Raw genomic sequence first — 209,429 nt, 5'->3', positions numbered from 1 at the left:
AACCTGTCCCTTAAACTGCTGGTGGCTGTAAGCATTCCTTCATTTGTAGTTGCAACTTGTTGCTCTGCCTCTCTGGTCACATGGCATCTACTGTGTGCCACATCTCTGCCCCTTTTACTAGGGATGTTTTTGATTGGATAGAAGGATACCAAAATAATCTTTTTAATCACATCCTCAAAGACTTTTTCTTTTTATGGTGTTGGGGATGGAATCCAGGTCCTTGTGCACATAAGTGTTCTATACTGAGCTATACTGAATTCTATACCCGCAGCCCCTCACCCTTTCTTTTTCTTTTCTTTTTGGTGGTACTGGGTATTGAACCCCGAACCCTTTTGGTTTTGTTTTTTTAGACAGGGTCTCCCTAAGTTGCTGAGGCTGGCCTCAAACTTGGGATTCTCCTGTCTCAGTCTCCCCACTCACCCTTTTTCTTCATGAGGTAACGTTTACAGGTTCCAGGGATGATAACCTGATAGCTTTGGTGGCCACTGTGCTTACCACGTTGCTCTTTTCCTCATGAATTGATTATCATAAAAGCTGATATATGACCTACTAGTTCCTTAAGAAATTATGCTAGTTGGATTGAAATCTCAATCTCAGCACTACTTTTAAATTTAATCTAAATCATTAATATTTTTTCCATGGCTTTCTCAAAACTAGATTTGTGCTGTCCAATATGGTAGCCACTGGACTCTTATCAAGCACTTGAAATGTGGGTGGCTAGTTTGAATTGAGATGTGCTTTAAGTGTAAAATAAACACCAGAATTTGAAGTTAGGATAAAAAACAATGTAAAATATATCACTGATAACTTTATATTGGTTACATGTTGAAATGATACTATTTTGAACATACTGGGTTAAATAAAATATACTATTTAAATTAATTTCACCTGTTTTTGTTTCTGTTTTGATTTTTTTTTTCTTTTTCTTTTTTTTGGTAGTGCTGCAAATGGAGCCTAGGGCCTCATAGGCCTCATGCATGCATGCATGCACTCTACCACTGAGCTACATACATACATAAACCCTGGAATTTTAAATTATATGTGGCTTGCATTACATTTCTATTTGATGGCACTAGTCTAGAAAATCAACAATGAATCAAACCTAATTTGTGGTGTTTTCGTTTCCATGGTGTAAATATCCTCATCTTGGCTGGTTTCAACATAAGGTCCCTGAACACAGAATTGTGAAGAGCTGTGCAGTAGCACACTGTTACATATCGTTTGCAGCACACAGACAAAATGGATATAATTAAAAAGCATAGAAATTTTTCTTTCTTTTGTTTTGGTACTGGGGATTGAACCCAGGAGTATGTAACTACTGAGCTACACCCTCAGTCCCTTTTTATTTATTTATTTAAAAAAATTTTTGTTTTAGTTGTAATTGGACACAATACCTTTATTATATTTATTTATTTTTATGTGGTGCTAAGGACTAAACCCAGCGCTGCACATGTGCTAGGCAAGGACTCTACCGCTGAGCCACAACCCAGCCCTTTATTTTTTATTTTGAGACAGAGTCTCACTAAAGGTGCTGAGGCTGGCCTCAAACTTGCAGTCCTCCTGCCTCAACTTCCCAAGAAACTGGGATTATAGGTGTGCACCACCATGCCTGGCAGCATAGGTATTTTTCTATCTCTGCTTATTGCAAATAAAAAAACCAAAACACTAAAGAAGTAGAATTGGGTGGAGTGGCACAACCTATAATCTTAGCAACTTGAAAGGCTAAGGCAGAAGAATCACAACTTGGAGTCCATCCTGGGCAATTTAGTGAGACCCTAATTCAAAGTTTATTAAAATAAAGGACTGGGCAGGGCATGATGGCACACATTTGTAATCTCAGCATTTTCAGAGGCTGAGGCAGGAGGATCTTGAGTTCAAAGCCAGCCTCAGCAATTTAGCAAGGCCCTAAGCAACTCAGTGAGACCCTGTCTCCACATAAAATATAAAAAAGGGGCTGGGGATGTGGCTCAGTGTTTAAGTGCCCCTGGGTTCAATCCCTGGTACCTAAATAAATAAATAAATAGCTGGGATGTAGCTCAGTGGTAAAGTGCTGCTGGGTTCAATTACCAGAACTGCAAAAATTAAAAAACTGATAGAGTTGGACATAGTGGCATACACCTATAATCCCAGTGACTCTTGGACCAGACGAATTGCAAGTTCAAGGCCAGTCTGAGCAATTTAGCAAGACCCTGTCTCAAATTTACCAAAAAAAAAAAAAAAAAAGGACCAGGGATATAGCTTCTTGGGTTCTCTCCCCATTATGAAAAATAAGTATATAATAAATAAGACTTAGGGCTAGTGGGGGTGGGTGGGTAGTCAGTGGGAGAGTGCTTTCCAGGTGTGCATGAGGCCCTTTGTTCAATCCCAAGCACTGCAAAAAATAATAAATACGGCATAGATAATAGTAAATATAAAATAAGTAGGAAATATTTAGTTTTAAATATTAGTTCTGTAAGCTTTTGTTTTATTTTACAGAACTAAGGATTGACCTGTGGGTATTCTACTATGAGCCTTTAAATTTTTCATTCTGAGATTGCCTCAAACTTGTGAGGCAAACTTGCCTCAGCCTTTTGAGAAGCTGGGATTATAGGCCTGTGCCACTATATCTGGCTCCTTAATTTTTAATATAATTTCAATTTTATATCATCTAATTTTTCCCTCCCAGCTCCTGCTGAGGATTGAACTTGGAGCCTGGCACATGCCCAGCAATTTCACTGCTGCTGAGCTATGTCCCCAGCCCCTAGTTTTCAATAATGACCATTTAACAGCTGACTCACACATTTTTTTATTTTTTTTTTAAATGGTTGCTGTACCACTGAACCACATTATTGTGAGATTGAGCTTGTTGAGTTGCCCAGGCTGGCTTCAAACTTGGGATCTTCCTGCCTCAGGCTCCCAAGTAGTTGAGATTACAGGTGTGTGCCATAGCACCTGGCTCAACAAAAATTTGCCAATTGAGTCTTGCAAGTAGCACCAGCATACCACTGGGCTTCTGAATAGAGAAGGGATAATATGCAGACTTAGGATCCTTCAGGCTGCTGTGTTGAGGAAAGTCAAAAGCAATAAAAAGCCACTGCATTGGTAAGGGACTAAGGTGTGGAATATGGGAGTTGGGTCCTCAGCTCTGTGTGGTGGAGGTGTGTTGAAGCCTTTGGACTATGTCAAAGTTGGGGTTTCCCCTGCTAGGTATCAGGTGCTCATTGCTGCAGTTCCCCTTGTGCCCACAGCGTGGCAGCAAAGCCTGAGTCATGGGGCCTCACTGTGAAGGCCAAGGGACCACTATCTTTTGGTCTAGATGGGGAACCTAGGTCCCCCGAACCTGCTACACGTTATCCAGAGGCAAGAACTCAGGTTCCCTGCTGCTTATGCCCTGCTCATCCAGGGTCCTCAGGCTAGGTGTAGGGGGACCACTGAAACCTGAGGGGCAAACAGAGGCCCAAACATCAGGTAACCCCCAGACCAGGGGCAGAGCTGTGGCCAGCAGAGCTCCCAGCCTGGGTCTCACACATCTCTCTTGGCCCCAGCTCCTTGGGGAACCCTTATGCACCTTTCACATGCCAGTCAGTGGCCTCTGCATCAGGAAGCTCTGCTGGAAGCTACCTTTGCTGGCCCTCCTCACAGATATTCCTGGGCTTCCCCAGACCACTGGCTTCCTTCAACAGCGAGAGGCCACTGTGTGGTCACAGTGTTTCCAGGTCGGGCTTGGAGACTGGGACCTCACTTCCACCCTTTCCCTTTCCTCACTGTGCATGAGGCCCTTTTACTTATTGTCTCATTGAATTCTTACCACAACCTCTAAGACCTCACTTAGGACCAATCAAATTTGGAGTCTACTAGCTGTGTGACTCAGGCAAATGACTTAACCTTCAGTTTCTTCCTGAATAAAATGGGGACAGGACTGAAGAAACAACGACAGTGTCTGGCACGGACCAAGTATTTAGGGTTAATAAACGGTAGCATTCAATATTATCCCCCATTTTACAGATGAGAAAACTGAGGCCCAGAAAAATGAAGTGGCAGAGGGAGACAACATTAGGACTTGGGGCCACGGTTGGTTGAAGTGGAGCACACTTGTAACCCCAGCTATTTGAGAGGCTGTGGCAGGAGAATGGCAAGTTCAAGGCCCTCCCAGACAACTTAGTAAAATCCTGTTTCAAAATAAAAATTTTATTATTTTTTTTTAATATTTATTTTTTAGTTTTTGATGGTCACAATATCTTTATTTTATTTTTATGTGGTCCTGAAGATTGAACCCAGTGCCTCCCGCATACTAGGCGAGTGCTCTACCACTTGAGCCACATCCCCAGCCCCTCAAAATAACAATTTTAAATAAACAGGGCTATGGATGTGGTTCAGAGCCATGTCCTAACATGCAGGAAGCCCTAGGTTACATCCCTAGTACTAAAAAGGAAAAAAAAAAAAAAAAAAGAGGAGGCTCACAGAAAGGAAAAAACCAGAGCCTTCCTTCCTTTCAATAGGCCTGTGGCCAAGCCCCTGGAGCTTCTGAGGCAGGTGTCCCGAGTCCCCAAAGCCTATAGCCCAGGATTCTGGCTCAGGGCCAGTGTCAGGTCACCAGCCCCGCCTGAGGAGAAGGGGCTTTGTAGCCATGTGTTGTCTATCTGTGACTTAGGTGAGGATCCATCCCAGAGCCTGTTTCAGACTGGGGCTGCCTCCATACCCCACCTACCATCTGCTCTTTCTCTGACTGGGGTACAGAACACTGTTCACCCTCTGGATTGAGAAATACTAGAATCTACTGCTCCCTCTCATCTGGGCCTGAGGCCGGCTTCCTTCTGCATACCCCACAAAACAAGCTACTCACTCCTGCCCCTGGCTTGGGCTGGCCAGCCAGCCTGTCAGCCCTTTGACTCCCCTTCCCTCTCATCTCTCTCCTGCCACTTCAGGCCCTGCTGCACTCTCCAGCCTGTGAATCCACTCCAGGAATCCGTGGGCCTACAGTTCCCCTTCCCACCCACCCCCAGCCACCAGGAAGAAGCTGTGTGTGTGGTTTGGGCGGCTCAGCAGGGTCACTGGCCTGGGCTGGGATCTGAGCCAGCTCCTGAAAGGCAGGCCTGCCTCCTCCAGCCAGAGAAGTCTTCCACTCCCTCCCAGCCCCTGCTCTGCTGCCGCTTGGGATTCCCCCTCTTGACACTCCCTGGAATCACCCCTTCTCTTCCCCTTTCCTCTGCAGGGAAGTAACCAAATGACCTTAGTCCAAACCACTTCTCTACCCTCAGCTTCCAACTGCTGTCTATAAAGTGGGGTTGTCCTTGTACCTACAAGGATTGAAGGAGATGAGGCACACAGCATTTTCTGGGGCCCCTGCCTCTGAGGACACACTCAGTGCATGCCAGCCTGGGTCACAGACACCCCTAGATATCTACCTGCCCACCCACATCCTACTAACCACCACTTCCTATGGATTTGATTCCTAAACTGTGATTGTTGTTTGTGTATTACTCTGTGTGTGTGTGTGTGTGTGTGTGTGTTTGTGTGTGTGCTGCTGGAATGGAACCATCGCACACGCCAGGCACATGCTCCACCACTGAGCTACAACTCCAGCCTGTTCTGCATTTTGTAGTGATGTATTTCAAATACACCGAAAAAGACTTAAAATAACAGAGAAGTTCACGTTAACGTGTTGTCATATTTGCTTCAGGTTATTTTGTTTTTGAATGGCCTCACCAGGTTGTCCTGGAACTCCTGGGCTCAAGTAATCCTCCTATCCTCTTGAGCAGCTGGGACAAAGGCACATGCCACAGCATCTATTTCAGATCTTTAAAAAAAAAAAAAAAAATCTGTTTTTTGGGATTCCAGATACTTGGGAGGTGAAGGCAGGAGGATTGCAAGTTTAAGGGCAGCATCAGCAATTATGAAGAGCCTGTCTCAAAATAAAAATAAAAAGGGCTGGGGGGCTGGGCTGTCGTTCAGTGGTAGGACACTTGCCTCAAACACATGAGGCACTGGGTTCGATCCTCAGCCCCACATAAAAATAAATAAATAACACATAAAGGTATTGTCTCCATCTACAACTAAAAAAAAGGCAGTGGGTGGGGGATGGGCTGGAGATGCCACTCAGGTGTAAAATGCTCCTAAATGTAAAGTGCTCCCAGTACAAAACCAAAACAAAAGCCCACCCACACCCCAGTGTTTGAGGGCTTGCCTAGCATGCACAGGAAGGCCCTGGGTATGATCCCAGCACTGTCAAACCCAACCAAACCAAACCCAGTCTTCAGGGAGCTCCTTCTCAGGCAAGGGGAGAGAAACACACAAAGATGCCAAATAGATGGTGAGTGGGAAGCCAGCAGGAGAGGGCCTTAGGAGTGGGCCTGACATTGCTTTCTTTTTTTTTTTTTGGTTGTAGTACTGGGGTATTGGGATTGAACCCAGGGGTGCTTTACCACTAAGCCCTGTTTTCCCTTTTTATTTATTTATTTTGTGGTGTGCTTATCACTGAGCTACATTCCTAGCCCTGTTTTTTTTTTTAATATTTTTTTTTAGTTGCAGATGAACACAATATCTTTATTTTTATTTATTTATTTTTATGTGGTGCTGAGGCTCGAACCCAGGGTCTCGTGCATGCAAGGCAAGCACTCTACCACAGAGCTACAACCCCAGCCCCCTAGTCCTTGTTTTTACATTTATTATTTATTTGTTTGTTTTCCAATACTGGGATTGAACCCAGGGGTGCTCAGTGGTATGATCTACATACACATTCAGCCCTTTTTTTATTTTTTTATTTACTTATTTATTTTGTTTTGTTTCTGTGGTGCTGAGGACTGAACCCAGGACCTTGTGCATGCAAGGCAAGCACTCTACCAATTGAGCTATATCCCCTTATATTATTTTTAAATATATTTTTTAGTTGTAGTTGAACATAATATCTTTATTTTTTATTTGTTTTTATTTTTATGTGGTGCTGAGGATCGAACCCAGTGCCTCGCATGTACTAGATGAGTGCTCTACCGATGAGCCACAACCTCAGCCCCTCTCCTTATTTTTTAAGACAGGGTCTCACTAAGTTACTGAGGCTGGCCTCAAACTTTCGATACTCTGGCCTCATCCTCCTGAGTTGCAGAGATTACATGTGCATGCCAACGCCACCAGGCCTGGCTCAATATTTTTGAGATGGTAGTCTCATTTTGTTGCCCAGGCTGACCTTCAATTCCTGAACTCCAGGGATTCTCCCAACGTAGCCTTCTAAGTAAACGGGACTACAAGTGCGTGCTCCTGGGCCTGGCTAAATCTGACTTTTTAAATCAAGGTCAGGTCGGAGAGGTGTCATTTATCAAAACCAAGAAGGTTTTGAGGAGTTTGGTTAAGTGGAGGCCTGGGAATAGAATGTTCAAGGCCAATGCAAAGATCCTGAGGTAAGAATCCACCAGGTATGTTTAAGAAGAGGTGAAGTCAATCTATCTATCCCCAGATTGAGAGTTCTAAAACCAGCTGGCTCACAAGGTACAGACCTTGCCTGGGTCTGTGTTCACATCTTGTTTTCAATTACCTCATTTAGTCCTTACTACATTTTATAGATGAGAGAAAAAAAAAAAAAAAAGGCTCAGAGAGGATTAGTGGCTCAGCTAAAGTTACCCAGCTTATAAGAGATGTCTTGGGAATTGAAATCAATCCTAGGTCCCATCCCAGAGCTGGGCTGGAGTCCTGGGATGGCATGGGAGGGCGGTCACCCTACTCAGGAAATGTGGAGAAGGCTGTAGCCCCTTGCCTGGCTGAAGAAGCTGGAGCAGGGGTCAACTGTTCCTTCCCATGGATCTGGGCACCCTCCTACCTCCTGTATTTCCAGGAGAGGCGTAGAAGCACCTTAGATGGAGGAGGATCCTGTATTCAGGTACTTGCCTGGGCTCCCCTGAGCAAGGAGCTGACTTGTCCTAGATACCTGTCCCTATCCCCTTAGGCTTCTGTAATAATGGGCCTGGGCTCCCCTGGGTGAGGGTACAGATATTCACGCCCCAGCCTTTCTCTGCCCTGTGCCATCCCTGAGCCCTGCCCAGCTGTATGGGGAGGCTGGGCCACCTGTCTAGCTCAATTTACCCGTTTTTATCTCAGTATACCTACTTAACTCCTTGCCCCTTAATATGATCAGATTGGGGCCAAGATCGCTTCAGAGTTATCTAGAAAAGGGGTCAGTTTAAAATCCAGATTCTAAGGCTCCACTCCACTGGTATTCACATTTGGGGGACCTAGAATCTGCACTGTTGTCAAGAAGTGGGATTCGTCCCCCACTCCCCAGAATTGGGGATTGAACCTGGGGGTGTTCTACCACTGAGCTACATTCCCAGCCCTTTTAATTTTGAGACAGAGTCTCACTAAGTTGCTCAGGCTGGCCTTATGATCCTCCAGCCTCTGCCTCCTGAGTTGCTGGGATTACAGGTTATATACCACCATATCTAGCCCAAGTTCCACTTCAAAATGGAGCCAAAGGAAGGGTCAGGACTTGCCTAGAGTCAAAAAAAAGGGGATCAGGGCTGGGGATGTGGCTCAAGCGGTAGCGCGCTCGCCTGGCATGCGTGCGGCCCAGGTTCGATCCTCAGCACCACATACAAACAAAGATGTTGTGTCCGCCGAAAACTAAAAAATAAATATTAAAATTCTCTCTCTCTCTCTCTCTCTTAAAAAAAAAAGGGGGGGGATCAAACAATAAACAATAACCATGATAACAGTTAACACATACATGGCTCCTCCTATTTGCCTCGCATGTTCTAAGGATTTGACAAGTATTAATTCATTTAATCTTCACAACAACACCTCGAGGTAAATACTAGGATTAGCAGCATTTTGGGGGAAACTGAGGCAAAGAGTGCCTAACTGTAACCTGCTCCAGATGGCATACCTTCTAGATGATGGTGATGATATGAATTAACTTCGTAACACTCGTAAGAATGAGTATTTTAAAGGCTGATGTCACTTGTGTTTGTGCCAAGGGAGCCTTTTGTATTGGGTCCTGAAGGATGAATACGAGTTCCCCAGAGGCTGAGGAAGGAATTCCAGACAGACCATATAGCCAAGGCAAAAGCATGGTGGTGTGAGGTGCTCTGGTACACTGGGGAGGCCCAGTACAGGGCAGAGGCCAGAACCCAGGCCTCTAAGTTGGGCAATGTCCATGGACATTGGCTAGAGGCAGTCTGATTTTCTTCAGTCCAGCCAGCTCTGTCCACAACTAGAGACCCCTTGCCTTGGCCCATCTGTCTCAGCTTCCTCATCTGTGAAATTGGGATGGTATCATTTTCTTATTTCATATAATTGTTAAAGAGCATTAAATTAGTGGAAACCAGGAAACGGGTCCCCCCCCCCCCCACCTCTGGTGCTGAGGATGGAACTCAGGGCCCCCAGCATGCTAGGCAAGCACTGTCCCACTGAACCACATCCCCAGGCCCCAGGAAAGGATTTTGAGCAGTGCCCACCACACAGTAGGCACTTGAAAGCTTTGTTGGTATCAACTTTGTTTCTTTCCAGCTCCCTCTCCCGGTCCCAATTTCCAAAATGGGCTGAGCAAGGCTAAGTGTGGGTGGAAGTGGGCAGCCAGGTCCCTGTTGCTTGGCAACAGCCTCAGGGTCAGAGGTCAGCCCCTCCTCCTCCTCCCAGCTCTGAGGTTGGGGCCTCGCCCACCTGCCCCACCTAAAATTCTGGGATCTATCCCAGCACAGAGCAGGGGCAGCTCATTCTCAGCCTGGAAGGTTATGCCTGGAGGCCATTGTCCAGATGAAAAAAAGGAGGCCTAGGTGGATGGGGATAGTCTGAGAGTGGGGAGGTCTTCAGTTTTATTCAAATCCGATTCCCTTTGGAGGGAAGGAGCTCCCTCCATCTCAAAAAAAACCCAGATCCAATCTCAGGACACTCCTGAACGTCACCTCTTGCCGGGTTCTTGTCTTTCTTTAGCTGATGCCACTCATAAGAATCCCTTGTGTTTGTGCCAAGGGAGCCTTTTGCATTGGGTCCTGAAGGATGGATAGGAGTTCCCCAGAGGCTGAGGAAGGAATTCCAGACTGATCACACAGCCAAGGCAAAAGCATGGTACTGAGAGGTGCTCTGATTCACTGGGGAATAAAGTAGTGCTCCACGAAACTGAAAAAATGTAAACTTGGCAATCATCCGGCCAGTGGCATTGATGTGTAAGGGCTCACGGGGGCTAAAGAGCTGTTCCAGTCAGAGCTCACCTGGCTCTCGGGGCAGGGTTGTCCCATTTTGTGAAGGTGCACGTTGCTCGTTCGTTGGATAGAGCTTCCTCCAAGCCCAGGAACAGGCACCGGACCCCTCCAAACTGCAACCCGGGTCGCCCACGCTAGAGACCCGGCTACCGGACTACAAGTCCCAGCAGGCCCTACGCGAAGGCGCAGGCGCAACGAGTGTCCCTTCGCGAGCCTGGCCGAGCCCGGGGGCCCAGTTCTCCCCCATTGTCTGGCCGGCAGGGGCGGGACGGATGGCACGATTGGAGCGCTCATTGGTCGAGCTGGACGTCCTTCTTGTCCGGCGACCCCACCCCCACCCCGTGCAGGTCCCGCCCCGCGCGCCCGCGCCCCCGGCCGCCTGGCGCCCCGCCTGCACCTCAGGACCGGCGGGGCTGCGCGGCGCATCCTGCGGGTGGCGGCGGCGGGCGCGGCGCCGGCAGCCGGGCGCAAGATGATGAAGTTTCGGTTCCGGCGGCAAGGCGCCGATCCGCAGCGCGAAAAGCTCAAGCAGGAACTCTTCGCCTTCCACAAGGTGCTGTGGCGGCCGGGCCGGAGCGGGGAGGGGGCGGGTCGGGGGCCCGGGCCGGGGGCCGGGGGCCGGAGCCACGTCGGGCCCGGGGGGAAGGGGCGGCCGACTGGCGCGCGGCGGGGCCGGGCCCGGAGCCCCTCGGCGGGCCCTGTTCCTCGCGTCCTCGCCTTCGCGCTCGGACTCGCGTGGGTCTGGGTCTCGGCGACTTTGGTGCCGTCTCTTCTGCTCTCCGTGGGCCTCACCGCCCTGGCCCTGCACGGCTCTGGCTGTGCAGGTCTCCGGGTCTTTCTGTCTCAGTGCTACTCTTTGCATCTCTTTAGGTCCCTGACCCTCCATCTCCGTCTGTGACCGTCGCCCTCAGTCTGTGACTGTGTGTTGGGGGAGGAGGCGTCTCTGCCTCTGACCCTGTGTCCCTCTTCTCTTTCCCTGTATCTTTCGGCGTCTCCTTTCCTTCCCTCTCTCTCTCTGCGTCTCTGAGTCTGCCTGTCTCTCCCTGAATGTCTCTCTCCATCTCTGTGGGGGTCTCTGAATCTCTCACTGTACTTCTAATCCTCTCTCTCTCTCTTTTTTGATGTCCCCTGCTTGGCCCTCGGACAAGCCAGGGCCGGGTTTTGTTTTGCTTTCGCACCCGGGCCAGCAGGAGAGGTGAGGGGTGGAGGCCGAAGTGGGGGGTGGGGCTGGGAAATCCCTTCGGAGCCTTCCCCTCCCTTCCCCCACCTCCTGAGGCTCTGCTCTGCCTTACCCCGGGCTGAGTGAGTCCGGATGACGTGCTGGACTGTGTACTCAACTGCACTTAAAATTGTGGTGCCTTGGTCTTATCAGCTATGAAATGGGTTCACTGGCAGTGGGCTCTGGCTCCCTATGCCACATGGGCTATCCTGTCACTTTGTAGAACTTGGGAGGGAAAGTGGAGGACTGGTCTTTCTTTCTCTGGGTGGGATGGAAGGGGCCCTGGGAAAGTCCTCAATCTCCTGACACCCCTACACTGATAGGAGGTAAATAGGGTGAGGCCCCAGCCTGCCTCTTGCTAATTCCTCCTGGGTGGTTGGGGGTGGTTTGTACCTCAGTTTTACCATAAAGCCTTCTCTCTGCTGTTTGGAATTAGATTTGTTATCTCCATCACACTCTGAGGGTGAAAATTGGGATTCAGTGGGGAAGTGAGGACTTGTCTGAAGTCACAGAGCAAGCTGGGCCACTTTGTCTCCCTTGATTTCCTCCATAGTAAGATTGGGCTTTAGCCTTAGGGGAAGGGGTTTTGGAGGGGCTGCTATGATCCTGAGCCAGGCCAGGTTCCCAGGGTTGCCTGGAAGAGACTTGCCACCAGGAGATTTGTCACCCTGGAAGCTCTGGGATGTCTTAGGGCTCGAAGTTTTACCTGCTGAGATCCTAGGTAGTGGTGATGGGGCTGCCCAGGATCCTCAGACTTGGTGACTGAGACCTCTCAGTAATCCAAGAGGGGAGAGAGATTGGTGCTGAGGGGCCCCCAGATCCCACCCCTTCTTTCCTGTGCTGGGGTGGCTGTGAGGGTGGGAGGATAATAGACCTTCCAGGAAAGGGGGCTAAATGTCACTCTTGCAGTTGGTAAATTGGGGTGTGCAATAAGAACCTGAGACTGATAGAGTGAGACTCAGACTCAGCTCACACTAGTTAGCCCTAGGGTTTCAGGAGGTGAGGTGAAGCCCTTATTCTAAGTGGGCAGCAGTGGTGGGAGGGAGTGGTCTTACCAAAGGGGGTGATAGGTGATCCCTAAGGGAACAGGCCCCAGATTTGTGAGTTTGGGGGAGCTAGTTAGTTTGGATGAACATGAACTTTGAACTCTGGGTTCAGATCCCGGCCCAACTCACAAGTTGACTGTGGAATGTGTGTTTCATGTCGGTTTAATTCTGGGTCCCTACTCCTTTTTGTTGGGAACACAGTGGAGACCAAAAGAGACAAATGTCTTTTCACTTGGGGCTCATGCACTCACTGGAAAGAATACCAAAAGAAAAAAGTTAAGTAGGTAATAGTTTATACCATGACCAGTGCTGTGGTAAAATAAAGCAGGGGGAGACTGTGGGGAGTGTGGACCAGGATGCTTCTGCAGCCATGGACATTTAGGGAGGCTCTGGGAGCAGTTGCTTCCAGAGTGATAGGAAGGAGCCTGTCATGGGAGGGCTGCATGAAGTCTGTTCAGGGCTGAGGGACAGTAGATGCAAAGACTCAGGTAGGAACGAACCTAGTGAACTCGAGGAAAGCAAAGGGGTATTGGACCAGGAATCAGGTAGCTGGGAGAAGCTTACCGAGGGGAATGAGGTGATGAGGACTTGACTTTGACTTTGGGTGAGCTGGGAACCCCTGGAAGGTCCTGTGCAGAGGAGGGACAAGGAGATGATTTTCACAGGCATCTTCTGGCTTCTTTGTGGGGGTGGGGAACAGACTGCAGTGAGTGCTAGTCCAGGCAGGTGTGGTCTGAGGCCTGGGGCAGATAGGGGCTGTAGAATGTGGGAAGGGTGACTGCTGTGTGCATGTTGAAGCTGAGCTAACGGAGCTCAGGAATGGATTGGATGTGGGGTATGAAGGATGAAGATGATAGACAAGTGACCTAGTCTCCTCTCTTCTTAAACGAGGAAACTCAAGACTGGGAATTTTTGAAGCAGATATCGTATGTATCTGACTGCTGACTGCTAGGCTGTAACTTGGGACTGGCTAGACAAAGATCAGGTCCAGCAAGGGATGCCAGAGGACTCTCTAATCAAATGGGCAACTTAGCCCTTGGGTGGGCTCGCTGTTTCCAGTGCCATTGGGAAATGGGCTTGGTGAGTATTATGACAGCTGATAGCCAGGCTATAGCCAAGCCAGCTGCCCAGAGGGCTCAGTTCCCTCGTGGATGGGCTGAGGCTGGGGTGACAGGCAGGCTAGGAATGGGGTGTCTTAGGAATGTGTGTCTTCCTGAGGTGGTGACCCACATTGAGCATCCCAGAGTGGTATTCAGAATGGGGCTGGGGCCCAGGTATGCTGGTTCCCTGGGGAGGCCCTCCCAGCTAGGCTCTGGGGGATGAGTGAGAGCTCTTGTGGTTGGGGTAGGCAAATGGAGAGAAGCATAGCTTGGCCAAAGGAAAGGAGCCTGGTGAGTGGGGAAGGGGCTGTACTGTGTTGGGATTGGCCCTACAGGGAGCTGAGCACTGGGTGGCTAGCAGTGCCATTAACACTGGGACAGTATACAAGTTGCCTTAAAGTCTTCCCCAGCATTGATGGGACTGGTACTCACGTTGCCTGGCTGTTTCCAGGTGGGAATGTGGGGTGACACCCTCAGGATTTGGACAGAAAGCTGACAGGGCCTCAGTCTCCCTGAGTTTGGAGGGAGTGAGAAGCTTTTGCCTAGATGTCCTGGGTGTTGAATTTGACCTCTGACCACCATGTAGGATCTGTATTTGGGGAGTGCCACAGACTTCATATGGGACCCCTGGCAGTATAGCACCTCACCAGCTTCAGTTTGTGCCTCTAAGAAGGGGTGCAGAATTCCCATGGGGCAGGTGGGATCTTTTTAATTCCTGTGCTTTTTAGAGCCTTGTTCTCTGTTGCTAGAATCTTGTGCACAGTGTGTCAACATGGGCATTGAGGGGAACAGGGGCTTGGCAAAGAGGGTGCCTACATGTGCCATGCACACAGCAAGGTCATGGTAGAGCCTGGGGACTCAGCCACTTTCCTGTGTACTGGAGGTACAGAAAGTAGAAGGACCTGGCTCTTGATCCCCGTGTAGCAGCAGCAGAGCCTGGAAGCTGCCTTGGGGTGGGTTTCAGGGTGTGTACACCCCAGCAGCCCTCTTCTTCCCTGCAGACTGTGGAGCATGGCTTCCCCAACCAGCCCAGCGCCCTGGCCTTCGACCCTGAACTTCGCATTATGGCAATTGGCACCAGGTCTGGAGCTGTCAAAATGTATCCTTTGCAGCTGTGGTGTTCAGGGCCTATTCAGGACCACCTGTATGTGTTTCCCTGTGACTGGGGTTCCAGCCTTGGCAGGTACTTTGTGGAGGCCCCAGTGGGTTCTGGGATCTTGGAGCAGGTTGGTACTGTCTGTATGCCTGACAGGCCTGGGACAACTCTTCCTGGAGACTACGGTGTACTTTTGCTGATAGACTGAGTGTATGGCGATGGGAGGGGTTGGTTTGCAGTGGCCACAGCTGTCCCTTGCTGCTTTTGAGCCAGCCAGTTTCCTAGGCGACCCTGCCATCATCCCAGCAACTGTGACTGGGGAGAATGGAGCCAGGAGTCTGGGCCATGATCGCATTGAAGGTAGTGGATGGGCTGGGGAGAGGGTCTGTTGAGTGGGTGTACACGTGTGTTTGAATTTGAAGACGTGTGTTCAGCCAAGAGGGCAGGGGCAGTGCCAGGCTGGGCATGGTGAGCATAGCACGGCCCCCACCTGGATCCTGGCGGGTGCACAATGGGCCATGTGAGCTGTACAAAGCAGGCATTTTCCCTGCAGGCCAGGGTGGGGGGGGTAGTGGCAGGCAGCTGACTGCCTCCTTGCCTGCCCTACAGAATCCCACCCCAACTGCTCTTTAGGAAACTGAGGTATAAGTCTGACCAGCGGCTGCTTCGTGAGGGTGCCAGTGACTGCCCCTCTGTAGGTGGTGCTCTGGGTCCCAGTACCCTGATGGTGGACATTGGTCTGCAGAAAATAAGCTGGTGCCTAGAAGGGGGAGGGTGTGGGGGGGGTCTCCTCACCCCAGGGCTGGGAACACTGGCCAAGTAGGGAAGTATCTGGGCCTTTATGAGCTATTTGCTGTCTCTATGGAGTGTGGCTGGGCTGAGATGTCCCCTGCTTTCTCAAGGGCCTTTGCCTGCTGTCCACTCCTCTTGTGGGTGTGTAACTCTCACATGTGTGCCCCTGCAGTCTCTTTCTCCATGTCCCAAGGGCTTTCACCATATCTCATAGCATCTGTATAGGCTTTGCTGTTAGCTCTGGAGCTCTCTCTCCTGTGGCTGATCTCTTGTGCGTTGGCTCCTCATGGTCACAGTGAACCTGAAATACAGATGAGGACATGAGCTTCAGAGGAGGCCAGGCCCAGGGGTTCTCCTTTGCTTCCCTCCTTCTAAATCATCGTAGCTTGGAGTTTCCTGGGGTCAGGAAACTGAGGCTGGAGAGGGCCAACTGTGGTCTTAGAAGCTGCCCCTCCCCCTGCAGGGCAGTCTCCATCTCCTTGGCGACCCTGCTTCCCGCCCAGCTGCTCTTGCTCCCTCTTTTGTCCTCTTCTCTGTCCCAGCCAGGCTCCTGCAGAGAATCCCAGCTCAAGCTCCAGGCAACGGCTCCTGCCTTGTCACTGGGGCAACACTGCTGACCCCTCCCTAAACCCTCTCTCTTGAGCCCTCTCAGGCCTTGCCATCCACCCACCATCAACCCTGGAGTTATTGGGACTCTAGGCACTGACACGGGGCATTTCAAGCATTTCGCCTGTGTCCATGTGCTCATCTGTAAAATGGGCAGTCTGGGGTCTCTGCTCTTGTGCAGTGGGGGCTGTTGGCCACTTGCCCTGGAGGGAAGTGGATTTCTTTGCCCAGAGCTGGCGATGGGCCTGAAGCTGTGGTAAAAGGCAGCCTGGACTCTGCTCTAGGCTTCCCTGTTTGGGCCTGACCTTGTGTCTCTGGCCTGCAAGATCCCAATCCACCAGGCTCTCGGCCTTCATAGGCACATACAAATATTTGAGGTTGAAATAGAGCAGAACCTCAGCTGTGTGCCAGGTCTGGACCAAGCATGCTGGGCGAGATTTTATTCTCACTTGATTTGCAGCTGCCCTGAAAGGTGCCACTAGCCCATTTTTACAGATGAGGAAATTAAGACCCCAAAGCAGTACTGACTTGCAGCAGCTGCATGGAGCCTGTACTCTGAGCCTAGGAAAACCTTGGGAATGCAGGATTGAAGCTTCTTCAAGGAAGGGGGCCTCACTGGGTCTTGGAACCTCCGGTAGGTAGGTCTCGGGCAAAACCCATGAAAATTATCCTGGGGAAGGCGGCTTGTGCATAAGGTTTTCTGGCCTGTGCCTGCATGATTCTGTCCTTGACCAGTTACCCTCAGCTATGGTGCACCCGGTGTGGAATTCACGGGCCTGCACCGGGATGCGGCCACTGTCACTCAGATGCACTTCCTGCCTGGTCAGGTGAGCTTCTGCTCCCTATCAGCCAGCTCCTTGTGGTTCCCATGCCCTCCCATTTCTCCAGGCCAACCCAATTTGGTCTCTGCTTGCACCCCGCAGGGCCGCCTCCTAACCTTGCTAGATGACAGCAGTCTGCATCTCTGGGAAATCGTCCATCATAATGGCTGTGCCCACCTGGAGGAGGCACTCAGTTTCCAGCTTCCCAGCCGGCCTGGCTTTGATGGTGCCAGGTACTGGAGAACCCCTGAGCAGGGGAATATCCTGGGGAGGCCTGGGAGCTAACTGTGCCAAGGTGTGGAGAGACGGGCAGCTGCCAGTAGGGCTGTTCTTTGGGGTAGGGGGTATGTTTGAGACTGGCCCTGGGAGGACCCTGCTTGGCTAAGTTGTGCTCTGGACTTCTCAAATTAAATGGGAGGTTCTGGTGGAGTTTGAGGCAAGCAGGCAGGGTTTGTGTTACTGACTGGGAATCTTTGGTGGCCATGAGCCCTAGGAGATAACGTATTATATGCCAAACTTCATGGGCCTGTGGTGTGACACTGCATTCCCTGTGGTGTTGGGGGTTTCTGGGGCTTGGAACAGGGTTTCAGACAAGCAGAGGTCCCTTGACCCCTTGAGTTGGGAGTAGGGGGTAAGCCATTGTGTGCATGGGTGAACAAACAGGTTTGGGAACAGGAGAGTCCCACAGGTATAGTAGGTGTTGGCAGGATGCTCCAGATATAACACAGTGGGCCTGGCCCTCTCCCTCCCCGTCCCTGCCCATAGTGGCTAGAGTGGAGGATTCCTGACCCACGGGCTGGTTTTTGGGCAGCCCTTGTCTCTGCAGGTAAGGGCCATTTGGCACTCCTTCAAAGTCAGGAGGCATCCAGAGAGCTGGTAAAAGGATTTCTGGGTGGGGATCAGGATGGCTGTGTTAGTCCTGGAGCTGGAGCTCCTGGTCATCATTGGGGCGGTGCCCCCGTGCCTGAGTTTGCTTCCTAGTGGTGGGAGGAGCCAGGAGTTCTCAGAGACTTGGGAAACCTATTTTTATCCCTCTTCTTGCCTGATGAATAATTGAGCAGGCTAATTACACTGCAGTGTCGCCTTCCCGAGGTGCCATCCTGCACTGTAAGAAGGCCCTGGTGAGTGCATAGGGACTGGGTAGGACTGGCAGTAAGTCCCAGCCCTCTCCACATCCTCTTCAGCAAATGGTTGGGCTCACTCTCTTACCCATATCCTCTGCAGCACCCCATCCAGCCTCACCCGTATCACAGTGGTTCTGCTGATGGCTGCTGGCAACACGGCAGCTCTGGGCACTGAGGGAGGTAGCATCTACTTCCTGGATGTCACTACCCTGGCACTGCTTGAGAGGCAGACCCTCAGCCCAGATGAGGTTCTGCGCAGGTGAGCCATAGGCAGGCTGCCCAGCACCCACTCTGACTGGAAACTTCTCCCAATTCACTGGGGCTCCTTCTGTAGTGTGCCAGACGACTACCGCTGTGGAAAGGCTCTGGGCCCTGTGGAGTCACTCCAGGGACACCTCCGGGACCCCACCAAGATTCTTATTGGCTACAGCCGGGGCCTGCTGGTCATCTGGAACCAGGCTGCACAGTGTGTTGACCACGTCTTCCTGGGGAACCAGGTAGGGGTGAGGCTTGCCCTCTGTTAGTCTGGGCCCATGCACACACCCACAGGCTCATGCCTGTCTGCCTCCATTACAGCAGTTGGAGAGTCTTTGTTGGGGGCGCAACAGTGGTACCATCATCAGTTCGCACAGTGATGGCAGCTATGCCATCTGGCCCATGGACACTGGCGGCTCCCCAATTCTGCAGCCCTCCGTAGCCACCATTCCCTATGGTGAGTGCTGGGGAGGCCTGAGGCAGAGGGTGGCGTCTAGAGGGCCACTTGGCCTTGGTGGGGGGCAATAACCAGCCAGATCTGCAAAGGGAGACCCCCTGGGGGGATGGTTGGGGTGATGCTGCTTTCCCCTGGGGAGAGGCAGGAGGAAGCTTCAAGGTAGACCAGGAATGGGAGGTCTGACGCTGTCCCAACCCCCCAGGCCCCTTTCCCTGCAAGGCCATCAACAAGATTCTGTGGCGGAACTGTGAATCGGGGTATGTTGAGGGAGTGTGTGGGTATGGGGATTGCACCTGGCTTGGGGGAAGGGTGGGCTCTGGGTCAACAGGTGAAGCCCTTGCTGGGTTGTGCAGTGTGTGTTCCAAGGCCTCTAGGTCACATGACCTTCCTTGCAGGGGCCACTTCATCATCTTCAGTGGTGGTATGCCCCGCGCCAGCTATGGTGACCGACACTGTGTGAGTGTGCTGCGAGCTGAGACGCTGGTGACGTTGGACTTCACCTCCCGCATCATTGACTTCTTCACAGTGCACAGCACACGGCCTGAGGATGGTGTGTACCCTACCTTTCCCAACCCCGCCAAACACTGCCTATGACTGAGCTCACCCTGCTCCATCCCACAGAATTCGACGACCCACAGGCTCTGGCTGTGCTTCTGGAAGAGGAACTGGTGGTGCTTGACCTACAGACACCTGGCTGGCCATCTGTGCCTGCCCCTTACCTGGCCCCGTTGCACTCATCGGCTATCACCTGCTCTGCCCATGTTGCTAATGTCCCTGCCAAGCTGTGGGCCCGCATCGTGAGTGCTGGCGAGCAGCAGAGCCCCCAGCTCATCTCCAGTGCCTCGGTGGGTACCCAGGTATCCTGTGGGTGAGGTGTTATGGAGGGAGTGTGTTCCTGTTGGAATGCTGGGCCCAGGCCTGAAGGTGGGGATGTGGGGAAATACTGAATTGTATGCCCAGGGGGAGGGGGAGGTGTCTTTGGTCCTGACCTTGTGTTCACATCTTTACTGTCCTTTCCTAGAGCTGGCCCATTACTGGGGGCCGGAACCTGGCCCAGGAGCCATCACAGCGAGGGCTGCTGCTGACTGGGTAGGTGTTAGGGATGCGCACTGAGCAAAACCCTGTATCCAGCAGGCCTGGCATGCCCCTTGCCCATCCCAGATTCTGCAGGAACTGAGATGCCAGGTGACTCAGTGCTGGCTGTAGCAGGCCCAGGTTGTCCCCGTTTGCCTGGGGTGGATTGGATGAAGCCTCCCTAGATCCTGGCTCAGGGCTCCACCCTGCTCTGCCTTTGGCCTGGAACTCAGCTCCAGCAAACCCCAAGGCTCCACCCACCTGGCCTGCCTGCCTTGGGACCGGAAAATCTGGGCCGGCCCACGCCAAGTTGCCCAAGGCAGGTGCTGCAGAGCCTGACCTGGGCCTGGCGGGCACTGACGTGCCTGGTGACTCAGGCCTTACTTCCTGTCCTTCCCTTTCCTCCTGCCTGTGGTAGAACCCTCCAACCTCCGATAGCAGCAAGCCTTCCATAGCTTAAGAATTTACTGTGTTTTTCGGGCTCCAGCCCTGTCTACACACACGTCATGCCCTGACTCTGGGCTCCTCTACTGCCCAGGGACCTCACTTGGGCTCTACAGCGTGTCCTGAAGCTGTGCCCTAGTTTTGTCTGCTCCTCCCCCAGCCCCTGCCTGCTTCCTTCTTGCCTCCCCAGTCTTACTGCTGTTCTGCTTATTGGCTACCTTGGACCTCAGCTGGTCTCTCCTGGGCTTCCCTGTACTCTGTTCTGTGACTGCCTGGCTCCTGGTCACTGTGTCCTTTCTGATTGCTGGGTAACTCCAATGGGAAAGAATTGACCTAGTCTTCTATTCTTGCATTTTGCCCTCCGCCATCTCCTGGTCTTCATGGTCATCATTACCACACCTTCCCACCCTGTTCAAAGGGTCCAGGTGCATGTGATAGAAGTAGCTTGGCCTACATGTACCAAGTACCTGTTTGCCTTATCTGATAGAAGCTTAATGTGTGTCCCATGCTTTCAACCTGTATTTGGTATGTGCAGTAGGTGCTCAGTGAATAGCTGATGGACTCATGGAAGAAGGGGTGTGCAGGCCTCCCAGGGATGGTCCTGACATCTGCCCTCCCTTTAGCCACGAGGATGGCACTGTGCGGTTCTGGGATGCATCTGGTGTGGCGCTGCGGCCGCTCTACAAGCTGAGCACAGCTGGCCTCTTCCAGACAGACTGTGAACATACCGACAGCCTGGGCCAGGCTGCTGAGGACGACTGGCCACCCTTCCGCAAGGTGAGACTCCTCCCCTCATGGAGCCTGTCCTGGCTCTGCCCAGTGTCTTCATTCCCTCCTGTCCCCTCAGGTGGGCTGTTTTGACCCCTACAGTGATGATCCCCGGCTTGGTGTGCAGAAGGTTGCGCTCTGCAAGTACACAGCTCAGATGGTGGTGGCTGGCACTGCAGGCCAGGTAAGGCTGATGTCCCCAAGTTGGGCATGACAGGGGAGCTTCCTAGAAGAGGTGGGCCTCAAATGAACAGTCTGGTAGTGGGTGGGAATGGGGCCTAGCTGGGGCTGGCTGGAATGAGGACGGGTACCAAGTGGGGTCTGTCACTGAGTGCCTTGAGTGAGGCTCTGGCAGGGAAACCATGGAGGTTTAGGTCTGGGAGCAGGAATGTGAGAGTCAAATGAACTCTGGGAGCGCAAGGACCAGTGGATCTCAGGCAGTGCTATGCCTCTGGCACTTACACAGTATACAGAAGGTACTCAGTATGAGCTTATTGCCATGAGACAGAGACTTGGGAAAAAGGGAGGGCACTTCATTCTAAGAGAGACAGACCAGTGGGACTTGGTCAGTGCCATATCCTTAGTATTTGCACAGTATACAGAAGGTGCTTAATGTGTGCTTATTACTAAATGAAATATAGGCTCAGGTAAGATTGAATCATCTGTCTGTGAGGTAAGGTATCAGAGGCTGGGGATGTGGCTCAAGCAGTAGCATGCTCGCCTGGCATGCGTGCGGCCCGGGTTCAATCCTCAGCACTACATACAAACAAAGATGTTGTGTCTGTTGAAAACTAAAAAATAAATATTAAAAATTCTAAAAAAAAAAAAAAAGCATCAGTTAGTTTTGGTGTCCACTATGTTCCTTGATGCACAGTGAGGGCTTTAGGAAGCATTCAAAGAGTACTTATCCTGCTGGGTTTGGTGGTGCACACCTGTAATCCCAGCCACTCAGGAGGCTGAGTCAGGAGCATTGTAAGTTCAAAGTTAACCTCAGCAACCTAGTGAGACCCTTTCAAAAAAATTCTTTTTTTAAAAAGGGCTGGGATGTTGCTCGGTGGTTAGCACCTTTGGGTTCAATCCCCTGAACCCCCTCCAAAATAAAATAAAATAAAATAAAAAGAGTACTTATCCTGAGGCTGCAGGCTGGGGTGGGGCCAGGGGCACCCTGCTCTGTACTGATTCCTCCCTGCCCTGGCTGGGGCTTAGGTGCTGGTGCTCGAGCTCAGCGATGTGCCGACAGAGCAGGCAGTTAGTGTGGCCAGTGTAGACCTCCTCCAGGATCGAGAAGGCTTCACGTGGAAGGGCCACGAGCGGCTGAGCCCACGTACAGGGCCACTGCCTTGGCCTGCTGGCTTCCAGCCCCGTGTGCTAGTACAATGCCTGCCACCTGCTGCTGTCACCGCCGTCACACTCCATGCCGAATGGAGCCTTGTAGCCTTTGGCACCAGCCACGGCTTTGGCCTCTTTGACTACCAGCGCAAGAGCCCAGTGCTGGCCAGGTACTTGGGGAAGGTCAGGTGGACGGGCGGCTGGAGTCCCAGTGAGATGGGATCTGGGTCTGAGTCCCCCTTTCTGAAGTTTGGTATGGCCAAAGCAGGCTGGTTTTAAAAGTCCTGGGAACCTCTGTGGCCCTGTGAGAAATCACTGGCAGCTCTGAGGGACACCCTAAGCACCAGCAGCTGTTGGGACCACAAGGCAGTGCCAGAGGGGCTTTGACCTCCTGAGCTGGGGTCTGCAGTGCTGGCCTTGGGGCCAGCAGGAATGGCTGCTCCTTGCATGACTGGCTCCTATCTGTCCCCAGGTGTACTCTTCATCCCAATGACTCCCTGGCCATGGAGGGGCCACTGTCCCGGGTGAAGTCCCTTAAGAAGTCACTGCGCCAGTCTTTCCGGCGTATCCGCAAGAGCCGCGTCTCAGGCAAGAAGCGTGTGGCTAATGCCAACAGCAAGGTGAGTGGGGTGGGCTGCCTGGGAGCTGTCCTCTGGCCTGGAGCCCCGGGGTTCCTGCACTCACTGTACTCCCTGCACAGCCCCCTGCACGAGTGGAGTGGGCTAGAAATGTGGTGGATGGGTGATGACCAATGTCAGGCAAGCAGAATGAGAGCAGCTGGGAATTAGGGAGACCACGTTCAGGAGCCCCTGTTCCTTCTAGTTGCAGGAGGCCAATGCACAGCTGGCCGAACAGGCCTGTCCCCATGATGTTGAGATGACACCCGTGCAGCGCCGCATCGAGCCCCGCTCTGCTGATGATTCCCTCTCTGGTGTCGTGCGCTGCCTCTACTTTGCTGACACATTCCTTCGAGATGGTGAGGCCAGTGCCGGGTCGGGGATTGGAGAGGCTGGCTTCAGTTGTTTATCTAGGAAACGGGTGGGGGGAAGCAGTGGAACCAGGCCTTCCAGGACATCGGAGAGTATCACTGAACATCCACTGTGCGGGGCTGCACTGGTGATGGGGACACCCTGGCTACCATACAGCCCCACCTGCCAGCTGGGGCTGATGGTGAGGTATTGCTAGTGATCTGGACAGACCCCGCAGACTTGAGCAAGAAGGGTAACTGCTGGGAGTGGTGGTGCACACCGGTAATCCCAGCAGATTAGGAGGCTGAGGCAGGAGGACTGCGAATTCAGAGCCAGCCTCAGCAATTTAGTGAGGACCTAAGCAACTCATCAAGACCCTGTCTCTAAATAAAATATAAAAAAGGACTGGGAATATGGCTCAGTGGTTGAGGCCCCTGGGTTCAATCCCCAGTACACCCCTCCCTGGCCCAAAAAAAGAAGCAGCCAGCACCTCTCATCCTAGCAAGTGAGGAGGAGGAGCGGGATTGCAAGTTGGAGGCCAGCCTGGGCAACTTTGTGAGACCTTGTCTCAAAATTTAAAAAGGACTGGGGATGCAGCTCAGTGGTAGAGGGCCCCTGGGTTCAGTCCCCAGTGTTGGGAAGAAAAAAAAAGAAAAGGGAGCCCAAAGTCTGAGATCCAGTGAGGGACAGGCTGGTGCCAAGGGCCTACGACTGTGGGTAGGAGCCACAGAGCCACAGGGCTAGGGTGAGTTGAGTGAGGGCAGAGAAGGGAGAGGCTAAGATTGCTCTGTATTGGCCACCATGCCAGTGTGCTGAGGACATGGCTTTGTCTGGGTGGCTTGGAGCCCCTGTAAGGTCCTGGGTATATTGGTTTGTTCTTTGATCTTTACAATGTATAATGGTAAATTTTAAACACAAAAATGGGAGTACATCCCCCCAAAATGGGATGACACGAAAATGTCATCCCATGTACCTCACCCACCATCAGCAGGTGTGTACTTCTGTTTTATGCTACCCCACGCTGCTGTTGAATCTTGCTGAAGTTTTTAAACAGAAACCCAGGCACAACCCTGCTGCCCATTCATGTCCCATGGAACCCAGGCTATTCCCAAGTCTCAGTTCGTGTTCAGGTTGGGTCTCCTCTTTCTGATATCATTTAATTTTGGAGGATCTTTGTCCAGTAGGTCTCCCATTGGACGTGGCTGATACTGCCTTGGGGTTTGACTGTTCCATGTCCTGCTCTGGGCTCCTGCCTTGCAGCTGACATGCTTCATTACTGGGACTTTTCACCTGGGGCTGGGCTCCCAGTGGCTGTTGCTCTGGTGCCTCAGTTCTCAAGGATGCAGAGTGGCAGATGTTCATGCCTGCCCTGGGAATATGGCCTTGTGTGGCTCTGATTCTCCACTCAGTTCACACATGGCAGGGGGGATGGGGTCCTGGGTAAGAGCCCTGGTTCATTTCTTCCCAGGCCCAGGGTTCTTTGGTAAAGGCACCCTTTGGTCACCATGTGGGGAACAAGCTACATAGGGATGAGGAGGGCCAGTGTGCACCTGCAGGGTGAGCCTGATAACTAGTGTGTGGACAGAATCAGTGATGGGTAGTAGGGGGAGATGGCTTGTGGGGCTTGGGGCATGAGTGACAGGAAGGAGGGTACAGCAAGAAGGGTTGGCAAGATCAGGGTGTAGTTTGGGGGCCACTGAAGTCCTCATGCGGGTGCTCTTAAGTAGCTTGTGCCTCTGCACAAGGGCTACATCTGGGGCTGAGACTTGAGTCAGATGCAGAGCTGGCCTCGCAGGCCACGCAGTAGGTTAGGATGAGGTTATCTGGGGAGGTAAAGGACAGGAGGTGCAGGAGAGGTGGGGAAGGACCTGCAGGGAGTGCCTTCCTCACTGTGTCTGTGCCCTGCAGCAGCCCACCATGGGCCCACCATGTGGGCAGGCACGAACTCGGGCTCCGTGTTTGCTTATGCGCTGGAGGTGCCAGCAGCTGTGGCAGGTGGTGAGAAGCGGCCTGAGCGGGCAGTGGAGGCTGTGCTGGGCAAGGAGGTGCAGCTGATGCATCGGGCACCTGTGGTGGCCATCGCTGTGCTGGATGGGCGTGGTCGCCCACTGCCTGAGCCCTACGAGGCCTCTCGGGACCTGGCACAGGCGCCTGACATGCAGGGTGGGCATGCTGTGCTCATCGCCTCTGAGGAACAGTTCAAGGTGAGCTGCTGGGGCTGTGGAGACTCTCCTCTAGAGCCCCATCCCTACTTCCATCCTCTGCCTGCTGAGACCTTCCAAATCCTGCCCCATCACAGTGCCCCCAGCCAGCCCCTGTGGAATCTTGATGCCCAAACCTGCTGAGCTCCCCCCACGACCTGCTCACCACAAGGCTCTAGGCATGGTGGGAACCCCTTGAGTCCAGTCCCAGGGGTTTATGATTTGGTAGGGATACCAGACAGAGCTTTAGGAGTCGATGTGGTCGATGTGGCCACTAAAGGAGGCCAGAGGTTTCTGGACACAGTGAAGCCCAGGTTGGGTCTGCAGGAGGAGGGGGTGGCTGGCTAAGCAGGGTGGCAGTGTGGCCAGCTGAGGCCTTTGGGGTGAGCTAGGGGCTGGTGGTCTGCAACCATGAGTGAGTAAGGGATCTGAGAACTGGGCCAGGCCCTGCTCACTGGCCTTCTGCCACCAGGTGTTCACACTGCCTAAGGTGAGTGCCAAGACGAAGTTCAAGCTGACTGCCCACGAGGGCTGTCGTGTACGCAAGGTGGCTCTGGCCACATTTGCCAGTGTGGCCTGTGAGGATTATGCCGAGACCTGCCTGGCCTGCCTCACAAACCTGGGTGATGTGCACGTGTTTTCGGTGCCTGGCCTGCGGCCCCAGGTGCAGTACTCCTGCATCCGGAAGGAGGACATCAGCGGCATTGCCTCATGTGTCTTCACGCGCCATGGCCAAGGTGAGCCAGAGTGGCCAGGAAGAAAAGGGACCTGAGTGGGGCCAGGGGACTACCTGGGAATGGTCAGCTTGAAGGCCTGCCAGCACAGACTGGAGCAGGGAACCCATAGAAGGCTGGGGCTCATCACGGCTCCTAAGCACACTCCCTCCTCTCTCCTGCCACACAGGCTTTTACCTGATCTCACCATCAGAATTTGAACGCTTCTCCCTGAGTGCCCGTAACATCACAGAGCCACTTTGCTCTCTGGACATCAGCTGGCCCCGTGATGCCACCCGGGCAAGGTATGTGGGGGGGCAGCCCCTGGCAGGGTGCCTCTAGACAAGGGCCAGGTCTCACCCAACTCTGGGAACTGTCCTGGCTGGTGTAATGCCTCAGGCTCGGGCAGGAAGGCAGGTATGCGGCATTGCCGTGGTCCATATCACGACCCCATCTGTGCCCTAGGGTCCAAGAGTCACCCAAGCTGAGCCAGGCTAATGGGAACCCAAGCATCATCCTGGCTCCACAGAGTTGTGATGGAAGTCCTGATCCTGCCCACAAGGGAGCTGGTGAGTGGGGCATGAAAGGGGACCCATCCTCCTAGAGAAGGGTGGTGCTGTCTGTAGGCAGGCTTCTGCGGGAGGGAACAGCTGACCCAGGGCTGGAAGCTGGGCAGGGCTGGGTGGGTGTGTGCCTGTCGAGGCGACATCCCCTGTAGGCTGCATTAATTAAGAGTTTGTTCCCTGTGGAGAGGGTGTAGAGAGGTCCTGGCAGGGGCTGACTACTTCCTCCCGCAGACACCCCAGAGCCACCTGAGGCCACTCTCTCACCCATGTCCATCGACTCAGCCACCAGTGCCGACACCACTCTGGACACAACAGGGGATGTCACAGTGGAGGATGTGAAGGATTTTCTGGGGTGAGGCCAGATCCCTGTCTTTCCAGCCCCCTTCTTAGGGCCTCAAAGGCTCCTCCAGCCCTGACCCTTCTGATCATCACCCTTCCCAGCTCTGAGGAATCAGAAAGGAACCTGAGGAACCTGACAGAAGATGAGGCCCCCACCTGCACCATCCTGATCAAATGAGGCGCGGCAGGGCCCAGGCCCACCTGGTTCTCACCAGTCAGCAGTGCAACCTTCTGGGGGTCCCTGTCCTGGGCTTACAGTGGGCTCCATGGCAGCCCCTGCAGTGACGGGGCTCCTGGAGCCGGGTCACCTCTCACAGGATGTCCCATCAGTTCAGGAGCCACACACCAGCACTGTCTTCATAGTTAGAGGCCCAGCTGTTGGCCCTTAGAGGTCATGAGTGTGTCTGGAGCAGGACCAGGACTAACCACTAGGAGGTGCAATGGTAGGGATTTGGGTCCTGTTTGGCCAGCCCTTCTCCCAGGAAGTCACCAGGGTCCAAGGGTGAGTCTTGCTGGATCAGCCCAAAACACTGGGCCCAGAGAAAGGTCTCGCTTGCCTCTGCTTACCTCAGGCCCCTAGATCTGTGTGACCTACTTAGTCCCTAGTGCCCCTGTCCACCCTGCAGCACTGGGCACAAACGCTGCCTATTCTCTCTTTGGTCCTGGGGTCAGCAGTACCCCATCCTGGCTTGAGCAGGTCACATGTGGCCAGTACTTGGATATCCAGCTAGCGCCTCAGCAAGTCCACCTCAGACTGTCATTAAAGGACCCTTCCTGCTGTCCTAGTCAGGAGGCTGAGTAGGGGTACCTATGTAACCTGGTCCAACTGCTGGGCTGCCTTGGGCAGGCCGTCTGCCCCCAGAGCCCCCTCTGTTGCTCCTGTACAGGATGTACACCTGGGAAGGAAGGAGAACAGTGGCCACAGGAGGTCTTCCCAGACCCCAAGACCTGCCCTGTCCATCTGTCCCCACTCACCTGGCAGGCCTTCAGACTCAGAAAGGCCAGCACTGTCCCAGCCACTGCCTACTCTGCTCTGAAGCTGGGGTCCTGGATCCCAAGCCTCGTAACATAGACCCTATTTGCTAACCTGTTGGCCCAGTGGGACTTACTGTCCTGTCCCCGACAATTCTGGGCCCTGGAGCTGCCACAGCCCAAAGTGAAGGCACAGGGCAGCCTGGAATCTCTGGGCCCAGGATGTCTGAATCATCTTAAAAGCAGTTGGCTGCCCTAGGGCTGCTGACGTGGGGACAGGGACACAGTAGGTGGGCGGGGCGGCTGGACCACTTCCCCCTCCATGCACCATCCTTTCCCCTTTGCAAAGAGTATTTTTCTAATGCCTGGGCTGGGCTGGACAGTCCTTTCTAAAACTATTTTGGTACTTGCTCCTGGGCTACCCTGTCCCAGCCTGTGTGTGTGTGTGTGTGAGAGAGAGAGAGAGAGAGAGAGACTGGCACCCAGAGCTGAGGCCCAGTCAGGGTGTGTCTGTGTGTTTGGAGGCTGGTTAGGATGGGCTTCCCTGTAGATTGTACCTTGGGGTATTTTTTTTCTTGTTATTTTTTTTTAAAGTTAGCGCTGTTTTAATATTAAAAATACTGATTTTTTAATATTGAAAATAAAAGCATTTAATATCTCTTAAAGGGCAACAGAATCTGCCGTATCCCTGGCCCAGGGTGGGGATGGGGCAGGCTTCACACTGAGCCTGACAGCTGGTTCCTAGAACATCCCCTACTCTGCCAATGGTGTGGCCTGGGGCTGAGTGCTGCTGGGTGCTGGGACACTGGTGAGTAATAAAGCAGGGCTGTCACCTGTGCACACTTTCAGTGAGCAGGTGGTGGATGGAGGCACCTCTTGTCAAAGGCCTGAGGCTTAAAAGCCACTGCTTAGGCCAGGGGCTGGCGAAAGGTGCTCCAGGCATGGAAACAGCGGGTAAAGGCATGCTGCTCGTTGCCTTTGCGGACCAGGCGCAGGTGGCGGGGCCGCTCGTGCTCTTTGGAGCTCATGTGCTGGATGTACACCTGGGAAGGAAGGAGAACAGTGGCTACAGGAAGTCTTCCCAGACCCCAAGACCTGCCCTGTGCATCTGTCCCCACTCACCTGGCAGGCCTTCAGACTCAGTTTAATCTCCACTTGGCTTGTCTGGGTCCCTACCCACATGTAGACCTGGCAGGGACAACAGGCAAGGTGGTCACACAGGTGAGTGGGAATGTGCCTCTGTGATTCTGTAATTCCTATTTCCAAATGGAGGGGCTCCTCCTCTAATAGGCAGGGTCAGTGAGATAGGGGTGGTGTCTCACCTCTTGGCCATTGTCTAGCAACATGATGTCATCGTCTGCCAGGTCATCTTGACAAAAGTCAGAGCATTTCTCAGTCACTGCAAAGTAGCCCTTCTCATTGGAGCACCTAGGAGTCAAAATGAGGCTAAGGTCACATGCAACAGGGTCAGGACTAAGAAGGAAGTTGGGGGAGTGGACAGGGCCCTACCGGAAGAGCCGTGTGTGCTTCATGTACTCAGCGTCATCGTCATAGGGCTTCTGTGCCCCTATTCCAACCCAAAAGAAGTTCTCGGGTTCCTCGCCTTCATTGATAACCTGTGGGAGGGTCAGTTCAGCCCAAAGCCCACATGCTCTGGCTCACCTGCCCACCTACCCCCACCTCACCTGTTTGCTGTAGGAGGCGTCAAACATGGTGTTCAGAATGTCTTCTGCCAGTTTGGCTTCATCGGGGTCTGATGCCCTTCCCACCCAAGCATACACAATGCCTTGGTTGTCCTCACTCTCAAAGGGAACCTGTGGAGTGTATAGGGGCTTTGGGTCATGACCAACACCCCATCTGCCATCTTGCTCTGTGGTCCTGGCTCACACCCACACCTCACCTTGAGGATGAAGCAGAACTCGGAGTTGAGGAGGCTGGAGTCAGTGTTGATCTGGATGCACCTGGGTGAGGAGGGGTGTCAGTAAAGAGACAGGGCTTGCTCCCCGACTCCTGCCAACCACTGCCCACCCCGTCAGGCACCGGGTGCAGAGGGCACTGCCATTGGTCCGGATCTGGTAGAGGCTTGGTTGCAGGGTGCCCTGGGCCACCTTTCTCTTGCCCCGGTGGATGATAAACTTTCTCTTGAAATGGGACAGGAACTTGGGGTTCTCCTGCTGCTGCGTCATTCGTACCACCTGAGGATGCAAAAGAATCAGGGGCAGCTCCCTAGATCCCACCTGCCCCTGGATCCCAAGCCTCCCTTGGACTGGGTCCCACTCCCCTTCCTTCAAGGTCATGGGAACACAGCCCCGAGCGCAGCTGGGTGTACCTCCAGCTTGCCAGGGAAGAGGCTCTCAAACTTCTTCTGCAGACTGAAGGTGAAGGTGAGCCAGCCCATGTTGGAGGCTTCCCGACCCTGCCAGAAGTACACGATGCACTGGAAGTCCTCCTCGGGCTGCTTCTCCTCGGCCTCCACCGCTGCGTCCTCGCCTTCTTTGCCCTCTGCCCCGGCCTTTCCATCCTCCTTGCCTTCCTTCTCCTCCTCCTCGTACTCCACGGGTACCCAGTACCTGTGGGGTTAGAGGTCAGTGAACAGGAGCTGGAACCCCCAGTCCCAGAGGAAGACAAGAGAGGGAGGTGTGCTTTGGTGGCACCTGCAGAGGAAAACGTAGCAGTCCTGCGTGTAGAAGTGGCCGAACTCCTCCTCAGGCAGCCGTGCAAATTTCTTGCCCTCCAGCACGAAGCCCTCCATGCCATCAAGGTCCTCGTTCCATTCCTCCATGAGCTGTTCCGCCTACAGGTGCAGTACGTGCCCCCACGGGCCTAACTCACTTGGCCCCTCCCGGCCCCACCTCGGCCCCGCCCAGCACCCAGGCCCCACCCACTTCGGCCAGTGCCATTGGCGGCTGCCTTGGCAGGAAGAGCGCAGTGAGGTCCGCCTTCATCTGGTCTTTCTTCTCCGCATCACGCTTCACCTTCCCAGAGAGCCCGGGGCCCTGGAGGACAGCCTCCGCGTTGCGCGTGTAGTCCACCGTCAACACGTCGTCCCAGTTCTTGAACTTGGCCTTGAACACCTAAGGGAGAGCAGCGGGGAGGGGTCCAGCAGAGTTAATCTTAGGGTTCAAAGTTTGGGGCCCAAGGGCTGGGGTCAGGGGAGAACGTCTGGTGGGCCCGGGGAGGTGGAGTCTAAGAAACAGAACTAGGAGGGGCAGTTTGTAGAAGAGGTGGTTCCACAAAAAGGTTTGGACCCGTGCTGTAGGTTAGCAGAGCAACCAACCACAAAGGGGCCAGGGGACCCTGGGGTACTCAGATAGAGGGAAGCTGGCCTCTGGATCCCGGAGCACACCTGCGCCTCGGTACCCTCGAGGCTGCGGCTGACCGTGGCGTGGCGTGGTCGGTGCAGCATCCCACACAGTTCCTGGCCCAGCTTGAGCGCCGCAGCACGCACTAGGCGTGGGGACTTGCGGCCAAGCCAGATGAACACGTCGGACCAACAGTCCAGGATGTACACGCAGCGCGTGTCCAGCAGGCTCTGCAGCTGGAGATCAGAGGCTGGAGGTAAATATCTGCCACCTGGAAGAAATCCCAGCCCCGTACCTGGTTCTGTGCACCTCACCAGCCGCATCCCAGGCATCAGCTCCACTTTGGGCCGCTTCTTATGTTCCACGGAAAGCTTGTAGTTGATCTGCGGCAGCTCCAGGTAGCCCAGGCCCAGGCCCACCTGGCAGGAGGAAGAGATGGACATGGCAAAGACTGGGTCCGGGACATCAGCCCCACCCATAACAGCCTTCTGATTTGGAGTCCAGCCTCCTTTGCTCAAGTCATGTCCATTCCTCTTGAGACCTGTTTTTTCCTTCTCAACCCCAAAGTCTTTTTAAGGATACTCTGTGGAAGGGCTTTTTATTTTTATTTTTTTGTAGTACTGGGGATGGAAACCTGGTCTTGCCAGGCACTCTACTACTGAGCTATATCCTCAGACAGTGGAAGGGCTTTTATTTCTATTTTTAAAAATTTATTATTATAATTTAAAAAGATTTTTTTAGATGTTGATGGGCCTTTACTTTATTCACTTATTTATATGTGGTGCTGAAAACTGAACTCAGTGCCTCACACATGTTAGGCAAGTGCTCTTCTACTGAGCCCCAGCCCCAGCCCCTATTATTATTTTTGAACTACCTCCCCAAACCTTTCTCTTATTTTAATTTTTTATTTTGAGACAGGGTCCTACTAAATCCCCAGGCTGGCTTTGAACTTATAATCCCCCCCCCCCCCCCCCCCGTTTCAGCCTCCCCAAATTGCTGGGATCACAGGTGTGTGCCACTGTGCCCAACTCTGGCAAGGCTTTTAAATGGTGCTTTCCTTGTCTGCCCTCTCCAGATCCTTACTGTGGCTAATTTTCTTGACTCTTTCCTGCTCCCAAGACAACCCCAGTTTCCTGTCACATACAAAATTAAAGTTGGGAGCCTGGTACCAGGCTCTATGTCTCCCCCTCCAGGCCCAAGTTCCTTTAGTAACATGCATGCTGTTCTTAGAGCCAGACTCCAGAGGGGGCACCCTCCTCTGGCCAAATTCCACAGCCACCCCAGTGCTGCTGGCCTGTCCCCAGACCCCAGCTGGCTAGTGAAATCAGGCTAACCCCGTACCCCAACACCATGGTTTACCTTGTACAGCTTGGGCTGGGGTGGCCAGAAGTTGTCAGGCACATGCTTCTTGATCTCAGAGGGCTCCCCACCCACAGCCTCCCAGAACTCTGGGGGTTCCTCGCCCTGCACCAGCAGCGTGATCTCTGCCTTCCCTTTCCGCTCATTCTTGTTAATTTTCTCTGCAAAGAGCCTGAGAACAAGATGCAAAGCCCTCAGTGAGACCACACCCCTTCTTAGATGATACTTCTCCTTTGCACAAAATCACAATACCATACCCTCATACCTGGCCTTGGTGGTGTTACTCAGTGTGGCCTGGGCCCCCCGCCACACATAGATGTCCAGCCCTCGGTCCAGCAGGAACACAAACCTTGAAAGGAGGAGCTATGATGGGGCATGGGGACAATGACTGTCCCATACCCCAGATTCCACCAGAAACAATCCATCATTATGGGCTATAAGCTCCCCTTCTCAGAGGGCCTCACGGGCCCTTCTGCCAAGCTCTGTGGGACAGGCGTTAAAAGGGTGCTGCTAGAGGGCCCCCTCTTTCAGGAGGTCCAAACCTGCACCCCATAGGCAGAGAGGAGGCTGATGGTCAAACACCTCTACCTCATATCATGGGGTCTCACCTTGGATCCAGGGAGGCTCCCTTGAGGGGGACAGGCTCCAACTTGATGTTCTTTTTCCCATACACACGGTACATCCTGAGGACCAGGACAAGAGTGGCTCAGTGTGGACCAAGGGACCGATTTACTCCTAACACATTCCCATCCAACCCTTCCTGGCAGAGTGCAGGCCAGTGCCACACTCTCACCCCCTCACCTGGTGACATAGTGTGTGTCCTCCACAGTGTAGAAGCCACTGGCTGTTCCACCCTCAATGTAGGAGATGTCGTTGTCAAACACCTGTGTGTGTGAGGCCATGGGTTCTTCACCAGGTTGTCCCCTCCCCCAACCACCCCCTGCCAGGCTGGGTGCAGTGACTCAGGTGCTACCAATCCCTGATGATGTTAAGGAGCAAAAATAGTCTTTGCTCATAAACACACACATACTGGGGTATAGGGACGTCCAATGACATGAATGTGTCTACCCGTGTTGTAAAGGTGGGGGCAACATGTCGAGGGGTGTGCACAGGTGGTTCACAGAGGAGTGCAAACCTCAGTGAACTTGGGTAAGATCTCAAGATGTGGAGTGTCTATGGAAAACCAGCTGGTGACACCGGCGGGCACCTTGCTGACCTGGCTCTGTGCTGTATTCCAGGCTGGGCTTGGCCCCACCTCCCTGGCACCCAGCCTGTGGTCCTGTCCCCCAACAGCTCCCACCTCTCTTGGCCCAAATCCTTGGACCTGGTTCCCACCCCTGTGTTGGCCTATTGGCCTCACAGCCTCCACCCTGCCTGTCACCCTCCCCTCAACCACTGACCCCGCCCCACTTCCACCAACCCAGGTTCTGGTGGCCTTTGGTCTCCCCAGACCTCCATCTTGCCTCTGCCTCCAGCTCCCTGGGGTCCCTCAAGCCCAGCGTCTTTGGCTTCAGCTCCCTGCCCCACTCCAGCAGTCCCCCCTGCCTACCTCTGGGCCAGCTCCCTCGGCACCCAAGATTCCTGCCCCGCCTGCCTGGTACCTGCAGGAACTCCTCGCTCTCGTCGCCCATTTCCTCCCTCACAGTGCGGCACTCAGCACCCAGGTAGTTGCGCAGGTTGACGGCGTGGATGGCAGAGCAGGCCTTCTTGTCCAGTGTGGCCTCCCCGCCGATCCAGTAGTAGATCTCCCAGTTCAGGGAGCCGCTGTCGTCCAGAAAGGTCTGCGAGCCAAGGCACTAGCCATGAGCTTCCTGGGGCCCAGCCTGGCTTCCCTCCACCACCCTGCCTGCACCTGGCCTGCCCACCTCCCAGCTCTCACAGGACCTAGGTGCAGGTGGGGACTGTGATTAGGAGACTGGAGGCCACATGGACCCCAGGGGGTCAGCCTCACCTTGAGTACAATGTAGCAGTCGGCCTCATAGAACTTGCCGTGGAAGGCTTCCTCTACCAGCACCGGCACAAAGTTCTCAATCTGCCAGATGGTCAAGCCTGGCAGCTGGCCCACATCCTCCGTGAAGAACTCTGAGTAGTCGAGGCGCGGCTTCTCCAGGCCCTGGTCCCAGCGCCGTACCTTCCCTCCGGGGGCCCTCGCGTCCACACTCTCCTGGGGGCACAGTCAGAGTACATGGCTTGACTCTGCAGAGCCACTACTTGCTACCCACCCCAGGGCCTTTGTGCGGGACATTCTATCTGCCCAGGGTCCTGTGTCATTCTTGGAGACGAGGAGGACAGTTAAATACCATGACCCTAAAGTATCCCTCTATTCTTGAGAACCTAGCCAAGTTAAGGCATCGATGAGAGTGAGTCTAGGCCGCAAAGTCCAGATAAATGTCATCTTGAAGGACAATGACTCTTCTCACATACGCTGGGAACTAACTAGGATAAGTCAGTGTTATTTGCAGAGAGCTGCTTTCTCACATACGTGCTGAGTTCCCTGGTGTGCTGGTCATACACTAGGACAAGCAAGGTAAGCAGATGCTGCTTTGTACCCTGACCTATAACCCCTCCTCTGCAGTAACCGGCGTGGATCAGGGCACTGTGAGAGGGATGTGCTCATTCAGCTGCCACTGGACAGAGTGCAGCAGGGGACGGAGAAGCTGTTTTCAGGTGAAGCACCTGAGGCACTGTGGGAAACGGAAGCGCACCTGTCCAGCCAGCTGCCCAGGACTTTCTGGAGAAGCCCCTGTCAAGCCCATCACCACTGGATCTTCCTCATAATCACTTTTCAGTGACCCTCATGTCTCCCATCTCATCTCTAGGTGTCTGCTTTGGTCTCTCAGGAGCCATGCCCCTGCCTTGGTAGCAAGGCGCACTGTGCCTGTCCCATCTCGGCTCACCTCCTGTTTCTTGTTCTTCTCCTGGGCCACATCTGACATGCCCTTCAGCACCTGCTTGGCTTGGTCATCCTGGGCTGAGTCCTTTCGCCTCCGCAGCCGCATCTTGCGAGCCAGCGGGTCCTTGGGCCCACTCCCAGCTTGGGGAAGGGGTATGCAGCTGAGCCCTATGGGACTTGCCCCTTGGGCATCCAACCCCATCCTCCATGTCCAGAAAGGCATCCCAAGCCACATGTTCCCTAACTTACCAGCTGCTGCGGCAGCCACTGTGGCAGGGGAGGCACCTGCCAGCCGCAGCTGATTTTGCAGCGAGAAATCGATGTTGTACCACTCAGCAGCGGGGTCAGCAGGCTTAGGTGGCATGACCAGGCTGGGGTTGTCCCGCACATCCAGGACCTGCAGCAGGGAGGAGCAGAGCTGGCGCTGGTCCAGGTCCCCCTCCCAGCCACACAGAGCCTGGCTTCTGCTTCTTGTCTGCAGGGGCCAAGACCAGGGCATCCATCCTGGTTGCCTCTGTGGCTGGCTGTGGAGGGCACTAGGAATGCTGGGGCTCACCTTCCCCCCAGCATGCAGGTGCTGCCCCCACCAGGAGGCCTCCCCTCCAGGGCAAACCCGCTAGCGCTGTCTCTTCTGAGGACCACCCCCGCCCGCCCACCCTCCCCTGCACTGGCCTGCCTGGCCTGACCTCAATCTCCGTCAGGAAGTGGATGGCCTCTGGGAGCGTCACCAGGCGGTTCTTGTTCAGGATAAGTTTCCTCAGCTTTGGGCACCTGTAAGGACAGGGCCAGTGGGGGACCTCAGAGAAATGACAAGGGGGAAGGGTCAGAAGGGCCAGAGGATCTGGAGGGCTGTCCTCCATCCTTTGCCTGAAGAACTTCTCAGAGCCAGGAGACCCCACTTGTGGGCACTGTGACCTCCAGGAGGGGATGGAAGCAGCACTGAGTCCCAAATTCATCTGGCACTGGAACCCTTCTGGCCTCCACCCTAATAGCGTCTTCCCAAGGGGTCCTCTGGGGAACCCAAATTGGGAATGGCTAGCATGGGACCACAGGGTCTTCAGCCACAGAGGCAAACTGACCCATCTTCATTTCATGTGACTCACAAAGACAACCAGGCTGGTTCTGGCTATGATTCCAGAATTCTCTGTGCTGAGGGCCCCTCCTGCCCAGCCCTGCCCCAGCACCTGCAGAGGCTTTCGGGAATCAGCTCTAGGTTGTTGTTGGCAGCCATGAACTCCTCCAGGCCAGTCAGTTTGCCAATGCCTGAGGGTAGCCCATCGAAGTCCAGCTTGTTGGAGTTGAGATACAACTTCTTCAGCTTGGTCAGCTTGCAGATGGCTGACTGCGGGGGAGCAGAGCAGGGGTGGGTGGTCAGGGCTGAGCCCAGCAGCTTCCCTCCACCCCACCGGCCAAGGTCCAGGACTCACGGGCAGTGACGTGAGCTGGTTGCGGGACAGATTCAAGGTCTCCACGTGTACCCACTGGTCAATGCACAGGGACAGCTCTGTGATCTGGTTGCTGCTGAGGTTGAGGCGGCGCAGGCTGGGGAGAGTGTACAGGCACTCAGGCACCCGTGTCAGGTCATTGCATGACAGGTCCACATCTGGAGTGTGAGGAGGAACACGAGTCAAGGCCCCCACAGCAGGCACTGGGCACTGCCAGCTCTATTATAAATGCCAGCTCTACCACCGCCAGGCTGAGCTGCAGTTTCTCCATTTGGAGAAACTCCACGCAGGGTAGGTCTAGGCATAATTCAGTGCTCATGATTTGATGCCATTAATAGTCTCATGATAAAGACAGAAACAATGTATCGGCTGGGGGAGGGTAGCTCACCGGTAGGGCACTGCCTTGAATGAATGGGACCCTGGGTTCTATCCCAGCACCACACACACACACACACACACACCCTAATTGTGGGCTATGGCTGGAGGAGCAGGCTGAACCCACATAATTTGTCAGGAAGAAAGGGAGTGCAGAGGGATGCCCAGGGAGGTGCCAACCTGCAAGGTGGCTCAGGCCCTCCAGGCTGGTGGGAAGGTTGCTCTGGGTGCGCTGTGTGTTCCGCAAGTGCAGGGTCTGCAGGGCGGTCATGGCTGGGAGCTGCCTGCCAGGGAAACATGAAATGTCAGGGAAAAGGGAAGGGCCCACACAAGGGGTTTGGGTGGTGATGGGGGATTGGAGGGACAGGCACAAGGCCAATGGCAGCTGTGTAATGAGGCAGACAGAAAGACAAGACCAAGAGGTGGATCAGGATGCTCGGGAAGGACAGGCCCAGCTTGAGGGTGCCAGCCTACACAGGGCATAGGGCCAGGGCTCCTGGGAGTGGGGCTCTGACTGGTGCAGGTGCCCACCGGAGCTGTGCATGCAGCAATGGGTTCCCATTGAGCACCAGTGTCTGCAGGTGCACCAGGCGGCGCATCTGGGGTGGCAGGCTCTCCAGATGATTCTCACTAAGGTCCAGGTACAGCAGGTCCGTGAGGTTGATGAAGAGCTGGTTGGGGATGGTGTCGATACTGCGGGTGGGCGGGAGAGAGGCAGGGCCGCCTGAGTTAGCTCCAGAGCGCAGCCCCAGCCCCCCTGACACTCTGACTACACCTCATCAGCACCTATTATGGCTGAGGTTGAGCACCAGCATGTTCTTGGCATTCTCCAGCTCTCGTGGGCACTCGGTCAGCTGATTGTAGCTCAAGTCCTGGGCAGAAGGGACAAGGCCCAGGTCAGGGGTGTTCCCACTCTGCCAAGCCTCTGCCATTCTCAGGGATCAGGCAGGACACTAAGCAGGGAGTGGATGGTGGGGAAGTGGCTCAGGGACAAAGGGAAACAGTAGGATCCTGGCAGGAAGGGTGTGAGGGTTAGGGATCTGACTCCACCAGTGACCTCAGGCAAGGCACTGCCCATTCTAGGCCTGTTTCCTTATCTGTAAAATTAGATAATGATGGCCCCACAAGGACTGTGGTCATGAGTGGTGACTGAATGGTTGGGGGTTGGGCCAGCCTAGGGGCCAGGCAGGTGGGTAACCACTGACCAGGACTGAGAGGTCATCCAACTTGAAGATGTCATCAGGGACTCCGGAATTCTTCAGGCTATTGGCTCGAGCTACAATGGCCTAGGGAAAAATGGTGAGAGTCTGATTTCTGGTTTCCATACCCAGGAGGAGCAGAGCGCTCAGGACAGGATGCCTCCTTGGGAAGACCACCAGAGGGTAGGCCTGAGTGCTCTCCTACCTCTGATCTTTGTTCACACAGTTCCTCCAACTGATGGACTTTTTCCTAGCCTCCTGGTGAACTCCTATTCAAACCTAAAAGTCCAATCCTCTGGGGCCTTCAGGAAAACTTTTCTTTCTTTTCTTTTTGTACTGGGGATCTAAATCAGGGGCGCTTTTATCACTGAACTTCATCCCAGCCCTTTTTATTTTTTTGAGACAGGGTCTCATTAAGTTGCTTAGGGCCTTGCTAAGTTGCTGAGGCTGGTCTTGAACTTGCAATCCTCCTGTCTTGGCCTCCTGAGTCACTAGATTACAGGCATGCACCACCATGCGTAACAGGAAACATTTTCTGATCAAACAATCCCCCCTGCCCCTTTTTCTTCCCAGTACTGGTGATTAAATTTAGGGGCACTCTACCAGCTTCTGGCCAGACTCTGGGTCCCTAACCCCAGCCTGAAGGCCTCCTGGCCAGTACTCACCCGCAGTGAAGGCAGGCTGGACAGCTCCCCATGAAGTGTAGTCAGGTTGTTGTGGCTCACGGACAAGTGCTCCTGGGCCAGGACAGGGGAGGAAAGACTCAGCAGGGTGGGTAGGGGATGCAGAGTTCCTGTCTGTCTCCACAGCTCTGCACCATTCAGGAGAAGCCACCACCAGCCAATCCATTTCTACAGCCTCCCTCCCCTTATAGACCAGGCCTCTTCCTGTTCACCTTCTGGGATGGAGGGCTCACTCTTGTCTGCCAGCTTTGCTCACAGCTCTGCATGTCCTTCCTCTACATCTTTGTCAGCTCCATAGGCTTAGCCCACCTGGCCCAGCCCTAGCCCCCCAAAACCTCCCTGCCTTCCCAAGGCCGCTTACCAGCTTCTGTAGGGCAGCCAGCTCTTCTGGCAGGTAGCAGAGGCCTGTGCGGTTCAACTTCAGCCATCGCAGGCTGGTCATGGCCTTGACATTCTCAGGGAAGTAGCCACCCTGTGTGTGGGGAGAATGGATTTCACAGTGAGGATGGTCTGGAAAAGGGGTGCCTATGCCCCACCACATTCTGTGGCTCCCACTGCCCATGGAAGTCTTCAGGGAGCAACAGAGCCAGCCCACCAGCTGTGAAACCCTGGACAAGTCACTTTTCACTCTGTGCCTCATTTTTTTCACCCATAAAATTAAACTAATAAAAGACAAAGTGTCAGCCTGCCTCTCCTGCTGGAATCTGAGCCCCAGGAAGGCTGGACAAAACTGTCTTGTCTGGGGTGATGCCCAGCATCCCACTTTGTGGTCAGCTCTGCTCGCATTCCTTTGTCTGGAGTCCGGGTTCTCATTGGACTGCCTGGAGGGGGAGTTTTCCTGAGCCTCTGTGAAGTCCCCACTATCCTCCCACCTGCCATCAGCACAGGACCTATTCCTGGCAAGGTCCAAACTGAACTGCAGCTGAGGGTCCACCTCCTCACCCTACACAGGTATGACCTTTTGTGTTCAATCACTCGCCATATTCCAATGCCCACCTCATCAGCTTCTGCCCTTTGTGCACAGTGTCTGGGTGGCTTATGCCTTTAGTGCCTTTGGCTGCTGAGTCCCTTCCCCCTGCAGCCACATTCTTGGCTGGTGACTCAGATTCTCCCAGTCCACAGAAGACACGCGGAGACCCCAGGTAAGGACAGTAGGGATGGGTCAGAGAAAAGTGATGTGGCCACCTATGCACGGGGTCAAAGGTGTGTGCACATACAGGTAATGGCAGGAAGAGCCTACCTGCCTCCTCCCCAGTCCCAAGCGGTAACTGCCCATCACCTCCTGGAGCACCAGCATTCAGAACAGCTCTGCCGTCACCTTCTTCTCTGCCTCCCCTCTGGCCCTGACACCTTCCACCTCTTTCTTGACAGCCTACAACCGCCTCCCTTCCCCACCAATTGGCTTGCGGGCGCCTGGGGCCTGTCAGTTCGGACTACACCACCCAGTACCTCTCCCAGCTGCCTGACGCTCTCGGTGGTACCAATAGATCAAGCCCCATCCAGAGGTTCAAACGGCTACTTTTAAGCCCCATGAGCAGATGAGAAAACCCAGGCACCGAGAGGGGAAGTGACTTGCCCAAGACCACACAGGATGATGGTGGCGGGGAGGGTGGCGAAGAGCTGGCTCCACACCCGCCCCTGGGCAGCCCTGGCAGCTCGGCTGGCCGGCAGAGTCCGGGCCTGGCTCGGGCGTGTCACCTCAGAGGGGCGGGAGCCGGGCTCGCCCCGACCGCCAGGCCACGCTCCCGCCAGGGCGGAGAACAGCGCGCGGGGTCGCAGCTCCAGCGGGGCCCCCCCGCGCGACGCCGAGCCCGCGCCTCGGTCCGCCGGGGCGAGCGCCGGGCGGGTCCTCGGGGCCAGGCGCTACCGGGGCGACCGCCGGAGCCCCACCCGCCCCGCCGCGGGACTGGGCGGCGAGACAGGAAGCGGAGAGCGGCGGGGCCCGCGCGCGAGAAAAGGCCCGTGGGGAGGCTCGGCTGCCGCCCGACGAGGCTGGGCTGGGCTCACCTTGAAGTCGTTGCCGCTGAGGTCCACGCCGCGCACGAACGGCAGCACCCCGGTGGCCTCCATGGCGGCGCCTCTCTGCTGGGCGCCGGGAGGGAGCAGGGGCGGCCCCGAGAGCCGCGGGCAGGGCTAGCGCCGGCCCCGCCCCCTTAACCCTGCGGCGCCGGGAGTCTGCGCGCCCGAGTCGTCCGGCTCCGCGCGGGGGTGGGGTGGCTCCAGCTCCCCCGAGGCCTCAGTCTCCCAGTCTCCTCGGGTCCTGGAGAGGCCTCCTTGTGTTCGGGTTGGAGGCTTGCACAACCTCCGAGTTGCGGTCGCAGCGTCCTGGGCGGACGTTGACCTTGACTCTGGGAGAGGTTCCGGACCCGAGAAGGTCCCAGTTGGGCTCGGCCTCACAGACAGGTGGTACTAGGGCATCGGAGTTCTCGGGCTTCTGCTTCTGGCCGCAATTTCCTCATCAGTTGACTGTTTCCTAAAGTTGTTGCCAGAAGCAAACGCACGTGTAGCTCTCCGCATACAGCAGGCACTCAGTGCTAGTGGCAGGTTATCATTGTCGCCACTTAGTGTCAACACTTTCCCCTCTGCTTATTTACTGGTTTGCTTCGTGTTCTGTAAAAAGAAGCGTCTCTCCTGGTCCATGCTGTTTATGGCTTTCGAATCCGCACACAGTAAGTGCCCTGTATCTGAGCCACAGCTGTTCTACGCACAGCTGTCCTTCACAGGGCGTTGAGGGGGGTGATGGCGTCTCACATGCCGGTTATACAGGAGAGAAAACAGACCTGGGGGAAGAAAAGCTCACGGAAGCTCTCACGGAGCAGTGGGCAGGGGTTGGCGCTTTCGCCACACTGTGTGCCCCGCGGCCCAACAGGTAATAACGAGGTGGGAGAATGTGGGTCTTTAGGCGAGGTGCGGTCTGTCTGCCCGGGAGGACCGTCACACACAACCACCCAGTTGTGGGCTCGGAATGCTGCTCTGCACCTTTAAATCCGGACTTCGCTGGAGAGTCCCGTCCCTGAGGGAGCGTGGCTGGCCACTCATTGGCTGAGCCGCGCAGTATTTTGGAACGTGCGCGCTGCAGTCCGGCGCTCCGATTGGAGGGAAGGCCTGCTCGTCTGCTTGCCTCCGGGGTCAGCGGCCGCCTCTGGGCCTCTGCGTTCGGTTCCCGGGTCCTCCACCTCCCATTCTCGGGCAGGTCTGGCCATCAGGGCCCCGCGAACCCGCTGTGTCCTCCGGTGGGTGCGCTGACTCCGAGACGCAGGTACCCCCCCGGAGCGTAATGGGGCGGTCCCTGGGGTCCTCCAGCTTCGGGCGTGGCGCGCGTCCCAAACACTGAACGGGGGCGTGGCCCGCGGTCACGGCTGGGAAGGGAGGGAGGACTTTGGGCCCCAAGGTCTGAGTTGGAGCTCTGCCCTTCCCGTTTTTTGGGTGCCGCACTTGGTTTCCAGGACCTCAGCGACCTCACTTGTGAATGGGGCCGTAACAGGCCCAACTGTGGGCAGCTACGTGACCTGCTCAGCCCTGACCCAGGGGTTTGGCCAACCCGGAGGACTGGCGGCATCCAGGGCCTGGCTGCTCAGAGTGGGTTATTTTTAACTCCCCGCGCCCTCCCCTACTTCCCCGAATTGGAAGGCTTCCGGCTGGGGCCTGTGCGACCCTGCAGTCTGAGTCCCAGTTTAGATAAGTGTTGGAATTAAAATGCTTTTACAATTTGCAGAGTGAATTACTGGCCCTGCTGTGTGTGGCAGTGTTGATTCCCATGGCTTGAATGGGGAAGTAGAAACCGGCTGTGGGGTCGTGGTGGGTCACCTGGTTACCCTGTGACCTCACCGGGCCCCAGAGCTGGGTCTTATTTATAGTGTGGGGTAAGTGGGCAGGTGTCCAGGGCTGAGTCACACAGTGCTTCAGGCTTCAGCCATTCCAGGCATCTTGTCACCTGGTAGCTGGGCCACAGGCACCCAAAGTCCATCAGGGAGGTCAGAAGTCCTTGGTGCCCCAGGAGGCTGTGACCTCTTGACTTGGTGGACTGGTCCTTGAGAGAGTTCTACTTCTGCTTCTCAAGTGCCTGGCCCTACCTGGTCACACACTTCAGGGCTGCTCACTTCCGGCTGCTCACTTCACCACTGCCTGTGCCAGTTCACTGGTAAGCAAACAGGCCCTGGCTCACCTTCTCTATTGCTTGGTCCCTCCACCTGCAACACTGTCCCAAGTCCCAGAGAATCCTCTCTCCCAGGGCACTATGGCTCCCTTGTGGGCTTTACACTGTTACCCCAGAGCAGCTGCCCCTGTATTTGGGATCTGTGTGTCTTTCTTACCACCTAAGGGTGGATCCTTCAGACCTGACTTGCACGTACCCATCCACAGGTGGCTCCAGCCTCAACTGCCCCATGCCTCTCTTGCAGGCAGATCATGGCAGAGTTCTCCCAGAAGAGGGGAAAACATCGTGGCGACGAGGCCCTGGGCAGCGCTGTGGACTTCCTCCTGGCCAATGCCCGCCTGGTGCTGGGTGTGGGCGGGGCTGCTGTGCTGGGCATTGCTACCCTGGCAGTGAAGCGGGTAAGGCCTGGCTGGGTGGGACTGCCTGAGACTTCCAGAGGAGGGTGACAGGGCTGGGGTCACACAGTGCTTCATGCCCCAGGAGGGGCAGTGGCACTCCCTAAGGCTGACATTGGAATCCAGGGCAACCCCAAGCTTTGCCATGACTCCTCAGACTTCTGCTTTGTGTCACTCTGCCTACAGTTCATTGACAGGGCTACTAGCCCTAGGGATGAAGATGATGCTAAGGGGGACAGCTGGAAGGAACTAAACCTGCTCAAGGCCACACCGCACCAACAGCCCCGGCCCCCACCTGCTTCCCTCAGCCAGCCTGTGTCGCTCCCAGCCCCCTTGCCCTCTGCCCCAGGTGAGCTGCATGCACCCCTTCCCTTCTGATGTGGGTAAGTTTTCCTTTGGTGGTCACCTTTGGGAGATGCAGCCCAGGCTGTTTGCCTGAGTGACTTTGCAGTCCTATGCAAATTCCTGTTCCTTTCTAGGCTATGGGCTTCTAATGTTTAATGGGGATCTTAGTTTTGTGGGTTTTTTTGTTGTTTTGTGTTATGTTTTGTGATGCTGGAGATCAAACCTAGGTCCTTGCACTTGGTAGGCAAATACTACACCACTGAATGACTCCCTGATCATACCGTTGTTTTTTTTTTTTTTTTTTTGGGGGGGGTGGTACTTGACCATTGAGCCACATCCCCTCCCCTATTTTGTATTCTATTTAGGGACAGGGTCTCACTGAGTTGCTTAGCACCTCGTTTTTGCTGAGGCTGGCTTTGAACTCTTGATCAAAGATCAAACTGCTTGGCATCATGTTTTTTGTCCTCATTCCTTCCTGAGTATGCTACCATGCTACTGTGATGGTGGGGAGCCTCAGATGAGGAAACCGAGGCTCAAGAGGGGCAGGACCTGTCTTCCTCATTCTGCATGGAGTTCTTTTAGCTGTAGGGCCAGGGTGTTGAGACTCTGGGCCAGGGCAACTTTGTCATCGAGTATTCACAGTCCTGAGGACCTAGACCTGGTACTTTCTCAGGTGGCCATTACAGGTGAGGAACAAGGCCCAGGGCTGTCACACAGCCAATAATGAGGTAGAATTCTTTTAACTCATTGTGGCGGGGTTCTTACATGTTCCCCTGGTCCCTTCACTCTGCAGAAGGTCCCACAGATACTGAGCTTCAGAAGCCACCTCAACTCGGCTCCCCAGTACCACTGTGTCTGACGTTCCAGGAGAAGCTGCTGGCATTTGAGCGGGAACATGTGGTTATCCCAGCAGCTCATGTGGCTTTGGCCAAACAGCTGGCCGGTGACATTGCCTTGGAGCTACAGGCCTACTTGCGGAACAAGTTCCCGGAACTGCCCTTTGGGCCACTTGTGCCTGGTGGTCCGCTCTATGATGGGCTGCAGGCAGGGGCTGCTGAGCATGTGCGCCTCCTGACACCACTGCTGCTGGAGCCGGGCCTGTGGATTCTGGTACCTGGCGTGGACACTGTGGCCAGGGACCCTCGCTGCTGGGCAGTGCGCAGGACTCAGCTTGAGTTTCACCCCCGCGGGAGCAGCCCCTGGGACCGCTTCCTGGTAGGTGGCTACCTCTCCTCCCGTGTCCTGCTGGAGTTGCTCCGCAAGGCCCTGGTTGCCTCCGTCAACTGGCCAGCCATTGGTAGCCTGCTCGGATGCCTGATCCGGCCCAGCGTGGCCTCGGAGGAGCTGCTGCTGGAGGTGCAGCATGAGAGCCTGGAGCTCACTGTGGCTGTGCTTGTGGCAGTCACGGGGGCCCATTCTGACAACCACCTCCTCCTGGCCTGGCCCCTGGAGGGCCTGGCTGGGAATCTTTGGCTTCAGGACCTGTATCCAGCAGAGGCTGCCAGGTTGCAGGCCCTGGATGATCAGGATACTGGCACTCGCCGGAGGCTGCTGCTGCTATTGTGTGGTGTGTGCCGTGGCCATCCAGCCCTGGGGCAACTGGGCCAGAGCCACCTGACCCAAGTGGTTCTTCGTCTGGGGGAAGAGGAAGTGGACTGGGCCGAGGAGGCCCTGGGGGAGCGCTTTCTGCAGGCCCTGGAGTTGCTCATCAGCAGCCTGGAGCAGGCCAGCCTGCCCTGCCACTTCAACCCCAGTGTGAACCTCTTAGGTAGTTTGCGGGAGGAGGAGATTGATAGCATTGGTTATGCACTCTACAGTGGTCTACAGGCACCTGAGGGGCTGCTTTAGATGGGTGGGGACCGGGCAGCCAGCATGTTTTCTGATACTGGTGATCTGTACCCATCTCACTCCTAGGAAATTGCAGTGTTTTTTTGTTTGCTTTTAGCCAGAACACAGGAGAGTACACTACCTAGGCCCACAGGATGGGCATATGCCTGGGCTATGGTCCCTGGGATCACTGAGCCCAGAGAGCTTAGGTAACTGTCACCTGAGTGTGACTGGGCTGCAACCACTTACTCAGGTGTCCCTCAGACCTTTGGGGTGACCTAGGACCTTGGGGTCAGACCATATCACCAGCAGCGAATCCACTGAGAATGTGTCTTCTCCATCCCAACCAGTTCCATTTTTCTGCCAGGACAGAAATTTAGTATTTTTTTCAGGCACCCGTGCCAGGCATCCTGGAGGCATCTAAGTATCATGTGTTTGTTTCCTCCCTGGGTGCTGGAGTTACCTGGTATCCCGGAGGCCAGCGTTTTGTTTTTATTTTTTGGTACCAGGAATTGAATTCAGAGGCGCTTAACCACTGAGCCACATCCCCAGCCCTTTTTATTTTTTGACACAGGGTCTTGCTAAGTTGCTTAAGGCCCTGATAAGTTACTGAGGCTGGCTTTGAACTTGGGGGTTCTCCTGCCTCAGCCTTCCCAGCTGTGGGATAACAGGCGTGCACTACTGAACCTGGGTAGAGGCCAGCCTTTGGCTCTTGAAGGTTGGTGTTTTCCTGCTGTCTTCTGTGTTTTTTGTTGTTGAATTCTCCAGCTCTAGAGTGAGATGCTGCCCATTTGATACCCTCCAGCTAGGTGAGTTTTCTCCTAAGGCAGCAGAGGCCAAAGGCCAAGGCTGTGCCTCAATAGCTGCTCCTGGGCGCCGCTGGAAAGCAGAGGACATGCCCTTCCCAGAGGCCCGTGTGCTGACTTGGCCTCTTCAGTGTGCCAAAATGAACTCTCAGCGGATTCTGACCTTGTAGCCTGGCCAAGGTAGTAGGGGCTGGAAGAGGGAAACTGCCTCCCCTCCCAGGGGCCCCTCCTGTCTTTGGTATCCTTTGGGCTGAAGCAAAGCTCTGCCTTGAAGAATGTGAGCAAGAATAAAAGGAAAAAATTCTCATATGTGTGCGATCCTTGCTGGGAAAGGGGTCTAGCACTTTCATGGGTGGCTGTTGAGAGCTCTTAAGTCTGGTGGCTTATCCTGGTAGCTTGGCAAGAGGACTTGAAATCAACTTGGAGATGAAAGAATGTTTTCAAAAGTAGTGTCTTGCTGGGCATGGCGGTGTACACCTGTAGGATTACTGGGTAGTGAAGGGAGGCTAAGGCAGGAGGATCACAAGTTCAAGGCCAAACTCAGAACCCAGTGATACCCTATCTCATCAAAAATAAAAAAGGGCTTAAAAAAAAAAAAAAGGGCTGATGATGTGGCTCAGTGGTTAAGCACCCCTGGGTTAAATCCCCAGTACAAAAAAAAAAAGTGTTTTAGTCCTTTTTGGTTGCAATAACAAAATATCGTAGACTGTATAGATGGTTTATGAATAACAGAAATCTATTTCTCATTTTGGAGGCTGGAAAACCTGAGATCAGAACACAACAGATTTTGTGTGTAGTGAGGGCCCATATCCTGGTTCATAGATATCACCTTCTAGATGTGTCTTCACATGGCAGAAAGATGAGATAGCTTCAAGGTCTCTATAAGGACATTAAGTCCAATCATATGGCTGTTCCCTCATGATCTAGTCACCTCCCAAAGGACCCACTAATGCCATCACATCCCAGGGAGGAGTTCAGCATACAAATTGCCACCACATAAGCATTCAGCCCATACGGTCCTGTGGAGGGAGAATACTGAGTGTGCCTTGGTGCCCAGTCTTGCTTTGTAATAGGAACCAACCAGTCAGGGCTCATTTCTTCCCCTAAGGCTGAGCTGCTGAGCCCTCTGGTGTTCCTCTGCTTTCCTGGATCAGTGGGGCTGCTGCATGCCCATCAGTCTTGAGAGAACTGTTTGCTCCACCTCCCTTGCCTTTCCTGAAGTCCCCAAAATGTGGGGTCAAGCAGCTGTCAAGCCAGGCATCTCAGCGTCCCTCAGGAGCTAACGTGAGGCTTGGTTCCTCTGTTACCAGATGACAAATGAGGCCTGGACACTTTCCTTCAGATATGCCAGTCACATCCTGATGTCCTTCCTGTGAAGTTCTATTTCCTGTGGAGAGCCTCCCCTTCCAGCTGTGACATGGGATGGTGTAGGACATAGGATGGTAGTGTCTGCCTCTGGGTGGTGAGAGACTGCCTCAGCCAAGGTTTATTCAAGTTGCTTGGTTTGGGAGCTGCACTCTAGTCTTGAGCAGTTTCACTGATGGTGGAGGGTTAGCAAGGAAGCAGCTGAGGGCAGAGTCTGTGCCCCCATCCTCTTCTCTATGACCTACTTCCTGGGCAGCTATGAGGACTATCTGAGATGGGCAGTGCTCATCTTCTACCTGGCACAAGGTAAACTATCCCAGCAGGGGAGCTTATTGGGCCTTGCAGGGTTTCCTTCTTTCCACTAATGTCACTAAACTGAAGCAGAGAGCCTTCCCAGCTGCCTGGTGAGTCCACTGGGTCATAAGATCACCCTGGACTCTGGAGAAGGCCAGAGGGAGCTGTCTGTGAAGTGAGCTCAGTTAATTTGTTTACTTGGTTCATTTATGATGGGGATTGAACCCAGGTGCTCTACCACTGAGCTACACTTCAGCCCTTTTCATTTTCAGAGGGATCTCACTAAGCCGCCAGGCTGACCTCAAACTTGTGATCCTCCTGCCTCAATCACACGAGGACAGAGCCCTCATGATCCCATCACTTCCCAAATGCCCCATCTCTCAACATCACTGCATTGGGGGCCAGACCTTCAACACGTGAACCTTTGGGGAACATTCCAAAGGCTAAACCAGGACTTCATTTTTTGCAGTACCAGGGATGGAACCCAAAGTCTTGCGCATGCCACCTAAGCACTTTACCACTGAATGACACCCCAGTCTTTTAAAAATTTTGAGTTGTGTCCAGTAGCGCATACCTGTAATCCCAACTACTCAGAAGGCTGAGGCAGAAGGATTGCAAGTTCAAGGCCAACCTTGGCAATTTAGCAAGACCCTGTCTTAAAATAAAAAGGGCTGGCTGGGGTGGGGGTATGGGGTGAGAAGAGGGGTGATTTACAGATGTGTGCCTGATTTTTCAGTCCAAACAGGCCTTGCTTCAATCCAGCCTTCACCTGGAGATTTAGCTGGCTTTGAGCTTGTCTCTGAGATTTGTTGCCCCCAAGCCTGAAGGAGCTCCAGGGCAGATGTGCATCTTCTCCAGGAAGGGGTGCCAGCCTGGGAGTCAAGAGGGAGCTGCACCACACTTTTTACCTGTTTATTTGTAAAACAAGACCTTCAGGGTGCGGATATAGCTCAGTGGTAGAGTGCTTTCCTAGTGTGCATGAATCTCTAGGTTTGATTCCCAGTACCCACTCTGCCAAATAAAAAACAACAAAAAACCACAGGAGCCTTCAGACTAGTACATGTTTGTACCATTTTCATTTTTTTGACTATACTTTTCCTTTGTAATCTGAAAAATGCAGACAAAAAAATTAATTTGTTGAGGAAGCTAAGGTCACCATGGACTGAAGGCCCAGCATGTACGGACCTACTGTAGATCCTCTCTGCACTGCTCATCTGGAGAAAACAAGAGTCCAGTTAGCAGGAAGGCCAGAAACACAGACTCCCTGGCTTGCACGGATTTTGGAAGGAACTTTTCAGGTCTAGTGCACGCTAGATGGAACGTGTACCACCTCCTAGCATAGACAATGGCGTCTGAGGTAAGGGTGGGTGCAGTCTGCCCCTGATATGAATGGCTAACAGGAAGTGATGAGTAAGATTCTAGTCCAGAAAACCTGGCTGCTAAACAGTACAGTAGAACCTGAGCATTTGAATTTGGCTACAACAGACATGAGAGGAATGGCAGATGAATTTACTGCAGAGGACAGTATGGTCTTTACCTGGCAAAGTTACAGGCCCCAGTCCTGCTGGGCACCACTTATTTTTAATTCCAGCTGCTCCAAGATCAGCACATACCAGGGATAGGTAATTGCTTTGATCACTACACTTGTGGGGTTTGTTTGCCCTTATTTTCTCAGCTGTCTGTGGGGTGGGTCACCAAAGGCTGTGTATAGAGTCAGGCTTCCTCTTCTCCAGGAGATGGCAGGGAACCAATCATGTAAGCTGTTGGAGCTCTGAGATGGAGACATGAGGTCAGAGACTAAGTTTCAAGGCAATATCAGGTGCTTGGCAGGGGGAAGGGACTTAACCTGTGGGAGCCAAGATTTCCCTCCATAAAGGGACAGAAGAAGCTGCCCAGTAGAAAAATGGGAGGTTGAAACCACTGTGTGTGAAACCCTCCCTGGCTATTGCCATCAGGGAGGGTTTCACACACAGTGGTTTCAACCTCCCACATTTCTGCTGCCTCACCTTTCTTGGTGGGGCCCAGTGAGGAGGTCATTTTCTTCTCCTTGATCTTTGTTATATAAAATGCAAATAGGAAATAATGTTCAGTACAAGGATAAGAATATTTCAAACAGAAAAAAGAATCTTTCAATCCTCCTGGAGGGAAAGGGGACAGGACAAGTTTCTGGTTGCACTGAAGACTGCTACTCTGAGCATGCCACTGAGACATGGAAACTCCTTAACAGGATTTATTGTTAAGTTTTCACTGTGATTGGGCCCAACTGTAATACTCCACCAAAGAACCTCATGTTGAACAAGAATACCCCATCACAGATGAGAGGAGCCAGGATCTGAGTAGACAAATAGGGCTGGAGGCATAGCTCAGCAGTAGAACATTTTTTGCCCGGCATGTGGAAGGCCCCAGCCACTCGATGTGGTAAAGGACTTATGAGGAATTATCTTGACAAGATTACATGGTTATGATCTTGGGTCATAACCATCATTTTGCGTACCAAATGACCTTGGCATTCATCTCAAACACTATGGGACACAGTTACTGAGTGTGGCATACTGGCCACTGATACTGGGATTGTTTCTTAATTGATAGTGGATATGTTGTTTTTGAAAAACCCAGGTATATAATGTCCCCTGCTTCTTTCTGCTTTGGGGTTTTGCTGCTGCCATATATCATAACATGCTTTTTTCCTAAGTTCCTAATAAATTATACTTTGTGCAAGCCTGGATTTGTCAGCCTTTGTCTGTGGTCTTTTAGCACCTTCTGCTTTTGGTGGTTGGTTCTCATACACTGGGTTTTTCCAAAATAGGACCTTCCAGTATTTCTCCAGAGGGGAAAAATGGGGATGTAGCTTGGTGGTAGAATGCTTGCCTAGCATGTATAAAATTCTGGGTTCTACTTCCAGTACTTTACAAAAAAAGAAATTCTCCAAAGAATATATACAATGGCCAGTAAACACATGGAAGGATGGTCAATTCCACTGGCAAAATGCAAATTGTAAGTGCAATGAGATGCCACTTCATACCCCCATCTCAATGTTGTTATTTTTTGTTCCAGGGATTGAACTCAGAGGTGCTTAACTACTGAGCCACATCCCCAGCCTATTATTTATTTTGAGACAGGGTCTCACTAAGTTGCTGAGGTGGCTTTGAACTTGTGATCTTCCTGCCTCAACCTCCAGAGCCACTGGGATTAGAGGTATGTGCCACTGTGCCCAGCTCAATAAATTTTTTGAATATTATTGTGTCTAACTTATAAACTTTATTGTAGCTATGTATTCATATGAAAAAACAAAGTATAGGGCTGGGTTTGTAACTAGAGGTATAGCACCTGCCTAGCATGTACAAGACCATGGGTTCCATCCCCAATACCACAAAAGTAAAACCCAAATAGTTGGGCTGGGGCTATAGCTCAGTTGGTAGAGTGCGTGCTCACATGCACAAGGCCCTGGGTTTAATCCCCAGCACCACAAAAAACAACAACAAAAAATTCTACATAGTATATGTATATAAGATTTGGTACTACTCAAAACTTTCAGTCCCCTTATCCATGAGGACTAATATAGTCAACCATAAAAAAAAAAGGTACTGATCCATGTTACAATATGGATAAACCACAAAACATTATGCCAAGTGAAAGAAGTCAGATGCAGGTCATACTTATCACTCTATTTATATGGAACATTAGAATTGGTAAACCCACAGAGATAATCAGTAAGGTGGGTGGTTGCCAGAGTCTGGGGTAGAAAAATAACCACAAACACAGGCCACAACCCATACCTGCAGGCTGAGATGCTCTAGAAAACAAGGTCAGAAACCTGCATTTGTAGAAACCCTTGACCCTAATGCCCAGCCAGGGTGCAAAGCCAGAAGTCCCAAGTCCTGAGAAGAATATCAGTTTCTTCACTGACTGGGTAACTCACACCCCATTTCTGCTTCTCTTCTAAACTATACCAGAGTCAAGCCAGGCATGGTGGCACACACCTGTAATCCCAGTGGCTTGGGAGGCTGAGGCCTTAAGCAGCTGAGACCCTGTCTCTAAATAAAATACAAAAAAGGGCTGGAGATGTGGCACAGTGGTTAAGCACCCCTGGGTTCAATCCCTGGTACAAAAAGACAAATCAGAGCCAATTTGGCTATGTATCATTCATGAGTGTTTGTGGTGGCCAACAAGGAATAAGGCCATTCCTGGCAAGTGTGGAAAATGGAAAATTAGTGCTCTGAATCTTGGGTTGGCACCTCTGCTCCAAGGGACAAAGTGTGCGGGGGACAGAAGTTGGGATCAGTTCTTACCACATAGTGGTCGGAAGGAAAGGCTGGGCTTGTTGATGGCCACCAGGGGCAGTGGCAGGTGGAGAGCTGTTTCTGGCACTGGATGGTGCTTGTGCTGTCACTCTTAGGACTGTCACCAGATACTCTGCTGTACTGTCAGCAGTCAGAGTAAGTGGGGTTGAATTCTTTATTAAGGCACATGAGCTATGGTATCCTGAATTCTAGATGAAGCAGAAATGAAGCTTCTGGAGAAATAATGGTAGTAGGAGTGCCACTTCCTGGCATTACAACCTCCTTTCTGGAATGGCTGCAGACAGAAGCCCTGTCCAGTTGGCCAGGGCTTGAGTCAGGAGTGCAGCTCCTCACTCATGCAAAGGCAGCTCTGCAGCACAGTAGGCCATAGTGGGGATCACACAGATGTCATTGGTTATGTCCTCTGCTGCCAGCTTCGCCACCCTTTGCTAGCAGTGACAGTTCTTGGGGGTCCTGGGACAGCTGCCTGACTTCTTCACAATAGCTGTGTGCATTCCTGAGTTCTGGGTAGAGGCCTATGGTCTAGCAGAGCCAGTCTTCTTGAGAGTGGTCTGACCTTTTGCTTCTTCACATAAAACCCAATTCTAAAACCCATCACTCCTGTTTCAAGGACTGTGAATAGTTAACTATTCTAGTTAACCTGGTCCCTGGTCTGAGAAAGTTGCTCTCTTACCCTGCCCTGCCTTCATCTGTTCTGAGGACAGAAAGGCCGGGTGTGTCCTGGCTGATGGCAAAGACTGCATTTCCGGGGTCTCTTTGCCGTGGACCCTGTGTCTGAGGAGCCAGCTCGGGGTCTTCTGCTCCTAGCCTCTGATCCCTGCGTTCTTCCTCTGCCTCTTGGCCAGGGTAGTGCTGCAAAAGTCCCTGTGGGAAGAGTTAATGGAAGGCTGTATTTAGAACAGACATTCTGAAGTGGCAAGAAATAGAGAGCAAGCATTGGGTTGGGGTTATCCCAACTTTTACATAGGTACACTCCATGGGTCAGACTCCCCATGCTCTATGAAGAACAGCTCCATAATGTTAAGATATGACATTATCGGGCTGGGGCTGTAGCTCAGTAGTAGAGCATTTGCCTAGCATGTGTGAGCCCCTGGGTTCGATCCTCAGCACCACATAAAGATAGATACATAAAGGTACTGTGTCCATCTACAACTGAAAAATATTAAGAAAAAAAAAAGATATGATGTTGTTTTATATTTCCTGATACCTCTCTCTAGAACCCTAAATTCAGAAGCTGGGGTATAGCTCCCTGGTAAAATACTTGCCTTGCCTATCTAAAGCCCTGGGTTCCAACCTAGCACTGTGGTGGAGTGGGGGAAGTGCTCACTGTTCTAATAAGAGGGCACGAGTGTCACTTTCGTTAGGCCCTTTTTACAGAGGCAGAAACCCAGGCAAACAATGGGAAAGTAGCCTATGACCAGCAGCCTACTCCCTACCTTACCTACAGGTCAGATGTCACTTTTTGTGGCCCTGCCCAAGTCTGAAATGTGTGCAAGGCCATCTCTTTGTAGTTACTTCAATATGAGTTTGGAAATAGGATGGCTGTCTCCAAGCCCCTCAAACGCCAGTTGTGAGTGACTCCAAGTCCTCTGCTTTTTACCCTGCCTCCTGGATTCTTCCTGATATGGTGACATGATAGTCTGAATCCAATTCCACTCCTTTATCAACCAGGAACTCTGTGAAAGTAGACCTGGGCCATCTTATAAAGGAACCTGTGGTGGAGTGGTTTAGTCATTTGAGGTTAAGTATCTGGATTTGGAAACCAGATCTGTACAACTCCAAAGCTCCCACTTGGCCTTTGGGTCATTCTCAGATAGATAATTAAGAGTGGCAGTTACTATTCGAAATGCCCTCACATACACCATCCACTATGATCCAATATCTGGGCGTCAGATCTCATGAAACCCATTTTCTGGGATGCTGGTATAAGCTGCATGATCCTGGGTAGGTTCCCAGACATCACCAGGGTTAATATGCTCATCTGAAGAAATGAGGCTGATGCTAATGATCTTGCTATAAGGAGAATGGGCTTACATTCCTATCTTGGGCTGTTACAGTGTGAAGTGAAAAAAGCTACTTTATTGGTCTGGGCCTCACTTTCCTCATTGGTCAAAGGGACATCATAATGTTTGCTGCTGAAAAAAAAAGAGGCCTCCTGCAGAAAGTATATCCACCACAGTGCCGGGCACAGTGAGCTATCCAATTTGAGCTACCTTTAATTTGGAATGCAGATTATGGTTCATCACCTTGCTGCAAGTGATGGGGCAAGGTAGCTGGGCACCCTCTATGGATCCCGCCACTACACTGCCCTGATTCCTTCTGTCTCTGAAGTGGAGACCACTGTGGAAACCCAAGCAGAAATCTGCATGCCTTACCTGCCTCCCCTGGGGCCACATTCTCATCAGTCCACTGAAAGAAGCCACACTGCTGTTCTCTTGGCTTGGCACATGTATGGAACTGGCGTCCTTTGTTGGGTCCATCCTTTTGCACAGTCCGTGTGACAGCAGGCTGGTTGCATAGGCAGGATGTGTTGCCATCGCCACCACTGCCACTGCCACTGCCACTGCTGGGTCTGCTGAACCCACCCAGTGAGCCTGGTGGGTGTCCCAGTGAGCTGCCTGGGGGCCTTGAACTAGAGGTAGGAGCTTCTCCTTCTCCAAGATGGCTGCTGTCAGCCCACAGGAAGAAGTTGCAGCTGTTGCTGCTGCATTTATAGAATTGCCGGCCTCGATTGGGGCCCTCCTTTCGGACAGTGAGCAGTACAGCTTCTTGGCCACAGTTGCAGGTAATGGAGTTGTTTTCACCTGTTGCTGCAGGTGGTGGGAGAGTCTGGATCAGAGCCTTTGAGGTTATAGTCTGTCTGCTGGCAGGAGGCTGCGGCTGGCTGTGCTGGCTGGTGTCCATCCTGTTCAGGGACTGGCTAGCCTGCAAGTAGCCAGAGGGCTGGCTGGCAGGCTGGCTAGCTCTGGGGGGCCCCCGTGAAAATCTCAAGCCCATGATCTCCTTTAGGGTTTCATCACATCCACCAATACAGCCAACAAACTCAAGGGGCATGGTTGGGGGAAGACTGCCACGCTTGAACTTTAACTTCAACCTATTGATGCCAGAGATGAGAAAAAAACATTGATACCCAGGTGCCAGCATCTTCCCCTTGATCCACAGAGGGTACTCTGGCCACAGACCTTCTATCACCACCTCTCATGCCCCCAGAAGCCCATGGAAGGCACAAGTCACCTCCAGTCTTCACAGGAGTGCAGAGTGGGAAATAGTGCAGATAAAACCAAAGACCCTCAGTTAATCATCAAGTGTAAAGATACCTCTGAAAGGTTCCATTTCTCTACACCAGTGGTTCTCAAAGTATGGTTCCAGGGACCCTAAGGGTTTACCATTTCAAGGTGAGGTGAAACAATAATAATGCTAAGAAGTTGTGTATAATTTGCTCCCATTCTTCCATGTGTGCCCACTAAGGTTTTTCAGATGTGACAACACATGCAATAATTTAGCTGTGGCTGTTGTGGCAGAGATGGGAATCTAGTCTTGCAAAAATGCAAAGAATTCTCTTCATTAGTATTATTATTCCATTTCTGCTTTGGAAAGGAGGTATTTTGTCCTAAAATCACTTTTAAAATTTATGTTAGTAAGAAATGCATTTGCTGTATTTCAAAAGATTTCTCCATTTTAATTTCAAATATGGTATATGTTGAAAACATTACCCACAACAAAAGCTTTCTGGGCTCCTTAATGAGTTCCTAGAGTGTGAGGGGTCCACTGGCCAACAGGTTTGATAAACACTGTCTACACTAGGGCTCTGGGCTTTGTGAAGAAGCCTAGATACCTCATTTAACATGTGAATAATTTCCTGGACCCAATGCTGAAGTGATGTCTGGAAAGGTGCCTCTGTGGTTGCTGAAGGATAAGGGAAAGGCTTGTCCATAGACCAGGCTTCCATCAAACCCAGCAGACCTAGGGTTTTATCACATCCATAGTCTGACTGCCTGGGCTGCTGCTGAGCACAGCTGAAGCACAGCAATGCCTGGGCAAGCATTCCCTGGATGCTTCCATTTGGGTTCCCATAGGAGGAAGGAAAAGGTAGTCCTGTGCACACTCCTTGAGAGGCATCTGACTTACCTGTACACAGGGGGTGGCTGACAAACTGAACATACACTCCCGTCTCTGCTAGCCTCTAGCACAGAGTCAGGAAACCATATAGCTGATCGACACTCTGGGAAACCCGTGCAGCTGAGGTAGAATCTGTGGAGAAATGATGGCTAGGGTCAAACCACAGGAATACAGAAGGTGTATGTGAGCTGTCACCATCTACAAGGAAACTCTTCTTCAGTTGACTTAAGAGGACCTTCACTGCCACAACACAATTAAATCAGTCAGGGTCACTCCAGGTGAATCGGGCTGGCACTAAATAATCACACAGACACTGAAAGTGCCTTTTTCTTATGGTTCAGTGACGGCTCTTCTGCCCCAGCTCCCACAAGGGGGGCAAAAGAGGCAGGCAAGAGAGAGAGAGAGAGAGCACACTTCAAACCATCCCATTTATTGGGGGGAAAGACATTTGAGAAGATTCAACCCAAATAAGGCAAGGGACTGGGTTTCAGGGGGTTGCTTGGTAATGTCTTCAAGTCAGCAGATTTGACTGACATCTTGGAAAGCCACACCAATCTCAGGTGCTGTGTGGGGTCAAAGGCAGAGTGAGCAAAAAGGACACATATATCGCACAGCCCAGTCAGAGCAGCAATGTCAGTCCAGTCCCCTCGTGCTCAAATGCTCACAGCTCACATACACAGACCACGGCTGGCTCGCAACACTTCATTTTTCTGAAGGACATTTAAGCGAATGCAAAGTCACTGACATGAAATGGTTTACAAAATCAAGCCTGCCTTTGTCCCTAAAACATGAAGCAGCTATTATTGACTCTGCTTTCTATTTAAAAATCTACCACTAACCAAGATCACACTGTAATCCAAATGCCCTGTGCTGGGCAGTCCCACATTCTTGTTTCTTCCTCATGACAACCCAAAATGGTGTTCTGAGCACCTCAGTTTGCCTGTGAGTAAATGGAGACCCGGGATGATCTGGAAACCTGACCAGGGACACACATGGAGTGAGTGGGAGCTAGGCCTGGTAACCCACCTGTCTCAGGAAAGAGCCTTTTCTCTCCAAAACTAAACTATACCGCTTATTTTTCCTGGACATTTCTTGATACCTTCTAGTCATGAAATTGAGGGTCTGACTCAGCACCATGCATGTGATTTACTCAATTCCTTAGTGTGTGTCTGGATGTGACCAGCAGAAAACCAACTCTAAAGTCCAGTTATTTAAATGAAAAATTCACAAACTCAGAAATGGGAATTATAGGATAAAATGTTGAGATAATCTCCAGACTTCCCTGGGTGATTCTGACAAGCATTCCACCAAGAATGCTGGGGGGTGGGGGGTTGTGGCTCAGTGGTAGAGCACTTGCCTGGTATGTGTGAGGCACTGGGTTTGATCCTCAGCAGCACATAAAAATAAAGAAAGAATCCTGGTAAAAATTCTTTTCCTTTATATTTTAATGATTATGAATCCAACTACCTACTGGTGGCAAAGAAAAAACTACCAGTAGGATTTATCAAGCACTAAACTCTATGCTCAGGTGCTGGTTAAACCTTGAGTGGCACTGACCTCTGTGTTTGTGGACACACAAGCCCTGCCACCCACTTCTGGCTCTGGCCACAGGCATCTGGCTGCTGAGAGCCAGGGTGCCCTTCTTGTCACTAGGCTAGCCAGGTCTCTGGCTGCTGGGCTGGGAAGAGTCAGGGGAAACCACCTTCCTCATTCACACAGTGCTACAGACCCAGGTGAGCAGGGCAGAGTGAAGAAAGGAAGTGGGGAACTGGGATCAAATTCTGCCTTTACTACTCACTATAGCTACCCTACTCAGAACCAGCCCTTCAGCTGGCTGAAGTTCTAGAGTTTGTACTCTTTAAAACATCTGCTTTGTGGGCCTTTATGAAGACTCAATGAGATGATGTCTGCAAAGCACCCTGTATCACATCAGGCAGAGGGACGGTGCAGGGCAAAGCATGACTGCCTGGTTTTCACTTCTTTCACCATGAACTTCCTGAAGCGGCCAGCTGCTGGCTTGGGAAAATGGGCCAGACTGGGCAACTGAACCCACTCTGATCAACTACATTGAAATAAAAAGGGAGCTGAGGTTTTAGGCCCAATTCAGAACTAAAATTAGGCAAGAAGAGAGCTGGGGTTGTGGCTCAGTGGTAGGGCATGTGTGAAGCACTAGGTTCAAGCCTCAGCACCACATAAAAAAATAAATAAAAATAAGGTATGATGTCCATCTACAAACTAAAACAAAACAAAACAACAACAAAACAACAACTACACAAGAGAAACTATTTGTTCAGCATCTACCATGTATTGGATAACATGTCTTCACTCTTTTCAAATCCTCACAATAACTCAGCTTTGTTAAACAGGTATTACTGTTTCTTATTTTATGGAAAAACAAATTAGGAATCAAGGCAGTCAAATAACTTGTTTTGGGTTATACAGATTATATGTGACAGAAGTGAGACTTGAATTGAGACCCATCTGGATCTGAAGCTCATGTTCCACCATTCGCCAGACTTTGGGTAAATAATGTCTTATTTATAGGGACCAACTACTCTGACTTCCTACAGTACTTCACATCCCACATCACACCCTGCTATCCTGCTAGCTATAACACCTTGCCCAGAGACTGCCAATAACAGGTCTGTCTTTAAATAATAACAAGGACATGAACTGACAGGGCCTTTCAGTACTAGGGGGCTAAAACAGCAGGTGCTGCGCAAGCAGAGGTAAAAGCAAAAATTGGCACTAACCCGCCACTCTTCTTGGTCTTGAGGACCATGTCCCTGTTGCACTGTGGGCACTTCTGGATGGGCTCTGGCATGGTTGGGTAGATCTCTTCTTGCTGGGCCACTTCTGCCCCTTCCCCAAAGTATTGGGACAAGGCCTCGTCCAATCTGAAGAAAAGGCAAACACATACAGTGGCCATCAATCAATGCAAAGAAACTTACAACACTCTTATATGTCAAGAACATATATATGTGAGGGGCTGGGGTTGTAGCTTAGTGGTTGAGCGCTTACCTCGCATACGTGAGGCACTGGGTTCAATCCTTAACACCACCAAAATAAATAAATAAAATAAAATGAAGATATTGTGTCCATTTACAACTAAAGAATAAAAATTATAAATAAACAAATTAATTAAAGAACATATATGAGCCTGGGACCAGCTGGCCAGGACCACAGGCCTGAGTAGCAGGCAGAGAGGTGACTGAGCTCTCCACTGGCCTGGCTCATGAGATCTCAGGAGACACATGAAAAAAACTATACTGAGTCCAAACACAAACACCAGAAATAGCTGTCTGCAATTAATGCTAATTTGTGCATCTCTTTTCAAAACTGGTATGAGAGTGATATGAAGGATTAAAAAAAATTCCAAAATTGTCATTGCCTACAATACATGCAAAAGGCGTGTGGTAGTAGTATTTCCCACATACACCAATTGTCCAGCAGACACCACTGGGCATCCTCTAATTGAATTCAATTCTGGCACTATCTCCTCGGAGTTAGTGTCAGACTCTAAAGGTTGATGGCTCAGTCCCCAGGACTGTCCCAACTTGAGATGCCAGCTGCAAATTCCAGGTTGTGAACTATGCTTCTGACCAACTGGCTATAAACTGGGCTTCCCATGACAAACTCCTCAAGTTTAACTTTTTATGTCAGCTTACAGAACTCAGATGAATAGCCATTTGGAAGAGATGCATAGGGTAAGGCATGTGGGAAGGGGGCAGAGCATCTACACTTTCTCTAGGTACGCCATCCTCTCCACAAAATTAGCTACTGTAAGCTCTTGGAGGCCCATGTGTGTGCATGTATGTTTTGTGGTATTGGGGTTCAAACCCAGGACCTGAAGCATAGTGGGCAAACACTCAATAAATGAACTATGACCCCCAGCTCTGCTTCTAGGTTTTTATGGAGGTTTCCTTACTTAGGCAAGATTGATAAATCATTTGCCACTGGTGATCAACTCAACCCTCAACCCCTTTTCTCTTTTCTGCAAATGTATGTATGGTGGGGCGGAGCTCAAAGTTCCAATTCTCCAACATTTGGTTCCCCTGACAACCAGCCTCCATCCTGTAGCTTATCAATACACACCCTCCCATCACTCATCTGATTAGCAAACAAAGACACATCATTTTGGAGATTTTAAAATACAAAATTTTAAATATATATATGTATACACATACACAATTATATATTAATAGTTATGTGTTGTATATAATTATATATTATATATATTTTATATGAATTATATTATCAAAGGTAGAAACATGTTATTTCTTTTTTGTTTTGAAAACATGTTAATTCTTTTTTTGTTGTTGTTTTTGTTTCTATGGTGCTGGGGATTAAATCCAAGGCCTTGTGCATGGGAGGCAAGCACTCTACCCACTATGCTATATCCCCATCCCCTTAATTCTTTTTTTTTTTTGTACCAGGAATTGAACTCAGGGGCACTTGTCCACTGAGCCACATCCCCAGCCCTATTTTGTATTTTATTTAGAGATAGGGTCTCACTAAGTTGCTTGGCACCTCGATTTTGCTAAGGCTGGCTTTGAACTCAAGATCCTCCCATCTCAGCCTCTAATGTGGCTGGGATTATAGGCGTGTGCCACTGTTCCTGGCTCGAAAACATGTTATTTCTAACAAAACACACATGCTGCTTATTGAGTGGCTACCTTCAAATTCTCCACAGGAAAAAAATGGGTCATATACTAGCTCTTGGATTTTCTGATTTGAAATATGGTGCTACCTAATTCAAGATTTAACATCAAGTTGGGTGCAGTGATGCATGCCCATAATCCCAGCAACTCAGGAGGCTGAGGCAGGAGGATCACATGTTTGAAGCCAGTCTCAGTAACTTAATTAGACCCTGTATCAAAATAAATAAATAAATAAATACACGAGGAAGAAGAAGAAGAAGAAGAGGAGGAGGAGGAAGAGGAAGAGGAAGAGGAGGAAGAAGAGGATGAAGAAGAGGAAGAAGAGGAGGAAGAGGAAGAAGAGGAGGAAGAAGAAGAGGAGGAAGAGAAGGAGGAAGAGGAGGAAGAGGAGGAAGAGGAGGAAGAGGAGGAGGAAGAAGAAGAGGAGGAAGAGGAGGAGGAGGAGGAGAGGGGCCGGGGATGTGGCTCAGTGGTACAGTACCCGTGGGTTCAATCCCCAGTATTCCCCTCCCCTCAAAAAATTTAATATCAAGATAATGGCATTTCTAAACCAAAAGTCCAGAATAATTGTTTCTATACTGACAAAACTCTATAGAAAGGAATAAACTAAACCCAGAGGAGGAAAACGAAAGGGGTAGAGCCTATATGGTCACTTCCACTCTTCCGTAGGTGAAAAGGCGACTGGTGGAGATGAACCATGGTTAGCATGCCAAAAAGCAAGGGTTAGGAGTAACTATATCATCTTGTTTCTGCTGAACTGTCTCTATGAACTTCCACTTCTCAGAGGTAGGTGGTATGGCCATGGCTTGGGAACTATAGGACCTTTTGGGCTGGAAGGCAGGGTCTGTACTCACTTCTTTGCCTTAGCCACTGCTTCAATGAAAACCTGCTTGTATTTCTGCACCTGCTGCCTTAGAACCACAAATTTGTCCTTCTTTCCCTCACAGATCAGCTTCAGATCAGCTTCCAGCTCGGCCCGGAGGTCTGGCTTGGACATTTCATAGCCCATAGAATCGTAACCTGTGGGAAAGAGCAGTACTCTGTGAGGTCCTGTAAGACAGGCAACCGCAGGGATTTGGGCAATGTGGTCTCCTACTCACTGCAAGCTCCCTTCTCTCTTACCTTCCACAAGTCCCATGCCCAGGTGCCCTGGGAGAAACCGCTTGTCTGAGGTGAGCCCAACATACATCCGAGCTTTGATGGTCTCAATGTGCTCTGCGTGAGTTGCATCAGTACCTGGAAGCCATTTCAGGTTACTTAGAGACATTAGAGACAATTGCATAGTGTCTGTGGGAACCTCAATCACCCTGGGATCCATTATATACATGGATGGCCTATGCAGGTAAGATAGCTCCATTCATATCTGGCTTACACTAGAAATCACAGTGGAACATTGCTCTCCTGCTCCCTTCCACCCCATCATTCATCAAAGCTGCCAACTCCAGCTTCACTACTTTTTAATTTTGGTACTAAGGATTGGATCAAGGCATCACATATGTTAGTCAAGTGCTCTAACACTGAGTTACACCCCCCAGCCCTTTTTAAGTTTTATTTTTAAATGGTCTTGCTAAGTTGCTGAGGTTTGTTTTGAACCTGTGAGTCTCCTATTGGGATTACAGGTATGTGCTATTGCATCTTGTTACAACTACTCCTTTAATTTCTATTCTTCCTGGGTCAGGATCATGGCTACAATACTGCAACAGTGTCATCTCCCTATTTTTAGTCTCTCCCCCAACCTTTACCCAACCCATTCTAAGCTGTGGCCAAAGGGCTCTTTTAAAATGTAGCTCTGGTCACGAACACCTGTAATCCCAGTGACTCAAGAGGCTGAGACAAGAGGATCCCAATAGTGATACCCTGTCTCAAAATAAAACAGAAACAAAAAGGGCTGGTGATGTAGCTCAGTGGTAAAGCCTCTGGGTTCAATCCCCAGTACCAACCAATCAACCAACAAAAAAGTAGCTCTGCTAATAGGGAAATAATAAAACCTTGATGAAATACCACTTCATACTCCTTAACTACAGCATAATCAGAAAGACAGATAGCAAGTGTTGGCAAGGATATGAAGAAACTGAAACCTTCATGCACTGCTGGTGGGAATGTAAAATGGTGCAACCATTTCAGAAAATAGTTTGGTGGTTCCTCAAAAAGTGGTGCAGCAATCTTACTCTTAGTTGTATACCCAAGAAAATGGAAAACACAAAAACTACACAAAAACTTGTAATGTGACTATCTGTAACATAGTTCATAACAGCAGAACAGTTTTAAGAACCCAAGTGTCTTATCAATTGACAGATAAATACGGTCTATCTATTCAATGGAGTAATAAAAAAGACAAAAGTTCTGACATGCTACAACACACTCGAACCTTGAGGATATGCTAAATAAAAGAAGTTTGTTACAAAAGGTCTAAAATAGGCAAACTTACTGAGTCAAAAAGATTAGGGATTGCCTAGGGATCGGGGGAGCTAGAAGGAAGGAGGAATAGGGAGCGAATGCTAAAGAAAATGGGTTTCTTTTTGAGGAGATGAAATGTTTTAACCTGTAGTGATAGCTATACTACATTGTGAATATACTAAAACACAGAGTTTCACATTTTATATTTGCAGTGCTGGGGATCAAACCCAGGGCCTCACACATGCTAGGTAAGTATTCTATCACTGAGCTACACCCCCAGCACTGAACTGTACATTTTAAATGGACAAATTATATAAATTATGTCTCAATAAACCTCTTAAAATTATTTGCTAAGAACTTGAGTCTATGTGGTTCCCTTATTTAGAAATCTTAGCTGCTCACCATGTGCTAAAATCTAAGACCCTCAGCTGGGCACACAGGGCCTGGCAAAATTGGCTCAAATCATTCTTCATTCTCATCTCCTCCAACCTCTCACCTTACACACTCCCAGCCATAGCAGGCATGTGTTTTCCTGTCCTTCCTCAGGCTTTGCCTAGGCTGGATTTGCCTTCATTAATGAGGAAGTGTCACTATGTGGTTTTCTGATCCAGCTCAAATGCTAGCCCCCTTTCCCTGCCCGCTCCTGTAGAACCTGTCACATTTTGCTGGATTTGGTTTATTTTCTGGTAGACTGTTTTTTTAAAAATATTTTTTAGTTGTCAATGGATCTTTTTATTTTTTTTATTTATATGTGGTGCTTACACATGACAGGCAAGTGCTCTACCCCTGAGCCACAACCCAGCCCCACACTGAATTCTTAAAAGGGAAAGATTAGGTTTTAATTTTCTTTGTGTCTTTAGTGCCTGCCACTCACACTAGTTTCAGGGTGATGGCTGCCAGGTCTGATATTTCAAAGAATGAAGATACAGATTTTGAGGATGAACTTATCATTTTAATTGTTGATAACTTATTTGTTGTTCTTAACCAAAAAAACTCCAAATCCCCACGTAGGCTAATGGGTGCTCCCTGATCAGCCTTGAGCCATGGGAAACATCTAGATCACTACACATGTGGTGCAGTGTAGGGTTTTTAAAAGCAATGGCTGAAGGATAGGGATGTGTCTCTAGTAGAGCCCTTGCCTAGTATACAAGAGGCTGTGGGTTCTAACTCTAGCACTGCAAAACAATCAAACTAAACTAAAATTCATTAAAAGCACATTGGCTGTGGAATTTGGTGACCTTAGGAACATTCTTAACCTCTCTAGGTCTAGCTTTAACTATTAAATGGGGATACAGAGGTAGCACCTGTGCTGAGAGTAGACTTGGAGCCGCATATACAGTAAGTGCCTGAGAGCTACAAGATCCCCAGGTGAGTTACTGACCAATGCCATGCTTCTCCATGAGGGCGATGAGGTCAGCCTCAGTGAGCAGTTGTGGTGGGCTGGTCTCCCCATCCACCATTTCCACAGTGCTGGGCTGGAAGCGAGAGCCTTGCTCATAGACAGGGAGGAGCTAGAAGAGCAGCAGGCACAAAGATCAGATCACACATACTCAGTCTGGTCCTGCTCTATCAACCAGCATAGGTCTGGAGTTTGACTGACCTCCCTCTCCCTGGAGCCCACCTCCTTATCACCTTGTCACTCCAGTGATCATAGGGATACACGTCCAGGTAGTTTCGGGCCAGAATCATAAGACCATGGGCCACAAAGCGTTCCTGAGCAATGTCAATCTCCACAGTAGTCTCTTGCCCCTGAGCATCTTGGGAACAGCAGGCTAGAAAATGACGGACGATGAACTCATATAGTCGCCGTTCATCTCCCTGAAGAAAAAGAAGAATCTCTCGAGAACCTGTACCTCAAGGATAGCATCATCATCAATAATTTCAACCTGGTTTATGCCACTGTCAGCCATACGCTCTTCAGGCCCTACACCAATGTGAGGCTAGGCAGGTCCTTGGGGAGCTGATGGTTTTTGGCTGATAAACCTCACAACCCTATCAGGCAAAAGGCAAGCAAGGGTAGTCATTATTTCCCCAGGCCCAGAATGGGGATTTCTGATGTAGATTCAACAGAAACAAAAATAAGACAAAAGCCTAGGAAATTAATAAGGGTTTCCCTGAAGATAAAAATCACAGAGTAACACTACAGTTGACTGCTCAAGGCCAGCTTCATGCTTCCTTTCAAGCAATAGTTTGTTGGGGTGAATTTGCATCAGTCAGGTAAGCAAGGGTTTAGTGAGGCTAAATCTCACATACATACAAATTACATTAGTATTTGTTACATACAAATACTCATGAGATATTTGTATTTATATGTAACAATTCACCTTCTAAGAATTCATTCAGAGGAGTCAGGCATGGTGGTATACATAGTGACTTGGGGGCTAAGGAAGGAAGATCTCAAATTCATGCCAGCCTCAGTAACTCAGTGAGACCCTGTCTCAAAATAAAATTTAAATAGGGGACTGTGGAGATATAAATCAGTGGTAAAGCACCCCTGGGTTCAATATTTTGTACCTGCCCCCCAAAATTCATTCATTCATTCATAAGGAAATAATTGAGATCCACACAAATATTTATGTATAAATATCAAAAAGTTAAAAACTTAAAATCTTTAAAATTTTTTTTTTTTTTTAGTAGTAGATGAACATAATACCTTTATTTTATTTATTTATTTTTAAGTTGTGCTGAGGATTGAATCCAGTGCTTCACATGTGCGAGGCAAGCGCTCTGCCACTGAGCTACAACCCTGAGTCTGGGAACTTAAATCTTACATACAGATTTGGCAAAATAAATTATGGGTCATTTGTGTAATACCTATCTATCTACATCTATCTACCTACCTATCTATCTATGTACTTATTCTGGGTATTGAACCTAGAGCCTTGCAAATTCTAGGCAAGTACTCTACCACTTACTACATCTCCAGTGTTTTATTTTTTTGTACTGGGGACTGAGCCCAAGGTGTGAAACCACAGAGCCACATCCCCAGCCCTTTATTTGAGATAGGGTCTCACGTAAGTTGCTAAGGGCCTTGCTAAGTTCCTGAGATTGGCCTCTCAACATATGTTCCTCCAGCCTCAGCCTCCTGAGTAGCTGAGATTATAGGTATGTGCCATTGTGCCTGGACCCAGCCATTTTCATTTTATTTTATTTTATTTATTTTTTTTTTTAAAGAGAGAGAGAGAGAGAGAGAGAGAGAGAGAGAGAGAGAGAGAGAGAATTTTTTTAATATTTATTTTTTAGTTCTTGGCGGACACAACATCTTTGTTTGTATGTGGTGCTGAGGATAGAACCCAGGCCGCACGCATGCCAGGCAAGCGCGCTACCGCTTGAGCCACATCCCTAGCCCCCCATTTTCATTTTATTTCGAGACAGGGTTTCCCTAAATTGCCCAGGTTGACTTCAAACTTTCAATTCTCCTGCCTATCTTCTCAGTAGATAGATTACGGTGTGCCACCATGTCCAGCTTATACATTACACTTTAAATACTGTAGCATATGAGGAATGCTCATAATATAGTACTGAAATCTTTAAAAAATATTTTTGTAGTAGATGGACACAATACCTTTAATTTTATTATTTTTATGTGGTGCTGAGGATCAAATCCAGTGCCTCACATGTGCTAGGCAAGCACTCTACCAACTAAGCTACAACCCCAGCCCCTAAGAAGTTTTTATAAAGCTATACGAGATTAAACTTTTATTATTATATTATAATATAATCAGGTGCTGAAAAATCAGGTTCTGAGTAGAGGGCAGGATTATAGATAATTCTTTTCTTCTTTCTTATCTTCTGTGTTTGCTAAAGTGTCTAAAATAAACATGTGGTACTTTTATTTTGTGGTGCTAGGGATTATACTCAGGGCCTTGCAAAGGTACTTTTTAAATTGGAAAGAATATGTATTATTAAAAAAAGAACAGGTAGGGGTTGGGGTTGTGGCTTAGTGGTAGAGCGCTCGACCAGCACGTGTGAGGCCCTGAGCTTGATCCTCAGCACCACATATAAATAAATAAATTAAATAAAGGTATTGTTCAACTACAACTAAAAAATAAATATATATATTTTTATTTTTTAATTTTTGACGGACACAACATCTTTGTTTGTATGTGGTGCTGAGGATCGAACCTGGGCCACACGCATGCCAGGCGAGCGCGCTACTGCTTGAGTCACATCCCCAGCCCCTAAAAAATAAATATTAAAAGAAAGAGGGACTGGGGTTGTGGCTCAGTGGTAGCGTGCTTGCTTAGCATGCATGAGGCACTGGGCTCGATCTTTAGCACCACATAAAAAATAAAGACAATAAAGTCCATCAACAACTAAAAACATATTTAAAAAAAAAAAAGAAAGAAAGAAAAAAGACCAGCCAGGTATGGTGGTGCACATGTATATACTAGCAACTCAGGAGGCTGAGGCAGGGGGATTATAAGTTCAAGCTCAGACTGGGTAGCTTAGCAAGACCCTGTCTCAAAATATAAAATAAAAAGGAGAGGGGAAGGAGCTTAGCAGCAGAGCATTTGCCTGGTAGGCATGAGGTCCTGGTTTTAACCCCTAGTACGGCCAAAACAAAGAATGAAAAAAAACCCCAAAGTTTACTTAGTGGCAGATGCCAAATAATCCTTCATAGTTGTTGCCTACATAGTGATTACTCCCTAGCTGAGGAAATGACTGAATCACTGAATGGCTGAGCAGAGAGAGGTGAGTGTGAAATGTTGGAGAGTGCAGTAAGCAGTGGTAGGAAAGGTTCTGAAAGGCTGTGAAAATAGGTCCAGTCTTGGAAGATGGTTAAGGCTTTTTCTAGGTAATAAGGGACCAGCAAGGTCAGGAGACTAGTAAGGGTATGGAGGCTATGCCACGGTATGGGGGAAGGTAGGTTGCCATATATGCGTCCATATGAGGGACTAGTGAAAAAGCAACAGAGCTGACGGAGAATGGAGCCTAACATGGGGGGGGCTAGTGGGGTGGGGGGTGGTCTTTTGTGAAAGCCAGGAACAAGACTTTGTCTAACACTGCCTTCTCTTTTTTGAAATGAAATAGATAGTTCAACATCACTTATTTTCCAAAGTCAGAGCCTGGAGAACAAATTTGAATCATACTTTGATCCTCAGCACCTGCCTCTGAGTTTCAGTAGGTTGCACACTCAGGGAAACAAACCTGCAAGTTGCTGGTGTACTTGGTGGGATGGATGGGAGGGTGAGCTTGATCAGACTTGTTTCCGTTGCGTGGGGTGGGGCCACCCCGCTCGAGAATGCTCTGGGCAAAGGCCCCCCAGTGTGGATCTGGGGTCTGCTGTTCCACCAGTGCCATCAAGTTTAGGTCTTTGGGGAAAATATTTGTTTCTGTTCGGGGATAGCTGATGTACCTAAAAGAAAAGTAAACAAATGAAAAAGAAATTGCTAAACTCTTCAATGGTCTGTAACAACTCCAAGTCCCAGAACACACCTGCAATCACTGATCTAATATAGCTAGTTCAACTGGAGAGCACTTAGGTGACCTATGCTGAACAAAGGTCAGAGGTGGGATCCCCATTCAGGGTGGAAAAGCAGTAATCTTTCTTGCTGAATCATTTTGAGAAGCCAAAGGAGACTCGAAAGGGACAACATAAGGCAGGATAAAGGCCCAGGACTCTGCAATAGCCTTATGGCCTGGGGGACTTCACTGGCCTCTTAGGGCTGGTCAGTCTGACCAAAACAAAAAGGGATTTCAATTTATTTTTTGGTTCTTATATTAAAATGCTTTTTCTGTCAGAGTGATATCTAAACAGTATGTTATAAGCTATATTTCTAAAATATTCCATGTTGATAAAGATGCACCAAATTCTATTGTCAAATACAGAATATTTACCCTTGAGTGTAGAGCTTTTCAGCAATCCTCATGGTTTCCTTAGCATTTATTTTCAACTTTCGAGAAGCCAGCTTCTCCAGCTCCTGTTAAGAGGGTCAATAGGCACGTTAAGGTATAATGTGTGTCAGGACCTGCCATGACTGCATGTTTCATCTTTAGGCAGGTCTGGCTCCTGCAACTCCAACTATTGCCATCATGCTGAGAGGGAAAGACTGTGCCCAAAGAAGATTTCTGAGACTTCCAGGCAGATCCCAGCTAGTAGTTCTCTGATGTGTGATCATAAGACTTTCCAGGGGAGGTAGAAGATTCAAAGGCCTAACCACCAGGAAATGTGATAAAAGTAGGCTGTGATAGAGGCCGAAATCTGCATTTTTAACCAACAGTCTAACAAACTGATGCTAATGTATAGCAGTCTGAGAATCATACTTTGGAAACTACCATTTGAGGGGCTGGGGATGTGGCTCAAGTGGTAGCGCGCTCGCCTGGCATTCGTGCGGCCCGGGTTCGATCCTCAGCACCACATACAAACAAAGATGTTGTGTCCGCCAAAAACTTAAAAATAAATATTAAAAAATTCTCTCTCTCTCCCTCTCTCTCTTTAAAAAAAAAACAAAACAAAACAAAAAAAACTTTCTCTCTTTAAAAAAAAAAGAAACTACCATTTGAGTCCCAGGAAATTGCCCTGGAGGATAAAAAGCATCCTTTAATGCCTTCTTGGGAATAACCAGCTGTTCTTTTCCCTATGTGATACCCTGACAATGCTGCTGATAAGTCAAAGCACATATAAACAGCCAGGAATAAAACACATACTGAGTATGTGTTCAGTGGTAGAGTGCTTGCCTAGCAAATGCTTGTCTTGTGTGGAAAAATAAACAAAACCCCAAAACAAGCTACTCCATTATAACGCTATAAAAATATACACATAAAGAATAAGAAGAGCAGGGTATGGTGGGGCACACCTGTAATCCCAGTGACTCTGGAGGTTAAGGCAGGAGGATCACAAGTTCAAAGCCAGCCTCAGCAATTCAGTGAGGCCCTATCTCAAAATAAAAAATAAAAAGTGGCTGGGTATGTGGCTCAGTGTTTAATCACCCCTAGTTCAATCCCTAGTGCTAAAACCACCACAACAAGAGAAGACATCAAAATTATGTCACTGACTACATAAGGATGGCAAGATTATGGGTCATTTGTCATTTTCTTTCTGTTTCTCCAAACTCATATAATGGAGTTATACTGTATTTATTAACTTTAAAAACAAAAAGTCCAGGTGAAGAAAGCCCATGCCTTCTCCAAGTGATCTTCCTTCCACTGCCCATGCAGAATCTCAGTCCCAACAATATAAAATGACTGTTCTCCAGTGCCTGGAATAGTCTGTCTGTAACATACCACAGTGTCCAATGCTTGAGGCCTCCACTTGCTCTTTGGCTTAGACCTGATCTCCACCACAGTTGCCAGGGGATCCTAGAAAGCCAGGAGAACAAAGACCACATTAACCTAGAGGTGTGTCACCTGCAGCCTGTTTGTGACAGCCCCTTCCTACCATTCCAGATCATAGTGACTGCCAGCAGAGGGCTCAGCCACAGCTTAAGAGACGCCCCCATTTAATGTCAATCATTTGACAGTGTGGTGGACACCATCATCCACTTCCTACTCAAACCAAGATTCTGAACAGCAATTTTACAAGCCTTCAAAGATGACAAAATACCAGTCTATTCATCTCCCAAGTTCAGTTTTATACCTACCTATGCATAATATTACTTTTTTAAAAATTCAGGATAATATAGAATTAGAAATAGGAAAAACCAGACAATAAAAGCAATAAAATGAAAAACCAAATTCACATTTCCAACAGAATATAAAAGAAGGAACTCAGCTGAAGTGTATCACAAACCAAGTTTCTTCCTCCCAACAGACTGGGGACAGCTGCTCTTTTTAAGGGGCTCAAAGTATACCACATGTCAAGTATTTCTGCACAACATTTTATGAAGGTGCAACAGACATACTGGGATCCAATCTAATGGCTAGTGCTCTGCCATTCAATAACTCTAGTGTGTCCATGAGCAACTCACTTCAATTTCTCTAGCTTCCTTCTCTGTAAAACTGAATGACATAACTATTTTCACAATATTATCAGGATTGAGCAAAATAACATTTAATGAAGTGGTACATTCAAGTGCTTAATAGTTATCATTCCCTTTATCAAAGTATTAATAAAGCTGCCAGAAGCATACCACAAATTATTAAACATAGACACATCTGCATTTCACTTAGGCATCACTGTGTGTAGGCTGTGGGTTAAACTGTGCAAAGAGGTGCTGACCTATGGGAAGTGACATCGCATAGTGGACAATACTTCTGAGGAGCAGGAATGTGAAACTGGGGTCTCAGTTCTATCATGACTGGCATGGGACATGAGTTGGTTGTGATACTTTGCAAGTGCTCCTTTTCCTATGAGACACATTTTTCCTGTTCAAATGTCACTTCTTAGAGAGGCCCTTCAAGATCACTTCATCTAGAATAGTCCCTGCCAACCATATGTGTCAGGGAGGGATTTTAGTTGTATACATCTTAAAATTTCTAATTTTCTTTTTTTTTTTTTGGTACTGGGAATTGAACTCAGGGGGCACTCAACCACTGAGCCACATCCCCAGCACTATTTTTTTTTTGTATTTTATTTGGAAACAGGGTCTCACTGAGTTGCTTAGTGCCTTGCTTTTGCTAAGGTTGGCTTTAAACCTGCAATCCTCTTGTCTCAGCCTCCCGAGCAGCTGGGATTATAGGCATGTACTACGGTGCCCGGCCCTCAAAATTTCTAATTTTATCTAAAAGTTCTGCAGATATTCCCCTTGTACATTTTTAGTGCTATTTCCTGGGGTTCTGGTCTTGCTGGCTTCCAAAAAGTGATGATGCCCGGAGATGCGAACTTAAAGCCAATACAATTCAGGGGAAGAATGGAACAGGTTCACTACTGCCAACAGGAGGGTATGGCTGAGGAAGTGTGCAGAATGTTTCTTAGATCATTAAACTCTCATGGGACTCCTTACCTCCATACATAATTGATAGAGGACAAGACAAGCTGTGTGATTAAACAGACGATGTCTTTTCCAGTTGAATTCTACGGTACCATCTTTGTGATCATGAGTTACTATTTGGAATATAAATAGAAAGGCTGTCTCAGAGAAAGTACGTGATATGACAGACAGAAAAAGGTGTATCACAGTACAAATCAAAGGAAGATAAAATAGGGAAGAGTTCTGCAATTCACAATAGCTAAACTGTGGAACCACCCTAGATGCCCTTCAATAGATGAATGGATTAAAAAATGTGGCATTTATACACAATGGAATATTACTCGGCAATAAAAGAGAATAAAATAATGGCATTTGCAGGTAAATGGATGGAGTTAGAGAAGATAATGCTAACTGAAATTAGCCAATCTCTAAAAAACCAAACGCTGAATGTTTCTCTGATATAAGGAAGCTGACTCATAGTGGAGTAGGGAGGGGGAGCATGGGAAGAATAGATGAACTCTAGATAGGGCAGAGGGGTGGGAGGGCAAGGGAGGGGCCAAGGGGTTAGAAATGATGGTGGAATGTGATGGATGTTGTTATCCAAAGTACATGTATGAAGACATGAATTGATGTGAATATTCATTCTATACAGCCAGAGATATAAAAAATTGTGCTCTATATGTGTAATAAGAATTGTAATGCATTCTGCTGTCATATATTAATAAAAAATTAACTAAGAAATAAAATAAAATAAATAAGGAAGAGTTCTGGATAACTAAGGAAACCAGTGGATTCTGAATACTGTAATGGGGCAAGGTGAAGGGCAGCAAGGCTTAAAAAACAAACCCTCCCACTTAATTAATATTATTAGCACTTTCTTGTTATCCCTGGGCTTGTAGGTTTCATACTATAAACAATAACCCCCCAATTTTACCTTTAATCCTGTGGAAGATTTCTGGCACAAAAGCCTGAATGGCTTTGAACCTTTCTACCACGAACCCCAGTGTCGGGAACTGGCAGCTGCCATAGCTAATGAGCTGCTCTGCCAGCACCTCAGGAAAAATCTTCTGAAGCCGCAGGGTCTGGAATCTAGTGAAGGCAGCTCCTGGACAGTGAGAGCAGATGGGATGAAAGAGGAAGTGATGGATGATGAGATAATTTTGGATCTATGACCCAATACTAGTGTGCCTCAACATGGAAGAGTCCATGGCTCCTCACCGATCCTTAGGTCCAGCTCCTGCCTCACATCCACAGCATCACTGACTCTTTGATCAGGCTCAGTCAGGTTTTCACAGGCTGTCCTGACAGCACGTGGCGTGATCTCAGAAAAACGGGCTCTCAACACTTGTAGACCAGGTTTCACTGTACAACACAAGGGTCACCAAGGTCAAAATCAAATTACACTGCACTCATTGCAAAGGGCTCACTTTTCCTAAACCACCTTCTTGAAAGGCAAACCTGTTCAAGAAGTTGTAAGGAGTCCACTTCACCTATTAGTTTAAATTAGTAAGAGGGAATTCAAATTCAAAGAGGGAAACATGCTAGGTAGGTGTGGTTGGGCAGGCCTATCACCCCAGTGACTTCGGAGGCTGAGGCAGGAGGATTGGGAGTTCAAAGTCAGCCTCAGCAACTTAGCGAGACCCTGTCCCAAAGGGTTGGGGATGTGGTTCAGTGGTTAAATGCACCTGGGTTCAATCCCTGCCCCCTCCCCAACAGAAAAGGGAAACACCATTATAACCTGTAACTGGAGTACTGCCAGAAAAAAGAGCACGGTCAATTTTAACTAAAATTCTCTAGGTGGGGCTTTTAAGACTTTATTTTTACTTGCTCTTTAGGTCTGTAGAGAAAAGAAAAACACTGTCAATCAAAGGGTCCTATGGGGGGAATTTCATGTCCCTTCAGAAAAGAACATAGGAAATACACTTTGTCCCTTGAAAGTTAATGTATTTAAATTTCCAGAAGCCATCAGAGCTTTTTTTTTGGTATTGGGGATTGAACCCAGGGGCCCTTAACCACTGAGCCACATCCCCAGCCCTTTTTTATATTTTATTTAGAGACAGGGTCTTGCTGAATTGCTAAATGCCTCACTAATCTGCTGAGGCTGGCTTTGAACTAATGATCTTCCTGCCTCAGCCTCCCAAGTTACTGAGATTATATAGGCATGTGCCACAGCACCCTGCTCCATCAGAGCTTTTGACACAAATCTCTTAGGGAAAGTAGCAACCTCAACCTCTGAGCCACAGAATGAAAATGAGTTGCTCAACACTTCCTCTAAGTGGAAATATTAACTCTGTTACAGCCATTCAAATTCATGCCAACATTCATCCACTCATTCATTCATATGCTGGGAATGGAATACCATACAGTAGGCAAGTGCTCTACCATTGAGCCACATTCCAATCCAACAATGAATACTCAGGCATTGTACAAAGAATTTGGGAGATTAAAAAAGCAGAATGTTTTTAGGATTTCTTTGTACTTTAGTTATGGTAAATGCATTCTTTGGCACAAATTCAATATACAATTTTAAGAAATACAAGCCTGTAATCCTAGAACCTTAGAAGCTGAGGCAGGAGGTTCGTGAGTTAAAAAAGCCATCCTCAGCAAAAATGAGGTCCTAAACAACTCAGTGAGATCCTGTCTCTAAATAAAATATAATAGGGCTGGGATGTGGCTCAGTGGTCAAGTACCCCTGAGTTCAATCCCCAGTACACACACACACACAAAAAAAGAATACAATACACTATTTGCTGACTCATTCTTACAGCAGTCCTAGGAAGCATGTCAGATTGCCCTGACACTGCATATGAGGAAGCTGAAGATTCAGTGACTTGCTCAAGGAACACAGCTGGTGTAATTCCCATTGCTTTGGGAGGAGAAAACATATGCAAAAGAATATGGCCCACTTGTATGGAGATATAGAAGAATTCTCTATTTGGAAGCACCCCAGCAGAGAACCTCAATAGCAGCAGACTTACCAGCCTTGCACACATGGATAATCTCAAATCCAATGTTTTCACCTTCTCTGTCACAGTCAGTCCAGATCACTAAGGCCTGACACTGCCGCGTTTCTCGTTCTAGAGTTTTCTAAAGTTAACGGGGGAAAGAGCAGTAAGAGCAGAATCTAGAGCAGTTACTTGATACTTAAAGAGAATTAACTGAGGATCAGTGCTGTTCTTGGGAGTGTGCCACCCTTTATGAATAGTCACAGAAAACTGCTCATACCAAAGCTACTAATGGTGTTCACCAGTACTATCCTCCAGACTCATAAATGAGTTTCTAGAACTTCACCAAATACAATAATACCTACAACTTAGCTCTAATGCACACTTCTACCTCTAGTGGTTCTAGTTATATGCTGGTTAAGAAAAATTAACTTGATTTTCATCTAAGGTTTCTCAGTTAGTGGTGAACTACCTACAGCCCTGAACTGACAATCACTGCCAAATGACTTATACTTTGTAGCCTCTTTAGTCTATTCTAGGGCTGGAACTAACACTGGAATTAACAATTCAACAAAACTTACTCTAAACACCTACTATTCATAAAAAGCTTACTTCATCCTTTGGGTGCTTAGTTAAAAAGGCTTCATTTATACAATGGGTGGAAATAAATAACTTTTAAAATCATGATATGGAGTTTGGAGCAAAATCTTACATCCAAATTCAAATGCATTAATACAGAAATGGGGGCTGGAGTTGTGGCTCAGTGGTACAGTGCTTGCCTAGCATGTGTGAGGCCCTGGGTTCTATTTTCACACTGCATATAAATAAATAAAATAAAGGTCCATCAACAACTAAAAAAAAAAAAAAAAAAAAAAAAAAAAATATATATATATATATATATATATATATATATATATATATATAAATGACTGTGCAAGCCACTCGTGGTAGTTCCAACTTTTTTGCCACATGTCTTCTAAAAGTCCCTACCTTGATGTCTATAAAATTCTCTGGGCAGTACTTTTCAATTTCAGCTTCAAAGAGGACTAGGGGGTTGCAGCTCTGCCTGGAAAACAAACAAAAGCACAAGGAGTCTTACCTTAGCACTAATGGTAGAGTCCTCTACTCTCATAAGAATGTACCACTCCAATGGGCTCACTGGTGGATCCCAAAAATGGCTCAGAGAAGCATGGCATGGTGGTATGTACTATAATTTAGCTACTTGGGAGGCTAAGGTAAGAGAATCACTTGAGCCCAAGAGTTTGAGACCATTTTGGGAAACATAGCAAGATTCCATCTTGGGGGGGGGGGAAAGGCCTAGAATTAAATGCAAAGCTATTTCTCTGCACAGATCACTGTTCACTCTCCCACAAAGATGAGCTGATAAGATATTTTGGAACCCTTTCATGCATATGTGCAACAGGATAAATGCAGTCCAATGACTGCATGAGAGGGTCTGTTTTGGGGGAACACCTAAGAGTGGTTATTTATTCTAAAGATAAATATTTACCCTGAATCAGATAATTCCAGGTCACTTTAGTATTATAAATTACATAGTAACATCAACATACCTCAAAATTCCTGTTTTTTTTTTTTTTTTTTTTTTACAATTTACTGTAATAATCAGAAAGTGCTTCCCCTGGAAATTATACTGACCATTTTCGAAACTGCATCTGGAAATCATGAGCCAGTAAATGCCCAGAAACTGAAGTCATCACCATGGTAACACTCTGAATGATAACAAAATTCAAATTAATCTTTTTGTACTTACATTTTGCCATACAGTTCAAATCAAAAGAAAAAACTTCTATTAAAGAAAACACAAACAAAACAAAAGCAAAAAATTAAAAAAAAAAAAAAAACACATTGACTGGCAGGGCTGGGGGTGTAGCTCAGTGGTAGAGGGCTTGCCTAGCATGTACAAGGCCCTGGGTTCAATCCCCAGCGCTGCAAACAAAACAAAACAAAGTCCCCAAATCCCAAACTAAAAAACAGTTGACTGGGAAGAAACAAACATATACAATAACTCTTCAAATCAAAAACTATAGTAAGATAATCACCACTCTAATTGTAGTATCATAACATCTTTTGTATCATTTAAAGTTTTGTTACTTAGTGGCAGGGTGCTTGCCTAACATGCATGAGGCCCTGGGTTCAATCCTTAGTACTACATATACACAAACAAAAAACCAAAAACTCCTCATTTATTAGCTTCTTATAAAACAGATGAGAAGGGACCATATGCTATTAAAGCAACTTCCTTATAAGTTATAAAATTATCACCTTTAACCAGGAACCCTTAGGTAACAAAATTTAATTCTTTTTTTGGTGGTACTGGGGATTGAACCCAGGACTTTGAACACTGAGCTACATCTCCAGCCCTTTGTTTTTCATTCTGTTTTGAGACAGGGTTTCACTGAACTACTCAGGCTGCCCTTCCATCTCAGCCTCCTGAGTAGCTGGGATTTACAAGTATGTACTACCACATCCTTAAAAGAAACACACACACACACACACACATGATGTAGTAGTAGGGATTGAACAACCCAGGGGCACTCTACCACTGAACTACATCCTTATCCTTTTTCATTTTTTATTTTGAAATAGGGTCTTGCTAAACTGCTAAGGCTAGCCTCATATTTGTAATACTCCCGCCTCAGTCTCCCACGTAGCTAGGATTATAGGCATGTGCCACTGCATTCAGCTAAAAAAATTATTCTTAAGACGGTGACATATTTTACATATGGTCAGGCTAATTCTTCTTCACTGATTAAAACATAAGCAATTAGGGAGGATGTATAGTATAGCCATGGCTGAAAACCCAAAGAATATACACCAAAATGGCACATGGACTTGAAACATACCTCAGCTTTATGACAAAAATATTTAGCACCTACCTGTCCATAGAGATGATAGTCAAATTCATAGATCTTGTTGAATTTAGAAAGTCCTTCTCTCTATAAAAACAAAAAATAAGTACAAACTATAAACCACATTAAAAAACAAATGATCATAAGCATAAGGATCAAGCAAAACTCAAATAAGTGGGTATAGTGGTACATGCTTGTAATTCCAGTGGCTCGGGAGGTTGGGTTAGGAGGATGGTGAGTTCAAAAAGCCTACCTCAGCAAAAATGAGGTGTTAAGCAAGTCAGTGAGACCCTGTCTCTAAATAAAATACAAAATAGGGCTGCAGATATGGCTTAGTGGTTGAGTGCCCCTGAGTTCAATTCCTGGTACTCCCCCAAAATAAACAAACTAAAAACTAGGCTAAATTACCCCCGGCCCCCCAGGACTGAACTCAGGACTTCAAGTGCACTCTGCCACTAAGCTAAATCCCCAACCCCTGGGCTAAATTACTAACAGCTTTTTTTTCCAAGACAGGGTATTGCTATCCTGAGTCACTGGGATTATAGATGTGTGCCACTGTGTTAGGCTAGAATCCATAGAATTTTTATTCTGGAAAGCTTGAGGTCAGCTAATATAACATCTTCTCATAGATGAGAAAGGACTTATCCAAGGTCACATGACAAATTAATGGCATTAAGTGCTCTCATTCAGACAAAGTCTCTTGAACATTTTTTTTCAACATTTTTTAATTCTTCCCTCCCCCAATATCCCCCAACATCATAACAGTGCACCAATAAACTAGTGACCACAACCAAGTCATTCACATTTCTGAATCTAAAAAAAATTTTTCTTAGTTGTCGATGGATCTTTATTTATTTTATGTGGTGCTGAGGATCGAACCCAGTGCCTCACACATGCTAGGCAAGGACTCTACCGCTGAGCCACAACCCCCAGCCCCTCAATTAACTCTTTTTTTTCCAATTTATTCTTGAATAAAGTTATTTCTTTATTTCCCCTGGCTCTGAAATTCAATGACACCACAAGCTGCAACCAAAATCCAACCTATGAAGCACCTCTGCTGCTGCAAGTGTGGATAAGCAAGACCCTCTCTAAGTAGTTCCCACCTTCCCAACTAGCATTCAAAGTTCTTCTACCAGCACCGAACAGAAGAGAAAGGTCACGTGAGGACTGGGAAATGTAACCTCTTTTGTGAACTCTTTCCCAGACATTCTCTCTACCATTCCTTTCTTTGCTTCATCTCTAGTAGATTCCAGTAGTCTTTTTTTTTTTTTTTTTTTTTTTTTTTTAAGTGTTGGGGAATAAACCCAGAACTTTGAGCATGTTAGGCAAGTGCTCTACCACTGAGCCCCATTCCTAGCCCCCAGCAGTCTGTTTTCCATCTGTCCTATAATACATCCTTAACAATAGCAGGCAGGTCCTATTCATTTATCCCTAAAACAGAGCCTGCTCCATGGTCAGTGTGCACTGAATAACACAATTCCTGCCTTTGAGGTACTTAAATTTTGATAGAAGAGTTTATGATTTGGCCATGGTTACTAGTTTCTTGGTGCAGTTGTATGGCTTTGAAATAGCAAAGATGTTGAAGGATGAAGGAACAAATGGCCTTCATCTGTAGGAGTAGGAACAAGGTTGACTTCACTTCTAATCCCCAAATCTTACAGTGCAGCCCCATCAAGGTGCGATTAGAGAAGGAAAAAAAAAAAAAAAATCAAAGGGACTGCAGAAGTTGTGGCAGAGGAAGACTGGGGAGCCATCAGCCAAGACTTGAATTTCAAAAGTTAAGGTGTATGATTAGGGGTTTCCAACTGCACTGAACTTCGGAATCAGAAGGGAAAAATATTAAAATACAAATTTCCCTAGAACCACTCCAGATGTGTTCCAGGAGTTTCGGAGAATTGGTCAAGTTTGGGAATGCTGTTGTGGGCATAGATCAAAGGTTTTCGAGCAAATGCGGGGCTCACCCTAACTACATTTAAAACCGCACATCGGTCGGAGGAGAACCTGGGGCTTGGGAGGGCAGACAAGCGGCCTCGGCAGTGGTCTGGGCCAGAGACGGCAAAGACTGAGCGGGGAGAAGTCGCCTTCCTCTTGGTTATGAACGCCCAGTACGCGGTCCGCTCGGTGGGCTTCCCTCCAGGGGCCGAGACTACTCAGAGCGCTCTCTTACCCGCCTCATGCGACCGTTGGAGAGCAGGTCCGCAATACCCTTGGCCGCGTCATTTTTCTCGGCCACACAGAGGACTTTCCGCACGCCTCGGAAGGCAACTTCCATGGCGGAGCGGGACAAGTCACGGCATGTAGACTGTCGCAGCCAACGGAACACGTATCGGGTGACTGGGAAGATCATCCCTAGGCCCCGCGCCCGCAGTCGATCCCACTCCGCGGTTGCCCGAGCATGTCGGGGAAGCCGGTACCGCCCACCGCAAGGGAACTAGAATCTCTGGGCGCCGACGGCGCTTTTGTCCAGTCAACTCGCAGGCCTTCGGAAAGCTGTCAATGGGCTTTCTCCCGGCCGCTGCCTCCTCTACAACGATCCCCGCACCTCAGGGTCCTACTTCCGCCCGCCTTTCTGGAGTGCTTCCGCCAGGCGCGCGTCCTACAGCGGTCACGAACTACAACTCCCAGACTGCCCTGCACTCCCGGAACTCTCATTCAAGCTTTCTTCCGCCCCCCTCTCTGGGTCCCCGGACTGCCCCACTTTCCCTTTGTTCAGGACAGTGGTTGGTAATAGGACTCATCGTTGGAAGAGGCTGCCCGCTGGATAGTCCCGTCCAAAGTGCTCTGTCTCTAACGAGCTTTTTCTCTCTAGCTCAGACGTCGGCACGGGCGCTTCCGGGTCACGCAATACCTATGACCGCGAGTCATGTGATACCAAGATGGCGGCACCGCGATAGCTGGCTCCGGGTTGTGGCGTCCAAGAAGCCGCGACGGTTTCTGCCCTCTGGCCGTGGGGGCGGCAACCTTGGCTGACTCCTGCGGCGGCCAGTAGCCCGTGTTGGGTACCCCATCTGGGGCTGGGGCTGTTGCTGTCGCGGCGTGTTCGGGGGAGTGCTGGTGACCTCGCTGCAGGTGCCTTGGCTGGCCGCGCTGGCCGGAGGAAGAGGCGAGCAAGCAGCCTCCTTGATCACTTGGGCCTTTGATGTTCATGAGGACTTGGAGGGCTCTGGAGGAGCTACCTCTCTGAGGGAGTTGCGGAAGTTCCAGCCGTCGCGTGTGTGAGGCAGCCTAGGACCCCTGGGGGCTCAAAGGAGGCAGCAAGGACCGCGCTTCCTCCTGGCTTCATCGCCTTGATTAACCCTGCATTGTTTCCCACTTCCTCTCAATGTTCTCTCCATTTATCAGGAAATATGATTAGCGCCCCTGACGTGGTGGCCTTCACCAAAGAAGACGAATACGAGGAAGAGCCTTATAATGAGCCGGCCCTGCCGGAGGAGTATTCAGTGCCACTCTTCCCTTTCGCCAGCCAGGGGGCCAACCCGTGGTCAAAACTGTCCGGGGCCAAGTTCTCGAGGGATTTCATCCTTATTTCCGAGTTCTCTGAGCAGGTGGGACCCCAACCCTTGTTGACCATCCCTAATGACACCAAAGTTTTTGGCACTTTTGATCTCAATTACTTTTCCTTGCGGATCATGTCTGTGGATTATCAGGCTTCCTTCGTGGGCCATCCTCCAGGTTCTGCCTACCCCAAGCTAAACTTTGTGGAGGACTCCAAGGTGGTGCTGGGAGACTCCAAGGAAGGAGCCTTTGCGTATGTGCACCACCTTACTCTGTATGACCTGGAGGCCCGTGGCTTTGTGAGGCCTTTTTGCATGGCTTATATCTCGGCAGACCAGCATAAAATCATGCAGCAGTTCCAGGAGCTTTCAGCTGAATTTTCCAAAGCATCGGAATGCTTAAAGACGGGCAACAGGAAGGCATTTGCTGGAGAACTTGAAAAAAAACTGAAAGACTTGGATTACACTAGGACAGTGCTACACACAGAAACAGAGATCCAGAAGAAAGCCAATGACAAAGGCTTTTATTCATCTCAGGCCATTGAGAAAGCCAATGAACTGGCCAGTGTGGAGAAGTCCATCATTGAACATCAAGACCTGCTGAAGCAGATCCGCTCATACCCTCATAGGAAGGTGAAGGGGTCTGATTTGTCTTCTGGTGAGATACAACACTCCCAGGATCAGGCCAACCAGGCATCTGCTACCTCTAATCCTGATGAGTCTGCTGACACAGACCTTTATACCTGCCGACCAGCTTACATCCCCAAACTCATCAAGGCAAAGTCCACTAAGTGTTTTGACAAGAAGTTGAAGACCTTGGAGGAACTCTGTGACACTGAGTATTTTACCCAGACCCTGGCCCAGCTCAGCCACATCGAGCACATGTTCAGAGGAGACCTGTGCTACCTCCTGACTAGTCAGATTGATAGAGCACTTCTAAAACAGCAGCACATAACAAACTTCCTCTTTGAAGACTTTGTAGAGGTTGATGACAGGGTGGTGGAGAAACAAGAGAGTGTACCTTCTCAGCCCAGACAAGACAAGCTGCTTTCCAGACCTTTGGAAGAATGCCCAATTCCTAAAGTGTTAATTAGTGTTGGTTCTTACAAGTCCAGTGTGGAGTCTGTGTTGATAAAGATGGAGCAGGAACTTGGAGATGAGGAATACAAAGAAGTAGAGGTGACAGAGCCAAGCAGTTTTGACCCCCAGGAAAACCTAGACTACCTGGATATGGATATGAAAGGGAGTATCAGCAGTGGTGAAAGCATTGAGGTTTTGGGCACGGAGAAGTCCACCTGTGTGCTGTCTAAATCTGACAGCCAGGGCAGCCTCACGGTACCATTGAGCCCCCAGGTGGTCCGGAGCAAAGCAGTTAGCCACAGGACCATCAGTGAGGACAGTATTGAAGTTCTGAGCACCTGTCCTTCTGAAGCCCTCATCCCTGATGACTTTAAGGCCAGCTACCCAAGTGCCATTAATGAAGAAGAATCCTATGCAGATAATGAGGGGGCCATCCATTTCCAAGCAAGCATCAGTCCACCAGAGCTGGGTGAGGCTGGAGAGGGCAGCTTGGAAAATACCCCATCACAAATAGACTCTTCTTGCTGTATTGGGAAAGAGAGTGATGGTCAGCTGGTGCCACTCCCCACTCCGGCCCACACTTTCTCTGATGAGGATGGTGTGGTGAGCATCCCCCCACAGCGCTACCGGCAAAAGGATGAAGGATTCCATGTGGACTTTGCCGTGGAAAACACCAACCCTTCTTCCCGTGACAACAGTTGTGAAACATTCCCAGCTTATGAGCTGGACCCAAGCTATCTGCTGGCTAGCCGGGATGTCAGTAAAACCAGCCTGGACAACTATTCGGATACCACCAGCTATGTAAGCAGTGTGGCCTCTACCAGCTTGGACAGGACTCCCACTTTTGCTCATCCTGTTGGCCCATCTCCTGAGAGGCATAAAAAGCGGGCTGGCCAGAACGCCTTAAAATTCATCCGCCAGTACCCTTTTGCCCACCCAGCCATCTACTCCCTGCTCAGTGGGAGGACACTAGTGGTCCTTGGGGAAGACGAGACTATAGTCAGGAAGCTTGTGACAGCACTATCTATCTTTGTCCCCAACTACGGCCGCTATGCCAAACCTGTGAAGCACTGGGTCTCCTCCCCTTTGCACATTATGGATTTTCAGAAGTGGAAACTTATTGGCCTGCAGAGGTAATTGGCTCCAGGTGGTGGGGAAAGGCCCTGGTCAGTTTGAGATAAGGCAGGTTGATGTCATGGACAGAACCAGGAAACTTGGTTTCTAGATAGGGCCCAATACCAACTGATAGTGTTACTTTGGCAAGTCATTATTCTCTGACTTCTGTTTCCTTTCCTCTTGGGTTGGGGGAGGGGTCATACTTCCTAAGTGGTTGCAACCCATCTGCCCCCCTGCTGTGTCAGAATTATTTGGGAAGATTTTTTTTAAAGTCATGGATTCCTAGGCTTTACCCTAAAGATTCTTGATCTGCGGTAAGAACATGGACTTTACATGGGTCACCACCTCCCGAGTCCCCTTTTTATTTGCCCCAGGAGTAGAAGTTATGGACCTCACTCCGACCCTTGTTGCATTAGACTATTGGGGTGGTGATGGTGGTGTTATAGCAAGTGCCACTTCTTGACTTAAATCACTTGTGGAGAATCCACTCCAGGCTATGCCAGCAGGTTCTGGGGACAAGCTGAAGGTACCTGAGCAAGACCAAGGCTCTGGAAGAATTCATATTCAGGAGAGAAGACAGGTGACCAGAGCACTGGCATTCAGGGAGATAAATGGGATGTTCCCAGTATTCTGAGAAGACCAAAGAAGCAACTTAGTGACACATAGGAAGTGAGGGGATGGTGCTTTGAGAAGGACCTGGGTCTTTGGCTTGAGTGAACAGGAGGGTGGGTTGGCTACTCACTGGGTCAGGAAGACCAAGTAAGAGACCAGGAATAGCTCTGAATGAGCCATTCTAGGGCCTCTCAGGGAAACCATCCAGTCCCTGAAAAGAAAGGCCTTCCTGGATGGCTTTTGGTTGCTGATACTTATGGAATGATGGGTCAGTACCCCCCCCACACACACCCCTCCCTCTGTTCTCCAATTCACTCTTCTCATCCCAACTTTTCACTTGTCAGAGGTAGAGAATCTAAAAGACACAAGTAGGGGAAGCTCATAGCTCATCAATCTGTCAACACATGATGACTCATCTGGATCAGGGTGGTCCATAATGGTGAAAGGCTGGAGTGCCTTGTGGAGGGGTTCTGAGGGCCAGGCTGGCCAAGTTCGAAAGGTTGGCAATGATATGTGAGTGATGGGGTGAGGGTGCCAGGCAAGGTTGCTGGCCTGTAGGCAGTATATTTGCCCCCTGGAGGGGAAGAGGGAGTCTCAAATCTGAATTCTGGGGCCACCCTATACTGGCCCATTCATTTTGGGGTCATTCCTCCATTCTAAGAAAAATAAGAGGGTTGGATCACTGAATGGTCATTTGCCAAATATTTATCCATAGACAACTAAATGCCAGATTCTGCCTAGTGCCAGGATTACAAGGTGAACCACTCCTTCCCTCCTGTAGTACACATCACGTTCCTCACTATGTGAGGGATGAGACCAAATCAGTACAGTCTTAGATCTCTAGGATAGCAGTGCTCCTTGTGAAGTGGGGAGGTGAGTAAACAGCAGTTGCCACGTTGGTTAGTGCTGGGCTCAGAGTAGCAATGATGATGACAGAAGCACTGACTGTGGGCTAGTCATCATACTAACATGGCTCATTTTGTCACTGCAGTGACCCAACAAGGAATATAACAGTAGGAACTGTTATCTCTACCTCATAGAGAAGCGTTCAGGGTAAGGACCCTGGTCCCAGAGTCACAGAAGCAGAGGAACATAGAGCAGCTCAGGGAGGGAAGAATATGATTTAAATAGGCATGAGTCAAACCCAAGCAGAGAGAAAGGCATTGTAAGCAAGGCAAACAGGAAGGATATTTTTGAAGCCCCACAAAAAGCTTGGCCTGCTCTAGGAAAGTCCCTTCAGGTAAGTACTAGAAGGGGATTCAGAAGCCATCAGGAATCAGACTTCACAGGGCCTTATAAACAAGCCAAGGTATTTGAACTTGGTTATGAGGGTAGTGAGGACCCCTTTGAAGAGCCAGATTTGCTTTCCAGGAGACAGTGTGTGCTGGATGGGTGGGAATTATCCTGGAGACAGTAAGTCCCATAATCATAGCATCTGCCCCTCCATCTTCCTAATCCCTGCCCTTCCTCCTTACCTTGACTTGTTTGTTTCAGAGTGACCTCCCCTGGCAGTGCGAGCACCCTCCATGCCCTGAGCCGCTATAGCCGCTACACAAGCATCCTGGATCTGGACAACAAAACCCTGCGCTGCCCCCTGTACAGGGGCACTCTGGTGCCCCGCTTGGCAGACCATCGCACTCAGATCAAGCGGGGCAGCACTTATTATCTGCACGTCCAGAGCATGCTCACCCAGCTGTGCTCCAAGGCCTTTCTCTACACCTTCTGCCACCACCTGCACCTGCCTGCCCATGACAAGGAGACGGAGGAGCTGGTTGCCAGCCGCCAGGTGAGCTTCCTGAGGCTGAACCTGGGCCTGGTGAATGAAGATGTCAGGGTGGTCCAGTACCTGGCTGAGCTGCTAAAGCTGCACTATATGCAGGAGTCTCCTGGGTCCAGTCACCCCATGCTCAGGTTTGACTATGTCCCCAGCTTTTTGTATAAAATCTGAAGTTGGTCCCAGCCACTGTGGCCAAGACCTGTGACTCAGGGTATGGGAAGGGGAGGGATTGGCGTGACCGGATGGTTGCCCAAGCTGGACTGTTGAGCCCTCTGGTGATGTCAATGAAGGAAATGGAGGTGGCAGTTGTGGTTCCCATGTGGCTCTGGGCAGTTTGTGAGATGGGCTGGGTAGAGGTGGAAACCTGGCTCTGAAGGCACATGGAAGATCAGTGACAGGTGTTCACAACTCCCTGGTCAGTGGTGCCCAGACAGGGGGTGTCCTTGGCTTTCAGAGGGTCAGAGGCTCAATTGGGGAGAGAAGACCCTAGGTTCCTTGATGGGAAGAGGTGTAAACACTGACTATTCATCATTACTGGACTCTGGGATGGCAAAATTGGCTAGAAAGCATCCTGCTAACTGATGATTTGGTGGAAAACTGAACGAGAGAACATCTACTGCCTCATTGAGACTCTTGCTGTGGCCCTCTATTTGACCTTCTGGAGCCCATCATCCCAGAGAAGACCCATAAATGAAGAAGATTGGAGGGAAAAAGCTCTGGCTAGCCAGGGAATGGAAATGCCCCAGAGGAAATGAGTAGCCCCTTGGTTCTGCCCTCACTTCTGCCAGGGAAGAAAACGCCTGTAAATGGTCCCTAGAGATCACTCCTCATGGTCATCACTAGGCCCAGATGTGAAGCAGGAACCAGAAGACCACAGCCAGCATGAGGATTGTCCTGGGAGCTACAGATGAAATAGGCCATAGGGCTATGAGGCCATGACCACTGTGCAAGAGACGAGTTGCCCGCAGCTCTCCTGGACCTCCCACTGGCTCTTCCCAGCCAGAGTACAGGAATACTGTCTCCCTTAGGAAGCTCTGCAGACAGGCTGAGACTTGGTAGAGGTACACTCCAGTAGCCACCCACGGCAAGCCTTTGCAACCACTTTACTACCTCTCATGGGGTTTTCTGGACTGGGTCACACCAGGGTTCTGTTCAGCTGGATAGTGTGGGTGGTCATCCTGGCCAGCCGGAATTGAAATGGGAGGGTCTTCCTGGACCAGCGCCCATGTGGCTCTCCTTACAGATCTATCTTTTGGAAAGCTGCGTTCATCTGTCCCCACAGCTCATGATAATCCCCATGTGAGTCCCCCTTCAAGGAAGGCATTTGAGACTGGGAAGGAGATACCCTCTGGTTGCTGTCCCACTAATGGCAACCAGCACGGCCTCCCTAGGGCTTCTTCCACCGCTGCCACTGGTGTGCAGACAGAGGGGGTCTCACAACCTTGAAAATGTCATACTTTTTAAAAAGTGTTTTCCTTAGAGGGGAAAACTCTGGGTATTGCTTCTTTTAAGTTTTTTTCCATGAAAATTGCAGTAAACTGGACCTGAGTTAGCTCTGTGTGTGCATCTCTGGGGTCCTGGTTGCTCTGTCATCCTGTGCCACCATCAAGGTTTCTCATGGAGGGAGGCAGCTCTACTTCTTACTGAGGGGCAGAGATTGCTAGTGGAAGCTGAGTGATCAAAGTCTGTGTCACATCTCTTTCCTTGTCTGTCATTGGCACAAAGATGTGGCCTGTTGACTCTGGCCACTGGCTTTCAGTCAAGGTCCCCATTCCTGTCACAGGGTGTGATTTTGCTTCTGAGGTTGTAACTGAAAACCTTTTGTGGCAGATGGTTCTGCCTGGATTCTATTGGTTCTCTTTGTCCTTGTGTTCAGCACATATGTTCACAGAAGTCACCAGGATGCCTTGGCAGCTTCTGACTGGAACATCTATTGACTTTCTTCTTGTGGGCTCCCTCGACCAGTTCTTGCTTCCCCGTCATGTTCCAGATATACTTTGATTTCTTAGTGGCTAAGTGCTATCTTCTCCTGCCTCCAAGGACACAACTTTGATATTTTTTCTTTAAGGGAGGGAAGGTCTGTGGAGTCCAAATGACCAGGTGGGAAACTATCACTGGCACCATTGCCATTGCTTTCCTGTGTCACACCAGCACAGAAACTTCATGGCTAACACTGGGCTCGCTAGGGGAACTGATAAAGGTGGAAGATGAGCTTCAGGCAGATGCTGAACAGCCACACTTGGCTTTCTGGAAGCTAAAGCCATGTGCTGAAAGGTCCTAAGTGGCAGTCCCTTTGGGGAGTATCTGCTTGGCACTCAGCCTCAAGGGCATCTCAGAGAAGTAAAAGGCAAGAGACTGGTGGGGAGTTAGTGGAGCAGATGGCCCAGGGGGCAGCCACAGCCACAGAAATGGCAAAAAGGGACACCTCTCCTTCAAAGTGGTTCTTCATTATGGCTTCACTGACTAATGTTTGAATTCCCAGTTTATGTTTTGGTTAAAAATTAGTTTTTCCACATAGTGGTTTCAAAGGCTTATTTGATACAAAGTGTGCTTCCTTTTAGAAGGATCTTGAAAGTGGTGCTGACACTGAGTCATAGCTTGGGCAGAGGCATTTAATACCAATGCTCTGCCAATCCCTAGCCCCTCCACTTCAGAAGAATCAACCTTCCAGAAGTTTCCCATCTACACACCTCAAGAGTATGGGAGACCTTTGTAATAGGATCTCTTCAAGAGTTTTCATCTGAAGTATTCCTCATACAACATTAAAAAACAACACTTCCCCAAAAGGAGGTGATATTAATGCCCCCTATTACTTTAATCCCAACTATTGCTTTGAGGGCTCTGGTACTGAAACTAGTTGTCTGAGGTTTGTTTCAACTGGACCTCTAACCCAATATTTCCCTCCCCAGAATTTTTAAAGCAGTCCTGGTTAAGAACCACCTGATCAGACTGCCAGTTAATACACTACTGACTTTCAGAAGCTCTATTATAGAGATGAGCTCACAGCCTTCTACAGCAGATGACTATTTCCCTAGGAATCTTGCTACTTCAGTGAAACCTATGGGTGTTAGCAATTGTAACTCTTCCATAATTTACAACAATGACTGAAGTTACATTGTTCCTGAATCTGGAAACAGACTGATTATTTCAGACATATCTAACATATTTCAGATCAGTTGCTGGAGCAAACTATAGATTTCAGCCCCACACAATAAGTCCCATTTCAATATCCTAGGAAAGCCAGTAGTAGATTCCACCCTAGTTCTCAGGGCTGTTGCAGTTGAGCCATGTGGTGTGGAGGCAGAGAGCAGCCTCCACTCCCTGGACATCTTGCATGCACATTGACTAATGCTGAACACATGTCCTACACCACAACCTGAACTATGCATGTGAGCCAGCGTCTTGTGGTGCCACATTGTATCTTCCCTGCACAGCTGGTAGTGCCAACTCAGCCGATAGGGATGAGTCATTACATGTACAAGGACAGTGGGGGAACTGACCCTCAGAGCAGGCAGGGAGGCCTCTCCTGGGCTCCTGTACTTTCTGCTTCCCTAGAGAGATCACAAGTACTTTGGCTTGTGCTTTGAAGCAAACTGGCAGGCTCTGTCTTTGTCCCAGTACCATGATTGGAAGTGACAACTGGAATCTTTAGAAGACATTTAGCATTAATAGACTGTAAATAAAATGGAAAATCATCAAATTTCTACTTCTGGTTAGAAAAGTGAAGTCAATCTCAGCTGATAAGGCAGGGCACACTAAGCTTTCCTGAGCCCCTCCTTTGACCTCTGAGCCTTATAAGGTTTGTAAAAGCTTTGGGAAAGAGGTGGCAGGAGGGGATGGGGAATGAGCACTCAACAGCATGTTAACCTGCTGGGATGGAGCTCAGCTTCCGGGAGGAACTTCTCAGCTCCAAAATGGGGTTGTCACACAGGGTCTTAGGGGATGTCCAATTATCTTCTGCTCTTAAATCAAAGCCAGAGGGATGGGGACCAATTTGTCACCTATACCCATGAAGAACACTGTAGTTGTCCTTACTCACAGTGGAAGAAACACCAACAGACTATATCCTAGGCCACAAGGAGCATCATCTGCAAGACAGGACCCCAGGGAGCTGTATCCAGGCTGGAGCCATAGGTTGAATGGAGATAAATGCCATTTTTAAGACTGCAGCTAGAAGCATAATCTGTGATGAACTCTTGTTATTTTCTAAAAAGCTATTTTACTACTGCATGTTCCTGTGGTTTCTGTGAATGTGTATCCCAACCCCACAAGCTGCAGTTGTCACAGTGGCTGGAGTTGGAGTAGGACTGATGCATTGACAGCATCTCACAGGTGTTTTACTGCACAAGAGTTTAACCAGAGTAAATGCCAAACAAATAGTATGAGGAGTAGACTTTTTAAGAAATTAATTTATTTGAGTTCAGATTATTTTTGAAATATAAAAATTGGTTGTATTTTTTAAAGCTGTAATTCTTGTAGACATTCTGTGGTTAAAATTTCGATTGTGCTTATTAAAATGGTCATCTATGGTTTGCATTTCAGCTATGTGAAAAATAAAGATTCTTTGGGAAGGTGACATTGAGTTCCTGATTATAGGAAGGAATTGGTTTTCTTGGGTGGAGCAGGAAAGCCTCTGGCCCCTGGCTGACTCCCATACCAAGAAGGGACTGGGCCCTTCTCTGGATAGAAGGTGGAACAGATCGTTTGTACAACACTTATTTTTGATGCTGGGAATCAAACATGGGGCTTCATGCATGCTAAGAACATGCTCTACAAGTGAGCTATACCCCCAGCCCTTTTACAACAGATTTTGAGGTGCTGACAACAAATGCTCCCACTGTACTGGGTACCCTTGTATATACTTGTCTAACTTGTAATTTAAAATACACAGCAGAAGCTTCAGAATTGCCCTCTCCAGTTGTAATGGTCACAATTCAGTGCTCCTTTGGCAACAATCCCATTGGGCAACAAAACAGGAAGAGTGGGCAGCATTTATAAGCTGTGAACTGGGGTATTTCTTAACCTGTCACAGCAAGTCAGGGGAGAGCCCAGCAACTTAGAGAATGCAGAGGAAAATACTGGAATCTTTATAATAGCTTTCTCCTCTACTGCTGTCTAAATGATTAAGGCTAAAGGGCTATACAGTATTTCTTTTTCTAGAATTAAATACAACTGTTGAAAATAGGAGGTTCAAATTTAAATTACTTAAGAACCTAAGAATTACTAACAATCAGACTTAAATAAATTTCAATTTGTGAAAACAAGTCCAAAAGAAATGCCCTCAAAAGGGCAGAGAGGGGTGCCTTGTGGGGCACCTCCATCATCTCTCTTGAGGGACTGGGTCCTCAGGCAGGCGACTCCCTGGGCAGTGCTCCTGCCTGCCCTTCTGGTGTGCGGTGGTGGCTCCAGGTCAAGTGCAGGAAGTAGGATGACAACTTCAGAAGTCAGGCAGGCCAGGCAGAGGGAAGAGAGAAGCAAAGCTCTCCACTTCCTCCCGGAGGGCCTGCACAGCCTTCTGGTGCTTCTCATCCCCTACCAGCTTCTCCTTGAACTCCTTCAGGGAGGCCTTCGAGCCCAGGTTGCTCTGAATCTGCAGAGTCAGCTCTATCCCTGGGCCATAAGACATAGTGACTCACTTGTGGGCCCATCCCACCCTAGCCACCCCAAAAGGAAGGACAGTTGGAAGTCCAAAGCACACTGCCGCAATGTCCCCAAGCTGGGAGTGACCAAACTTTATAGGTATTAATGTTCCCCTCAGAGGTGAGTCTTGTGTGTGACATCCCTGAGCGGCATACGTTTACAGACCTCTCAAATAAGATGTGGTAGAGTGATTTTGCTGCCCCCTGACTCCCAACTTGGCCTTGACATAGACATCGTGAATAGTGGGGTCTCAGCACAGTTAGAAACTTCACATATAGGAGAATGTGGCAGACACGCCAAATCTTTCTCTTACCTCTGTGGATAAAGTGCGCTACTTTTTGGAAGTCTTTTTCCAAGAGTCCTCGGGATGTCAGTGCTGGGGTTCCGAAGCGCAATCCGCTAGGCCGCAGTGCACTTTTGTCACCTACAAGACAAACAGGGCTCTGTCCCTAAGCTACACTTAGAGCAATGTGCATTTATTTTATGCAGTGCCATGGGCTGAATCCAAGGCCTCATGCATGTTAGGCAAGTGCACTGCCACAGCTACATTCCCAGCCCTTTTTAAAAATTTGAGTCTGGCTAAGTTGCCAAGGCTGGCTTTGAACTTGTGACTCTCCTGCCTCAACTAGGTCATTTTCAGGACAGGTTATTTCAAATGCAGCTGGTGGCTTGCATTTTAAAAGGACATGTGGGCAAAAAGAATTGGCTTGAGGATCCTGGCTTGGTCTAGCAAGAAGAATAGAGCTGTGAAGAGTATAGCTGATTCAAAAACTAGCAGTAAAAGCTGGGTGTGGTGGCACACAACTGTAATCCCAGCAACTTGGGAGGCTGAGGCAGGAGGATCACAATTTTGAGGTCAGACTTAGCAACTTAGAGAAGCCCTCAGTAACTTAGGAAGACCCTGTCTCAAAATGAAAAAGGGTTGGTGGTATTCAGTGGTAGAGTGCCCTTGGGTTCAATCCCCAGTACTAAAACAACATCATCATCAACAACAACAAAAGGTAAGTAAGAAATAAACCAGTAAAAAATAAACAAAAAACTAGTGTAGTACCAAAGACACAAGGAGGTGGGATCATATTTTGGCTATTCTGTTCTGGCGATCTGTAAAGTAGTTTTCTGTGCTGTGGCCCTTGCTCCTAAAAAAGGTCAACATCTGTCTAGGTTTGAGATATGTTACCATTTTATTAATACATTGAGAAATGCTGCCTGTTTCCAAAAAGTCCTATCTCTCATCAAAGGCTGTACTATGCTGAGGGCTCTACATCAGCCTTTCTCTTTCTATCACTGCAGGGCAAGAACCAAACCCAAAAGAATATATGGGAAGAAGCCCAGGATTATCTCCCCATTAGCATGAAGTGTATTTATCCCCCAGATACACCTCATCTGAGGTCTGAAATACTTTCATTAGAAAACAACGGGCTGCTGGGCTGGGGTTGTGGCTCCGCGGTAGATCGCTTGCCTAGTAGTTGTGAGGCCCTGGGTTCGATCCTCAGCACCACATAAAAATAAATAAAATGAAGGTATTGTGTCCAACTACAACTAAAAAATAAGTATTAAAAAAAATTACAGGCTGGAAGAAATATAGACAGAGAAGTGTGGAAAGAAGACCAAAGAGGAGTCTTACCTGGGCAGGTGTTCTTGTTGCATGCAATGGAACAAGCTTCTAGCACCTTCTCAGCCCTTCCACCATCTGTACCCTTAGAACGGAGATCCAGGAGGATCAAATGGTTGTCAGAACCCCCTGGAAACAGAATTGGACATGATGGAATATAAGAGGTGCATTGTAGGCTAAGTGAAGGAAACTGGGCAGCCGGTGGAAGAGACCAAGGCTGAGGAGGTTGGGAAGTAAGCACCCACCACGGAGTATCAATTACCCACAAGAAAAGATGCCCCAGGCATAGGAATTGATAAGGGGACAGAACCTGTGTAAACAGGGGTATCATACAGAGGACCAATGTGAGGCTGCCAGGTAGAACATCTAGTGGCTTTTGTGGCTCAGACTACCAACACCCATGACATGACACGACACAACAGGGGTCAGCAACGGGTTGGAGTTTCCCTGGGTCCATGTGTTTGTGGCTTCTGGCTTCTGACAAATAACTTGTAAATTTCCTAAATGACTGATTTTTTTGCCATGCTGGGGATAGATCATGCGGGGAAGGGACTCTACCACTGAGCCACACCAGAGCCTCTCTGACACCAATCTTACAAGCTCCTCTAAGAAAGCACTAGAGAGTGGTGGGTAGGGGTTTCAATTTACTGCCCAGGTGGGGAAACCACCATACTTATTACATACATATTTGGTGTTAAGACTCTGCTAGCCTCTTGCTCATTTTATTCCAAACCCTGGTGGGGTTGACAGTTGTGAATGCTTGATATATTTCAGATTTTGGATATTTTTCACATTTTGGATAAATTGCTAGACTTTCCTGTTTGAGCATCCCTATCCTAAAAGTTCAAAATCCAAAATATTTTAGGTATCCTGTCATGTTCACGAAATTTGATTTTGGATTAGGGATACTCAACCTATATTATCGAAGTAGTACAGAAATCTTAAGTGTCCCCCAAAAGTCCACATGTCATAGACTTGGTCTGCATGTGATGCTTTTGGGAGATGGTAGAACCTTTAAGGGGTGGGGGAAGGGAACAGTGGACCACAGCTCCTTCCTCTTCTCTATTTTGCTGCCTGGTCAGGAAGTGAGGTTTTGTTCCACAACACAGTCCTGCCATAATATGCTACTTTACCATAGACTCAAAAGCAATGGGGCTGATTGTAGGATGAGAAACCCCCAATGAGCCAAAAGAAATGTTTTCTCTTATCACCTTAGGTATTTGTTATCATGATAGTATGCCAACAGAGCTGTCTAGACCTGACCAAAGGTCTAGAAACTCTTCAGAGCCCCTGGATCTTTCCACTTTGAACTTTCATTAAGCCAGGCATGGATTTGGGACATAAGAGAATTCTCACCTCGGCATGGGTATGTTGCAGGGATGATTTCAAAGATGCAGGGGAGCTAAGTTGACAGCTTAGCTTTGGAGCCCTGTGGCTGAGTCCATTGATTGGCAATGTGGCTTCTGTCAGGCAATTCAACATTTTGGAACCTCAAATGCCCATTTGTATAAAAAGACTAATAATTCAAAAGGCTGTCATGAGGTTTAAACAAGACACTATATATAGTGCTTGGCGTAGTGCCAGGCACAAAGTAGATATTCACAGTCATCATCTGCTTCAGTGTCTATACCACATCTCAAACGGCAGAATGAGCAAAGATGATGTCACCAGGGACAGGGCAAGCCTGGCGTGTAGGAAGGTGGACGAGACTGCTGACACCAGGGCTTTCCTGTGGCTAAAATGAACAGGACCTAACTCCTTGCAACTCCCATGGCGTTCCCCGACCAGTGCCACTTGGGAGCTAGAATGACTACAAAAGCAGCCCTCATCACAGACCTGCTGTGCCAAAGCTGTGTTTTACCAGGATCCCCAGGGGATTTGTGTGCACAACCAGGTTTAAGAAACTAATCTAAGGAACCTTGAAGGTCACAGTCCACATTGGGATTTCTATTCCCATTGGATATTGGATTTTCAATATCTTGGAAGATGTGAAGGATGAAACAGGAAAAGAATCGAAGTAGAACGTGATGGGTGGGTATTGCCCAGGGCTAAGGTGGAGCTTACCCAGCCCCTACCGCTCTGCCACTAATGGACAGTTTGGTGGGAGCACCACTCCTTAAACCAAGGGACCTGGGATCTCTGTAGATAGTGAAGGACAGGGTACAGAGAGAAAGCCCCTAAGACTGCAGATGCCATGACCCCACATTTCTAGACCACCATCACTACAAACAGGGCAGCCCTGTGTATAAAAAAGCCACCCTTCCTGATGGCAACTGACATTGATTTGAGGAAAATGCTGTCCTTCCTGGAGGATTCCGCAGTGCCAGTGACATGGGTGGCAACCCATGGGGTCCTCACCTGGAAATCTACCTCACTCATGGTCAACCAGATCCAGAGGGTTTGTATTAAAGGAAACAAGTCTGCAGCAAGCCAACTCTTCAGGAAAATGCAGCCAATCAGGGTCTCCCTCCTAGCAGGGAGAGCCTGATATGCCCTGACCTCAGAGCAAGACAATGTAGAGAGGGGTACTGGGTCCTGCCAATTTCAAGTCCTGGCTCTGCCACCTACAGGAGTGTGTTGGCTGCAGCCCAACCTCTCAGGTGAGCTTCAGGTACTGCCCCATAGAGCTGTTCTGAGGACACCTATTCCTTACTTTGGGTAATAAGTAGCGGCTTCTGTTGTCATGTGTGGCCCATCCGATAGGGCAGCTGGTAAGGCAAAAAGAACGGGGGGAGAGGAGGACACAAAAGAGGCCCTGCAGCGCCCAGAACCGCCACCCTGTAGGCCACATTCTGATCACCCATGAGGAGAGCAGACCTGCCCAACATCATGTGGTATTTGTACCTGTGACTATGTTGTAGCCCAGCTCTGTGAGGGCCTCACCCAGAGCCCTGCAGTTGGCCAGCACCTGCAGCTGATAGATCTTGAATTCTGTAGTCATAGCTTGCTTCAGGGCCACCGCAACCCCTGGTTAGGGAGATGGTGGGTCAGGAAGACAAGAAAGAATTGAAAGATAATGAATCGAAAGCAGCCCTGTTTCCTGATACTGCCTTGCTTTGCAATTCCAACCAAGGTTGTGGGGATTACATTTTAGGGTCAAATAATACAAAATTTCTTCTTTTTCTCATACTGGGGATTGAATCCAGGGGTGTTCTACCACTGAGCTATATATAAGACTTTTTATTTTTTGTTTTGAGATAGGGTCTTGCTAAGTTGCTGAGTCTGATCTCAAACTTGCAAACCTGTTTCCTCAGTCTCCCAAGGAGCTGAGATTGCAGGCATGCATTACAGTGCCCAGTGATATATTTCTTTTTTGTGGTTCTGGGGATTAAACCTAGGGCCTTATGTATGCTAGACAAGTGCTCTACCACCTAGCTACACCCCCAGCCCCATATCTTTAATCCTATGATTACTGCAGACCTTACTGAGGAAAACCTTTCTCTGAACAACTGCTTTTGAGGTAAGCTTTCTCTAGGCATGGGAATTCAGTGCTAATAGATTACCAAGTAAAAGCTTTTTAAAACAAGATGGATTTCATAGTTCTTTATAAGCTTGATGTATGAAAATCATCATTCAGCTGCCCAAAAAGTTGGGCAGATACAAGTTAGGCTGATTGCTCAGGTCATGCCTGGATGGAAGGGACAGCCCTGCTTTACCGTGTGCCATCCAGACTCATCTGGCACCTGCTTTCAGTGCTGAGGGCTCCTTTACTAGATAGACACAGAAAAAAATGTAGGATCTTGTAAAATCCATGCACCTGAGTCCTGCCATTGAGTCTCCCATCGGGGTTTGTGAGAACAATGGCTGGGCACTAGGTGAGCCCAGCATTCCACTTGAAAACTCCCCTTAGGCTCCCAATGCCTGCCATGCCCTTAGGACTAAGATTCCACCACTGGCTGCTTTCTTAGGTCTCCTCCTTGGAAACAATGGCACTTCTCCTTAACTGAGAAGTCACATCTCATCCTGAGCTCCTCGGCCCAAGTTCCACTAATCATCTTATTATAAAAGAACAGTGGGATAACTCAGGCCATCACAGACGTCCTTGGTCACTTGTCCAAATAGAAGAACTATATCAGTGAGACCCCGCTGTGCAGTCACAGAATCAACACAGGAGTTATCAATGTGGCCCTAGGTGTGAGGGTCAGACACAGGTGCTTCACCTTGACAGGCAGGATCCATCAAGGGAAAGGCAGCTTGTCTGGCAGGGCTTGGATCCTAAACTTCCTCAACATTTGCTGAGCCCTCTTCTGTCTGAGTTCTTCCCTGTTGTTTCTCAAAGGGGGCTCTGGCCTGACCCAGTTTCACTGGAGGATGGCCATGAGTAGAGCAGCACCACTTCCTTCCTGTCCTCATCTTGTACCAATCCCAGTGGTCCACCTTTTCTTCTGTGTTAGCATCTCCTGGACAGAGATTATCCCCCAAGTTCCCTCCCCAGTGGAAGTCCTGGCTCACACTTTTGGAGGATAGGTGAGGTGGGAATTAGAGACCATGGGATGACCATTGGAGCAAATGGGAGGTCATCATGGCTGATGGTGCCACTCAAGGGCTCTGGGGTAGGCTTGGTGATGCTTTACCAGCAATGGCATGGTTGTGGGGACCTCCCTGCAGGCCTGGGAACACAGCGGAATTGATGAGCGACTCCAGGTTGTACAGAATCTCTTTGCCGGTCTTGGGATCCACACTGCGCACTCCTGGGTAAAAAATACCATCAAAATGCAGTTCTATAGGCTGACCCCTCCATCTTTTCAAACCTACATTGTTTATGGTTTAGTAAGCACCAGGCTGCCTTGACTCCTGGTGTGAGGATAGCTGCTTTGTAAGGCTATGGAGCAGAGGGGGCCCTTGCTGCTGCCCCTCCCCCCCCCTTTTTTTGGATTGAACCACTGAACTACATCCTCAGCATTTTTAATTTTGAGAAGGACCTCACCAAGTAGCTGAGGCTGGCCACGAACTTGAGATCCTCCCACCTCAGCAATCATGAGTTGCTGGGATTTTTTGGAAACAGGACATCAAGGATGGGTCACTGACTGGAACCCTAGCTTCAGCACTTCCATTGTACACCTGTCACCTATGATGGCTTCTTTTCTTCATAACACCTGACTATAATGAAGCCTTAAAGTGGAAAGGAACAGAAATTTCCCTCCCCTGAGACTGTAACAAAGCACATGCCTTTGGCATTTCTTTAAAGATGACTAGGAAGGCAACTTAACAGAGATAATGCTCAGATGGCTACTCATGGGGAAGGTTTCTTTCTGAGAAAATATTCACACAGTAATAAGTTAATATTACTATTTAAAAATAAGTAATACTAACACCTCTATGGAGGTTGCTTTTTCTTTTTCTTTTTGCTGCTCATAGGGATAGAACCCAGGGCCTCATGCATGCCAGGCAAACACTCTACCACTGAGCCACATCCACAACCCTATTTGGAATATCCAGGGAGCCAACAACTGCTCTGAGCACTTTGTGTAAACTAATCTCCCAAATAGCAGTCCAGTGAGACGGTGCTATTACTCCAGTCCCCACTCCTAAAGTGAAGAAATGAAGCACTAAGAAGCTGCACGGGCAGCCTGGGACCACAGTGTGTGGGAGAGCCAGGGTTTGCTTTGGTCCTCTGGCTCCTGTCAGCCAGCAGAGGGTCTAATGAATCATTAACATACAATGGCAGAAATAAAAGGCCTCCTAGGCAGGTGGGACAGGTCACCTGACTCAAAAGCATCAACCCCACTGAAGGACCTCAAAGGAGCACAGGGACAACAGAGCGCTGGGAAACTGTGTGGGCACCTCGTTGGGTCAAGTCCAGGAGACCCTTCCCTGGAGTAAGAGTAATGCAGTTATCCAGGGTGGGTTTCTCTGCTGATGTGAGGCTGGAGCACAGATGTCATCACAGGCTGGCTAACCAAGGACCTGACCACTCAAGTGGTTTCCCAGGTATGGGAATCTAAAAATAAGGGGCACAAAGGCTTAGAGATGGGCTATAAGGTACAGGAAAGAGAAATTCCCCACTAAAATGATAAAACTTGCATTAAAGTTCATGTACCCAGCATCTGCATCATTCCAACGCTCAGCAGTTGCTGATCCCCTTCCTGTTTTCCTAGCACTTGGATGCATAGGAATGGGGCTACAATTCTTGCTCAGGACTTCCTTGTAGGTCCTCTCCATAAAGCCTGTCACTGCTCTTTCCTAAGTAGCTTTTTAAGGGACTGCATCCTAATATTTTCAAGAATTTCCAGTTTTTTTTTTTTTTTTTAAGCTTCCTCAACCAAACCTGAACCCCCACAGCAAAAATGTCACCCAATACCCATCTACCCAAAAGTCAAAAGCTCACCTTTCCTGTAAAAGATCATGCCGGCACGGCAGCCTCTCAGGGTCTTGTGGGTGGTGGTGGTCACCACATGGCAGTGTTCAAAAGGGGAGGGCACCACGCCAGCCGCCACTAGCCCGCTAATGTGTGCCATGTCTGCCATGAGATATGCCCCACTCTCGTCTGCAATCTTCCGCAAACGTTCGTAGTCCAGGTTTCGAGAATAGCAGCTAGTTCCTGAGAAAAGGATGACAGTAAAGATGCCTGAGGGCAGCCAAGTTAGCCTCGGTGCAAATCTACAAATGGCCTCTGGATGTGAAGATATCAAGGCCTGAAGATTTCTCCCCTAAAATCTCTTGAAGACAGAAATGGAGAGTGCCCTCGAAAAACACCTTTGTGCTAAAGGTAATCTCTGTGACCTCCCTTTTCAAGGTCATGGTGGTTGAGATGGCCTGTAATTGTGAAGGCCAGTGAGTCAGAGGGATTAACATTTCTAAATGTTTCTCTTAGAACAGCCTCAGATCTTATTCCACTGAGTACTAATGGTGGGAAATAGAAACCTGTCCTTAAAGAAAAAAATATACTTGGAGCCAAGAAGCTTAGCCATCCAAGGCAAAAACTAGCAGTGAGCTAAGGCAGGATGGAACTGTTGTTCATACTCTCTGTAACAGGCATGGGTGCTGCCTATGAATAAGGCTGCTGTTCGCCCCACTCCTCACCTGCGATGATCAGCTTCGGGTGGAAGAGGCGGGCATTTTCCTCCAGCTGGTCATAGTTGATGTAGCCACTGTCTGGGTACACCTGTGGGGGCATCAGGGACACATAGGCTCACCTGCTTCCTCTGGTCAACCAACCATGCCCGCCGCCTTTCCACCCACCATGACAACAGGAGCCATGTACCAAACTAGGCCTTGATCCCCTTGTTCCTTGTGCAGGGCACAGGTGTATTCAGCCTGCACAAGGAGTTTAGACAACCACGTATGGCTCACATAACCAAGGATGACCTGAGAGGCCTCAGGAGAAAAGAGAGCCCCGGCCCTGGGGTGCTATCCTTTGAGAAGGAGGAACCCCAAAGCCCCTGCAGAAAGAAAAAGATACAAGAAATAGCCTTCACACATGATGCACAGCCCAAAACATGGTGACCTTCAGGCATGAGACAAAGCAAATACAACAAAAAACCTGCCTAACATCATTTATGTTCCAAGGACCAAGAGGACCTTCCATGTAATAGGGTACACTTTATACCTGACATAAACCTTGCTGCCTGACCACTGCTGGCTTATTTAAAGACTGACGTGTTCATCTTTTCTCCTTCCTCCTTTCCATCTTCCCTCGCCTAGTTGCTGGGGAAGCAACATTCTTCCTGTCCTAGCCTGTGTTTATTGCGTCCTTCAGGCCACTGGCCACAGGAATAAAAAAATCCACACTTGGGAGTTTGGTAACAGAAATGGTTCTCAAGGCGTCCATCTGGATATGAATTATGAATCCTGATAGATACACCTGAAGCCTAGCTCTTGTAGTCTCCTTTTAAAAAAAGACTTCTGTTCCTGTGGCAGTTAGAATTGCAGCCTCCCTGGAACATGAGTCTGTGGCCTTTATCATTTGCTAGCAAATTAATACAACTTCTTTTTCCTTTTTCTTAATACCTTGTCCTCATTATTGTATCCGCACTGGGGACAAGGACCAAGTTTTCAGTATCACCATGAGATAAGAAAACAAAACAAAAGCCATGAATATTAGGAAAAGGGAAATAAATAACTGATATTCTCATAGCAGCATGATTGGGCATCCCAAAAACCCAGAAGCCCAGAGGCAAACTATTACAATGAATAAGTTAACTTACAAAATCACTGGATATTGCATCAAAAGGCAAAAATCATGCCAAGTATAGTTCAGTGATAGAGCTCATGCTTAGCAGGCACAAAGGCCTTTGTGCACCCCCACTACAACCCCCCACCCAACCAAAACCAAAACTCAATTACATAAGCACATATAATCAATAAAAATGAAATTAATAAAGTTATTATGTCTCAAAACCCATACATTAAGTAACACAAGGTGTCTGAGATGGCAGCACAGCAATTCAAAGACTTTTTTAAAATAAAAATTATTTCTATCAATTCCCTTGGAAGATGTTTTCTTAAATTTACTTGCTCTATCTCTCCTCCAGGAAGCTCATATTCCTTCTGATATGATAAGGTGGCAACAAGACTGAAACTGAGGCAGAGGGTGGATTTCCTACCTTTGGTCCCATCTTCCCCCTGTAACAGAGCCCTAAATGAACTCTAGACAGGGCAAAGGGGAAAAGCGAAGGGAAGGGGCATAGGAGTAGGAAAGATGGTGGAATGTAAGGGTCATCATTACCCTAAGTACATGTAAGAAGACACGAAGAATGTGACTCTACTTTGTGTACAACCAGACATGAAATTTTCTGTGAATATTCAAAATACAGTCTTGACTAAGTTATATTTCCATTAAATTACAATTCAGTACTAATAAGCCGTACTGTTAATTCTTATGTGATGCTAAGGATTGAACCCAGTGCCTCACGCATGCCAGGAGACCATGCTACCACTTGAGCCGTATCCCTAGCCCCATAATTCTTAAAAAAAAAAAAAAAAAAAAGAAAGAAAGAAAGAAATTAAAAGCTCTAAATTGTTTTTGATTCAGAAGGGCCTCCCTCCGTCATGAGGGAGGGTGTGCTGAGACTGTGACAAGCTTCGGATTAACACAGTCTAGCTAAATCTTATAAATACATATTTTCTGCCTTTGGTCCCAATATGCTCTCTGTCCTTTTATGAAAGCTCTCTGTATCCCTGGAGTCCTGGAAGATGGAGCTTTGAGAAAGAAAATGGCCTGATCTACCTCCAGAAAGCCAGCTTTGAATGACACATTTTCCCACAAACTTGTCTCCTGCATTTTAGTGAAATGAGATGAATGACCAAGTCTTTCCTACTAGTCTTGCCCTCTTTTCCCTCTCATAAAAGCTGTTTGGGTGACAGGTGCATTGGCTACACTTATAATCCCAACAATTCAGGAAGCCAACTAGGAAGGATTGCAAGTTCAAGGCAGGTTAGGCAACTTAACTTAGAACCTGTCTCAAAATTAAAAATAAAGGCTGGGGATGTAGGTCAGTGGGTAAAATGCCATTGGGTTCAATCACTAGTAACACAAGAAAATAAGAAGCTGGGTGGGAGGCTGGGGCAGGAGGATTAAAAGTTCAAGGCAACTGTAAATTAGTAAGACCCTGCCTTAAAATAAAATAAAAAGGGTTGGGGATGTAACTCGGGAGGAGAGTGTCCCTGGGTTCAATTTCCACTACTGACCCCCCCTCCCCCCAACAAAACAACAAAAACAAGCAACAACAACAAAAAAAACCTGTTCATGCCCCTGAGCCCCAGAAGATGGAAATTTTAAACAGAAAAGGTTTCCTGTCTTCCTCAAGGATGGCTTTGAATAAACCTGTTTTCCTTCATCAACCTGTGTTCCTAACTTGAGAGGACCAAGGTGCAGTGGAAGCTTCACAACAAGAATATTATTGAGAGTCAGCCTAAATATTTCCTTATTTATTTTTAGTTGTAATTGGATACAATACCTTTATTTTATTTATTTATTTTTATTTGGTGCCAAGGATCGAACCCAGGGCCTTGCACATGCTAGGTGAGCACTCTACCACTGAGTCACAACCCCAGCCCAAGATGCATTTTAAAATGCTAGTAATTAAGGCAATATTTGTGGAATGGCAGACAATCTGATTGATGGAAGGAAGAGCACTCCAGAACAGAACTCCATGTGATGTAGGATATCTGGCCAATGTCAGTGGCGACAGGAAAGTCCAGTGGAGAAAGAATGGCTTTTTCAATAAATGGCTCTAGACTAACTGGGTATCCACATGGAAAACAAAAGGTTCTCTGTTACCTCAAATAACACACAGAAATAAATTTCAGATCTAGCGATCCCCACTTCTGCGTGGATATCCTAAGAACTCGGAAATCAGTTTGCTGAAATGACATCTGTATTCCCATATTCACCACGGCACTGTTCACCACAGCCAAGACATGGAAGCAACCCACTGTCCACCAACAAATGAATGAATGAGGAAAATGGGAAGCGGAAGGCCATCCACCTTAAAAAGAAGGGAGTTCTTCCCCTTGTGGTAGAACCTCTAGGACACCAAGCTAGGTAAAATAAGCCAGGTACAGAAAGACAAAACCTTCATGATCTCACTTATATCTGGAATCTAAGAAGCAGAGAGAATGGTGGCTTTCAAAGGCTGGGGGGGAGGAATAGGGACATGTTGGTCAAGGGTACATAGCTGACTATGAGGAATAAATGAAAAGTACTGAAGGAGATGGATATGTTAAGTGTAGAACTAAATGTGAAACATAAAACAGCCTATTTTCAGTTCAAAGCCCAGCACCACAAAATTAATTGTTTTTTTGTTTTGTTTTTGTGGTATTGAAGATTGAATTCAGGACCTCATGCATGCTAGGCAGCAAGTGCTCTACCACTGAACTATATCCCCAGACCAAAATGTATCTTTTTAAACACATACCTTAGTTCAGTTTATTAAAGTCATGTTAAAACATATGGGCAAAGGGGAGGTAAACATATTGAAAGGTGATTACTGCAGAGCAAATCCCCAGACTCTGGGATGTGGGGAGGAGGTACCAAGGGAAACTTCATGGTCTGCAGTCCCCAACCTGAGCCTTCCTTCCCCTCAATTACTGGGCCCTACTAAAAACTACCAGCACACCTGGAGTGAAAGGTTCCAGGTTTGGTAGTCATCCCCAGATGAAGCTCTTACAATCCAGCACAATTACAGAGGCTTGCATGCAAGGTTCTAGGCACTGAGGAGACAGCATCTAGGAGTCAGGTTAAAAGACCATTTTGGTTTTAAGCATGTAGTTTTTCTGAACTGAATAAAGAATCCATTGTCCCAATGAAACTTATCCTGACACCCAGTAAAAAAAGTGGACATGGTCAGGTGTGGTGGCACACACCTATAGTCTCAGCTACTCAGGGTCCTGAGACAGAAAGATCACTTGAGCCCAGGCTGGGCAACAGAATGCATTCCATCTCAACAATTTTAAAAAGTTCTTAAAAAAACAAAACAACAACAACAAAAAAAAAACAACAATTTTTTTTTTTTTTTTAGTGCTTGATTGAATCCAGGGTCTCACACATGGAAGGCAAGTGCCCTGCCACTGAGATACACACTCAGCTCCTATAACTTTTCTTTAAAGCCATAATTACCAAAAAAATCTATTGGTGGTCTATCCTTCTATGTTTTTCTTTTTAAATGTTGGAGGTTTTTTAAAGCTTTTCACTTTTGGATCTTACTGTTTTTTTGTTTGTTTGTTTGTTTGTTTGTTTACTTGTTTTTTAATGCTCCTGGAGCATTCACAGGCATTTATAACAAACTGTAGTGGGGTGAGGGCAGTGCAGAGGCTGGTGGCTAGGAAGAGAGACGCCCTCAGTCCTGCAGGAACAGGGAATGGGAGGGATTCCAGTGATAGAGGAAGACAGGAGGAGACCATTGCAGAGGTGAGCTAGAACTCAGTGTTGCTGTTCTTCCACCAAGAAATGAATTCTGGCCTGTATTAGGCAATTGCAAAGAGTCCCGTGGAGCAGGGTTAAGGGCTGAAGACAGAGGCAGGTGGTCCAGGGAAAGGCTGAGCAGGAAAGCCACCCCAGAACACCTACAGAAGAGGCACGGCATGTGTGCCTGCTGACAGGCTAATCAGGCCCGTTTTCTCCCTGGTAACTGAGGACTTGAGGGTACCACTCACAGCACCCTCCAGATGTGCTGTGCCTCCTGTGGTTCACCTCAGCTGGGGGTCCCGGGCCCTGCCTTTCCACACTCTGGCAGGTCAGCCACAGGGTAGACCCCCATTATGCCCAGGGAGCTGCAGCCTACAGAGTGCATGTCAAAGATGGGGATGGCCAGAGGGAACTGGAACACAAGACTTCATTTCCTAATCCCCAGAATAAATTTTTCAGGAATAGAGAAAAACAAGAAGCTACCCAAGGCCTCAAGAAGACTCCAGAAGGCTCCAGAAAACAAGTCAACAATTATTCTCTGAAACAATCTTTTTTTTTTTGATACGGGGTCTTACTATGTTGACCAGGTTGGACTGAAACTTCTGGGTTATATCGATCCTCTTGCCTCTGTCTCTCATGTGGCCAGGACTATGGGTAAGTGCCACTATCCTGGGGTTTCTGCCACAGCTTTTGTAATAGCAAAAGAAAGAGTAGAAACTGGATTTTCTTTGGGCGAGGGGAAGAATGAAGATTCTTTTATTCATTGACTTCTTCTGATCAATGTCAGTCTTTGAATTATATCTAGACAACCACAGGTTATTCAGCTTTGTTAAAATGGAAGGAAACAACTTTGACTTTGAGTTGTAACAACTTTAAAACTAAAAGATCCCATTCTAGAATTATGTACTTCATTTTCTTAAAAGATATCTTCAGTTATTATGCCAGCATCTGAAAAAGACAGCCCCTGATAGTAAATGAGTAACTGGAATAACCACACAATATTATTGTGAGCACCAGTAAAATAAGTTTTTAAAATTATTTTTCCTATTTGAATAACGATTACATTAAACCATTAACTATGGGGGCGGGAAATCAGTGTAAATAAATGACACAGGTCAAAAGAAAACTCAGAAGGCTGAGGCATCTATCAGTGGGAAAATTTTTATGAAAAAAAACTAGTCTCCCATGTGGCTAGACTATGGGTAAGTATCACTATCCTGGGGTTTCTACCATAGCTCTTTCAATAGCAAAAGAAACTGTAGAAAATCAGCTTTTATGTTCTAAATCCAAACACAAAAGTTTTTTTAAATTATTGTCACATGTTTAAAAATCTGGCCTCAAGGCTTGCCTGGGCCACAGAGAAGATCTTTGACTGGAAACACCTAGGCTTTCCGTAAAACAAACAGTCACTTGCGCGCGCGCGCGCGCGCACACACACACACACACACACACACAATTCCCTGTGTTTTCTGAGCAAACACAGACAACCAACAGGACACCACAAAGAACATGGGATTTCCATGTGGAATACTGATTTGATCTTGAAAGAAGAAAATTACACCTTCAATATTTAGCAAGTTTAAAGACTTTTTTCTCCTGTTAGCAAGTAGAAAGCAACCAGAAATGGCACTATTTGACAATAAGACATACACAAAGAAAGGCTCCTAGGCACCAGAAAGAATCACAACACCAGGCAACAAAGATGATGCACATTATTCTTTTCTACCCATCACCCGTAGTGTTTATTATAGACAAAGCACTGTCTCACGTGAGCCCCCACCTCCTATATGCATTTTTTAAACTTGCAGATTTATACAGATGGAGCTTCCATTAAAGATTTGCCCCACAAACCCCAGAGGCAGCGCTGGGCACTGGTTCTGAGGGTACTGGTTCCTTTTCTAGGCACATGGCTGATGCTGGTTGTGGCTGGCTAAGGACAGGTCTGTGCAAAGTGGTCAGTGATGGCTGCAGGAGTGGGCTGGAACCCTGAGTAGGTAGTGGCTGGGTTTACCTAGGCTGTGGAGGTCTGTGGCCATTGCCAGTGGTACTGGGGCTAGAGTCAGGGACACTGCAATCCTTGTTGCAGCTGCTGGCCCACAGGGGAACCAGTCGTGATTGTTTCTTGGTGAGAGTAGAGCTGCTGCTGACCTGGTTGCTAGGAGCTGTTACTCTAGGTGCTGTTCCCCTAGTTCTGGGGTGGCCACCACCTGGCTGCATCTGAACCCTCCTCAGCTGTTGCCTATTCCCCTCCCTCCCTCCACGTCAAATTCTGTGTTTTCTTTGCTTAAGATGGCAAACAAAGAAAACAAAACCATCTATCCCAGCTGTCCCCAGTAGGTCCTGGGAGCCTAAGGAGTCCCCAGGGCAGAGAAATGAAAACGGTACAAGGTAGGGTTTCCTGAAGTGTCACAGGAACAAAACTACTTAAAACTGACAAGAATAGTCAGATATTGGAGGTTTTCCAATGAAAGGGAATGGAAAGACAGATCATCTCTTACCTTATAGGGCATAGATTCAAAGAAGATGGATGTAGCAGAGATTTTCTTCTTGTCTGTCATAAACCCATGGGTCAGGTGGCCCCCATCAGGCAGGTCCAGACCCATGATGCGCCCATGGGGCTCCACCAGGGCCGTGTACACTGCAAAGTTTGCAGGGGAGCCTGAAACAGGAGGCCAGAAGAGGCATGATTATTTCTTCCTGAGTGGCACCCAGGAGCTTGGCTACTAGATGATTATCCAGGAGAGGCTGAGAACACACCTGGCCTCCGATATGACCTCCCCAATCCCCAAGAGGTAACTCTGCACCAGTCTCCTTGGGAGTAAGAGAAGGGAAAGTTCCTGGGAGTGCAGAGGTGGGAGCCCAAGGCAGTGGAGAAGGATGCACACACCCGTCTCTTTGGCTCATTTCTTACTTAGGACTCCTTTTGAAATCATCAGCCTGGGGACCTGGCCTGGAGGGGCTGCATGGGACAATCTGGATGTGGTCATCACCTGAATAAGGCTGGACGTTGACCCCCCAGCACTGTGGATCCAGATGATAGGCCTGCAGAGCCCGTTTCTGACAGAGTGTTTCCAGTTCATCAATAAACTCAGTCCCGCCATAATACCTGTGGGAGAGAAGCAGGAGCCCCACATCCACTGTGGGCCCTGACCTTTGCTACTAGCAGAGGCCAAAGCTCAGGAGTGGGAAGAATACAGTGGAAAGAAGTGAGCAAATCTCAGTTGCCCCATCTTGTCCTATAAGGTTGTAGGAGGATCCAATGAGATATATAAGTTGTTACTCAGTAAATCTACCAAAGCTCAAGGCAAAAGGTAGTTATTCACAGTAGGAGAAAGACAAAGCCTTCAATTTGACCCTCAGACTTCAATAGAGAACTTCAGGGGCATCTCAGGATAGAATGACAGTTCATTCTCCAAGGATGACCCTTCTTTTGGTGTGTCCATTGGAATACAAATGCTAACATTCACCAAGATCATGTCTTATTCTGTACTTTCTTTGTACATTTGATAATGACTGTAAAAAACAAACAACAGATGGCCAGGTGAGGTGATGCATGCCTGTAATCCCAACAACTTAGGAGGCTGAAGCAGGAGAATCTCAAGTTCCAGTCCAATTTGGACAACTTAGTGAGTCTGTCTCAAAATAAAAAATAAAGGGCTTGGGCTGTAACTCAGTGGTAGAATATTCCTGGGTACAATTTCCAGTACCACAACGCCCCCGCCCAAATGAAGCTGGACATGGTGGCACTGTCTAAAGTCCTAGCACTTGGGAGGTTGAGAAAGGAAGTTCACTGAAGTCCAGTAACATAGAAAGATCCTATCTCAAAATAAACAAATAAATAAATATTAAAAAATATATACATATATATTTCACATATACACACATACCTATGTCTATGTGTATGTATGAACACACACACATATATGGCTTACACTGGTTCAAGAGTTGAGAAAAGTAATCACTGCACATGTAAATCCAACATTTATAACAATAAATTTTATACAGGTTGAGCATCTCTAAAAATATGAAACCCAAATGCTCCCAAATCTGAAGCTTCTTGTATACCAAGGTCTCGCCATGTGATACACAGCACTGCTCTGGGACTCTGCACTGTCCCCACTAAAAAGAAGGCACTCACCAGAGGCAGTTCCCAGACCGTGGACTACTTAGACTCCAAAACTATAAAAATAAATTACTCTATTTACAAATACTCAGTCGCAGCAATTCAGCTATACAAACAGAAAACAGACAAAGAAAGTTGGAGATAGAAGAAGTAAAGTAGATGGCCAATAGACAAAAGGCAACTCATGTCCCATATATCAGCAACATAGGAATAATCAGGATTTAAAATAAAAAAATACAAATAATTTACAATAGCACCTCCAAAACTGAAGTACTTAAGCACAAACCTAAAAATTTATGCATTAAGTTTTCTAACTTTGAACATGGATGGGAGAAATCACAAGGAACATTAAAAAAAAAAAAGTTTCAAAGGGAGTGGGGTGTATAACTCATTGGTAGAGCCTAGAATGCAATAGAACCTACCTGCCTTGCAACCCAGCATCACAAAAAGTTTCAAATTTTGGAACATTTAGAATACTTAACCAGTATAGTCTATGCAAATATTCCAAAATCTGAAAAACTCTGAAATCTGAAGCACTCTTGGTCCTAAGCATTTCAGATGAGACACTCAGCCTGCACTACAAGTTCCATTTCACTTCTCAGCCACTCTGATACAGATAAGAGTAACAGTCATTTTTTGTGACATCCCTCAAAGGACACTGATCTTTTCTCAGTTAGGGTTGGATGATATTCCTTATTAGCCTGGCCTGCTGTTCTAGAAAGCTACCAAAGAGACTGTTAAATGTAATCCTGAATATACCTGCTCCATGAACAGCAGTGGTATCACAGGCTAGAAATCATACAAGAGCTATGCAGGAGGGCAGGAGTGGAAAAGCACAGACTCCCCAATTGGAAAGCCCGTTTTCTTTGGTACCAGGGGTGCTTAACCACCGAACCACATCCCCAGCCCGTTTTTATATTTTTTTAGAACCAGGGTCTGTATGAGTTCCTTAGGGCCTCACTAAGTTGCTGAGGCTGAATTGTAATCCTCCCGCCTCGACCTCAAGAGTAGCTGGGATTACAGGCGTGTGCCATTCCGTCCAGCTGGGAAGCCTGTTTTCTGAAGTTTACATGTTGTTTAGATTCTACACCCATTCAGCACTTCACATCACTATGTCAGAAATAGGACTTGGAAGACACTCATTTACCTCTGGCCTGGGTACCCCTCAGAGTATTTGTTATTTAAGCAAGAGCCCAGGGCCTCTAAAACTGCTCGGCTGGCGAAATTCTCTGAGGCGATCAGCTCCAATCCGAATCTCTGCCGGTTACTTTCCTTCTTAATGATGTTGTAAACCTTATGAAAAGAAAACAGATGCCGGACAGTTGGACATTTAGTTTAAAATTTTGCTCTGATCAAAGCCGTAATCTCCTAAAGAGAAAAGACACTATTACAGATTCATATTTGCTCTCAGAAGTCGACTATAACCCAAATAAGCAGATTATGAAAACTCCCATAACACTTATGGGAAAGAACATGTCTTCCTTAAAGACTTTAGCATCCGGGAAAGAATTAATAATAAAATGAATAAAGAAAAACAAAATGATTTAGGAGAAAATTATGGTTTCTTTTTGGTATCAGGGATTGAACTCAGGGCACTTGACCACTGAGCCAGATCTCCAGTCCTATTTTGATTTTATTTAGAGACAGGGTCTCAACTGAATTGCTTAGCACCTTGTTTTTGCTGAGGCTGGCTTTGAACTTGTAATCCTCCTGCCTCAACCTCTCAAGCTGCTGGGATTTACAGGTTTGCACCACAGCTCTGTCAAGAAAATTATCTTTACACATCCCACCTAATTTTTAATTCTACATCATCCTGTTATTTTTATCCCTGCTTTCCACCAAGTTTCTCCCTCCCTGAAGTTCATTCCCTGCTCCTCTTCCTTACCAACAAGATGCTTCAGCAAATCCAGAGAGATAGAGAGTAGATTAATGGTTGCCTACGGCTGGAAAGTTTGGGGAGGACTAGGGTGATAGCTGATTGGTTCTTTTGGAGGGGAAAGTTTGCAAATACAGATTTAAGATATTTTTCACTTTATGATGGTGGGAAAATGATATAGATTCAATAGAAAACATACTTCAAACTTTGATTTGGGAAATCAAAGGCATTTCTGTATATCAGTGACGAATCTTCAGAAAGGGAAATGAGGAAAACTACCCCATTGTCAATAGCCTCAAAAAAAAAAAAAAACAACAAGAGGCGAAGGATCTACACAATGACAATTATAGAACCCTAAAGAAAGAAATCAAGGGGCTGGGGATGTGGCTCAAGCGGTAGTGCAATCACCTGGCATGTGTGCGGCCCGGGTTCAATCCTCAGCACCACATACAAAACAAAGATGTTGTGTCCACCAATAACTAAAAAATAAATATTAAAATTCTAAAAAAAAAAAAAAAAAAAAAAGAAAGAAATCAAAGAAGACCTTAGAAGTTGGAAAAATCTACCTTGCTCTTGGACAGGCAGAATTAATATTATCAAAATGACCATACTTCCAAAAGCCCTATACAGATTTAATGCAATTCTGATCAAAATTCCAATGACATTCCTCATAGAAATAGAAAAAAGCAATCATGAAATTCATCTGGGAAAATAAGAGACCCAGAATAGCTAAAGCAATTCTTAGCAGGAAGAGTGAAGCAGGTGGCATCCCAATACAAGACCTTAAACTATACTACAGTAACAAAAACAGAATGATTTTGGAACCAAAACAGACTGGTAGACCAATGGTACAGAATAGAGAACATGGAGACTAACCCTCAAAATTACAATTAACTTGTATTAGACAAAGGTGCCAAAAACATGCATTGGAGAAAAGATAGCCTCTTCAACAAATGGTGCTGGGAAAACTGGAAATCCATATGCAACAAAATGAAACTAAACCCCTATCTCTCACCATGCACAAAACTCAACTCAAAATGGATCAAGAACTTACGAATAAAACCAGGGACCCTGCGTCTAATAGAAGAAAAAGTAGGCCCTAATCTCCATCATGTGGGATTAGGTCCCAAATTCCTTAATAAGACTCCTATGGCGCAAGAATTAAAATCAAGAATCAATAAATGGGATGGACTCAAAGTAAATCTGGATGCCCAATCTAGATGCCCTTCAATAGATGAATGGATAAAAAAAAAAATGTGGCATATATACACAATGGAATATTACTCAGCAATAAAAGAGAATAAAATCATGGCATTTGCAGGTAAATGGATGGAGTTAGAGAAGATATTGCTAAGTGAAGTTAGCCAATCCCACCCCCCCGCAAAAAAAAAGCCGAATGTTTACTTTGATATAAGGAAGCTGATTCCTAGTGGGATAGGGCGAGGGAGCATCGGGGGAATAGACAAACTCTAGACAGGGCAGAGGGAATGGAGAGGAAAGCAGGGGTGGGGGGTTGGGGGGGTGGATGTGATGATCATTATTATCCAAAGTACAGATATGAAGACACGAATTGGTGTGAATATACTTTGTGTACACCAGAGATATGAAAAATTGTGCTCTATATATGTAATAAAAATTATATATTCTGCTGTCATATATAAATTTAAAAAAAATTAAATTGGGGGCTGGGCACAGTGATGCACACTTGTAATCCCAGCTACATAACAGAATAAGGCAGGAGGATTCCAGGTTTGAAGCCAGCCTTGATAACACTATCTCAAAATTAAAAAATAAAAAAACAAAAGGTTGAGAACATAACTCAGAGGTAGGACACGAAGAAGTTCTAGCTCCAACCCCCAGTACCACAACAAACAAACAAACATTGTTATAAAAATAAAAAAAAAGATGCTTCTGGACATCTAAATAGATATGCTCTTTCTGCACTGTAAAGAAAGGTTCAGGGGCTGGGGTTGTGGCTCAGTTGTAGAGCGTTTGCCTGGCATGTGTAAAGCCCTGGGTTCGATCCTGAGCACCACATACAAATAAATAAAAGATCCACTGACAACTTAAAAAAAAAAAAATATATATATATATATATATATACACACACACATATACATATATATATTACGCACACATTAGGTTCAATCTCTATAATCTCTCCCCACCTTCCTCCAGAAGATCCAGCATGATGCTCTACGCTTTGCAGAAACAGCTAAATTTAGCCTCAAAGGACTTTTACCTTTCTCAAGCCACTCAATTTCAATTTCACAGTCTTTTTTTTTTTTTTTTAGTTTTCAGCAGACACAACATCTTTATTTGTCTGTGGTGCTGAGGATTGAACCCAGTGCTGCGCGCATGCCAGGTGAGCACGTTACCACTTGATCCACTTCCCCAGCCCCACAATTTCGCAGTCTTTTTCATATGTGTGGTGCTGGGATCAAATCTAAGGCCTAGCACAAATGCTCTACCACTAGCAAACTACTCCCTTACCCCTACCACTAGCAAACGCTCTACCACTGAACTGTACTCCAGCCCCACAATCTGATACTCTTTCAATATTTGCAAGGCTGTCCATAATAAAATTAATTCATGATTAGAACCAAAGATTTAGGGGCTGGGCCTAGAATGTATAAGATCTGTCCATCATGGTGGTTTGGGCTGGGGTTGCGACTCAGAGGTAGAGCGCTCGCCTACCATGCGTGAGGTACTGGGTTCGATCCTCAGCACCATATAAAAATAAAAAAAAAAGATATTGCGTCCACCTATAACTACAAAAGAAAAAAAAAAAAAAAAGATCTGTCCATCTGTCCATCATGGTGGTTAGAGGGATAGGGAGAGGAAAAGAACTAGAGATTTAAACACCTGATGTAAAAATAAGGTGAAGACCTCACAAATCTCACCTCAATGTCACTGTCCTTGAGGGGCTGCACCAGCATCTTATCATGGGAAGACCACACAGCAGGATCCCAGTGGGTCCCATTGACTGGAGTTGCCATTATATTGGTTCCAAGTTGCCTAGAAAAACAGGAAAAGTGTATGTGACCTTAAATATTAAACTGAGGCAAAGCTCATCACAATCTGTAAGTTCCCTCCAGTTGCCAAAGTGCTGACATACTTTTTTAGCCTTTCCCTCAGAACTGCTTGGTACACACAAGCACAATCTATTGCAAAACCACAGTTCCTTTTTCTTGTAAGTTGGACACAATGTCTTGATTTTATGTTTATTTTTATGTGATGCTGAGGATTTAATCCAGTGCCTCTAATGTGCTAGGCATGGGCTCTACTGCTGAGCTACAATCCACAACAGCCCTGCTGTTTCTTTAAAACTATGGATCAGACCCTTCTTTCTCCAACTTCCCCCACCTAAACCCTCTTCCTGGGAGGCCTTCACCTACAGTGAACCAGCAAGGCTGCCTCACTATTCATATTATAGTACAGTTCACCCCTGACAACCAAGTTCCTTCAAGTCAAAGTGAGTACTCAGTGTTTCTCTTTTTAAATCACCCACAGCCCAGAATAGCAATGCACGAAGAAGGAATATTTGGGTTGGGGATATAGCTCAGAGGTCCAGTGCTTGCTTAGCATATACAAAGCCCTAAAATGGATTCAGTCCCTAAAACGGTTCAATCCCTAAAACAGATTAAAAAAAAAAAAAAAAAAAAAAGAAGAAGAAGAAAGAAAGAGAAAATATTTGCCAAATGATCAAACAAATGAAACAACAAATGTTGATTTAAAATATTTCACTAGTGGGGCTGGGGTTGTGGCTCAAGAGGTAGAGTGCTTGCCTAGCACACGTGAGGCACTGGGTTCAATCCTCAGCACTATTTAAAGTAAAATAAAGACACTGTGTTCACCTATAACTGAAAAATAAATATTTTTTTAAAAAAAGCCAACCTAGGCCTTCTGGTCTTAGAATCCCAAAGAACAAAACTTCTTTTAAATATTAACTATTCAAAGTTAAAAAGGATTCAAAGGTGGCCAGCAACACAGGATATTTCTTAACCTCCAAAGAACTAAAGTGCATTTGGAAACCTCCCCTCTGAAGGGTCAGACCTGTAATCATTTGGGAAAACGCATTCAATTCAGTTCTCCTGGGGCAAACACTGTGTTGGATTGACCTTCACCCATAGACTCTCAGATTCTACTCAACACAACTTGTTGCCATTTTGCCCACACACACCATCTATTTTCTGATCTAAGATAGTAATTCTGAACCACTTACTTCCTAGTCTGGGTGAGAGCCGCAGTGTGTCCCCACACTCTAGCAGTCTGCTCCTGCTCTCATCACCCTCCCACCTGGAGTTTTCTAGCTTGTTCTTATTACCATGTAGGATTAAATACCCACTCCCACCCTTCCAGCAGTATTAGTATTAGTACATATCCCTTTAGACCTATACTATCTCCTCGAGTCCTAAATAAGATTTTTTTCTGAAATATGAAAAAGGTCTGAATTTTTTATTCAAATGGGGTTCAAGATTTTTAGTCTCATTTCAGCCAAATCTTTATATCCTGGGGCATTTTTTTAATAGCTTTTATTTTTTTAACGTTAATATGTGCATTAGAGAAAAAATAAAAATACAACCAAGAACAAAGTCACCCAGTCAACAAGCAGCTTAGTTGGACATGTCCCTTCTATTGTATACATACATACACAACATCCCCCCAACTTTTTTTTGCTTTTTTAAAAATTAATTTATTTTATTTAGGTATATGTGACAGCAGAATGCATTTTTATTCATTGTACACAACTATAGCACAACTTTACAATTCTATGGTTGTGTACCACAACATCCCATTTTGTGTGATTGAGATTGTAGTATCATGCTTTTCCACACATCATGAATGTTCACCAATTCAAAATCCCAAAGCTACAGGAGTATTTTTGATAACCAAGAACACACTACACCAACTCAATCTATTATCCTTTCTTGGGGACTATCCTGGGGCATTCTTAATTACAGTAAGAGACAGGTCCTGAAACTATATACTTTTTAAGATGTAGAGTGGAAAACTCATTTTTAGTTAATACTGTATTTAGGTAACATAGTATCTGTACCTAAGATCTGAGGGTTGGCTGAAAAACATACTTTTTATGGTAATAAAATGTAAAATTTATCATTTTAACCATTTTTAAGTACAGAGTTGGTGGCATTAAGTACATTCACATTGTTATATAGTTAATATAATACCACCACCCATCTCCAGAACTTTCTTTGCCCAAGCTGAAACTATACCCACTAAACCTTAACTACCCTTTCCCTCCTCTCCCCTGACAACCACCATTCAGTCTCCATGAAATCTGATTATCCTAGGTATACCTCACAGCAGTGGAATCGTCTGGGATTTTGTGTCCAGCTGACTTCACTTTGTATAACGTCTTCAAGATTTGCCCATATATGTATCAGAATTTCCTTCCTTTTCAAGGCTGAAATAATATTCCACTGTATGCATTTACCATGTTTTGTTTATCCATTCATTTCTTGTGTGGCATGTGGGTTGTTTTTACTTTTTGGCTATTGTGAGTGCAAATACCAGTTCAAGTCTTTGTTTTGTAGTTCTTTAGGGTATATACCCCAAAATGGAATTGCTAGATCATATGTTTAATTCTAAATAATCTTTTGATATCTGAACACTCTATTTCACAGCTATCAGCCTACATTGAATTAATTCATTTAACAAATATTTACTGCGTTGCTCCTATGTTCCATGTACAGTTATGTGCTAAGAATACAGAAGTTAATCAAACAGTCCCTGCTCGATGGGAAATAGATCATAAAGAAGAAAACAAAAAATACACAAAATAGTTACAGATAGTGATGATACTTATGAGGACAACAAATGGGTGTGAACAACTCTAAGTATTAACAGACTAAAACACCGAGAAGATAACAAAGACTTGCTGTGCCATAGAAAGTGCTGAGCTGAAATTAGAACAGTGGAAAGGAGCCAAGCATATGAGATTTGAGGTAAGAGCAATACAGGCAGAGAAAATGCTTAGTGTAAAGCCCTAAAACAGGAAGAAGTAGGACTTGCTAAGGCTCAATATGTCATACTTTTAGGTTAGTAATCAGGGTCCTGTGACCGAAGCCTGAGGAACAAAGCAGTGTCCACAGAAAATTAGATTCAAAGGCCTAAGGACCAGAGCAAGAACAGGAAAACAGGTTTTTAATGTATTTTCAGCTTAAATGGTCTCAAACCATTTCCTAAAAACTTTGGTCTCAAGCTACTGCCCAATCCATTTGTGAAATCTTAAACTAACAACTAGTAAAACCCAGGGGGATGTGTCACAAGTTGGACACCTGGATTCAGCAGTGAAGGGCCACACATGAGGAGATGTCTGCTGAAGCTCATTACAAGAAAGGCCGTAGTAATGGCACAGATTCTGGGTTCAAATCCTACTCTGCCATGTCTTAATAAGCACCCTCAGTAACTGATACCTGTGTCTCAGTATTTTCACATCTAACACAAGGATAATGATGCTCAGAAGCTGTTTATGAGTTAAATGAAACATCAGGCAAAAGGCAATCTGAACAATGCCAGGCACAGAGTAAATACTCAAAAAGCATCAGTGATTATTGATATTAAAAAATCCTGGGAGCCGGGCCTGGTGGCGCACACCTGTAAACCCAAAGCTCAGGAAGTTGAGCCAGGAGGATCATGATTTCAAAGCCAGCCTCAGCAAAAAAGCAAGGCACTAAGCAACTCAGTGAGACCTTGTCTCTAAATACAAAATAGGGCTAGAGATGTGGCTCAGTGGTTGAATACCCCTCAGATCAATCCTGGGTTAACCCCTGTCCCCCCAAAACTGGGGATTTTAGGATCTTCTTAATTACCATTACCATTAGACTGAGCACCCCAGTCTAATATGGCTCATGGCAGCTGCACTGCCATTCATTGTGTGCCATGATCCTCACAACCCCAGGGAAAAAGACCTAGTAAGTGAAGACACTTATAAAGAGACCAGTCTTCCTACGTCTCTGAATCTTACCTGGAATGTTGCCACACAAGAGTATCCAGCCAGGGATTAGCTGAAGGAACTAACTTCCTTGTTGAACAACTAGACTGGAGAGTGAATCTGAGCAGAGAGTAACAAGGGGTGTGCAGAAAATTTAAAGAAAGATAAGGACACAGTGTGCATCAAGAAAATAAGAAGCAGAAGTCATCAGGACAGTGAAGATATTTAGCGAAGAAATCTAAGAGGGGAAAAAATTAAAAGTTTAGTGATAAATTTTTAGTATAATTTTTGCCACTGACAAATTCATTGGCGAATTCTCTAAATAATGATATGTGGGTGTGTTTAAGGGAAGAAAGCTTAGAATTTCCAGGCTCTGATCTGTCTTCAGAACCCCACATTGGGGCCACAAGGGGTACTGCTGGCCTGTTCCTGAGTCATAACATTTTATGTCTAGGGTTCTAGGGCAGGCATGCAAAGTTGTTTTCTCTATATTGCAGAATAAAGCCCTAGATTCATTTCTTCCCAGGAAAACAAACAAAAAACCAAAACAAAGCCAAGAAACAAAAAACAACTTCTGTCTGCGTCACACACAGATCTTGTGTTCTCTGCTTTCCAGAGAACACCAAGGGTCAGAGAGCTAACTTGTCTAAGGTCATATAATCAGAAGTCAGAACCTTAACTCTGGCTTATCTTTAGTTCCAAAGTCTTTTCCCAGAGCACTGCACTAGATAAAAACACAATCACCCACAAGTCCTTACAAATCCCCTCAAGTAAGAAATTCAAAATCTGATTCCATAACTAGTATTTCCGGTCCAGTAAACTGCCTGACTGAAGTCTCCAAGTGTGCTAGCTTCAGTCGACCAAGGGTCACTTAACTGTCGGAACCCCGAAGTACAGGCACGGGGCCAAGAATCCTACAGTGCAACGCCTGTCTCCTAGAACAGAGGGTGGCAGACTGCAGGCAACAGGGATCTGGGAGCACGCCCAAAGTGGACAGCAGTGAGGAACGCAGCTTTGTAAACCAATCTGGGTTTGATTCTGGGTTCTGCCATTTTGCCCAGCTCCTCTCCCCCAGACTCACCCTCCTCATCTGCAAAATGGGGAAACGCTACTACCACTGACTTGCAGTGAGGACGAGGAAAGGAGTTGTCTTCAAAACCAGAGTACTGGGGCTGGGGTTGTGGCTCAGCGGTGGAGCACCCGCCTAGCACGTGCGAGGCCCTGGGTTCGATCCTCAGCACCACATAAAAATAAATAATTAAAATAACGATATTGTGTCCAGCTATAACTAAAAAATAAAATATTAAAGAAAAAAACCCCGACAGTACTCTTATAAGAAAAGCGCTCAGCACTGGGCGGTTAATTATGCCCACAATAAGCCTTCGTAACGCTACTGGCCACCATCCGCGCTACATCCAGGTGCCCAGGACCCAGAACTCCGGCTGACGGCCTTCGGACCCCTTCGCCTAGATGCCAACCTGCAGCTCTCCCGGTTATTTCGGTTTCCCAGAGGCTGGGGAAACGCGTGGCGGGAAATTGGGTAGCACAGCGCCGGGACGCCGAGGACCTAGGACCCGAGGGTGCCCACCTACCAGAACGCAGCCCAGCACGTGTATGGCTACGCCTCAGTCCCACGCCGCCACCGCCGACCGCACCACAACTGGACACCCACCTACCTGCGCTCAGCCGCGCGCCAGCCACGTGACCCCCGGCGTCCGCCTTCAACCCGAACTTGGCGCGCAGAGACTGAGTGCACCGCCCCCGTCAGGCCCCGCCCCCGTCAGGTCCCGCCCCAGGGGGCGCCAAATCAGAGCCAGCGCCCCCTCCTCCCCGACGCTATTGGCTACACTGAAGCGATGGGCGGGGCCAGCTCCGCCGGCTTGGCAAGCAGCCTCTTGGTGCAGCTGCTCACTTCGGGGCGGGGAGTCTGAGGACCTTCAGGCTTCGGTTGCCGGCTGCTGGGGAGGCAGCGGGGATTTACAGCGAAGATCCTGCCACAGTCCCCCGGGAGGGGGGGGCACTTGGGCTTAGGAGTTATGGGTGAATTTTGTTACTTATATTTAACTTTTTCAGTCAGTGAAGTGCTCATTTAAGCAGGTCAAACGTGGTTCCAACCGACACACTTAAGAGTGGGGTCCTAGACCAGGCACTGCTTTTGGCAGGGCTTTGGAAGGATTAACAGGCTAAAACACTGAGAGGATTACAAAGACTCAATAAATATTCGATCTTGTTAAGAATAATTGCTTGCTGGGCGCGGTGACACTTGCCTGTACTGGAGACTGAGGCAGGAGGATCTCAAGTTCAAAGCCAGCCTCAGCAAAAGCTAGGCGCTAAGCAATTCAGTGAGACCCTGTCTCTAAATAAAATACAAAATAGGGCTGGGGATGTGGCTCAGTGGTTGAGTGCCCCTGAGTTCAATCCCGGGTACCCCCCCCCCCCAAAAAAAAAGGGGGAAAGTCAAATGAATAATTTAAGCTCCTACTTTAAGAAACTAGGAAAATAAAACAGTAAACCGAGAACAAGGAGAAACAAGGAAATAATAAAACAAGTAAAAACAGAAATCGATGAGCTTGAAAATAGAAGAACAGTAGAAGAATACCAATATACCCCAAAGCAGGTTATCTGAAAAGTCAAAACTGGAAAACTTTTGGTAAGATTGACAAAGCCGGGGATTGAGGAGATAAGAGAAAAGGCAGATTACATACATCAGGAATGAAATAGGAAATATCCCTACAAATTCTGCAAATATGAAAAGAATAACAAAGGGCAACTCTACACACGTATTTTGAGAACTAACATGAAATGATTCAATTCTCCCCCAAAGCCCACAAATTATCACAACCTCATTCAATATTAAATAGTCAGTTCTTGACAAAATTATTAAAGAAACTAAATCCAGAATTTGAAAACTCCAGGAGGAGAAATCTCCAAGTCCAGATGGTTTTAAGGGAGATTTTAAATAAACATTTGAAGAATTAACACGTATTCCATATCACTGTCTACATAATCTCGTCAAGAAAAATTGGAATTTTTCATACTCTTTTTATGTGGCCCATATTACCTTGAAAACAAAAGTAGATAAAGATAGTACCAAAATTATAAAAAGAAACCTATAGCCAAATATTCTTAGCAGAATATTAGCATATTGAACATATCAAAAGGGACTGGGATGTGGCTCAGTTATAGAGGGCATGCTCAGCATGTGTGAGGCCTTCAATTGAATTCTCCCAACAAAATAATAATAGTGCATCAGTATATAAACAGAACTGTATGCCATGGCAAAATGGAATTAATTCTATTGATGTAAGATTGATTCGATATTTGAAAACCAATTGATGTAATCCAATACAATTGATCTCATTAATAGGCTAAATAAAGAGAGTTACATTTTATGCCAGTTGATACAGCTATAAAACATTGATGACAGAAGTCAAGTATCTATGGGCATAGTGGCACATGCCTATAATTCCAGCTACTGAGGAGTCTGAGGCAGGAGGATCCTAATTTCATGGCCAACCTGGGCAACTTTGTGAAACTATTTCAAAATAAAAAAGTAAAAAAGGGTTGAGGAGATAGCTCAGTGGTAGAGTGCTTACCTAGCATGTGTGACATTGAGAGAGAGAGAGAGAGAGAATGAAACAAAAAATTCAAATAAATGAAGAGACATACCATATTAATGGATCGAAAGACTCAACATAGTAAAGATGATAATTCATCCTAAATGCATACACAGATTTAACATAATACTTATCAAAATTCTTAGTAATATTGTTGTAGATATAGAAAAAATTATTTGAAAATTAAGAAAGGTAGAGGAATTGGAAGACTAAGAGAATATTGAAAAAAGAAGAATAAAGTGGAAAGAACCACCCTGTTCAATTTTATGACTTCTTATATAGCTCAGAATGGATACACAGATTAATGGAACTGAATAGAGAACACAGGAATAAACATACACAAATACAATAATTTTCTTTTTTTTAGTTTTAGGTGGACACTATATATTTTATTTTTATGTGGTGCTGAGGATCGAACCCACACATGCTAGGTGAGCAATCTACCACTGAGCCACAACCCCAGGCCCCAATAAAATGATTTTTGACAAAGATGTAAATCAATGGAGGAATGATGGTCTTTTCAACAAATGGAGTAATTGGGTATTCATAGGCAAAAAGTGAATTTTTGCTTAAACTTCACAATGACATGAAAATTAAAGCACAGACTTAAGTATAATTTTTTTAAATAAAACTTTTTGAAGAAAAGATTGGAGAAAATACTAGGATCTAGTGTTTAGTGTTTTTAAACATGACAACAGAAGTACAATCCTTAAAAAACAGAACAAAATGAAACAACAACACGTTGTACTTTTTCAAAATTAAAGGTTATGCTCTACAGAGACACAGTTAAGAGTATGAAAAGATTAGCTACAGGGGCTCAAGTTATGGCTAAGTATAATCACCAGTACAAACAAAAATAAATACATAGACAAATAAGTTACAGATCAGGAGAATTATTTGCAAACCATGTATCTGAAAAAAGACTCACATCCAGAACACATAAAGCACTCTCAAAATTCAACAGTAAATCCAGGTATGGAGATGCACACCTGTAATCTCAGCTACTCAACCGTTTGAGGCAGGAGGATCACAAGTTTGAGGCCAGCCTGGGCAACTTAGCAAGACCTTGTGTCAAAGTAAAAAAATAAAATAAAAAGGGGTAGGGATTTAGCTTAATGGTAAAGTACCCTGGTTCAATCCCCAGTACTGGGGTGGGGGGGCAGAAGTTTGACAGTTAAAAACCAGACAATCCAATTAGAAATGGCAAAAGACATTTTACTGACAAGGCTGTATCAGCAGATAAGCACATGAAATGATGTTCAACATCACTAGCTATTAGTAGAATAAAAATGAAATCATAATAAAAATCATTATACACCTATTAGAATGGCCAAAAAAAGAAAAAAATCCTGTCCACATCAAGTGCTAACAAGGATCTGATAGAACTTGGTGTGTCGTGCGTTGCTGATAGTAATGAAAAATGCTACAACCACTCTGACAAATATTTGGACAGTGATTGAACAAACTAAACATACTTTCCATAGCCACATTCCTGGACACTAATCCCAGAGAAATGAAAACCGTGTACATAATCTTTATACAGATGGTCACAACAGCTTTATTTGTCAAATCAACAACTGGAAAGATTCAAAATTTTCTTCAATTGGTGATTGGTTAAAACTGTGGTACGTCCGTATATGGAATACTACTCAGCAATATAAAGAAATGAATTATTGATAAAGAAAATACCATGGATTCATTTCAAGGGTATTATATTGCATGAAAAGGACAGCATCAAAAGGCTATGTATCATGTGATTCCATTTACATGACATTTTTGAAATAATTATAGATAATTACATTTAGAAATAATTATAAATAATTACATTTAGAACAAATTATTCATTGCCAGAAGTTATGGATAGTATGGGGTAGGGGTGAAATTGTAGAAAGGAAAGAGATAACTAAAGGGGAGAGATCTTTCTCTTATTTCTCTGGGGTAAGTGCCCAGATCTTCATGGAAGAGCTTTCTGTCTTGATCGTGGTGGTGGTTACGTGAATCTACACATGTGATAAGGCATGTAGCTCTACACACATTTTATCAATGTGGGTTTTCTCTTTTGATATTGTATTCCAGTTTTGGAAGCTGTAACCATGTGGGGAACTGAATGAAGGATACATAGGATTTTGTTCTACTCTCTTTGCAATTGCCTGTGAATCCATATTAATTTTGAATAAAAATTTAAGCCTCAAAGGGATCAGATTCACAAGTAACTGCCTTTTTGAACAAAGTTCAAACAATTTAAGTAGTAAAGTTCTGCGGGGTTGGTGGAAAGCTGAGGTGGGGGGCAGGATGAGGTAGGACGTGGTGGCTGGTGGTGGCACCTGGCTCCCAGGGTCCCTGCTGCCTTGGTAATTCCAGGCAACAGCCAGAGAGCACAGCGGCTCAGCTCCTGGAGAGAGGGTTGAAGTAAGTGTAGTGCAGCCGCCAGGTGAAGGTCCTGCTGGGCAGATATCATGCTTTGCCTCCATTGGCTGCTGCCGGTTCCTCCTCAACCCCGCCCTGTGTTCGGCCACTCTACCTGCTCAGCTTCCTCTTGGAGTGGAAGCCTTGCACAATTTATGCGTCGGTTTTTCTGGAAGCTTCTGTTTCTCATCTGCTATAGCTGCAGGGGAAACTTTCCTGTACAGTGGTTCAGATTCCCCGCTTCCAGAATTGGCATTGGCCCCGGGCTTTGTGGGCACACAACAGCTGCCCTGTTAGCTTTCCAAGAAAGCAGAGGACAGGAGGGAAAGTACTGGTATAGGTCATAAAGCATTGGGGTTTCAGATCCTGCAGTCCCCTTTCACCTGCGTGTCTGGGTTCCCACTCTCCAGCCCAGCCTCACTTCCTTTGTCTTTTTTCCTGCCTTTCTCAGAGTCAAAAGAAGGATACTCCTGTGTCCCCTGTGCATGCTCTGCAGGATGGAAGCATGATGTGCTCAAGGAGATGTAGCAGCCCTCTGCTGAGTGAACAGGAACATTCTTGTGTGTTTCATAGCAGCCTGATCTCCTTGATAGGTGTTTGGATATTTTGGGGTGTGTGTGTGTGTGTGTGTGTGTGTGTGTGTGTGTTCATATACATTTGTATATTCCTTTTAAAGAAGCTTTACGGAAGGTGTTCTGATTTTGAGGTTCAGCGGTGGCTAGCTTTAGTAGGATTTTTATTTAGCGTGGAAATCACAGAGGGACCAGCACAATGGACTCCAAGGTGGTTCAGACAAGACCCAGGGAAGCAGCCGCCATCATCCTCCTGCCAGGAGCTTCTTCGTTCCTGGGGGTGTAGACTGTACATTATGAAGAACACACAGGAAGACTCTGTGACTGGCACTCACACTTTTTTTATTTCTCAGCACTTCAGTAACAAGTGTTAGCAAATGAGACTAGCTCCTGGCCCCTGCCCAGTGGGGATCAGCATGGTTGTCCTTCTAGTCAGAACCATCCCTGTTTCTCACCTGAGGAGGGAGGGAAGTGGGCCAGATAGAGGGCAGAACTGGAGGCAGTCCATCTGGGCAATGGGACTGGGAGGCCACACTTGTGAAACATCTGGACTGCTGTTCTAGGATTTTATTTCTGGTGTGTTTACTGCACAGCTGTTTGAAATGTTTAATAAAGCTTTATAAACTTTAAGAAAGTAAGATAGCAAAGCTGGGCACGGTGGCATGTGTTTGTAGTTTCAGCTGTCAATCACGTTGAGACAGGAGGATCTCTTCAGCCAGGAGTTCAGGGCTAGCTTGAGTAACATAGCAAGACCCAGTTTCTTGATAAATAAATGACAAAACAAATAGGAAGATAGCAAAGTCCAATTACTCAATAAATGGTATCAACAATGTCCTGTGTCTAATCAAATTAGTCGACACGCAGAGGAGGAGAGTGACCCGTAACTAAGAAAAAATATTAGTGAATAGAAAGAGATGCAAAAATGACAGAAGTGGCAGGCGAAGGTGTTCAGATGTTTAACAGTGTTTTCAACTGTAATTATGTAGAGGAAAGCATGTCAAGAAGAGAGCTCAATTAAATAAAAGGAAGTTTCTTCAGAAAAATTAACAAAAATTGATGAACTGTGATTGTCACTTATATCATCCTACTAATCTATGATGCTGAACATCTTTCTATATATTTATTTGCCATCTGTATATCTTCTTTGGAGAATATCTGTTCAGATCTTTTGCCCATTATAATAAAACAGCCTTATTGGGGTACCACTGATATATATATATAAACTATATATATTTAAAGTATACAATTTGTTGATTAGCAAACCATTCTGTTTGCAACTTAATTCCCCTTTGCATGATTCTCAGGTCCCAGGGATTAGGATGTGGATATCATTGGGATGGCCATTTATTTTTTGTCTGTGTGTGTGTGTGTGTGTGTGTAGCTTAGTGGTAGAACACATGCCTAGCATGTTTGAGGCCCTGAGTTCCATCCTCAGTACTGCAAATAAACAAACAACCAAACAAGCTCTTAGAGACACTGTCCTATACTTATTGTCTTGATAAGGGATCCCTGGTGTCATATTTTATGAAATGGAGGTTTGTGTCCTTAAATAGCTTTCCTTGGTCTGGATGGGTTAAAAATGTCTGATGGGGTTGGGGTATAACTTGGTAGCACAGCACTTGTCTAGCATGCACCAGGCCCACAGTTCAATCTTCAGTACTGCAAAATAAAAGCATACATTCATAAATAAATAATACATTCATACATATCCCACATGAATCAAGACAGAGGAAAACTCTGAAGCATTTAGTTGACAAACTGAAACCTAATTTTGGAGCCAATATCCTCTATTACATGGGTAAATCCATTTCTTCTGCCATCCTTGTGGCTCACTGTGAGTGTGTGTGTGTGTGTGTGGTAAATCCATTTCCTCTGCCATCTTTGTGGCTCACTGTGAGTGTGTGTGTGTGTGTGTGTGCGGGGGGAATACTGGGAATTGAAACCAGGAGCGCTCTACCACTGAGCTACATCTCCAGACTTTCTTTTTTTTTTTTTTTTTTTTTTTTTTATTTTGAGACAGGGTCTTACTAAGTTGCTGAGGCTGACTTCACACTTGCAATCCTCCTGTCTCAGCTTCCTGAGTTGCTGATTATAGACATGTAATCTTATTTTGTTTATGCTATCTGAACTTTGTTTAAAAAAAAAAAAAAAAGAAAGAAAAGCTAGCAGTGTCCATAAGGACAAATGTTTTCAATGCCTATTATACACTAACTTTCATTCTTTCATCCAAGCAAAGTAAAATCAGTGTATGCAGGTATGGTAGGGGAAAAAAAAAAGGTTCCTGATCATGTGCAGATCCTAATCCCTGGACTCTGTGAATATCTGTGAATATGTTATTTCACATGCTAAGCGGAATTAAGTTGTAACTGGACTAATTTTGCTAATCAACTGGCCTTCAAATAGGGAGCTTACTGGGTAGGCTCAATGTAATCATGCAGGTCTTAAAAGTGAAAGGGGAAGGCAATGCTATGGCTCTACTCCCCTTTGCTGGCTTTGAAGAAGGAGGAAGGGACCCAAAGCTAAGTAATGTAAACATCTTCTAGAAGCTGTTTAGGGCAAGAAAATGGATCCTTCCCTAGAACCTTCAGCATGAACACTGCCTTATCCACACTTCAATTATAGTCCATTGAGACCATTGGGATTTCTGATCTCAAGAAGTTTAAAAAAAAAAAAAAGTTTGCATTGCTTTAAGCCACCAAGTCTATGGAAAAAATCTGTTTCAGCAGCAATAAGAAACTTATACAGTGGGTCGTGGATCCTGGAGTGTGTAGTGGAGGAGAGGGAAGAGGGGCACTTTAGATAGGAATCACGTGAAAGAGGTTGTAGTAATCATTCAAATTGAACTGATGTTCTACTGCTGGATCACCCCATCCATAGAGTATTGTGAGCTAGAATGTCTGAAGATTAGTGTGGATTAATTAGGTCACTGAGGGTGCAGCACTCAGAAGGAATTGATGTACTTCTTGTGAGACCCTGGCTAGAAGGAGTTTAAAAAAGAGCCAGAACATTGGTTGTTATAAAAGAGCAAACTTGGCCCTTCCTCTCTCTAGGACTTCCTATCTCACCATATGATTTCCCTCTCACACACATCCCTTCAGTGAAGTCATCAGCTATGATGTGGTGCAGTTGAGGGGCCCTCACCAGAGCTGAGGAGTTGCTAGTGCCATGCTCTTAAACTCCATGAACTGTGAGCTAAATAATCTTCTTTTTAAATAAAGTTACCCAGCCTCAGATATTTCATTATAGTGAAAAAAAGTGATTGATACATTTTATAAAACACTACCATATATTATATTTTATATGTTTAAAGTGTTAGTTTAATAAGTATAAAAGTTAAAATATTCTTTGTAACTGTAAACACATGAACAAAAGAAAATTTATTATTTTCTGTCCTGGCAGTCAGAAGTCCCAAATTGGTTTCACTGGGCTAAAACCAAGGTGTCAGTGGGATTGCATCCTTTCCTTGACTTTTTCCTCCTCCCCCTCCCCCTTTCCCCCTCCTCCTTTTTCCAGTGCTGAGGATCAATCTTAGGGTCTTATGCATGATAGGCAAGTTCTCTAGTAGTAAGCGCATCCCCAGACCTCTTTTCCAGATTTTAGAGGGTGCCTGCATTCCTGGACTTGTCACCATTGCCTCAATCTTCAAATTTATCTATCCTGTCACTTGAACATAGCTCCTATATCACATCTCCTCCTCTCTTTTTCCCTCTTTTCAGGACACTTATTATTACTTGGGAACAACATGGAAAATCAGGCTACTTTTTTAATTTTAAGATTCATTCCCAGCCGCTGCTCGCACGCACGCACCCGCACTGCGCCCAGTATGATGGTTGTGGTTCTGATCAGTGGCAGGAAAGACAGCTGTTACAATATGATGCAGTGCATTGCTGCTGGGCATCAGGTTGTTGCTTTAGCAAATCTAAGACCAGATGAAAACCAAGTGGGATCTGATGAACTGGATAGCTACATGTATCAGTCAGTGGGTCATCATGCCACTGACTTGTATGCAGAAGCAATGGTTCTTCCCTTCTACCGCAGAGCCATCAGAGGAAGGAGCTTGGATATAGGACGAATGTACACCAAATGTGAAGGTGATGAGGTTGAAGATCTCTATGAACTTCTGAAACTTGTTAAGGGCGTTACTAGAGTGACCTGGCTTGCTGAATATGGTGCTCTGTATCTGCATTTGGAAGTGTGCAAGCCAGGCGATTGTTTACAGGAGTCCAAATGAGCTGTGCCCTCACAGCAAGTTTGATAAACACACATTTGCTCCTTTTAACAGTTAGAGTGCAGAATGTGAAGTATGAGTTTCCAGTTTTACTCATTCCTCTCAACCTTTTCCTATTTAAAAAGACAAACTAACTGGATAGTGTTCTGCCCCTGTTTTTTTTTAGTTGTTGATAGACCTTTATTTTATTTATTTATATGATGTGCTGAGAATAGAACCCAGTGCCTCACATGCCAGGTAAGTGTGCTACCGCTGAGCCACAGCCACAGCCATCTTTGGTTTTTTGTTCTGCTTACTGGTAGTTGACTGCTTAGCCCAATACTTACCTAGGCAAGGTTTGGAAAACCTTTAACAATATTTAACTTAAAGGAGAGTCATCCCAAGGAATGTCACGTGAGCGCTAATTAACAGTAATGACTGCTAATCACTTTGCTTTTTATATTCCTTTAGCAGCACTGCTATTATCCAATGTAATTAAGTGAAATGCTCTTCTATTAATGAACAATGTTGCATCCTTTTAGCAACTATTGCTCACAGTCAAGCTTTGCATAAATTACTTAACTAAAATTGATTTTAATATGTAACAGTGAGAGGAAAATCAAATTATTTCATGTGGCTAATTTAAAAATAATATCCTGACAGGAGGAATGCGAATTCAAAACCAGCCTCAGCAAATGTTGAGGACTTAAGCAACTCAGTGAGACCCTGTCTCTAAATAAAATACAAAATAGGGCTGGGAATGTGGCTCAGTGGTTGAGTGCTCCTGAGTTCAATCCCCCAAATCCAGTACCCAAATATAAATAATAATAATAATAATAATAATAATGATGATGATGATGATGTCCTCAATTGCTGAATCTCTAGAGAAATGTATATATTAGCCAATGATATATATATATCATTAAGTAGTATACATACACCGTGGAACTCAGCCATAAACAATCAGCATTTCCCTGATTATTAGAGATATTGAATATTTTTTTTTCATATATTTATTGGCATTTGTGTTTCTTCTTTTTTTTTGTTAAATATTTTTTAGTTGCTGATGGACATTTATTTTATTTATTTGTTTGTGGTGCTGAGAATCAAACCCAGGGCCTCACACATGCTAGGTAAGTGCTCTACCGCTGAGCCACAACCCCAGCCCCTCTTGAGTGTATCTTATAGGTGTATATATTGCACTTATATATGCAACATCACTACTGTCAAGTTTAGAAACTTTTCCTCATTTCAAAAGGGAGCCCTGAACTCTGTCTGTAACCAGCCTGTTTCCCCACCCTCATTCATCCTGAGGCAACCACTAATCTACTCTTTTCTCTCTACAGACATGTCTGTTCTGGACATTTTATACAAATTAAATCATATGGTATGTGGTCTTTTGTGACTTGCATAATACTTTCTGGATTCATCCATGTAAAAGCATATATCATAATTTCTTTCCTACTTTTACTAGAATGATATTTCATTGTATGAATACATCCCATTTTGTTTACCTGTTCATTGCTTGAGAGACATTGAGGTTGTTTTCAGCTTCTGGCTATTATAAATAATGCAGCCATGAACATTCATGGATGGATTTCTGTGTGAACTTAGTTAGGCTTTCTTTTCTCTTTAGTAGACACCTAAGAGTAGATGATAGGGGAAATGTATCAAGTATTTCACCTTTAGTTTTTTTTTCTTGCTCTTATAGTTCTACTCACAGTATCTGTTTCTTGAATCAATTTTAGTGTGTTTCTAGGAATTTGTCCATTTTATCTGTTATCTTATTTATTAACATAAATTTGTTTCAGCCATTATTTCTTTAAGAAAATTTTTTATCTCTTTTCTCTCTTCTTATACTCCCACAGAACACTTTGGTGTGCTTAATGGTATACCACATTTCTCTGAGGCTCTATTTTTTCTTCATTGTTTCTTTTTTTCTGACTGCATACTTTCAAGCCATCAAGCTATAGTTAAATGCACTAATTCTTCCACCAGTTAAACTGTACTATTTCTTTCTTTTTTTTTTTTCAATCCCCCCAAAAGAGAACAGGGATTGAACTAGGGGCACTCAACCACTGAGCCACATCCCCAGCCCTATTTTGCATTTTATCTAGAGACAGGGTTTCACTGAGTCACTTAGCACCTCACTGTTGCTGAGGCTGGCTTTGAACTCATGATCCTCCTGCCTCAGACTCCCAAGCATCTGAGATTACAGGCATGTGCCGCTGCACCAGCTCAACTGTATTATTGAGCCCCATTAATGAGTTTTTCATCTCAGCTATTATAGTTTTTAAGTCCAGAATTTCCACTTGGTTCTATCAAATGATTTATCTCTCTTTGATAAATTATCTTATTTGATGTAAAACAACAACTATGATTTAAAGAAAATAAGAAATAGTTTACTCTGAGCCAAATGTGAGTGGCTGAGGTCTGGGAACAGATTTAAGTTACTTTGAATAAGCTACTTTAAAGTGGAAGAAGTTACATGAACTATTTTTTCAGTGCTGGGGATCAGACCCAGGACTTTGCACATGCCAGGCAAGTACTCTACCACTGAGCTACACCCCTAGACCTCACATAAACTTCCAAAGCACTGAACAAAGAAAGAAATCAATTCACCCAACAAATATATCAGTGTGAGTATTACCTAGGTGGGCTACAGCCAACTGGGAAAATCAATAGGTTTCAGATGCTATAGCATCCTTAGCTTTAGGGTTGGTGGAAGGTAGAGATCTGTTCAGCTTAACAATACATTATGAGTTGTTTACAAAAGTAAGTAGACTTTTTTCTAAAGAGCATAGGATACTCTAAGATAACTTTGATTCTAGACTTGCAGCTTCCATGTTTCCACCATCAGGATGTTCTACCCTGCTGAGATCAGGCAGTGGGGTCTTTAATACAAATGTGGCTTCTTGATAGAACTTCAACTTTACACTTTATTAATAGTCCTTATGTGATGAACCATTGATTCTACACTTTCCTTTACACCATTAATAATGGCTTTCTTTACTTCTTGCAACATTTATTTATTTATTTTTATTTTTTAGTTGTTGATGGACTTTTAAAAAAATATTTATAAATGTGGTACTGAGAATCACATGCCAGGCAAGCACTCTATCACTGAGCCACAACCTCAGCCCTAAACATATTTATAATACTTTTGAAATTCTTACCTTGAAAATTTTTTTAAATATTTATTCTTTAGTTTTCAGCGGACACAACATCTTTGTTTGTATATGGTGCTGAGGATCGAACCCGGGCTGCACACATGCCAGGCGAGCGCGCTACCGCTTGAGCCATGTCATATGGTCCTTTGAGACAATTTCTGTTGCCCTGTTTTCTTCTGTGTTTGGGTTATTCTTTCCTGCATGTCTTGCAATTTTTTTGGGGGAAAGTAGACATTGTGTATAATGTATTGTAGTAACCCTGGGTACTGGTCACCTACCCACTTGGAGGACTTACTATTGTTGGTCTTTTCTTTTTTCTTTTTCTTTTTTTTTTTTTTTTACTTATTTAGTGAATGGATGGATTATTTTAGGGAAGTCTATTCCCCAAGACCCCCTTGCAGTGTGAAGCCACTGATGCTGATTCTTGGGATGGGAGACTTCTTTGTGTCTATAGTTGCCTTGGGAGTGAGTGGTTTTGGAAGATTTGCTCTCTGGCTCTCTTTCCCTGAGCACTTATAGAAATGGAGCTCAACCAATTGCTGGCTGATTGCTCTGTTGTTGTCAACAATGGACTGTGGCATAAATTGTTCCACTCACTGATCCAATCAAATTTAAAGGACTAACTCTTTTTTTGTAAATATTTATTTTTTAGAAGTAGTTGGACACAATATCTTTATTTTGTTTATTTATTTTTTATCTAGATGAGTGTTCTACCACTGAGCCACAATTCCAGCCCCTAAAGGTATAATTCTTATGGTAAGCACTCGAGGTTTGTTCTGCCCAGGAGTGATCCTCTTAGACGTCTCTTCCAGCTACGTAGCAGTCCTACAATTTATCTATATCTCCAATAAATATGTCAATCTCTTCCCAACTGACTTTCACCACAACCTTCACTGTTTTTGAGATTATATTTGAACCTCTCTCCATTGCAAATGAAGGTAGATCCTTTGGAGAAAGATTTGGACCTCTGTCTTCTATAACTTGCCTCTTTCCATGGGCAAAATCTCTGATTCCCAGCTGTCCTGTGGGCAGAGACAATGGGTGTTACTGATTGAGTGACACTTCCACTTTAAGAGTTTAGTGCTGGGTGGAGGGGAACACAGCCCTGGGTCTCCTCCCCTCTGCCAGCATGGAAGCACAGCTCCAGGAGCCAAGGCAAGGTCAGTCAGGCCCAGTACTCTCAGTGGTGCTGTGCCTAAGGTAGAGCCTTGCTCTCACCAGTGGGGATGGGGTGGAGGAAAGGAGGCCCTACCTACTGCACTCAGCCTCAGAAACTGGTAGTTGAAGACAAGATGAGAAATTCAGAATTTCTGCTTTCCTGAGAAGACAGCCCTCTGATGGGAGGTGGGGGGAAAGAGAGTTAGTTCTGTGTTCTTGGTTGTGCCAGCCTGGGGTTCAAGGGCTTAGGAAAGTATTAAAGATCTTCCCTGTCCACGTGTCTGTGTGACCTTCACACAACCTTGATGGGACATCTAAAGAATGCTGACTTCTTGGTGGGTTTGGTTTACTCATGAGAATTTAGAATCATTCACTCAAGACTATCACTCTCTAGGGATCTGGCCAGTCCTTGGGGGGATAAAGTGTCTTTGAGGGGATCTAGGTCATGCAGGTTGTTAGAATAGACCTTTGTCCTAACTTGTATTTAAGGAAGAGCCCACCAGGAATAAGACTTTGGACTCTCCCCCATGAACAGGATGCTCTGCCTGGGACTTCCCTGTCGGGACCCTGAAAAGCTATCCTGGGACTCCCCAGATCCCTGACTTCAGGTGCTGGTGTTTTCTCTGGTAAGATGATGTATTTTCTTCTCTTTCTCGCTCACCTTTCATTTTTGCTTTTGCTTTCATGTGACGACTAAAACAAACACTATCTTATATAAAGAGAGTCTCTCTATTGTCTATCAGAACCGACCTGCCAAATTCAGCAGCTGCACACATATGTCACATCTTAATGTTACTGGGGTCAAATTTCTGTCTCTCTGAGCTGCCAAGAGGGAGTGTTACTGAGTCCTGGGGCAAAAGCCCTGGCTCTAGGGGTCCCAACAGATCAGCCCCAATCCCCTATTTCAATATACCTAGCAAAGAAATGAGCAGTGCAGGAGGGCAAGAAAGGAGCTTTAATTAATGTGGTCATCATACTGGGAAGACATAGGGGTACAGTGACCAAAGACCCTTCTTCAAGGGACTGACAGAAACTTTAAAAGTTTTGTAGAAAAAAAGACAAGCTTGCATGGATGGGGAGTTTGCAAAGCTGGCAGAGTAGGACATCTGGTCAAGCCATGGTCCTGTTGGTCATTATGTCAGGGCTGGTTCTGTGGAGCTCTGGGAAAGTCATCATTTCATAAGGAGGCAATTTGGTTCCCACTGTGAGATGGTTGCTCCTGCTAACAGGAACAACCTCAGTCCCATCAGGAGGTGATTGCACCTTGTTAGAAGGGGTAATCTTGTCATGGGATGTTTTGCAAGACTCACTGTTGACACTGGACATGAGAATATTGACGTGGTGACCTTAGAAATGAAAACAGGTGAATGATCACATGGACAAGGCTTTTATTAGGGCTTCTGTTTGTGAAGGGAGACACAGCATGGACCATTCTGGCTCCCAGAATAAAGGGAGAGAGTTCCTTTTATTTATGTGAATGGGCTTTTTGCAAGAGAGCTAAGCTTTAGGAATGCTAATTGGCTTTAGGTAGCTTTCAAAGGTGTGTTTTCTTTTCTGAGAGGGCCCTTTAACTCTGAGGAAAGCAAGAACAGCTGGTCATCCTGGAGCCAAATGTCAATTTTTCATATTGATGCCACATCCTGTATAAATATTTATCTCTACCTTCTGGCAACAATGAACTGCTGTAGCTGTTAAGATCACACATGGAAGAGAACAGAAATCATGGCAAATAGCCAGTTAAGGGCCCTGGGAATTTGTTCTTTTGGTGGCTCCTTAACAGTTTTTATCCTTTATGTTGTTTGTCCTTGGGGAATCATGGCAAGAACATCCTGGCCCCAGTGATGCACAGGGCTCTGAAGCTGATATGGTTGTTTGTGGGGAATGGGTAAGGCACATACCAAGCTTTCAATAACTAACAAGCTACAAGTTAATGAAGGAGAGCAAAGAGAGAACTTACACTATCTTTTTTTATATGTTGATGAACCTTTACTTTATTCCTTTATTTACATGTGGTGCTGAGAATTGAACCCAGTGTCTCACACATGCTAGGCAAGTGCTCTACCACTGAGCCCAGCCCCAGCCCCTACACTCTATTTTAATGGCTGTTAAGCCGTGAATTAAGGTCCAGGAGTGCATTTGTCCCTACGGTGGTCTCTGTCTTACTATTCTTTGAGTGTAGTTTCAGTTCCTTGTCACAAAGATGCTTACCAATTGGACCTGTGGTTTCTACAATCCAGTGCAACTGCAGAAGAAAGTAACTCACGAGAAAAAACACTGAAGAGGCAAATGGAATCAGAGAGGGACAAAATGGAGTTGGTTAGGTCAGTGGCTGGGTCCTATTCTGGAGGAGGACACGTTTTGGATTAAGTATCACAAACTCTCATTTTTCTTACTGTATTTAATGGATTTTCTTGAATAAATATTTCTTCATTTGCTGCATGCCTTTAGGATCATGTTCAGAGACTAATTTCTTCACAAAATCATTTTCACCAGTTTCCCTTGGGAGCAGATCCCCTGAGCTATTCAGATGGTCATGCCAGAAGTAGAACACAGGGAAGAAGAGTCTTAGATGCATTCCTTTGTGTGAAAGGGATTTGGACACAAATGTTGTATTCAAGATTTTAAATCTGAATGGCATACTCAAAAAAGCAAAACCATGGAGATTAAAAAACCCAATAAGTAAGTACCAGGAATTGGAAGTAGGAAGAGGGGTTGACTATGAAGGGGCAGCAGGAGGGAATTCTGGGGTTGTTGAAACTTTTCTGCATGGCACTTCAGTGTGAGGAGAGGACTCTATAATTTTGCTATGGACTGAAATGTGTCCCCCACAATTCATATGTTGAAGCTCCAACTTCTAATGTGAGTGTATTTGGAGATAGGGTCTATAAATGAGGTTATGAGGGGGGGACCCTAATCCTATAGGACTAGTGTTCTCGTAAGAAGAGGAAGAATCACCAAAATGCTCTCTCCATGTGTATTGAACACATGGGAACTGAGAGAAGGCAACTGGCTATCCTTAAACCAGGATGAGGGGTGGGGCTGGGGTTGTAGCTCAGTGGTAGAGCACTTGCCTAGCACGTGCAAGGCCCTGGGTTCAATCCTCAGCATCACATAATAATAAATAAATAAAACAAAGGTATTATATCCAACTACAAGTAAAATAATTAAAAACAAAACAAAACAAAAAAAAAAATGAGGACGAGGATCCTCTCCAGAAACCAACCCTGATGGCATATTGATCTTGGACTTCTGGACCTTGGGGTTGTGACAAAATAAATTTCTGTTATTTAACCTACCCAGTGTGTGTGGTATTGTACACCTGAGCAGACCAATACACATTTATCAAAACCCATAGAACTGTGCATGACAAAGAGCAAACTTCATGAATGCAAATTTTATAATACTGGCCAGGCTGTGGGGCAATGCAAAATAACATTTAGATGGTGATAAACAAACATATCTATATTTCAAATGAATCGCATAATCAAGGTGAAAGGAATGAATATGTAACTGACCTAATTAAATCAGAAAACAAAGAATTGCTAATGTTTGCAAAAATAACTATATTAAAGCGTTACTCTGTTGGTAAATTTGTTTCTCACAGGGTCATAGGTCAGGAATTTCAAAACTGTTTTAGATGTGTCCCAGAGTTGAGCAAATTGACTGTTGAGAGTCAGAGCCAGAGTTGTCACTGTTATAGAGGGAAGCTACCAGAAAGGAAAGAGGGAAGACTAGAATGAACCCTATGGTGCTTAAAACAGTTATACATCCAGATGTGTGTGTGTGTGTGTGTGTGTGTGTGTGTGTGTGTGTTTATACACAGGGAGTAAACACAGATATATTCCTTATCACTGACAACTGGCGGGAGAGATGCTCCAGCAGCGATGAGTACACCTGGTACCCACACCCTGCGTCCTTGGATCTGAATCAGGTAAAATACAAACTGATTTTGGAGCATCTTGTGGTGCCCAAAGTAAGGAAGTGCTAAAAAAAATAAAATAAAATAAAAAAGGGTACGTTTAAAGACTAGAACTCAAACTGAAAGAGTTTGGAACGATTAGAGCAATGAAACAATGATAGAATTGGTTTGTAACCCAAACCATAACATAAATGCCCTTGAGTCTATGGTGATAATAACAAAACAACTTAATGATTTATAACCCTCCCTTTCAGAAGAATTCCAATTAATAAATAAAGAAGGAATCAAGAAAATAGAAATACCACTGTTATGGTTTGGATATTGTTAAACCATGACGCAAAGAAAAGATCACCGACTCCAACTGAAATCAAATTAAAGCAAGCTTGTAATTCTGACCGGCTGGGTTGTCTCTCCCAAAACCCGTGGGAACAGAAGACAGCCATGCAGCTCTCCAGGAGCACAGCTTTATAGCACAGAAAGTTACAAAAAGGGTGTGTGTATGTGTTGAGAACTTACAGATCACATAATTTTGACAAGTATAACCCAAAGGCTAGTTAATAGTTTAACTGGTTCAGCACTTAGGGAGTAAATTAGATCCCAACATCAGAACTTATGAGGTTCCATTAAAGTTTCAGAGAGGGTTGTTAACTGGTCAGGGAAAGCCAGGCATGGGTGAGTTCAAGGCACGGGCAGGCATTCCAAGCAAGTTTAGAAATGGCAGTAATTTATAGTAAAGCAAAAATTAATTTTTCATGCCTTTGTGGTGAGATGGCTCCCAATCTGAAGAGGGAATTAGGCTGGATTTATCAATATAAGGTGTCCCCCCAAAATCTTCCAAGTTAATGCAGGAATGCTCAGAGTTGTAGTGACTGGATTGTGAGAACTGTAACCTGAATGGTCCATCCTAGTCTGAACAGACTGACCGGGTGGTAACTGTAGCCAGGTGGGATGTGGCTGGAGGAAGTGGGTCACTGGGGATGTGCCCTGGCATGGGTTCATTTTCCCTGTGGCCCCTTCTTCTCTCTCTCTCTGGGGTCTCCCTTGAAGAAAATGAAAAGACAAACCAGAGAATGGGAAAAATATTTTCATTACTTAATCTTATAAATGATTTGTATTTTATAAGACTTAAAGATCTTCTATAACTCAAAAACAAAAAAGGAAAAACAATTCAATTAGAAAATAGGCCAGGGGCTGGGCTTGTGGCTCAGTGGCAGAGCATTGCCTAGCATGAGTAAGGCACAAATAAAGGTCCAATGACAATTTTAAAAAATAAAAATAAAATAAAAAATGTTAAAAAAGAAAAATAGGCAAATGATTTAAGCAGTCATTTCTCCAAAGAATGCATAGAAATAGCAAAAGCACACGGAAAGATGTTCAGCATCATTGGTCATCATGATACTGAAAATTTGGTCCTTGTTACTGGTGCCAATATAGACAATGAGAAGGTTTTTTTTTTTTTTGGGGGGGGGATACCAAGGATTAAACTCAGGAGCACTGGATCACTGAGCCACATCCCCAGCCCTGTTTTGTATTTTATTTAGAGACAGAGTCTCACTAAGTTGCTTAGAGCCTCACCTTTGCTGAGGCTGGCTTTGGACTCGTGATCCTCCTGCCTCAGCCTCCCAAGCTACTGGGATTATAGGCATGTGCTACTGTACCCATCCTCGATTTTACCTTTTTGATGGGAGGAGGGTCAAAATCCAAGACTTGTCCTGGGAATGCCTCCAGAGTGTTACAGGAGAGAGAAATAAATTTGTCTATCATATGCTACTAGTATTTTGAGTTTTTCTTTTCTGACAGTAGAGAATGTAAACCTGATCTTTTGTCTCTTGTGACCATCTCAAGAAAGCTTTGGTTTCTCCACCTTACTCTCCTCATCACTGTCATCACCTTAAATGGTCCATGGGTTAGATTTTTTTTTTTTTTAGAGATTAAGAAGACTGAGCTGGGGTTGTGGCTCAGCAGTAGAGCACTCACCTACCACGTGCAAGGCACTGGGTTCGATCCTCAGCACCACATTAAAATAAATAAATACAATAAAGGTATTGTGCCCGACAACAACTAAAAAAATAAATATTAACAAAAAACAGATCAAGAAGACTTTCAAATGCTTCTTTTAGCTCAGTAGCCCAAAGCCTGTGAGCTGCAGAGGATAATGACTAGCTTCTTGCTCAGAGAAGTTGGGTGGGAGAAGTACAGTTAGAGGAAACCAAACCAAGGGTCACATGTGTACCATAACTACCATGAAATACTGAGGTGTGCTACAGGTCATTTAATTTCTGCTAGCATATGCCATTCTTCGAAGGCACAGCCTAGACCTGTCCAGTGGAATCCCCAGCACCTGATGTGGAAGTGGGTCACGAGGGCACATACCTGGCACAGAATGTCCTACATCCTTATTTAACTGAATAATGGAATCTATGACTAAAACTTTATCAGTACACACAAATCTTTTATGATATTTTATTTGTAAATAATTCCAAATTTTAGAGAATATTTATAGAAAAGTAAAGAATAAGAATAGTACAAGGAATATTTTTATATCCTTTTTCTTAACTATATACTACTATTGCTAATATTTCACTGCATTAGCTTTACTGCACATATGTATGTTTGTTATGTCTGCTATATATGTGTTATATGCATGTTATATGTGTGCCTGTTTTTATATATTTATATATATATTATTTTTACTAAATCATTGGAGTGTAGGTTGTTTTTATCAAACCCTTTGCCTCTAAATGCTCAGCACACTTCATAAAAACCTTCTCAGAGCTGGGGGATAGCTCAGTGATAAAGCATGTGCCTTGCAAGTGTAAGACCCTGAACTGAATATTCAGCACAGAAACAAAAATGAAAAAAAGAAGAGAGAAAATTTCTTACGAACTATAGTACAGTGACACAATTAAAAATCTAACCTACTATTCATATTCCAATGTTGCCAAATGACACTAAAACTTCTTCCTCCTTCCTCACTTCTACACACCTGTAATCCCAGCTACATGGGAGGATTGCAGGAGCATTGCAAGTTCAAGGTCAGCCTCAGCAACAATTGTGAGACCCCATCTCAAAATAAAAACAGGTCTGGGGGATGTAGCTCAGAGGGGTCAAGCACCTTGGGTTTGATCCCCAGCATGATGCCCCTCAACATTGTCTCTGGGCCAGGGGTGTAGCTCAGTGGTAGAGCATCTGCTTAGTGTGCATAAGGCCCTGGGTTTAAAAATAGTGTCTTCCATTCCATGACATTGGATGTCTTCCTATTTATTTAACTCTAATTTATTTCAGCAATATTTTAGGATTTTCAGTGTAAAAGATTCTCTTTATGAGTAATTATATTCCTAGGAATTTTAGGAGAAGGAATATTATTCTTCAGGATACAGTTGTAAATAGAATTATTTTCTATAATACAATTACAATTGATTTTTGTGAGTTGATTTTGTGTCCAGCAACTTTCGTGATTTTGTTTATTAGCTGTAGTAATTATTGGTGGGCTCTTTGAGATTTTCTATATGTGATATACCATCTGCAAACAGAGATAGATTTACTTCTTTTCCAATTTGGTGCTTCTTATTTATTTTAGTTATTTAAATGCTCTCCCTACTATGACATTGAGTAACAGTGGTGAAAGTGGACGCTTGGGTCTTGTCCTGATCTTAAGGGGGAAACTTTTGGTCTTTAACATTTGAGTAGCTGTGGGTTTTTCTTAAATAACCTTTTTCATATTGAGGAAATTCCCTTCCATTCATATCCTGAAATTGTTTTAGATTTTGTCAAAAATTTTCCCTATCGATCTTTCTCTTTGCTAATTGAGACGTTTTCCCCACTCTGTTCTACTAATGCCACGTATTACACTGATTTCCTTATGTTGGATCACCCTTGAATTCCCGGGGTAAATTCCTCTTGGTCCTGGTGTATAATCCTTTAATGTGATGAAGGGTTTAATTTTCTAGGAATTTCCCCAGGACTTTTACATTTATATTCATAAGGACTGTTGACCTGTAGTTTCCTTTCCTTTTCATGTCTCTGATGGGCTTGATGTCACATTGACATTGATTTCATAAAATTAGTTCGGAAGTATACCCTCCTCTGCTAAGCCTTCTTTTTTGAAGAGTTTGAAAAATAAAATAGTGAATAGAATTCTCTTGTGAATCCCTCTGGCTCTAAACTTTTCTTTGTTGGGAGGGTTTTGATTTTGGACTTCATCTCTTTCATTTTTATAGGTCTGTTCAGGTTTTCTTCTTCTTCTTGAGTCAGTTTTGTTAATGTGAGTATTTCAAGGATTTTCCCATTTGATCTAGTTTTTCTGGTTTGTTGGCATGCAGCTGTGCATAATATTCTCCTATTTATTTATGGATCGGTGTTCAACGGTCATTATTTTCATTCTTGATTTAGTTATTTGCCTAAACTTCTGGGTTAGCCTCCACCTCCTGCTTGGGTGGAGCCCGAGGATGGGTTGGAGTTGCCAAGCCTAAGATTCTCCCAGTTCCTTTTGGAGTGGGCAAGCTGGTTTTACTCTATATCCCCTGGTGTGTGTGGTGGAGAAATTGCCCCCAATATTTGTCTCCTCTGTCTCTTCCTTCCCAGGCTCTTCAGTCTGTCTGCTGCTTCTGGGTCTGTCTGCTGCTTTTCCTGGCTGCTGTTCTTGCCTCAGATGCTGCACAAGTGCTGTCTTAGATGCTTTCAACAGATGCTGACTAGTAAGCTAAAGGAACCCAAGGGGAGCAAATCAAAGACAAGCCCTGCACAGGGACCTCAGGGGGCTGCCGGATTATTCAAAATGCATGAACAGTGGATGTGACTCCGGGGTAGAGTGTGTCTTTGGGTTCAACCCCAGTACCATATTTTTTGCATTGCTGGAGATAGAACTCAGGGCTTCAAACATGCTAGGCAAGTGCTTTACCACTAAGCCACATCCCCAGCTTGTGCAAGTAGTTTTTAAGAACAAAGTTTATACTGACACTTGGCACTGGCAAGTCACACCAGGAACACTGGGCTGTCATCCCTACAGTCACCATCATACTGGGGAATGGAGGGGTGGCAGGTGGGGAGGAAAAACACCAAAAGGCCTTCTTAACTTAGATTTGGAAGTTGTTCATCATTATGCTCTTCCCTGGTTGCTGGAAACTCTTGATTAGATTCCAGAGTTCCAAAGATAGTTGACTCTGAGGCTGGGGATGTGGCTTAGGAGTAGAGCACTTGCCTAGTATGCACTGAGGCCCTGGGTTCAATCCCCAGCATTGAAAAGGAGAAAAGAGTTGATTCTGTCTGGTTTTGACAGTTTAATGGCTGCTTCAGTGAAGAAACTGATTCTGAGTCTTCTACACCTCCATTGTTGCCACTGTCTCCGTCTCTTCTCTGCTAACTTTTTGTTGAGCTCGTTGTTTTACTTCCAATCACCTCCCTCATGAATAGCACTATTCAAAACAGCTGCAGAAAAGTTGCATTTTTTTCCCTTGGAAACGGTTTCTTTGAAATTTATTCTCAGATGGGAAAGAAAAGGAACAGTGATACAACTCTTGTTAAATAATATCAATTGCTCTAGAAAAATGACATGACCAACCATCCCATCTATAATATTTGATTTATTTATATTTTTTTTCATGCCTACTCATCTAGTATGTGCCAAATGTCTTTGTCTGCTATTCCTTAGTGCATCTCTTCGAAGTGAGTATTTTGATTTGCAGATGAAGAACATCATAAAGTTCAAAACTCTTGAAGTCACAGGGCCAAAAGGCACATGCCAGCTAAATGACAGACCATTCCTTCAGTTTCTACAGCCCAGAGGCTTTCAAACTGTGATTACTTGTATCACTTCAGGAATTAAAACAAAAAGCAAAAAACCACAGATCCAAATTAAACCCCAGAGATAAGGAGTCCTGGATGATGGTGGCAGTGGTTGTACTGCACTTGAATATCCCTGAATTCTATCACAAAAACATGGAGAGAGCCAGTCAAGGTGGTGTGTATCTGTAGTCCCAGTTACTCAAGAGGTTGAGGTGGGAGCATTGCATGAGCCCAGCAGTTTGAGACAAGCCTAGTTAACATAATGAGATTCCCTAAACAAACAAACAAAAAACCCATCTACCCATCCATTCATCCATCCATCCCAGAAAATGCAACTAGGGTAGCATACCATCTCCCACAGACTAGATCTGTAAGGAAACCAGATGGCCAAGACCCAAGAATGTAAAGCCCAAGAATGCAGTGGTGTCCTGTGAGCCTTTCCTGAGAGAAATCTATGAGAATCTTTCTCAAGGATTAAATATGGCCCCAATTTTTTTGAAATTGCTCCCATCCAGTAGTTATGCTATCTTTTCTTAAATCTTGGTGGGCCCCTTAGAAGACCAAGGAAGTGATAACGTGCCCATTTCTGGGATCAGCATTAAACACCTTGCAGTTTTCACTATCTTTTACAAAGCTCATTCTGAATAAAGATAACTACCAATGTCAGGTGTCAGGCCATGCCAAGGAAGCCCAAGCTGGTCACCTGGAAAGGCTGCATGGCATAGATCTAGGCTTGACCATCTCCAGGAGTTTCAGCCATCCCAGGCCAGGAGTGCCAAGGTAAGCCAAATCAGGTAGCCACAGCCAGCATCTGATGGCAATTGCACTGGAGGCCCTGCAGCAGATCCACCCAGCTGAGTTCAGTCAACTCACATCACTGTGACACTAAGTCATGGCTTATGCCTATAAATTGGCATGTCTACTTCCAATCTGGTTCTGGGGACTGGACCCAGGGCCTAATGACTGCTAGGAAAGTGTGTCACTGAGCTATACACCCAGCCCCTGCCTCCAAGTTTGGAAAGGCTTGTTACATAGCAGTAGGTAACCAGATCCACCTTGCTGCAGGAAGCGTGGGGTCAGACCTGGCAGCATCAGCATCACCTGGGAGCCTGTTAGAAATTCACATGCTCAGGGCCTGGGATGGATCTTCAGAATCAGAATGCACACTACAACTTGACCCTCAAGTCATTGTTCTAGGAAATATGCTCAGATAATTAAAATGATGGGGACACTTTGGCAGTAGGTCTGGTGACAGTCCCAGCAAAGAGGAGAGGACTGGGCCCTGCTCCCTGTGTGCCTCATGTTCTTCTATGTCTCCCATATGCCTTAAATACAACAAGCACTCTGTTTCTTATACCCCTGCACCCTCTTCTTGGAGTATTCTTCTCCCCAATATCCCAGGGTTTCATCTTTGTTAAATCTATGTTAAAAATGAACAATCTCCCTGAGGTCTCCCCTATTTGAAAAATTCACTAGAACACAGAAAGCGCTCAGTAAATATTGGTTCATGTTAATTTTATTATTATGGCAGATTTTGTTGAAGGGACTCTGTTGTTTGGTGTTTTACTTTCTGGCTCCTTGCACCTGAGTACTTCCTGGTTGCTACATTTGGGATGACAGATTTTGTTATTTTAAAAATTGAGATATAATTCATACATCATAATTTGAAAGCATATGATTCAGTGAATTTTAATAGAGTTATCCCTTGGTATCCACAGGGATGGGTTTTGCCCCATGTGTATACCAAAGTCCAAGAATGCTCAAGTTCTTTTTATAAGTTGGTGTAGTATTTGCACATTTTCTACACACATTGTTCTATATACTTTAAACCATCTTTAGAATACTTATAATACCTAATATAGTATAAATGATGTATAAATATTTCTTATATTGTATTGTGTAAGGAATAATGACAAGAAAAAGGTCTATACATATTTAGTGCAGACACCACCGTCAAAGGCCTATTATATAGTACACATCAGCAAAAATATAACCTTTTTCCCAAATATTTTTGATACAGGTTGGTTGAAATGGTGGATGTGGAAACTGTGGATACAGAGGGATGACTGTAATTTGTTATAGCAGCCAAAGAAAATTAATAGAAGTGGCTTAAGCAAGACAGAAATTTATATCATTTTCACATAAAAATCTGAATATGGGTGGTCCCGGTATTCTCTGATATTTCAGTAGACAGCCAGGATTCAGAGTAATTTTGGTGGGGGGGTACTGGGGATTGAACTCAGGGGCACTCAACCACTGAGCCACATCCCCAGCCCTATTTTGTATTTTATTTAGAGACAAGATCTCATCGAGTTGCTTAGCACCTCGCTTTTGCTGAGCCTGGCATTGAACTAGCGATCCTCCTGCCTCAGCCTCCCAAGCCTCTGGGATTCCAGATGTGCACCACCGTGGTGGCTTAATTTCACATTTTTCCTCTCTCCTATCTGTAGGGTGTGGCCTTGCTCTCCTGCTCCAACACAACATCCCATTTATAAGTAACAGAATGAATGAAAAGAAGAAAGGACAAAGGATATCTATGAGCTCTCTCTAGAGTCATTGCCTAGAAATTGTCATTGGACACTTTTTTTTAATCCTACTGGGTCACCCCATCACAAGGGAAACTGGGAAATGAACAATATAGTCTGTATCCGGGTGCCCACATGACTTGCTAAAAATCAGAGGATTTAAGACAGAAAGAATGGATTATTATGGTTGTGCTATTTTCTTGGGCTTGATTTTTTTTTTCTTTTTTTTTTTTTGGCAATGGTGGAGATTCAACCCAGGGCCAGGCTAATGATAGGAAAGCATGCTACCATTAAACCATGTCCCTAACCCTCCTTGGGCTTGTCCTCATTTTACACATTTAAAAAATGCTTTAAAAAAATCACCAGGCAGTGGCTGGGGATGTAGCTCAGTGGTACAGCACTTACCTAGTATGTACAAAGCCTTGGATTTGATCCCCAGTATACAAGCAAACAAAACAAATCACTGTGTATTACTGGTATATTTTAAAATGCTTGAAATGAAAAGGAAAAAAATCCTTCTAAAATTTTATAAAATTCACCATGTATTATTCATGTATTTATAGAAACAATGTTTGTGGTTCTGAGGTTGTAGCTCTGTGGTAGAACATGTGATTTGCATGTGTGGATGCTGGGCTCAATCTCCAACATAAATAAATAAATAAATAAATAAATAAATAAACAAACAAACAAATAAATAAGATAAAAAGTGTGATAAACAAAAAATAAATACACACATCAACTGAATGTGTGTGTGTGGGGGGTGAAGCTTGATGTAGATCACTTGCCTACTGTGCACAGGCCCTGACTTCAATCTCCAATACCAAAAAGAAAAAAAAAAAATTGAAATGAAAAGGAGAAGAAAACTGAAATGTAGTAGTTTGCTGTGTCAGGGCCTGGCCCTCTCTGGAAAGCTGGTCTAGAAAGGGAAGATGATTCTAGGAAAAATCCCAGTCCAAACACCCAGGAGACCATTGTGAGCAGCAGACATGAATAACAGACCTCTGAGAACCTCCCACTCCATCCTTTCCCCACTCAGCACTCCCACGTTATCAAAGTGACTGTTGCACAAAGATGGCAGCAGGCCCCAGGGTGAGCACCAGCTCAGGGCGTGGGGAACTGCAGGGGGTATTGTCCAGCAATCTCCTGGTGAGCACTGATACAGGTTTGGCAAGCATCCGCTAAAATCTCAGGTCCACCTGGAATTCCAGGATATGACCTGATTTGGAAATGATGTCTTGGCAGATGTAATCAGTTAAAATGAGGCCACTGTGGAGTAGACCCAGGCCAGCTGCTGGAGGTCAGAGGCTGCTTTCCTCTTCCTGGAATATCATATGGTCAGGACTTGAATGATGACTCCTGAGAAAGTGGTTAAGTGGAAAGAAAAGGGAGGAGAGTCTCTGGCCCAGGTAAGTAGTCAAGACAGAGGTTTATTAGCATGAAGTGTAAGGTTGGTCGGAATTGTGCCTCAGTGGTAGAGCACTTGACTCCCAAGTGTGAGACACTGGGTAAGATTGTAGCACAACATGAAAACAAATAAAGGCAGTGAGTCCATACCCAACTATATATATGGAGAGAGAGTGGCAGTGAGAGTGAGAGAGTGAGAGTGAGAGTGAGAGAGAGTGAAGGAGAGAAAGTAGGAGTGAGAGTGAGTGAAGGTGAGGGAGTGAGAGTGAGAGAATGAGACTGAGAGAGTGAGAGAGTGTTAGAAAGAGAGTGCCAGTGAATGAGAGTGAGAGAGAGAGAGTGAGAGAGGGAGTGAGAGAGAGCTTGAGAGAGAAAGTGAGAGGAAGTGAGAGAGAGAGAGAGAGAGTGAGAGGGAGTGAGAGTAAAGAGAGAATGAGAGAGAGAGTAAGAGAGAGAGTGAGAGAGAGAAAGTGAGAGAGTGAGAGCATGAGGGAGAGGGAGAGGGAGAGAGACTAAGAGAGTTAGAGGGAATGAGAGAGAATGAGAGAGAGTGAGATAGTGAGAGAGTGAGATAGAGAGAGTAAGAAAGAGTGAGAGAGTGAGAGAGTGAGATTGCCCTTTGAGGAAATCCCAGAGCCTGTGAAGCACCCTGTGACCTCACCTAAAGCAAAGGGGATTAATTTGGGCACAAGCTGAGAGACAAGGGCTACAGAAGTTGATAAGGGTTGGGGTGGGGTGAAAAGATTTGTAAAAATGGGGTTCCTGTGCAAGGATCCCAGGGAAACATTGTAACTGTCCCGACTCTGGGGTGCCTGGGTAGATGGAACTGCCCTAATGCGCTTTCATTTTCTTGCTTTTTCATGAAAGAATTTTTGGCTGGTTTCTGTAGTGCTGAAAAGAAATGGGGTATTTTAAATCACTGCCATGTCCATAAAGGCACACTCTTCTGTATCAGTATAAGTTATTTATTTATTTACTTTGGTACTGGGGTTTTAACTCAGGGTTGTTTAACCACTGAGCCACATCCCCAGCCCAAGGCTATTTCTTTTTGTATAAATCAGAGACAGAACTCATGGTATGGATAGATGGATAGATAGATAGAGTGGGAAGAGGGGAGAGAGAGAGAGAGAGAGAGAGAGAGAGAGAGAGAGAGAGAGAGAGAGAGATGAGAGGGGAATTTTTGGTGGAATTGGCTCATGTGATTTTTGGAGGCACAGTGTCCTGCAACAAGCTGTCTTTGGGCTGGAGACCCTGGGATGCTGGTAGTGTGGCTCAGTCCAAGTCCAAAGGTCTTAAAACCAGGGAAGCCAGTGATGTAATTCTCAGTCTGAGCTGAAGGCCTGAGAGCCTGCGGTTCTGCTGGTGTAAGTCCTGGGATCCCAAAGCCAGAGAGTTCTGATGTCCAAGGCTGCAGGAGGAGAGCGTTTGGCTCCAGCAGAGAGACAAAACCCTTTTCTCTGTTTCTGCTCTGTCTGGGCCCCCAGTCAATTGCATGGTTCCACGTGGAGGGTGGAACTTCCCCAGTCAATTGCCAGGTGCCCACCCACATGGAGGGTGGACTTCCCCACCTCTTCCATTTTGACTCACAGGCCTTCTCCTCTGGAAGCGTCCTCAGGGACACACACCCACAGATATACATTCCCACTTCTCTAGGTATTCCTTCATCCAGCCACACAGACACTAAAATTAACCATCACCCCTCTGTGTGTCCTCATCTTCTCCTTGTAGGGTGGACATATTTCCAATCCTCCTTCCAGGCTCACTTTGTCTCCCTTCCTCAGTGAAATTTTCCTTGTATTTTTCCCTCTCTCAGTCCAAATTAGGTCCCTTTCTGCTGTCCTGTGATGCCCTGTGCCGATTTCTACAATCCTTACCTCCCTGTGTGCAAAGGTGTCGTGTCTGCTCCACCAGCTTGCAGGGCAGGGTCCTGGTCCAGTTCCTTCCTGCCTCTTCCCCTGCTGAGTTCACACTTGAACTCCCAACCCTGACCATATTTGAGTTTTGAGAGGAAAGCAGGCTTGAGTGATCCCAAACATTGTTCTAACATTTTGTAGATTTTATTAGCTCATTGAATCTTCCTGTTACTATGTTTATTTAAAATTGATACATGTTTTTTTTTTTAAATCGACTGACCAGGTGACCATTTTTTTTTTTATTTGGAAATGAATTTCTTATAAGACGGTGTATTATAAGAAGTCCTCCATCCACATTATGTTCCATGTAAGAAAGTACAGGTTCATATGTAGTGATCCCAGTTCATTGCCTGTGGACCAACAAAGGGCAGGTTTACTGAATTCCCAGGATCCTAGTTAGTGGGCTTGAAGGAGTCAAGGTGCCTGTGCAATTTCCCGGCTGTCACCACAGCAGAGACCTGCATCTGCAGTGCCTGTAGGAGAGCAGGCTTCTCTGCCCACAGGCTCCTGTCCTGTCCTCCCTGTGGGTGCCTTGTCTTTATCTCCTGCCCTGGGTTCAGGGCGTGAGGGGCTGCAGCTGGTTTGGGCAGAAGCCCCTCCTCTGACTGCCGGAGGCTGCATGAGGGAAACTGGCAGCAGGCTGGGAGCCCCAGGTCACCCCGAGACCTCTTCCTGCCCTGTACCCCTGGTTCTGGGCCTGACTACAGTTCTATGTGTCATTATTGCTCCCAGGAACCTGGTCAGCGCTGGAGATGGGACATGGAACTCAGGAAAAATGGAGCTTCCAAGAGTGTTTCTCCACACCGTTCTGCTTGGATCTGAAAAAGAAAACATTTTTTTAGCTTTGTGTTTTTTTCCCTGTATGTTTCAAAGAAAACTTGGAAACAAAACTGTTGGAGTAAATTGGTCGATCAGTGCCATAAGTCTGCTAGCAGACTGCTGTGGAGCTTTACTCCTGGACAAGTCCTCACCAAAGGTTTCTGTGTTGGAATCTTGGCCCACAGCATGGTGATCATTGAGATGTGGTGGGATCTTTAAGAGTTGGCACCTTGTAGAAGGTGGTTAGGTTATTGGAGGTTATTGGAGATTAATGTAGGTATTATGGGAGACTCCTTAGTTTCCAGAGAACAGGTTCTTATAAAAAGAGCCAGCCTAGCTCCGGTGGCTTCCTACCTTGTCCTGTGATCTCTTCTGGAACATGCTCTGACTCCTGCAATGCTGCCTGCCAGGAGGACTTCATGAGAGGCCAAACAGATGGGGCTGTCCAATCTTGGGCTCTCAGCCTCCAAACTGTGAGCTAAACCGATTGACAGTGCTCACATATTATGTTAGAGCAACAGAAAACTAATTCAGGCAGACATTCATGCTCCACACTTGCTGTGAGAGCTTGAGGATGGGCGGCCACGTGCAGCCTCTGCTGTGTTCTGCATCACCAGGACCCAGGCTAACACAGTCCACCTTTACGGATAAGGGAGAGAGGGGGAAATGTCATCAGTACTAATACCACCTGGCGCACCACAGCTGGCCTCTGGGGCTGCAGTGCACTTTCCTTTGCTGTGTTAAGTCATGTTAGGCTTCGTTATAAAAGCGCAGTTCCCCAGTCACATGTACTTTACAGAATGCCTCAGAGCACACACTCTGGTGAAGAGGGATCTGAAGTTTTGGAGGCCCTGTTGTGCTAGGGCAGCAGGATAGTTTGCTGAGACACCCAAGAAGACACCTGGAGATGGATGAGATATATCTTCTTTTTTAAATAATTAAAAAAAATTTGTAGTTGGAGATGAACAGAATGCCTTTATTTTATTTGTTTATTTTTATGTGGTGCTGAGGATCCAACCCAGTGCCTCATGTATGCTAGGCAAGTGCTCTACCACTGAGCTACAGCCCTAGCACCTAAAGTTCATATCTTTACATAAGATTTATTGGGCAATGCTTATGAAGGAGAGCCAGTGGTGCTGAGCTGGACAGGTGCTTTCCAGAAGGCCTAGCGGTGACTGACTGAACAGGTGGGCCTGCCCAGTGTCTCACTGTGCTCATTTTCATTGAGGATAACACACATGGGGAGGGAGCTGAAACTGCTGAGGGCCCAGCAGTGTCTGTCCCTCTTCCCAGGCTTGGACCTGGGATGGAAGAGGGCCCAGATTGCCAGCATCTTATACAATGCCCCCCTTCCTCTTGTAAAGTTTTTCGTTTGAGAGTTTTTATTTGATTTATTCCTGTGTAAACACATCTGCATGAGCAGATCACCACACAAAGCACTGCACACAGTTAAAGCCTACAACTTGGCAAGTATTTACATGTGTGCACACCTGTAAGATCGTCACCACCAATCAGGACAGTGAATGCTATAATTTGAATCTGAAATGTTCCCCAAAGGGCCATTTACAGGCTTGGTTCCCACCTATGGCACAATTAGGTGGTGGGACCTTTAGGAATTTGGGCCTAGGGGCAAATGGTTTGCTCTCCTAACTCCCCTTGCCAGGATAAGCTGCCTCACCACAGCCCTAAAAGCAAAGGGTCACTCAGCTATGGATTGAAATCTCTACACCTGTAAGCCACACTAAACGTTTCCTCTTTATATATTGATTATCTCAGGTAGTTTGCTATAGTAAAGAAAAGCTGACCATCAAAGTGAACAAATGCATTTATCATCTTGACATGTTTCCTATTGGTCCTCTGTAGTCACTTTCTGTCTGCTATTCCTACTCCCTCTAACCCAAGTAGTCACTCATCTGCTTTTGTCACTCTCTTGATTAGTTTGCATTCTCTACAGTTTTTTAAAAAATAGATGTTACTATAAGGTATATACTCTTTCATGTCTATCCTTTTTCAACATAATAATTTTCAGATTTGTCTATGGTATTCTTGTGCCTACCGTTCATCCTTGCATGGCAGTGTGTAGATACTTTATGGTTTGTTCAGACCTTCATCTGCTAATGGACATATGCATTGTTTTCAAGTCTTCAGGAATTACTAGAAACACATTTGTATGTACATTCCCCCCAAAGTCATTTTGTGGACTTAACAGTTTTACTGCTCTTGGTTTCATACCAGATTATATGATAGCTGTATATCCAACTTAAAAAAAAAAAAAAAAACAGTGCTGGGGGTTGAATTCAGTACTTGTGTGTGTGAGGAAAATGCTCCACCACTTGTAAAGACATTTACAATCTGTTTTCCTAAGTGGTCAAATCACTTTACATTCCCATCTATAAAATTTCATTTCATAATGTGTGAGATTTCTAGTGCCTCCAGTTGGGATTCCTACTTTCTGCTGTTAGGTTTTCAGCCTTTTATTTGTTTTTGCAGAATCACAACGAATAAAGGCTGTTAGCATTACATAAAACTAATGAAGCTTGCACTGATCTTTTAAAATGTGAAATAAAAGCTTAAAATCACCTATAATCATATCACCCTAATTATCTTTCAAAAAATATCAGACATGTGCACAAAACTGCAAACACCTGACTTTAGGAGATACCATTAAAAACAAATACTCTACTGTTGGGCCAATGGGTGCTGGGGATGAACCCACGGCCTTACGTATGCTAAGCAAGTGTTCTCCCACAGTCACACCCCAAGTCCCTGGGTTGTGTCTGTTTTTAAATAAACATTTTAATTTATAAGCATAAAAATAACAGATCCTGTGTACCTTTTACTCATTTTTTCCCAGAGGTAATATCTTGAAAAATTATAGTTCAATATTACCAAGGATGACACTGATACAGTCAGGATGCAGAGCATCTCCATCTCTATCCCTTCAGGGTCAAATTCAATGGCAGTGAGTCTCCAGGCAGCCAGTAGGAGGCACAGGATCACTTGCAGAAGCTCATAGCCATTGTGTTGCCACCCTACGGCCGCTAGAGGTTGCCAAGTCGCCATTTACTGAAGCTGGAGGGATTCTGCAACAGCACATTACTTCAACAGATGAAACAAGGAATGGATTACAAAATATATAATGATTTACCTTGTCCGATTCCAAACTGCATGAATGTCACCGTATCAAATCGGAGGGATGACTTTTCAGTTTTCATGCTCATGCATACTTCCAAACAGGAAAGGCATAAAAGAACAACCATAATAACTGTTAGTAAGCCAGCAATGTCCCCAAGTAAAGGTGATCAGTCAGGAAGCAAGGACTTTTAACATTTAAAATAGTGGAGTCCAGTGTCATCCTCCCATCATTTTCAGAGCTGCAACAGTGAGACACCTTCAGTCCTCAATCATGTATTTCTGACCTTTTTGATAATGCACCAAGGATGCCTGCTTGGGAAGGGAGTTCGGGGAGAGGGGACCTTGACTTAGGATGAGTGCGATCCTTGATGTTTGTGATGGAGAAGTATTTCAGCCTTGATTAGCCTTGACCAGCCTTCAAGCTCCTAGGGTGTTTGCTTTTGAAAATACATGAGACATAGATGTGTCACGGAGCACCAATAAAGATAAGGTGTTTCAAAAAAGATAAGGTTCCTGAAATACTGAATTGTGATTGAGAAGGACTCAGCCTTCCCCTTGGCCGCCTGCTTGCCTCTGGAGGAATGAGCTTCCTGAGCTGAGGTTCATCATGGGAGCTTTGACAGGTCCTGAATTTGTGAAGGCAGAGAGAGCCCATGGAGGCTTATTCTGACCTGAATATTCTGTGTGCAAGAATCACAAACCCTGTTCCCCTTCCTCACCATCTCAGCCCCTTTACACATTCAGGTCCCCTGGACAAGAAAGACAAGAAAGGACAAGAGATACCTGTCCTCTGACACTCAGGAAGACACCACAGCACTCTGGCTGCGGGTTCTGGTGTTTTCCTAATGGATCTACCAACCAGGGACAGGTCAAGGTTCAACTCTCTCTGGATTTCACCACCAAAGACTTGGTGAAATAAATCATGGGAAATAACTCAAGTTTAAAATACTGATTAGGGCTTGGGGTGGAGCTCAGTGGTAGAGCGCTGGCCCACCATGTGGGATGCTCGAGGTTCCATTTTCTGCACCATTGACAACTAAAAAATATTTAAAAAAAATTTAAATACAGATTAAATGTAAAATAACCCTGGACCTTTAGTAGCCCTGGTCCTGTTCTTTAAGCCTCAAGTGGACTTTCTTTTAAAGCTTTAATCCATTGATAATCAGACTTCTATTTCAAACCATGAATGAATACACACACGTGCACACACAGAAACACAGATTTTGCTTGATCTCATTTGTATGTGGAATCTTATGTAGTCGAACTCATAGAAGTAGAGAGTCGATGGTGGATGGTAGGGTCTTGAGGAGAGATAAATAAAGTGACTGATGTTGGTCATAGGGTATAAAAATTTAGTTATGCAAGATAAATAATTTCTGCAGATCTGTTGTATAGCCTGGCAGCTATAGTTGACAATATCAGATATTTGAAATTTGGCAAGAGGGTAGATCTTGAATACTCTTACCACACAGACAATAAGAAGTGATAGGTATGCGCTTTAGCTTGTTTGTGATCATTTCTCCGTGTATACATGCATCAAAACATCAAGTGGATTGCCTTCGATACACACAATTTTCATTGGACATTTATACCTCCATAAACGTGTTTGAAGAACAAAACAGTAACCAAGAGCCTGTAGCGTATGGACATGTGTGAGAGGAAGGAAGCAAGCCTCAACCATTCACAGGGAATGGATGCCATGACCCTGGAAGAGGTCCCTAGAGTTCGGGGAGAGGGGACCTTGACGTAGGATGAGTGTGATCCTTGATGTATGTGATGGAGAAGTATTTCAGCATGTGGCAGAGACACTGAGATTTCTTTGGGAAATCAGAGAAACAATTGAGGGAGAAGTGGGCTGTCTTCAAGATATCAAGAGCCTTTAGGACAGAGCCAGGAATAAACATTCAAGGGAGATTGTGACCATCTCAAAAGGGAGAGACAGCAATCTTTTGGTTTAGGGTGTCAATATTCATAGAGACATAGTAATAAGGCCTGGTCTAGAGGTGGAGTCAGGGAGGAGCTGTGCAATTTCCTGCAGTTTTTTTCTAGTGCTTGTGCATCATCCTCTTAATATGTTACTTTCTGTGGACAAGGGTGGGGGCCAGGTGTTCAGGCTGTGTTGTTCAGACATGTTTCTTTTGTATCTCAATGGTGTTTTATTTAACTTTTTTTTTCCTGCTGAGACTAAAAACCCCAAGAAGAACAATTTTAAAGGAAGATGAGTTTATTCGAGGGCTCATGGTTTCAGAGGTCTCAATCCATAGAGAGATGGCTCCATTCCTCAGGGGTAGAGGTGAGGTAGAATATCATGGCAGATGAGTGTGGTAGAGGGAAGTGGGTCAAGACATCACACCAGGAAGCAGAGAGAGACTGAGGTCAGCTCACCAAATATATACTCCAAAGGCACACTCCCAATTGTAGTAGGGACAAACGAGGCAAGGCACTGAAGATAGCAGGAAACCGAAGATAGCCAGTTTTATTTGGCTGCAGCCAGGTTCAGAGGGCACAGCTTTTGCTGTAATCAATCAATCCCCTGAACCCCAAGTTCAGGGAGTTTTCAAGAGTTTTATACCCAGCATGTCAGGGGAGGGGCTCAGAAGTTCACAGTCTGCAGAAGTTCACATAAAAGCAGCTTTTTCTTTTACTGTTCTGGGCAAGTTAATCCTTCAAGAATAACACCAGAGAAGGGGAGAGCTTCTTCTCCCCTTTCTATTCTCCCCTGCCAGCTGTTACCATGGAGCCCATTTGTAACTTCTCTTATCTTAGAAAGGTAGACATCTCTGTGAAGCCCAGCTCAAGGCCAGAGACCTTGTTTGCACATTTCTACAAATACTATACTGGATATATTTGTGAAAAACTAGTAAGGGGGTGTCCAGCACCTGGAGTGCTGATAATTTCCTGGCCAGTGGCCAAGTAAAACAGGACAACACAAAAACAGAAGTTTATCTACATAGAACTCTTTTGCAGAGACTCTTTTGCTGACAATCCTAAAATCAGCCATGGTGAAGATTTCTGGAGAAGCCTAGTTAAGATTTTTCTGTGGAGAAAGGGGGTGTCACTTCACAACTAAGTGTTAGAGTGGAACTGACACACAGATCCTTTTGGTAGATGTTGTGCATTTCCCCAGACCAAGTGGGGTTTGGCAGGGTGGTTATTCAGGGTCCCCTGTTACTGTCTTCCCAGGATAGATGCAGGTGCATCCTGCTTGGTGCAGCCTGTCCTTGTGTTCATACATGTGTGTGTATGACATGTAGAATGTGCATGGAAACAGTGCCACAGTGCACATGCCCAGAGCTTCCATCATTCCTGATGTGTGTAACCTTATTTATCCCATTTCCCCAAAGCCAGAAAGTGTAATCAGCCTCTCTTAGCCACATGCATGTGTGTGTGTGTGGGGGGGTGGATCACCTAAGTGAATGTGAGGTGCTGTGACTATTAGAAGTGGGCTTGGATGGGAGCCAGGTGAAGGCACCAGATCCTCAGAAATGGACATGGCATCCCCAGCCCTGTCTCCTGATCAGACAAGAACGTGTATTTCCCAGAGGAGGGAAGGGTCTGGCTTGAGTTCACACAGTGATTCAAGGAGAAGCTTGGGCCTCAGTTGGGATTAGATTTTCCCCACACTAGAATTTCCACAACTCCCAGCATTGTAGGAGCACAGGAGAGTTGTGTGTGTGTGTGTGTGTCTGTGAGAGAGAGAGAGAGAGAGAGAGAGAGAGAGAGAGAGAGTACAAGAGAAGGAGATAGGGATCTTCCTCATGCAGATTTAGAAATTGTTGATAAAGGAATGAAAATAAGAGCCCTTCATTCTCAAATTCCTGGAATGTAAGCAAAACTCAGTCAATGGAGAAATTAAACTTAAGTGGCTTCCATATTAATATAGCAAGATACGGCTGGGGTTGTGGCTCAGTGGTAGAGTTCTTGCCTAGCATGTGTGAGGCACTGGGTTCGATTCTCAGCACCGCATATAAATAAATAAAGGCCCATTGACAACTTAAAAAAATAAAATGTAGCAAGACAAAAATAAATGGACTCACATGGTTTAAATACCAAAAGAAACTGGCTGGAAGTAATTGATAAACAGGGAACAAGTAGGTGACATTCATGTTGCATGTTATTAACATTGATATTAGCCAGGCAAAGGAATGGATTCAAGCTGTCCAGCTGCACTGGAGGGATTCCACAAACCTGGAGTGAGATCCAAAGATGCAGAGAATTAAGTGTGATAAGATCCAATTTTTTTCTTCTTTTTTTCTTGTCATCTGCTGAGACATTGGAGTTTGGGGCTTTGTTAGTCAGCTTTCCATTACTGTAACAAACACCTGAGATAAATCAACTCACAATGAGAGAAGGTTTATTTTGGTTCATGATTTCAGAGGTTGCAATCCATCATCAGTGGACCCTGTCTATTTTCCATACATCATGGTGAGAGTAAGTGGCAGAGGAAGCCTCTCGTATAGTCAGTCTAGGAAGAAAAGAAAGAAAGAAAGAAAAGAAGGAAGGAAGGAAGAAAGAAAGAGGCTTAATATCCCCCTTCAATATGTGCCTAGTCACTTGAATTTTTTCCCGTCACTACTCCCTCTTAGTGGTACCACCATGTCCTGCATGCACCTCATTCTGGTGACAAGACTGAGATGATTAAAACACTTGGACCTTTGGGAGCACTTACCCAAACATTGGCGCTATCCTCAGTGTCATCCACAGACCACCATGAGAAGAAGGCATCACCGCCAGACCCCTCTTTTAAAATAATGACAATTCCTAATGTGTTGTGTACATTTTTATTTAATTTTGTATGTTACACAGTGAGAAAAACATTGGAATACATAGTGGAATATTCCTGAGATGCTGATGTTGAGGAAGGATCAAACCAAGTGAGTATGAGCCAAAGCCTGAGCTAAGACATGTGTCTCACATTTCTGTTTGTTAATTTCATTTGTGTGGTTCTTGCAAAGTAATACAAGTTTCTTTCCATTTTTTGAGTGCACTTCTTGAGGGGTGAGGGTGCATTCGTTTCATTGTTGTTATCCAGGGTGGGGACAGACCAGTAGTGCCAGCCAAAACATGTCCTGGCACATTCTCTTGGCATGTGTGGCTGTGGCCCTCCTAGAGCCTGGACTGGTCCCCAGGGAGCTAGCTGTACAGCTGGGTGGGGGCCAGGAAGCAACTCGGAGGGACTCTGGCTGGGCTAGGTGGGCTGGTGAATGACTCAGTGATTTGCAATTTGCTGTGCCCTGCTCAGCAGGCTGACCTAGTGGGAACAGCTCTGGCACTGCCCTTCCATCCTCCAGCCCTGCTTTCTGCCCCAGTGGGATGCCATTGTCTTAACAAACTGGTTTCCTGAAAAGCAGGGCCTGTTTTTTATGGCTTCCCGAAAGCAGGAAAGCCTGAGGTGAGAATTGGAGACCTCTACAGCATCTTTGGGGGAAGACTTCTTCTTGCTCCCTCTCCACTTCTGGGGTTACAAACCCTCAGCTTCTTGGACACAAGGCACTGTGATTGGCAGTAAAGAGAGAGGAAGAGGACCCGGGAGTTCTGTCCTGCATTTCCTCAGAAAGTGCATCTGGGGCCAGTTCTGCCCATTTGGTGGCTCTCTCAAGGAGATTCTGTAATCAGTAATCAGCCCTCTGTGGGCTCAGCTTCTGCATCCACAGATTCAACCCAACCCCAAATGAAAAATATTCGAAAACATATTTGTGTCAATACTGAACACATTTAGACATTTTTTGTCGTTATTCCATAATCAACATACACTTTGATAACAGTTTCAAAACATTTACATAAGTAACTTAAAGATGATTTAAAGTATTTGGAAGGAAGATTGTGAATATGATATGCAAATTCTTACACAATTTATTTAAGGGAGTAGAGCATCTGGTGATTTTGATATTCAAGGGGGTTCTGCAGCCAATCCCCCTTGGATACTGAGGATGTATGACTGGCATTGACTGATTGCTAAAAATCAATGTCCACTTGCTGCTCACTATTGGGCATTAAAGAGTTGGTGGCCAGGACCCCACTTGCTGGTTGCAGGGATTAGATGGTGTCCAGGAGGGATCCACCTACATCAGAAGTGATGTGCAGCAGGGAGAAGCCAAGTTCAGTGTCCCCATCCCCACTCCCTCTTACCCTCACTGTCCTCAATACAGAGAAGCCTGTCAGTCATCCTCCTAGGTCACCAGGTCCCACCACTGGTGTGTCATCTGAAGAATGTATGTGAGGGAGCCCTAACCAGCTGGAGGGTGCTACAGAGGATCCAGGTGTGGAGGAGACCTTTTAATGGGGAATCAGAATGGTCAACTAGGTAGTGAGAAGTGCAGAATAGTGGTGGGGTGCACAGTGAGAGGGAAGGCTGCGTAGGAAGGAAGAGAAATCCAACCTACCTACATCCAGAGGCAAAGACCTGTGGAAGTACAGGTGTGCATCACATACCAATATTTCTGTTGGTGATGGGCTGTGCATAAGACAGCAATCCTCTGAGAGTATATTGCCTGGTGACATCAGAGCCCTGTAACCCTGTGTAAGTACACTCTATGGTGGTCTGAGAGGATGATACCACCTAGTGATATATTTCTCATAGAGTCCACATTGTTAGGCCATGCCTGACCCTATGAAATCAGGAATGTCCTGCATTTCCCCAGAAGGTGCATCTGAGGCCAGTTCTGCCTATTCTGTGGCTCTCTCGAGGAGATTCTATAATCAGTAGTCAGCTCTCTGTGGGCTCAGCTTCTGCATCCACAGACTCAACCACGAGAAATATATCCACGAGTCAATTTTCCAGCTGAGGATTGCCTTTTCAATCAGCTAATCTGTAAGAAATTTTAGTTTGCAAAGCTCTTTGGTGTATATTACCTCATTAGGTTCCCATATTCACTGTGGAAGGGTTTTAACTGATGGGGAAGTCAGGCCCAGAGAAGATGTGATGAACCCAGCCTAATTTCATCTTAAGATTGGGAGCCATCTCGTCCCAAGGTCATGAAAAGTTCATTTCTGTTTTACTGTAAAATACTAAGATTTCTATTTGGCCTGACCACACTTTGATGTTTTAAACTTGCTTGGAGCTCCTGCCCGTGCTTTGAACTTACCCATGCCTGGCTCTCCCTGACCAAATAACAATCCTCCTGAAATTCCAGCGGCTCCTCATTAATTTTGATGTTGGAATCTGAGTTTACTCCCTGCCTCGAGATATTAAGCCATGTAGAATATTAACCTACTACCTGCCCTTATATTCACGCTTGCCAGAACCCTGTCAGCTGTAAACTCCCAAGATATCCACCTTTGTAACTTTTGGGGTTATAAAAACCTCCCTGCTCTTAGCCCAGATGCTGTCCTCTGGCCCTGCATTTGGGTGAGGCAGTTGCTGATCAGGTCTCCTGTGTATACAATATAAACTTGCTTTAATTCGGTTTAAAATTGGAGTCAATGGTCTTTGCATCGTGGGTTCAACAGAGAACAGTGAAACTTAATTCATTTCACTCCAGCTCCTGCCTCAAAATGAGCTTTTTAAATAAACTGTTTTGGAGTCTTGGGTGTAACTCAGTAGAAGGTCAATGTGTGTCACATTCTTAGCATGCATGAGCCCTGGGTTTGATGTCCAGCACACTTCATATAAACTATTTTAGAATCTGGTTTACATAAAAGTTGGAAAGACATATGTCCCAGAAACCTATCCAAGAGCCCCCAATGCAGTCAGCTGCCATGTCCCCTTAGGCTCCTCTTGGCTCTGACCTTCCTTGCTTTGAATGGCTTGACCGTTTTGAGGAACAGTGGTCAGGTATTCCATAGAGTGGCTCTCAGTTGAATTTGTCTGATATTTTTGTAATTATTGGTCTCGGGTAAGGGGTCTTGAGAAGGAAGACCACAGAGGGGATGTGCGCTTCTCCCATCATATGGAGGACATATAGGAGCCACATGACACATCACCGTGGTGTTGACCTTGATCCCTGCATGAGGTCATGTGTGTCCGGTTTCTCCTTACTCTCCCTTCCCCCATCCATACTGTCTCCTCTGGAAGGATGTCACTATTGCTGCTTGCACAGAAGGTGTTGGGGGTGATGCTTGCGGGAAGAGCATCTACATCAATTACAAAATAGCATGGCATATTAAAATAACTGGGCTGGGGGTGTAGTTCAGTGGTTGAGCACTTGCCTAACATATGCAAAGCCCTGGGTTCCACCCCCAGCATTCTGAAAGGAAAATAAAGGAAAATAGTATAATAACACTTGTTAGAAATTTAAAAAGCTTCAGGAGCATGGAATTCACTCATTTGAAGTAAACAATTTTTAAAAGTTTTTGTTCATCAACCCCTATCATAATCTTTTTTTTCAATATTTTTATCTCCCTTTAAGAAGCCCCAAATCCATTAGCGGTCACTCCCCATTCCTTGCCTCTAATGCCTCTCCAGGGTTTGGAAACCACTAATCTATTTTCCATCCCTATGAATTTGGACATTGCTTACAAGTGGGATCATTCAAAATGTGAAAGTGTGTCTGGTTTCTTTCACTCAGTATTGTGTTTTCCCATTTCATTCATGTTGGAGTGCGTGTCAGTCTGTCCTTCCTTTAATGGCTGAATATATATTTTTTAATATTTATTTTTTAGTTTTCAGTGGACACAACATCTTTACTTTATTTTGATGTGGTGCTGAGGATGGAACCCAGCGTCCCACGCATGCCAGGCAAGCGCATTACCGCTTGAGCCACCTCCCCAGCCCAAATGGCTGAATATTAACCCATTGCGTGGCTATGGCACGTTTTATCCTCCTGACAGCTTCCAATTTCTGGAGGGAACCTCAGGATCTCAACACAAGCTGTATTTATCAATTCTAATTCCAAGGGGCTTTTCTAACTCTCCTCAAGGCTCACCTGTTATGGATGCTTCTCAGCTTATGGCAGGTTACATCCAGCACAAAATGGAAATATCACAAGTCAGGGTGTGGCTCACCCGCAGGGCTCTTGCCTAGCATGTTCGAGGCCCTGGGTCCCATCCCTAGCACAAAAGGAAAAAAAAAAACAATGAAAGGAAAACATTCTGAGTCAAAAATTCATTGAACACCCCTAATCCCTCAAACATCCCAGCTCAGCAACACAGCACACTGCAGAGTGAAGGATCATGGGCTGCCTGGGATGCTGCTCCCTGGCACAGCCCAGCATGGAGAGAGCAACTACCTCACCACATTTCACCAGCCCAGGCCAAGATCTAAATTGGAAATTTGAAGCACAGTTTATTCTGAATGTGTGTATCACTCTCATACTACCCTAAGTGGGATTGTCATAAGTTGAGACTGTCTGTTCAGCCTTGGAACCTGAATCCCCCTTTTGACTACTGATTCTCCTGCCAGTGACCTGAGTCCTGTGTCAGACTCTTGCAGCTCCTGCAAGCTGGCCTGGCTGCCTCAGATCAGGAATGAGGCCCGGGCTGCCTTCCTGTGTCTGCCTACCAAGTAGTCCTACCTTCTCCAAGTCTCTGGGTCTCTCCTGCCTTCCGCTCTCTAAACAGAATGAAGAGAAATTGATCCCAAGTGGCAAACGATGGCTGACCCCCTTTTCTATTTCCTGCCTCTGTGCTTTTTGCTTTCTATTTCAAGGTCCCTTGCTGTCCCTTGCCTTTATACCTCCCACTCACCTCAGACGTGCTTCTCATAGGACCCTCTTCTGAGCTCCTCTAACATCCCACACATACCCCCATTACTACAGCTTTCATTTTGTTTTGAGTTTTTTGTTTATTGCACCATTCAAAACAAATGTTTATTGAGTACCTGCTATGTACCAGACCTGAATCCAGGTGCTGGGAATTCCATCAGTGAACAAATCATATTCCAGCTGGTGGGGACTGGCCAGGGGAAGCCTATTTGGAAGCCAGGGAGCAAATAAAATAAGTAGAGTTATATCATTTAATAACAAGATGAGTTCTGAGATGTGACCTTAGGCAATTTCATCATCATGAGATTATCATAGAATACACTTACACAAACTTGATGATCTTTTTCCACTACATGCCTGTACCGTGTGGTCTGTACATGATATGGCCTTCTGCTCCCAGGGCCACAATGAGCAAAACAACAAAGATTAAGTCCACAGGGAAAAAAAAAAGATGTAATCAAAAGACACGGTAAACACATGACATATGAAGCAGCTGCCATCATCAAACAGAACACTCTTTACAGGAAAGTTTTTATTTATTAATAAGTGGAAGAAATATACTCCCAAATAATGATTATCGTATCATGGGGCTGGGGTTGTGGCTCAGTGGTAGAGCGCTTGCCTTGCACATGGGAGGCACTGGGTTCGATCCTCAGCACCACATAAAAATAAATAAGTACAATAAAGGCTAAAAAAAAGAATGCTAAGAAAAGTATAGTATAGTAAAATACATGCAGCAGTAACATAGCCATTCATTACCATCACCAAATATTAGGCAGTGAATATAGTTGTATGTGTTGCAGCTATAAAAACTACAGTGCAGTGGGTTTGTTTACACCAGTAGACAGTTGAGCAAGGTGTTGCACTAGATTATTACAACTGCCACATTTTCACCAGGTGGTAGGAACTTCTCAATCCCGTTATAAAGTTGTGGAACCACCACCCTATGTACTCTTTTTTTTAAAAAAATTTAATATTTATCTTTTAGTTGTAGTTGGACACAATACCTTTACTTTTATGTGGTACTGAATGGAACCCAGGGCCTCACATGTGCTAGGCAAGTGCTCTGCCACTGAGCCACAACCCCAGCCCCTCCTATGTACTCTTGTCATGTGACACATCACTGTAGATAAATAGCACCTCAAAGGGATAAAGATGCTCTAGAGAAAAATGAAACAGTGATCTCAGTGGTGTCATGTGAGCAGAGCCACCTGAGTGGACATATGCTGCAGGCTGATCCAGGTGGAGGAGGGGAAGGTCAGAACACATCCTCAGGAACTCATAGGCCATGATGGATACAATGTGTATTACCTTGATTGAAATGGGAGGCAAGGGCACTTAAAGGCCAACCTGCAAGTGGGTAAGGCTGGCAGGAAGCATCAGGTAGAGGCCAGGAGTCTCTGATGTGGTGGAGGGGTGAGAAGTGACGTGGCACAGTGCCCTGCATCTGCCTCCATCCCCATAATGTGGCAGAGAGCAGCTGCCCAGCAAATATCTATTGATCTCAGATCTGCAAACCACATGGATAGAATGATGAGTGGTTGCTGGGGACTAGCAGGAGAATGGGGAGGGATTAGATGAGGAAACTGTTCTGGGACTAGACGGTGGGGATGGCTGCACAATGTTGAACATGAACTCAATTGCACTGAACTGAACATTTCAAAATGAGTAAACCACTCAATTTTATTTAAAATTAATCATGAGCAAATGAAAAATAAACAACGAAAATGAGTAGGAAAACAAGTGAAATGGGTAAGGGAGGTGAAGGCTGCTCTGGCCACAGCAGGTCCAAGGTGGAGCACAGGAGCTGGCCCTGGCTGTGGATCCTCTGGGAGCTCAGACCTGGAGCTGGTGGTGGAAGGGTTTCTGGCAGTGACTCTCCCTCTGGCGTTTAAGGTGGTGATGGAGCCACTGTTGGAGCTTCCACAACTGCTGGAGGTGGCCCTGCAAATGTCCATGTTCATTCCAGGCACAAGGTACTGTCCACTGACTTTCAGAGAAATTCAGCATGAGGAAGTGTTCTCAGACTGTATCAACCACTGATTGCCCTGTTTCTCATTGTTCCTGCCCCACTTCAGCTTCTAGAAGCTCTGTTCTGTGTGTCCAGCCCTATCTCCTCCCCACATGCTCACAGGCCCCCACCCCAGTCCTATCATCTTCAGAATCTGCCTCAGTGGACTCTGGGTGCTCCAGGAGTTCCAGGAGAAGGTGGTTTTGAGTCCCACAGGTGGGCCTGGCGTGTTGAGCTGGCTGATGTCCTGATGTGTGGACATGAGCCAAGGAGGGAAGAGACCACCCTAGAGAAACGTGGGTGGGCAGCAGCATGAGAGGCCCTGCCTTTCTTCCACACTGCCTCCCAGGCAACCCTGCATGGCTGCACCTCTGGGCCTCTGGCCCGAGTCTGTCTAGAGGCTAGTCCCACCCTGTGTCCACCCCAGTGTGACAGACAGTTCTGGTAACCAAGGATGGACTGACAGAAACCCCAATGGGAGAGTTCTTGATCAACACTGTGACCACCTGGCCCTTTTTCAGGGAACCTTGACATACTATCCCTCTTCTCCCTCCCCAACAGCCCCACTCTCAATGCCATGATGAGAGTGAGGTGGTGTCTGCTGCGTGCATTACACTCACTGTCTCAGGGCTGGTGCCCCATAAATATCTGATAAATGAGGGAACAATGGGGGTCTGTCCTGCCCAGCCTTCCCCAGGCCATTAGCTCACATACTGACATGCCGACTAGTTCTCTTTACCTCATCTGGGTCAGCTTGTCCCACTGATATTCATGCATATCGAGAGGAGGCCAGAAGGTGTTATGGATTCTATAATGTTGAAATTATGTGCCCTGTTATCTAGTGGGACCTGGTCTAGTCCAAGAGGGCAGGAGTTACTCCCTGTGTCTGCACATAGTGTGGCTTCATGTGTATTCTTTAAAGGTTGGAATGCCATCACCTACTTCTAAGATGTCTTGAGTGGTCCTGAATCCCTCTGCCAGCCCCCAGGGAATCCAGTTTGGGGTACACTGAGAAGCCCATAGAGTGAACCTTGAACGTCCTTTACAATGAAGAAAGCAGCTTAACCCAAGTGAGGGGGTGAGTGAGGGGTAAGGGAAAAGGATCCCTGATGGGGGAGGACAATGACGGGAACAGGCACAGCCCCTCCAGCAGATCTTCCCATGGGATCAAGACCTGGTAAGCGCTTTCCATGGAAATCACACTAAGTCCTCAACAACCCTGAGAATTGACCATCTAGGCATCCCATGTTCAGAGAGCAGACTGAGGATTAGAGAGGTGCAGGGACATCCCCAGGACTGTGTCATACTGTGCCTGGAAGGTGGGGTTAACCTCCAGGTGAACATGAAAATCTGTTGTGTGGACCTGAAGATCCAGTAGGTTCTGGTGAATGAAGAGTGCTAGGCAGGGTGGCCACCCAGGACATCAGGCTCCTGGGCTTCCTCCAGGTTCTCCATTATGCCTGCCTGTATTACACAGAGCAGGGGGGGATCATCCACCTTTATGACCAACTCTCCCTCCTAGGGGCAGACAGTGGGGAGACAGAGTCATTGGGCAAAATGTGACCACTAGGAGGGTTGGAGGCCAGGTGCTCAAACCAAACTCCAAAGCCCTATGTGGCTTGCACCAGAGGAGGACAGGAGACCCCCAGCCCAACAGTGGTTCTCAGAGTTTAAAGCGGAATTGCAGAGGGAATAGTTTAGAAATAGTAGCATCTTCAGGCCTTTCTGTTAGCTGAAAAGAGGTGGTGACTCCTGCATTAGGAGCACTGTCCCATGAGTCCTGACAGAACATCACACTCTGGTGATAAACAGGTTTATTCGGGGGGGGGGGGGGGGGGGGCGTGGTTCCTGAATGAGGAACCATTGTTTCCTGTGGTGCTACTAAAATGGCTGTAGGGGGGAAATGAAGTCCAGGTCTTCCAGGCCTGAAGGACTGAATGCTGTGGTAACCGTCTTTATCTGGACTGTGGCACATACCCAGCTCCTGCCTTTGGATCTCTGGGTTCGTTCATTGAGGTGGCAGTGGCAGAGAAATGCACAGGGTGACAAGAGATGCCTGATGTTTTCACAAAACCCAGCGCTAATAATTCTGATGATGTGAGACCTGGAGGTCATGGAAATGATACTAGCCTTGGAGATCAGGAACAGGTCCTTGTTCCCCTGGTGCTGAGAATTAAACACCCGAGAAACATTGAAGCAAGCATAGAAAGCAAGTTTCATTTAAGAAAAAGATAGATACAGAGATAACAGACTTCTCCAAAGAGAAGGGGTCCCAGGGCTGGGTATCCCTGGGAGTAGGTGTTTCTTGCTCTTTTATAGATCCTAGAATGCACCCCCCTTTCTTCTCCATGTATGTGCCTAAGGGCAGGAAGGAGCTGCTCAGGAGGTAATCCTTAGCAACTCCTTGTGCAGGAGGTGCTAGCCTGGTTTCTTTGATAACCAACCCTCAACTTCTCAACCCCCATCATTCATTGCCTACACTCACTGCTGGACCTTCTGCCCCCTGCCTCAATTTGATAAAGAATGTGACATTTCCTGTCCCCTCAGGCCCGGCAGGGCTGCAGGCAGATTGGTATTTGGCAAAGAAATCATGTGGGGTGTCAGCCCAGTAGGCTCACTTTATAGAACTATTCTCCCAACCTGTAGTTCCCACCATTCTCAACTATTTTCCCCTTACAGAAGGACAGTCAGGTAGATGCTCCATGGACACTTGGATCCAGTTTTAATAAGCTGAATGACAGAATGCAAAATTATCACAGGAAGTGAAGTGAAATATGTCAATATTATTTTCTGATGTTCCCATCAACGTGTGGACAGGTCAAGGTATTTCAGTGAAGTATTTCTGGGCTCTAGGTCCTTCTCTGTTCTTCTCTAGGCCCTGTCTGTGGAGTCCCCTCTATGCCCACTCACCCTGAAGCTGAGCTGGTGCCTGCTGGTGGTTTCTGGTCCTGGTTCCTCATTCAGGATATGGAGCTGATGCTCCTCCTATTGAGCAGCTCTTCAATTACATCCTATGCAGAGCATGTGCAGACATTCCTGGCAGCCAGCAGCAAACCCCAGGCCTTGCCTGATAGATAATCGGGCTGTTTGTGCCCCTTATGTCCATCTGCTCCCCAGATCTCCTATAGACCCTGTGTCACAGGCTTCTACCCCATGGCAGGAGATGACACTGGGATCCCAGGCTGAATCCAACCTGCCAGCCCAGTCTTGTGGTTGACCATGCTGAGAAACTGATGTGACTCCATTTTTGAGAGACCAGCAAAGCCTGTCCAAAGGAAGGGGGCATGACCCTTGTCCTTGGAAAGACCCACAGAACACTCCTAGGCAGATAGTCACCCTGCTGAGTTGTTTGTCTGCAAATAACAGGAGACATCTTCCGTGCCAGGTGTCCCTGACTCAGTTAGGCTAGGTGAGGACCCATAGCAACCCCCTAGCAACCTCCAATCAGCATGAGACAGGGAAAATACCTGGGATGACAGATGACCCCCCAGTAGTTTATGGTGGTTGATAACATGTTGGGAAACCATGTAGTTCAGCACGTACACCCCTCGTGCCCTAAACCAGTCAGTTCAAAGGAATCCCCCTCTTGTACTGACCAATCACCCCTACCCAACTTGTTCCCACCAGTGAATGTGCTAATCAATGTTAAGAGTTGTTGTTTGACTTTCCCTCGGGGTGAAATGATTTGCTGTGTGATGTTGTAACACATAGAGTATCCTCCAAAACCTATACAATCTCACTGAACAAAGGATCAGGACTCACTCCTTGAGACCACTGTGTTGGAAACGGTTGTGATCCCAGACTTGAGCTTGCAATAAAAACTCTTGTGTGATTGCATCGGATTTGGCTCCTGGAGGTCTATTGGGGTCCCACGAATCTGGCATTACAATACCAGGACACTAGGCTCACAATCTCCTACCGCCTTCTCCTGCCCAAGAGGACGCTCCCTCAGGTACCTGTCCCTCCACACTCAGGAGGAAGGGGCTGTGACTGCACAGGGGTGCTCACAGTACTGGACTTGCCGGGAAGAATGAGCTCTGGGCTGTCTGATATAACTTGTTGGTGCCTCCTGATGAACAGCCTATGCCTTCAAGGCAAGGGCGGAACCATCCTCTGACCCATTGGAGGAATCTGTCCCTGGGTGGCGTCTGGAGGCTGGGACTGGAGAAGCAGGAATACAGCAGAACATGCTGTTCTCACCGCAGGGTGTCTTGAGGCCGCGGCAGGATACAGAAGGCAGGATACAGAAGTCTGTACTTCACTCATCATAAGCCATTGCTTGTGTGAACCACACATTGCTTCTTTGTTCATCTGCTCCTTCACTTTGCATTGTCTCCAGTGTCCCCCCTTAAACATCAAGCGGCTGTGGTCATTCTTGGACAAGGCTGTCTACATAGGGCTAAATGCTCTTGTTTTCCTACAGAAAACATCTAGGTGTGAAATTGGGGTTCATATGATTGGTACATGTTTAACTTAGAATTTGCTTAACTATCTTTCAAAGTGGTGGTACAAAGCAATCTTTGTTTTCATTTTTCTTGGGAGGACACATAAACCCTATTGTATTTTTGTTTTTTTCTGATTTGATTTTGTACAAGTAGCTCAGAAAATGTTGTTTATTTATTACATAAAATCTGTATCTATGGCCTTGGAGATAGTTCTTGTACTGCAAGGTAAAGAAGCTTCTGACTTCTGATAAAGCCTGTGTATGCTTGCCTGCTGGGGCTGGAGATGCTTGATTTTCTTTGTACTTAATCAATCTAAAGTCCTTTTCTAAGGGAAATATGAGTGGCCTCCTCCCTGAGATAGTACTGAGAAGAGGACAGCATCCTCTGACTTCTGACCTCTGGCCACTGGCCTGGGCCCATCAGCTGGGCCTGGTGTCCTAGGTCCAGAGCTGGCATTCATAGCCAGGCCTTGTTGGACTCTTGTAGGATGTAACAAGCGACAGGCTATGCACAGAAGATCAGTTTCTTGGTGACTATAATGGATCAGACCAAAGGAAAGACCGCCATGTATCCAAGTCTAAATACAGACAGAACTTGGGCTTTTTTCAAATGCTGAAGTGACCAGCCACCCCTCTATCCTCACTAGTCAAGAGTGATGGCTGCTTTTCCCAAGTTACACCTTTAACCTCATTCAAACCTTCTATTTTTCTTGGATAAGTATGTAAAAGAGGGATTGTTGGGTCGTAAGGTAAATGTTTGTATGATTTTATAGGAAACCAAGACACCACTTTCCAAAGCATTGAACCATTTTAGATCCCTGCTGGCCACTTGTGAGGAGTTCATCCACAGCCTCACCAACAGTATTGTCAGTCTTTGTGGCAGTTAGCTTTCTGTCACTGTCATAAAATACCTGAGACATAAAGATCACTGAGCTAGAACTTAAAAAGAGGGAAGGTTTGTTTTGGCTCCGGGTTTCAGAGTTTTCAGTGCTTGTCCCTTGGGCCTGTGACTGCACAGCATGTCACAGTGGGAGCACATGGTCAGGAAGCTGTTCACCTCACCGCAGCCAGGAATCCAAGTGACAGACAGGAAGGAAGGGCTGGTTTCCCAATGTCCATTTTTAGGGCACACTCCTGATAACCAACCTGTTCCCACTAGGGCTCCTACACTGAAGATCCCCCTCCTCCTAGTAGCACCAGGGATCAGGGACCCAGGCTTCGACACATGGGCCTTCAGGGGAGGCTTCAGATCCAAATTACAGCAGTCTAATTCTTAACCATTCTGTTGCTTAATGGTGTGTCATTGTGCTTTAAACTTACATTTTTCTGAAGGCTCCTGACCCTGAGCATCTTTTTGTGTCCTTCTTTAAAGTTTCCACTCATGTATCTTCTTTTGTTAAGCCTCTCTTTAAATCTTTTGCCATTGTTGAATATTTGACTATTTGCTTTCTTATTATTGATTTTAAGGGGAAATTCATTAACCATTTTATTTATTTACTTATTTATTTATTCAGCAGTACTCAAGATTGAACTCAGGAGCCCTCCAGCACTGAACAATATCACCTCTTTTTACTTTTCATTTTGACACAGGGTCTTGCCAAATTGCCAAGGCTGGCCTTAAACTTGTACCTTTCCTGCCTCAGGCTTCAAAGTCACTGGGTCATTGCCACTTTAAATCATATAATCCAGAGGCATTTAGTTCAACTACTATTATGTATTTTCTTCAGCTTCAATAAATTTCCACTCTCCCAAAAGAAAACCTGGTACCCATTAGCATTTACTACATCTTCTCTCCTCCACCAGCTCCTGGAAACCAATCCAAACCACTCTGTGTGTAAATGTATTTCCCTATTCTGGACATTTCATAGATGACCTGTCCTGAGTGATTTCTTTCACTTAGTGTTGGGAAAACATAATGGCTGCAGCACCCCAGGAAAAAAAAAAACAACCCAACATGGCGTCTAACGACCCTCTTTCTCCTCTTTGTTTCTTTCACTGGCGCGAAACGTTCTCACCGGTGCCAATGTTCAAACCCTGCTGGTGGGAAGCCTTAGCTCCAATTAGAATTAACTTCTTGGGTTCCGGAACTGACATATGGAAGAGTTTGCCAATAAACGGGCAACCTGTTATCTACCTCAGCCCTGCTACCTCTCCTTAGACCTATATAAACACACAGCCTTTTGTTATAAAGGGGAAACCTCTTTGGTGATCTGTGTCATGTGGTGTGGCGTCTTCCAGTCTTACACTTAGCATTATGTTTCTGAGGTTCTTTTATGTTGTACAATCAATCGGTGTTTTATTCCTTTTCATGGATGAATAATTTTCCATTGTGTGGACAGACCACATTTTGTGTATTCATTCATTGGTTAATGGACATTTGGGTGAATAATTCTGCTATCTACATTCATCTACACATATTGATTTATGTTTTCACTCCTTTGAGGCATGTAACTAGGAGTGGAGTGGATGAGTTATGGGCTAACTCTACGTCTGATTTTTCAAGGAACTCCGCAACTGTTGTGGTTTCAATATTAGGTGTCCCCTGAAAGTTCATGTGTGCAGACAATGCAAGACAGTTTAGTGTTGGGACCTGACCCAAGTGCTGATGTCCCAGGGCTTTGGCTAATTACTACATTTTGTAGTGAGTTGGGCATTGTCCCAGCTCAGGTAGCAATTTGTGGCTCCAGGTGTAGGTGTCACCCGAGGGGGTTGAGCTACACTCACGTGTTCCTTTGTAATCCTACCCCTTGCCTCATTTGAACAGATTCTCCCCAATAAAAGGGTTCAGCACATGCTCCTCTCTATCTTTCTTGCCTGCCTTGCCCCCCTCGTGGGAGCTGCAGCTGAGAAGCGGTCACTGAACCCAAAGAAGAGGTACTTTCTGTATCTGTGTCTTTATTTATTCCCCAAATTTACTTGGAGTGACCCTGACTGGTTGGTTTAGTTGTGAGATGTGACAGTTTGGTGGTAAAATAATTGGGTTGTGAGAGCCTTAACCTAATCAGTGAGTTAATTCTCTGATATGGATAAACTGGATGGTAACTGTACACACACAGGGTGTGTCTGGAGGGTGAGACACATAGGGTGCATCCCTGGAGGCATGCCTTGGGGTCTATATTTTGTCCTCATTGAGTGGAGCTCGCTCTCTGCTTCCTGATTATCATGTCTGAGCTGCTTTCCTCACCACACTCTTCTGCCATGAGGTTCTGCCTCACCTCAAGCCACAAAGAATGGAGCTGGCTGTCTATCGTCTGAATCTCTGAGCCCCAATAAACTTTTCCTTCTCTAAAATTGTTCTTGCAGCAATGAAAATGATGATGAAAACACTGATTGTCTTCCACGGGGAATGCACCACTTTTACATTCGCATCAGCAATGTTAAGTGTTCCTGTTTCTCCATATCCTAAAAACACTTGTTATTTTCTGTTTTATTTTTTAATATTGTGAACTATTTAGTGTGCATGCAGTAAACCTTACTGTTGATTCTTAAAGTCTTTCATTTATTCTGGGAAGAGCTTGACTGAGGATAAAACCACAAGAAGAAAAAAGGAGATAGAACTTGCAGAGAAACATAAAACCCTGGGATAGTTGAGTGCTGGATATAGCCACACCTAAAACTGTCTTCTGGCCTTCTTTGCTATGAAAACGAAGCAACCTCCCCCGACAACTCTTTTTTAAGCTAGTTTAAATTTTGTCTCATTGCAACATTCCTGATTAATACAAACACTTTTGATAGAATGGGAATGAGGAAAAATCTTTCTCTTTGCTACTATCTCAGGCAAATACAAAATATGAGTAAGTAGTGAAAGCCCCTGAAGGAGGTATACCAACCTTATTCCCTGGAGGCCCTAAGAAGCAAAGTCAAGGGCCCCATTCTTTGGCTTCTCTGGGAGTAACTTCCAGTGAAAGAAGAAGAAGAAATGGCCTGAAGGGTAGTAATAAAGGGCTCTCCACTTAGGACAGTGGTAGACCAGATGGAGGAGGGGATCAGTAGGTCCAAGACTCCAGCTCAGGATGATGGATTTAGAGTAACCAAGCCAGAGAAATATGGTTTGGGAGAGGGGAGCGTTTGCTGTGATGCTGGACTCTGGCAGGGAGGGACCCCTGCAGAGTTGAATCAGGGTGCTGCATGGGGAATCCTCACTCTTTGACTAGTCACTTTCTAGTATGGAAACAAAGTCCTAGCAGGTGGGCTGCTGCTGTGGTTCTGCACAGTGTGGCCAACAGTGCAAAGAGAATAGCTGCAGTGAGAACAATTCCTGCAAAAGGCTCGAAGCCCAGATGTTCACTGAGTCTATCAGTAGAAGGCTGCCACAGGGGGCGGTGTGTGGCCCATCTCAACTTTACTATGGTTTGGTTTGTTGCTAGGTACCATGAATACATGGCTCCACTCCATCCTCTCAATAGTACCTGGAGATGAGGAAACTGAGGGTCAGAGAGGAAAAGTGACTTCTAAGGTCTATAGCTTAAAAATGGTAATGACAATATGTAATACATATTATTATACATATAATGATAATGAATGCCATATGTGATGATAATAATATTATGTAATATATTTAGAAAATGAAAACAAACTTACTTGAAAATACCATTGTCATAGATTACTGAGCATTAAAGCAGGACCTTGCTGAACACTTGACATGAAATGGCTCATCTACTGTGGCCACCTTATGAAGGAGGTATTTTGTCTGTTTCCTGCTGGCATTGGGCCTGACATGTGGGAAGTTCTCAATCAACATGTGTAGAGTGAATGAATAGAGATGGAGTTCAAGCAGCAGGATGGCCAGCACAGCTACAGGCAGCTTGATTTGGACAAGTGATTTTTAAAGTCCAGGAAACATTGACATCCACTCTACCAAGTTAAAACATGGAGAGTGCCTGGTGTTGGTGAGGGTGAGGGACACACAAGCTTTTCTACCTTCCTGGTGAGAACATAAATCAGTATACACTTTCTGGGAAACAATATAGAAAGGGCGCCACCTTTCAAGTAAGCACACGGCTAGCCATTTGACATGAGGCAATAATTGGGCAATGGTACAGATACAGATTGTATACAATAGTAAAAAGTGCCCATAATTAGGAGTTGGTTTAACAGAACCATGATCCATTCATACCACAACAGCACCCATGTATAGCTAATAGAGAGTGGTTGTCATCTGTGTGCTGGTTAATAACTCACCTGGTCACCACAACCCCCCATGAGGTAGAAGCTGTTAGCATTCCCATTTTATAGATGAGAAAATGGGTGCAGAGAGCTAAAGGGACTTGCTTGAGATCACACAGCTGGGGAGACAGGAGAAAGAATTTGGACCCTGGCTGATGGTTCCCAGTGTGGGCTATTTTGTCCATGGTTCACATGATGATGACATCCACCTAATTCATCAACCTGGGACCTGGTGCACGATAAACTGTCAAATGAAAAATGGAGTCAAAAATATCAAAGGTTGGTCTGGGAATGTGGCTCAAGCGGTAGCGCGCTCTCCTGGCATGCATGGGGTGCTGGGTTCGATCCTCAGCACCACATAAAAATAAAGTAAAAAAATAAAGATGTTGTGTCCACCAAAAAAAAAATTCAAAAAAAAAAATCAAAGGTGATTATCTACATAGGGTAAAGGCAGATATTTAATTAATACTCCTTGTTTGTTTGATATTTTGGTGACACAAACCTTTTCATTAAAGTTTTTAAAGTCACATTCATCCAGACCTAATGGCTTAACAAGTATTTTTTCATGGGTATATCCATTGTTATTTATTCTCCTCACCCGAGGGAGGTAACTTAATAATATTGCTAGAAACAGTGTTCAAACTATAGTGACAATACACTTGTTCATTTAAATTTTTTTTCCTTTTAGTTGTCAATGGACCTTTATTTATTTAATTTATTTATATGTGGTGTTGAGAATTGAACCCAGTGCCTCACACATGCTAGGCAAACACTCTACCACTGAGCTATGACCCCAACTCAATGCACTTGTTCTTCACAGGGTTCTTGAGATTGGGGAAACTATAATATTTACATTATTAAATAACCCTTTTGAAAGTGCACTGAGACCAAAGTTTATTTTTTACAACTTGAAAACAGATTTGAGGTTTGGTTAATTCCTATTTATAAGTTAACATTAATACACAAACATGTCTGTAATTCCATTGGCTAGGAAGGCAGAGGCAGGAGGATGATAAGTTCAAAGCCAGCCTCAGAAAAAGTGAGACAGTAAGCCACTCAGCAAGACCCTGTCTCTAAATGAAATACAAAATAGGACTGGGGATGTGGCTCAGGGGTTGAATGCCCCTGAGTTCAATATCCTGCACCCCCGCCCCCCCAATAAAACCTACAAACTTGTCAAAACAGTGATGACTGCTGTCTCAGAGGAGAAAGAAAAAAACTGGAAATACTAGGCTATTACTGTCTCTGGCTCACACATCAAGTACTCATCAGAAGACAGGTGTCAACTGATGGCTCACAAATTTCCCATGACCAAGCCTAACAACAACTCCCTTCCAAATTTCCACCGGTGGAAGCCCTGAAGCTGATCAGCATAAGCAATGGAAGTTGCTTCTAAAGAACTACCAAGGAAATCTCCAGATGGTTCTCCTTATCATCCCATTAGTTGAGAAGAAAAGGGCTCTTTTTTCATATGTAGCCTTGAGACAAAAATAAGGGAAAACAAAAAGGTCAGCTGCACAAACCAACACAAAGAATTCTGAGGATCTATCAAAAAGTGAGGCTGTTTTTTTCTTTTTCAAAACTAACACATTTCATACTACATGGAGATATGGACAGCAAGGGGGAACGCCTCCTTTGGCTCTTGCTTGCTGAGTCACATTTAGACTTGAGTATCAATGGTGTAGCCATGCTTTCTGCCCTGAAGGTAGCATGAACCATCATCTCCTCTTCGTTGCACCTTCTCCCATTTGTGCCAGTGAGTGGCTAACCATTTCACATAATTACCATTCGATTTTTTAAAATGAGAAAGCTGAATACTGGAAAGTACCCTGCATGTCGAAATGTAGCTACCTTTGTAAGTTTCATCATCAATGGATTTGGGCACTATGACAACTGGTGGATAACAAGGGCAGACAGCAAATTCTTTATTGACATAGCTTAGCCTTCACTCACTGGTAGCTGAAGAACAGAGTTCAAACTCTTGCTCAGGAAGGAAGGAAGGAATTCCAGCCCTCTTGTATCACCTCAAACGTGGACCCCTAGAAGAAAGGTACATCAGAGTCTAAGGTAGATAATGCCTCAGTGGAACTGGCTATATTTAAACATTCCTCCATTCCAGGACTATGCAACTAAATAATTGGAAAATCTTTATGTTTTATTATGATGGTACCCAGAGATCCAACAATTTGCTTGTCGACAGTGACGATGTTTGAAAGGAGGAGCTGTGAGGAGTCACAGCTGCTCCGCGTTGACATGAGGAGAGGACAGATGAGGTGATGGCCTGTCAGACACAGGAACCCTTCAATCGCCAGATAGAAGGGCCGGTGTAGCACCACTTTGTCCACCGATTTTTTTAAAAAAAATATATTTAACAGCGGAATGCATTACAATTCTTATCAGCTCCGCATACTCCTTGTTTCCCCAGCGGCTGGGGTCCGATGCCGGCGGACCCAGGGCCATGGGACGTTTAACCCGCGGCTGGAGAGAATGACAGGCGCTGGGCTGGCGGGTGGGGAAGCCGCACCCCGCCCCGACACTTGACCTGTTAGCGAGGCCCGCGGGCTCCGCACTGGCCAGGCCCTGCTGATCCTCCTCATCAACCAGGCCCGGTGCTGGGCCACTGGGAGCGCCACCGCCGCCTGGAGTGAGGTCCCGGCTCTTGGTCCCATTTCCTTCCCGGCGAGTCCCGCTACCTGGTCCCACCCCTACCAACTGGACCCTCAGATCCGCTCCTCCCCTCGGGTAGGCCACGCCCCAAGCCCGAGTCACGTGAGTCCTCTGGCCCCGCCCCCACGAAATCCGGGCCTCTCAAGCGCTGCAGTTGCGGTTTTGGGGGTGGAGCTACCGATTTGGTCCTAGAGACGCCGCCTAGGGATCCGCGGTTTCATCTTCCCACAGCGAAGGGTGAGTTGGGGCTGGGGCCGGGGCTGGGACTGGGGTCGGGGGCTGGTAGGCGGGCGGGAGCCAGCGGCGAGGGGCGGTGCGGATTGGCGGGCTCTGACGTTACCGGCAGGTGCACGGGCGGGGCGCACGGTGGCTGGAAGGGTCCGGGTCCCGCGGGGGAGGATGCGGTACCGAGGGAGACTCCAGCCTCGCGCCCCTAGGGAGTCCCTCTCTCCCTCCTTCCTTCTCGAGTGGGCTGGCGGGGACAGGACCTACCGCCTGGCCCCGGCGTCCCCCTTGGGGGAGGCAATTCCTGATTGTGGGACCTGAGGCAGAGCCCTTCAGAAAGCAGGTCCCCAGCCAGCAGGGGATCTCATCTCCCATCCCTAATGTACCCGCAGCCCAGAGTTTTAATTTGCTTGGTCTTGCTAGTCGCGGACGTTTACCTACAAAAGAGTGGTTTTATTCCACTCCATACTCAACCCCGCAGAGGTTGAGGGAGCACAGACATGTACTTTCTAAGCTACTGTTCTGCTTTAAGATGTTTTACCCCCGAATATTGTATATTGATGAAAAAGATTTATTTTTTAATTTTAATGTTGGCTCAATTTTGGTGATTAGGGTGTGTAAGGAATATGGAAATGTGGAATGGGACTTTGGGGCATTAGGAAGCCTGATCTCTAATTTTTTAAAAAAAATTTAAATACCCAAATAAAAATAATTAACATACATTATTGACCCCCCCCCCCCAAAAAAAAGAATACCTTTCTTGGCCTTATTCTTTCCCTGCCCTCGTCTGTACCTTTGTTACCCAGTTCTGTACCTTTGTTACCCAGCTTTGCTTATATAGTACTGAATATTTATTATGTTGAGTGTATAGTCTCAATTGTATTTGATGACCCCAGTGTGGAACCTTCGCATATATACCCAGAATTTCTGCTCTTAAAAAAAAAAAAAAATCTTGCAGTTACCATCACTAAGCATAGAGTTTTGTCCTTGTTTCCTTGGGGGGTAAATTCCAAGAGTTGGAAATACTGCATCAAAGTTTTGTATTCCTTCTTTAGCATTTGATAAGAAGCATCTTCTAAACAACGCATGTTTGCAATAGTCATTTTTCAAAATTTGGATATTTGTCCAATTCTGTTCACTGTATGTGGAATTCAGCAGGGATGTACAACTAGTGTTGTATACTACCAGTTCCTAGAAATTAAGCCAAGACCAGATTCTGTCTTCTGCTGAGATGCCAAGCAACCTTGAGTAAGGTTGTTCATCTGTAAACTTCTCACATTTCTAAATTGGGCTTAATTCTCCTACCTGCTTCAATGAGTTGTCATAAAGGTTCAGATCAAGTGTTAGAATAGACACTCCTAATGATGACAGAATCCATGAAGTTCCTAATAGTCCATAGTCAGGATTGTGCAGGCCTGCAGGGAAGCATTTCTACTCCAGCTTCTCAAACAAACAAACAAATAAACAACAAACAAACAAAACAGGCTATGGGAAGGGAATTTTCTTAAAGACTTTATTGCAGATAATTTAAACATGGTCCCCACTTATAAGGTAAAGGAGCTAAGAAGATAAAAGACTATACTGAAAGAGCATATATCCCAACCTAGTGTAACATTTGACACACATGTGTTCTAGAAATTGTGGAGGTCAGTGATGTGTAAGCTGGGTGTAGAGAATTCAGTGCAATGAGGGTTTCTGTGCCATTCTGAATGAAGAGCCATTGTGGAAGAGAGGATGATCACATGAAGACCTGCTTTCTACTGTGCATTTGTCCCCAGATGTCCCTAGATACCTCTCTGAATGGAAATTTTCCACTCAGAACAATTGTTTTTTCCTTTTTCTTTTAAGGACCTGGATAGTCCTTCAATCCTAGGCTTCCCAGCCCAATAGTAGCCTCCCCCATTCCAGCTCAGTTGCCCTAGAATAAGGTCCCCCTGTGGTAGCCTGTAGCAACCACATTGCCCTAGGTAGGAGGGGAGAGGTACGATGGCTCCAGGTTATCCATTCCAAACTCTAATAAGGAGCAGGGGCCCCAAGTGTGTCAGCTTTGGCCAGGCAGAGTGGGCTACAGGTGGCCAGAGAGTGGCAGGTCCCTCTAGCTTGAAGCTGCCATCGTTAGTCCTACCCAGTCCTGTCCCTATAAGGGATAGAAGATATCCCACAATGGCATAGGGATTATTTTGATCTGAGGACATTTGAGAAATAGTAAATAAAGGAGGGGGACTTGCCGCAGTCTGACTGGGCACAATTCACGAGCCACTTGTCAAGCAGGAATGAACTTTATTTTTAACACGCACGCCACACCATGCGAGCTCTCCAGGAATTCCCCGAGAGCTCAACCACAACCACAGGCACTTCCAGCGAGCACTCCACCTGAACTTCCAGGTCATTTTCTGCTCTTGAGGCAGACTTCCGGGTCGCATGGGCGGAGCCAAAAGAGTCCCCCAATGAGCAGCTCCGTGGTCTGAAAGGGTGGGAAAACAGCCCAATGAGCGTCAATCAGGAACCAATCAGCTGGAAGTTTGCTGGGGCTGCTTCGACTGCGGCTCTCAACATCTCCCCCTCTCTGTTTAATTAAACAACAAGCATGTGGCTTAGGGACCGTGCCTGTCTTAGGTTGTCCAATACTACATATGGTTCTTACCCGTCATTGGATGAGCTGACCTCAAGGCGTCAGCCTCCTGTCTTAGGTTGGTACCATTGCAATTGGATCTTACCCGTCATTGGCTACCAGTCCAGCATACAACCACACCTGTGGAAAGGCCTTTGTACCAGTGTATGGGGGGGGTGAGGTTCTTTGCCTCACCTCTGTTGGCCCCCAAATTTTAGCTGAACGACCATCACAAGAAGAAGGGAGGAGGATACAAAATGCCACAACACCAAGCCAATTGACGGCTCCTTTTGGAAAAATTGTACCACCGTTGACATCATCAGCAAAAATACCCCCGCACTACCATAAGTCGCTGCACCAACAGATAGTTCACAATGCATACAAGTGATACATAGTCCAGGCAAGTTCTGCAAGCAGTTCAAAGCAGAGAAATCCATTAATAGCAGAAGCTGTAGTTTGGTTTTATCTTTGTCTTCACTGGCACTGGGATGAAGATAGGAAATCGGGCAATGATGGCTAAAGAAAAAATTATGTAACATTCCAGCAGGCACTAAAAGAAAGCAATTTTCTGAACAATTTACATTATCCTGAACAGAATTATTAAATATAATGAAAAGGAAAGGTGAAAGTAAACAAACAGATCTGTTAACCTCCTTTTTTGTTCACTTATTAAAACAATCCTCAACAGCTGTTTACCCAATTTAAATTAAACCATTTAAATCATGTGAATAAGAAAAAAATATTTGGATCCATTTTTTCATGAGCGCTCGTTATATATGATATATGGACATATGCACATACAAACATACAACACAAAACACAAATGTGCACACATAATATAATACATACACACATAATAGTAAAGGCCTTGTAACTTTTTACAGGTGAAATCACCATTGCCATGTTTAAAAACTCCATAGTCAAAAAATAGAACTGATCAGCAAAAAATTAACCTAGGTCTGTATGAGCTCAAATAACAAAATAGAACTTTAGATGTGGGAAAGGGCAATAATAAAATAGATATTGAAAAAAGCATCCTGGTTTTATTAGCCTCCAGGTGTGGGAGAACCACTGTCGCAGATGTAAGGATAGCCAAACTGGAGTTCTGAATGTAGCTGTTATGGATTTGAGCCAAATCATCTTCTTTTTGGTCTGTAGAAATCGCTTTAGTTAATCACTCTGGAATCCAAATCAGCTGCTGTTCTCCCTGTGGAAACACACAAACAGACCCCCGACTCCAGACAATCACTGGGAAGGACCTTTCCATTGTCCTGTTAGAATATCCTTCCAAAGTACCTTGGGCTTATGTACATTTTTTGGACACATATGCCTTTCCGCAGCACTAAACCCTGATGAATCCAAATTTAAAAAGTTTAGAGTAAAAATGGTTATTTTAAGTTTATCTTTGGGGGATATATACCTCTTCCCAATTCCCTCTTTTTGCTTTAATAAGTACATTTTAATAGTTTGATGAGCTCTTTCAACTATGCCTTGTCCCTGTGGATTGTATGGGATTCCTGTTATATGAGTAATGCCAAATGTTGAGCAAAATTGTTTAAAAGAGGTAGAAGTATAACCAGGGGCATTATCTGTTTTTAACTGTTTTGGAACACCCACAGTGGCAAAATTTTATAAGCAAAAAGCTATAATATCTTTAGTTTTTTCTCCGGCATGAAGGGAACCCATCAAAAATCCGGAAGAAGTATCAACTGTAACATGCAAATATTTTAATTTTCCAAATTCTGGCAAGTGTGTGACATCCATCTGCCAAATATGGTTAGGTGTCCATCCTCTAGGATTAACTCCAAGATTAACTTGTGGTAAAAAGGTCACACAATTTTGACATTGTTTTATTATTTGTCTAGCTTGTTCCTTAGTTATTTTAAAACGCTTTTGTAAAGTATTAGCATTGACATGAAACCTTTTATGAAAATTTGTAGCTTCTTCTAGTGTAGAGAAAATGTGTATGTCATGTGTAGTTTTATATGCTAAATCATTGCGCAAACTAAGGGCTCCAGGCAATCCTGTATGTGTCTGATATGTCCTATAAAGAATGGATCTTTTCTGTCCCAGATTAGACTTTGTATAGTGGAAAACAAAGAGAAAAGAGTAGAGGAAGGGGAAATCCTACCAACATCTTCAAGGGATACTATAGCATTAACTATATACTGACTATCGGAAAATAAATTAAATACAGAATCTTTAAACATCACAAAAGCTTGTAATACTGCATTTTGAGCTGATTGTTTGGGTACTAAAAATGTAAAAATTTGATCAGGGGTAACTACTGCTGCTGTACCATTATTTGACCCATCAGTGAATATATTTGGAGCATTCATGATAGGTGTTTTTCTTGTCATTTTTGGAAAAACTACAGGATGTGATGACCAAAAAGACAACAAAGGATTAGATGGTAAGTGATTATCAAATGAAACATTAGATTTGCACATGATTATTGCCCAAGTATTTAACTCATTAGCTAACTCATCAATTTGATTTATAGTATATGGAGTAATAATTTTATTGGGAGAAATTCCAAATACTTCCTTTGCTGCTTTTATTCCTTTGAGTATTAATTGTCCTATAGCCTCAGGATACCTAGTAAGAATAGTGTTAGGAGAATAAGATAAATGTATCCATAATAATGGACCTTCTTGCCAAAATACTCCTGTAGGAATATTTTTTGTTCGTAGTACAATAAATAATAAAGGCAAACATATCAATTCTATCCAAATGCATATTTTCCATATATGTTTCAATGAGTTTTAATGTCTTTCTTGCTTCAGGCGTTAACATGTGGGGTGAATTTGGATCTGATGGACTTTTTAGGATATCAAGTAAAGGTCCCAACTCTCCTGTTGGTATGCCTAGATAAGGCCTTATCCAATTTATGTCTCCTAATAACTTTTGAAAGTCGTTAAGTGATTTGAGTTGATCTACTCGTATTTGAATTTTTGGTGGATGGACCATGGTTGAGGATAATAGAACTCCTAAGTAATTAATTGGAAAATTTAATTGTATTTTATCTATTGCTATCTCTAGATTATAATTTTTAATAAGTTTGTAAGTGTGGCATAACATTCTAGCAATGTGTTTTTATCTTTGTGTGCTAATAATACATCATCCATATAGTGAAATATTTGTAGTTCAGGATTTTGATTTCTAAGTGGCTGAATTACTTTGTTAACATAAATTTGACACATAGTTGGGCTGTTAACCATGCCTCGAGGGAGTACTTTCCATTCATATCTCTGATCAGGACCTTCATGATTTAGTGCAGGGATAGTAAATGCAAAACGTGGACTATCCTCAGGATGAATTGGAATCGAAAAAAAAATCTTTAATATCTATAACTAAAACATACCAGGTTTTTGGCAAAGCAGACAATTGGGGAATCCTCGATTGAGCAGGTCCCATAATAACCATCTCATTATTAATGGCTTTTAAATCTTGCAATAATCTCCATTTACCAGATTTCTTTTTGATGACAAAAATGGGAGTATTATGGGGAGATACAGAAGGTTGTATATGTCCCTCTGCTAATTGTTGTTTGATGAGGTCATGGGCTGCTTGTATCTTTTCTTTAGTCAGGGGCCACCGAGGAACCCATACTGGTCTTTCTGATTTCCAAGTAATTTTTATTGTCTCAGTGACCCCTCCTGTAAACCCAATCCATGTCTATCTATTTCTTGATCTATTTGTATTGGTGCCACTATACTTTGTCCTTTTTCTTCCAATCTTTTTCCTTTCCAAAAACTTTGTCTAGCCATAATAGTGGACGCATTTGAATTGATGTTATTTGTTAATGTTAGTCCTAATTGATCTAGTACATTTCGTCCCCATAAATTTATAGGAAGATAATCCAATACATATGGCTGTATAGTTCCCTTACATCCTTCAGGATCCTTCCAATCTAATACCACCGCACTTCTATGGGGATTAGTCGCCACTCCTAGGCCTTGAAGCGTTTGAGTGGCTTGTTGTAATGACCAATGTTTTGGCCATTCTTGATGAGAGATGATGCTAAGGTCTGCACCTGTATCTAGTAGCCCATTAAATTCATGTCCTTGAATATTTAGTTTTAGCTTGCAGCGAGAATCTAAATTTAAAGAAAGCATAGCCCAATCTACACCTGTGGAGCCTAATCCCCTGGAACCTCTTTCTACAGTATGACTGGAAAATTTATCATGTAGGCTGGGTATTATTAAAACTGTGCTATTCTGTTTCCTGGTGAAATTACTGATATAATTGGGTATAATTTGGAAAACTGGGTATAATTTTTATTTCACCTTCATAATCGGGATCAATTACCCCAGGACTTATCATAAGTCCTTTTAGAGTAGAAGAACTGTGTCCCAATAATAAGCCTACTGTTCTTTGGGGAAGAGGCCCTTTTACCTCTGTGGGAATGATTTGAACTCCCATCTCTGGAGTTAGTACTGTTCTGGCGGAGGCGCAGATGTCCAATCCTGTGCTCCTTCTGGTTTGTCTAGTGAGGGATCTAATGGATAATGTGTCCTGGGCATTACCCTGATGGGATTGCTGGGTTCCTCCAGTGCCCCGTATTAATTCCATATTTCCGTGATGAAGATACCCCTCACTAAGATAATGCAAAAGAAAACCGAGAGAAAATGAAACAAAAATGGAACAAAAATTCACTATATCAGCCTTTCTATCCTCCTGAAATGTCCATCCATCTTTTGTCCCTATCTGTTCCTCAGACGCAAATAGTTTTTCCTCAGATGTGAGCGGTTATTTTCCATCTCACCCATCTCCAGGGACAGGCAACTTAAAACAAAAGCAAAACAAAATGAAAAAGTATCTTAAAATGTCTACCCATCCTCTCGCCCTGCCCTCAGGGGCGAGCAGTTTACCTTATCACTTACCCTCAGTCGTTCCCAGTGCGGGGCCACCAAATGCCGCAGTCTGACTGGGCATAATTCATGAGCCACTTGTCAAGCAGGAACGAACTTTATTTTTAACATGCACGCCGCACCACATGAGCTCTCCAGGAATTCCCGGAGAGCTCAACTGCAACCACCGGCACTTCCGGCGAGCACTCCACCCGAACTTCCAGGTCATTTTCTGCTCTTGAGGCAGACTTCCAGGTTGTGTGGGCAGAGCCAAAAGAGTCCCCCAATGAGCAGCTCCATGGTCTGCAAGGGCGGGGAAACAGCCCAGTGAGCGTCACCGCAGAGGAGCCAATCAGCTGGAAGTTTGCTGGGGCCGCTTCGGCTGCGGCTCTCAACAAGGACTTTTTCTCAATTCTCCTTATCTGAGAAAAGCAAAACTTCACAAAAGAATTCACATGTCATAAATGTCTTTCCTAGAGTTTGGGAGTTCCAACCAGGGAGGTTGACTTCTGTCTTGAGGTTACAGAAGAAATCTTACCAAAATAAGAAGTCACCTAATTGTCACAAAACTGTATCCTATCTCATCTGTTCTCCAGAGGGCCTGCTTATCTTTCCTAAAAGTCATTTCTTTTAAGAGCCCTTTGTCGTCTTCCCCTTCCCCTGCTACGATGGGATATAAGCCCTAAATTCTAACCACTTCTTAATGCCACATTTTCTGAGTTTCTCTCTCTCTCTCTCTCTCTCTCTCTCTCTCTCTCTCTCTCTCTTTTTTACATTATTTTAGTTGTTGATAGAACTTTATTTATTTATATGTGGTTCTGGGAATCGAACCCATGCTGGGCAAGCACTCTTCCACTGAGCTACAACCCCAGCCCTGAGTTCCTGCTTTATAACACAGGAACTGAGGCCTCAGACATTTTTTAATGTCTAGAAATCAGTTCGGATAGTGCATCATTTTTTAGCTCAGAGTCTGAAAATTGCCTACCAAATTTAGTAAAAGATATTGGTATATACATACATACACACACATGTAAAATAAATATGATAAACAGCAAAGAAAGGGAAGAAAAGCCAAATTTCCTAAGAATTTAGTTTTGGAACACACGTACTTTCACCAAGACTTTTAATATCTCTGTCCTGATTTTTGCTTCCTCAGGATGGTGTCACAAAACTCTTATGTGCTCCAGAAAGAGGAGTGGCAAGGAAATGCCATTGCATCCCAACCCAGGGAGAGTGTATGTGCTATGAGAAACAGAGAGTGTGGCTGTGGCTGGCCTTAATCAGGTTCCCTTGCTTTGTCTTCTGCAGGGAACTTCATGGTCCCCAGTAGAGCTGGGCATGAGGGCACCAAGTCTTGGTATCCTGTGCCGCTCTCCTCTTCCCAGATCTGTCCTGTGCCAGGGTGCTAGTGGAGGACCCACCTGTCCTGTACCCCACTGCAGCATCAGGGAGGGAGGTACAGGCATAGATGGCTCAGGCTGCTCTGGCTCCTGAGTGTCTGCAGCTCTCTGTCTCCTCAGAGACAATTTGGGTCTTTGTTAGATAAATATTGGAGGCTGTGTGATTGTCCAAGAGAGAAGTAGGAGCTGAAGTACCAGTTGAATTAGAATTCAGGACTCGAGAAGGGTGACTGTGTTAATCCTTCCCATTTTCAAGTACTTCCATTTCTCTTCCTTTGCATATTTTTGTTTATTTCACACTGTTGTCATCTGTCCCTGCATTTTGTCAGTTTCTTTTTCCCCCAGTCAAGACCACTAAGTATCCCCCAAATCTTCTTTCTATCTCTGCTTTACATTGTCCCCTGAGTGCCACAGTTTGTATTAAGTCAGGCCCTCAGTCTCATCCAGGTTATGACAAGCCTGGATGCTGTCGTCGTCTTTCTGAAATCACATGGAGATTTGCTGGTGGCAGATATAGCCTCCACCTCATTTTATCTATTGATTGATTTTTTAGGGTTCTGGGGATGAGCCCAGAGCCTCATGCATTGTAGGAGAGCACTGTACCCCTGAGTTGCAGCCCCAGCCCCTTACTTTTAGTACAGACTCCAGTGGCAGTTACTAGAAGTGTGAGACAGATTTTAGATGAAGAAAAGTCCATTAAATGAAGTTTTCCTGAGATTCAAGCAAGTTTCATCATTTGAGTAGAGTGGGGGCCCTGTTCCTTGTTGCTCCTGGTTCTGGATCTTAGAGTGACTTTGTACTCACTGTCAGTTCTTCTACTTGTCCTTCTGCACAGGATGCTTTTGTGAAAGTATGTTTTTTAAAAATGCCTTTACTTTATTTGTTTATTTTTATGTGGTGCTAAGGATTGAACCCAGTGCCTCAAACATGCTAGGCAAGTGCTCTGCCACTGAACTACAGCCCCAGCCTGTGAAAGTATGTTTTAATTCACCAGATATCAGACTTGTCATTTAATAATAACAGAAACCTACTCATTCACGTATCAACCAATATTTGTTGAATGTCTGTGATGTGTGAGTTCCCATTACTGGTGTGTGAGGTGCCTTAATGGTTGTCTTGTGGGATTAATAGTCTAGTGGAGGGAGACTTACAGAGAATGTGATAAATAAATTATCCAGTATATTGAAGTGATAAGAATTATGGAAAAAAATAAAGTGGTATGGCAAGAAATCAGAAGGGATGATAGTGAGAGGGTATAGGGCAGACAGAGTAAGCCTTGTGGTGAAAGTGATGTTGAAACAAAGCACTACAGGAGGGGTGGGAGTGAGCCTGGTAGAACCACCTAGAACCAGGCGTTCTGTGGCAATGAGCAGCAGTAGGAGGACTGACCAGAAGAGAGTGTGACTGGGCTGAGAAGGGGGCATGGAGGCAGGGGAAGGAAGGTACTGATCATAATAAAGGAGCATGGGAGCCACTGTGAGACCTTGGGCTTTGGCCATGGGCAGAAGAGGAGGTTAATCTCATGGTCTTGACCAGAGACCTATGCTGTCTATCTTCACTTGAAGGGCAGGTTTCTCTGCATGGAGCATGGACTTCAGGGATATTCCAGGAGGGTCAGGCCATTATCATCTAATGGGGTGACATCACCCAGATGTAGGGGCAGTGGTGAGATGCAAAAACCATCTGAAAAAGAAGAGAGCTCTAAGAAGTGGCTCTAAGTTTTCTGTCCTGAGTTACCCAGAGGAAGAGTGTTGCCAGTAATTGAGCTGGCACAGGTTTTTTGGTGAAGTAGGTTTTTATTTTTGGGAAAAAGAACAGTTTCATTTAGGGTAGGTTAAGTCCTGAGATGCCTTGATACACATTCCAGTGGAACCATCAAGCACCTGTGGAACTTTGAGATCCAAGTTCAGAAGTGCATGGCTGGAGGTAGGAATGAGAGAGTCACCAACATTTACAAAGCCATGAAAATTGGATGAGGGGCTGGGGATGTGGCTCAAGCGGTAGCGCGCTCGCCTGGCTTGTGTGTGGCCCAGGTTCGATCCTCAGCACCACATACAAACAAAGGTGTTATGTCCGCCGAAAACTAAAAAATAAATATTAAAATTCTCTCTCTCTCTCTCTCTCTCTCTCTCTCTCTCTCTCTCTTAAAAAAAAAGAAATTGGATGAGAAGATCAAGGGATGAGGGGAGACAGGAAAAGACAAATGAAAGTCTTAGGTGGAGGTCAGTCAAAGGGAAACCAGCAGAAGAAACAAGGAAGGCGTGGGGAGACCAGAGAGGACTGTCCTGGAAGTGGCATGCATTAAGTGTCTAAAGGGACAGGGGTGAGCAGCTGCAGCAGATGCTGCTGAGGGGCTGAGAAATAGGACTGAGTGTTGACTAGTGCATTTAACCACTTAGAGGCCATCGACCTTGGTGAGAATGTTACAATTAAAGCTTCATCCTGGGGTTTCATAAACTGACTTCCATACCACTCACGTATAATCGAATGAAGCCTTTATTGAAGCACACTGGTGGTGACTGACCAGAACATAAAGCTGTTCCCCCGATCAGCCCTGAACAATTGCAAGGGCACTCCTTATAAGCGTGAAAACTGCAAAAGGGATGTTCAGGGGTCTAGCCAATGCACGCAAGCCAGGTTACAGAAGCAGGACAGTGCAGTCAAGCGGAAGGAAGCCTAACCAATCACAGTTAGCCCAGTCACCCCAGTTACAGAAACAGAGCCCCGTTACCCTAGTTACAGAAACAATGCCCCAATAGGTAGTTCTGTGTTCTTAAAGGTTTCCATAGCAAAAGGAAAAGAACATCTTTCCCTAGTCATGACTCTTCTACTTGGCATGGTTGTTTTACAGGATGAAGTCATAAAACAAAATGGAGTCACATTTACTTCTATTATCACAAGAAGAGTTTTGGGGACCAAAGCTTCTTTGGAATGTGTTTGGGAGAGAATGAGAATGTCTGAGTCAGAGACAGTGAGGGTAGACAACTGTCCTGAAATGTACTGCAAAGGGGAGCAAAGAGATGGGGCTTCAGAGAAGGTGGTTATGAATCGTAGTTTTTAATGGAAAAAGGACCTGAATATTTACACACTGACGAGTATGAGCCAGGGGAGTGTGACCCATGATGGTGCAAGCAGGGAGGGAGGATTGCTGGAGCAAGATCTTCCAGGCAGCAGGAGTGGGTGGGGAGTAGTGTGTAAGAGATTTTTGAGAAATCTCTGAGACCAGTACTGTGTCAGAAGACAGCTTCCATGGGAGCCTACCACCAGGTGCATCTGCACCCTGCATTTGGCCTGTGTTGTGCCATTAGTCAGAGAAGAACTTTGCACACCAGAAATACTCCAAAATTGACTCTAATCCCCATTGCCTCTTTCCTGTTGAACAACACTGGTCTCAGGGGGGAAAAAGAAACTAGAGTCATCAATTGAGAGGAAATCTGGGGAGGGTTAATGGAGAAACGAGAAGAGAAGACATCACTGGTTTCTGCAACTTGCACCTTAGTCTTGGAACATGGAGATAATAATGTTATTATTTTGGTGTTGGGGATGGAACCCAGGGCCTCAAGCATGTTAAGCATGGTCTACTAGTGAGCTACACCCCCAGGTCAGGAAGGAAATTTTTAGTCTCACACCCCTCAATGGGATTTTCTGTGCCTGGGTTACAGGGATGTGAACACCTGCATCGTGGAGCTCCTGATTATGGTGTACACATGGAAGACCTCTCGTGCCAAGAGATCATCAGCGTGATTCCCTATTTTCCTTACAGCAAATGGTGCAAATTGAGGAAGAGGCTCAATCATCTCTAAATTATTTGATTCCATGATATGCAAAGCTGGTAAGAAAGGCAGATCCTTGACAACTAATTGGGAGCTTGAGAGTTTTATTTTTACAGAAAAAATTTCAAAGCAGTCTCTTAAGCAAATGAGAATGCTGAACAGAGGGAAAATAGTGTAGTCCATCCTTCTCCACAAGAGAGATGTGCATGTCCCCCAGTGATACCTAAACCAGTGAGTGCTACTAAACTCTGTAGGCGCACTGCAGTACTGGGGCAGCAGATCTCACAACTGATATGGCTACTAAGTGACTTCAGGTGGATAACATAGATAGCATAGATACACTGGATAATGGGATGATGTACCTCCTTAGAAGGACAAAACAGGATATCATGAGATTTCATAGTGCTACTCAGAATGATGTGCAGTTTAAAATTTAATAATTCTTTATTTTTGGAATTTTCCATATAATCTTTTTGAACCATGGGTAACTAAAATCACACAAAGCAAAGCCACAAGTAAGGGGTAGAATTGGGGAATTAGCATATTGAGAAATTCTGCAGAGAATTTTGTATCCAACTCCCTCAACATATGGGTAATGAGAATGACTTTTGTTTTTATTTTTTCCTAAACACTTTTTTCAAATTTATATTGAAATGACAGTTTACAATCCCACTAAAGTTGTTTTGAAAGATAACAGTCATTCTGAACCCTCCTATTTCTCTAACACAGCAACTTTTTGTATTTTAGCCTCTTCTATTTCCAGGATAGAGAGACATATTTTGTAACCATATGTATCGTTTTGTGTTATGCTTTCTCAGGTAGCATCCTTAGTATGTCCCCTTGTTTCTAAATGTGCTACATAGTTTTCATTGTGAATGAGTGTTTCTATGTATGCAGTATGCAAACGCTCATGTATGTCTGTGTGTGCATGCTTATAAGGTACATATCACAGAGCATTTGCACAAAGAGAAGGAAGTTAAAAATCTCCATATCACTGCATTTAAAACAAACACTTTAGAATTCACTTTCCAGTGTACCAGACCAAAGAAGCCAAAAGTAAAACGGGGGATCTCAGCAGCATCTCTCCTTGACAACACTGTGACAGGCACTGAAAAGGGGGGCGGGTGCTCCCTACTGAGTCTTTTGGAAAGTTTCCATCCTTCTCTTCCAACCTTCCACAGGCTCACTTTTTTGGGTAAGGATTGCTTTATGAATTTTTTCTATCGAATTTTCCCCACACTTGCTAATGGTCATTTCAGATATTCTTTAAAGATGTAGTGAAGGTTTTTAATTTGCTTCATTTCCAACTTGATACAGTTTCTCTGTTGGCTTTGTTATTAAGGAAACTTCAAGGAGATAGAATCCACTCTAATAGAATTTTTAGAGACATTTCTATGTTACTGTCATCTTTGTTATTTTAAACTTTGTTAATTAAAAAATATGCATTTCATAGTGCCAACGAATCTGAACCATAAAAGTGCTAGGGTTTTTTAATAGGAAAGTAGTTTTTTCATAGTAACTTATTACATGTAATATTTTCATTTACTTTGTACTAATTTCCTGTGGTGCATCTTATTTTACAGCTATTTATGTGCTTATCTCTGCTTAATTTTGAAGGTCTAACACTCCTCATTAGTATGGATTTACACTAGAAGGAAATTCCAAGTTTCTTCAATATTCCATGGATAATTTAAGAGCAGCTCCCTTATTATTACAGTATATTCAAGAAGAGGTTAGGCAGCTTGAACTTTTTAAATTTTTAATATTCTGGTGAAGGTATAGTTCCATTTCTTTGAGATGTCCCTAAAGAATTAAACTTTGATGTATCCTGCTTAATGATCTGTTGTGTTTTATAAATGCAATTCTGTATATTTTAAATGTCTTAATCAATAATTCATCTTTTTTTTGAGAGAGAGAGAGAGAATCTTTTAAAAAAATTTTTTTTTGTACATGGTCATAACACAATGCCTTTATTTTTATGTGGTGCTGAGAATTGAACCCGTGACCCACCTGTGCTAGGCAAGCGCTCTACCACTGAGCCACAATCCCAGCCCAGTAATTCATCTTTTTAAATCATCTCTTAAAATTGCTTTTTATTTTGAACCTCAAGTATGCAGAATTGGACTAGTCATTGATTATAACAAAAAGTTTGTCTCATCATTGGTTCATGTTTGGTCTTGGCCCTTTCTAATCTCTCTCTTCTGTCTCTGTTCATCCCTCTATGGTTATTGACACCCATCATCCTAATCCTGTCACCTGACAAGAAAACAAGAATCAGCTAAGTGCAGTGGCACCCATCTGTAATCCCAGCGACTTGGCAAGTGGATTGCAAGTTCAAGGCGTCAACAACTCATCTAGACCCTGTCTCAAAATTTTTAAAAAGGAATGGGGGTATAGCTTGGTGGTAAAGCATTCCCTGAGTTAAATCCTCAGTACAAAAAAAAAAGAGTAAGAGAACCATCCCATCCACTGCCTTCTCCCACCCAGGAACTGCTGTCCTGGATTTGCTGATATTTTTCCTTTAATTTCCTTTTTAGATAGTTTCAGATCACATATTTAATGGTAAATTATATGTGTGTGTGTGTGTGTATGTCACGTTCCTTACTACTAAAACACTAAGGGTCACTCCAGGTGAACTGGGCTGCACAAAATAACTACACAAGAGACAGAGATACCTTTATCTTTGAGGTCCTGTGACAGCTCCTCTGACCTTAAGGATCCGAAGAAAGAGAGAGAGAGTGAGCAAGTGCTGAACCCTTTTATTGAAGAGAACCATTCGAATGAGGCAAAGGGTCAGGTTTCAGGGGGTGGAGTCTAGCTTTGTGATGTCTGCTTTTGACTGACATCTAGGAAGGCCACACCCAAAGGCAAAGCAAGAGAAGGGGACACACAAAGGGCTTATCCATGGAACATTCTATCCCAAACATACACACACACGCTAAGAAAAAACTGTAATCTTTTGAGTATTTCACTTGGTGTTATGTAATAAGTATGTACACAACTGGAACTCATCCCTGTTGTTTTACATGTAGTTATCCATTTGACTACTGAGAAGTGCTCTTTGTGTAGCTGTATCTCAGCTTCTTCATCCTGAATTCATATGAATTGTCTGTCAGCTTTCCCTATCATAATAGCTCTTCTGTGAACACATTCATTATATCTCCAGTGGTACACAAGCCAGTATATATCTTAGTGAAATTGCAAAATTGAATGGTGTGTGGATGTTTAATTTTTCCAGAGCAGTTAGGTCAATTTATATTCCTACTAATAATGAGATTGATACCCTAGGTCAATGCTTATGCTACCAAATTTTAAAGTTCTGGTCAGTTGAATGCCTGTTATATGGTATCCTGTCACTTTGATGGATGGATCTGATGACTAGTGAGGTTGAACATATCTTCAAATATTCTTCCTCCTCATTGAAAATGTGTTATGTCCCTTCTGTCTGTTCTATAGTGATTTCATTTGTGTGGTTCTTACTGAGCTGATTTGTTGGTATTTGTTTCACATAGATTTCTATCAGTTTGTAACTTATCCATCTTTTAGTTGTGTTTGGGGAATGTTGGAAGCAAACTTATTAAGTATTTGTCTCACAAAGTGAAATTCACACAACATAAAATCAACCATTTAAACATAAAAACTCAGTAGCATTTAGTTAATTCAAAATGTTGAGCAGCCCCTATCTGTGTCTAGTCCCAGAACTTCTTTAGCACCCCAGAACACCTTGAACCCATTAAGTAATGACTCTCCATTCCTCCCAAACCTCTGCCCCCATTGCCTGCCAACCACTAATCTGCTTCCTGTCTCCAGGGATTTGCCTGTTTTAGAGATTTTATACAAATGGAATTCTATAATTTATTCTTTTTTAGGGCTTCTTTCACTTAGCTAGAAGTGTGTGATGGTTCTGGTTTCTCAACATTCTTATCAACACTTATTCTCTGGTAATTTTTGGTTATAGCCATCCTGGTGGGTGTGAAGTGTTATCTCATTCTGATTTTGATTTGCATTTCCTAACAACTAATGATATTGAATAGACCCTTTGTATATCTTCTTTGGATATAATAAATGTCTGTTGGAATCCTTTGCCTATTTTTTTAATTGAATTGCCTTATTAGTGTCACAGGAAAACATCCCTGCCCCCAACAGATACAGTTGGTAGGAGGTAGGTGGATAGATAGATACTGAATTCCAGACTCTATTGGGTAGATGATTTTCAAATATTTCCCCCATTTTGCAGATTGTCTCATTTTTTTGATTTGTTCCTTGATGCACAAAAGTTATAATTTTGATAAAATTGATGTAGATTTTTTTTATTGATCTATTTCTTTTTAGTTGTCAATGGACATTCATTTTATTTAATTATATACGGTGCTGAGAATCAAGTCCAGTGCCTCACACATGCTAGGCAAGTGCTCTACCTCCGAGCCACAACTCCAGCCCTTTGACCTGTTTCTTTCTCTTTTTCCCCCAATGCTAGCATTAAACCCTTTTTGTGTTTGTTTTTTGAGATGAAGCTTCACTATGCTGCTTATACTGGTGGTCTCAACTTCCTAGACTCAAGCAATCGACCCTCTGCCTTGACCTCCCCAGTACTGGGACTATAGTTGTGTGTCCAGGTTTTGCTGTTACTTATGTTTTTGTTGTCATATCTAAAAAAAAAAATACTGTCAAATCCAAGGTCATGAAGGTTTGTCCCTGTTTTCTAAACATCTCATAGTTCTAGCTCTTCCGTGTAGGTCTAATTCAGTTTGAGTTATTCGTTGTATTATGTATTGAGATAGGGGTCCAACCTCATTCTCTTTATGTGGATATCTAATTGTCCAGCACCATTTATTAAAGATTATTCTCCCCCACTGAATAGTGTTAGTACCTTGTGGTCAAAAACCCAATTGACCATAGATAGATATTTGGTCTGCCTCTGGATTTTTGAATTGGTCCGTATATCTTTTACCAAGACTTCTGTCAGTTTTAAATCAAATTGGGAATCATGAGTTCTCCAGTTTTGTTCTTTTCCAAGTTTTTTTGGCTCTTTGAAGCTTGCAACTCCATATAAATTTAAGAATTAGCTTTTCTGTATATGCAAAAAAGGTCTTTGGAATTTTGATAGGGATTGTATTAAGTCTGTGCGTTACTTTGGACAGTATTGCCTTCTTACTATTTAGTCTTTCCATGTATTTAGATATTAATTTTTTCAGTGTACAAGTCTTTCACTGTCTAGCCTAAGCTCAGTTTATTCCTAAGTGTGTTATTTTTTTTTGGATGTTACTGTAAATAGAATTTTGTTTGTTGGAGTGTCCATTGGTGGAATATAGGAACACTACTGATATTTGCATATTGCTCTTGTACCCCCACAATTATGCAATATTATTTTCTAGCTGTAGTAGTTTATTGTAGGTTTATGTGTGTTTTTATTCTTAATGTTTCCTGCATGTAAATGTGAATTAGTTTGACCTCTTCCTTTCCAATGTTAATTTTTTTCATGCCTGATATTTCTGGATAGAACTTTCAGTGTTAAACACAGTAGTGAAAGTATCATTCTTGCTTCAGTCCTGAATTTAAGGTCAAAAGCTTTCACTCTTTCACCATTAAATCTGATGTTGGCTATGGGTTTTTCATAAAGATCCTATATCATATTGGGTTAATGTTCTTCATTCCCTGGTTTTCTGAATCTTTCTGTCATGAATTTGGATTTGTCAAGTACTTTTTCTGTTTGGAAATAATTGTATGTTTCCCCCCTTTATTAATTCTAGTATTTTTTGTGTTTGTGTGATTGTGTGTGTGTGTGTTTGCTGGGAATCCCTTTATTTTATAATGTTGTGTATTACATTTATTTTTCTCATGTTGAACCACCCTTGCATTACTGGGTAAATCTGACTTGTGTAATTTTATTAGTCATATTTGTTATTCTTTGACATAAGAGCACTTTAAGTGACTTTTTTTAAAGAAGCCTTTTAAGTTTTGGTTATATTGTACTTAGCTATTTTGTTTTAGAAACTATTTGTCTCATGTGAAGTATTTCTCGCTTCAGTAACTTTTCCAAATAACTCCCGTTTACCATATTTAAAAGACAGCAGTTTATAGATCTCAGGAGCTTTTTTTCTGGTAAGAATTTAGACTTCCCTACATTCCAACTATCAGTTTAGGCCCTTATAGTGAAAATGACTCAAGAATATTGGAAAGAGAAAAATCTACAGTATCTGTTTATTTAATTTCATGTTATACATAAAAAATTAAAATGCCAATTCAGAAAATAATGTAAACTATAATTTCTTCTTTTCCTTCATTTTATTTTATTTGTTTATTTATTTATTTTGGAGATGGGATCTTGCTATGTTTCTCAGGATGGTCTCAAACTGCTAGGCTCAGACAAGTAATTTTCTTGACTTATCCTCCTTCCTGGGTAACTGGGACCACAGGTGTGCACTACTATCCCTGGCTCTGACTTTTTTTTTGTTTGCTTTCTTTTGCACTCTTACGTATAACATACTCAGAAAATGCCTTGGCTCAGTCATCTCGGGTTTTTTTCTTTAGCTGGTTTATTTCTACCATTTAACCAGTTACCAAGTTTAGACCATAATGACTTCTTCCTCCTAGATTTCTTGTTCCTTTTCATTACAACTGTTCTTCCTTTGTCTATATGATTTCCTTTCATAACCTTGGAAGAGACAATAGGCCTGTTTTGGTTAGAGTCCTTTTATTTGTTTTACTAATGGTTTCTTTGGTTTTCCTATCTTCTCTGGGGTGGGTTTTTGCTATTTGATGATGTTTGATGAGATAAGGAAATACATGAGAAAAGAATTGCAGAAAAATAAAGAAGTTCGTAAAGTGAAAATATGTTTTTTTGTCTTCCTCACTGAGAGCACGGCATGAGTTAGGCTTTCCATAGATGCACTGATCCATGTGCTTATAACAGTTGCACCTGTGTATCCTGATGTGAATCAAGTTTCACAGTATCTTTATTTTATTTTTATGTGGTGCTGAGGATCGAAGGTGTCTCATACATGGTAGGTGAGTGCTCTACCTCTGAGCCATGAACCGTGCCCGAATCAAGTTTTTGTTCATCTGTGAAGTTTCTCATATGGTAGGCATCATACATTGTGCTAGATTTCTATTGATATTAAAATTGACTGCTGTAATTGTGAGAAAAACAACAGTGGAAGCCAGGCACATGTGGTACCTGCTGTAATCCCAGCAACTTTGGAGACAGAGATAGGAGGATCACAAATTCATGACCAGCATGGGCAACTTAGTGAGACCCTGTCTCAAAATTAAAAATGAAAAGGGCTGGGAGTAACACAACAGTAAAGCTCCTCTGGGTTCAATCGGCAGTAGTACCAAAAAAAAAAAAAAAAAAAAAAAGGCGGAGGGTGGGGAGGGGGAGAGTATACGTCAATGAAAGAACATAATTTAATGAAATGGTTAAATTTTATGAATGTAGTTTGACAGTTCTGCCAAGTTGAAGTCAGGGACAAATTGCAGCTCAGCTTCAAAACAGTTTCTCTTCCGAGCACTTAGACCTTGAAAATGGTACATCTTTGACTCTAATTATGACCAGCACTTATTACTTTAGTTTTCAACCTTAAAATGATTCTAGGTTGGGTACCGTGATACATGCCTGTGAACCCAACAATTTGGGAGCCTGAGGCAGGAGAATTGCAAGTTCTAAGTCAACCTTGGCAACTTAGCCTGTTTCACAATACAAAATAGAAAAAGGGGCCGGGGACATCATTCAGTAGTATGCCACTCAAGATCCCAGCACCACCCCCCAAATAAAAAAGATTCCAAAGCAGCAGCTGATACTTTAATTGGTTTTGTTTGTTTGCCTTTAGTTTTAGATCTCTTTTTAAAAATAGTACAGGGCTGGTTGTCCTTTCAGTCCAGCATGTGATAACCACAATATTTTGACTCTTTATCTCTGGACCACACTAATTTGGAATTTGACAGTTAACTTGGATTTGAATTGGGTGACTCTCTCCCTTGTCCTGTGAAACTGCATGTAATTGGGAATTATGAGAGGATTTTCTGTTGACTTTATAGAAACATCTTTGTATCAGTTATTTGTTGGCATAGAGATGTGAGCTGATCACTGATTATACTGTTTTTTTTTTTTTTCTGAAAAGGAATCTGTTGTCTCACACCTTAATAATACTTTCTTCCTAGGTAGGCATTCCTTCCATTTCCAAAGGAGACTTTTGTTTTGAACTTCTCTTTTTGCAAAATGTCCAAGGAATCAGAGGACAGTTTTGAGTCTTGGAGCATTTTTTTTCACTGTCTGTCAGCATGATCTCTTAGAGACATGGTGGTAATCCCCAACCTCTTGTTTATTACAGATCCCAGATCATAGGAATGCAGTCATCATGAATGCAGTCATCTCCAGTCTCGGCCAAGAGGTAGGTGGGATCTCATACCTGTTCTTGGTTTTGCTTCTAAGGATGTTTCTGATCAACTCCCAGGAGTTCCCAAGGGTACCCCCAGAATCCCTTCTTTCTCTTCCATGTATTGATTTTAAGATTGTCCTGCCAACTCTATTTATTTTCAGTTTCTTCACCACCCCCTATCTCAGCCCTGTGGCTACCAGTCATATTTCTTGACCATGCAGACAACGCCAGCTCTGCTTCTCATTGTTCCTGCCCTGCCGCATTTCTGGTAGATCTGCTCTGCATGTTCAGCCCTGTCCCAGTCCCCCATCCCAGACCTTCTCATCTTCACCTCCTCCATTTGCTCTGGGTTTTCTGTCAAGGCCCTGACCTGGTGGCCCTCGTTCTCCATATGGGGGCTTGTCACACTGACTTGGCTGTGGATGTTACCAGGTAGATTTTGAAGTGAGTGCAAGGAGTGAAGAGACCACCCTAAAAGGAAGGGAGACTGTCGCATGAGAGGCCTGGCCTTTTGTACCATGAGGTCAGTGTTCTTGGCACCCCACTGTTCAGAGGAACAGACTGAGGCTCAGAGAGGTACAGGGCCAGTTCCAGAACTTACAGCTAGGTGACCCTATCACCCTGGGCAGGCTTACCTTCTCAACATTAGGTCCATCTCAAGATGGTGGACATAGAAGAAGGGGAGTCATAGAAGAAGGGGAGTCATAGAAGAAGACTGGCCTCAGGGTCTCCACCAGGCTCCCCAGCAAATATGCCTGGGAACACACATACAGTGCTGGTATCACCCACCTCTGTAGCCACCTGTCCTGCCTGGGTGGGACATTGAGGAGACACAGAGTCAGTGCCAAACTGTGACCCATCAGAAGTGTCTGGGAATGGAGTCCAGTGCAACATCCAAGCCCATAGTGGCCTGTCCCACAGAGGGACAGGAGAGCCCCAGCAGAACAACCTTGGACAAGTTATCTGTGTCTCTCAAGTCTTCCCCAAGTCTTTGACCGCACATTGGGATCATCCTAGTATCTGCTTCCTAGTGATGTCACCAGGCATATGTGAGATAGCACTTAGCAGACCTGCTACCACTGGTGTGTAATGCACAGAAGTAGAGATCAAATATAGGAACAGGTGGGATGTCACATAGAATAGAACTAACGATAGGCCTAGCTTCCTTGTGACATTGTAAATGTCCTGTTCTTTTCCTATCACGTTTCTCATGACTAAAACACTCAGGGGCACTCCAGGTGAACTGGGCTGCACAAAATAATCACACACACACAGAGATATACCTTTTTCTCTGGGTCCTGTGACGGCTGTTCTGATTTCAGGGGTCTATGGAGAGAGAGAGAAGAGAGAGAGAGAGAGAGAGAGAGAGAGAGAGAGAGAGAGAGAGAGAGGGAGGGAGGGAGGGAGGGGGAGGGAGGGAGAGAGAGAAATGTCTTGAACTCTTTTACTGGGGAGAAGCCATTCAAATGAGGCAAGGGGTCAGGTTTCCGGGGGTTGAGTATAGCTTCATTTTGTCTGCTGCAGCAGATTGACATTTAGGAAGGCCACACTTAAAGGCAGAGCAAGAGAAGGGGACAAAGTGAGTTTACAAGGAACATTCTATCCCAGGCAGGGCAAAGGGGTAGGATTACAAAAGAATTAGTGAGTGTAGCTCAACCCCAGGGGTATACCTACTCAGAAGACTGGCCTTGCTATCCTTGCAGGGGAAAAGACCATGAGTCATGACACTACCGTGCCAAACTACAGTGATCTTTCAGATCCTCGTGGTGCATCAGGACTGGAAGGCATGGTAACTCAATGTGGCTCCCCACACTTCCCAGCCTTCTTTTCTCTCTGCATGGCGAGAGGATTGAAATGCAATTAGTGAGGATATCCTCATCTCCCTAGGCCTTCCAGTTGCTTCCCATGGTCTTTAGATTCAGACCCATGTGCCCCAGCCAGGCCTGTGGACTGGGCCTCCTGCTGAGCAGCGCCCAGCTCCCCTCACCCTGGTATTCATATCTGAGCAGTCTCCCCCCTTTCGTGTGACCTGGGTTTAGTGTCTCCCTTGTGACCTTCTGGAACATGACAAATGCGATTTGGAGTCACCTCCAAGATTTATGTATGAAATGAATGTAGCTAACATCTTGCTTTTTTCTTTCTTGTTTTTTTTTTCTTTTTGTGTTGTTTCCTTTTTCCTGTCTCCCTGGGATCTCTGGCTGTGGGGAAGCTGCTGCTCTCTTATGTTGCTCCATAAGGAGAGGCTCCGAGTCTTAGGACTCATTTATTTTTTCAACTAACTAACTTTGTGTTTCATCAGTTTTTTAAAATTTTCATCTGTTTCAGTTTCATTGACTTTGGCTCTGCTTTAAATTATTTCCTGTTTTCTACTGCTTTTTGTGTTGATTTGTACTTCTTTTTCTAAGGCTTTGAGATATAATGTTAGGTCATTTATTTGGTGACTATATATGCTTTTAATGAATGAACTCATTGCAATGAATTTTTTTCTTAGAATTATCTTCACAGTGTCCCAGAGATTTTGACATGTTTTGTCACTATTCTCATTTATTTGAAGTATGTCTTTATTTCACCCCTGATTTCTTCTCTTGTCCATTGGTCATTCAATAGCATATTTTTTATTCTCCAATTTTTAATTTTTAGTTTCTAATTTTTTATTTTATCATTGATTTATTATTTTATTGCATTATGATCTGGTAGAATACCAGATACTATCTCAGCTTTTTGTATTTGCTAAGCATTGCTTTGTGGCCTTAGATATGATGTATTTTACAAATGATCTGTGCAGCTGAGAAGAAACTATATTCAGTCATTGATGGATGAAATATCCTATATATGTCTGTTAAGTCTGAATTATTAATTGCATATTTTTATTTCTATAGCTTTTTATTTAATTTTTTAGAAGATCTATCCAGTGATGAAAATCATCTTAAAATCATCCAGTTATCTTGTGTTGTGGTCTATTTGGTTCATGAAAATTTGGAAGTTTTTTTTTTGATGTATGAAGATGCCTCATTATTTGAGATATATATGTTTGTATATTTACAGTTGTTATTTCTTGTTGATATATAATTTCCTTTAGCAGTATGAAATGCTTCTTTGTCTCTTCTGCTTAACTTTGGCTTGAAGTCCTCTTTACCTGATATGATAGAAACTGCTGATAGTTTTTGAGATCCATGTGAATGATATGTTTTTTCCCATTCTTTTATCTTCAGTCTTTGGATATCTTTGCCTATCAGGTCAGTCTCTTGGAGACAGCATATTGTTGGGTGGTGTTTTTTAATCCAATCTGCAAGTCACTGTCATCTGCTTGGTAAATATTCATTTACATTCACTGTTATTGTTGAGAAATAATTTTTATTCTCAGTCGTTTTGATTTATTTCTGGTTTTTAATTTGAATTAGTTTCTCTTTGATTGACTATTCTCTTATTTCACTTCTTCTCTTTGCAGGTCTTCAGTTTCATCTTTCATTTCTTCTTCAAGAAAATATTACCTTGAGCATGTTTTTTTCTTTTTTGATTCAGGCTTTGTAGTTTGAATTCTTTTAACTTTTGTTTATTATGGAAGGTTTTTATTTCATCATCAATTCTGAAGCTCAATTTTGCTGGGTGTAGTATTCTCGGCTGGCTTATATTTTCTTTCAGATGTGGTATATATTAATTACTCCAAGACTTCCTAGCTTTTAGGGTCTGGGTTGAGAAATAAGCTGAAATCTGGATTTATTTCCTTCTAAATGTGATCTGACATTTTTCTCTAGCAGCTGTTAAAATTATATCCTTAGTCTATATGTTGAGCATTTTCATAATGATGTGCCTTGATGTGAGTCTGTTGTATTTCCTGTCAACCTCCTGTATTTAATTTTCTATTTCTTTCTCAAGGTTTGGGAAGTTTTCTTTAATTATTTCATTGAAAACATTGTGTGTTCTTTTGGTTTGTGTCTTTGTGCCCTCATCCCAATAAATCTTATATTTGGTCTTTGTTCATGTTATTTCATATTTCTTAGGAATTCTCTTCATGGTCTTTTCTCCATTGTGTGATTACCTTTTATCAGGAATTTTTAAAATGCCACAGAATGATGTGAAAGAAAAACTCTTATAAATGTATATTTGGGCGTTCAAAGCATGTCTGGAGAGCAGATGTAAAAGAATTTGATAATTTATTTCATTTTTATATGTGGATATAGTACCACAGTATATAGTGCATAAATATTTACAAAGGTTTTGGTTCACACTTGGAAGTTTCTATTCCCATATTTTCTGGTGACGTAAGAGACAGATTAATCTGTTAATATTCTGCCAGATTTCATAGTAAAATATTATTAGAGCCTGGAATTTTTATAATCTCTGAGTGCATAATAATATGTGTAAATAAAGCTACTTCAAACATATCAACAAAATTGAAAGTCCTTTATCTGGGTGGATAGTGAAAAAGACTCAGATTACTAAAATCAGAAATGAGAATGAGAACATTTAATCTCAGTTTTACATTAATAAAAAATGTAACTGGGCATAATGGTGCACATCTATAGTCATGGTTACTCTGGAATCTAAGATAGGAAGGTAACTTGAGCCCAGGAGTCCATGGTCAGTGTTTTTAATAACACTGAACTGCACACTTAGAAATGGTCATGATGATTAAATTTTGTGTTACATGGTTTTCTCATAGTTTATAAAATAAATTTTAAAATAAGAAAATCTTAGTAAGTGAAAGTCTTGGAACATTGAGTTGATTCTGAGAGCTCTGCAGTTTTAGAGTTGATCTAGTTTTAGTATAAGCCCATTCTTCACATTCATAAAAGCTTGGTATCTTGGTAACAGTGCCCCCTTGTCATTGCTGTTATTTTCATTATGAAGAAAGATCCACATCTCTTTTGAACTCTGTATTTTGTGGTTGAATTGTTGGGCTTTAGCAACATTAGTGTTCATCACTTGCCTTCCCACAGCCTCACGAACAGGTAGCTTGATGGGAACCTGGAGAAGCCAGGAGACATGGAAATCAGGGACTGCCTGCAGCCCAGATGTTTGTAATGGGGGGGGGTTATGTATATAAAATCATATCAGCTGCAAACGGGGATAAGTAGACCTCCTTTCCTATTTGGACAACTTCTCTTTCATTCTCACCTCGTTTCTGTGGCCAGTACTTCTAATAGTATATAGAACAAGACTGTTATCTTGTTCATGATCTCACAGGAAATGATTTTACCTCTTTACCTTTTAGTATGATGTTGTTTTGAGTTTGTCATCCATTGCCTTTATTTGGTTGAGGCACATTTCTCCAATTTTTAATTTTTGAGGGTTTTCATATAAAGGAGTGTAGAATTTTACCCAATGGTTTTTCTGTAATGATTTAAATGGAGCTCTGGTTTTTGTTTTTGATTTCTTTACTGCAGCATATCATCTTTATGTATTTTCACAGGTTGAAACATCTGGATGAATCTCATTTGATGGTGGTGAATGATCTCTTTGGTGTGCTATTAGATTAGGTTTGGTAGCATTTTGTTGAATACTTATGCATTTATGTTCATCAGGTATATTGATCTGCACTAGTTGTTTTGAGAAGTTTAATTTTTTAAAAATATTTTTTATAGTAGATGGACACAATACCTTTATTTTATTTTTATATTGTGCTGAGGATCGAACCTAGTGCCTCTCACGTGCTAGGCAAGTGCTCTACCAGCTGAGCTACAGCCCCAACCCAGGTCAGTAGTAGTGTTTGCTTTTGTAGTGTGTCTGCATACCTATGGCATCAGCATAGTTCTGTGCTCATGAGATGAGTTTGAAGGATTCCCTCTTCTTCAGTATTCTAGAAGAATTTGAGAAGAATTGGTGCTCTTTCTTTCATTTTTTCTGTTTTTTTTCAGACATAGGGATTGAACCTCAGCCTTAGCCATGCAAGGCCAGCACATTACCACTGAGCTACTGCCCTCGCTCTGAATACTTCTTTAAAGGGTTGTTAGAACTCAGCACAGAAGCCATTCAAGTCTTGACCTCCTCTTTACTAGGAGACTCTTCATTATTTATTCAGCATCTTTACTCACCATTGCGCTACAATTTTCCATTTCTTCATAATTTCCTCTTGGTAGATTGCATGGGTCGAGGTATGTATCCTGCTAGATTATCAAACTTGCTGGCATATAGTCGTGGTCTCTTCACAGGAGTTTCTTATGATTCTCAGTATTTTGGTTGTGTTAGTTGCATTTGTCTCCTGTTCCATTTGTGATTTCATTTGAGTTTCCTTTTTTTGTTCGTAGCTAAATGTTTGCTGATTTTTTTCTAAACACCTGTAGTCAATTTTATTGATCTTTTCTATTGTTCCTGTAGTTTTTATTTCATTTATTTCTGCTCTGATATCCATTATTTCCTTTGTTTAATCAACTTTTGGTTTAGTTTGTCCTTCTTTTTCTAGTTCCTTGAAGTGGTACATTAGCTTTCTGTCATTTTTTATCTATTCCGATGTGGGTATTCACTGCTATAAACTTCTTTGAACTTTTTTTGCTGCATACTACAGGTTTCGATGCAGGGCAAAGGAACCAGGTAGGAGGCTGAGTGCTGGGCCTGCCCTTCCTTGGTGGATTTCTCAATTGGTGGGGCTTTTGAGGGGATCTGTAAGTCAGGTGAGGCCAGGGCCACAAAAAAGAATTAAACTGAACTTTGATAAAGTTTCTGTTTTCTGTCTAAGAAACAGCATTCTAAACCCATCTTGGCTGTGCTTTGAACAGCCCAGCTTTAATATTTTGAATTACTTGAAGGTCAGAATCTAGATCTGTTGCCTAACACCAGCAGAAACTTGAGAATGCCTTCCTCCATTACCAGTGCAGCTGGACCTGGTGTTAAAGGTTCATGTTTCCTCTTGGTCAGTTCTAAGTAGGAGTGTTATTAAAATAAAGACCCTAATGTCCGTGTTAGAAGGTAGGACTTTCAAAATATTCGAAACTATGGAAGTAAAGCTTAATGACAGGAAATAATTTTATAAAACAACATTTACACTGACAAGTATAATAACAAATGGCTGTATCTCTCCCCTTTTTTATTTTTGAGACAAGGTCTCACTAAGTTCCTCAGGTCTTGCTAAGTTGCCTGGGTTGACTTTGAACTTGTGATCCTTCATCTCAGCCTCCTGAGTCCATGGTATTACAGGTGTGCACCACCATACCCAACTCTATGACTATATGTTAGTGGTACTGTTTTCACTGAACAATTTGTTTTAAAGTAAAAGGACCTTAAATAATTATGTTTATTTTAAAAATGAGCTTGCTTGGTGAATTTTATCCTTTTTCTGGGGTGTAATAAAAATCCTTCTAGAAGAAGAGAAATAATATATATTAAATAAGAGAAATGAACATAGATTACCTGATAATTCTGAAAACTGATTAATTCAATCTTCTTTTGCTATTATGAAACAAGGAGAGATAGTGTATGTTTAAAATGCACAACTTAATATTCTGTTATCCATGTACATTGTGAAATGATCACACCATCAGTCTAATTTACATACACATCCCCTCTGATACCTAAATAGTTTTTTTGTGTTATGAAATTTACAGATGTACACATTTAGCAATGTTAGTTGCACCGTACATCATTCTTAAGTATATTTACTCATGTATGTTTGATCTGTTATTGAATTGTATGAGCTCATTATATAGTTTTGGTGTTAGCCCCCGTCAGATACATCTTTGCAGATGTGACTCCCACTGTATCTGTGGCCTTCTCATCTTGCTGCTTGTTTTCCTTGCTGTGCAGAAACTTGTCAGTGTGGTGTCCTGTCACTTGGTTATTCTTGCTTTTCAGCATATGCTTTCAGAATCACGGTCATAAAGTCATTGCTCAGAGCTTTTCTCTAAGTATTTTTGTAGTTATAGATTATATTCTAAGTGTCCCATTTATCTATCTATTTATTCATTTATTTTTTAATTAATGCATTATAATTTCATATAAAATTGGAATGCATTTTGATGTATTCATAAATGTACACCAACTTTCTTCCCCAATTCTTCCCCTCTGCCTCCTGTCCTCCCTCACCCTTGATTTCCTGCTTCTGCTGTGTTACTCTTCATTCTATTTTTGTGAGATACCCCCCCTTTTCCCCCTTTTTCCTCTGTAGATGCTACTTATGAGAAACCATTTGACTCTTTGAGTTTCTGAGACTGGCTTATTTCACTTGGCATGAAGTTCTCCACTTCCATCCATTTACTAGCAAACGACAAAATTTCATTTTTCTTATGGCTGAATAGAACTCCCTTGTGTTTATACACCACATTTTCTTTATCCTTTCTTCTACTGATGGGTACCTAGGCTGGTTCCATAACTTGTCTATTGTGTATTGTGCTAATATATACTTTATTATGTATATATCACTTTAGTATGTTGATTTTAAATATTTGTCATAACTATCAAGGAGTGGGATACCTGGGTCATATAGTGGATCCATTTGTAGTCTTTTGAGGAATCACCATACTACTTTCCAAAGTGGTAGTAATAATTTGCAGTCTCATCAACAGTGCGTTAGCTACATTTTCCCCACATCATCTCCAGCAATTATCATTTGTATTCTTGATGATTGTCATTCCGCCTGGGGTGAGATGAAATTTCAGTGTGGGTTTTTGTACCAGAGATTAAACCCAGGGGTTCTTAACCATTTAGCCACATACCCACCCTCTTTTTACATTTTTTATTTTGAGACAGGGGCTCACCAAGTTTCTGAGGCTGATGTTGAACTTCCAATCCTCCTGCCAGCCTGAGAAGCAACTGGGATTATAGGTGTGTGTCTCTGCACCTGGTTTCAATTTAGTTTGATTTGCATCTCCCTGATGGCTATGGATGTTGAACATGTTTTTATAAGTATGTTGGCCATTTGAATTTCTCCTTTAGAGAAATCTCCCTTTAGATTTTTTTGCCCATTTATTGGGTTCCTTAAGATTGTTTAATTGCCAACATATAACATTTATATAATACTAGTTACTAATTCCCTGTTGGATGTGTATCTGACAAACATTTTCTCCCATTCTGTAGGCTCTCTTCACACTCTTTTGTTTTTTTTGTTGTGCAGAATCTTTTTAGTTTGATGCTGTTACACTTATTAAATCTCACTTCTAAGTCTTGAGTTTTAGGATCTTATTAAGGAAGTTAATAACTCTGCCAATGTGTTCGAGTGTTTCCCTGTTTTCTTGTAGCAATTTGGCCTAATTCTGGCCTAATTACTAGAACTTTGACCCACTTTGGGGTGTTTTTCTTTTTTTTCTTGTTCACAGTAAAAGTTAGGGATCTAATTTCATTCTTCTTTATACAATTATTCAGTTTTCCCTGCAGCATTTGCTAAAGAGGCTATTGTTTCCCCAAGGTCTGCTTTTGGCAGCTTTGGCAGGAATCAGATTTATGTGGATTTGCCTCTGTGTCTTTAATCCATTTCTAGTTCACTTTTCTGTACTGTGTAAGATACAGGTCCAGCTTCACTCCTTTGCATGTAAATATCCTCTTTTCCCACCACCATACGTGGATGAGACTGTCCCTTCCCTATTGTCAGTTCTTGGTGCCTTTTCTGTAATTGAATCTGTGTGTGGGGGGTTTGTATCTGAGCCCTCTCCTGTGTTCCACATTCATGTGGTATTCTCTGTTCTCTTCTTTGTGTCAGCTTTCATGTCGGTATCTGACTGGATTATTAGAGCACTTGTAATCACGTACTGTGATGCCTCTCGTTTGTCCTTTTTTTGTCAGGAGGAGATGACTATTCATGATCTTTTGTGGTCTTATTGAATTAAAGGATTTTCTGTCAATATCAAGTAAGATTGTCATTGATAGATTGACAAAAATGTCACTGAATCTCTTGCTTTGGGTAACTTGGACATTTTAGCAGTATTTATTCTTCAGTCCAAAGCACACTGTGTCTTTCCATCGATGTCTGTGTTCATTTTCTTTCATCAGTGTTTAATGATTTTCAGTATGCTGATAAATTTGCTTCCTTTGAATACATTTGATTTGGCTCTATTTGTTCCTAAGTATTTTGTTCCTTTTTCTGCTATCATAAATGAAATATTATTATTATTATTTTTGATAGGTGATTATTAAGGATATAGAAATGCATCTGATTTTTTCGGTTGGATTTTTGTCTCCTGAACCTTCACTGAACTTGTTAATTAGTTCTAATTGTTTTCATTGGAGAACGTTGTAGTGTTTTCTATGAAGAGGACTTGTCCTGTGCCAACAGAGGTGGCCCTTCCTTGTTCCTTCCTGGTTTGGGTTCCTGTGGTTTCTTTTTCCTCACAGATTCCTCTGTCTGGGGTCTTCAGCACTACATGGAATAGACATTGCTGCAGTGTGGGCAGCCTCACCTTGGTCGTGATCTTAAGGAAAAGCTTTCCATTTTTCAGCCACTGCATACAATGTTTGATGTGGCAGATCCTGTATGACCTTTATTGCCTTGTGGTTCATTTCTTTTTTACCTAATTTTTGGAGGATGTCCATCATGCAAAAGTGTTGATTTTTTTAGAATGATTTTTTTCTACTCCTGTGGAGATAATATGTTTTTATCTTTCATTCTGTCAGCATGGCTTATGACATTGAATTATTTATGTGTTTTGCAGCATTCTTGCACCCTGGTATAAATCTCACTTGGTCCTAGTGTATGATTTAGTGAATGTTCTCTTGAATTTGCTCTACCAGTATTTTGTTAAAGATTTTTATGGCTACAGACAGAGGTATATTGGCCTATACCTATAGGTTTTGCTGTGATTTTTATAACATTACAGTAACTTTACAGTTTGGCCTATTCAAAGGTCATCCAAGTTGTGTTTAGAATGCTGCTTCTCAGACAGGAAAGAAAAAGCGAAGCAGAACCCCACCATAACTCCTGTGAACCT

General features: G+C 45.3%; 6 protein-coding genes and 2 pseudogenes across 17 annotated transcripts; 5 read left to right on the top strand and 3 right to left on the bottom strand.

The window, feature by feature from the left end:
* Positions 1-10,546: 10,546 nt before the first annotated feature.
* Llgl1 (LLGL scribble cell polarity complex component 1) lies at positions 10,547-28,647 on the top strand. 3 transcript variants are annotated; one of them, XM_076869176.1, is made up of 23 exons: positions 10,547-10,716; positions 14,530-14,627; positions 16,768-16,849; positions 16,946-17,076; positions 18,068-18,226; positions 18,302-18,464; positions 18,544-18,679; positions 18,882-18,936; positions 19,075-19,229; positions 19,301-19,524; positions 19,701-19,768; positions 20,821-20,974; positions 21,045-21,149; positions 22,172-22,464; positions 22,767-22,914; positions 23,117-23,270; positions 25,171-25,466; positions 25,936-25,953; positions 26,128-26,200; positions 26,367-26,481; positions 26,642-26,745; positions 26,974-27,094; positions 27,184-28,647. In XM_076869176.1, the coding sequence occupies exons 1-23, from the start codon at positions 10,636-10,638 to the stop codon at positions 27,257-27,259; spliced, it is 3,009 nt and encodes a 1,002-aa protein (XP_076725291.1). In that variant the 5' UTR covers positions 10,547-10,635; the 3' UTR covers positions 27,260-28,647. The 3 variants fall into 3 exon arrangements, with proteins under 3 accessions (XP_076725291.1, XP_076725288.1, XP_076725290.1); XM_076869173.1 differs by having other exon boundaries at positions 25,936-26,200; XM_076869175.1 differs by lacking the exon at positions 18,068-18,226 and having other exon boundaries at positions 25,936-26,200.
* A 30-nt stretch (positions 28,648-28,677) lies between these two features.
* On the bottom strand, positions 28,678-42,565 carry Flii (FLII actin remodeling protein). The gene is made up of 30 exons (XM_076869172.1): positions 41,317-42,565; positions 39,671-39,781; positions 39,292-39,363; positions 38,633-38,713; positions 38,214-38,299; positions 37,959-38,120; positions 37,608-37,711; positions 37,035-37,210; positions 36,792-36,949; positions 36,294-36,378; positions 35,857-36,004; positions 35,612-35,748; positions 34,666-34,878; positions 34,316-34,495; positions 33,516-33,598; positions 33,323-33,397; positions 32,980-33,063; positions 32,715-32,886; positions 31,670-31,774; positions 31,400-31,591; positions 30,939-31,127; positions 30,708-30,847; positions 30,383-30,623; positions 30,094-30,248; positions 29,954-30,014; positions 29,739-29,867; positions 29,563-29,669; positions 29,376-29,481; positions 29,176-29,241; positions 28,678-29,096 (listed from the first exon to the last, which is right to left on the bottom strand). Exons 1-30 carry the CDS (start codon positions 41,377-41,379, stop codon positions 28,962-28,964), a joined length of 3,816 nt encoding a protein of 1,271 aa, XP_076725287.1. The 5' UTR covers positions 41,380-42,565; the 3' UTR covers positions 28,678-28,961.
* On the top strand, positions 41,639-47,145 carry Mief2 (mitochondrial elongation factor 2). 6 transcript variants are annotated; one of them, XM_076869180.1, is made up of 5 exons: positions 41,639-42,568; positions 43,370-43,450; positions 43,710-43,863; positions 44,047-44,209; positions 44,999-47,145. In XM_076869180.1, exons 3-5 carry the CDS (start codon positions 43,717-43,719, stop codon positions 46,051-46,053), a joined length of 1,365 nt encoding a protein of 454 aa, XP_076725295.1. In that variant the 5' UTR covers positions 41,639-42,568; positions 43,370-43,450; positions 43,710-43,716; the 3' UTR covers positions 46,054-47,145. The 6 variants fall into 6 exon arrangements, with proteins under 6 accessions (XP_076725295.1, XP_076725298.1, XP_076725297.1 ...); XM_076869183.1 differs by lacking the exon at positions 43,370-43,450 and having other exon boundaries at positions 41,639-41,978; XM_076869182.1 differs by lacking the exon at positions 43,370-43,450 and having other exon boundaries at positions 41,639-42,542.
* Positions 47,146-50,487: 3,342 nt separating this feature from the next.
* Top3a (DNA topoisomerase III alpha) lies at positions 50,488-81,195 on the bottom strand. 2 transcript variants are annotated; one of them, XM_076869177.1, is made up of 19 exons: positions 80,810-81,195; positions 78,670-78,729; positions 77,429-77,502; positions 76,763-76,838; positions 75,806-75,914; positions 74,046-74,189; positions 73,762-73,932; positions 72,861-72,961; positions 71,203-71,277; positions 69,817-69,899; positions 69,127-69,334; positions 65,608-65,793; positions 65,357-65,486; positions 62,701-62,814; positions 62,433-62,598; positions 59,671-59,814; positions 56,927-57,049; positions 55,174-55,892; positions 50,488-53,662 (listed from the first exon to the last, which is right to left on the bottom strand). In XM_076869177.1, exons 1-19 carry the CDS (start codon positions 80,987-80,989, stop codon positions 53,484-53,486), a joined length of 3,042 nt encoding a protein of 1,013 aa, XP_076725292.1. In that variant the 5' UTR covers positions 80,990-81,195; the 3' UTR covers positions 50,488-53,483. The 2 variants fall into 2 exon arrangements, with proteins under 2 accessions (XP_076725292.1, XP_076725293.1); XM_076869178.1 differs by lacking the exons at positions 76,763-76,838; positions 78,670-78,729; positions 80,810-81,195 and having other exon boundaries at positions 77,429-77,505.
* A 330-nt stretch (positions 81,196-81,525) lies between these two features.
* Smcr8 (SMCR8-C9orf72 complex subunit) lies at positions 81,526-106,383 on the top strand. Of its 3 annotated transcripts, none has more exons than XM_077110606.1 (3): positions 81,526-84,349; positions 86,439-86,855; positions 106,281-106,383. In XM_077110606.1, the coding sequence occupies exons 1-3, from the start codon at positions 81,990-81,992 to the stop codon at positions 106,381-106,383; spliced, it is 2,880 nt and encodes a 959-aa protein (XP_076966721.1). In that variant the 5' UTR covers positions 81,526-81,989. The 3 variants fall into 3 exon arrangements, with proteins under 3 accessions (XP_076966721.1, XP_076727312.1, XP_076727311.1); XM_076871197.1 differs by having other exon boundaries at positions 86,439-86,730; positions 106,281-106,355; XM_076871196.1 differs by lacking the exon at positions 106,281-106,383 and having other exon boundaries at positions 86,439-91,297.
* Shmt1 (serine hydroxymethyltransferase 1) lies at positions 91,111-120,508 on the bottom strand. Of its 2 annotated transcripts, none has more exons than XM_076871199.1 (12): positions 120,455-120,508; positions 114,724-114,838; positions 111,092-111,237; positions 108,812-108,927; positions 108,320-108,480; positions 100,997-101,078; positions 100,302-100,514; positions 98,548-98,664; positions 96,818-96,940; positions 93,986-94,102; positions 92,675-92,785; positions 91,111-92,331 (listed from the first exon to the last, which is right to left on the bottom strand). In XM_076871199.1, exons 2-12 carry the CDS (start codon positions 114,817-114,819, stop codon positions 92,159-92,161), a joined length of 1,455 nt encoding a protein of 484 aa, XP_076727314.1. In that variant the 5' UTR covers positions 114,820-114,838; positions 120,455-120,508; the 3' UTR covers positions 91,111-92,158. The 2 variants fall into 2 exon arrangements, with proteins under 2 accessions (XP_076727314.1, XP_076727313.1); XM_076871198.1 differs by having other exon boundaries at positions 120,371-120,456.
* A 4,343-nt stretch (positions 120,509-124,851) lies between these two features.
* Positions 124,852-125,098, top strand: LOC143410569 (apoptosis inducing factor BLCAP-like; annotated as a pseudogene).
* A 4,098-nt stretch (positions 125,099-129,196) lies between these two features.
* Positions 129,197-129,680, top strand: LOC143409810 (diphthine--ammonia ligase pseudogene; annotated as a pseudogene).
* Positions 129,681-209,429: the final 79,749 nt, after the last annotated feature.

The sequence above is a fragment of the Callospermophilus lateralis genome, chromosome 11 (genome assembly GCF_048772815.1).
Source record: "Callospermophilus lateralis isolate mCalLat2 chromosome 11, mCalLat2.hap1, whole genome shotgun sequence".
Classification (NCBI taxonomy): Eukaryota; Metazoa; Chordata; class Mammalia; order Rodentia; family Sciuridae; genus Callospermophilus; species Callospermophilus lateralis.
Note: the sequence above shows the minus strand (reverse complement) of the source record. Positions and strands in the feature narration are given on the sequence as shown.

Bases quoted from the DNA above. Each gene is read 5' to 3' on its own strand.
- Llgl1 (XM_076869173.1), top strand. From the start codon at position 10,636: ATGATGAAGTTTCGGTTCCGGCGGCAAGGCGCCGATCCGCAGCGCGAA. The intron at 18,227-18,301 runs GTGAGCCATAGG...CTCCTTCTGTAG, and splicing joins CCAGATGAGGTTCTGCGCAG to TGTGCCAGACGACTACCGCT. The intron at 23,271-25,170 runs GTGAGGCCAGTG...TGTGCCCTGCAG, and splicing joins TGACACATTCCTTCGAGATG to CAGCCCACCATGGGCCCACC.
- Flii (XM_076869172.1), bottom strand. From the start codon at position 41,379: ATGGAGGCCACCGGGGTGCTGCCGTTCGTGCGCGGCGTGGACCTCAGC. The intron at 33,398-33,515 runs GTGAGGGGGTGA...CCTGGTCCTCAG, and splicing joins GACACACACTATGTCACCAG to GATGTACCGTGTGTATGGGA. The intron at 29,242-29,375 runs GTGAGACACCAC...TGTCCCTGCCAG, and splicing joins TGCTAGACAATGGCCAAGAG to GTCTACATGTGGGTAGGGAC.
- Mief2 (XM_076869183.1), top strand. From the start codon at position 43,717: ATGGCAGAGTTCTCCCAGAAGAGGGGAAAACATCGTGGCGACGAGGCC. The intron at 43,864-44,046 runs GTAAGGCCTGGC...CTCTGCCTACAG, and splicing joins CTACCCTGGCAGTGAAGCGG to TTCATTGACAGGGCTACTAG. The intron at 44,210-44,998 runs GTGAGCTGCATG...TTCACTCTGCAG, and splicing joins CCCCTTGCCCTCTGCCCCAG to AAGGTCCCACAGATACTGAG.
- Top3a (XM_076869177.1), bottom strand. From the start codon at position 80,989: ATGATCTTCCCAGTCACCCGATACGTGTTCCGTTGGCTGCGACAGTCT. The intron at 71,278-72,860 runs GTAAGGAGTCCC...CTGGCTTTCTAG, and splicing joins TCTATCAATTATGTATGGAG to GATCCCCTGGCAACTGTGGT. The intron at 65,487-65,607 runs GTGATAAGGAGG...CTGCTCTTCTAG, and splicing joins ATGATCACTGGAGTGACAAG to CTCCTCCCTGTCTATGAGCA.
- Smcr8 (XM_077110606.1), top strand. From the start codon at position 81,990: ATGATTAGCGCCCCTGACGTGGTGGCCTTCACCAAAGAAGACGAATAC. The intron at 84,350-86,438 runs GTAATTGGCTCC...TGTTTGTTTCAG, and splicing joins AAACTTATTGGCCTGCAGAG to AGTGACCTCCCCTGGCAGTG. The intron at 86,856-106,280 runs GTTTGACTATGT...TAAATTTTTCAG, and splicing joins TCCAGTCACCCCATGCTCAG to GAATAGAGAAAAACAAGAAG.
- Shmt1 (XM_076871199.1), bottom strand. From the start codon at position 114,819: ATGGCAACTCCAGTCAATGGGACCCACTGGGATCCTGCTGTGTGGTCT. The intron at 111,238-114,723 runs GTGAGATTTGTG...TCTTTTCATAAG, and splicing joins TCAAGGACAGTGACATTGAG to GTTTACAACATCATTAAGAA. The intron at 98,665-100,301 runs GTGAGCTTTTGA...TTTTTTACCCAG, and splicing joins CATGATCTTTTACAGGAAAG to GAGTGCGCAGTGTGGATCCC.